Source organism: Rousettus aegyptiacus, unplaced genomic scaffold (assembly GCF_014176215.1).
Source record: "Rousettus aegyptiacus isolate mRouAeg1 unplaced genomic scaffold, mRouAeg1.p scaffold_m13_p_14, whole genome shotgun sequence".
NCBI classification, from domain to species: Eukaryota; Metazoa; Chordata; class Mammalia; order Chiroptera; family Pteropodidae; genus Rousettus; species Rousettus aegyptiacus.
Window position 1 is genome coordinate 1,462 of NW_023416289.1, and position 260,210 is coordinate 261,671.

At 59.7% G+C, this 260,210-nt stretch overlaps 17 protein-coding genes, 1 long non-coding RNA gene and 3 pseudogenes across 55 annotated transcripts; 9 read left to right on the forward strand and 12 right to left on the reverse strand.

Moving 5' to 3' along the window:
* Positions 1 to 11,880: 11,880 nt before the first annotated feature.
* On the reverse strand, positions 11,881 to 11,995 carry LOC118611793 (annotated as a pseudogene).
* A 5,289-nt stretch (positions 11,996 to 17,284) lies between these two features.
* Positions 17,285 to 17,403, reverse strand: LOC118611761 (annotated as a pseudogene).
* Positions 17,404 to 18,727: 1,324 nt separating this feature from the next.
* Positions 18,728 to 23,316, forward strand: PRDM7 (PR/SET domain 7; the record flags this gene model as incomplete). Its single annotated transcript, XM_036232095.1, is given in 6 exon segments — positions 18,728 to 18,999; positions 19,378 to 19,444; positions 20,337 to 20,491; positions 22,051 to 22,135; positions 22,391 to 22,491; positions 23,145 to 23,316. Coding segments are annotated over 6 exon segments (800 nt in total), but the record flags the coding sequence as incomplete, so codon positions are not given.
* Positions 19,623 to 45,240, reverse strand: GAS8 (growth arrest specific 8). Of its 11 annotated transcripts, none has more exons than XM_036231177.1 (13): positions 41,965 to 42,040; positions 40,221 to 40,307; positions 37,956 to 38,153; positions 37,440 to 37,646; positions 35,893 to 35,947; positions 35,057 to 35,262; positions 34,417 to 34,584; positions 34,041 to 34,127; positions 32,187 to 32,396; positions 30,960 to 31,025; positions 29,382 to 29,587; positions 26,727 to 26,929; positions 19,623 to 25,156 (listed from the first exon to the last, which is right to left on the reverse strand). In XM_036231177.1, exons 1-11 carry the CDS (start codon positions 41,965 to 41,967, stop codon positions 29,438 to 29,440), a joined length of 1,437 nt encoding a protein of 478 aa, XP_036087070.1. In that variant the 5' UTR covers positions 41,968 to 42,040; the 3' UTR covers positions 19,623 to 25,156; positions 26,727 to 26,929; positions 29,382 to 29,437. The 11 variants fall into 11 exon arrangements, with proteins under 11 accessions (XP_036087070.1, XP_036087067.1, XP_036087071.1 ...); XM_036231174.1 differs by having other exon boundaries at positions 26,727 to 28,334; XM_036231179.1 differs by having other exon boundaries at positions 19,625 to 23,765; positions 25,074 to 25,156; positions 26,727 to 29,587.
* Positions 26,752 to 29,322, forward strand: LOC107502104 (5-hydroxyisourate hydrolase). Of its 2 annotated transcripts, none has more exons than XM_016128952.2 (4): positions 26,752 to 26,888; positions 27,191 to 27,388; positions 28,577 to 28,712; positions 29,055 to 29,322. In XM_016128952.2, exons 1-4 carry the CDS (start codon positions 26,803 to 26,805, stop codon positions 29,142 to 29,144), a joined length of 510 nt encoding a protein of 169 aa, XP_015984438.1. In that variant the 5' UTR covers positions 26,752 to 26,802; the 3' UTR covers positions 29,145 to 29,322. The 2 variants fall into 2 exon arrangements, with proteins under 2 accessions (XP_015984438.1, XP_015984436.1); XM_016128950.2 differs by having other exon boundaries at positions 26,870 to 27,015.
* A 493-nt stretch (positions 45,241 to 45,733) lies between the features above and the next one.
* DBNDD1 (dysbindin domain containing 1) lies at positions 45,734 to 54,593 on the forward strand. 2 transcript variants are annotated; one of them, XM_016128949.2, is made up of 4 exons: positions 45,734 to 45,955; positions 51,904 to 52,053; positions 52,381 to 52,521; positions 53,232 to 54,593. In XM_016128949.2, the coding sequence occupies exons 1-4, from the start codon at positions 45,748 to 45,750 to the stop codon at positions 53,387 to 53,389; spliced, it is 657 nt and encodes a 218-aa protein (XP_015984435.2). In that variant the 5' UTR covers positions 45,734 to 45,747; the 3' UTR covers positions 53,390 to 54,593. The 2 variants fall into 2 exon arrangements, with proteins under 2 accessions (XP_015984435.2, XP_036087073.1); XM_036231180.1 differs by lacking the exon at positions 45,734 to 45,955 and adding an exon at positions 46,407 to 46,821.
* Positions 54,594 to 62,203: 7,610 nt separating this feature from the next.
* On the forward strand, positions 62,204 to 67,082 carry CENPBD1 (CENPB DNA-binding domain containing 1). Its single transcript, XM_016128957.2, has one exon. The coding sequence runs from the start codon at positions 62,935 to 62,937 to the stop codon at positions 64,561 to 64,563; it is 1,629 nt and encodes a 542-aa protein (XP_015984443.2). The 5' UTR covers positions 62,204 to 62,934; the 3' UTR covers positions 64,564 to 67,082.
* A 799-nt stretch (positions 67,083 to 67,881) lies between these two features.
* DEF8 (differentially expressed in FDCP 8 homolog) lies at positions 67,882 to 83,672 on the reverse strand. 4 transcript variants are annotated; one of them, XM_016128960.2, is made up of 12 exons: positions 83,560 to 83,672; positions 78,107 to 78,240; positions 77,285 to 77,382; positions 75,832 to 75,981; positions 74,843 to 74,984; positions 73,470 to 73,634; positions 72,700 to 72,827; positions 72,463 to 72,576; positions 71,658 to 71,738; positions 70,884 to 71,024; positions 70,649 to 70,758; positions 67,882 to 69,626 (listed from the first exon to the last, which is right to left on the reverse strand). In XM_016128960.2, exons 1-12 carry the CDS (start codon positions 83,571 to 83,573, stop codon positions 69,524 to 69,526), a joined length of 1,380 nt encoding a protein of 459 aa, XP_015984446.2. In that variant the 5' UTR covers positions 83,574 to 83,672; the 3' UTR covers positions 67,882 to 69,523. The 4 variants fall into 4 exon arrangements, with proteins under 4 accessions (XP_015984446.2, XP_015984447.2, XP_015984448.2 ...); XM_016128961.2 differs by lacking the exon at positions 83,560 to 83,672 and adding an exon at positions 81,982 to 82,034; XM_016128962.2 differs by lacking the exon at positions 83,560 to 83,672 and adding an exon at positions 81,826 to 81,936.
* LOC118611317 lies at positions 83,046 to 84,533 on the forward strand. Its single transcript, XR_004954164.1, has 2 exons — positions 83,046 to 83,362; positions 83,473 to 84,533. It is a non-coding gene; the product is annotated as an uncharacterized LOC118611317 (long non-coding RNA).
* A 2,704-nt stretch (positions 84,534 to 87,237) lies between these two features.
* On the reverse strand, positions 87,238 to 102,271 carry LOC107502098. The gene is made up of 7 exons (XM_036232096.1): positions 97,801 to 102,271; positions 96,358 to 96,467; positions 95,519 to 95,798; positions 94,820 to 94,986; positions 89,829 to 89,937; positions 89,358 to 89,468; positions 87,238 to 88,652 (listed from the first exon to the last, which is right to left on the reverse strand). The coding sequence occupies exons 1-7, from the start codon at positions 98,744 to 98,746 to the stop codon at positions 87,577 to 87,579; spliced, it is 2,799 nt and encodes a 932-aa protein (XP_036087989.1). The 5' UTR covers positions 98,747 to 102,271; the 3' UTR covers positions 87,238 to 87,576.
* A 29-nt stretch (positions 102,272 to 102,300) lies between these two features.
* Positions 102,301 to 122,574, reverse strand: TCF25 (transcription factor 25). Of its 4 annotated transcripts, none has more exons than XM_036231190.1 (18): positions 122,239 to 122,574; positions 114,053 to 114,217; positions 113,630 to 113,704; positions 112,849 to 112,967; positions 112,318 to 112,383; positions 110,528 to 110,610; positions 109,489 to 109,619; positions 109,141 to 109,240; positions 108,286 to 108,379; positions 107,152 to 107,244; positions 106,942 to 107,047; positions 105,154 to 105,313; positions 104,982 to 105,069; positions 104,442 to 104,586; positions 104,219 to 104,309; positions 103,745 to 103,824; positions 102,754 to 102,826; positions 102,301 to 102,524 (listed from the first exon to the last, which is right to left on the reverse strand). In XM_036231190.1, exons 1-18 carry the CDS (start codon positions 122,428 to 122,430, stop codon positions 102,310 to 102,312), a joined length of 2,076 nt encoding a protein of 691 aa, XP_036087083.1. In that variant the 5' UTR covers positions 122,431 to 122,574; the 3' UTR covers positions 102,301 to 102,309. The 4 variants fall into 4 exon arrangements, with proteins under 4 accessions (XP_036087083.1, XP_015984440.2, XP_036087084.1 ...); XM_016128954.2 differs by having other exon boundaries at positions 104,428 to 104,586; positions 122,239 to 122,572; XM_036231191.1 differs by lacking the exon at positions 103,745 to 103,824 and having other exon boundaries at positions 104,428 to 104,586.
* A 2,488-nt stretch (positions 122,575 to 125,062) lies between these two features.
* SPIRE2 (spire type actin nucleation factor 2) lies at positions 125,063 to 151,472 on the reverse strand. Of its 9 annotated transcripts, none has more exons than XM_036231182.1 (15): positions 151,117 to 151,472; positions 142,500 to 142,543; positions 138,763 to 139,119; positions 136,195 to 136,275; positions 135,925 to 136,083; positions 135,422 to 135,508; positions 135,131 to 135,254; positions 134,888 to 135,057; positions 134,180 to 134,369; positions 133,155 to 133,276; positions 130,744 to 130,878; positions 130,569 to 130,636; positions 126,977 to 127,004; positions 126,124 to 126,242; positions 125,063 to 125,796 (listed from the first exon to the last, which is right to left on the reverse strand). In XM_036231182.1, exons 1-15 carry the CDS (start codon positions 151,385 to 151,387, stop codon positions 125,574 to 125,576), a joined length of 2,178 nt encoding a protein of 725 aa, XP_036087075.1. In that variant the 5' UTR covers positions 151,388 to 151,472; the 3' UTR covers positions 125,063 to 125,573. The 9 variants fall into 9 exon arrangements, with proteins under 9 accessions (XP_036087075.1, XP_015984439.2, XP_036087078.1 ...); XM_016128953.2 differs by having other exon boundaries at positions 135,919 to 136,083; positions 151,117 to 151,468; XM_036231185.1 differs by lacking the exon at positions 151,117 to 151,472 and adding an exon at positions 150,489 to 150,985 and having other exon boundaries at positions 135,919 to 136,083.
* Positions 151,473 to 156,928: 5,456 nt separating this feature from the next.
* FANCA (FA complementation group A) lies at positions 156,929 to 198,355 on the forward strand. 4 transcript variants are annotated; one of them, XM_036231181.1, is made up of 44 exons: positions 156,929 to 157,054; positions 157,436 to 157,545; positions 157,894 to 157,987; positions 159,641 to 159,783; positions 159,907 to 160,002; positions 161,141 to 161,214; positions 162,892 to 163,013; positions 164,195 to 164,277; positions 164,809 to 164,842; positions 165,314 to 165,380; positions 167,158 to 167,267; positions 168,131 to 168,207; positions 168,478 to 168,619; positions 168,980 to 169,113; positions 171,034 to 171,144; positions 172,105 to 172,200; positions 172,285 to 172,344; positions 173,159 to 173,247; positions 173,935 to 173,995; positions 174,090 to 174,139; positions 179,485 to 179,558; positions 180,947 to 181,054; positions 182,048 to 182,184; positions 182,603 to 182,673; positions 182,961 to 183,057; positions 183,131 to 183,318; positions 184,252 to 184,348; positions 184,428 to 184,514; positions 185,302 to 185,478; positions 186,510 to 186,583; positions 187,235 to 187,363; positions 189,134 to 189,218; positions 190,342 to 190,508; positions 190,936 to 191,041; positions 191,494 to 191,553; positions 191,690 to 191,794; positions 192,593 to 192,702; positions 193,473 to 193,617; positions 194,699 to 194,761; positions 195,107 to 195,209; positions 195,517 to 195,592; positions 195,743 to 195,899; positions 196,024 to 196,116; positions 196,339 to 198,355. In XM_036231181.1, the coding sequence occupies exons 1-44, from the start codon at positions 156,976 to 156,978 to the stop codon at positions 196,444 to 196,446; spliced, it is 4,449 nt and encodes a 1,482-aa protein (XP_036087074.1). In that variant the 5' UTR covers positions 156,929 to 156,975; the 3' UTR covers positions 196,447 to 198,355. The 4 variants fall into 4 exon arrangements, with proteins under 4 accessions (XP_036087074.1, XP_015984418.2, XP_015984419.2 ...); XM_016128932.2 differs by lacking the exon at positions 184,428 to 184,514; XM_016128933.2 differs by lacking the exons at positions 184,428 to 184,514; positions 195,517 to 195,592; positions 196,024 to 196,116; positions 196,339 to 198,355 and having other exon boundaries at positions 195,743 to 195,871.
* LOC118611868 lies at positions 165,811 to 165,928 on the reverse strand (annotated as a pseudogene).
* ZNF276 (zinc finger protein 276) lies at positions 196,474 to 209,455 on the reverse strand. 3 transcript variants are annotated; one of them, XM_036231193.1, is made up of 11 exons: positions 209,068 to 209,455; positions 205,169 to 205,469; positions 204,851 to 204,897; positions 204,301 to 204,773; positions 203,364 to 203,410; positions 202,289 to 202,372; positions 198,879 to 198,989; positions 198,730 to 198,805; positions 198,505 to 198,622; positions 197,097 to 197,196; positions 196,474 to 197,023 (listed from the first exon to the last, which is right to left on the reverse strand). In XM_036231193.1, the coding sequence occupies exons 1-11, from the start codon at positions 209,273 to 209,275 to the stop codon at positions 196,777 to 196,779; spliced, it is 1,812 nt and encodes a 603-aa protein (XP_036087086.1). In that variant the 5' UTR covers positions 209,276 to 209,455; the 3' UTR covers positions 196,474 to 196,776. The 3 variants fall into 3 exon arrangements, with proteins under 3 accessions (XP_036087086.1, XP_015984426.2, XP_036087087.1); XM_016128940.2 differs by having other exon boundaries at positions 203,332 to 203,410; positions 204,301 to 204,747; positions 209,068 to 209,454; XM_036231194.1 differs by lacking the exon at positions 204,851 to 204,897 and having other exon boundaries at positions 203,332 to 203,410.
* Positions 209,456 to 209,672: 217 nt separating this feature from the next.
* Positions 209,673 to 219,586, forward strand: VPS9D1 (VPS9 domain containing 1). Its single transcript, XM_016128974.2, is given in 16 exon segments — positions 209,673 to 209,830; positions 211,111 to 211,186; positions 211,610 to 211,702; positions 211,807 to 211,969; positions 213,435 to 213,546; positions 213,616 to 213,678; positions 214,117 to 214,169; positions 214,264 to 214,351; positions 214,528 to 214,613; positions 214,932 to 215,422; positions 216,500 to 216,629; positions 216,858 to 217,066; positions 217,272 to 217,368; positions 218,585 to 218,689; positions 218,972 to 219,043; positions 219,045 to 219,586. Coding segments are annotated over 16 exon segments (2,055 nt in total). The 5' UTR covers positions 209,673 to 209,731; the 3' UTR covers positions 219,163 to 219,586.
* A 2,493-nt stretch (positions 219,587 to 222,079) lies between these two features.
* On the forward strand, positions 222,080 to 226,461 carry SPATA2L (spermatogenesis associated 2 like). Of its 3 annotated transcripts, none has more exons than XM_016128964.2 (3): positions 222,080 to 222,256; positions 222,811 to 223,114; positions 224,500 to 226,461. In XM_016128964.2, exons 2-3 carry the CDS (start codon positions 222,812 to 222,814, stop codon positions 225,454 to 225,456), a joined length of 1,260 nt encoding a protein of 419 aa, XP_015984450.2. In that variant the 5' UTR covers positions 222,080 to 222,256; position 222,811; the 3' UTR covers positions 225,457 to 226,461. The 3 variants fall into 3 exon arrangements, with proteins under 3 accessions (XP_015984450.2, XP_015984449.2, XP_036087088.1); XM_016128963.2 differs by lacking the exon at positions 222,080 to 222,256 and adding an exon at positions 222,455 to 222,560; XM_036231195.1 differs by lacking the exon at positions 222,080 to 222,256 and adding an exon at positions 222,516 to 222,597.
* A 2-nt stretch (positions 226,462 to 226,463) lies between these two features.
* Positions 226,464 to 233,343, reverse strand: CDK10 (cyclin dependent kinase 10). Of its 4 annotated transcripts, none has more exons than XM_016128965.2 (13): positions 233,214 to 233,343; positions 231,358 to 231,430; positions 230,715 to 230,786; positions 230,083 to 230,185; positions 229,894 to 229,975; positions 229,733 to 229,800; positions 229,064 to 229,116; positions 228,844 to 228,913; positions 228,161 to 228,220; positions 227,725 to 227,848; positions 227,498 to 227,637; positions 227,194 to 227,246; positions 226,464 to 226,961 (listed from the first exon to the last, which is right to left on the reverse strand). In XM_016128965.2, exons 1-13 carry the CDS (start codon positions 233,298 to 233,300, stop codon positions 226,864 to 226,866), a joined length of 1,083 nt encoding a protein of 360 aa, XP_015984451.1. In that variant the 5' UTR covers positions 233,301 to 233,343; the 3' UTR covers positions 226,464 to 226,863. The 4 variants fall into 4 exon arrangements, with proteins under 4 accessions (XP_015984451.1, XP_036087089.1, XP_036087091.1 ...); XM_036231196.1 differs by having other exon boundaries at positions 227,725 to 227,878; XM_036231198.1 differs by having other exon boundaries at positions 227,725 to 227,878; positions 233,252 to 233,310.
* Positions 233,344 to 234,545: 1,202 nt separating this feature from the next.
* Positions 234,546 to 240,750, reverse strand: SPATA33 (spermatogenesis associated 33). 2 transcript variants are annotated; one of them, XM_016128969.2, is made up of 3 exons: positions 240,650 to 240,750; positions 240,204 to 240,371; positions 234,546 to 235,496 (listed from the first exon to the last, which is right to left on the reverse strand). In XM_016128969.2, the coding sequence occupies exons 1-3, from the start codon at positions 240,684 to 240,686 to the stop codon at positions 235,291 to 235,293; spliced, it is 411 nt and encodes a 136-aa protein (XP_015984455.1). In that variant the 5' UTR covers positions 240,687 to 240,750; the 3' UTR covers positions 234,546 to 235,290. The 2 variants fall into 2 exon arrangements, with proteins under 2 accessions (XP_015984455.1, XP_015984454.1); XM_016128968.2 differs by lacking the exon at positions 240,650 to 240,750 and having other exon boundaries at positions 240,204 to 240,643.
* A 102-nt stretch (positions 240,751 to 240,852) lies between these two features.
* Positions 240,853 to 248,476, forward strand: CHMP1A (charged multivesicular body protein 1A). The gene is made up of 7 exons (XM_016128973.2): positions 240,853 to 240,969; positions 242,543 to 242,562; positions 245,044 to 245,121; positions 245,839 to 245,985; positions 246,346 to 246,474; positions 246,844 to 247,031; positions 247,151 to 248,476. The coding sequence occupies exons 1-7, from the start codon at positions 240,963 to 240,965 to the stop codon at positions 247,170 to 247,172; spliced, it is 591 nt and encodes a 196-aa protein (XP_015984459.1). The 5' UTR covers positions 240,853 to 240,962; the 3' UTR covers positions 247,173 to 248,476.
* A 1,034-nt stretch (positions 248,477 to 249,510) lies between these two features.
* DPEP1 (dipeptidase 1) lies at positions 249,511 to 256,528 on the reverse strand. Its single transcript, XM_016128972.2, has 11 exons — positions 256,113 to 256,528; positions 254,891 to 255,051; positions 252,037 to 252,169; positions 251,649 to 251,781; positions 251,359 to 251,509; positions 251,170 to 251,239; positions 250,665 to 250,841; positions 250,488 to 250,572; positions 250,335 to 250,410; positions 249,947 to 250,082; positions 249,511 to 249,870 (listed from the first exon to the last, which is right to left on the reverse strand). Exons 1-11 carry the CDS (start codon positions 256,143 to 256,145, stop codon positions 249,703 to 249,705), a joined length of 1,323 nt encoding a protein of 440 aa, XP_015984458.2. The 5' UTR covers positions 256,146 to 256,528; the 3' UTR covers positions 249,511 to 249,702.
* Positions 256,529 to 260,210: the final 3,682 nt, after the last annotated feature.

Below are 260,210 nucleotides of genomic sequence, written 5' to 3' on the forward strand. Positions count from 1 at the left end.
CGCATGGACTTTGGTGCAGCCCTTAAGCTCGGTCGCCTACCCGGGACCCCCGGAACAGCAAACGACCAAGTGAGCAAGTGAGCGAGGGCCCGGGGCATCCAGGGGCACCCTGGCCGGAGGGCGACAAGAGGAGGGGGCGGCAAAGGCCTACGGCACCCGGTATTCGCGGTCTCCCATCTAAGTACTAACCAGGCTCAACCCTGCTTAGCTTCCAAGATCAGCCGGGATCAGGCACGTTCCGCGGGGTACAGCCGTAACCGGGAACACTGTCGCCTGCATTCCCAAAACTTCGAGCCTGGCCTCCCGGCCCCCGGAGACGCCCGCGCCTGCACCACAGCAGAAAATAAATTTTATGACATACACGTGGGCGCTAATTTGAAATGCATGGGATAGCAGCAGAGAGAACTGTTCGCGAGATGCGCCGCTGTGTTATTCCCCAAAATCCCACCAGGTGGCAGCAGAGTGTAAAGTTTTATGATGACATCGATCGTTTCTGGACACCGCATGGCAGTAGAGAATGAATATTCATGATCGCTCAGGTGTTTATGATAAAATATACACCCGATGGCATCAGAAAATTTATTTTTATTGTGGTCTACACTCTGTTATTCTCAAAATGCACACAGGGCTGCTGCGGAAAACAAAATTTATGAATACGCTAGTACTTTCACAATGTCCACGAGATGGCAGCAGAGAACAAATTGCTCGAGACATGCGCTGCCTGTGTTAGTCCCAAGAGTCACACGAAATGGCAGCGGGAAAAAAAATTCTGACAACATACCCTGGGGAGTCATTTTTTAAATGCACGTGAGGTAGTAGCAGAAATAACTTCTCAAGACGTGCACTCCTGTGCCATCCCCAAAATGCTGAGCCGATGGCAACAGGAAGTAACTTTTTATATTAACATACGCTTGCCTGTTATTTTCGAATGCCCACCGGACAGCAGCAGAGAACAATTTCTCGTGACGTGTACTTTTTTGTTTATCCCAAGATACACACGAGATTCCACGTACGAGAACTTTGTTCAACCAAACGTCCTTAGGTGTCGTTTTCTCACTGTACGAGATAACGAAAGAAATAACGGCTTACGACGTGTGCTATGGTGTTATTCCCGACGTGACGACAGGATGGCAGCACGGAATGAGTATTCGAGAGGATCTACAGTGGGATATTATTTCCCAATTGCCCACGAGACTAAAGCAGAAAATTATGTCGTGACAAGCACTCCTGTGTTTGACACAAGACGCACGTGGAATGGCATCAGAAAACTTTTCATAATGACATTCCACAGAGTCTATTTTCAGAACGCGCATGAGATGGCCCCCAAAATTGCATTTTATGACATGTGCTGTGATTTATTCAGAAAATGCTCACAGTGTAGCGGCAGGTGAGTATTCACAAGAGACACGCAGGTATGATTTCTGAAATGCCCTCCGGATGGCAGCGGCGAACAGGATTTCACGACGTACACACTTTTGTTCTTCCCGAGATTCACACGACATGGCGACAGAGGAAACACTTATAGAGACACACGATGGAGTGGTATTTTTAACGGCACACGACGGCGGCAGCGGTAGCTTTTCACGGGACGCACTGTGGCGTCATTCCCAAAATGCTCACCAGGTGGCAGCAGAAAATAAATTTTTCTGCTCACACAGACCTGAGTGTTATTATCAAAATTTGTACGAGATGGCAACAGAGAACAGTTTTTCATTACTTGCGGTCCTGTGCTATTCTCAAGTTTAACCTGAAAAGGCACCAGAGAAAAAAAAATTATAACGACATTCCCTGGGGTGTTATGTTTTAAATGCACACGAGATAGCACCACTTTTTTTTCCCCATGACATTCTCTATGGCATTATTCCCAAGTAACCACCAGACGGCCTCAGAAAATAATCCTGTGCTTACGTACACCGGGATATTATTTTCGAAATGCCCTTGAAATGGCCGCAGAGAATAACCTCATGACGTGCCCTCCCGTGTCTTTACACAGATGCAAATGAAATGGCAGTAGATAAAAGGTGATTATAATGACGTTCCTTTGGGTTTATTTTCAGAATGCACCTTGCACAGAAGCAGAGATAACATTTTAGGATCTGCGCTGCGTTATTACTCCCAGAATGCCCACCAGATGGCAGCAAGAATAAATTTTATGACACTCGTGTTCTTCTCAAGATGCACAATGCATGAAGGCACATAAGGAATATTTACGATAACCTACGCCAGGTTGTATTCCTGAAAACTCCACCAGGTGGCAGCAAAGTACAAACAGTTTTATTTCGTACGATCCGGTGTTATTCCCCAAATTCCCACCTATGACGGCAGGAAATAAATTTAATGACGATATACACTTGGGTGTTATTTTCAAATTACCCACGAGACGGCAGCAGAGAAAAACTCTTCATAATGACATGCCCCGGGGTGTTATTTCCAAAATGAACATGAAAAAGAAGCAGAAATAACTTTGAGCAGCCCTGTCATGTTTTTCCCAAATTTCCCACCGGATGGAAGCAGAGAATGAAGATTCATAATGAGCTACACTTGATGACCTATTTTCAGGTGTTATTCCCAAAATGCACAGCAGATGACTGCACAGGATAAGGAATAACATTTCATGGCCAACACTCTGCTGCTATTCCCAAAAAGTCCACGAGATGGCAGCAGAGGATAGGGAATAACATTTCATGGCCATCGCTCGGGGGCTATTCCCAAAGGGCCCACGAGATGGCAGCAGAGGATTAGGAAAAATATCTCAGTACCTAAACTCTGGTGCTATTCCCGAAGAGTCCACGAGATGGCAGCAGAGGATTAAGAAGAATATCTCAATGCCTAAACTCTGGTGCTATTCTCAAAAATTCCACGAGATGGCAGCAGAGGCTTACGAATAATATTTCAATCCCTAAACTCTGGTGCTATTCCCCAAAAAGCCCACGAGATGGCAGCAGAGGCTTTGGAATAATATTTCAATCCCTAAACTCTGGTGCTATTCCCAAAAAGCCCACGAGATGGCAGCAGAGGCTTAGGAATAATATTTCAATACCTAAACTCTGGTGCTATTCCCGCAGAGTCCACGAGATGGCAGCAGAGGATTAAGAAGAATATCTCAATGCCTAAACTCTGGTGCTATTCCCCAAAACGCCCACGAGATGGCAGCAGAGGCTTTGGAATAATATTTCAATCCCTAAACTCTGGTGCTATTCCCCAGAGAGCCCACGAGATGGCAGCAGAGGCTTCGGAATAATATTTCCATACCTATACTCTGGTGCAATTCCCCAAAAAGCCCACGAGATGTCAACAGAAGATAGGGAAAAACATTTCATGATCGAAACACTGCTGCTATACCCAAAAAGCTCACGGGATGGCAGCAGAGGCTTCAGAATAATATTTCAATCCCTAAACTCTGGTGCTATTCCCAAGAAGCGAAAGCCCGGATCCGCGGAACCCCTGGGAATCCCTTCGTACGCGGAACCCCTGGGAACCCCGGGCCCACGCAACCCCTGGGAACCCCTTGGTCCGCGGAACCCCTGGGAACCCCTAAGTCCGCGGAACCCCCTGAGAACCCCTTGGTCCGCGGAACCCGTGGGAACCCTTTGCTCCGCGGAACCCCTGAGAACCCCTTGGTCCGCGGAACCCCTGGGAACCCTCTGCTCCGCGGAACCCCTGAGAACCCCTTGGTCCGCGGAACCCCTGGGAACCCTTTGCTCCGCGGAACCCCTGAGAACCCCTAAGTCCGCGGAACCCCTGGGAACCCCTTGCTCCTCGGAACCCCTGGGAACCCCGGGTCCGCGGAACCCCTGAGAACCCCTTGGTCCGCGGAACCCCTGGGAACCCTCTGCTCCGCGGAACCCCTGAGAACCCCTTGGTCCGCGGAACCCCTGGGAACCCTCTGCTCCGCGGAACCCCTGAGAACCCCTTGGTCCGCGGAACCCCTGGGAACCCCTTGCTCCGCGGAACCCCTGGGAACCCTTTGCTCCGCGGAACCCCTGGGAACCCCTTGATCCGCGGAACCCCTGGGAACCCTTTGCTCCGCGGAACCCCTGAGAACCCCTTGGTCCGCGGAACCCCTGGGAACCCTTTGCTCCGCGGAACCCCTGAGAACCCCTTGGTCCGCGGAACCCCTGGGAACCCCGGGTCCGCGGAACCCCCTGAGAACCCCTTGGTCCGCGGAACCCCTGGGAACCCTTTGCTCCGCGGAACCCCTGAGAACCCCTTGGTCCACGGAACCCCTGGGAACCCCTTGGTCCGCGGAACCCCTGGGAACCCCGGATTCGCGCAACCCCTATGAACCCCTGGATCCCCAGAACCGCAGAGACCCCTGGAACACCCGGATCGCCGGAACCGCGGAACCCCTAGATACCCCGTAACCCCGGAACCCCAGAACCCTTTTATCCCCGGAACCCCGGCGCTCCCGGAACTCCCGGAACCTTGGCACCCCTGTATCCCGTGCCCCGATACAGGTCGGGGCTCAGGGAGTCTCGTTGTCCTTTGAGTCCTGCCGAGGTACCACCGCAGACAGGCAAGACGCACAGGCTCCCTGGAGTATGTGTGTGCGCGCGCGCGCGCGTGTGTGTATGTGTGTGTGAGTGTGTGTGTGTGGCTGTTTGATGCGGCCTGTCGCGAGCAAGAAGGCTCTCGCCGCACAGGTGTGCGCGGTCTCGTGTGTCTCGGCCTTTCTGACGCAGCTGGTCAGTCCTGCTTCTCGTCCCGGGTGTGCGGGCCGGCCTCGCACTTGGGCCGAGGGCACCTGGCTGTCGGGCGAGAAGGGCGGGGAGAAGCGTGTCGGAGGATGTTTGAGGCCTCTGGCGGGGCGGGGCTGGGCGCGACGCGGCGTGGCGGGTGGGGGTGGCTGGTCCCGCGTCCCGGGAATGCGAGCACACTCCCAACGTGTGTTAGAGACGGTGGTCCTCGGGGCTCGGTCCTACGGAGCCCAGGAAGGAAAGGGCCTGGAGCGGTGAGAGGAAACAGCCCGGACTGGCTGCAGGAGAGCAGGTGAGGGCGGGTGAGGGCGCGGGCCCGCGGCCATTGGAGATGCCCTTGGGCTCGGCCGCCCGCGGCGGACCACAGAGACAGCGAGCAAGTGAGTGAGCAGAGCCCAGGGACATCCAGGGGCCACCTGGCTAGAGGGCGGCAAAAGGAGGGGGCGGCAAAAGCCTACGGCACCCGGCCTTCCCAGATGGTCTCCCACCCAAGTAATAGAATAACCAGGCCCGACCCTGCTTAGCTTCCAAGATCAGACAAGTTCAGGCGCATCCAGAGTGGTAGGCACTTAGACGGGAGAGCCTGTCGTCTGCCGCCCCAAGAGACCGAGCCTGGCCTCCTGGCCGCTGGAGACGCCCACGACTACACCGTACCTCCTCCTTGGGGGGAGCGCTGGGGGTTCCGCTAGAGAGGTGGCTGGAGCGAGAGCCAGCCGCGCTAAGGCACCACAGCCCTTGAGGGACTGAGCGGAGGGACTGGGTGGGCGCTCTCGCATCCCGGACCTGCCCAGGCCCCACACCACTTGCCTTCCCCGTCTTGGCCGTTTGGCAGGACTACTGCCCAGGCGTGCCTCGCCAATCTCTCGGCCACCTGGGCAACAAGGAAGGTGCAGCCCTGATAAGTTTCGACCTGGCCCTGAACCAGATCCACCCCACCTCTGCGCTCCCCGGCGGGGCTGAGCCTGACCTGGCCAGAACCACGCGGAGACACCGGCCACACCACCAGGCAACGCTTCGCCCGGAAACCTCACCTTCCGCCCAGTGCCCTCCGCCCTTGAGGCTCACCGCCCGCCCCCCCCCGCCCCCCCGTGGAGCCCAGGAAGCGAAGGGTCCAGAGTGGAGAGAAAACAGCCCAGGTCTGGCTGCAGGAGAGCAGGTGGGGGCGGGCGATGTCGCGGGGCGCATGGACTTTGGTGCAGCCCTTAAGCTCGGTCGCCTACCCGGGACCCCCGGAACAGCAAACGACCAAGTGAGCAAGTGAGCGAGGGCCCGGGGCATCCAGGGGCACCCTGGCCGGAGGGCGACAAGAGGAGGGGGCGGCAAAGGCCTACGGCACCCGGTATTCGCGGTCTCCCATCTAAGTACTAACCAGGCTCAACCCTGCTTAGCTTCCAAGATCAGCCGGGATCAGGCACGTTCCGCGGGGTACAGCCGTAACCGGGAACACTGTCGCCTGCATTCCCAAAACTTCGAGCCTGGCCTCCCGGCCCCCGGAGACGCCCGCGCCTGCACCACGGCAGAAAATAAATTTTATGACATACACGTGGGCGCTAATTTGAAATGCATGGGATAGCAGCAGAGAGAACTGTTCGCGAGATGCGCCGCTGTGTTATTCCCCAAAATCCCACCAGGTGGCAGCAGAGTGTAAAGTTTTATGATGACATCGATCGTTTCTGGACACCGTATGGCAGTAGAGAATGAATATTCATGATCGCTCGGGTGTTTATGATAAAATATACACCCGATGGCATCAGAAAATTTATTTTTATTGTGGTCTACACTCCGTTATTCTCAAAATGCACACAGGGTTGCTGCGGAAAACAAAATTTATGAATACGCTAGTACTTTCACAATGTCCACGAGATGGCAGCAGAGAACAAATTGCTCGAGACATGCGCTGCCGTGTTAGTCCCAAGAGTCACACGAAATGGCAGCAGAAAAAAAAATTCTAACAACATACCCTGGGGAGTCATTTTTTAAATGCACACGAGGTAGTAGCAGAAATAACTTCTCAAGACGTGCACTCCTGTGTCATCCCCAAAATGCTGAGCCGATGGCAACAGGAAGTAACTTTTTCTATTAACATACGCTTGCCTGTTATTTTCGAATGCCCACCGGACGGCAGCAGAGAAGAAGAATCTCTCATGACGTGTACTTTTTTGTTTATCCCAAGATACACACGAGATTCCACGTACGAGAACTTTGTTCAACCAAACGTCCTTAGGTGTCATTTTCTAACTGTACGAGATAAGGAAAGAAGTAACGGCTTACGACGTGTGCTATGGTGTCATTCCCAACGTGACGACAGGATGGCAGCACGGAATGAGTATTCAAGAGGATCTACAGTAGGATATTATCTCCCAATTGCCCACAAGACTAAAGCAGAAAATTATGTCATGACAAGCACTCCTGTGTTTGACACAAGACGCACGTGGAATGGCATCAGAAAACTTTTCATAATGACATTCCACAGAGTCTGTTTTCAGAATGCACGTGAGATGGCCCCAAAATTGCATTTTATGACATGTGCTGTGATTTATTCAGAAAATGCTCACAGCGTAGCGGCAGGTGAGTATTCACAAGAGACACGCAGGTATTATTTCTGAAATGCCCTCCGGATGGCAGCGGCGAACAAATTTCACGACGTACACACTTTTGTTTTTCCCGAGATTCACACGACATGGCGACAGAGGAAACACTTATAGAGACACACGATGGAGTGGTATTTTTAACGGCACACGACGGCGGCAGCGGTAGCTTTTCACGGGACGCACTGTGGCGTCATTCCCAAAATGCTCACCAGGTGGCAGCAGAAAATAAATTTTTCTGCTCACACACACCTGAGTGTTATTATCAAAATTTGTACGAGATGGCAACAGAGAACAGTTTTTCATTACTTGCGGTCCTGTGCTATTCTCAAGTTTAACCTGAAAAGGCACCAGAGAAAAAAAATTATAACGACCTTCCCTGGGGTGTTATTTTTTAAATGCACACGAGATAGCACCACTTTTTTTCCCCCATGACATTCTCTATGGCATTATTCCCAAGTAACCACCAGACGGCCTCAGAAAATAATCCTGTGCTTACGTACACCTGGATATTATTTTCGAAATGCCCTTGAAATGGCCGCAGAGAATAACCTCCCGTGTCTTTACACAGATGCAAATGAAATGGCAGTAGATAAAAGGTGATTATAATGACGTTACTTTGGGTTTATTTTCAGAATGCGCCTTGCACAGAAGCAGAGATAACATTTTAGGATCTGCGCTGCGTTATTACTCCCAGAATGCCCACCAGATGGCAGCAAGAATAAATTTTATTACACTCGCGTTCTTCTCAAGATGCACAATGCATGAAGGCACATAAGGAATATTTACGATAACCTACACCAGGTTTTATTCCTGAAAACTGCACCAGGTGGCAGCAAAGAGTAAACTTTTTTATTTCGTACAATCCGGTGTTATTCCCCAAATTCCCACCTATGACGGCAGGAAATAAATTTAATGATGATATACACTTGGGCGTTATTTTCAAATTACCCACGAGACGGCAGCAGAGAAAAACTCTTCATAATGACATGCCCCGGGGGTTATTTCCAAAATGAACATGAAAAAGAAGCAGAAATAACTTTGAGCAGCCCTGTCATGTTTTTCCCAAATTTCCCACCGGATGGAAGCAGAGAATGAATATTCATAATGAGCTACCCTTGATGACCTATGTTCAGGTGTTATTCCCAAGATGCACAGCAGATGACTGCACAGGATAAGGAATAACATTTCATGGCCAACACTCTGCTGCTATTCCCAAAACGTCCACGAGATGGCAGCAGAGGATAGGGAATAACATTTCACGGCCATCGCTCGGGGGCTATTCCCAAAGGGCCCACGAGATGGCAGCAGAGGATTACGAAAAATAGCTCAGTACCTAAACTCCGGTGCTATTCCCCAAGAGTCCACGAGATGGCAGCAGAGGATTAAGAAGAATATCTCAATGCCTAAACTCTGGTGCTATTCTCAAAAATTCCACGAGATGGCAGCAGAGGCTTACGAATAATATTTCAATCCCTAAACTCTGGTGCTATTCCCAAAAAGCCCACGAGATGGCAGCAGAGGCTTAGGAATAATAGTTCAATGCCTGAACTCTGGTGCTATTTCCAAACACGCCACGAGATGGCAGCAGAGGCTTCGGAAGAATAGTTCAATACCTAAACTCTGGTGCTATTCCCGAAGAGTCCACGAGATGGCAGCAGAGGATTAAGAAGAATATCTCAATGCCTAAACTCTGGTGCTATTCCCCAAAACGCCCACGAGATGGCAGCAGAGGCTTTGGAATAATATTTCAATCCCTAAACTCTGGTGCTATTCCCCAGAGAGCCCACGAGATGGCAGCAGAGGCTTCGGAATAATATTTCCATACCTATACTCTGGTGCAATTCCCCAAAAAGCCCACGAGATGTCAACAGAAGATAGGGAAAAACATTTCATGATCGAAACACTGCTGCTATACCCAAAAAGCTCACGGGATGGCAGCAGAGGCTTCAGAATAATATTTCAATCCCTAAACTCTGGTGCTATTCCCAAGAAGCGAAAGCCCGGATCCGCGGAACCCCTGGGAATCCCTTCGTACGCGGAACCCCTGGGAACCCCGGGCCCACGCAACCCCTGGGAACCCCTTGGTCCGCGGAACCCCTGGGAACCCCTAAGTCCGCGGAACCCCCTGAGAACCCCTTGGTCCGCGGAACCCGTGGGAACCCTTTGCTCCGCGGAACCCCTGAGAACCCCTTGGTCCGCGGAACCCCTGGGAACCCTCTGCTCCGCGGAACCCCTGAGAACCCCTTGGTCCGCGGAACCCCTGGGAACCCTTTGCTCCGCGGAACCCCTGAGAACCCCTAAGTCCGCGGAACCCCTGGGAACCCCTTGCTCCTCGGAACCCCTGGGAACCCCGGGTCCGCGGAACCCCTGAGAACCCCTTGGTCCGCGGAACCCCTGGGAACCCTCTGCTCCGCGGAACCCCTGAGAACCCCTTGGTCCGCGGAACCCCTGGGAACCCTCTGCGTCCGCGGAACCCGTGAGAACCCCTTGGTCCGCGGAACCCCTGGGAACCCCTTGCTCCGCGGAACCCTGGAACCCCTTGCTCCGCGGAACCCCTGGGAACCCCTTGGTCCGCGGAACCCCTGGGAACCCCTTGGTCCGCGGAACCCCTGAGAACCCCTTGGTCCGCGGAACCCCTGGGAACCCCTTGGTCCGCGGAACCCCTGAGAACCCCTTGCTCCGCGGAACCCCTGGGAACCCCGGGTCCGCGGAACCCCTAGAAAACCCCTTGGTCCGCGGAACCCCTGGGAACCCTTTGCTCCGCGGAACCCCTGAGAACCCCTTGGTCCACGGAACCCCTGGGAACCCCTTGGTCCGCGGAACCCCTGGGAACCCCGGATTCGCGCAACCCCTATGAACCCCTGGATCCCCAGAACCGCAGAGACCCCTGGAACACCCGGATCGCCGGAACCGCGGAACCCCTAGATACCCCGTAACCCCGGAACCCCAGAACCCTTTTATCCCCGGAACCCCGGCGCTCCCGGAACTCCCGGAACCTTGGCACCCCTGTATCCCGTGCCCCGATACAGGTCGGGGCTCAGGGAGTCTCGTTGTCCTTTGAGTCCTGCCGAGGTACCACCGCAGACAGGCAAGACGCACAGGCTCCCTGGAGTATGTGTGTGCGCGCGCGCGCGCGTGTGTGTATGTGTGTGTGAGTGTGTGTGTGTGGCTGTTTGATGCGGCCTGTCGCGAGCAAGAAGGCTCTCGCCGCACAGGTGTGCGCGGTCTCGTGTGTCTCGGCCTTTCTGACGCAGCTGGTCAGTCCTGCTTCTCGTCCCGGGTGTGCGGGCCGGCCTCGCGCTTGGGCCGAGGGCACCTGGCTGTCGGGCGAGAAGGGCGGGGAGAAGCGTGTCGGAGGATGTTTGAGGCCTCTGGCGGGGCGGGGCTGGGCGCGACGCGGCGTGGCGGGTGGGGGTGGCTGGTCCCGCGTCCCGGGAATGCGAGCACACTCCCAACGTGTGTTAGAGACGGTGGTCCTCGGGGCTCGGTCCTACGGAGCCCAGGAAGGAAAGGGCCTGGAGCGGTGAGAGGAAACAGCCCGGACTGGCTGCAGGAGAGCAGGTGAGGGCGGGTGAGGGCGCGGGCCCGCGGCCATTGGAGATGCCCTTGGGCTCGGCCGCCCGCGGCGGACCGCAGAGACAGCGAGCGAGTGAGTGAGCAGAGCCCAGGGGCATCCAGGGGCAACCTGGCTAGAGGGCGGCAAAAGGAGGGGGCGGCCAAAGCCTACGGCACCCGGCCTTCCCAGATGGTCTCCCACCCAAGCAATAGAATAACCAGGCCCGACCCTGCTTAGCTTCCAAGATCAGACAAGTTCAGGCGCATTCAGAGTGGTAGGGACTTAGACGGGAGAGCCTGTCGTCTGCCGCCCCAAGAGACCGAGCCTGGCCTCCCGGCCGCTGGAGACGCCCACGACTACACCGTACCTCCTCCTTGGGGGGAGCGCTGGGGGTTCCGCTAGAGAGGTGGCTGGAGCGAGAGCCAGCCGCGCTAAGGCACCACAGCCCTTGAGGGACTGAGCGGAGGGACTGGGTGGGCGCTCTCGCATCCCGGACCTGCCCAGGCCGCAGACCACTTGCCTTCCCCGTCTTGGCCGTTTGGCAGGACCACGGGCCAGGCGTGCCTCGCCAATCTCTCGGCCACCTGGGCAACGGGGAAGGTGCAGCCCTGATAAGTTTCGACCTGGCCCTGAACCAGATCCACCCCACCTCTGCGCTCCCCGGCGGGGCTGAGCCCGACCTGGCCAGAACCACGCGGAGACACCGGCCACACCACCAGGCAACGCTCCGCCCCGAAACCTCACCTTCCGCCCAGTGCCCTCCGCCCTTGAGGCTCGCCGCCCCCCCCCCCCGCCCCCCCGTGGAGCCCAGGAAGCGAAGGGTCCAGAGTGGGGAGAAAACAGCCCAGGTCTGGCTGCAGGAGAGCAGGTGGGGGCGGGCGATGTCGCGGGGCGCATGGACTTTGGTGCAGCCCTTAAGCTCGGTCGCCTACCCGGGACCCCCGGAACAGCAAACGACCAAGTGAGCAAGTGAGCGGGGGCCCGGGGCATCCAGGGGCACCCCGGCCGGAGGGCGACAAAAGGAGGGGGCGGCAAAGGCCTACGGCACCCGGTATTCGCGGTCTCCCATCTAAGTACTAACCAGGCTCAACCCGGCTTAGCTTCCAAGATCAGACGGGATCGGGCACGTTCCGCGGGGTACAGCCGTAACCAGGAACACTGTCGCCTGCATTCCCAAAACTTCGAGCCTGGCCTCCCGGCCCCCGGAGACGCCCGCGCCTGCACCACGGCAGAGAATACATTTTATGACATACACGTGGGCGCTAATTTGAAATGCATGTGATAGCAGCAGAGAGAACTGTTCACGAGATGCGCCGCTGTGTTATTCCCCAAAATCCCACCAGATGGCAGCAGAGTGTAAAGTTTTATGATGACATCGATCGTTTCTGGACACCGTATGGCAGTAGAGAATGAATATTCATGATCGCTCGGGTGTTTATGATAAAATATACACCCGATGGCATCAGAAAATTTATTTTTATTGTGGTCTACACTCCGTTATTCTCAAAATGCACACAGGGTTGCTGCGGAAAACAAAATTTATGAATACGCTAGTACTTTCACAATGTCCACGAGATGGCAGCAGAGAACAAATTGCTCGAGACATGCGCTGCCGTGTTAGTCCCAAGAGTCACACGAAATGGCAGCAGAAAAAAAAATTCTAACAACATACCCTGGGGAGTCATTTTTTAAATGCACACGAGGTAGTAGCAGAAATAACTTCTCAAGACGTGCACTCCTGTGTCATCCCCAAAATGCTGAGCCGATGGCAACAGGAAGTAACTTTTTCTATTAACATACGCTTGCCTGTTATTTTCGAATGCCCACCGGACGGCAGCAGAGAAGAAGAATCTCTCATGACGTGTACTTTTTTGTTTATCCCAAGATACACACGAGATTCCACGTACGAGAACTTTGTTCAACCAAACGTCCTTAGGTGTCATTTTCTAACTGTACGAGATAACGAAAGAAATAACGGCTTACGACGTGTGCTATGGTGTTATTCCCGACGTGACGACAGGATGGCAGCACGGAATGAGTATTCGAGAGGATCTACAGTGGGATATTATTTCCCAATTGCCCACGAGACTAAAGCAGAAAATTATGTCGTGACAAGCACTCCTGTGTTTGACACAAGACGCACGTGGAATGGCATCAGAAAACTTTTCATAATGACATTCCACAGAGTCTGTTTTCAGAATGCACGTGAGATGGCCCCAAAATTGCATTTTATGACATGTGCTGTGATTTATTCAGAAAATGCTCACAGTGTAGCGGCAGGTGAGTATTCACAAGAGACACGCAGGTATGATTTCTGAAATGCCCTCCGGATGGCAGCGGCGAACAGGATTTCACGACGTACACACTTTTGTTCTTCCCGAGATTCACACGACATGGCGACAGAGGAAACACTTATAGAGACACACGATGGAGTGGTATTTTTAACGGCACACGACGGCGGCAGCGGTAGCTTTTCACGGGACGCACTGTGGCGTCATTCCCAAAATGCTCACCAGGTGGCAGCAGAAAATAAATTTTTCTGCTCACACACACCTGAGTGTTATGATCAAAATTTCTACGAGATGGCAACAGAGAACAGTTTTTCATTACTTGCGGTCCTGTGCTATTCTCAAGTTTAACCTGAAAAGGCACCAGAGAAAAAAAATTATAACGACATTCCCTGGGGTGTTATGTTTTAAATGCACACGAGATAGCACCACTTTTTTTCCCCATGACATTCTCTATGGCATTATTCCCAAGTAACCACCAGACGGCCTCAGAAAATAATCCTGTGCTTACGTACACCTGGATATTATTTTCGAAATGCCCTTGAAATGGCAGCAGAGAATAACCTCCCGTGTCTTTACACAGATGCAAATGAAATGGCAGTAGATAAAAGGTGATTATAATGACGTTACTTTGGGTTTATTTTCAGAATGCGCCTTGCACAGAAGCAGAGATAACATTTTAGGATCTGCGCTGCGTTATTACTCCCAGAATGCCCACCAGATGGCAGCAAGAATAAATTTTATTACACTCGCGTTCTTCTCAAGATGCACAATGCATGAAGGCACATAAGGAATATTTACGATAACCTACACCAGGTTTTATTCCTGAAAACTGCACCAGGTGGCAGCAAAGAGTAAACTTTTTTATTTCGTACAATCCGGTGTTATTCCCCAAATTCCCACCTATGACGGCAGGAAATAAATTTAATGATGATATACACTTGGGCGTTATTTTCAAATTACCCACGAGACGGCAGCAGAGAAAAACTCTTCATAATGACATGCCCCGGGGGTTATTTCCAAAATGAACATGAAAAAGAAGCAGAAATAACTTTGAGCAGCCCTGTCATGTTTTTCCCAAATTTCCCACCGGATGGAAGCAGAGAATGAAGATTCATAATGAGCTACACTTGATGACCTATTTTCAGGTGTTATTCCCAAAATGCACAGCAGATGACTGCACAGGATAAGGAATAACATTTCATGGCCAACACTCTGCTGCTATTCCCAAAACGTCCACGAGATGGCAGCAGAGGATAGGGAATAACATTTCACGGCCATCGCTCGGGGGCTATTCCCAAAGGGCCCACGAGATGGCAGCAGAGGATTACGAAAAATAGCTCAGTACCTAAACTCCGGTGCTATTCCCGAAGAGTCCACGAGATGGCAGCAGAGGATTAGGAAGAATATCTCAATGCCTCAACTCTGGTGCTATTCTCAAAAATTCCACGAGATGGCAGCAGAGGCTTACGAATAATATTTCAATCCCTAAACTCTGGTGCTATTCCCCAAAAAGCCCACGAGATGGCAGCAGAGGCTTAGGAATAATAGTTCAATGCCTGAACTCTGGTGCTATTCCCAAAAAGCCCACGAGATGGCAGCAGAGGCTTCGGAAGAATAGTTCAATACCTAAACTCTGGTGCTATTCCCGAAGAGTCCACGAGATGGCAGCAGAGGATTAGGAAGAATATCTCAATGCCTAAACTCTGGTGCTATTCCCCAAAAAGACCACGAGATGGCAGCAGAGGCTTTGGAATAATATTTCAATCCCTAAACTCTGGTGCTATTCCCCAGAGAGCCCACGAGATGGCAGCAGAGGCTTCGGAATAATATTTCCATACCTATACTCTGGTGCAATTCCCCAAAAAGCCCACGAGATGGCAATAGAAGATAGGGAAAAACATTTCATGATCGAAACACTGCTGCTATACCCAAAAAGCTCACGGGATGGCAGCAGAGGCTTCGGAATAATATTTCAATCCCTAAACTCTGGTGCTATTCCCAAGAAGCGAAAGCCCGGATCCGCGGAACCCCTGGGAATCCCTTCGTACGCGGAACCCCTGGGAACCCCGGGCCCACGCAACCCCTGGGAACCCCTTGGTCCGCGGAACCCCTGGGAACCCCTAAGTCCGCGGAACCCCCTGGGAACCCCTTCGTCCGCGGAACCCCTGGGAACCCTTGCTCCGCGGAACCCCTGAGAACCCCTTGGTCCGCGGAACCCCTGGGAACCCTCTGCTCCGCGGAACCCCTGAGAACCCCTTGGTCCGCGGAACCCCTGGGAACCCTTTGCTCCGCGGAACCCCTGAGAACCCCTAAGTCCGCGGAACCCCTGGGAACCCCTTGCTCCTCGGAACCCCTGGGAACCCCGGGTCCGCGGAACCCCTGGGAACCCCTTGGTCCGCGGAACCCCTGGGAACCCCTAGGTCCGCGGAACCCCTGGGACCCCCTTGGTCCGCGGAACCCCTGGGAACCCTCTGCTCCGCGGAACCCCTGAGAACCCCTTGGTCCGCGGAACCCCTGGGAACCCTTTGCTCCGCGGAACCCCTGAGAACCCCTAAGTCCGCGGAACCCCTGGGAACCCCTTGCTCCGCGGAACCCCTGGGAACCCTTTGCTCCGCGGAACCCCTGGGAACCCTTGCTCCGCGGAACCCCTGGGAACCCCTAGGTCCGCGGAACCCCTGAGAACCCCTTGGTCCGCGGAACCCCTGGGAACCCTTGCTCCGCGGAACCCCTGAGAACCCCTTGGTCCGCGGAACCCCTGGGAACCCCTTGCTCATCGGAACCCCTGTGAACCCCTTGGTCCACGGAACCCCTGGAAACCCCACGCACGCCACGAGATGGCAGCAGAGGCTTAGGAATGATATTTCAATACCTACACTCTGGTGCTATTCCCAAAAAGCCCACGAGATGGTAGGAGTGGATAAGGAACCACAATTCAATAGCTCAACTCTGCTGCTATACCCAATATGCCCACCAGATGGCAGCAGAGCATAAGGAATAACATTTCATTACCTAAACTCAGTCCTAATCCCAAAAAGCGTTCAAGATGGGAGCAGAGAAGAGCATTTCCCGACTTTAAGGGCTTTGCTCACCATTAAAATAAAAATCCACACACTTGATACTTACCTATGAAATAACTCCTGTCCTTCACATATCCCTTCTCACTCCAGGCCTCGCCCCCTGACCCTTCCTCTGTACCTCATCGCCTCAGCAGTGTCTTTCCTTATCCCCATTTCCTGTCCCCTCCTCTCCCTCCCACTGTCCCCTCCCTCAGTCCTCAGTCCCTCCCCACCCCGCCCCTGTCCCCTCCCCTTCCCCACCGCGCCTTGATTGACAGCCGGCCTCCTCTAGACCAGCCAGAGCCGCAGCGGGAGCTAGAGCGGCAGCCATGGCCACGGCTGGCGTGGACAAGCGCTCACCTCTGCGACTCGCGCCGCTCGGGTGGCATCACCCGTACTGCGTCGCCGCGCTGGCCCCAGAGGTGATGCGGCGCAGACCCCTCGCCAGGCAGAGGCTGCCCGCGCTCTGAGCCCTCCAGCGCTGTGTGCACGGCTTCGTGGGGCGGGGAAAGAGCAATCTGCCTCGCCCCTTCATTCCAGGCCTTGGCCGGTTCCAAGCCGAGCCAAAGGTCTTGGTAGGCTCTCTTGCATCCCAGGACTGCCCAGGCCTGGGGCCACCCTCCTCCGCAGTTTTGGCCACTAGGCCGGAGCTGGGCCCCCGCATGGCCCGCCAATCTCTCTGCCACCTGGACACCTAGGCAGGTGTGGCCCTGAAAATCTGAGCCGTGGCCCTCACCCAGACCCACCTCTCCCCTGAGCGCCTCACAAAGGCAGAGCCTGACCTGGCCAAAACCACGTGGTGACACCGGAAATACCACCAGGCAACGCTTTCGTCCGTGACCTCGCCCTCCGCACAGCTCTCACGGCCCTTGGGGGTCAGTCCCGCAGACCCCAGGAAGGGAAAGGCCTGGAGTGGAGAGAGAAAACAGCCCAGGGCTGCTGGCTGCAGGAGAGCAGGTGGAGGCGGGCGGTGGCGCGGGGCGCATGGACGTTCATGCAGCCCTTGGGCTTGGGCGCCAGCCAGGGCTCCCCGAGACAGCGACCGAGCAGGGCCCAGGGGCGTCCAGGCGCACCCTGGCTGGAGAGCGGCAAAAGCCTACAGCACCCAGTATTCCCAGGCATTCTCCCATCCAGGTACTAACCAGGCCCAATCCTGCTTAGCTTCCGAGATCAGACGAGATCAGGTGCATTCAGGAGGGTCTGGCTGTAGACGGAAGAAGCTGTCCCCTGCCGCCCCAAGAGCTCGAGCCTGGTCTCCTGGGGGCCAGAGACGCCCATGCCTGCAGCGCATCTCCCGCAGCTGTGCGGAATTCTGCTAGGGCACTGTGGCCCTTGGCTGGTTCCCAGCAATACGAAGGTCTGGGTGGCCGCTCTCGCATCCCCCGACTGCCCAGGCCTGGGGCCGCCCGCCTCCCCAGTCTTGGCCGCTTGGCAGGACCCCGGCCTGGGTGTGGCCCGCCATGCTCTCAGCACACCTAGGTACCTGTGGCCTGGCTAAGTCTGGGCTCCAGGCCTGACCCAGACGCACACCTTCCCTCCCCGATGAGCCATACCCGACCTGCCCGAACACGCACGGAGCCCCCGCCCACACCCCGAGGCATCACTTCAGATGGACATGGCCCTCGCCCTCCGCGGGGACCAGGGACCCGCCCAGTCCGCTGCCCCTGGCCTTCACATTGACTCTCTGCATCGAGAGACAGACAGAGAGAGGGAGAGCTGACAGACAGAGGGACGGAGAAACCCAGAGACAGAGCGAGTGACCGGGAGGGAAGGAGAAGGGAGAACACAGGTCGCCAGGGCGCGAGGCCCAGAGAGAGCCACGAAGGAGGGGACGCGGACGGGGTCGCCGGGAAGGGGAGGGCCGCGGGAGCTGGCTGTGGTCAGACACAGAGAGACAGTGAGGAGGAAAGGGACAGGGACGGAGAGACGAGAAGGAGACTCCGCGCGCAGGAGAGCGCGAGCCCGCGCCTGCCCGCGCAGAGAGCGGGGCGGCACCCGCAGACGAGCGCCGCGACGCACAGAGCGGGACGCCGACTGCGACCACGAGACCCTGCGGCCGCCCTGGAGAGGCCGCTTCCACAGCAGAGGGTGGTCGCGCCCGGGCTGAGCTCGGGCAGGGAGGAGGTTCGTGCCCAGTACCCCGTGCCGCGTGCCTTGGGACAGGCCAGGGGCTCAGGGAGTCCCATTGCTCTATGAGTCCTTCCGGGGGGTCCCGCTGCAGAATGGAAAGACACACGGGCTCCCTGGGGTGTGTGTGTGGGGGGGGCTGTTTGCTGAGGCCTGTCACGAGCAAGAGGGCTCTCGCCACGCGCGTCTTGGCCTCTGACGCGGCTGGTCGGTCCCGCTTCTCGTCCCGGGTGTGCGGGGTGGCCTCGCACCTGGTCCGAGTCATTTGGTCCCCAATCATTTCCTTCTTCCCATGACCTGGGGTACAGGACGGAGGCTCAGTAACGTGTGTCCCCAGACTCTGTCTGAAGCTCTCACGTGAAGGGACATGCATGACACTCTCCCTAATCCCTGTTGCTCTCGCCTCTAGATTGCGAGAAGTGTCAGAACTTCTTCATCGACAGCTGTGCTGCCCAGGGGTCCCCCATGTTTGTAAAGGAAAGTGAGGTGGACATCGGGCATCCCAACCGCTCAGCCCTCACTCTGCCCCCTGGCCTGAGAATCGGGCCATCGGGCATCCCTGAGGCTGGGCTTGGAGTCTGGAATGAGGCATCCGATCTACCACTGGGTCTGCTCTTTGGCCCCTATGAGGGCCAGATCACAGAGGATGAAGAGGCAGCCAACAGCGGGTACTCCTGGCTGGTGAGAAGCAGCGACCCCTGACCCTGTCCTTGGGCTTCCCACTTCCCCTCTGCACTGGTGGGACTTGGATGGGGATAACGTGGTTGGCTCTGCGCATAGAGTAGACTCTGCGTGGACACGGCGCTCCTGCTCAAAGATCAGAGGGGAGTAGGAGCTCGGTGGGACAGGCACATAGGAACGGCTCCTGCCTCTGGGCTCCTGCTCTGAGCGGACAAACTGACTCAGATGTGTAGATGATGAACAAGCAGCATGTCACGTGGGCACAGCTGGCGGTGGAATCCATGCAGCCCGACGCGCCTGATGACATAGAGGTAAATAATTCTTCTGACTGTCACCTCCCCACCAATAGAGGCTTTAACTTCTTTTCCTGAGCCTCAGATCACCAAAGGGAGAAACTGCTGTGAGTATGCCGATGGGAAGGATGAGTCCCGGGCCAACTGGATGAGGTGAGGCCAGTAGGTGTCTGAGCGCCAGAGGACGCCCCTCTCCGACAAGCCCCCCACCCTTTCCTTCTCATCGCACCTCCCTCAGCGAGCCCCTGCAGTCCTCTGTTCCCATTCTCCCCACACAGTGCTCTTTCATGTCAATAGACATTTAGGGGAAAAAGGAGATAAAATACAGTATGTCCTTAAAATATAAATCTTTATGCTAGCCGAAATTTGGGCACTGGAAAAAAAAACCCTCAAGGACCCTCAATTCACTAGGGACCCTGGATTCACACTTCATCTAACAAACATTTATATAGCACTATGTTCCAGTTTAGACAATGGAATTTGTTACTGAAACAGATCATAAAACCCATATCCTTATGAGGATTTATTGCAGACAAACATGAAACAATTGACTTTAGAAATATTTAACCATAATTTTCCTATTCTGTGAGAAGTGCACAGGGCCAGGATAGCCTAAAACAAGGAACTTTTAACCCGTGAGGACAGCAAAGCACCCTGGCCTCATTCGAGCTAGAACTGGGTTCTGAAGCCTGCAGGGTGGTCGTGGGCCTCTTTGCCTCGTGATGCAGCCCCTTCTCTTTTATCAGGACTTAGAGACTGTGCGGGACTGTTGTTGTCCAGTGTGACTGTGCTGAGACAGAGACCTCCCAGGGCAAGGGGAAGCTTTCTAGGCAGTACAAGCACTGTGAGCAGGACTTGGAGATGGGCGTCCACAAGACAACGTGAGAGAGGCTTAGGTGTGGACAGAAGGTTCCCCAGGAGCACGGCGGGGAGAGCAGAGCAAAGCACAACAGCCGAAGGCATCAGGTGAGGAGCTGGACGTGGATCTGACAGGCGGGGAACTTGGCACCTGTGGTTTTCTTTCCTTCCACCTGCCTCAACCCGGGTATGTGAACTGTGCCCGCGACGATGGACAGCAGAACCTGGTGGCCTTTCAGTATGGCAGACAGATTTTCTACCGGACCTGCCAGGGCATCAGGCCGGGCTGTGAACTGCTGGTCTGGTACGGGGACGAGTACGGCCAGGAAGCTGGGCAGCAAGTGGGAGAGAGAGCTCACCGCAGGGAGAGGTGGGCACCACTTTTCTTCAAAATGGAAAGGAAGGAGGGAATTCTCCTTGGAAATGTTCACGGTCCAACTCTTAGAGTAAATAAAATCTGGTCTTAAGTCAGTAAAATTTCAAATCAGATGCTCCAGAAATTAAGGATTCATTTCATATGCCTTTGTCTTTCAGGAACAATTTTTATATTTCTTACTTTTGTCCTGATTTTTAAAAATATTTCCTACACAAAATATATTAACAGCAGGTAGTGCCAAAAGGCTTAGGAGCAAAAAAAAAAAAAAAAAAAAAGCTTTCAAGCACTTACCCACAATGTCACCAAGGTTGTTTCTTCTGACCTTGTCTGCTCTTTCTTCTTAATTTACTCCATATCTCTAAATGAAATTTGCCTGCTAACATGCATTCACTCACTGTTTCAGTTAGTCATCGTGTGAGTTCCTGCTCTGGACTGCACAGGGACCTGGGGACCTGGAGCTGGGAACGCAGACCGAACATGATGATCAGAGTCGTCACTCTTGAGCAGCTCAGGGTGAAGGAGGGAAGCACAGGTGCACGCACAGGTGTGACATCAGCAGTGACCCGGGGTCAGTGTGAGGGCAGGCTGCGGGGCAGACGCTCAGGGAGGGCACTCTCAGGGGAGAACGTTGACAGACACCCGTGGGCACAGCGTCCTGGCAGAGCGGGAAAGGGGTGGGCTCTTTGAGGACTGGCCGAGGACCGCTCACATCTCAGCGTGGAGAGTAAGGACGGAGGTTGGAGGGATGTCTAGCAGCCTCGAATGTAGCGCCCATGATCCGGCTAAGACACTGGGGACTCTTCTGAGTGAGGAGGACCAATGGTACCACTGTCGGCTGGAGTGGCATGTTCTTTGTCCTAAGATTGTGCTCCTTGAATGTTTGGAAAACAGGCTTGCAGTGGGGGAGGCCTTCGGAGATGGCTTCGTCTCCAGGTGAGGGAGGACGGCAGAGTGGCTGAAGGTGGATGGGAACCAGGGCTGCGGGACGTATTGTGCACCACGACTTCCTGTTGTATTTGAACGGGGCTAACATCGAATGAGAAATCAAGTATGACTTACTGTGAGGCTTGAGGAAGGACATAGTTTCACTTTAGGATCGGTGGAACACTGGGAAAGAAGCAATTCATGACCTAGGCCGGGCAGTGGGAGTGAGTCTCCTATAGTCTCTCAGCCTAGATAACGAGGTAAACTGAGGCAAGCTCAAGTTACCAGAAATGGAGTTTCTTTGAGATCGCAGAAAAATGGCAATTATGAAACACATGCTACAGGCGAGGCTGTCGAGGGTTTGGAGCAGGCCGAGTTTACGGGCAAGGACTGCAAAGAGGGGGGTCCAGCCGGAGTCCAGGCAGGAAGCTCATTGGCTTGAGGGTGGGGAGAGCTTCTCGGTGGATGCTCACTGGTCGGAAGAGAAATCTCAGTCTTTTGCAAATCCGTCATTTACGGGAAATCAGCCTCCCACATCAGCTCCATCCTTTGAGGGCGTGCGTGTGATTTTCCGTTTTGTATCCTCCGGCTCTATTTTAGATTGAAATCCTTTCTCAGTCAGTGGGACCTGGACTGCTCTGTCTTGTCCAATCTGAATCCCACTTCCTGATGGAGATCCGGGCACGTAGGGGTCCTCAGTCAAACGTGTCTTTTCGGATGGGAGGCTCGGTTCGGGTTTGCTCACACATGCTCCCTTTAACCACTATTCTGTCTGCCTTCCACGCTGTGGGTCTCCAGGATGAGTGGCTCCTGACTTAACGGATCCTTTTCCCATCGTCGGACGTCACCAAGGACAATTCCACCAAGTCATCCAGAGTGTTCTCACCTCTCAGTAGGATAAAATGGCCGCAGACACTGTCACCGTGATCCGGCTCTTTAGAAACCAAATTCAACAGAGCGAACGTGAAGATCCGCTTGGATTTACTCATGACTCAGCAGCAGTCCGCCTACGACTTCAAGGGCTCTGAGGGGTTCCGCAGAGTACAAGATTGCTACAGGAAGAAAGGTGGGGCACAGGAAAAGAAAGGACTATTCCTGAGCCGCGCCATCGTTTTTGGGCGGGGGAGAATTTTTATCATGCAGATTGCCTCTTCCTCCTATGGGGGCAGATGGAGACTGCCTCCTTGTATTGATCAGAAAATTCCAGACTGGTTGGTTGATTGAGATTAACTGTCTAGGAGAGGCTGAAACTATAATCAATGAAGTATAAGCTGAAACTACAGTTCAATGAGCTATAAAATCTAGGTTCGGTTTCAGGGCTATTAGCATGCGTGGCCCCATTTGGGGGCCTGTGGTTTTTCTCTTTAACATGACTTACAAGATACTTGCGTGTGGGGAAAGGTACTGAAGCTCCATCTCCACGAGGAGCAAAACTGCCTCGGATGCTTCTTCAAAGTCCGCAGTCCGGGCCAAACATAGAAAAGGCCCTCGAGTGGGCTTTCCGGGTTTCCGAAGGTGATGTAGTGCGTAAAAATGGAATGAAAAGATAGACTGCAGAGGAACGCTTCGCGGGAGACAGAGCTTGCATGGTCGACACTCCAGGAGTCACCAGCGGGCAGGTCTCACCGGAGACGAGCACACGCCCAGGCAGCCTTGTCGGCATCTGCCCTGACCAAAATTCTCTCTTCCTGCAGAACCAAAGCCAGAGATCCATCCGTGCGCCTCCTGCTCTCTGTCCTTCCCCAGTCAGGAACTCCTCGGCCAGCACATGAGACGCAGTCGCCCCCCTCAGAGCCTCCCAGGAACATCTGTGAGGAAACACCTCGGATCCGAGGAGCCCCGCCCAGAGGCTCTCTCGGCAGCAGCAGCGGCACGCTGACCCCCGCAGCTGGAATGACAAGGCTGAAGGTCCAGGGCCTTCAAGGGCCTTTTCCACACCACTCAAAGGACAAATGGGGAGCCCTAGGGAGTGTGAGAGAATGATGGAGGCAGAGCCCAGCACAAGCCAGAAAGTGAATCCAGGGAACACAGGCAAATCATCTGCGGGAGTAGGGGTGTCAAGGATTGTAAGAGTCAAGTATGGAGAGTGTGGGCGCGGCTTTGATGATGGGTCGCATCTCATCAGACACCAGAGCACACAGTCAGCCGAGAAGTCCTTTGTTTGCAGGGAGTGCGAGCAACGTTTCAGGGAAAAGTCAAGTCTCATCATGCACCAGAGGACACACTCTGTCTTCAGTGCTGGACCCGGGGGCGTGAAGGGAGGGTGAGGCCTGGGAGCCTCCGCGTTCAGAGCCTGCGCAGAGGCACTGCTTTCTCTGCGAGGAGGAGGTGTACGGTCAGGGAGGCAGAGTGCACCGTGCGCCTCCCTCCAGGCCGCCACCCTCTGCACTGAGCCTGGGCCCCCCCGGAGCCTCCTTCCACTCAGGGGTACTGAGAATGACCGTGAGGGTGACCTCGCCCGCCCCTGCTGAGAACCAGCTATGGGGACAGCCGGAAGTGGGTCTGGGCCCCTGCGCACCTCGCCTGCATGCGGTGTTCTCCAGCCCCCAACACAGCGGCTTCTCTAAGGCCTCCCTTTGTACCTTGGGACCCCCGGGGTTCACCCATTTCCATCTTGACATTCTTATTGTACCTTTAAACTTATGTTTGTTAAACAGAGGCAACGGACATGCTATTGGCAGTCAGACATGCACGCAGTTGGTCATTCCTGGCCGCCCGCTCACAGATAAAGTCCACGATGGCCCAGGATCTCAGGACTCCCGTGAGCCTGATGGGTGAGAGTCCAGGCGGACCCGAGGGGAGAGCAGGGTGAACGGCTACACTGGGCGAGTGAGGGGCCGACAGCTCCGAGCGGCCACGTTTTTCTTAGAACCGGGAAGGACTTCGAGTACGCAGAGCAGCACACAGGGCCGTGAGGGCCGCATCGTGCCCTCTCCTGCATGAGTCGCCGCCCGCTGCCGAGGGAGCCCAGAGCGCGTCTCAGGCCTGCTCCTGCGCGGACGGGTTCCGAAGGCCGATCTGTAACCCCGGCCATCCGAATCCCACAGCCTGGAACAGTGACCCATCTGTCCCTCTCCCTGAGCCGGGCTCATGAAGAGTCTCTGCGCAAACTGTGGGTTTCGGTAATGAATATCCGTTCTGTCTTCGCCTTTTTCCCATGAATTATTTTTTTTTAACACCAACAGCACCTGGTATTTCTAGGTGGTCTCCCAGCCAAGTGCCAAGCAGGCCCGACCCCGCTTAGCCTCCGCGATCAGGAGAGACCGGGCACGTTCGGGGCGGCGAGGCCGCGGACTCCACGCATCTTTAAAGAGAAGACGCATCTATAGTTTGTTTCCCTTCCCCGTCTACCCGCCTAGCGATGCAGGGAGGAGGCAAGAGAATGAAACATGTTCATCAAGCCACAGGCAGAGGCTGCGACGCGCTGATCGGCCCTGCGGCCCGGCCAGGAGGACGCCTGCGGAACACAGGGAGGTTCCTGCTGGGACGGCTGACAAGCCTGTCCCCACAGCTGCGGAGGGGAAACGGGACCCGGAAGTCACTCCCTGTGGCTAAGACCACGGGGAAGCTGCGGATTAAAGGCTGGGAACCGCCCGCTGGCCTTTCGCCCCACGTGGTCTTACCTTTTCCCGTTGCACACTCTCCCCTTCCTCACGCACGTCCCTCGGACCAGAGGAAATGGGTTAAGGAAGCTGAGTCACAGGAGCTACAGAGTGAGATATGAACTGAGTTCCCCGAACACTCAGGGTTCCCTCCGCCTTTCCACACCCCTCTCGCTGCCCCTCCCGCTGTCTGCCTCCGAGACCACGCTGCCCGTGGAGTGTGACCCCTTTTCTAATGCACTTTCTTTTTGACTCTAACTTTGGCGTGTGTGTTGAATCATTTCTACACTCTCCACCAAACCCTCTTCTCTAGGTGGGGGGCGTCATCTCCCACCAGCCCGAGGAAGTCTGCCCTGTCCCGCATCACTGGGACGCAACCCTTCAAATACTCGGTGGCTTTCAGCAGGGGCTGTGGGCGAGGGGCGGAGCTACGGGGTGATGCTGGCAGAGACGCTGCGACTGACCTTCGGTCCTGTGGGAGGGGAGCCCACAGAGGCCGGGTGGTGGTCACCTCCACCTCCCACCAGGGCTGACCCCTGCCCTGTCCTGGAAGGCTGAGCAATTCAAGACGAGTAGAGAGGTCTGCTCCCTCCTCCTCCCCTTCGGCAACAAACCGCATTCCTAACGTGCCCCCAGCCTCCGAGATGGCCCTGTGCAGTTCCTCCTTCAAAGCACAGGGCTGACCTGAGATGTGCACACGGTGTGTGCAGCTCGCAGAGCTCACCGATAAGGAAGCATTTCATTCTCACTGTCTCGCAGGCTCGTGCAGGGAGCGGGCGGTCACCTGCCCCTCCAGCCCAGCGGGCAGCTGCTGGCAACCACGCCCCGTTTTTTAAGAGGAGGCTCAGAGGAGTGCGTGCTGCCTGACCCCTGGGCTCCGGGTCTCCTGTCTCCTGACGGTCCTATCCCCATGACACCTGGCGGCCCCCAGGGCCACTCCAGCTGCACCTGCTGGTTTCCCGGCACCTCCGCCTGACACTGCGATTGTCCTGGATGGGACAGGTCGATAGTCCTTGGACAAAAAGGGCGTCAGCAGCTAGGCAACAGGGCGGCATGGCCAGCTGCCTCGACCGCACGCCGGATTGTGATCACAGTGGCCACCGCAGCTATGGGCAGCCCCTCCTGCCTTCGGCTGGGCTGGTCCGCCGCCCAGGAGAGGATGCTGCCAGCTTGCCTGGGGACCTAGAGCTGGACAGGTAGGGAAACACTGGGCAGCACCATCAGCCAAGGACCCAGAAGAGCAGCGTGCCCTCCATGGTGGAGTCAGGCAAACCGCAGTGGGGGCCGAGCAGGCGCCGGGTTAACTGGTTTGAAACTTAGTAAACACGTCTTTGACCCCCCCAACCCTGCCCCAGCCCTCGTCCCCGCCCAGCCCCGCCCACCCCAGCTCCCCGGAGAACCACCCTATCCCCCCAGCCCCGCCCCAGCCCCGCCCACCCCAGCTCTGGGGAGAACCACCCTACCCCCCAGCCCCGCCCAGCCCCGCAGGTCCCCTGGACTCATCCACTTCCGGCGGGAGGAGGTCCCACAGGTCTGTTCGCCCAGTTTGCCCCATCCTGAGCAAATCCCCCTGGGGCCCTCCCAGCGGGCACCAAAATGACCCCCCCTCCTCCCCGTTTGGTCAGAAACATGTCTGCCCCGCCCCCAGTCCTGGGCCGTGACATGGGAAGCTACCTGTTTCCCGAGGCTGGAGGCTGGTTGCAGGGTGGGGTGGCCTCTGGCCACCTGGAGCTGTTCTGGTCGACCGGGAATGAACTCGGGGGCGGCCGTGAGGCTGTGCACGCTCCGGCGACACCTGGACCGTGGTTCCTGTCCCCCAGTTTGCCTGAGACTAAGGTCCGGGGTGACTCATGAGCCAGGGCACAAAGAGGTGGATTCTGGGAGAACAAGGAGACCCAGCTGGCCATCCTGGCCAATGCTGGCCAGCTGGAAAGGGGCCGGAGGGGCGGCCTGCCTGTCAGAGGTGCCTTTCAGTGGCTGGGTGGAGGGGAGGGAGCCCCGGTGGGGGCGATGGGGGACGGGCCGTGTGGTTTACGGACACTGCAGCCTTGGACGGCTGATGAGAAATTCCAGCCAAGGCGCAGTTTGGGACGCTGCCCCCTGGGGCTGTTTACTCTAAAGCTGTTGCCTCATTGCAGTTGCTGTGGACACAAGGCTGAGCCTCACACAGTCATCCCTGCCCCTCTCATGGCCCAGGACAGAGGCATGGGGCCAGTCAGCAGCCCACTGACCACACATGTGCTGGACACGGCCTCGGGGCTCCCCGCCCAGGGCCTCGGCCTCCGTCTGTCCAGGCTCGAGGATCACGGCCAGCAGTGGACCGAACTGAGGACGAGGTAGGAGGGAGGTCTGGGGCAGGACCTGAGCACAGGGCTGGTCCTGCACTCTGACCTGTGACCAGAGCAAGGATCCAGCCAGCGAGCAGTGTGGGCGCTGAGGGCCGACGGCAGCGCTGACCGCTGCCCCACAGCCCCCTGCTGACTCCCGGAGCCAGCTGCACCAGCTGCACCAGGTGCGCCAGCCAGTGCCCTCCCTTCTGGGGCAGCCTCACACCCCTGAGGCCTGGCTTGGGTAAGGCCTGAGCTGGCTTCTGAAAGGCCTCATCGTCACCACGTTTAACAGGTAACCTTGTGCGAGGCAGCGTGGTATTTCTGTTCTTTTTTTCCTCACCACGCCCTGCGGGCCGGCTCCATGATCACCCCCTTTATGGGCCGGGACACTGAGGCCGCAGGAGGCGAGGGGAAACGCTGGATTCTGGGGATTCCGGGATTCTGGATTCCGCCCACGCTGGGCCTGTGCCCCTCGCTCGGGCTCTGCTAGGGGAGGCCCCGCCCAGGCTGGCGCCATGGCCGGCCCTGTGAGTAGGTCCCCCAGGCCCTCGGCCTGAAGGAGGCAGGCTCCTCTGGTGGTGGAAGAGGGGGGCCGGGCCCCAAAGGTTCAGGGCCTGAGAGTGTGGAGTGTACCCCCTCTGCATTCAGCCCCTCACGAAAGCTGGGGGTCCAGGCCCCCTGTGAGGGTCGGCTGCGGTCTTGGAAGAGCACGTTGAGTCCCTGGGCGGGGGTCGTATGGACCCACTCCCACGCCCCAGGGGCCGCTGGGATGTGATGCTCTTTCTCATCCTGGCATAACAGACGCTTGAAAGCACAGCTGGCGGGAGCAAAGCCACAGGCCTCAGGTCCCTCGGGTGCTCAGTGCAGCTGGGAACCGGGCTCGTGCAGATGGGGGTCTGGACAGTGACCGACCCAGAAAGCCATGCACAATGCAGCCAATGAAAACTCCCGGCTATAAAACAATGCGAATGGCATCATGCACTGCAAGTTTGCAAATAAGAATACTGATGCATAGAGAAAATCTGGGAAAATGTAGGCCGGGTGTAAAGTGAGTTTTGCTCCTGGGGTAGATTGTGGGAGGTTTCCCCCTCTGCTTCTGGGTTGTTCAACGTGTCCCTGGACCACTCCACAGCCACAGGCCCTGAGACAGGGTTTCTGAGGCTGGGGACCCCCATCCCCTCTCCCACCCCCCAGCTACACTGACCACGACGGCCGCTGCCCTGGGCTCCTGCCGGCAGGCCAGATGAAGGTGGGCACCTACAAGCTGTCCTTCGACACCGAGGGCTACTGGAAGCAAAGGGGGCAGGAGAGCTTCTACCCGTACGTGGAGGTGAGTCACCCTCAGCCGCCAGAAGAACGGTGACCTGCCCTGCTGGGGCCAGGCTGTGGGGGCGGCTGAGGGTGCCACCAAGCCCCGTCCCACTCACTGGGCCCGACCTCACAGCCTCCCCCTCACCAGGCCCTGTTCAGGGTGGACCCCTTGGCAGCCCCGGCAAGCCCAGGGGTCCCTAAAGCTGAACACTTCTTTGGGGAGCATTCGGCCCTGGCCATAGCTCTCCAGTGCCCCAGTGCCGGGCTCCAGCTCTGGCTCACGTCCTGGAGCCCTGGGGCCGGGCTGCTGGTGGCCGCGTGCGGCCCCGCACTCTGCCCGCAGCCTGCTCTGCTCTCCCAGGTCGTCTTCACCATCAGCAACGAGACCCGAAAGTTCCACGTCCCCCTGCTGCTGAGCCCCTGGTCCTACACCACGTACCGCGGGAGCTGACACCAGCGGGCCTGTGGGCGCCCATCCCGTCGCCGTGGCCCCCGAGCCACCCCCGACCCGCACGGTGGGCTCCGCGCCCCTCGAGGAGCCTCAGGCCCCCCTCCTGCGGGGGTTCTGCCTCCCATTTCCCTGTGGTGACTGTGACTTGGGCACCAATAAAGTCTCTGATGGCACAGGACACGTGGCCAACGTGAAAAGCCTTCATTTGCTGACCAGACAAATCTCAAAAACACACACCTGCTGTCCTTGCTGCATAAAGGGGGTGTCGTCCAGGGAGAAGCCCCAGGCGGGGGCTACGTTGGGGTGCCCACGAGCCCTGCGGGGCCCTGACCCAGTGTCTGGCCGATCACAGCCGTCTCCAGGGGCTTGAAGCCCACGTTGTCCAGGGGAACCCCGAAGGCCAGGAGCTTCGCCTCGTAGGTGCGCAGCAGGTCGTTGTGGGCCTGTGGGGACAGAGCAGTGTGGGAGGGGCCGGGCCCACAGCACGGGCTTGCCCGGGGGGCGAGGGCAACGGCGAGGCTGCCCCCTGCTCAGGCCCCCAGCTCCGTGGTAGGAGATGGTGCCGGCGAACCACACGGCCGACCTTCGCCAGCTGCTCACTCTGCCGGACCTGATCCTGAGCGCAGGTGACCCACGGTGGCCGACGCTGCCGTCACCCCTGCCCCACAGCCAGGGAGACCGAGGCGGGAAGGACAGACTCAGAGCAGCACCATGGTCTGGGCCTGCTCCTGGCTCCACCGTCCCCGGCCGCCCGGCTCGGCCCCCCATGTGTACACGTTCCCCGTCTTGTCCAGAGGCGCCCATCTCCTGCCCCCGGGGAGCATGCGGGCGGCCCCGCCCATCCCAGAGCAGCTCGGGCCGGGCCACGGGGCTTCTGCTCCCTCCTCTGGGACGTGGGTGTTTTCAACGCAGTTCATTTCATCGGACGCTTTGAGGGTCGGAAGAGCTGACGCATGAGAAATGCGTGGCCTGGCTTAACTCGCAGCAAGAGCCCAAGGGGCCTCGTTATCCTCACCGTCGTCCAGAAAAGGGTGCCGGAGCTTGCAGTGGAGGGGTACAAGGCAAACCGAGGCCGAGCTCCAGGGAGAACTGGGGGCTGGACCTGGCTTCCACTCTTCACTAGGGTACGGGCCTCCTGACAATCAGATACAACCTCTAGAGATCCCCCAAGAGCTGCACAGACCAGGAGATGGCCCTAATCTTATGCACATAAGTATCGGGGTGCCAGGGAATCTGAGGAAGCGTCCAGATGGGGCGGTAGGCCGGGGAGGGCCAAGAGAAGGCCCAAGACCAGCAACAGGCACTGCCTTCATCAGGCGCGACAGACCAGAGGTCACGTCCACCCACAGATCCGTGGGCGCATCTAAGTCACTCGGGGGGCTGCCGCTGTGAATGCGTCCTCAGGCAGCGCTGTCTGCACCCCACAGGCAAGGCCCCGAGCGGTGGCTCTGCCACGGAGCTGGGCACACTGGGTGCAGGGCCAGCCCTCACTGGCTCAGGTGGGCAGGGACCGGGTCAGGGCATTCACGCCCTCCAGCTGCAGGGGCCCACGCCCGGGTGCGGCGGGGGCAAGGGGAGGGTGTGCGGCTTTCGTTAGACTTAAGAAGGGGTTGGAAAGTCTTAGACTCTGACTGTCCCTTGCTGGGGGACAGTGGCCTGAGTCTGGGGGAGCGCAGGAGGCCAGGTCAGTGCTATGGTGTAAGGGTGCGAGGCGGAGCTGCCGGACGGGACAGACGGCCCTGTGACCGGCGCGCGCCGGCAGGCCCCGTGAGGGTCACCAGGACGGGCGCGGCCCTGGGCACGGGGGTCCCGTACCTTGCAGACCCGGGCCAGCTCGTACTGTAAGTCCTTGATGGCGCTGTTCTTTGACTCCAAAACGTCCTGAGGAGAGAGGCAGACGTGATTTTGAGACTCGTCTTTGGGCGGAGGCAGACAGGGTGGCCCAGGGTCTGGGGCTCCAGCAGGTGCCCCAGATGTGCAGGGAAGAACGACCTGGCCCCACTGAGGTAGACACCCACATGCGAGAAGCCAGCGGGGAGGTCTCCAGGGAGAGGGGACACAGGACCCGGCTCTCCACGAGAACTCCGTCTGGGTGGTGAGATGAGCCGGGCCTGGCTGGTTCTGGAGCCACCCCCACCGCCACTGCGGCCCGGGGGGCCCTCACACCCCGACCTGCCGCCTGGAGGTCGCCCCGGCACAGGGATCCTGCCCACGAAGCTGGGAAACTGGCCAGGGCAGGCGAGAGCTGAAGCACGGCCACCCTGGCCCACGGTGCTGGGACCAGGGCAGGGCTGTCCATCCCCCCTGCCACCCGCTGGCAGCGCAGGGCCTCGTCCGGCCACAGGACCAGCTGTCCTTCCCAGGATCAGAGGCGGGAGAGTCCCCCGGCTGCCAGTGCTGCGCTCACGGCGGGTCACAGAGACGGCAGGCCCAGCAGTGGCCACGGTGCTGGCGCATCAGCTGACCCAGCCACCCATGGGCGCTGAGGCCTCATCTGTCCTATTACTGCTGTCCCCTGTGCCCAGGACAGTCCCAGCACCGAGGAGTGCCCCAAAGAACTTGACTCGAGTGAATGAAGGCTGTAACCCCTGTCCAGATGTGACCGCTCTGGGCAGCCATCCCCGGCACCACCACAAAGGCCTGGGCTTCCCTGCCCCGACCGCCCACGCAGAGCAGGCCATCATAGTGTCCAGGGGGACGCCGGCAGCGGCCTCGCTGAGTGCAGATGACTCAGCCGACCCCAGGTCTAGGTCTGTCGGCCTCCAGAAGCCCAAGATTGGGCCCAGAGGTTTGAGAATGGCTTGAGATGCAGAGTCTGACTGCTGAGCTGACTCATAGGTGAAGAAGGGGCTAGGGGGGCCTCAGACAAGAGCAAAGCCAGTGAGAGGGTGGAGGCCAGGTGCCACAGGCCTGGGACATGCTCCCCGCAGCTGAGGATCTGCACAGCGATCACAGAAGGGAGACGAGGGGCCCCCAACCAGAGCCCAGACCACGTGCTGGGGGCAGCCGCATGGGGCGCGTCGGGAGCCGTGAGCAGCCTACCTCCAGCTTGCGGGACACGAGCGTCAGGGCCGTGGGGTCCAGGTTGGAGGCCGCCAGCACCTCGCTGAACTGCACCTCCTTCTTCTCCACGGCGGTGCTCAGCGCCTGCAGCTTGCGCTCCAGGACCAGGTTCCGGAAGCCAGCCTTCTGCTGCACCTCCAGGACGGCCGCGGTGAACCTGCGGTACAGCTCGTCCCGCTCCTGCTGCACCTGCAGACGGGCGGCGGGTCACACGCGCTCCTGGGGCCTCTGCCCCGTGCCAGGGCGCACTGCAGCAGAGCCACCGCCTCCTCAGCGTCGGCCACCGCGGGTCTGCGTCTACACCGGTGCCCACACCCTCACTCCCTGCGACAGCGCAGCTGTCCACACTTCGGGGAGAGGAGGAAACACCGGCTGGACCCTCCCTGGGACGCTGTCTCAGGAAGCGGCAGGGCGCACTGGCAAGGCCTGGAGAGGTCCCAGGGGGTCAGGCCAGGCTGCCCCTGAGTTACAGCAGTGGGCTCCAGACGGACACGGGCAACAGACTCTAGCAGGTGGTGTGCAGGGGGCCTCTTGGGGACCGACCTCCTCTGCCCCTGGTCCTAGAACCCCAGGTCGACGTGCCCCACAAACAGATCTAGAGCACAGCCCGGGAGCCACCTGCCTGTCCATCAACTGTATCTTTCATCTCCTATTACTGTTACCTGTGAGAAAACCAGGGCTCTGTAGAAATGTGAAAAGGGAACACCCTTTGACCCTCTCCTCCCAGAGGCCACCAGGCGACCATCTGCTGTGACTCCTTTGCTCGGCCCCAGCCTGCAGGCCCCTCACAGGCATCTCTGAAGGAGCTGAATCCAGGTCTGACACGATGGATGTCCCTGCGTGTACGGGACGGAACCGGGCCCGTCCCATCAACGCCGTCTGCGGCTGTGAATCTCAGTAGGTGAGTGAGAGGCATGCTGCACGTGCCACAGCTCACGGAGACGGCGGACCCCGGGACGGAGGAGGGCGTCCTTGCCGCACCGGGAACCTCGGAACCGCACGTCCGGGGAGACGCGTCCCCCCCCCACCCTGGCGAGGCTCTGCGTGTGTGCGGGTGGGAGGCGGCCCCTCGGGCCCTGTGCGCGACGGGCTCGGAAGAGCCCTCTGCGCTGACTCTACTGGAAACCCGAATGCAAACCTCCTGGCCCAGTGACCCCACCGCTAGGAGGGGGCCTCCCTGAGACGGTCGCGCAGCGGCACAAGCCGCAGCAGTGATGCCGGGAACGGCGCGGGGCGGAGCGGCTGTCCCTCACGGGCCCCGGCTCAGCGACCTGCACACTCGCCGGGAGCGAGAGGTGGACGTGAGCACGAGGCCACAGTGCAGGTGCCACTGGGGGCGTTCCCGGGGCGACCCCACCCTCCATGGCGCACGGAGTCACAGCCACATGAGGGCCTGGAGGACGCCGGAAGCCACTACCCCCCGAGGACCAGCAGGAGCCGCAGGAGCAGCAGGAGCAGCAGGAGCCGCAGGAGCCGCAGGAGCAGCAGGAGCAGCAGGAGCCGCAGGAGCCGCAGGAGCCGCAGGAGCAGCAGGAGCAGCAGGAGCACCCTCCCACTTCCTCACGGACCCGGGGGTCCGTGAGCCCACGGTGTGTGCGTGATGGGACTTAGACACGTGTACGCACCTGCCCCCCACCAGGGAGCCCGCCTGAGACCCCAGGCCGCCTACAGGACGTGCCACAGGCCTCTGCCTCTTGAGGGCAGAGGGGCGGGCGGTGGGGCCTCCCACCTCCAAACCCAGAGGCCCGGCCCGGCATGCAGGCCTTCGAGGAGCAGACAGGCAGGCACGGGGGAGGGCCCTCTGCGGCTGGAGCCGGCCTGCTGGCCACTCACCTGGACGAACCGCTGCTCCAGCACCTCGTGCTCCCACTGCAGGTCCTTGAGCTCCTTCTCCGTGACTTTTAAACGTGCTTTTGTGCACTGGAGAGAAAAGAGGGTGCAGGCAGAAAGCACTCAGCATGTGGGTGGCCACGTGATCGTCGTGCAGGCCCCCAAGGGGGGGCAAGGCCAAAAATAACCACCAGAAAGAACAGGCTCAAAGGCACAAGCAGCCCAGCCCCACGGGGCAGGTAGCGGGGACGCCTCTCACAGCACACGGGCTGCGGCCCCAGGACGGAGTCGGGCCCCTCCCGCCGGGCCCCGGGCCTGAGGAGCGGGTGGGCTGACGGCCCTTCTCTCCGGAGCCAGGGTGAGCTCGGCAGACACTCACCACCAGGATCTGCTTGTCCCTCTCGTGGTTCCCGAGCTTCTTCTGCATCTCGTTCATCTCCTCCCGAGCCTTCTGCAGAGGGTCTGACAGGCGCCGGTTCTGCATGGACACCTCCATCATCTCCTTCTCCAGGTGGTCCTCCTTCTTCCGCATGTCCTCCATCTGCTCCTGTCAGCACAGGGCGGGTGCGGGGGGCTCAGCAGGCAGCACTGTGGCCTCGCCTGCCCCGAGACCGTGCCTGCCGGCGGCTCACACGCGAACCCCCTAGACCTGACTCATGTGCAAACAGAGTGTTCTGCACAATTTTAACTTATTCTGAATTTCCCAAAATGCAGTTCCATGAGATGTATTCACGATGCCCCAAGGGGTATTGTGGGAACTCTATCACTGCCGGTACTTGGGTGACCAAGGCGCCTGCCTGTGCCGCGTGCTGCAGCCCCACTGCGGTCCGCCCAAGCCCGTACCCATCAGCTACGGCGGGGCAGAGTCCTGACAGCTCCCAGCTGCGGGCACAGAGACGCTGCCTCAGCCGTGAGCTTCAGTCAAGGGCACTGAGGGGCATTATCAGTATTCTCACAGGCAGGGTGCTGGGTCTGATGGGTCGGGAGCTGTCGGCACACCGGCCCAGCCTGCGCGATACCTTCAGGGAGTTGATGAGGGCCAGGTTGTTGAGCGTGATGTCATTGTAGTAGTTCTTGATGTCGGTGAATGCCTCCTCGTGCCGCTGCATGAGCATGTTGATCTGGCCGTTCTTCCTCTCCTCCACCTCGTGGATCTCGGTCTTTCTCCGCAGGTCAAGCTCATCCCGAAGCATCTTCATCTTCTTATTGTACTTGGCCTCGATTTCTGCGAGGCGGCAGCAAACAGTGCAGCTCAGCAGGTGGAGCACAGGCGGCCTGTGCCCCCAGACGCGCTGCAGCCGGGCAGAGGCTACGGGGCAAGGCACGCCACGGAGCAGGTGGGCGGAGGCAGAGACTCTTCCTGCGACGCCCACAGAGGACACGTCCAGCCCTCACCACCGTCCGCTGTCCTCTGCCAGGGGCTGGCACTGCTGACCAAGCCCTGCACGGGGCTTCTCAACAGCTGAGCATCCACTGACCCTAGTGGCACTCGCCGCGGCCCAGGTGGCCACCAGCCACAGATGGGGCTCAATTATTAACCAGACAGACTTCCGAGATGGGGCCTCCTCAGGCCAGGACCCCTGGAAAAGACCACCCTAAGAACACTGCCCACGAGACCGAGTGACCAGCACACGCTCCGGGCCACCGGCCCGTGCCGGGAGTGGGGCCTGGGCGGTGGCCACGGCCCCCAGCTCCCACGGAAGGGGGCCGCGCCGGGGCTCTGACGGCCCGTCACCTCAGGAGGTGCCCTCCCCCCTCTGCGCACCCGGGGGAGCCCCGCGCTCACAGGCCCCGCGGCGCCCTGCCTCCCGCCGGCTCCGCGCCACCGCCCGCAACGTGCGCGCGAGACACTGACCTCGCACTTGCCTCTCGAAGTCGTTCCGCATCCTGGTGACCTCCTCAGTGTGTTTCTGCAAAGGCAGGAGCAGGATGGGACCAGGGGACAGAGAGGGGCCTCGCGGTGCAGTCAGGCTCAGTGCCCCCGTGCGGCTTCCGGTGGGCGCCGTCCCCTCCTCTCCCAGCTCTGGGCCGTGCCCAGAACAACACAGCTAAGAAGCCTCCGCATTTCATGACTCACGTCCCTTGGCTAAAGTCGCCTCTGAGGTTCCGAGAATGTTAACGGACTCTCCAGGCACTGACCACACTGGGCCCCCGCCTGGCCCCCCGCAGGGCGGAGGGTGCCGTCTGCACAGACCTGCCGGCCCTCTCCAGGTGCCTGCTGACCTACCTTAGCTGGGGCTCAGAGCAACATTAAAAATTATTTCAATAGACAGTGACTACATAAAAATTCTGAGTAATTTTTTTACAGTAGAAAAGTTTTATTAGCAGGGAAAGTCCACTTCCAGAAGCGGATGCAGGCCTGAGCACGAGAAGCGTGGCTCAAAAGGCCCTAATTGTTTTTCAGAGTGACACTTCTACACGAAAGGGCACTCTGGCCACGTGCTGCTGCATGGCCTCAGGTGAGCGGACAGCCTCACACCTCTGGGGTCACTGGGAACCAGCCCTTCGTGTGCTTCTGCCAGGCAGGACCGCGCGATGCTTGAAGGTCCGAGACTCGCGCTCCCTCTGGCTCCGGTGCGAAGTCTGTGACAGTATTGAGCTTTCCCAGATCCCCGTGAGGCTCAGCTGCCTGCACACAGTCTCGGCCTGCAGCCAGGAAAGGCCTTTGAAACCCGAAGTCGGACACATCCTCACTCTGCCCAAACCCTCCACAGGCCCCCGGCTCAGCCGAGGTCAAAGCCCCCGTCCTCCGGGCCTCCTCGCTCCGCTAGGCCTTTGCGTGGCCCACCGCCTGTCCCTTCTCCTGGCCTGGTCCCCCAGCCTGGCTCAGTCCCTAGTGCCTTTGCCCGAATGTCAGCTTCTCAGTGTGGCGTTCCCAGAACTCCCTACAGAGAAAGGGAGCGCCCCTCACCCTGGCAGCCCCCCGGCCCGCCATGTCCCCCTGCAGCACTCACGCCCTGGGGTGTGCTGTGCGCACCTGACACCTCACCTCGCCTGCTCTGCTGGTGCAGACTCTGCTCTCCAGACCCTCCACCACCTGTGTCAGTCCCACTCTTCGGAGACCCCAGAGGTCAGAACAGGGCCTGGGATCTTATGGGCGCTCAGCAAACGAGTGTCAGCCTCCACCAGGAACCACCCCCCATCCTCCCAGCCAAGGACTCATGAGCCCACCTCGCAAGACAAACTGCGTGGCCGCCTAGGGGACGGCGCGCAGGACACACTAACGGTTGTGTTTCCGAACACACCTGACACATACGGAAAGCGACCCTGGGCTGGGTTTTCCTCATGTCATTCTGCGGCTCGGGTCTGAGACAGGATTCTGGGCTTGGCCGCCAAAGCGGGCCTGCCTGGACGCACGCCTTCCGGAGCGCGCCGTCCCCGGCAGCCGGCTCGCGCACCTACCAGCCGCAGGTTCTTCACCACCACCTCGCCGGCCAGCTCCTGCTCCTTGAGCTCCGCCTTCAGCGCCCGCATGTCCTTGCGCAGCGCGCCCTCCTGGCTGCGGTGCTCCTTCTGGGCCAGCTTCATGACCACGGTGCCCTCAGCCTTCATCTCCGTCAGGCTGTTCTGATGCTCGTACAGCAGGTGCTTCACCTTCTGCTTGTAGACCTACGGGCAGGAGGAGTACCACCTACTCACCTGCACGCACACGCTCAGCTGCACAGGCATACCTGCACACATGCACATACAACACATACCTGCACACACACACTCACTGCACAGCACATACCTGCACACACACTCACTGCACACACGCTCACTGCACGCATAGACACCTGCACACACACCTGCACATGCATGCACTTTTATAAAAAAATATCTCCAGGTTCCAGTGTAAAGGACACAAACAAAGGTCCCTCAAGCAAGGAGAGGAAGTGCCCCCGCCCACCCCAGCATCTCTGCAGTGGCCCCACTCACCTTGATCTCCACCTGGTGCCTCTCCTCGGCCTCCTCCATCTCCCGGTCTTTGTTCCGCAGCTCGGCCTTCTTCTCCTCCAGCTGCCTCCGGGTGATCTCCCAGAACGTGTGGATCTTGTCCCGCTCCAGCTGGAAGTAATTCCGCTCCTCGCGCTCACGGTCCAGCTCCTCCCGGATACGGCTGATGTGCTCCTCCACCTGGTGGGGCAGGGCAGAGGATGGGAGGGGCCTTGGGAGCACGAAGGCCACTCATCTAAAAACATGAGAGCTATATAAAGTTAGGAAGGCTCTGGGGACAGGACACATTCAGTAAACAGCAAAAATCTCTTGAATTTGGCCAATAATCAAAACACAATCATATTCTTTCATACACTCCTGGGAATTTATACTAAATTTCTCAAAAGAACACAAGAGCTTTCTGCTCAAAGATATTAGCCACACTGTAATTAAAACAGCAAAAAAAAAAAAAAAAAAAAAGGAAATGATCTAAGATGATTTTAAATACAAAAATGGCTGAGAAATTAAGGTATATCAACTACAAGATTATATGGCCCAAAGATATACAGACATGAAAATCATACAGCAGGATGCAAACACTTTCGCAAAATAATGCAGAATGAAAAAAAGTTTACCTTTAAAGATATATGGTAAGCAAAAACGGAACAAAACCAGTAGACCTCTGACAAACTTTGGTCCAGAGAACTGTCAATCAGCAAATAGGTTAAAAAAAAAATTGGGCAGGCTCCCGGTGATCTGAGCACGACCTCAGGCCCCCCACTGCAGCTTTCCTCGCTGATGGCGCTTCCCCACAGGGAAGACACTTCTCACTTCAAGAGGGCCGAGGAGGTAAGATCCCCAGGTCGGGCGTGACTCCCCATGAGGGAGACACGGTACTCCAGCATCCGAGCAGGCCCTCAGCAGATGACACCATCTTCGTGTCAGGGACCTGCAGTGTCACTCACACAGTCTGAAACAGGGTCCCCTACTATGATTGGCTCACATTGTTAGATTTCGCCATCATTCAGTATTTAGATTCCTTATAAATATCCAGGTTGCTAGCTTCTCTTAACAAATCAGGAAACAGACGGCATGGGAGCCCAATGCCCACAAGGTAACAAAACAGTGAGCTGACTGCAGCTGCGCCCAGCCCCTCGCTCCTCCTGGCACTGGGCGCTTCCGAGGTGTCCGTGCCGCGAACCTGCACGGGCGAGGCCCTGCGGACCCACCACCGCCACGTCACAGTTCCGTCTGCACACGGACGGGAAGGAAACGGGAAGACAAGAGACACCCCAACTGCTGAGGCAACGCGATGCACAACCCGCTCTGCACAGACCAGCCGCGGTGGCCCTGCAAAACACAACCTGGGCCCCACCACCCTCCGCTTAAACTGCCAGCGGCGCCCCTGCATGTTAAGTCCTCACTTAACATCTTCGATAGGCTGTGACTTTAACAGAAACGACGTACAAGGAAACCAGTGTCACCACGGGCTGATGCCATAACCCAGAGTCTGGGCTCCCCAGCATCTTATCCACATTACGATATGACGTCATTCGAGGGCCTGCTGTACAATCGGGCCGCTCTCAACCCCCGCCGGCCGCTCACAGGCAGTCGCCAGTAACACAGGCTAGAAGAGGCGCCACACTCGCTCTTGTGGTTTGCCACAGGCTACAGATTTAGGAGTCTTTTAATTAAAAATGTCATTATAGAATTAGGTCCTCTAGCCCTTAACTTCGTCAAGATGGACAAGTAGCTTAAAATAATGCCTACTGTTCCATGGTAAATAAAATGGTAAACAAGAATGCTATGGATGCCTGTACTATGATAATACCTGTGAAGGTCAGGGGCATAAAAGGATAAGATTGAAAAGACACATAGAAAACTAAAAATAGCTTTTGTATCAGGAAAACATTCCCTTCCAAATCCCTGGCACTGTGTAAAAAGTTATTCGATGCAGCTGCACTGCGTTAAAAAAATATATGCACTGCATGTAGGAGTGCCGGCGAGGGCCATGGGGCCGGGAAGGCCGGGCGGGTCTGGACAGAGCGAGGGCCACGGAGACTGGGAAGGCCGGGCGGGTCTGGACAGAGTGAGGGCCACGGAGACTGGGAAGGCCGGGCGGGCCTGGACAGAGCCGCAGGAGCCCGGCTGTAGGGAGATGGACCAAGAGGCAGGGCAGGACGAGGGGCTGCTCGTCTGAAGGAGGTTCACGGAGACAGAAGGCCAGAGACGACGCAGACTGCCCCGCCCGCCCAGCTGCCCGCTCACCTGCTCCTTGCTCATGTCCTCCGGAGCGAGCCCGTCAACGATCGGGGTGCCTTTGCCTTTCCCTTTCTTCCCTTTCTTTTTGGGCGCCTTCGGTTAAAGAAGAGATGACTGGGTAAGGAAGGGAGGCTCTGTGTGGTGCCCACACCTTCTGGCCGCCTCTGATTCCCACCTGGGGTCACGTGGGAGCAGCGTGTCTGGCCCGGACACCATCGACCCCTCACTGTCGAACACAGCCCCTCAGAGCCCACCACTCCACCTCACAGGGTCCCACGCCAAAGGCACTCATATTCTCTGGAGAAGGAGCTACCTCCCCTTTTCAGGAGAGCGTCTGCTCCCCAGAAAGGAAGGGAGGGGCTTCATCCCAAACACGCTCCTTGGCACAGGGCAGAGACCGCCTTGGTGTGGGTGCAAAATTCATTTGGCCTCAAGAGGAAGAACCCCAATGCCAGCGTCCGGTGTCACCACGTGGGCCATGGCGCTCGGTGACCACCACAGAGAAACCTGCACAACTGTTCAGTGGGCCGGGAGAAGCGCCTCCTCAGCCGCCTGAAGGCTCCCTTCCCTCTGAGTGTGAACCCGCCCCCAGCCCCTGGACCAGAGGGCGCCCCCACCGTGGGCGCCCTGCCCCCTCCGCAGCACCTCTCGTGTCCCCCGGCTGTCACCAACTCGCAAGGTGAAAAAGAACCTTCCACCCCCTCGCACATCCCCACGTCGCACTCCCAAAACTCATGCTTCTGCCTTCACTTCCACCAACTCCCTGTGGCCCACGCTTGTGTGTGTGCCCCTACGTGCCTCCGTAACATCTTTATGATCACAAAAAAAAATTACGTGGAAATCTTAGCAAGCATGGAGAAAAAGGAAAAAGAGGAGAAAGAGAAGAAAAAGGAGAAGAAAAGCATGCATATCCCCATAAGTTAATAACCAGTAGAAACAGTTTGCTGATCTTTTTCCAGTTGATTTTCAAAGCACCACGCACTGCAGTCTTCGCCCCGAATGCGCATGCGCGTCGGCCCCCTTGCTCACCCTGACTCCAAGCCCACCCCATGGGAGGGGTCCTACTCACTAGCGACGCCCACCCTGCAGCCTGGAAACCCAGTTCCCGACAACTCCTTATTGGGGGGCGGGAGGGGGGGTAAGGGCCCTCCTACCTGAGAGGGGGTGGGGAGCTGGCGAGGCAACGAGCTCCCACCTTGCTGCCCTCAGCACAGACCTGACTCCTCGGAGGTTCTCCAAGGAAACGGCAGTTCCCGTACCCCGGGCGTTGCCCTGGGCACCCCATGGGCACTGGACCCTCTGTCCAGGACCTCTGGATGCAGAGGAACCCCTAGCCACTCTGGCACGCCCCCAGCCTCCATCCCAGCGACTAGAGGAGGTAAGGTGCCCCTGCGTCCCACTGTCCTCCACGGGGACGCTGTGAGGTCAGGCCCTAGGCCCCAAGGCTCTGGCTGGCGGAGCCCTCCATTCCGGGAAGGGCGTCGCCGGACGCGGCTTCTCCTTTCTGGGCAGCTCGCACCTCGGGCCCTGGGTCTGGGGCGAAGCGCGGGGCGGCTCTAGGACCGCCGCTGTGAGCACAGGCCCCCGGGCGTCCCGGATCTCAGTACGAGCGCGGGCGGGATCCGGGACCCGCTCTCCCAGGGGACCGTCCCACGAGAGCACCAAGCTCCCAGTCCCAGGGACCCAGGGACCCAGGCCTCCGCGTCCAGGGTCGCTCGGCGCGCAGGGCCGGCGACCCGCCCCTCCTCACCATGGCTGCGGACGTCCGGCCACGCCGCGACCCGCAGACCCGAGCGCCGGCCGCGCCGAAGCTGCGCCGTCTCCCAGCAACCGCTGTGCGGTCCCGCGCGAGATCGCGAAGATCATCGCGAGACTCCGCCCTCCTCTGCAGGCCCTGGCAACGGCGGGAGCGCGTCCCTAGCAACAAGCACTGGGCCCACCCAGGGCTTACGCGAGTCTGGTAGGATTTGCTTGCAGCTGGGCATCAGCCACTTTTGACCTCTCCGACGCCTCGAGACGCGTCTCCCTGTGGGATGTACGTGTACACTCTCGGCCTCCCCCAATAAACTTCAGTTCCATGAAGGGAGGAAGAACTGTTTCGCCCCCTTCTTACCTGCAGTGCCCAAGACAGTACACAGCAGGCGCTCAGTAAAGATGCCTTCAGTGCAGGAGGGAGGACGGCAATTAGATTCAAATTTGGGCTAGGACGGTGCCCCTGAGCCTGACCCCCCCCCCATCCCCACCCCCCATTGACCATCTTGAAGATCCCTCCCCTGCTGGCCTGGTGAGGATGGGAGACAGCCAGGTTTCCATAAACCTTTAGAAGTAACAGTAAGAAAAATACGTTCTAGCTAGCTGTAAACTTTTGAAATCAGCAGGTGTCCCCTTCATAAAAATAAACTGCTCTGCCTGAAGAGGTCCCCTGTGGGCCCTGTTCTCACCCGGGAGGAAAACGCCAGAAACCTCTGCCACAGGATTCCAGATGGGCAGAAAAATCGAGTTATCAGGTTCCTTTCCTCATCAGTTCACGATTTCCAAAGCAAATTTCCGATCCCTGCCACCACACTATTACCTACGTGTACCACTCTGTCACTCGGAAAGCTGACAGTTTGTCATAAGCAGGCGCCCATCTTTATACGCCACTTATGGTCTTTTCACTCAACTTCAGCATTTCCTAACTAGTGGTTTTGAATCAGGTCATGTTTTCCTCATCTGTTTTGGGATGCAGAAGATTCTAGAAGCTTCTCCCCTGGAGAGCTAAGGCGAGAACAGAGTGCAATGAAGAAAGACAAAGGCCTGAGTCTGACTGTCCCTCCCAGGCAAAATAGCCTTATTAGCTGGGCTTGCTCAGACCTCAGACACCCACGCAGTGGCCAGGATCTGAGAGCCACAGGATGAGCCTGCGGGGCTTCCTGTTTGCCCACTCCAGCCCTGCCTGCACAGTGGGACTGCATTGACCCAGCTTGCACAGTCCCGAGTTTTATTTATAGCAGGCCCTGGGGCCTTTGTGAGGTCTGGTCCTGTCACTATGCCTGGGCCAGGGCCTCCCAGAGGCGGTTTGCCAGGCAAGACAATGCAGCTGAGTAACACAGCAGAGTAATTATTATTGTTTAACACTTACTTTGCAGACCCAAAATGCTAGGTGCCTCATGCTGATTGGCTTTTGCTTTAGAAGTCTGGCTGGGAGTCCTGAATTAAATAAATGCATTAACAATAATTCCTTTCAGCAAAGAGGGCAAGAATCAGAGGGTTAGCTCAGGGTAACCAGACAGGGTATTCATTCATCACAAACCAATAGAGTCGCTTGGTCCATCAGCACGGATGGCAGAGATGGATAGTTCAGGCAGCCCTGTGCTCCCAGCAAGGTACACAGTGACCTGTGCTTTTCCTATTGGATTTGAGGACTCTTTTTCAGAAAAGAGTCTTTTCTTCACATCCATGGCTTAAGATACTTTTATTCGGCATCAAGCTGTGCAGCTCAGAAACCCAGATAAATGGCATGAGTTTCCTAAAAAATCCAGAGCAAATATTAGTACCCACAAACCACTGACCACGTTGTTTAATATTTGGCTCTTCCTAACACCCACTTACTTGGTTGTCCAGGTCAACTGCCCCAGGTAGAATGCCTCGGGCCACTGGACCAGCTCAGCAGAGACCAGTATGTTAGGATAACAGAGTGCTTAAGAAGACTAGACTCTCTTAGAGATAAATAGTGAAACATTTACCTATGAAGTGATGTCATGTGGAGGCGACCAAGAGTAGAAAAACGAAATTAGCCATCATGGGAATCACTGAATAGGGTGATGGGTACATGCAGGTTAATTGTCTTATTCTCTCTATTTTGGTTTGAAAATGGTCTTAATGAAAAGTTAAAAATAAATAAACACTGGCTCCTGGGACCCCTTTGACAAGATATCCTCTGTATACATTTATTCATCTCTCAACAAGGACAATTATTAAACAATAACTACTGTTGTAGTTACTGTGGCTGCATAATAAGTTACTCCCAACATGTAGTGGCTTAATGCAGTGACAATATCTATTTTGCTCATGAATCTGCAACTCTGCCAGGACTGGATGCGGACAGGTCATCTTGGCTCCACATACCACCCCAAAGGGGTGGGGGATGGGGGGGTCTCAAAGGACACACATGAGTAGCCTCTTGAATGGCCTGGGCTGCCTCACACAGGGAAGCTGGGTTCCAGGGGAGCTTTCTGAGGGACAGCTAAATCTACCAGGGGACTCAGCTTGGGAAATCACAGAGCACACCTTCAGCCATGTGTCCTGCCCAGGTTCAAGCAGGAGTATAGCTGTGGAGTGTCTTGATGGGCATAGGCAATTCCGGAAGACACATAGAATCAGAAACATCGCTCTGACCATTTTGAGAAAATGCAATCTGCCTCCCTCTCTAACTTGGAGCAACCAGTGCCCACCCGCTGTCTACCCTCCCACCCCCTACCCCTGTAGCTCAGCTTTGTCCCTGAGAGGCCAAATTCTCCACCTTTGGGGCGGCACAGAGGCCAGTGGCTTGTCCTAGTGGGTCAGGAAATCATTTTAGGCAGTTGTAAACAGCAGTTTTTGTTTTCATTTGTTTTGTACACTGAAGAAAAATGAGACTTATTAGCCTGCTTCACTGACTGAGAGTCTCAAAGGCCTTGGGCTCTGTCATTTGAGCTGGGCTGAGAGTAAGGATTTTGTGGGGCTGAAGCTGTGTGAACCACCCTGCCTCTGAGTGGGTGCCTTTCCTGCAAACACCAAGTTCATACCTGTCCCCTACCTCTGAGGGCCTTTTCCACCACAAGCTGTGAACAAGTTCTTTCTCCCTGAAGCTTTTCCTTCAGTTTGTTTTATTTTTGTGAAAGTGCAGACCTTGGGCTTGGCTTCGGGCCTTCTGGCTTTCTGTGTCTGTGCGATCTTGAGAAGGTTACCTACCCTCTCTGTGCTCAACTTCTTCAGCTGGAAAACCAGGATCCCATCTTCCTAGGATCACTGGGAGAATTGATGAGATCTTGCGCTCCAGGGCTTGAGTGAGGTCCTAGGGAAGCAAAGCAGCGTTTGGGGGTGGGACTGGATTGAACCGTTTGGTGCTCTCAACAAGCCCGGACCCTGCCTCCGCTCCCAGGAGCGCCCTCCCTGCCGGCTCCCATCTCCTCATCTCCCATCCCCCACCCACGACCCCTCAGCTTCGCCACCACCCCCCACCCCGTTTCCTCATAACACCCATTACAATCTGCAGGTCTGCGCTTACGGTCCCTCGTCTCTGGTGTCGGCTCCGCCTTTCCCTCTCCTTGTGCAAAGCGCGGGCTCATAGTTGGCGCCCCATACATATCTGGGGCGCAGGGTCACAAATGGACAGCCGTCCGCGCGGCTGCGGGGCGAGTGTGCGCTCAGGGGTGGGAGGCCGCGGCCAGGCCCGCGGGGTGGGCGGTGGGGGCGAGGTCGGCGCCGGGCGGGAGTCCGCAGGGCCGGGGCCGACAGGGGGCGCGCGCGGGCCGGGGCGGGGCCGCACCTGTGCCGCGGGGCCGCGGGGAGGATGGGGCGGCCGCGGCCCCGGAGCAGCTGCGGGCCCCGCCCCGCGGGCTCCTCCCCGCCGCCGCGGCCCCCCGGCTGCTGCCCGATGCGCGGCGCCGGGAGCCGGGAGCCAGGAGCCGGGGCCGAGTCGCCGCCGCAGCGGCAGGGACTCTGGGGCCGGGCGAACGCCGCCGGCCGCATGGAGCCCCCGGAGGGCGCCGGCCCGGGAGGTGAGTGCGGCCCCAGCCGCCGGGAGCGACGCCCTGCCCGCAGCGAGCCGCGGCCCCTTCTCCCCGGCCCACTAGTCTGCCGCGCCCGCGGGCCGCGGACACCGCCGGCCGCTCGGGCGCCCGCCGCGCCGGGCAGGGGGCGCACAGACCGCGTCCCCGCCCCCCGGTCCTCTGCGCGCCGGGCCCCGGCAGCCGAGCCTGGCGGTCCCCTTGTGGGTGGTCCAGGGTTTGTTCCTGGAGCCCTCCGAGCCGAGCCGTGGATCTGGGGATCAGCGCCGGAGTTTGGGGTCCGGGTGGGCGAGACGTGGGGGGCGACTCTGCCCTCTTGGCGGCGCGTCCGCTTTGTTCGCCCAGCAGCGGCTCCCGGGGCTAGGGCGGCGGTGGGGTGGGAGGGGGCCGCGGCGGAACCCTGCTCAGTACCGGACTGAGAGGGTCTCGGAGGGGGCACGGCCCGCAGGGGTTGCCGGCCTGAGCAAGGCCCAGGGGAGCACACATCTGGGAGGGCAGGTGTGCACGGAGAGACCCCCGTCCCCGCAGCCGGTCAGCTGTCCGGGACTCTGGCGGTTGAGACCCTCCCTTAGCGAGAGGAAACCTAGGAACCCCTCTCGAGCCCTTCAGGAATGTTTGTGGGCGCCATCCGCATCGCAACTTGGATGCAAACTGCACGACTCCTCAACCCGCCTACCTGGCCAGGCCGCAGGGGCATCCTTGGTTTCCTGGGGATCCCATCCCACGGAGCCACTCCCTGAACTCGCTGAGGATGCCCCAGCGGCACCAGCGGCCTCCTCCGAGACCCAGAGTGCTGGCCCGGGAGGTGTTCCGAAGCAGTGGGTCCGTCGCTGCTGTTTGCAAGCCGGGTAGCGCAGGTGCGTTCCAGACAGCTGCCTGGGGGCCCTTTGCGACTGGCAGGCACAGCCAGACACACCCAGGGGCTAGAGGGTGGGTTTTCTTTGTTTTGTCATTTGTGGGCGGGATCCAGCTTCCCTCCCCGCCCCCCCCCCCCAGGCGGACATTCCCCGGACCTCCACCCCCACCCTGCACAGCCCAGTGGCAGCTCTGTGGGTTGTGAAAGGGACCATTTAGAGAGCAAGGGCTGGGGGCGCAGTTGTGAGATGTGGGCACAGCAGCCTCCCATGGGCCTGTGTCCACTTCTGTCAGAAGAGACAGCCCCTCCGCTGCAGGCCTGTGGGAGAGGACCCGAGGGCCCTTCAGTGACTGAGCCTCACTCACTGGAAGCCTCAGCCCGGCTCCCTCAGTGCACAAGCCTGCACCTGCCAGGTGCTGTTCTGTGCGGGCACTGTGGTGGGGCTGGGGCCACACTCAGGACTCACGCAGGTCACCCCGTGGCCATTTCCTGCCCACACAGTGGGCTGGCAACCCCCATGCCATGGGCTCTCATGAAGTCACGTGAGGGTGGCTGTGACCGTCATTCTCAGGTCACTAACACATTACTCTGGAGCATGTGGAGCACACAAACGAGTAAAGGAAGCAGTATGGTAAAGCCCCGAGAGCCACCTCCCGCCTGCTAAACCAGATCCCCGCCCCAGCAGTAATTTGTGGGAAATCTAGACATACTTCACCCATAATTATCTCTAAAAGATAAGGTTCTTGTAGAGCGTAATCAAAATCTTGTTTTTGCACCTAAACAAATTAACCATAATTTCTTAATGCTCGAAATGTACAGGCACGAAGATGAGAAGTGTGAGGGTGTGGTGGAGAGTGTACTTCCTGAAGAGCCCCCCAGCTTTGCCTCTGGAAAACCAGAGTCCCAGTCCACCTTCCCCGGAGAGGCTGAGCCTGGCTGGGGCCACCAGCAGCTTCCGCATGTTCGGGGGAGGGGCCCTGAATCCAGGATAAGGACCTGGGAATGGGGCGCAGGTGCCCCAACTCTGTGACCCTCTCTCCCTCCCTGCGCCATTTGGGTTTCTATGGCTTTTATTCACTTCATTAACTTGTTTGTTCACTCATGGGTGTGTGCAGTGTGCCTTGATGCTGGGGCAAGGACCTGGACACATGGCAAAGAACTTGAGATCTGGGCCAGGTTCTCGGCACAAATGTGCTGGAAAATAGGTCAGCAGCATAGCACAAGAAACCCCATCAGCTCCACTCACATCAGCAGCCAGCCCTGGGTGAGGACAGGCTGTGGCACCCCAACTCCGTTCTCCCACAGGGGCTGTGCTGGGCTGAGCACCAGGTGTTGCTTTCCCATGGGCTGGGCCTCCTGGGGCATCAGAAACACCCGCCATCTCTGCCCTGCCCTGGCTGACTCTGGGGCTGCTAAGCCACCCAGCTTGCGGCTCGGTCGGGCTGCCAGGCACCTACCCCTTGCCTGCCTGTGAGATCACTACTCTGCTTCGAACCCCAGGAAGAGCGGTGGGTGTCTCCTGCAGAGATTTGTCCCTTTGCCCACCAAGGTATCAGACTGATGCGCCAGACAGCCGGTCATTAACTGTGACTGTGGCGTGGGTCTGTGGCTTCACTCACTCTGCAGACATCCACGGTGCACCTGCTGTGCACGAGGATGAGCCTGGATCCTGGAGCTCACGCTGCTCACACCCAGCCCCGGCATCTGAGCCTGGGGCCTGGTGGTCAACCTGTGTTGCCACAGAGGATTTTTTTACATTGAGAAATAATTCACGTCATAAAAATCCATCCTTTTGCCATGTACAATTCAGTGTTGTTAGTGTACACGTGGCCTCAACTTACACTGATTCAACCTCGAACTTTCGACTTTATGGCAGCGCCAGAGCGATACGCATTGTGAAACCGCACTTTGTTTTTATCTTTTCCCAGACTAGGGATACGATGCCCTGTCCCTCCCGTGATCTGAGCATGGTTAACATCGGCTGGGCTAAGCTATGATGCCCAGTAGGCGAGGTGTATTAAATGCATTTTCAACTTACGATACTTTCAGCTTGCTGGAATGTAACTCCCTCGTAAGTCAAGGAGCATCTGTATCCACGAAGTTGCACAATCATCACCATCATCTAATTTTAGAATATTTCCATCACCCCAAAAAGAAACCCCCGTGCCTGTCAGCAGTCACTCCCCATTCTAAACCTAGCCCCTGGCTACCGCCAATCTACTTCCTGTCTTTTCTAATTCGCCATCTACCCTCCGTAGAGCTGCCTGTTCTGGGCATCTGGATAAATGGAATCATGACGTACGGCCCTTTGTGACTGGCTCCTGGCGCTCACCATGATGTTTTCATGGTCTGCCCACGTCGTAGCATGTCAGTGCGGCGTTGCTTTCTCATGGCAGAGTAGTATTCCATTGTCTAGATGGACATTTGGGTTTGATTCCGCTTCTACCAAGAGTAGTGCAGTGGTGAACACTCTCATGTGCAAGTGCTCGTGTGGACGTGCGCTTTCCATTCTTTGGGCTAAGCATAGGAGTGGAATTGCTGCTTCATGTGGCGACTGCGTTTAACGGTCTGAGGAGCAGTGGGTGCCCCTGCTGTGAGCACCCAGCCCGGACACGGCCACCCACTGCACCACGGCACGCCATCCCCAGGGCTCAGGGCCCTGTGTCCCTGCATCTGCGTTGGCATCTTGACTCAATCTCCCATTTCCTTTACCTTCTTCTGGCCATAAGACCAGTGTCTGTCAGAAGCTACATCTTCTGCATTTTCCTGCCCCCCACAGCTTCGCCACAGGCCAGGGCGACAGCATTTATAAAGACCAGGCCAAGCCAAAGGGGTATGGAAAAGAATCAAAACCTAGACACGCTGCGTCCTGTGGACTGTGACACGTAGTTGCTCTGCTGTTTCGGGGATGCTGGGATTTGATCGAATGTGCTCCGCGCGGTGCACGGCCCACTGTGCCTGTGGGGGTCTGTCCCGGGGCTGTCCAAGGCCCCCAGGCCCCAGGATCTGTAGCGGAGTGCCTCTCCCCACTCTGGGGAAGGGGTGTGCTGTTTGCCGGTGTCCCCAGGTGTGGCACAGCTCCCTCTAACAGGAGAACAGCGCCCACTACCCCTGCAAGCTGCCCACCCCACACAGGGCAGGAACATGTGCTTTGTCCATGCAGTGCCCCCAGTGCTCAGGAAATCTTGTTTGGGTGGGTGGGTGGATGGATGGATGGATGGATGGATGGATGGATGGATGGATGGATGAATGCCTTCTTGTCAAGATGAGGGGCCCCACCCAGTGACACGGGGACAGGGTGCTGTGAGCAGAGACCCCGCCTCTATCCCATCTTTCAGAAGTCCCCCTCCACCTGGGTCGGGGCCAGGGACCTGCTCCTGCTCGCCTGTGGGCGTGGGGTCAGGGTTTCGCCTCCCTCCTCTGGCCCCTGCTCTCAGCCTTGTGCCATGGCCAGGAACAGAGGCTGGCGGGAAGTGGCTGTGAGCTCAGACCCCATCATCCCCTGTGCTGTGTGCCTGGGCCGAGCTGAGCCACTACGTGCTCCGTCTCTAAAGCCCAACACTCAGCGTCCCTCCCCCACAGCTGCTTGTGACGTTAGAAACAGTGGTAGGGCCGCGCCTGGCACAGAGTCACCGTCACTACTGCCGTTATGACCCGAGTCACCGGCCCCATTTGGGTTCTCTAGATAGATGGCAGCACCTGCCGTGAGCACCCAGCCCGGACACAGTCACCTACCGCCACAGGCTGTGGGTGTGGAAGTGTCTTAGAATTGTGGCCACGGCACAGGCCAGCGGGGCGCGAGCCCACTCCCACGCACCTGCGCCACCTCCCACTGAAGAGACAGAGCGTCCTGCAGAGCGAAGGCCCCCCCGGGCACTTCCTGGATCCTGGACAGGGATTCTCAGATGTTGGTCTGAGGTTCCAGGCAGAGGTCCCTGCTCACCCAGCTCACAGCAGGGGCACGTCTCGCGCGGCCTCTGGGCCAGGAGGTGTCCTTGCCAGGCTGGTAGGCCAGGACAGGAGTGGGTGTAACTCTACCCTCCCAGGATGCTCAGAAGCCACACTCCGGCAGAGGGCGGAACCGGATCCCCTGAGTCCTGTCCAGCCTGGCCTGCCCCAGGGTCCATGTGGTGACACAGCCCGGTACAAAGCTTGACAGGCTGCCAGTCAGCAGCTCCACCTTCCCTTGGCCACACTTCCTGTGGGGGGAGAGTGGGGGTGCCCTCCCGGAGGAGACCAGGACGGCCTTGCTGGATCTGCATCTGGGGGTCGATGCCCACTTCCCACTGAGCTGGGGACCCTCCAGACCCACCCTCCCCGCAGGGCGGCATGCGGGCTGCTGGCTACACAATTGGGGAGGACAGTCCTGCCCCTTGCAGGCAGCTGCTGGCACTGGGGGCCCCAGCTGGGGCCCCCTCGGCCCACCGCTCCAGGCAGCTGCTCCGGGGGCTCCGTCTGCGCCCTGCTCTCGGCGCTCAGCTGGCAGGCTGGGAGTGGGCCGGGGGCTCTGCAGGGCACGAGTCCGCACCTCGCACCTGCTCCGTGGGGTCCCAGGGGAGGGCGGCAGCAGAGCCACTGTGGGGTCATGGGAGCCAAGGGGCCCGGTTACCTCAGGGGTGTGCGAGCAGGCTCTGGAACATTCTGCAGGAGCTGGTAGGGGGCATGGGTGGAGGGATGCGAAGTGAGAGCAGCAGACGGCGAGACTGGTGGCCCTCGGGCCAGCGGTCCCACCTCTGGGTGGCAGTCTCCACCAAGCAGATCCCCAGGAGACCTCCTGCCCTTGTCTGACAAAAAACTTAAATATAAAAAAGTGAGCAATTATATATTTCAAAGAAAAATTGCATAAAAAAACTCCTGGAGGAACACTGTCCCAGTCATGAGGTGTAGTTGGTGGCCAGGGGGTCTGCTGCCTCCCTGTTCTGTCACAGTCCACGGAGCCAGTCCACGCAGGACAGGCAGGTGAGCAGGGACCAGTGAGGAAGTCCCCACCAGACCTTCACAGCCTGTGTTCTCCCAAGCTCAGGCACGGCGGTGTGGGACCCCCCCATGTCTCCTCCCAGGTAATGCATTCTGTCTTTTGTAGGAATAGTTAAGGAGGTTGAGGTGCCACAGGCCACCCTGAGCACCCCGGCCCACGGGACAGGAGACAGCTGCCACTCGCCTGTGGCTGAGGAGGAGGAGGTGGGCATCTCGGGACCGGCACCAGGGCTCCTGCAGGTTACAGAAAGGAGGCGTAAGTACAGCTGACGTGCCTGGCATGCTCCATGGGGACCTGGGCCCCCCAGGAACTGGGGGGCAGGGGCCACATCTTATCCAGACACTCCACGGGGTGTGCTGGCCATCGAACTCTTAAGGCTTGGTCCCCTAGGCCTTGGTTGTGCCATCTGTAAAGTGGGGGACCCCAGAAGGTGTTCGGTCTGAAGTGTGGGGAGCAGAGTTGGGGTCTGGCTGCCCCAGGCTCTATCCAGAGATCTGGTTCTTCCCGGGGTTGTGTGGGGGGCCTGCATGGGGGCCTGGCGTGGGGGGGGGGCCTGTGCCGATGACAAGCCCCCACCCCCAGAGCCCCTGAGCAGCGTCTCCTCCCTGGAGGTGCACTTTGACCTCCTGGACCTCACGGAGCTGACAGACATGTCCGACCAGGAGCTGGCCGAGGTCTTCGCGGACTCTGACGATGAGAACCTGGCCGGTGACTCGCCAGCAGGTGGGGCTGGCGCTGGGGTGCGGCGGGCGGTGCGGGCAGGTCCCGGGGTCAGGACCACCGGGCACTGCTCCCTGCAAAGCCCTACTTTTGAAAATAATTTTCTCTCGATTGTGTTTAAATGAGTACTCGTCACCAGTGCTGTTTTAGTCAGCATATCTACATTCTGCGTACCTGTTGTGCCCAGCTTTAAGGGGTCTTCCTCTTATGGCCACCCCGCGGTTTTGATTTTCAAACGCCAAAGGCCAAAGCCACAGATCTACTGAAGGTGGCATTTAAGAAGTGTGAATTTAATCACGAGTTAAGCTGAGCAGAGCGGGGTGCCATTCCACTGCCCTGGCCCCGCCTCAGCTCAGCCTGCCTTGTTTTCCCCTTCAGTTCCCAAAGGGGCACTGCCCTTGGCCCAAGACCCCAAAGGCCTCAGAAATGGCAAGGCAGCCAGCAGGGGTGTGTGGGCCCAGTGACCTGCCTCTCTCCCTGCTCATGCCGTGCAGGTGGAGTCTGGGGGCGAGAGGCTCATATCCCAGCCCTGCACTCGGCCAGGCCCACACGTCTGCATTGCTGGTGGCCTGGCCCTCCACTGTCTAAGCCCCCAGGGGACCCCAATGTGTGACTGGACCTCATGTTGGAGGCACCCACAGGCCCAGCCCAGTAGCTGCAGGAGACATTCAGAGCCCCCGGCCGTGCTGAGCCCACCTCCGTGTTCCTACCAGGCCTGCACCCACTGCCCCGGCCCGGCTGTCTGAGATCCCCGTCCTGGACCCGCACCAGGGCTGGGCAGAACCGCGAGCTGCAGCCCCTCGGCACCTCTGAGCGGCAGCCAGCGACTGTGGACACGATTCTCACTGTGGAGCCGCCGGAGGAGGACTAGGCCGGCCCAGCCAAGGCAGGGGAACCCCACAGTCGTGGCCCAAGGACACTGCCCAGCCCACATTGCTCTGGGTCAGGGCCTCGAGGCACCCCAGCACAAGCACAGCCCAGTGGCCTTAAGTCCAGCTCTCTCCTCATCCCTGGGTCAGGGCTGATACCCCCCAGGGACGGGACGCGAGTGGCCTGGGCCTTGTGGAAATCTGTCTGCAGGACCAGTGCTCTCGTGTGTCATAAGATCCCAGAGTGGGTGCCAGGCGAGGGGGGAGCTGACCAGATGACAGCGCTCTGCAAACCCCCTGGGGGTCTTGGGGTTCTGGCTGTGAATGGCCATGCCGAATCCCAGACCACAGATGCTCTGCTGTCCAGCCAGTTATGGGGGAGGGGTGTCAGTCCTGAAAAGTGTCACCTTGTTTTCAACCTCGTCCCCTTTCTACCGCCCACAGGGCACTGCTAGCACCAGGGCCCTTCCCCGGGCCCTAAAACCTTGCCTGTCGATCCCTGTGAGGCAGCTGGACCCGCCCTCCTTGGCTCAGACACCACATGTGGCGTAACTGCCACCAACTGCTAGATGGGTGGGGGCAGGCGGGGTTCATCTCCTCCCCATTCCTTGCCCAGGACGCATCTCACAGCCTGTCATGTACATGCATGGGTCTGTCTCCAGCTGGCATTCTGGCCTGGGATGGAGTGGCCCAAGGGCCGCTAGGGTCGTGAGGGGACCTGGCCACTACCTCAGGCCCCCAATTCAGGGGCACCAGGCTCAGCTGCCACAACAATGCTTTTTATGTGCTAAAGGACAGAACAGGCTTCTGCCGACTGCGAGTCCAAGATAGTTTTAATATAAATGCGTGAGCTTGCTTTTCGTCCTCAAGCCAACCTGCTCTGGCCTGCTGCTCACTGAACCATTGCTGGGGAAGGCACGTGGGCCCCCCGTGCGTGGAAGGCCAGTCCCCGCGGGAATGCAGTTTGCCTCCCATGCTGGGGCCTGGGGGGGGCCCTGCCTGCCCTCCGCCCGTGACGGGCAGCAACACGAGGGTATTTACCAGGCAGGCAGTAATCTCACTGCACACTGATCCTGTAAGGGCAGCCGAGAGCCCCACCCACCCTACCTGCCCAGGTCTTCCTTCCGATTTCTGTCTTTCTTGCTGCAGCTTCCAGAACTCAATTATAAAAAGTGGGATTAAAATGTCACCCATCCTAAGGCCCAACTATGGTCTCTTCCTTTGTAGCTGTCATGAGCTCAGGGGTGCATGCTGGCGGGCGGGGAGGGGGGCGGGCTGCTCCAGGAGCAAGCTGGTACTGTTGTTTTTCCAGCTGAGGCCACTGGGGGCCCCTCTGTGCTGCACTCCGGACTGCTTATTTGGGTCACATTTCGGGAACAAGTGCCCTGGATCTCAAGTCATGAAAATGAAGCCCCTGCCCCCACAGAAGCCCAGGCTAGACGAGGTGCGGGTGCCGCCTGGACAGCCTCTTCCCAGCCCCGGGGGGGTTCCCAGGAGCTCCAGGGCAAAACCCCAACCACTGTAATCCCCTGTGAAACGAGGGGCCCAGAGACAGGGCAGGGCGCCAGCCAGGTGGTTCCTCAAACCTTACGCCTCCTCCACTGAAGATCTTCGGGCAGGTGACCTCCGTCCACGGGCCCAGGAACTGACTCGAAACTCGTGCAGAGTATCAAGGTGGTGTGAAGGCCACAACAGGTTGAGGGAGCAAAGGAAGGGGCTGAGAATGGGGGTGCAGGCAGAGGGTGCAGTAGGCAGGGGAAGTCATTGAGGGTGCCAATGGCCAGGTATGGCCATGGCTGTGCCCAAGGAAGGGCTGCACCCAGCCTCAAAAGGAAGAGACCCCCAGGCTCTGGATGCCACGAGTGGGGCCTTCCTGGGATCGAGGGGAGCATGCCCTCTCCAACAGAGGGAGCCCCGAGATAGGACCCTGGCAGGACCCTAGGCAGCCACTAATAGAGACTGGCTGGTGGAGGCTGCCTTAGAGAGTCAGCCTCGGAAACTTCAAGACACAGCAGTGCATATTTCACAAACAGTGGACGTCAAAAGTGCTTGTCCCAAGCGGGAAATGCTATTTTTGAGGGAAATATAACAAATGATCTGGACAACTTAAGACTGAATCCCAGTCTGGTCCTGGCCGGGCTGAGGGCGGTGGGCACGCGGGGCAGCGCGCGGGCGCCCAGAGCGGCGTCGGGAGCAAAGGGCTGTCCCGGGGGCGACCGGCACCGCCCGCCCCTCGAAGGCAGCGGCCAGCGCCCTCACTGTGGTTCTGAGGCTCCCGGAGGCAGCTGTGCGCCGACGACAGACGCGTGGGGACACCACGCCCCAGGCTCCCAGGACCAAGCGGACAAGCGGCGAACGGAGCTCCCGACCCAGAAGTGTCCTCCTTGCACCTTGCTGCTGTCCAGCACCAGGAGGAAGAGCGGCAGAGGGGTGACAGCTGGACGCCACGGCCCAGAGCGGCCTGCAGGCAGCAGAGGCCTGGCCTCCTGGGGAACACACCCAGGCGCCCCTGGCCGGCGAGGCCCCCACGTGGGAACAGGAGCAGGGTGCTGCTGATGGGCCGGGCCCGTCACCTGCAGAGCAGGACTGCCACACCCAGGTGTAGGGAGGTGGGGGCTGCGGCACCCTCCCCCTGCACACCTGCGGGAGGTGGCGTTCCCTCCTGACTGACAAGCAGGCCCTCCGCGGCCCAAGCGTTCCCGTGAGAACCTCGCACTGCCCCTTGACAGCTGCCTCGGACCTCCCTCTCCTCGGTTCTGCCAGCTCGCCAGACCTGGAGTTCTCAAGTGAGGCCAGAGCGCCTCTCCTCGGGGTGGTTACAGTGGCCAGCACTTAGGACTTCCTGCTGAGGCACGGTCCCCACCGAGCGCACACTCAAGACTCCCGAGGACACACGGCTCTGCTCTCCAGCCAGCAGGGCAGGACAGGACGGGAGGTCGGGCGGGCACCCTCGCGGGCCCCAAGCGCCCTGCTGAAGAATGCAGTTCCAGTTACGTTCTAACCTGCCTTCTGGGGTCTGGACGCTGCTTGCTGGGCCCTCCTCCCGCCCTGGTTCCAGCCCTCCAGCCCCTCGGGGAGGGCTGCGTCCTCCTCCAGGCCCCCGGTGCCTTCCACAGGCTCGACGATGGACCTCTCCGCAAAGGGCCGGGGGCCCAGCAGCTCTGCCTTCTCCAGCAGCCGCCTGCCGACCAGCAACTCACTCCCAGGATAGCGGCCACCACCAAAGGTGAGCCTCAAACTCAAGCCCCACACCCCACGAGGATGGCCGTGCCCCACTCACCTTGTCCACTTGCTCCAAAACCAGGTCAGCCAGCCCAGAGCCCGCTCGCGGGCGGAGCCGATGAGCTGGGCGGCGGCCTCATTGTGCGGCTTCTTCCCGGCATCTCGCCGGGTTGGGAGGGAGCTGAAAGACACCTGGCCCAGCTTCTCACGCACCCAGATGGCACGATCTGCACACGCACAAGTAGCCGAGGGCGAGGCTGGCCGGACTCGGCCCGTCGGCGCGCCCACCGCTGCGTCGCTGCCCTGTGCCTGGGCATGGACGATCCGCACGACTTCCCTCGGGCCATCCTGGGCTCCTGCGCTGGGCCGCCCCGTCCCCAGCTCAGCGCGGTGTGCAAGCACTGCTCTCTGGGCCAGGCCCAGCGTCCAGCCGGGGGACGACAGGCACCTGCGGGCACAGCCCACTGGGAGCCCCTTGCAGGTGCTGCCCTGACATGTCCCTGACCAATCTGGCCTCGCTCTGAGCACTGGCCTTCCCACAAGAGCGTGGGGGGGAAGGTGACCCCTGGCCCTGTCCCCAACCACGGGCCACCCAAGGACCAACACGGAAACCACCTCCGTCCTGAGAGGTTCTAGGAGCCATGCTGCCAGGTGCAAAGCTTAGGAGGGAGGCTTGTTGAACTTCCCCTCTCTAGGGTGTCGGGTGGCCAGTGTGCAGACCGCGCGTGGAACCGGCATCCCCCTTTCTGCCTACCGCCCACCAAGGAATCCGCTGACAAATTCTACACGTTTCATTCCTTGAAAAGTAAAGGGTTGCCACCTTGAGTGTATCATTCCCGTGTGACCTACACAGGCCACACAGACACCCACAGGTGGACACTCAGGCCTGGAGGCCAAGGGTTGGGCTGGGAGGACGGGTGGCCCTGAGCCCCACAGACACGCGAGGACACAGAGGGGGTGAGACTGACCTTCAGCAAGGGGGTCCCTGTGCCCCAGGAGCTAGCCCACCACCGCGTGCCGGGCCTCCTGGTAGGCCGCCACACTGTCCTCTCGCTTGGCTGCAGGGCCTGAGTCGTCTTCTCAGGGAAGGCAAGTCAAACTCTAGGGCGAGTGAGAGGCACAGAAGGACGGGGAGCGAGCAGGTGCGCGCCCAGCGCCCGCCCTCCACTCAGGGCACGCTGGGGCCGGCCCGGGTGGACCCCCCGCCCATCTGCTCCACACTCCGCAGGCCCCGCTTGGTGCCTGTCCCCCACGCCGGCACTGTGCTGCGTCTGCTCTGCAGGACCCCACCGCCTGGCCCCACACACACTGCACTCGGGGGCCTGATTTCAGCCGGCGGGCCTGGCTACCCTTTGTGGCCTGGCTAGAAGCAATGCTGGGAGCATGGGGAGACAAGGGGTGATCCTCGGTGTCCCCCTATACAAGTGACAGGACAGAAAGAGACAGAACGCTGGGGAGCCCAGCCTTCTCACTGGCCACCGAGCCAGGGCCGCCAGGACGCCCTCCAGAAGCTGCGCTGCGGCCTCGGGCTACTCGCCACTCTGCGAGCTTCTCAACATGGGCCACGTCAGCATCAGCTGCACTGAGACAAAGCAGTGCCCCCAACCTGCCTCCCGGTGCTTCCCGCAGCCCTGGGCCTGGACCATGAGGCACAGCTGCTGGCCACGTGGACACCTCCCTGATCTCTATGCCCGGGAGACCCCTGCCCAACTGACTACAGCTCCCCAAGCGGCCAAGCCGAAGATGGGGGCCAGGCGGCGAGTCCTCGCAGGCGCACGCACCAGCAGCACCCTCAGCCCATGCACTGGCTGGGCAGGAAGCACCCAAACTGGCTCTAATCCAGTGCCCTGGGCCCATCTCTGAGTCTCAACGCAGCTCTAGAAGGTGCGCGAAGGCTGCTGGCAGACCCCGAGTCCCGAATGTTGCTCTGGCAAACTGTCCACGATTCCTGTGTGCTAGAGTGAACTGGGGCCCGGGCTTACAAGCTCCCTGCGGCCCACACGGCGTCCGCTCCGCTTCCCGAGCGCAGAGCTCGGCCTTGCGGGCCCTCGGATGTGCAGAAACGAAGGTTCGTTCCCACGCACCCCAAAAGCTTCACCACGTAACTTCCTTCTGGCAGTTCCTCTTTCATCGCCTTCACTGAGACATCGAAACCGGAAAGATGCGGAAAAGGCGCTGCAGTGACCCAGAAGCGGGGAGACCGAAGCGCGGCTCCGCGGAAGGTGGAAAAGGGGGGAGCTCTGGCACCCGCGACCGCGCACGCCTGTCCCCTGGTTCCCCGCAGCGGGGGAGACACCGAGGCCACCCAGGGTCCTGCAAACTGTATGCTGCCCATGAGGGCAGAGACAGATGGGTCCCTCTGGGCGGCTGTGAGCACAGCCGCTGGAAAGCTGCCACCAGTTTCGCCCGCAGACCCAGCTGCTGACCCCTGGACGCCCTGAACTGGGGAGAGGATTCGCTGCCTCTCCCCAGTTCGAGGTGGGCCTCCTCATGGCCGCAGTTACAGACGTGAGGGGACAGGGACCTGGCCTGGAGTGTAAGCTTGTGGCCTTTATTTATCTGCTTAAATGTCCCATTAAAAAATTATTCAAATGAGAACTAACTTTGCTGCAGAAATGCATAAAGAATTTAGAATTTTTATAGTTACAGCTGTCAAAAAAAAAAAAATCTGTTTCTTGCCTGAGGCCATTTTGGTCATGGAAACTATTGCACCCTCAAAAACAAACACAATTCTAAGATTAAAATCATGTGAGACTTAAAAACCGAAGGACACTCTGATTTATCTTTGATTGGCCAAGGTTAGTGCTTTTGTCGGGCCAGGGGAAGCAGACGCTTTTCTAGACTTTGTATTTTTTGTCTCACAGAGGAAAAGGACAGTTTTACCATAAGCTGCTAACAATACTTAACAACAGTTAAGGACAGGACTAGAGACAAGTTAGGATTTTCACTACTATAGGTCAAAAGCCATTACAGCAAAACCTCACATATTAAAAGCTACCATACTAAAAAATCCTAAGCACACTCCATATCCCAGGAGGAACTGTGAAAGCCCCAGCGTAACCAAACATGGGCTCGCCCCAGCACTTCACTGTGATGAAACTGGACCCACGGGTTACAGCGCCTCTTCCTTCAGCCGTGCCGCCTTTCCTGGGGAGACAGGCTCCTCCCTGAAGTAACGGCATTCCCCAGCGAGTGTACCTCGCTAATCGGCCTTACGGAAGCTCAGAAAGGAGATGCAGCCGGTGGTGGTGAGGAGCCACCTGGGACTTCTGTGCCATGAACGAAAGGTCCCTGTCACAGTGAGCCCCACACAACGGGGCCAGAAGCCACTGTGGGAGAAATAACACTAAAACATGTCACAAAGGCATGCTGCCGTAACAGGAGTTCTAGACAGAGGAGCGCAGAAGGCGGTGCTTTCTGGGCACTGCTAGCAGGGTGCCAGGTGCTTCTCCGTCAGCGAGCGGCCGAAGGAAAAAGGGGCCTGGAGGTGAATGACGAGGCCTCTGGGGCCCAGACCTCCCAGCGTTTCTCCAGCATCACCCGAAAGACAGTGGTGCTGGCGGCACGACAGAAGTCACCAGAAGTCACCAGAAGTCTATGGCCCTAGGTGTACCAAGTACAACCCTTCCCTCCAACACGTGATAAAATGTCCCATTCCTTCATCTTGGTTCAGATTTAGTCATCTTCTGACTTGACCAGGGAACCACATCAGGTCAGATGCAGCCCTCGGAGACTCAGGTCTACCAACCGTCTTCACCCCGGTTTGGGTGAGCTTTTCAAATTGGTCTTTGCATCTGCGAGGCCAAGACGTGAGGCTGGGCAGAGCAAGGTCTTCCTTCAACAGGCAAAGTGCCACTGTTCTTTCTTTCCAGTCGTTTCCAGTCAGACCACAAGTAAGGTGTCCCTGGTCTGTGCCTCAGATTCACGCAGGTGCAGCCCGACAGGCGCTTGCTACTCAGTGTGCTGGGGAGCTCCCAATCAATCCCTACTTCCTTCAGGAGCCAACTATCCCATGGAAAAGAACATGGCATTTACTCTGTTACTCCATTGTCTTCATACCTCATACAACCACCTAACATGTCATATACTTGTTCGTTGTCTGGTTCTCCTCCTTGTGTGGCAAGGACAGTGTAGGAAGCTCACTGAATGAAAAAAAAGTTAATGGAAGCTTCGCGGGCTTCAGCTTCTTGTGATGAGTGCTGACTACATCTCTTCATTATAAACCAGACTGTACCTGCCTCTCCAGCCTTTGCATGCTGCCCTCGAAAGACAGCAGCCCACGAGGCAGAGCTCCTGCCTAGTCTGTTCACCGCGATGCAGTCCCCTGGCCGGCAGATTCTCAACAGATGAATTACTCAGTCTGGGGAAAAACTCAAAGGCCGTCCAACTTCCTCCATTCATAACCAACCACTGAGGTCCAGGAAAGTTGTTACTCATGACACACCTGTGCTGCATGCTGTACCAATTACTGACTTCCATGATGTGTCAACAACCAGAACAGCCCTCTGCAGCGCTAAGATGCTACACGGCCACAGGGGAAGGGCTGTTTTCGCAGATGTTGCTAGAACTTACAACTGACATGCACTGTCTTCAAAAAGAATAGATATGAGAGGGGAAAGTTCACTCCTGAAAGCAGGACAGACACAACTCCATGGAATCAACCCTTCTTCCTCTTTCGCTACCATCTGAAACCAAGACACCTTGAATCAAAATACCAAAACTCCGCGTTGGTGCATCAGAAAAAAAATCAATGGGATCCCTAGCCCCTGGAATGTATCAGTAGCAAAATAAAGCAACCTTAAAATGCGAAATATTTCCTAGTAACTACCCCAGGGGAAGGCGTACTACACGGGAGCATTTAGAAGTGAAGGCGCGGGGGCGGGACAGGCCCAAGCCGCAGGGACAGCCGCTGACCTTCCACAAAACACGGGCACAGCGGTGCCTACGCGCAGGACAGGCGTGAGACTTAAATGAGAGTCCGTGTAAAGTTCTCGGCGCGGAAGCCGTCAAGCAGCATGAACTTATCAGAGTGACAGAGCTGGGCTCAACGCATGATTTTTATTAAAAACAGGTAACAGTCTGCAAAACTCTCATCACATCCGGGTCCGAGAGCAACTCCGCGAGGTAGAGGCAGCATGTCAGCGCCGAGCACAGGAAGAGGCGGGCTCGCAACCCGAGCGAGGCGCCCGAGCAGACGCGCGCGGGTCCGCAGCGGGGCGGGCCTCGAACGCACGCCACGCCACGCGGGGCTCTTCGGCGGGAAAGGAGGCAGGAGCCCTCGTCCGACAGCCCGAGAGGGGCGGCCACGGGGACTGCGGGAGCGGGGGAGGCGCCGCGGGGAGAGCGGGGGCTCGGGGCGCGGAGGACGCCAGGCGGCGGCGCCCACCCCGCCCGCGCGCATCGGACGCCGCCGCCGCCTCCCGGAGCCGGTGGGCAGCGCCTCCCCGCTCACCTGCCGAGCGGTCCGAAGGGCCTGGCCCGGCTCTCCTCCCCCGCCCCGAGCCACCGCCGCACCGCCGCGCGCGGCGAGCAGCCCGAGCAGCCGGTGCCGCGGCGCCCGCCGCCGACCTCGCGCCGCCGGGGCGCGCGCATGCGCAGTAGAGCCGCGGCGGGGAGCCTTACGCGTGCGCATCAGGGCCAGGGGCGCGGGGACCTCTCCCTAGGTGTCCACCCCATCGCCTTACTCTTTCAGGGTTTGAGCATGGGCTGCCTTGCCCTCCACAGCCAGCTGAGCGTAGAAACCCCATGGAACGACTCTAGCTAGGTCCTAAGAGAACACCCAGCGCCTTTAGACTTATTTTAATCGGGCATCTGCAAGGACACGTATTTCCGGGGTCCTCCATGGGCAGCAGCTCTCAAAGGCGAACGGCGGCCGCAGATTCGCCGGTCCTCGCCCCACTGGTCGGTCCTGCTGTCCTGTTAGTTATTCTGCGAACGAGCTGGATTGCTACTCCGGTACCCCTCGTGCACAAAGGGACTGATTCAGCGTGTGCTGTACAGCATTATTCCCCTTAACGAGTTTTTGTTCTGTGGATGACAGAAACCACGCCAGTTTTGATTGCCTGAAGCTGTGCTTCGAGGAATTGGGACACTCTGATGGACACCAGAGGCCCAGGCTGCCTGCCAGACAGTAAAGGATGAAACAGCCTGAGTCTGGGCAATGGGGCTAGGCCAGCCTGTATCCAGGGACGTATCCAGGGACGTCAGGCCTCACCTCCTCCCTGCTCCGATTTCTCTTTTGCAGGTTCTGCAAGGGATCTTTGAGTGACCACAGGCCTACCTGCACTGGAGACTGCTGGGATTTTATTAGGTTTTGGAGGCAAGGATGCCCGCGAAAAGGCCCCTAAATGCAACGGTTATCTCGAGTGCCAAAAGGGAGCGTAAAGCAATTACCCTTGACATAAAGTTAGAAGTGTTAAGACGATTTGAAGTGGGTGAAAAGCTCAGCCAAATCGCAAAGGCTTTAGGCCTGGCTGTCTCCACAGTGGCCACAATCCGAGATAATAAAGAAAAAATCAAAGCAAGTTCACAAATAGCTACTCCCTTAAGAGCCTCTCGGTTGACTCGCCATCGAAGTGCAGTCATGGAGACCATGGAGCGGTTGTTGCATGTGTGGCTTGAAGACCAGAGCCAGCGAAATGTGCCACTGAGTGTCACCATTATTCAGGAGAAGGCTAAGAGTTTGTTTGATGACTTACAGCGAGAACAAGGTGAAAGCTCTCCAAAAGAAAAGTTTAGTGCAAGTAAAGGCTGGTTTGTGAGATTCAAGGAGCGCCATTGTTTGCCCCACTTCAAGATGGACAGCATAGGTCCTGGCAACAAGGACACATATCCAGAAGTGCTGAAAGGCATCATCGAAGAAGGTGAGTATACCCCCCAGCAAGTTTTTAATGTAGATGAGACAAGGCTTTATTGGAAGAGAATGCCTGAGCGAACATTTCTTTCTGTGGAAGAAAAGGCTGAGCCAGGGTTTAAGTCATCCAAAGATCGCTTGATGCTGCTTCTTGGTGGCAATGCAGCTGGGGACTTTAAGTTGAAGCCCTTATTGGTGTACCACTCAGAAAACCCCAGAGCTCTGAAGGGGTTCTCCAAGCCCAATTTGCCAGTGATTTGGCGCTCAAATAAAAAGGCCTGGGCAACCAGGAGCATTTTTCAGGAATGGTTCACATACTTTTTTTGCCCTGCCATCGAAAAATACTGTGCCCAAAATAATTTAACCAACAGAGCATTGCTCATCTTAGACAGTGCACCGTGCCACCCAGTAAACTTGAGTGATCTGTCCAATAATGTGAGAGTGGAGTATCTTCATGACAGTACAGCTGACTCGATCCAGCCCATGGGCCAGGGTGTAGCTTCTACCTTCAAAGCTCATTACCTGAGAAGGACTTTTGAGCACATCCTAGAAGCAACAGATGGGGAGGACCCAGCTGTGATCAGGGAGTTTTGGAGGAACTACACCATCATGGATGCTGTGGACAACATTGCAGTAGCTTGGGAGGCACTCAGACCAGCAACAATGAACAGCGTGTGGAAGGAAATTTGGCCCCAGTGTGTTCAGTTCCAGAGTGTGTCTCAAACAGATAACATTGCACAGCTTCAAGTGAACATTGTGACCCTTGCCAGGACTGTGGCTTTTGAAGAGATTGTGGAAGCCGATGTGGACCAGTGGCTACGGTGCCATGAGGAGGCTCTCTCGAACGAGGAACTGATGCAGCTGGACCAGGAGCCCGCAGGAGAGGCGGGGGGTGAAGACACTGCACCTGCCCTGCGCCAGCTGAGCACGGCAGAGCTCGTGGCCGCCTTCTCACACTTTGAGGCTGGCTTGCAGGTCCTTACCAGTTGCAGCCACAGTGATGAGTGGAAACTGAAAGTCTCGAGCGCAATCAATGATGCAATAAACTGCTACAGGGAATTGTACAATGAGAAAAAGCGGCGCTCGAAGCAACCGTCTTAGGTCGTTTCTCGGTGTGTGTACGCAAAAGCGGATCAGGAAGCCGGAAGCAGGATGAGGACGGGCGGGGCCGGCCGCGCCTCTGCTTCCAGGGCTTAGTGTCCCCGGAAGCCCTGTTTCTGGTATTTTCATTTTGACACTTGAGAGTATCAAATTTTGTCATTAAAATTTTACTTAAATATGTTCTTTAAAAAATTGCATGCTAGAATGCCCAGGAAAATATTTCTTTAAAAACAAAAGTGAGGAAACCAGCCCTTCTAGACATTAAAATACACTGTAAGCATCTGTAATTAAAGCAGTGTAATAGTCAGACCTGTGGAGTAAAATAGGAAGTCCAGAAATAGGTTCAGATAGGCTTTTTTGAAAATAGTGCGGGAGTCTAAATGTAAAAACTGAAGCCACGGAAGTACTGCCAGTACAGGTGACGCCTCAGACCTGGGTGTGACTCCAAATCCAGAGGAAATTAAAAGCTTAATTTGGCCATTTAAAAATATTAAAAACACCAGAACCTTTCTGGGGGCGGGGAGAGGGGCATACACTGCAAACAAGGTCAAAGCCAAGTAACAAACTGGAAAGAAATAGTTTCAACATATCTCATAAGGGCTAATATCCCTGATACAGGAAGAACTTGTGAAGATCGAGAAGAAAGAAAGACCAAAAAACAAACAGAAAAAGGACAGAATTTGTGATTCATAAATAAATTAGATCTTGAAACATAAAAAAGAAATTCGACCTCACTTGTAATTAGAGAAATGCAAATTAAAGATACACGGATACCATTTCTCACTAATCAGATCGGTAAATAATCAGAGAGCATGATTGCACATTCTGTTGGTGAGGTTGTGGGGTAACTCTCAAAAGTGCTCTCAATATGTTGCTGGTGAGAACATAAATTGGTAGAACCGCATGGAGGGGCATTAGACACCAATAAAAAATGATGTTTTTTGATTTGGGAAGCCCATCTTTAGGATTATACTTTACACACCTCCAACAACAACAAATACATGAGCGCAGATTGTTGCAGCCTTGTTTGTAACTGCAAAAGCTAGGACACACCCTGGAGCTTCATCTGTGGATATGTAATGGCAGCTCCACTCGGTAGGACGTGTTACAGATGTAAGTGGTGGTGACAGTGATGGAACAGGACGGGGTCTGAACTGATGGAGACTGGTCTCCAGGGCATGTTCTTAATTGGCAAACAACACACAAGAGTGTATGTAGTATGCTACCTTTGTGGAGAAAAGGGGAAATAAAAACATGCACATATCTTACTAATTTGTGCAAAAAGAAACATGGGAAGAGAAACCAGAGACTAGAGTTATGTCTGGGGAGTCGATGGGAAGGGCCCAAGGAACGGGGAGGACGACATGCAGCTGGGGGCAGCTTTTGTAAAGTTCTGGCTTTGGGGACCATGTTAAGATGTCACACAAGCGAAAATAAACAAGGGTAGGGAAATAACATGGGGACAGAACCGCATTTCACATTGATGACACACCCAACTCCATCTGGAACAGTGTGTTTTTACTGTATGGCCTCAGCTAAATGCAAAAAGGAACTCTAGGCAGAGATGAAAGTCTAGACAGTGAGCTGCTTTTTAGCAATCCTGAAAGTACTTTGTGTGTTTGAGGGTTGAGCAAGGATATATCATGGATAATGGGGCCAGGTTTCTCACTGTGAAGGAAGGGAATTACAAGTATGAAAAAGGGGGAGGAAAGAACCTTGTGCTCTTTTGAAATCAGAACTATCTGTGAATTCATGGCTTTTAATGTGTTTATAGACAAATAGATAGAGAGGGGTACTAGGGCCTGGCAACAGTGGCGGCTCTGCGGTAATGGGCGTAGCATCCCTGGCGACCACATCCTGTTTACTGAACACCATTCTCCACTACGAGATATGTGGAGAAATGGCTGGTTTGGGAGCTGGGGCTGGGAAAGCCAGGATAAGCCGAGAACACCTTGTGATGCTAGAGAGCAAGCGAGTACCTACGGGATGACAGGACACGGGGGACGGGTCAAAGTCAGCATCTCTGCAGACAGCTCAGGTGACTCGCCGAGGAGGACATGGCATCGCCTCTGCGGAATTCCCACCGAAAGCCCGAATCCAGTCAGAACCCACATCGAAGGCCACTCTTCAAAACGCTTCGCCTGCTTCTCAGATATCAGTGTCACATACCCTTCCAGGTGTAAGAAAGCTGAAGAGACATGGAAACTGCAGAGCAAATTCCGAATGTGGGCGGTCGCAGGCGTAATGGTATTGCATCAATGTTGATTTCCTGGTGTTCTTGGAAATGGCACTGTGTCCATGTAAGATAACCTCCATGTTTACAAGTGATACATGTCACTATTTAGAGATGAAGGGGCATCATCTCTGCAACTTAACTGTCGAATGGTTCCAAAAAAAAAAAAAAAAATGTGTGTGTGGAGAAAGCAAGCAAATGTGTCAAAATGTTAGCATTTTGGGAATCCAGGAGATGGATTCATTTCTGTAAATCTAAGTTTGTCAAAATAAAACCGTTAAACGAATACCGTTTCATAACCTAGAAGGGTAGGAGAAGATTGCATCGTCCACGTAATGTCCAAGGTAGAGCTTTAGTTATTTGTCCTTAGCACCAGCCCACAGCCAGCCTCTCCCGCCCTCCACGTGTCCCCCGCAAATGCTCTGGTTTCTTCAGGAACAGGGTTGCTGTCAGCCTACCTGGGCTGCAGCTGGATATGGATGATGCACAGATATCTTGTAAAGCAGAGCTGAGGTTTTCTGGGTCATTGCCCCTTTGAGATCCTGGACAAAACCATAGCTCACATCTCTGCAGAAAAATGGATGCGTCCAGGGGTTTGGATGTGATTTGCGAGTGGGGTGGTTTCCTGAAGTCCAAGGGTGATGGGAATGGCCTGGAGGTGCAATGAGGGCCCTCAGCGGCCTAGGTCGTGAGGATGGACAGGCCGCTAAGAGCTGTACCTGAGACTTGTTACACTGGGTTAATGGGACGACCCCTCCCCGACGCGGACTCTGGAAACACGACACAGCGCCATTTGCTGAGCTGTCTCGGCATGCCACTCGGCACCTCTCAGGGCCAAGGCAACCCCATGAGGTGCAGTGTGTGTATTCGCCCACCTCAGAGGAAATGGAGGCTCAGCAACATCAGAGCACTCGGGCCCACCTGGCATGTCTGTGCTCCTCACCCCCCGCCCCCCAAAGACACTTGTCCCCAAACCAATAACACTCTACTCTATCAGATGGGAAAGCTGTGGGCTTTCCCTAAGCCTGCTTGGTTCGCATGTCAACAAATCCTGCCTTGTCCCCAATTCACCACGCACACCAGAGTCCAGAGAACACACATTTAATGAGACAGCGGCTGCAGCTTCCTTACAGCTGGGAGTCCCCTGCTGCTCTTCCGAGGTGCTGGCTGTGCAAACTGCTTCCTCAGTGGGCTCTTGTTAGCAGTGCTGTGGACTCAGAAAGACCACCCATGATTCTGTTCGGAGGCTTCGTCATCCAGAGAGGGTCGGTGCAGGAAAGGTGTGAGGAGAAGTAATTGGGGAGCAAAAACGTAAGGGAGCCAACTCCGTCCAGCAGACGCCAGCGCAGTGACGCTCTTTCTGGACACTGATCGTAACTGGAGCGTGTTGATCACGCAGGGAATTTGGGAATGCCTAGCTCATGTCCCCAGGACAGAAACGTGATGTAGCCCGGCGGGGGCGGAGGGGCAGGGGTGTGGGAGTAGACCGAGGACCTGGTGTTGATACCACAACAGTACTCGCTACTCACTGTCCCACTGAGACGAGAAAGAACACACAGCAAGAGGACCGCCTGAAAAGCCGCTGTGTGACAGTCTCCGCCTGCCCCTTGCGTCGGCCAGCAAGCAGAGCCTGCCCTTCTGCTGCCTCCCAGGCGAAGGTGACGGATACCTCAGTGGCTGTGTTCCCTGGCACCACCCACTGCCTACGTGTGACAACCAAGTACAGCCCAGGGCAGGAAAGAGGGGGAAGCTATGCCCTGAAGTGTCCTGTCCCCATGAACCTTCCCCTCGGCACAGGGTCTCCAACACACAGAGCATTCCAGAAAACGTCACGGCCGGCTGCGGCTCCCTCCCCTAAGAGCTGTGGGTCCCGTCCCACATCCAGGGGCCCCTTTCTCTGCCAGGTTGGGGAAGGGTCTTCCTTCCTGCTGGGAGTTCCCGGTGCCTGACCTCAGGGCCCCTGCGGTGGCCGGTGGTGGCCTCTGAGCTGCCCTCGCCTTCCGCAGGCACTGAAGCAGCAGCACAGGCCTCAGACAGACCTGGTCCCCAAAGAGGCCACTCCAGCCAACCGTGGCCAACCTTCTCGCTTTACCTGGAACCTTTCTCGGCCACACCTGGAAGCAGGACGGCCTCTTTGGGCTGGACTCCCAGTCACCCAGCTCGGAGTAATCAGGTAAGCTGGACCGGGCCCAGGCACAGCGGCGAGTCCGCGCTGGGGACAGCTCCGTGGCCCCCTGCTCGCCACGCGGCACGGACGGGACTGGTGACCCCTGGACTGGTCCTGCCAACCAGGCCCCGCCTCTCCCTAACCTACTCTAGAGACCTCAGGAGGCCTGGCCAGGAATGGCCAGAAGACTCCCTGAGACGAGGCTGGGTGTACGCAGCCGGCACCCTTGGGTCTTGCCGGCGACTCCCCTGAAGCCCTCCACCGTTTCCAGGGTGGCCCCTTGGGGGAGACGAGATGCCCCCTCAACTCCCTTCCCCATGGAGCCCCGCAGTGGGGGAGCGGCACATCCTGGCCCTCACAGCAACACCCCCAGGAAACAGCCAGGCGCAGCCCTGAGGCCCAGCAAGTGCCCGAGGGGGACAGTCCTTGTGGTGCTGCTTGGAGTGGTGGTAAGTCCATGGGCTGCACCCTAGGGGTCTCCAGAGCACAAGAAACACCTTGACTTTCGCATTGACCAGCAGGGTGGTTGTCAGACAGGCCTGGGAGGGGCGCCCGTCGCTCTAGGCGTCCAGGTCCGGACCAGGCTCCTGGAAGAGTGACTGCTTTCGCAAGGTGAGCCGGGCACACTTGGGGCACGTGGTAGAGTTGTCGTAGTAGCAGTCCCTGGGGACGGGAGACACAGTCAGACCCGGGGTGCAGCGGGGCTCTCTGCACGTGACATCCTACCAGTGCGCCTTCACGAGTTTCCTAAGTCGGGTCCCGATACCCTTCTACAGCTGGGGAAACTGAGGCACTGTTTCTTCCAAAGGGCACAAGCAGGGTCTGCACCTAGGGGTACGTGCCAGGCCTGTGCTTGGGCACCCCGCCCGTCACCACCTGACAAGGCCCGTCCTGCTCAGAGCTCTTGGTGACTCAATGCCCCGACCCAGTCTTATCGCCGCCATGCGGTCTGTAGCTAGGGCACTGGAGGGGCCTAGGGTCCCATGGTCTGAACTTCCGAAGGGGATACAGCAGTGTTTGACCTGCCGGACCCCATGCAACCTGCCAGCTCAAGGGAGTTCACAGTTCCCGTGCGAGTTTTTGCTGCAGCCCTGAACCGCGACCCCGGCTCTGCAAGGCTGAGACAACAGCTTTGCTCTGACACACGGTGCGCGGCAGGCAAAAGCCAGTGTGGACAGAAGGGCGTCCAGTGTGAGAAGCTGTGCAGGGCCCAGCAGACGGACACTTATCGTTAGCAGTTATTAGAGAGTTAAAATGTTTTTCTTCCAACCTATGCGTATTATTTTCACGAACATCTAGGAAGCCTTTAGTTCACAGATGCTTAAGCTGTTTGATCCTAAGTACTTAATAAACAAACTGTTAAGCTTTTTTTTAGCTTAGAGTAATTTGAAAAAAAATTCACTGAGACACTAGAAGGAGCAGGAACTGGAACGCTCAGGCGACACGGGCCGCTGCTGAACGTGGGAGGCCGGCACCAGCCCTGGGGAGGGCGGCGGGTGGCCTGGCGCGTCCTGGCCCGGACTGCTGCGCCCCGTCCCCCGCCCACAGGCGCTGGCTCCTGGTGCAACTTCCAATTCAGCCCGCACCCCAGGGCTGCGAGAATCAGGCAGCAGAGGCCGAGCCCCCTCCCCCCACCGCAGCAGGGCAGGCTCCCAGCTGGAGGGAGGGGCCGGGGCCGCACCAACCTGTGGAAGACAGCGGAGCAGTCACTGCACACGGACGTGTGGCTGTCAAAGGGGAAGAGCACGTCACCCTCTCTGCAGAGCTCGCACACAAAACCCTTGGCCTGGCACCGCTGTGGGGGAGGGGAGCAGGTCAGTGCTGCTCCGGGGGGGGGGGGGCGCCGGAGGCCACGCCCGCTGCTCTCCCCACCCTCAGGGCTGGGAGCAGGGAGCCGCCTGGCCTGGACTGGGCGCCCACCTCGCAGTCCAGCTTGATGTGCTTGGCGAAGAGCGTGTGGGTCTCGGTGAGCGAGCAGCCCAGGCGGCCTGTGTGTGCGTCCAGCAGGTCCTGGATGGAGTAGGTCTCGTCGCTCTCCACAAAGTGCTGCCGGTCCTGGAGCTACGGGCCCAGCGAGTGTCCGCACTCACACAGCCTCTCCCGCCACACTGGCCACAGCTTCGCCCCACCTCTGCCTGGCGCTTGCCACTTCCCCAGGGTCCTGACCCCATTTGCCGCCCCGACACCCCTGCCGCTCCCCTGCTGTACCTCGTCCACAGACCCCACCACTCCTGCAGGGCTGCTTGTTCTTCCTGTCCTCCCCACCCACAGGGCACGGCCTGACAGGTTTTGTCCCCCGCTCCCAAGACATGTCTGCCCATCGCAGGCGCTTAGTGAGCATTCCTCCAACGGGTAAGTGGGGGAGCCTTGGAAATGTGTTCTGCGCGGACCCGGGCCAGCCCGCACCTGGCCCACGGCATGGGGAGCCGCGCGCAGGCCGCAGAGGCCACCGCCGCGTCCCTCGGTGCTTCCCACACCGCGTCACCACAGCACACGTTTGAGGGAGGGAGCCCCGTTTGCTTATGCTACACCGAGTGCTGCTGCCACAGGGTGCGGAAGACCCTGTGCCAGAGGCTCGACACACACAAGCCATCGCGCCATCTGGAGGGACCTGGGCGTGAGGTGCCCTCACCCGTCGGGCTGCTCCCGGTGCGCCCTCCCCAGGACCCGCCCGCCCCGGCCAGGCAGCCTGACCTGCAGCAGCAGGCGGGCCTCCATGGCCTCCTTGCAGGTGATGAAGTACGGCTTCATGAGCAGGATGTCCTGGCGCAGCTTCTGTGGACGGGAGGGGCAGTGGCTGCCAGGCCGGGGCCCCACCGGCCACTTCCCGGGGGGCCGCGGGTCTGGCCCGGGGCTGGCTCTGTCCGAAGCGTCTCGCCTTACGCTCCAGGTCAATACCTTCACAGCCCCAGGATGAGCCCCAGAGCTGAGGGCTCCAGCACAGCTCAAGTTCCAACCACAGCTGCCAGGCCAGGCAGGACCCCAAGGCCCCCTAGTCCTCAGTCGCCCTACCCCACACGAGGGTGGGAGCAGCTCCCACCCACCGCCCCAGTGGCAACAGGCTCCGCATCAGCTCCCTCCCCTTTAAATGAGGCCCAGACCCTGTCCCCACCCCACCAGAGCCACCCTGCCCTCCTGCAGACAGGCCACCCCCACCCGTAGGTCCTGGGCGCCGCGCATGGCTGGGCTGGACGAGGTCGCCTAAGTGTAGACTATTCACAGGAATTCGAAAAAAAAACAACGTAATGTCTCAAAAATGTATACTGATTGTGTTGGGTATATCGGTTTAAATAAGATATATTATTAAAAATGTTACCTACTTTTTACTTTTTCAAGTAAAAAGTATGTGGCTACTCAAAAATGTCAAAACGCTTTTGGGTCCAGCATCACACTGCGAGCGGACATGGCTTTACTGTCTCTACTCGGGAGGAGAGCTGGGGCCCACGCTCACGCCCACGCCCACGCCCGGACCCCAGCGGCGCCCTCGCCGCGGCCTCACCCGGATCTCCACCAGCTCCTCCACGTAGTTGAACAGCAGAGGGTTGACCTCCCGGAGCCTGAGCACCGGCCGAGACACCATCAGCGCCAGGTAGCGCATGCTGCAGCGGGACACCTGCGGGGGCGAGGTGGCGCAACTGCAGCAGGGTCCCGGCCCAGCCCCCGCCTGCGGGGGGTCCCGCCCCGCCCCGCCCCCTCCCCTCCTGGCCCCCCCTCCCCCCACGCCCTTCGGCCGCACCTTGCGGGGCTCGAAGTCCCAGTTGTGCACCACGCGCGCGGGGATCACGGCCAGGTCGTTCCAGTGGCAGTGGCTGCAGTAGTACTGGCCTGTGTAGTCGCACTGCCGGGCCTCGCTGGGCACGCCCCCTGCGGGGGGGGGGGCGGTCGTTATGAAGTCGGGGCCGCCTTCAAGGCCCTGGCCCCTCACGCACATGCACGCACACGGTCCCGTCTCCCAGCTGTGCCCACGGAACACGGGAGCAAGAGCAAGTGGCCGGGTCGCGCCCCGCAGACCGGCCTCAGCCTCTTCTCAGCCAGGCCCGATGGCTCAGGCGGGTCAGGGCGCCTCACTGCCCCGCTTTCCATCCGTACGACGGGACAATAACAAGCCTGCCTTCCCGAGACTACTGGGGGGGCCCCGCGAATTAACCCCAGTAAATAAGAAGGCCTGCCATGTGGCGCACGTGTGAACACCGTGTGGTTTCCCCAGTCCCCATCTAGGGCGCCCTGCCGGCCGCACACGGGGGGGGGGGGGGGGGGGCGGGGGGGGGGGTGCTGAGCACAGGCCCAGCCCCGTGGAGCTCCTAGGTGACCGAGGCTAAACCAGTCGGCCTGAGTGCAACGTGACAAGGTGCTGTAACCGCCCCTTGTGGCTTCCCAAGGAGAGAGAGACGTTCTGAGCAGCCATGCGGGCCTTGGCAACCTGGCTCTTCCCGTCTTCTCCCCCAGGTGTTGGCGGCCCCCCTGCCCAGAGCAGCCTCCCGCAGCCCGGGCCCTTCCCGCACTCACGCAGAGAGATAGGCGCCCTGCACTCGGCGCAGCGGTAGCCCTGGCTGTCCAGCCCCGCCTCCGGGCAGATGTTGAGCTCGTACTCGGCTTGGTGGCTGACTTTGGAGCGCACGCAGGGCTTGGAGATGAGGTTCAAGCACTTGCTGTGACAGCGGTAAGAACACCCTGGGGTGGAGACCAGCAACTGCCTTTTAGAAGGGGGGGGGGGCATCCTCACCCCAGGCTGACCTTCAGCTGCCGGGACCCCCGGGGGCTCTTCCCCAGTGCACAGACCACTCCGAGAGCATCTCACTGCAGAGCCCTGGGCCCCTACCCCTGAGCCCTGCCCAGGTGTATGTGCAGATCTTGCCCTGAACTCCCGATTCACACTCCTGGGGCCAACCTGCCACTCCCACCTGGACGCCTACATGGCTTCACCCCCAAGCCCGAATGGGATTTTGGCTCTCCCTTACCAAACCCACCCCAGACACAGCCTTTCCATCTCAGACTTCGGCAACTCCATCTCCCCCTCCGCCGCCCCCCCCTCCGCTGGCACTAAAAATTGTGACGTCATCCCAACGCCTCTCTTGCTCCCGGTTTCCAGCCCTTCAGATAGTTCTTCGGCTGGTGGCCTTCTCGTTCCCCCCGATCAGGGCACTGTCACCCCCGCCCGCTCCCGCCTTCGCAGCCTCCGGCCGACGCTCAGCTCAGCAGCCAGCGACCGCGGGCACCTGTGTGTGCAGCACACGCGAGGCCGCCGGCCCCGCGTCCCCCGCCGTGCCCCAGCCCCGCTGCTCTCTGCCCCTCGCCGATGTCGCCGCACACCACAGGGAGCCGCCTCCCCGCGCGCACACCGGGCCTGCTTCCTGGCCTCCACGGTTTCGCTTCAACATCACACGATGCCGTCTCATCCCGCCCCCCTCCCGGACCGTGCTACCCCCTTTCCTTGTTTTTCCTCGCTGGACTGTACCGTCGAACGCTCTGCCTCGTTTACTGATTGGTTCCCCCTCCAGAACAGCACCACCCGATGGGACCCTGCGCCTGCGGAAGGGTTCCCTGTACACTGCCCTCCTGTGGTGCGGAGTGAGCCAACAGCTCAGCTGAGAAAGCTGAGAAAGGAACACTCCTTTTAATCCATGCAAATTTGTTTGAATAGCCACGTGTGGCTAGTGGCCGCGGCTGTGCTGGACGCACAGATGTGGGTGTGCCCCAGTGAAGGCGGGTGGGTCTTTCATCCCTGTGCATCCACAGCACGTCCTGGGCCCCGGGAGTACCGAGGATACTCTACGGAATTCACCTGCACACAGCCCAAAACAGGAGCACACCTGCCAGGTCTCTACCCCGCCCGGGACCCAACTGTCCGCCCAGATGAGCTGGTCTGGGTCTCGGCCCACCTGTGCAGGTGTACCAGGTCTGAATGAGCCCCCAGATGATGGCATTGCATTTGTCACAGGTCTGCTTGACACTCTTGCTCTTCTCCTTGTAGAAGCGGTGCTCGAGGAGGACTCGGATGTGGGGCTCATCTTCATTGGGATCCTGGAGAAAGGCCCAAGAAGGGGTCATGGGGGAGCCGGGCTTCACATGGGCCCCTGAACTTTTGTCTCCCAGGCACCACTGGTGGCAAAGGTTGTGAGTGTCTCTCAAGGTCACAGCCCCTCTTCCCAGGCGTGGAGCACCCAGACTGCAAACGGCCCACCCTGCACCCTCGCACCCAGGTGCTGCTCTGTTAGAGCCATGGGCACGTGAGCAGGACTGACATGCCCTGCGCAGCTCCTCCTACCCATTTCCTCCTGGCTGAGCACAGACCCAGATGTGGGTGGGCTGCCAGGGGCTGGCAACCCCTTGACCCTGGGGCCCCAACCCCTTGGACCCCAGACCACCTACACCTGTAGCTTTTCTACGTAAGTAAAATTGCACTTCTAGTTCCTGTTAGCTACTGTATTTTGGAGTGTCTTTGTTACCACAGACTTATCTCTATCCTAACGAGGATTTCACTTTCTAAATTCCTAGGGACTCTGGAGCCAGTGCAGGCGCAGGGTGGCAGCCAAGCCAGAGTGCACAGACTCGAGGATCGCATCATGGACACCTGTGGTTTCTGGTCTCCAGGATCCGTTACCTCTACGGTTATCACCTTCAGGACTGCCCCGCCCCCCAGTCGTGTGGTTCAAGGTGAGACTTACCTACATGTGCCAGTGGGGGGCGCGTGACCCAGGACTGGCCAGTCAGTCGCCAGGACTGCTCGGGGGGTGGGCATGTGACCCAGGACTGGCTGATTAAGATCAGACTGATTCCCGTTGCACGGGAAATGAAAGAGCGCCCGTGTCCCTGTCCCGTGTCCCTGTCCCGGCCCTTGCGGTCGTCTTCTGGCCCAGGAGCTGCCCACCTTCAGCTCCTGGAGCTTCAGCCGGAGGTGGATGAGCCTCACAACGGCATCCTTCTGCCTCTCCGAGTGCTCAGGCAGCTCCAAGATCACCTGCTTGCACTCCTCGATGGCCTGCCGCAGCTGCTGGATGTCAGAGGCCAGGAACAGACCCTGGGCAGGCGGGGGCGGTGGGGGGGCATGTGTCAGATCCCGCCCCGCCGCCCACCCAGCCAGGCCAGGCACATCCTCACGGACGGTGAGGCACAGAGCGGGCCTCCTGCTCCCCACTTGTGCAGAACAGGTCAAGCACCTGCTCGAGGCCCAGAAAGGTCAGCAGCACGGGCAGGAACCTCCCCACACTGCCTGCCCCCGGCGGGACCTGAAGACCTAATTCAGGATGTTTTTCAAAACACAACTTCCTTTTTAAAAACAACATCATCGTTTTTCTAGCTATACTACTTCGCTTTCTTCTACAAGCCGCCTCTTGGATAAAAGCTGGGGAAATGCTGCTCGCCCATCACGAGGCAGAGGAAGTGGCCTCCAGATCAATCACCAAGCCACAGACACCCCGGGCAACCCCTCACCGACAGCCACAGCACCCCAGTGACCCAGGGTTGGGGCCCAACACAGTCCCCGGACTCAGGACGTTGCTGCCACAGGGGAGGGAAGGCAGGCTCAGGCCTACGAGCTGGGGATCTGGGGCTGACTGTGCCCCGGAAGGGGTGTCGCTGCCCTCAGGGGCTATCTTGGGGTCCAGAAGACCAGGCACAAGGAGGTGAAACCCCTCCTTTTAGGGCTCACTGTGAAGCTCATAGGAGGGCATCAAAAATTTCACAGTAACGATACAAACAGACAAACGAAATACTTTTCTGTGCCGGCAAAGCCTACAGGCCACGTACAAAGTGAAAGCAAATTAGAACTTGGGGCTTTTGGGTGAATCTTTTTTGACTTAAGTTAAATTTTAATGTTACTATAATGTTTCTCTCAAATGAAACATGGAGGCAGTCTGAATAAAACTAAAAGGTTTTCAAACTTTTTGTTTAAAATCGTTGAAGCCCTTGTACATATATATATTTTTCCAAATAAGGTTTCCACAGAACGAAGTGTAGAACACGTGAGTGTGGCCCCCGCGGAGCCGAATGTGGTAGGGGGCGGGCCGGGCTCCCCACAGCGGGTCTGCCAGACTCCCCAGGTCCCCAGAGAAGTCGGCCCTCCCGTCTGCCCTACAAGAACCTGGAGTGTAGGGGACAGGAGCAGCCCTACGTGAGAACGGTGGCCTCGGGCCCCCAAACGCCAGGTCCGGCCTGTCTCCAAGCTGGGGTCAGATGTCACATGGGCCTCAGATTTGAAGCCCAGGAACCCTGGCCGAGATAGGCATGGCCCCAGTGCACAAGGGTGGGGTGATGAGGAAATGGGTGGGTCCTCACACCTTGGGTCTCCCCTAGTCTCACCCCAGACCCTGAACCTTACTTACCACGGGTCGGGAGAAGTGGTCCTCAGACAGACCGAGATCCATCACACGCTCGGTACAGCGGAACTCCGGCTCCACAGGGGGCAGCTCCGGCAGGACCTCTGGAGCGAGGTGCAGCGGGGGAATGCAGGGGTGTGGGGGTGCAGGGGTAGGGGTGAGGGTGCAGGTGTAGGGGTGAGGGCAACAGAGAAAAGTCAGTCTGCCTTTCCCCACGAGGGGGCTAGGGTGGCCAGGGCTGGGCACTCAGGGATTCGGGGAGCCCACCAGAGGTGCCAAGAGAGGCCTGGCCTTGCTCTGGCACCTGCTGTTTGCACAGGATCTGTACCTCGTGCAGGTAACAAAGAGCCATTGAAAGAAGTCACAGAAGATGCCCAAGGTGCTAATAAAGGTCCATAAGGCTGTATTCCTAAAAACCCCGACTGGATCCCAGAAAGGCTGCGGGAGGGGGTACCCCATACAGTCCCTGAGCCCCCATGTGGGCTCCAGGTCACTGCTGCACACGCACCCCATCAACTCCACCTGCAGTTCTGGGCGCTGCCACCCTGACAGGCACCCTGTCCCCCAGCTCTCGGCACTGAGTTCACTCCCCCAGTGTTCCGTGAGGCGGCGCCCGCTGTGGGCCGGGCCTGGGCCACAGCATTAACAAGACAATCACAAATCCCTGCCCTCAGGAGTGTCCCTTCTCACAAGGAGGCAGAAAGGAGTAAAGGACAGAACAGGTGTGTGGTGGAGAACGGAGCGGCCAGCACGGTGCCCACCCTGGGAAGCCCAGGAAGAGCGGGCGGGGGCAGGACACCCAGGGGACATGGCTCCTGGGACACCCACCTTCAGGAGCCAGGTCGGGGGCCTCCTCGCCGGCCCCCTGAGCATGCTGCCTGGGTCCCGGCTGCTTGTTGAAGGGGTTGAGGTGGGCCTGCCGGAACCGGGCCAGCTTCTCCTCACATTCCATAGCACCCCACCTGCGGGCGGGGACGAGGCGGAGGTGAGCGTCCAGCCCCCACGCTCGGGCGCCTGTCTCCTCCGCGTTTCTGGGCTTTCAGAGCAGATGCCTCTTCCACTGCCCAGGGGAGTCTGGGGGAAGGCCCCCACTCCACGGCGTCCATCCCCTTCGGCCCCCCTTTCCAGCCCCCGCCCCGCGACAGGCGGCATGCTCCCACCGTGCAGGGGGGATGGGCGGGGCCAGGAGAAGGGCCTGACTTCCCCACGGTCCCCAGCCAGGCAGTCTGGATCCCGGGCCCCCCGGCTCCCGGACTCTGGGCTATGGTCCAGCTACGGCCTCACTGCCCACTAGAAGAAAAGGCTCAACAGACCCCATGACGCATGCCTTCCTCACTCCGGGCCCCTGAACCAAGTCACCCCTTTCCTGTCAGAACACCCCAAAACGACAGTGCCTGAACATACCAGTCGGCGACGGCCATCGGGGCACGAGGCTGGGCACAGCGCCCAGGTGCAGCGCCCAGGCCTTCCCCGCTGCCCGCAGTGTGGCCTTGGGCAGAGCCCGTCTCTCCAGTGCCCCACGGGGCCCCCATTGCTGCCTGCGCCGCAGCGGCCTGGGTTCCCACCAGCGCCCTACGTGGCCTGAGTCAAGGGGTGGCCTCACACCTTGGGTCTGAGACAACAAGCAGACATGTTTCCTTCACCACCTGGCACTGTGTCCCCTCCCTGGAGCTCAGCACACTGGGCGCACAGGGCTGGTGGCTCCTGGCAGAAGGAGGGCTTTGGCTGGGGTGGGAGTGTCCACCCCAGGCCCCCACCCAAGTGACTGGGCTGAGCGCCTTAGCCTCTCCCTCTAGGGAGAGACAGAGCCACAGGAAGTCAGAGAGGTTTTTATAAAGCTTTGTAGTAACTGCCTGGCTGTCAGGTATGCTTTCCATACACCTGTTTACAGGCTGAAATAATTCATTATAAAAGACAATCCTATGTCTACTATCTGCTCCTTCCAAATAAGAACAAAGCCCAGAGGGGACAGCCCTGCTGGGCGCCCCCGCCACCCCTGCCCAGTGCCAGCTGTCCTGCACCCGGGCCAGGAACTCCCATGGCACCCGCAGGACGTGTCCTGCCTGTTTGGCCTCTGCGATGGGCACGCAGGGGAGAGTCTCAGGCTGGCAGAACGTAGCAGCCACTGCCTGCCTGCCCCAGGTCAAGCCCGGAAGTCACAGGTGCCATGGGCTCAAGCTCCATCTTATTACCTGATGGCTTTGGGCAGCTCATGCTGAGGCCCAGTACCCCACCACCACCCTCCACGGCAGGTGCCACAGTGTCCTAGGAAGCACCCAGAGTGCAGGAGAGACCCAGCCGTCCAGGATTCACTTGCCCCTTTTTCCTGGGTGGTGACAAAGATTCTTTGCTCGGCCAGACTTGACTCAGGCTCCCGAACCTTCTCCTAGGCCCGTCTGGGCTCCTCCTGGTAAATCCAGCTTTAGCAAAAATTCTGCCAAGTCAGTTTGGCAGGAGTCCCTCACCCCGATACCTGGTCGCTCTCTTATCTGATTGGGCACCTCATTCCTGCCATCCACCCCAGACAGCGGCTCTGCCCAGCATGCCTTCAGCAAAGACCCTATTAGGTCAGTTCAGCCAGAATCCCCCACACCCTTAGCAATGGTTCTGAGTAAAGTCTGTTTCTACTGTTGTAACAACTGTCCAGGTCTGGTTTTTCTTTGACAGTGGGGTACCCTGATTTTCAGCTTATGTAATTTCCCAGCTTCCTTGCAGCTAGATGTGGTCATGTGACTATGTTCTGACCAGTAAGATGTAAACAGAAAGATCCCATGAGACTTCTGGGAATTGTTCTTAAAAGGAGGGACTGCCCCTCTTCAGCCCTTTCTGCCTCTCGCTGGTTGGGATGCAGATGTGATGGGTGGAGCTGAAGCAGTCACCTTGGTTTGTGACGTAGAGCCCTGAGCTGCTTACCCCCAGCTTCATTCAAAAAGGAAAGAAGTAAACTTCTGTTTAAACTACTGTTATTGGGCGAGAGATTTCTGTCTCTTAAAATCAAAACAGATCCCGACTGATCACGCCCACAACCCTCTGGTAATCACGTGGACCCGCCCCGCATGGGCCCCAGCTCTGTGAGCTCCCGGCTGTGTGACCTGGGCCGATGCCTGGCCCTTCCTTTGCTTTCGTTTTCTCATATTTCAAAGATTAAATGTTAGGATTAAATTAGGCAACAACACTTCTGAGCACCCTGGCCAGCACATGGCGAGCATCCAGTAAATACCGGGCATGACACGTTATCGTCACTGTCACTAGTATTGCCGAGAAGCAGGCAGCCTCGATTTAGACTCTGGCCTTCACAATGATGAGCTACACGTCCCCATTTTCCTGCCCCTCAGTTAGGGAGAATGCCTACCTCCCAGGGTGGGCAAAAGGCCTACGTGCTTGTATATGGCAGTGAAGCCCATAGCTCAGAGCTGCTACTGAGCAAACTGTCACTGTCCTCATGTGAGGAGCAGCCCCCCCAGGGGTCTCTAAAACATGGCAGAGGAGCCCAAAAGCAGGAGCCCCCCAGCTCTCCCCAGCAGTTCTCCTCTGGGCTGCACACTCCCAGGAAAAAGCATCTTCTGTTCACCTCCTCATGGGCAGTGCCAGCCCCAGGCCCGGCACAGGGGCCCTGGATGACCCAATGAGTGGGACCGCTGGACTTCTCTCAGCCTCAGTTTCCCTCCTGCCAAGTTCGGGAATCGTATTTCCCTCAGGGCAGACAGGATGCTCCCACACATGGGTTTAGGGGGTGCAGTGCACCAGGGGCACCCAGAACTCAGGCTTGGCCTCACAGGGGAACGGTCAGGAATAGAGAAAACCCACTGCTGCCCGCTCTGCCCTGCTCCTGAGACTGCCCCGACCAACTCGGCAACCAAAAGGAGCCTGGGAATGAGGGCCGGGGACTGCCCAGGAGCTGAGGGCCTCGGGGCTGAAGCTCAGGGGCGCTCGCCACCACCAAACATGTCCTGCCAGGGCCTGGGCCCCGGCACCACCGGAAGCCCCCAGAATTCTCCCTGGAGCGGGCAGCAGGGAACACACACCCTCTCTGCTCACCCCTGGAAGGAGGCCTGCTGGGATCTGGCAGGGGCGGACCTACTGCCCCTCTGAGGATCGTTTGCCACTGAAGCCTGGCAGAGTGGCCGCTAGCTTCAGGGACCCAGCCAACCCTAAACATACCTGCCTCACCTTCGCCCACAATAGCGGGCATGTACCCTGGGGGCCCTCACTAACCAGCCCACATGGGGGCAGGCCTCCTCCGCCACCCTGCCCATTTCATAGGTGAGGAAACTGGGGCTCAGAACAGCCCAGCATCGGTGGAGAAGGGCACAGCCATGGGACCCCAAAGTCCACAGACAGAACGCGTTGATCGTAGGAAGAGGTGACAGTGTCACCTGGGGAGGCCGTTCCCTGTCTGGGGTGCTAAGCCCTGCCCGAGTGAGGTGGGGGGCAGCTGAGGCCACCAACGCGTCTTCGCTGGGATGAGAACCGGAAGGCGGACGTCCAGACCCCGCGGGTCTGAACCCTCCCAGGTCGCGAGCGGGTGCCTTGGGCAGGTCCCTCACCGCCTGTGCCCTCGGTGTCGCTCCGGGAAAGAAAGCTCCCGGAGCTCCGGGTCGCCGAAGGCCGAGTGGGCACGGAGGGCCCAGAGCCCGGTTCTCTCCACCCGCAGCACCCCCGCCCCTCACTGACCCGCCTGGGCGCCCCCCTCCTCCGCTCACCTGACCGCCGCCGCCCCGGCTACATTGTAACCCGCCCCGCCGCCCTCGCAACATTGTATCCGGCCCCGCCGCCCGCTGCTGCCACCTGCGGCCCGGAGGCTCATGACACGCCGCCCGCAGTCTGCGCGCCCCGCAGCCTCCACGTCCCGCTCTGGGAAATGGGTGACGCTTGGTGTAGCCTGCTCGGGATGGTGTGGGAAGGGGCTGCGTTTCCTAGATATTCCGCAATTACAAAAGCCGGGGTTTAAACTGAATTCACACTTTTTAAAATGGTGGTATTTAATATTTTTATAAACCCCAGTGGTTGAGGGAAAAAAAGGAAGAGAGAACCTGCTCGCGAGGCAGCCACGCTCGCTCACGCACGTGCACCTGCACGGGCCTGCGCGGCGTTCGCGGCTGGGGAGGGAGGAGGGCGCTGCATCCTGCCGCACCTCACAGAGCGGGAGGCGGGCCGGCGGGCTGGGGGCTGCTGGGGGAGGGTGCGGGGTGGGGCAGAAGCCTGTGCTTGAGGCTCCTCCTGCTCCTCCCACGCCCTGTTTTGCTCCTCTCCGTGACCCTCATCGCTGGCTTATGCACTTTCACTTTACTCATCGTCTGTCTCCACCCCCACCCGTCCCCACCGGGACCGGAGGGCTGCAGGCCAGGGTTTTGTTTGCTTTCCTCACTGCGGGCGCTGAGCTATACGACTGAGGGAGGGAAGGGAGCCCGGGCGACGCTGGCCCTGAGAGGAAGGGGGTCCCAGCGGGCGGGTGGCCCTCTGCACCAAGGTGTGTTAGCAGCAGTCGCTGAGCTGACTCTGCTGCCCCAGGCCTCAGTCGAGGCTGTGACACAGAGAGCCAGCAGAAAATTAGCGAGGGTGCAAATTAACAGCAGACGTAACGAGCACTAAGACGGAAACAAACGGGGCGGCAAGGTAGAAACAAGGTCAGGGGAGGAGGACGCTGAGCTCGAGACCCCAAGGGTGAGAGGGAAGGACCGCAGCAGAGCTGGGGAGAAGCCCCGGGAAGGGGAACCTCGGTGCGGAGGCCCAGGGAACCGAGAGTCGGGCCCCCCCCTCCCCCCCCCGCAAACAGCCAGCATGGTGGTGTGGGGCAGCCTGGCGGCAGGGGAAGTGGGAGGAGAGGGACTCGTATGAGCACTTGGCTTAGATTTGCGGTGAGATGGGAGCCACTGGAAGTCCCTGCTTTCTTAACAGCTTCAACGAAGCATGGCGGACACTCAGCAGACGTCACGTGCTTTGGTGTGCGTCCGGCAAGCGCGGGCTCGTGCACGCGCCCCAGGCTGAGCCCGTGATCGTGATCGGGCCGTCAGCCTACCCGCCGTCCTCGGACAGCTCCTCGCGCCCTTTGGCAATCCCTCCCTGCCCCACCTCTATCCCCAGGTGACTGCCGATAGCTGCTTTCTGCCACTATGTGGCATTTTCTAGAATTTTTTAGAGGTGTACGTCCTCTTATTTTGTGCTCTTTATTCCCACTGGCTCCTCTCCCTCAGCTTAATTATCCTGAGACCTGTTCGTGTGCTGGATGTCAGTCGTTTAACCCACGGTGTGGAGGGGCCACAGGAAGCCGATCCACTCACCCGCTGATGAACATCTGGGCTGTTTTCAGTGTTCGCCTCAGTGTGCTTGGATGGAGAGTGGGTTCAAATCTTGACACTTCTAAATATGCTGTCGGGAGCAATAAAGGAAGGGCCCCGCCTAGGCTGAGCACGTGCCACAGCCCCCGTGGGCAGAGCCTGTCACAAGTGCTTTTGTGGGTTGGCACCAAGGGTGCTGCTCTCTTGGTCCTCTAGGGGTGCTACAGCGACGCACCGCAGACTGGGTGACGCAAGTGACAGGAATTTGTCCCACAGAGTTCTGGCGTCTGGGGTCTGAGCTCCAGATGCCGGCATGGGCCAGGGCGGGCGGGGCCTCTGCTGGGCTTCAGGCGGCCGTTTCCACTCATGTCCTCACATAGTGGTGGAAAGTGCTCTCTGAGGGGCCCATGCTTGTGACTGCACCACCTCCCGAAGGCCTCGCCTCCTCGTGCCATCGCATCAGGGTTCGACGTGCGAGTCGGGAGGCACACACAACGTGCAGTTTGTGAAACTCTCAGACTGTGAGGAACGACGTTTGCGGCCACACTGGTGGCGACGGGTGTCTGGCTCCTGCCTGGAGTGTCGGAGTCATGTGGTCACCTAACCCAGAGAAGGTGTGAGCTCCAGGTGGGGGGTTTCCACACCAATGCCCCACAGCTGCCTCAAGTCTGCAGCGCGCCCAGGAACTGGGCATCACATACTGCTCACGGGGACTCAACTTCACTTCGGTTTTGCCCGGCGCACTTGTCCTCGGAACCCCACGTGCCCCTGGCCCATCCTGCTGGGGAAGACCACATCCCACCCTGCTCCACACTCCGGAGAAGCAGCTGCATGTGGTGCTCTTACAAGGCTGGGCTTTATCAGTACCTGCGTGTGTGTGTGCTCATTTGTAATTATCTAAGCAAGTAGTTTTCAAAGAATCTTAAGAGCAAACATCTTTTCTTTCAAATAAATCGATGTGGAATTCCAACTCCTAACACACAAGCAGAGACTCATTCTTTGCAGCTGGAAAGCGCCCTAGAGAGGGGAGGTGAGCTGGTCACGTGGAGGGGGCAGACTCCAGGGTCCTCTCCTTTCTCAGGCTGCCGCTCTCCCCAGGGGTGGTAAGAATGGTGTCTATTCGGCCGCCATTCTCCTCCATTCAAACATGGCTCTGCCACTGGCAGTCTGTCTTCATGCCTCAGTTTCTTCCTCTGCAAGCATCTGCCTCACAGGGTTAGGGAGGGAGTGACAGGTTCAAGACCGCCTGGCTCCCCAGGGTAGGTCCAGCTGTGGCCCTCCCGGGGACCCCAGTGTAGAGTTATTGGGTTTAGCAACTAAGGAATGATTGCATAGTGGTCACATGCCTCCAAGTGGAAACTCATTCTCGATTACCCAAAATTCCAGTTTAACTGGGCGTCCTGTATTTGCTTGGCCAGCCCCATCCCTGCGCGTGAGGCCATGTCCTAGCCGCTGAGCACTCCGTGCACACTGGCCAGGCAGAGGACATCAAGAGGGCTGAGGCTGGAGTGCGCCCCTGGCCCTTCACCCAGACTGACACGGACAAGTGGACCTGAGGGCAAACAGCCAGGGAGGTGGCCGACCTAAAATACTACCCACTGGGTAATGCTTACTGATGTGCCAGGCAGGCCCTTCTAGAATGTTCTGCAAGAGTGAGTAGCCACTGAGCTGGCTCCTCCTGCTTCCCCCTGCCCCTGCATCCCTGCAAACAATGCCCCCTCGCGGGTGATAGATACGTGGAGGAGCTGACGCGGACGGCCCGTGTCTGGCCCATGTCTGGCCCGTGTCTGGCCCGTGTCTGGCCCGTGTCTGGCCGCGTGCCGCTCTGCCCACTGCCCACGTGCGTTCCTGCACAGCGGCCCTCGGGAGTGCAGCGGCTCGGGCAGGCGTCCGTGCAGAGGGCGGGGCTGCTCCACGTCTGCGAAGCAGGGCGAGGGGGGAGAGAGGAGCTGGAACCCCACGGGAGAGAACCAGCTGGGAGGCCCCACACCAGGGAGAAACTCTAGGGAGCAGCAGAGGTGTTTGGGGGGCGGCAAGCGCCAGGTTCCTGTGCCTTCACCTGGGTCTGGAAGGAGAAGGGGCGAAAGGGTTGGCCTCAAAGCCAGCTCCACGAAGGCGAGTAGGCCCAAGGAGGCTGGCACACTTGACGCAATGTGAGCAAAGATAAAGTTTTTGTGAGCACACGTGCTCAGAGGGAAGTGGGGACATTTTTAGCAACGTGCAGAGGTACACAGCCCTGGGCCAGAAGCCCGGCTCTGCCGCTTGCCAGGCGGCAAGTGCCTTATTGCTCTGAACCTCCTTTTTTGCTGTGAAACGTGGGTAATAATGTGGGAGTTAAAGGAGATGTGCGTGTGGGGCCCGGTAACAGAATGCACCCGGGGTCCGGCATGAGCACCCGTGGGTTTCAGGGACGGGGTGCAGCCGGGAGGACCTTCGTCGACACCGAGCAGGTGTCTCAACTCTTCCTGGGTCACACAACCCTTTTCAGATCTGAGCTATGGACACCTGTGCGCAACTCTGTGGAGGCCGGCAGGCCTGTGAAGCCTGGGAATGTGTGCTGGGTGCCCTGCTCCCCCCCAGCCTCCTTCACCGTGTGGTGGTGAGGACCCAGCACAGGTCTCAAATCCCGGTCATGTGGCCAACGGTCACACACATGTCACTTGGCTGTCTCATGTGGAGTTGGTGTGTGGGTGGGAGATGCTTAGAGCTGGCCTGGCACAGGGCAGGTGTCCAAAGTGTCAGCTCCCAGGACTCACTTCTGTGCTGCTCAGGGCGCCAGGGCCTGGCCTGCGTCAGGGCCACAGCCCGACACTCGGCCCCTCCGGCCTTCAGTCCCCTCAGCTTCTCTTCTCCTGCATAGATATCCACAGAGAAGGACGAGGCACACAGTGCAGCCTCAACGAAAGCACTTGTACGTCCTGCGGGAGCTAGGCTGGAAGACACGGCCTCGCCTCGAGGGGTTGGGTGTGGGGTGGCTGAGTGGAGAGGGCTCCGGCCAGTCCAGCTCTGCACACACTGACTTGGGCCCTGAGCACTTGGTGCCTGTCCAGGTTCCCACTTCTTTCTGTGCAGAAGGAAGTGGATGGGCAGGTCAGCACCTTGCAGGTGCCCACGCAGCAGGACACCAAGCACCCTGCAGCCACAGGAAATTACCACCGGGGGGCGCATGGGCCACACATCGCTCCCCGCCTGCCTGTGCCTGCAGGCACAGCCACAACTCCTTGCCGGCCCCCTTCGCAGGGCCCAAGCCCACTCTTCAACACTCCGTGCTTTCCCAGGGCGTGCTCCAGGCCCCCCTTCCTACCTCCCAGCTGGGTCCTGGGCTTCCTGCCTGTAACGCCCAGCACACAGATGAGCCAGAGGGAAACTCTGGAATGTGAGTCACGCTGTAGGAGAGCAGGGATCGTCCCCAAGCCATGGCAGTGCCGGGCCCGGGGCTCTGAGACAGTGCTGCATCCAAGACAGGCCCGGTTTTCCTCCACTTCCACTTCCAGGAGCCCCTTAGAGACTGTGCCTTGAGACACCCGCAGGCTCTAAGGACAGGGCTATCTCAGCCACTAGCCTGGTAGAAAATGGCCCTTTGTCCTGACCCAACCCAGGCTCCCTTGTCTGCCTCTCCTCACCCCTCTGGGTCCAACTTTCCAGAATAAAAAGAAATCTCTAGCACCAGGCAGGGGTGTCTGACAGCAATAAATTTATTAAGTATCCTCCCAAATATGAACACAAACCAGTAAAAAAAACAAACAAAAAATAAACAAAAAAAACCCATAAAACATCAGGCCCGGAGCTGACAATAAAGCGGAGACGAATGAGGGTCACAAAAACGGACACGGCCTATGGGAGGACGGAGCCGAGCGGACTCGCGTGGGCTGGGAGCACTGTGGGTACTGAAGGACAGACACGCGGGAGCCCTCGGGCGGCGTGGCGAGGCTGGGGCGGCGGCGGCGGCGGCACAGCGCGGGGGGCACGGACCTCTCGGCCCTGGCTGCAGCCTGCCCCCCACCCCCCGCCCCCGCGACCTCACTTGGGACCCTGGGCCTCAGACTCCTCCTCGTCGTCTTCGTACATCTCGCCCTCCTCCTCGGCCGTGGCGTCCTGGTACTGCTGGTACTCGGACACCAGGTCGTTCATGTTGCTCTCGGCCTCGGTGAACTCCATCTCGTCCATGCCCTCGCCCGTGTACCAGTGCAGGAAGGCCTTGCGCCGGAACATGGCCGTGAACTGCTCCGAGATGCGCTTGAACAGCTCCTGGATGGCCGTGCTGTTGCCGATGAAGGTGGAGGACATCTTGAGCCCGCGGGGCGGGATGTCGCACACGGCCACCTTCACGTTGTTGGGGATCCACTCCACGAAGTAGCTGCTGTTCTTGCTCTGGATGGCCAGCATCTGCTCGTCTACCTCCTTCATGGACATGCGGCCGCGGAACACGGTGGCCACCGTCAGGTAGCGGCCGTGGCGCGGGTCGCAGGCGGCCATCATGTTCTTGGCGTCGAACATCTGCTGGGTGAGCTCGGGCACCGTCAGGGCGCGGTACTGCTGGCTGCCCCGGGCGGTGAGCGGCGCGAAGCCGGGCATGAAGAAGTGCAGGCGCGGGAAGGGCACCATGTTCACCGCCAGCTTGCGCAGGTCGGCATTGAGCTGGCCGGGGAAGCGGAGGGAGGTGGTCACGCCGCTCATGGTGGCCGACACCAGGTGGTTGAGGTCCCCGTAGGTGGGCGTGGCCAGCTTGAGGGTGCGGAAGCAGATGTCGTAGAGCGCCTCGTTGTCGATGCAGTAGGTCTCGTCCGTGTTCTCCACCAGCTGGTGGATGGACAGCGTGGCATTGTAGGGCTCCACCACCGTGTCCGACACCTTGGGCGAGGGCACCACGCTGAAGGTGTTCATGATGCGGTCGGGGTACTCCTCGCGCACCTTGCTGATGAGCAGCGTGCCCATGCCGGAGCCCGTGCCGCCGCCCAGCGAGTGCGTCAGCTGGAAGCCCTGCAGGCAGTCGCAGTTCTCGCACTCCTTGCGGACCACGTCCAGCACCGAGTCCACCAGCTCCGCGCCCTCCGTGTAGTGGCCCTTGGCCCAGTTGTTGCCGGCCCCACTCTGACCTGCATGGGGGTCGGGAGGTGGCACAGGCGGGGTCAGACCTCTGGCCTGCATGCCCTCTGCAGAGTGGGGTGCCCTCCCGTGCTCCCCAAGCCTCTGCAGCAGCCATGCTGCATGTTAGGGCCCCTGCTGCCCGGCTGCCCTGCGAAGGGCTCCGGTCCAAAGCTGAGAACATGGGCTGCAGGTCTCGCTCTGCCTCATTAAAAGGGTCCTAGGTGAGCGGATCGGCTGCCCCCACCTCCCCCTACCCTCCGGCCTGCCATGCCGGACGCATGAACTACAACTCCCAGAGTCCCTTGCAGCTCGGGGTCAGGATGTGGATTGTGCCCATGGGTTAGGGTGCTGCGCTTGGGAAGGTAGAAGTGGGGTGAGGCCCCCTTCCTGTTGCTGCAGGAGTGTCCAGGGCCCTGCCACCAGCCGTGGGCACGAGGACCACCTGCCCTCTTGTCACGATGCTGTGCTGGCAAAGACCAGTCCTCCGGAGGCCCTGACTCTACCCCGCCAGCGCCCTAATGACCCCATCAGCCTAATTCTGTTTCACACCTAGATTTGCTGGAAACACACACCGGTTTCTGTCTTTGGGCCTCCACCGCCAACTGCGGAATGCAAGGTCACCTCTGCGCTGAGAGGTCGTGGCGACGGTGGCCGTGCCCATTTGTTCTTGCTGGTCTGGGGCCTGCCATCAGTGTGGGACAGGGGACACTTACCGAAGATGAAATTGTCAGGCCTGAAGAGGTGTCCGAAGGCCCCGGACCGGACACTGTCCATGGTGCCGGGCTCCAGGTCCACCAGGATGGCCCGAGGCACGTACTTGTGAGCTGAGGGAAGAGGCGCGGGTTACGTGGGCCACAGAGGCTGGAACCACGTGCAGAAGGGGGGCTGACGCCACGGCCCGCCAGGACCGAATCCCACGTCCACGACGGACATCGTTTCACAGCCCGTGCTAAAGAGCTTCCGCCCACGGCTCTGGGGACCCCTGCCCAGCCCTGCCCCTTCCCCGGGACTGCGCCTGCGTCTCGTGGCCACAGCACGCGTTGACTCTCACATTGACAGGGGTTCCTTGTCTTTATTCTGTGAGCCTCAAGTTACACCTGCCGGCCACCAGCAGGACGGCAGATCCCGGGACCGAGCATCGAGGCACCCTCCCGCCCCGCCCCCCGCCCAGGACAGGGGCTCACAGGAGGCCTCATTGTAGTAGACGCTGATGCGCTCCAGCTGCAGGTCGGAGTCCCCCACATAGTTGCCGCTGGGGTCTATGCCGTGCTCATCGCTGATGACTTCCCAGAACTGCGGGGGAAGGGAGGGGTCAGCAGGTGGCCAGGACCCTCGCCTGGCCCCTTCCCTCCTGTGCCCTTGAATCCCTGGGTGTAAAACCAGGAGCCGGCACCCGAAGCCTGCACTAGTCCCTTTGAGAGACTTTGGAAGAGCCCCAACCTGTCATTTGTGAGAAAGTTGTCATAAAGATCCACGTCCATGGTCACCGGAGCCCTCAGAGTAGTTCAAGCTCAACCAACACAGGCCTACAGATCCAGCCACACACTTGCTGGCAGGGTTGGCAGTAAATACCTTCTGCGGCTGAGTCCTGCTATTCCCTTTCCAGAGGAGACTGGGGCCCAGAGAAGGTAAGTGATGGGAACGGAGCCCAGGGTACACGTGGCCCTCTGCCTGGCACCCCCAGCCAGTCCACACACAGCTGGCACTGCCCTCAGGCCCATGGCCTGCTGCTGCCCACACTGCTCAGCCATCCTTGGGCAGGAACCCACAGCACCCCACAAGCTCTGCGCCCACAGCTGCAGCAGGCAAAGGGCAGGCCGGGGCCTCCACGAGGACTGGACCACCCCTCCCAGCAGTGTGACCTTGTGCAGGTCCCGAAGACGCTCTGGGCCTCAGTGTCCTCATCTGTCCAATGGGCCTGATGACACAAACAGGTCACTGTAAGAACAAACTGGGTCACTCTGCGCAGCACGTGAATGGCGTGTGAAGGAGGCTGCCTGTTGTGTGGAGTTTTTAGCACCTCTGTCCACACAGGACACACACCCTGGGTGGAGGGGGCTGCACAGCTCTGCCCCTGCCCCAGGCACTTCCAGTTGGCCCATGTGGGCAGGAGGTCGTTGGTCACAAGCTGTGTGACTTCCCAGTGCCCCTCCCCTTTGCTTCTCAGGGTTGGGATGACTTTCAGAAGATGAATGGATGTCAAGTCCTCCACAGAAGTCATGTGCTCATGACAAGACAGCCCATTTAAAAAGCAGCTAGAGAACAGTGTGTACATGCTTATCTATATATGGGTGTCTCTGACAGACACACAGTCGCCTTCCGGCAGCTGTGCCCCGGCTCGTGGTCTTTCCACGGGATGCCCTTTGGTTCTTTCCGAATTCTTTGTCACGTGCATGCTTTAACTTCACACACACACAAAAGATTAAAGATAAAATTGCTCAAAACCTGAAAAGTATAAACAGTGTCATTATTATAAAATGTATAAAGGAATCTTGGCAATTCATCAGAGACTTTTATCCAAGGTTAGAGGTCCCCTCTCACCATGTGGGGCTGGACTCCTTCCCTGTTTTGTGCATTTCTGTCACTTCTAAGTTTTATTTTTTTGTGTGTTAATTTCGTATGTAGAAAAATACATAAATGCACAGAAATGTCACTGAGGCACTTAAGGTCTGATTGCAGCTTCCCATTGCTGCCTGGTTCCCCATGCTTCCTTCACACTGAGGCTGTCCACAAGGTGAGCCCAGGGCTTTGGTCCTCACAGTCCTGGGCACCAAAAAACCTCTGGCTTTGGGGACACACACAGCCTCCGCAGAGGGGGGATGGCACGTGTGGGGCCAGGAGGAAATGCCACGCCTCCAACACATCTCTGGAAGGCATGGCCTTCCAGGAGGCGAGGGTCCAGAGTGGGTGCAGACCCCAGCATCAGCCAGGGTGTGACAGTGACTGCACCCCTCGGGACCTCAGCTTTGTCTTCTGTAAAGTAGACATGATGATGGTACCCACATTGAATGGTTGGCACAAGGCCTGACACATAAAAACATTCAGCAAATATTGGTTCCATTGAGCTAAGAGGCCTTAGATGCTATTTCAATTGGCAAAGCCATAAACACAGGTAACTTAAATAAAAATAGAAGATGGTTTTAAAAAGTCAGCATGCTTTGCAACACTGTGGCACAGTAAAAGACCGCCACTGGCATGCGGTCTCCAAGACACGAGGAGCAACGATGCACAGAGTGGCCGCGGAGTGGAAAAGGGGCCCTCACGACGGACGCGGCCCTTTTCTGCAAAGACGCGTGGTGTACGCGCACAGAAGGGGGGCTGGAAGGGCAGGGAGCGGGCGCGCCCCGCGGGAGCGGAAGCCGACAGGGGAGCAGGCGCGCCCCCGGGAGCGGAGACCGACAGGGGCAGGTGGGTGAATACGCACGTTAGCCTGACCGGCGGAGTGTCGGTTTTCTAGAGGAGGAATATACTGATGCTTGCTTTCGTGGTTAAAACTAATAAAAACTGTAATTTAAAATAGTTAATAGATATCTTAGTAGACTAGATCATGTAACATTTAATAAATAATAAAATACCTTTTGTAAATTAAATAAGAAACAATTACGATCATCACTACCGACGAGAAAACTGCCAGCTGGCCACGGACCCCAAGGTCCAGGCCACCGGTCCTGTTTCAGACCCCAGGTTTTCTGTCTGGTGTCAGGGCAGGTCAGGCTCTGCGCTCGCGGCGCTGTCCGCGGTGCTGAGCCGTTGCCGCTCGCCGCTCAGGGGCACAGAACAGAGGGCGCAGCGGCTCGCGGAGGGAGGGCGGCATCAGGGGCATCAAGCTCCTCCGAGCCCCCATGGCCTTCCCCGCTTCCCTGCACAGCGAGGGCGCCGTGGTGACCCATTGGGAAAGCTCTGGGAAAGGGGGCAGAGTGAGGACACCGGGGAAAACCCTCCCCCGCTGCTGTCAGGGCCAGGCCCCTCCCCTTCGCGCCCCGCCCTAAGACTGGGAGGAGGGGGCGCAGACAAAGGCTCCAGGACGGCCCTGCCTGCCCCTAAGGGAGGAGGGGGTCCCCGGACTCATCCCCCTGTTGTAGGGTGTCGGGTACCACGCATATCCTGCTGTATCCATGCAGACACAGATTCACTGTGGTCCAGGCAGGTGCCTGCTCTGCCTGGAGTGCGGAGTTTTTTCATTGTTGATGGAAGGGCGACACTCGCTCTCACCACGCCCTGGCGAGTAAAGCCCCTGGCACAGCGCTCAACGCTAGTGGTCAGTGTCGCAAGTCATTAAGGCCGTCATGCTACTGCTCAGGAGAGACGTTTCCCCTCCTAGCCCCGGGTGGCCTCAACCTCCCTGCATCGCCCACCACCCCTCCCCAGAGCGGGCATCTGGTCCGGGCACCGACCCGTAAGCAGGAAAGCAGAGCCCCTGCCAGCCCCACCCGCCACGCTGGTGGCTGGTGGAAAAGTGTGCCCTCCCCACTCACGAGGGAACAGAAGAGGCCCAGGAGCTGCCGGCCCAGGGCGGAGGCCGAGCTGCTGTGCGGGGGCGGGGGGGGGGGGAGGGGGAGAGGTGGAGGGGGCCAGAGCACCTTCCCCGGGTTTGCATTCTGGAAGGGTTCCAGGGCAGGGAGGCCTGATGGAACCCACTCAGCTGCTCCCAGCAATCACCGCAGAGGGCTGGGACTGGAAAAGGAAGAGCGGCTCCCCTACCCCCGACCCACCTCTTTCTTGTTTTAATTGTAAAAAAGGACCAGAAACAAAATTTTAAAATGAACATGAGTAAAAATCAGCAGGAGAGGAATAACAAATAATGAACACACCCAAGGGTCACAGCGCTGAGAAGCAGGAAAATGTCACTGCGGAAGCAGCCGGAGGGGGTAACTGCCCCGGCCCCGCTAACTCAGCGCTGCCCTCCCTCCCCCGTGGCCCTGACCCCGCAAGGAGCAGATGTTCAGGGCAGGCCTGGCCCCTGGGCCATTAACGAGCCCTCAGCCCCTCCTGCCTGGCCAGGGCAGCTGTCAGCGACTGGCTCAGGAGCCCTGATTCAATTTGAGGCCCTCGTCCCCGGGGCATCCCCCTCCCCCAGCCCCTTCCGCGCGCGGGCAGGCACAGCTGTCCCTTCCGTGATTGGGAGTCACCGGCTACCGGCTACCGCCTCCTGCGACCTCATCCCGGGCGCCTCCACCCTAGAGCCCAAGTTGCAATTTACACGTCAGCCACGTGGCTGCACCAGCCCCGCTGTAATCAGCTTTTTGTTCTTCTCTGGTTTCCACAGCAACAGCCTCCAGAAGAAGCCTTGCTCGGCCCCTTTCCCTCCAGGCCCTGTCTCCTAGCTCGGTTCAGGGACCAGCTCCACCACAAGCCCGCGCCGGGTCCCTGGCCTTGGTCCTGACACAGCTGCCTCATGCCGCGCGTTGCTCTGAGCAAGCGCGGCCCGCAGCGCCGCACCCACTCCACCTGGGCCCCGCGCGCGTGTCCGCAGGGGCTGGTTGTGTGACCTTGGGCAAGGGCCGGCCTCCGCACACTTGGGGACGTGACACTACTTCTTGGGTACATGCCGCTTCCCCTTCACGCCTCAGTCCTGACATCTGTGAGGTGGGCGAACGACGGAGGGGAGGGGCCGCCCAGAGCCCAGCTTTGTCCCATGTCCGACGCGACCCGCGGCGGGGGGAGGGGAACAGGCCAGGCCAGGAGGGGCTGCGCCGAGGGGCAGTCCAGTCCTAGACCAAGGTCAGCTGAGTCCCGGTTCCACCCTTCCCCCAACAAAGGCACAGGGTGGGGCCAGGAAGCGCGGCTGGGGGCACGGAGGGAATTGTTATGGCTTTGAGGGCGCAGACCCACCCGAACCTGCCCACGGCTGAGTTGTGACCCCAAAGAGGGCCACGCCCAGCCAGCGCCCCAGCTCCGCGGCCGCAGCCAGGGCAGGAGGGCGCAGCTGCGGAAGGCGCGTCGCTGCGGACTTGCCCTGCGCTCGGGCGGGCCCCGGGGACCCGCGAGGGCAGGAGAAAGGCGAGGGCGGGGGCGGCAGGGTGGGCCCGGGGCTTTGTTCTCGCCTTCGCGGTGGCGAGCGCGGTTCGAGGGCACGACGCCTCCCTGCTTCGCTCCCTGGAGGCCGGCTCGGGTGGGGACGCGGGAGGCGCGCTGGGTGCGGGGTCCGGCGCGTGGATGCGGCGCGCGGCCTCACCTTGGCCCCGATCTGGTTGCCGCACTGGCCGGCCTGGATGTGCACGATCTCCCTCATGCTCGGTGCGTGTGGCGGGCGGTGCGGGACTCGCGGACGGCCGGGCTGGCTGCGGAGGGTCTGCCGACCCCGCTGCCCGCTCTTATAGGCTGAGCCCCGCCTGCCGCGCCCTGCGTGGCGTCACCGCGCGCGACCAATCGGGGGGCGCCGCTGCAGAATGCGGCACGGGCGCCGCAGCATCAGCGCCCCGCATCCCCGCTTCGCCGTGCGGTGCTGCGCCTCCTCCCGCCACCACCAGGGTCTGGCCACCGCCCCCCTGCACCCCCCCCCGCCCCCGCTCACGCGAAGGGAGGGGCTGCCGGGCTCCGGGGAGGACAATAGAGGCCCCTCTCGTCCCTCAGACCCCGCCCTGGCTGCCTCCTCCGGTCCCGCTCCTCGGCTTTGCAAGGAGGGTCTTTTCTTCCCCACACTTTTAGGGACCAACCCCATCTTCCCACCCCGAAAAGTCGCGACGGCCGTCCCCCAGCTCCCTGTTTTGTGGCGTGAAGGTACAGACAGACAGGGCACTCTGAGCTTGGTGCACCCCTCGGGGGCCGCACGGGCAGGAAAAGGCGGCAGCAGGCGCTGGAGGCCAGCGTGGGGCGGGCTGTGCGCCCGGGAGGGAGGGCGGTGGCCAGTGACTGTGGCAGCTCCGAGGCTCACTGTCCTCTGCAGTGGGGCGCCACCTGCCCCCCCCCAGGGCGCCGCCCATAGATTCAAAGTGGACTTTGTTCTGTGCCTGTGGCGTAGCCACTGCCCGGCGAATGTCGATGTCGGGAATTGCCATCAGGACACAGCCAGGTGAGGGACAGACAGGGTGGGGCGTGGCCTCACTCCCTGATGTCGCCTCTGGAGTCTTGGTCTCCGTGAGGTCAAGGCGGGGGCCGTGTGGGAGGACGATGTGCGTACAAGGTGGGTTTGCGGGAAAGGCTGGGAGGGTCCGCTGGTCGGAAGAGGAGGGAGGGTGCCCTCACTCCCTGGATACCGGTCCCTGGAGTAGCTCTCCTGCGGCCAGCGCTCTCCTGGGGCCAGGTGTTAGGGCACAGCCACCTGACAATGGGCCCTTCCGATGTTTCAGCACAGCGGCCCTCCAGGACGGGCAGCCCGCAGCGGTGGGCACGTGCGTCCAGCGTGTGCTCGGAAGCGGGCTGGCGCGGGGGGCTGCATGTGTGCCCCTCTCCTCCTGAAGCTCCCCAGTTTGGCAAGTCCAGATAGAAATGGGTCTTTTGTTCTCCACAGAAGCCCCTCCCCCACAGTGTGTCCATGATGTGGCTTTCTGTGGTTGGCTTCCTGCCACTTGGGGCTCCTCCCTGTCCCCCCCCCCAATCGGGGGATTCTTGGTGAACATTTGGCTATACCCTGGAGCCGGCAGCGCCTCCCTGTCTGAGCAAAAGCAGTAGCTTTGCGACACCCTGCCAGCAGGACCCATCATGATGGCATCGGGCCAGGCAGCTTCCCCTCCAAGCCCAGGAGGCTCTGGTGCAGGCTCAGGGCTGACTCACCATGCCGTCTCCCAGCAAAGGCTGATGCTGCCGGGAACCAGCTCCAGCCCCGAGGCCGGCAGTCAGGGCTGGAGCTGCCAGTGTGGATGGGGGACTGGCCAGGGGCCGAGCTGCCGGCATGACGAAAACTGCCTTGGAGAGGCTGCTGCCCTCACCGAGCCCATCCAGAAGGGGTGACAACTCTCAGTGTCTGTGGAAGCAGCTCGGGTCGCAGCAGAGGGAGGACCCGAGGGCCGGCAGCAGCAGCACTGCCCACCCCAGCCACCCTCCCCGCGGGGCTGGGACGTGGGTACCCCTGCAGCTGCTGGACAGCTTCTCCCCACCTGGGAGGCCGGGTCTCAAGTACCTCGCGGGTGGACTGAGCACTGACCGACCCCTCCCAGGAAGACAGCTGGGTGAGCGAGAACCCCGCCCCCGCCCCACCCTGGCCCTTGGGCCCCTCCAGAGGGCCAGGGTCACACAGGCAGCTGAGGGCGGCCTGGACAGTGTCTGAGCCTTTTGTTTTTCAATGAGACAAGCCAGGATTTATTGAGATGTCCCCGGGAGGAGCCGGGGCCCCGGAGCCAGCACCGTGTTCCGTGCTCTCTGCCTCTCACTTTCACCCAGTACTTCGTTGCGAAATAAAACTTCAGACTCTACAGGAGGCTAAAGGGCGTCTTACTCTGGCCTGACTCCGTGCGAAAGGAAGAACGCGGAGCCTTGTCGCCATGGAGGGGACCGTCCCGGTGCACCTGGTCTGCACATGCTCCCCTCGGCGGGGCTCGGGCCCCGGGGTCCTTTGGGGCATAGTTTCCTCACCTGGCAGGCCAGCCCAGGTCTCTGGGACTTACTTCTCCCCACTCACTGGTCCCACCCCTAAGCCCCTCCCCTGATCCTCCACCCTCAAGCTTCAAGCAACTTCTGGAAGGAAGCCGAGAGCAATGAGGCCGCCCCAAGCACGGCATTTACCAGACCGCCTGCTGCCCTCACGCCCTGGGTACTGGTCCCTGGACGGGCCCAGGGCCTTTGCTCCACCAGAGCAGGCTGTGGCCAGTGCTGGCTGCTGGCGCGCGTGGTGCAAACGCCATGCTCCTGCACACACATCCCCCTGCCTGAGGCAGGGCCCGGCTGCTTCCTGCGAGGCTAGGTCTTGCTGGCCAGAGTCCCTTCTCCTGAGGCCGTGTCCACAGTACTCCTGATGGCTCTCGTCCACGTCCCGGTGGGTGCCGGCGGGCCCTGGCCTGGCCTGGGGCAGAGGTGGGGCGCTCCTGGCGTGGGCAGTGTCCAGCAGCCTGGGCACCTGTGGCCCACTGTTCCCCAGCCCCTACTCCCCTGAGGGCCTGTGCGTCCGCACCTTCCGAGGTCCCCTAGCCTGGCCTCTGTGGCAAGTCGCTCCCCAGTCATACAGGAGCAGGGCCGTGTGATAGCACCACCTCCCTCTGCTGGGTGCCCTGGCCGCCCCTCACCAGGAGCACAGCAGCACCTCCTGGAGCGTCTTCCGGAGCTCCTGGCTGCGGAAGGCATAGATGACGGGGTCGACGATGGCGTTGCAGATGACGAGGGCCAGGAAGAGGTTGAAGTTCTTGAAGATGCAGCCACAGGTGGGGTGCTGCGGACAGAGGGCGACGAGTGCGAGGTGCAGGAAGAAGGGGCCCCAGCAGAGGAGGAACACGCCCAGCAGGAGGGTGAGGGTGGCGGCGCCCTTCAGGCCGCAGCCCTGGCGGGCGGGGCGCTGCGTCTTGTGGAGCCGGGCGATGCTGCGGGCCTGCTGGCGAGCCCGGGCGAGCATGTGGGCGTACAGCCCGGCCATGAGCGCCAGCATGGCCACGAAGAAGCTGACGAGACACAGCAGGACGGCCGCGTGGTCGTAGTAGGCGATGAAGACGGTGCTGGCGGCAACGCTGGCCACCCAGATGGCCGCGATGGCCCGCCACAGCCGGGGCAGCGTCACGATGCTGTGGTAGCGCAGGGCGTAGAAGATGGAGACGTAGCGGTCCACCGCGATGGCGCCCAGGAAGCAGAGGCTGGACACCATGGAGCCGCAGGTGAGCACGTCGATGACGGCGTCCAGCTGCCGCACCGCGGCGGCCCGGGCGGGCAGGGCGCCCGCCTCCAGCAGCAGCATGACGGCCGTCTCCAGCACGGTGCTCGCGCTCACCAGCAGGTCGGACACGGCCAGGCAGCAGATGAGGAAGTACATGGGCGAGTGCAGGTTGCGGTTCTTGGCGATGGCCGCCACCACCAGCACGTTCTCCGCCAGGCTCAGCAGCCCCAGGCTGAGGAAGAGCCCGTCGGGCACGGACACCTCCAGGCACCGGGGCCCCGTCTGGTTGGCGGCCGGCCCGGGGTGGGCGGTGGCTGGGAGGGTGGCGTTGAGCGTGCCCAGCAGCTTCCTCTGGGGCCCCTGCATTGGCGTTGTCCCGCCGGGCAGCAGGAAGGGGTCGTTCCCTCGGGGGGCTCCGCTCAGCGCATGGCGCCACCTTCACACTTACCCTCTGCCCGGCTGGACCAGTGTCGTCCCCGGCTGGACCAGCTGCAGAGGCCCGAGCCTCTCCACCAGAGGCTGGTCCTCTCCCAGCCACGATCCCAAGCTCCACAGCACCAACCCTCTGGGCCCGCAGCCCCTTTCCTGCCGTCCCCTGAAGGGGCAGCCGCCCGGGGCCACCTGCTTCTCTGCCTCCCGCCTGTCCAGGCCAGGGAGGGCTGAGGCCGGAAGAATGGAGCCTTTCTGCACAGCGTTAAAGTCGTCCTCGGAGCCCCTCCTCCTGAGGACGGCCACATGATGGGCGTGTGCCTGGGAGTGCCCGGAGTGCCCGGTCAGTGCCCATGGCCTGCCACCAGGTGGTGCCAACGACACCCAGGGCCCCCGACCCGGAGCTCGGGGACATCTCATGCCCAGAGCCACCGGGGCCTGCCAGCCGCCCGCAATCCGCCCACCAGCGCCCCAAGTCAAGCCTCTGCTCCAGGTGTTTGGATGTGGGGGTGTCCTGGACCTGTCCCCGAGCCTTCTACCCCCTCCAGGCCCAGGGCAAACACCGCCTCCTCCTTGAAGCCCTCATGTTCCCCAACACCTGTCTGATGCCACTCTGCCTCAGGAATTGCCACCAGCTGTTGACTGGCCATCCCGCCCTAACCCTGACCCCCACCCCATGTGAGATGTTCGCTGAGGGCAGCCATGTCCCCGGTCCTTCCTCTGAGTGGCCAAAGGGCTGCAGAAAAGGTGCTCTTGGTCATCGCGGAAGACGACAGGGGCACAGACACCTCCTTCCCTGCCGGCCCCACTTTCTCCGTGGGACCTGGCGCTGCGGAAGCCTCCGGCACTTCCTCACTGAAGCACGTCTGCCGACCACAGACCCTCCTCTGAAAGCCTAGGGGGAGGGAAGGGACTTGTCTTCCTGTTGACAGGTGAGGCCACGAGGCAGGCACAGGCCGGTGGGGGGCTGGGAGGGGCCTGAGGGAGGCCTCCTTTGAAAAGTGCTGAAGGCCATCCTCTCCACCTCTGCTGCCTGGTGGCCCGAGGGCCCACGTGTGAGAGCACCATCAGCATCCAGCCGTCTGCACCAGGCATCTCTGACGCCCATGTGCTTGGAGCTTCCCTGCTGCGAGGTGCGCCGCGCGCAGAGACTCGCACGCTGTAAACATGCAGCCGGTCGGCCCCGATCTGAGCGAGCGGCCCAGCCGCACGCGATCGATCAGGTCACACGGCCGCTGCGCCAGACACCTCGGCACCGTCTGGCCCTGCCCCGAGCTTCCTATACCCGGACAGGCTTCGTGCCCTGCCCCCTGCACTGAGACGTCCTCGGCGCTGCAGAGTGGGCCCCGGAACATGGCCCTGCTGGGTGACACCAAGGAGCGGGATGTCAGGGTCAGACCTTCGGTTCTGGTAGATTCGACCAAACCACTTTCCAAATGGCTGGACCTGTCTGCCTGTTCCTGGCCGTGCGCAGACACACACCATGTGGGAGGGCGGGAGAACCCCCCGGGGAGCAGCCGCACGTGCCCGAGGGCCCGCAGCGGCTGGCCGGCCCCCAGCAGCCGAGTCCACAGCGCCCGAGTCCCGGCTCCATCAATGGGGCCTTTGAGGTGGCCAGTGCTCCACCCCCAGCCTGAGACTTCAAAGGGCATGAGAACTGGGCGGCCTTTGGCAGGGGACAAGCCCTTCCTGCTGAGGCCCCATCTGCCGCTCACGGGTCCACCTGGCGGGGACTCGTGGCGAGGGAGACGGCTGAGCTGGGGAAGGCCGGCTTCGTGGCTGGTCCGGGTCTAACGACAGCACAGCTGGTCCCGAGGCCGACGGCGCCACTCGCCATCCATGCCCCAGGAGACGGGCACACGGCCCCCCACAGTGCGCCACGCCAGGAGGCGGCGCGCCTGCCCCACCCTGGGGAGGCTGTGAGAACAGGAAGCCCCTTGGCCTTCCTGACCCTTGTGTCCCCAGCACCAAGAACAGTGCTGGGCACACAGTAGGCCTGCGACACGCGAGTGTTCAATGGACAGTGAGCTCTGTGGGGAAACGGGCAGAAGCCCTCGCCAGAGTCCATGGCAATGAGACACGGGTCACTGCCCGGCAGAGGGCCCAGGCCAGCCCCTGGCCCTGCTTCTCACGCGGGCCCCGGGGCCAGCGGGAGCCACGGCCTGGAGGCTGCGGCCTGTGGCATCCCGGGAAAGGCTGGCCCAGCATCTCCATTCAAGCAGTCTGGGTTCCTCTGAAGGCGTGCCCACCCCGCGGTGCCTGCGCTGGAGGCCCTGATGGGGTCTGACCCGCCAGCCACCCCGCCCACGGGCACAAGGCCTGGGAGGGCTGATTCCCGCCGGCTGGACACCGGGTGTGCAGACGTGGTGGCCACGCCATTCTCTCACGACGCGCTGAGGAGCCTGAGCCCGCTCACCTGGCCTGGGCCCAGCCTCTCCACTCCGCCGGCCTGTGGACATTGGCCCTCCACTTCGAAGTCCACCAGCTCCTCCGCGAGGTGGCCGCCACAGCCCCAGGCACCGCACCCCGCCTAGGGGTCAGCTCCCCTCCCTGCTTCGTCTCCAGAGAACAAGCCCCTTCTCAGAAGACCCCCAGCAGACTCCTGGCCGACTGGCTGCGGCTCCCCTCAGGCCACCCTAGTGGAGACGTGTGCACCCAGGACAGGCGGGACCCTCGCAGACGGTGTGCCCACCCCCCAGCACATCGGAGTGGGAGGAAGCTGTGGGTGCCAAAAAGAACAGCCCTGGCGTCTGCAGGGCCTGTCCGTGCCGCCCACGCGCCCCACGCAGAGGCAATGTCGACCCGAACCCTGGACGCCCCAGTGAGAACTGCTCAGAAGGTGACCTCACGGGTCTCCCCAGCGGGGGCCTGTGCCGGTGACCGGGACGGCTGGGGACTTCCTGGGAGGAGACGGGTGGACCAGCCCCGAGCAGAGGCGGGTGGGCAATGACTGGGGCCCGGCCCCCTAGAGTTCATGGGCAGCGCCCCCTCCAAACCCCATCCGCTGTCTCCAGGGGTGGCCAGGGCATGGAGGGGATCCGGGGACAGGACACCCCAGCCCGCTTCAGTGCCCCAAACCCTTCCGGAACCAAACAGGCTCTGCGGTCACAGGTGGCCCCATGTGGTTCTCAGCTGTCAATCGAGGGGGCCACGACCCTCCCAGGAGCCGAGCCTGCCCCCCACGCTTCGTTCACCCCGCAGATAAGTGCCCCCCACCTCTGCCCTGAACACTGCCCGCAGCTGCCACGACCCACCTCTCAGGCTCCCCGATTCGGTGCTGCCCCCCTTTTCCAGGAAAACCGTTCTGTCGGACTGGACAGCCTATCTGCACTGCCCAGTCCAACGACCCCGGCGTCGGCCCCGCCTGCCCCCCAGCCTATCCCGGCTTCCGGCCGGGAGCCCCGCTGGCGCGCACGCGACCCGCAGCGGGCAGGGCGCTCACGCGCGCGGGCCCGGCCCGGCCACGCCACAGGAGGAAGAGGAGGCAGGCGGACGGCAGGTCAGCAATTGTACTTCAGGGGGCGGCCGGTTCCGACCAGACAGAGCAGGGCAGAGCTCAGTCCCACTCCCCGTCCCCCTCGGGGGGCTCCTCGCGTGGGGCCTCCAGGTCGCGGAAGTGGAAGTTGGCCATCATGTCCCGCACGGCCAGCATCAGCCTGTTCAGGCCCTGGTTGTGGTTCAGGCCCTCGGCCGCACCGTCCTCTGGCCTCTCCCCCTGTGGCAACGAGGCTCATCTGAGCAGGGCCTCTCCTGGGACGCGGGCCCAGCCCCCCAGCTCCCCTGGGGCCCACGTCCACGTGTCTGACAGGCCAGGCTGCCAGCGGGGTCCGTGGCCACACCGAGGCGAGGGGGCCCTTGTGTGTCTGGGCTGGCGGGGCGCCCACGCGGCTGCAGTGCTGGGCGTCCACAGGGGAAGGCACCCCGCGCCCGGCCAGCCCACGCACCTCCGCGGTGTAATTTGGCAGCAGGGACCGGAAGAAGAGGGCGATTGTGTTTCCGTGGCTGACGGGACTCAGCCTGAAAGAGAAGGTCAGCGAGGTCAGGAAGCCAGGAAGGGAGGCAACGGGGAGCCCAGAGCGGGGCCGGCCCTTTAAAACGGCCCGTTGCAGGGCCAAGAGCGGGCCGCCCATGGCCGCTGAGCAAACACCAGCTCCGAGCGCCTTCCAGCCCTGGGAGCGGGGACCGCGCAGGCTCCAGGGCGCAGGCCTACGAACACGAAGACCCCGTCCCTGACGCGAGGAGCTGCAGCCGGCACCGGGGGCGGGCGCCGACCTGCCCGGCTCTGACCCTGGCTTGCTCTGCAAGGCCGAGGTCTGCGGAGCCTGGGGGCAGAGGGGCAGCCGACGCCAGACGGCCACGCTCCGGGTCGTGCTCAGCGCCCCGACGTCCGTCCAGCATGCGGCGTTTCCTGGACCCACGACGTTAGTATTTTTCATCTGAACCGACTGTAGAACTTGACTGGGAACTAGTACCCTATGAACACGCAACCCGACTCAGTGAAGGAGAAAAGAGGCTTCACTGAAAGACGCGTTCTGTCAGCATCTGGAAGGCACATGCCCCTTAGGGACGCCCTGTGGGCGGCTCTGCCCGACCCACGGCTGCAGTGCTGGGCTCCAGGTAAGGCCACCACTCAGCCCCGCGGGCGTGAAGGGGAGCGCCGACCCCACCGGTCCCGGGGGCTGCCCACGCCAGTGCCGCCCAGCCCTGCGCGTGCCTGGGGCACAGTCTCCACTCCTCACCGGGCAGCCTGCCCCACGGCCCTGCCACACCCTCCCTCCGGCACCTGCCACAGCACCTGCTGGGAGGCTGTGTGGACAGGCGAGTGAACAGGCGCGGCCCGCGCGGCCACTGAGGCCGCTCCGCGGCCCACGTCTGGAGGGGGCGTCCGGTCCCGGGGCCCAAAGCCAAGGAGCGAAGCGGCAGGTGGACAGCTACCTCTCTGGCCTGACGTAGGAGTAGATGGTGTCCCGGGGAGGCAGAGGGTCGAAGCCCACCATAGGCTGCGTGGTCACGTCCTGCAGGGAGGGGCACAGCGGAGATGGCAGGGAGGCCAGCGCCGCGCTTCGACCCCCCGCAGCCTGTCCGCCGACCCCGGTCTGCACGGGCCTCGGGGCTGCAGTCGGCCCTTGGCGCCGAGCTGTTCACCTTCAAAGGCTCTGGGCGAGGGGTGGGGGAGCCGTCTTCCCCCCAGGACACTCGCTGCTCTGCCCAGGACTGGTGGCTCAGTGGGGTAAGTAACAGAGTCACATGGTGGCCTTTGCGCAGGCCACCACCTGTGCTCAGGACTTCAGGGGGTCACTTCAGTGCAGCAGGCCACAGGCTACCAGGCCGAGGCGAGGGTGCCTGCACATGACCTGCCCTGGGGGGGAAGCCAGCGCACAAAAAGCTCCCGGGGCAGCCCCCACTCACCGGGGGCAGTGCCGCAACGGCTTCCTTGATCTCGGACAGGACCACGTGCCGGTGGATGTTTCTGGGTGCACGCTGGTACAGTGCCTTGCGCCTAGGGCCCCGGAGAAAAGGAGGCACTGGAGCGGCGCCCGCCCCGCCCCGCCCAGGCCCGTGACTGCGGGAGGGCCCGTCGGGCCGAGCGCCGCCCTGGCCCCTGGCCCCCAGCCCACCTGCTCTCACATGCCTCCACGGCAGGGTCCCCGGCGTCCACCGCCTGCAGGACCTCACGGACATTCTCCTCCAGCCAGCTCATGGTGGCGGGCTCCTTCCACAGGAAGTGTGACCGCCCGAGGTACAGGCTCACCAGCTGGCTCAGGGCGGGTGGCTGGCTGCGGGGGGGCAGGGCCTGTGAGCAGACCCCGCGGGCCGGGTCTCGCACGCCCGCTGGCGGCTGCGGGGGGCGTCCCGGGCATGCCCGCAGGGGCCTGGGGGTGCACGTGCGTGCTGGCTTCTGCACCGCGCAGGAAGGAGTCCCTGCCTAACAGGAACAGAGCGCAGCAAAGGAACCCGGGCCGACAGGCTCCGCGCGCTTCTCGTGGGGAATGTGGTGCTTCGGGCTGCAGGCCACTCGCGCCTGGCAGCTCCGTGGCCACAGACAGGGGTCCCGGCCCCTGCGGCGGGGGACAGCCCGGCTGCCGACGCGACATGCGGCAGCGCCCGCCCGGAGCAGGCGCCCCCTCGGGGCGCACACGAGCATGCCCCCGGGCCACCCTCCAGTCGTCACCTGATCTCGGCGTCAGGTCCGAAGAAGCGGTGGCCGGCCACAGCGGCGTCTGGCCGCACGCTGCAGTGCTCCAGCAAGGGCATCAGAGCTGCGGGCGGGAGCAGAGGCCCCGGTCACGCACGCCCTCCCCGGGGGCGGGGGGGGGGGGCGGCGGGGCTGGGGGGACACTTACCTCCAGGGAACATGGTGAGCGCTTGCTGGAGCAGGGCGGACGCCTGTCCCCGCGCGTGGGCGAACTCCTGCTCGGGCAGGTCCGCCTGCTGGCTCAGCAGGAAGTATGCCAAGGGCACGGAGAAGGCGAAGTTCGGGAGCTGGGACAGGTTCCGATGAGCCTGCGGGGGGCGAAGACCAGACACAAGTTCACAGAACTCGGCGTGACAGTGACTTCGTCCCCTGTCGGGGGTCCTCTCCGCGTGGGACAGACAGGGCCGTCGTCCCCCCTCGTCCATGGGGCACGTCCCGAGACCCCCAGTGGGTGCCTGACGCCGCGGACAGGCCCGGGCCCTGTACAGCCACGTGCTCCCCCCGCGTGGGCCTGGGACCAAGAGGCCACCGGCGGCAGCAACGGCCTTCGACGCCGCCTGAGGTGACGGCCGAGCCGGCACGAGCGTCCTCTGCTTCTCCTCCACTTCGCGGATGACGGCGACTGGTCCCCAGCGTCGGCCGCAGCCCAGGATGCTGCCTCCTCTCCCCGGGCCGAGGACTCGCCCCTCCGCACTCAGGGCCCCTCTGGCCCCCCCGTGGGGTCCGCGTCGCCAGCGCCCCGGCTCTGTGCTTCGGGGCCGTCAGGGGGACGTGAGCTCTGGCACCGCGGCAGCGGACCCGACAGCCGAGGCGGCTGTCCAGGGGCTGGGAAGGCGGGTGCAGGGTGGACATGTGGGCGGAGGGAGACGCGCGCCCCCCGCAGGATGGACATGGTGCCTGTGTTCATCACACTCCTCAGCGGCACGCAATTTAAAGCTTGCCAGTGGTTTGTATCTGGAATTTTCTGTTTAATTTTCCATTATTTTCAGACCAAGGTTGACCCTGGGTAAGTGGAGCTGCAGGTTGGGGAACGACTCTGGGGGGACGAGGGGGAGGTGGCCGAGGGTGGCACGGAGGCTGTGACGGGCGGCCACACTCTGCCCGCTCTGACGGCCCAGCCTCGGGCGCCCGTCGGCCTCTCAGCGGAAGGGGGCGGGCGGGTCCAGACGCCCCCAGCGGCCCCACCTCCATCTCCCCTCCCCCGGCCTCTGCCTTTCTCTGCGTTAGTGAGAGGACGCGGCGTGCCACGTTTTCCCTACCACGTGGGACACGGTCACCATGGTTTTGGAACCTCATAAGCGACCGTGAACACTCCTCGGCAGCCCTGCCGTGGGGCCTCCCTGAGGCCACTTTTCTGTCACTCCAGACACGCCGCTGAACCAGGCCCCCCAGCTGGCACTCCTGGCCAGCTGCACCCCGACGACACGGATCTCACGATGATCTATGCAGCTGCCTGTCAATCACACGCCCACAAGTGCTGTGGCAAAGTCGAGCACACCACTCCCGCCACGAGTTCTCCCCACAGGCTTGGTGCTGCCCGAGACAGTGTGTCCTGCTGAACATCGGGTGAGCACGTGTGGCAGTTCAAGAAAAAAGGTGAAGTCGACGTTACCGTGCTACACGTGACCCAGGACGTCTGACACGGCACTTCAGCGCGTCAGCCCCATGACGGTCACTAACAAGGCCGTTTACGCCTTTTCCGTGCCGTCCGGACGGACGCATCCGGGCGCCGGGGCCTCGGCCCGCGTGTGGGGGCCTGGTCCCGGTCTACGCCGGCCCCCTCGGCCGTGGGTGCATGCACGCTCGTGCACACGTGTGAGCAGGCTGAGGGGCAGACAGCTGGGAGCAGCTGGGGTGCCCCCACCTTGCCGCGGCCTCCCCGAGCGCCCCCTGCAGCATGCGGGACGCCGGCCCGGTGTCTGCACGGCACACCTACCTCCCACTCCTGGAAGAGGCGGATCAAGTACTCGTAGTTCCGAGCACGCAAGGCCAGGTGGTCGATGAGCAGCAGCATGCACAGGGGGTCCTCGTCCGGCTCCAGGCTTGAGCGGGGAGGCAGAGGGAGGCAAACCTGAGTGGGCCAGTGTGGGCGCCCACGGGCCTGTGGCCACCAAGGACGGGGCCGGCGCCCCTGCCGGACGCTTACCTAAGGATGAGCTTGCAGTACTCCAGCGCCGTGCGCGGGCAGCCACGCTTCTCCAGGAAGCTCATCTGCTTGTACAGGGCCAGGTAGAAGCTCCTAGACCCAAGAGAGTTCCCTGTGAGCTAGGGCGGCCGCAAGGCACAAGGCCATGTCTCCTGGGGGCCTCGTGAGCCGTGTCCGCCCTCTGCTGGCTGGCTGCGTGGGCATGTCCTGTGTGGCCTAGTCACCGTGACCGCTCAAGAAGGTCCCTGTGTCCGCAGAGGTGAAGCTCTGTTCACACTATGCAGCCCTGTGTGCATCTATGTGCAGAAAACCAAGCTTTCTTGTTAGCTGGAGCTTTTAGCATCTTGGATATTTTTGCGTTTTTTTTTTTTTTAACCATTTATCGCCTAAGAGAACAGTTAAAATCTCCCATGTAATTCCAATCTTAATTGATACTCAAATTTCAATAGTTGACATTAGCACTGTTGTTGTGACTTGAATGCCTGGGAACATTGTATCTCGTAACCTGTCTCAAAGAACTAAGAATTTAATGGAAGAGACCAAAAAAACCCAACACATCCAGCAGAGAAAATTCAGACCCAGCACTCAGTGCAGACAAAGGGCAGAGGGCAACAGCATGCCTGGGACCCAGGACAGAGGGTGGGGCAGCGGGTAGGCTGCTGAGGCCACCAGGCCTGACCCGGCGAGGCTTGAGAGGGGGCTGAGGGCGGGAGTAGGGTCTGTGAGAAGAGTCACATGTGCACGACCATTCAATGCAGGGTACAGGGCCAGGCTGAACTCAAGCTACTGATTTAAGATCATGCACACAAAGCATCACAGCGTGCTGTAAACTCCCGGGGTCCTTTAGCCCAAAGACACAAGAGAACACAATGACAGACCGCACGGTGAAGAGGCTGAGCAGGCTCGCTCCTGACACAGAAGACAGCTGGGCCCGGGCCAGCCTGAGCCCCGCGTCCTTGAGCCCGGCCCTTCTGCATGCAAGCTTTAAACACGGTCCTGGTCCGGGACCTCCCGAGGACAGCCCAGGCCACCTGCTCCTGCGTCGCCCACACTCCTGTCGCCTGTGACGGCTTCAACACCCCGGAGGAAGAGCAGTGCATGTGGCGCCTGTGAGGCCCCGGGCGGCTGGCTCACCTGTTCTCAGGTCTGCGGTAATCCAGCCGGCAGGTCCCACTGGTGAGGCTGAACAAGGGGTGGAAGGCACACTCCATGCTGTACAGCGCTCGCTCTGAAAGCCACACGAACAGCAGGGGACAGCGTCACGGCCACTGGGCAGCGACTGCAACCCCATCCTGTGCGGCTCGCAACAAGGAGCGCTCTGGAAGGAAAGAGGCCATGTCGCTGGGACTTTGGGGAGAGACAGAGCACAGATGTGACCTCGGGGATCACTGGGCCAGTCTGCATTGACTTCAACCACAGGGTCCGAACCAGCAGCACCAAGACTCTAGCCAGAGAAATGCAAACACACGTCCTCACAAAGCCCATCCGCACATGTGCCGGCCGCTCGTTCACAAGGGCCAGACGCGGGAACAGCCCGGGCACCTCCCAAGTGCTGGTGAGGAATAAAACGTGGTCAGTTCACACAGCGGAACATCACTCCGCTGTTAACGGATGCGAATGAAAGAAATCAGAGAGAGACGCGTGTTAAATGAGCCTATTGATAAGAAATGTCCAGACCGGCAAACCCAGAGACAGGAAGAAGACGTGCCGGGGGCTGGGGACCGGGAGGTGACAGCTGATGGGCTGCGTTACTTTTTAGGTCATGAAAATGATCTGGGATCTACGAGGCTGTACAACTCTGGCACCTACTAAAAACCCGTGAACTGTATGCTTTAAATGGGGGAATTTTATGAATTATATCTCAAGAATAGTCCGGCAAACCCGTCTGTATCCCGTCACCGCGTGAAACAGCATCGGGGCCGCTGGCCTCTGCGACCCTCCGGAGAAGGGACTTGGGGCCGGGAGCAGCAGGGTGGCTGCGGGGCTCACCGACGAGGTCGCGGGCCATCTCCTGGTCCTCCTGGAAGCGGCAGGCGTCGCTGAGCTGCAGCAGGGAGTCCACGTGGTAGGGGCTGGTCTGCAGCAGGACCTGCGCGGAGCGGGCAGCTGGCAGGGCTCGGGGCATGCGCCGGCGGCACCCGGCCCCGGGCCTGTCTTCTCCTCAGGCGTTTACACCTTGAGGAAAGTATGGCCAGGGGTGGTGAGGCCCGGTCCCTGACGTGATTCAAAGCGGGAGCTTGGGTCCCAGGGCCCAGGTGTCTCCCACGCCCCGGGAAGGAGCGGCCGGTCCCCAGGTGGGGCGGCCGTGGCGGGCCGGGGCGCGTGGGGCCCACGCACCACAATGTTGCTGGGCTCCATGGAGTCCACGGCGGCCGTGAAGCGGTGCTGCGTCTGCTGGTAGTCCTCGCTGTGCTCGAACGCGAAGAACGACAGGCCCCTCCTGGACTCCAGCAGCCGCATCGACAGGCCTGGGGAGACCGCCCCGTCAGCCAGTGCCCCCAGGCTGCCGGGCTGCCTGCCGGCGGCTGGGCCACAGCAGCCAGCCTCCCTGGCCTCTTCCTAGGACACTTCCCCGGGGGCTGCGGACACAGTGCCGACATCCCAGGATGACAGCCATGAGGACCGCGCAGCTGCCTGCTGTCCAGCCCGGCTGGCTGCAGACACTGTCTGCTGAGGGCCAAGACTGGGTGGCACAGAGGACAGTGTGGGGGCCGGGCCGGGGCCGAGGAGATGGTGGTCATGGCCCACGCCTGGACGCCCTTCCCCTCTGCTCCTCATGCCGGGCTTCGGTGTTTCTCCCGATGAACCCAGACACTTCCGTCTCCTTCCGGTCCCTTCCTGGAGTAGGTCAGTGGTTCCAGGTGATCCGGGGCTCGCTCTCTCCTGACTGCCGCACCAAGGTCCATGCCCCAGGGGACCACACGGCTAACGAGCCCCCACCCCTGCTGGTGCTCAGGGCAACCGCGCCACCCCTGGCTCTGAGAGTCTGAGGCTCCCAGACGCACTGTAGGTCATGCGGCCAGGCAGCCCTCACCTGGCGGCTAGCCCCCAACCCCCACGCAGACCTCCTGCACGGCTGTGGTTTCTCTTTAAGTGTGCTCGCTACTTTGCAACAAAATATAAAAGATCACACTTTAAAAATGAACTTGATTGCTTGCTATGGCATAGTATGCACAGGAAAAAAGAAGATGGGAGGCCAAAGCTGCATTAAAATGTGGTCAAGAGAAAACGCAGTGGGCGTGGGGGTCTGTCTCCCCCTCCACCCCACACTGGGGTGCTCCTTCACACAGAGGAGAGGCCTGGCCGAGCAGGTTCCAACCCCAGTGGCACCCTGTGTCAGCCAAAGCACAACCCCCACAGCTCTGCAGCCCCTCACCTGGTTTGGTGTACCGGGGCCAGGTGCTCTTAGGGGTCGTCAGCCACGTACACTTGGGGTACACACGCTGTCTCTGCCGTGGCCTGGAGGGGCGGGACACGGCACAACCTCACCTTCGCTGCCGACTTCTGCGGGGGCTGCTGAGCAAGGCCGTGGGGCAGGCAGGGCGGGGGCAGGCGCGACAAGGACGCACGCGGACCGCGCCAGCAACGGAACGCGAGCCCAGCCGGACGCCACTGGGAACCATGACCTAAACCACCAGCGACCAGAGAAAGAGAACAGGGACACGGAAGCCATGGTCCAGTAGAGCAGCAAGGAAGTGAAAGGAAAGGAAAGCTGAGAACCGAAGTCAGAGACACCAGAATGAGCGCGGCGCGCAGGGGAGGCGCGGGGCCAGGCTGGGGGCGGGGCGGGGCCAGGCTGGGGGCGGGGCGGGGCCAGGCTGGGACAGGGGGCGGGGCCAGGCTGGGGCAGGGGCGGGGCCAGGCTGAGGGTGGGGCGGAGCTGGGGGCGGGGCCGAGCGCCCACAGCCTAAGTGCTCCCTCAGCGCCCCTCTCCCGAGACCCAACCCCGCCACGACAGCACAGGAGAAGCGCGGGCCGTTCACTGACACCAGCACGTGTCTGCGCGACAGCTAGCCGGACAGAAAGTTTTAAAGAGATAAATGTAACACAAGAAAAACAGTAAATGTAATTACTATCGATAACTTGAATTTGCACAGAAAGAAGAACAGGTGAAAACGTAAAGCAATGGCAGAAATGGACCGAGCAGATGTAAACAAATGAAGCCAGGGTGGGAAGAGGTAAAACGCCTGCCCAGGGCAGTCCAGGTGACAAAGGGCAATATTCTAAAGCAAAGATGTTTCCCATTAATAGTCTCCAAGAAGACAAGGTCAGAAACCCTTATGTCATGAATAACACCAAAAATAAAAGCAAAACAAGGTAAATAATATTCGAAATGCAAGGGAAATGTGGGCAAATAACATGAAAAAATCCTCAATCCTCAAAGAACAGACAAGGCACCAAGACTGCCTTCTGTCTGCACCTTAAAGCAGCCGCAGCTGCTCCGTGGGGGGCGGAGGCAGCTCGGCTGCCCTGCAGGGTGGCGGGGGACACGCAGCCAACCGGATCGGGACGCCTGTTCCCGGGGATTCCACCAGAAACGCCAGCACAGACACCGGGACCACAGCCAACACACCGCCTGGCGCCCGTCGGGAGGCGGAGACCTCACGGCAGCAGGGCCCGAGGAGGCAAGCTGTGTGCGCACAGAGGTCCTGGGGAGGCCACCGCCCGCCTTGAACGGATCTCTGGGGGTCGAAGCAGACAATTCTAAACTGCTTGAATCTTTAATGAAAAGTATGTAGTTCTACAACTAGAAAAAAGATGTGCTTGAAAAGACAAAGTTCTGTGTGTGTGCAAAGCCCCAAGGACTGGGCTCTTGGTGGCCTGTGTCCCCGCAGACCACCCGCACCGACCCACGGGCCGAGCCCGGCTCTGCGTGGTGCCGATGGCGCCGCCCACTCGGAGCTGCTCCTTCTCTGAAAGGAGGCCCGTCCCGGAACCTCACCTTCCGTCAGCTGCGCTGCTGACTGAGAAGCAAAAATCCTGCCTAAGATTTCGGGGCTAGAAACTCAACATTTCGGGCTTCTTAGGCCTCTGTGGGAGACAGGGTGGGGTCAGCGCCCGTGACCACAAACGAGGTTGGACACCAGCTGTGCCCTGGACACCCCCAGCCCCTCCCCTCTGGGGCTCGGGGGACCCTCTGCAGTTCCCTCAGCCCAGGGCCCTTACCTTTGCTCACCCAGGACAGCTCGGGCACCAAAGTACCTCTTCAGTTCCGTGTCTGGATTCAAGTGTCTAGAAAATGGGAAAATGAACAGAAAAATGGAATTGAGTTCTTTTACAACAATTCCGAGATTTTTAGAGTGTCACGTAAAGACCCACAAGGAAAACCACACGTGGCCTGCTCCCTCTCGAAACACGGCTGCCCCCGCCAAGGCCAGGCGGAGACCTGCACAGGTCACCACTAACTCAGGGAAGGTCGGCTTATTTTGGGGGGTGGCAGGGGGCTCATTCATTCATCGCAGGATGGCACCCTGCTTTAGCACTGTCCAGAAAGAGTGTTTCCACTTACACAAAGCTAGGGGAAAGGGCCCCGAAATGGAGAAACTCCCCTTTTCCTCTTTCTCCTTGTTCCTATGTCCTAATGCTTGAGAATAAACTCATGTCGATTTTAAGTAAAAAACAGTACATTTTCTTCCTCCGAGGCGCGCTTCCTCACCACAGAGCCGGTGGTGACAGCCAGGAGGGGCGGGGCAGTACCTGTGCTCCACATACAGGACATGCTTCTTGGCGCTCAGGGGTGGCGGGCCCGGGTGCTGTGACCCGCTGCAGTCCTCGATCCTCTCCAGGACGCGGTCGATGTCCTCCAGCCCGCTCTCCTGGAGGCCAACCCGACAGGGCACTCAGCCCACCCAGCACGTTAAACGTCTCACAACCAGTGACAGGATGGTTTGCTTGTATGAAGAGCAAGCCTCCTACGGTCTACTTCCTGACGCGGCAAGCCCGTGATTTAGCGGGGGGGTGGGGGGGGCCTTCCTGAGGGGTGGCTCAGGGGAGACAGAGCAGTAGAGCCACGGGGCCTCCAGCGACTGCGTCACATGCCCACAGCCCTCCACATACAGGGGCTCTCCCTGCTTCAGGGGACCGAGCTGGGGCTTGTGACTCTCAACAGTCACAAAGCCACACCTCTGTTCAGGACAAACAGAAGTGGACACCAAGGCCCCCAGGGCAATGATGGGAAAGTATTTTCTGATGACTCACTGCATTTGGGAGCATCTACATCCCGCCATCGAAGGGGTCTGTGGCACTAGGACAAGGTCAGGGCCAGGGCACAGGTCAAGAAGAGGCTGACAGAGGCAGGGTGGGGCCGTAACGCTCGAGGACCAAGTGGACAAACCAGCAGCGAGATCTGGCACAGAACGGCATTTCCACGACCTCTGCAGCCCTCATGCCCAGGGGAAGCCGCTGAAGCATCAGATAAAAACAGTGTGTCCTCAACCGCCCTGAGGGACAGCCAGACACGCAGGGCTCCCTGACATACCGACGTTTCCCCTGAAGTACTTTTCTTGTTTTTCTGTTTCTTTTTCTTCTTTCGGAGTTTGCCACTTGCATTTGGCTAAAAAGAAAAAGAAAAAAAAAATGCACATCTTAATCAAAGGAGAGAGACAATAAAATCTTACCCCTGAGAACCAAGGCAGCAAGCTGCAGAGGAGCACAGGACACAGGCACATCGTCCCCTCCCTGCCACCCGGGGGTGTCCTGTGAGCTCACCTACTTCTCAGCAACGACAAGCACCTCCCACCGCTCTCCCCGACTGGGGTGTGACGCCCACCTTCCTCTCCCACCCCGACGGCTACCAGTCTTGAGGACTCTATGCGAATCTCGTCAGAGCTCCCCAGGAAACTCTGGGGCACCTGGGCGATGAACGAAAGAATTCAGGGGCAGGCGGCAGGCAGCACGGCACCTGCTCTGGGGCAGTCGCCCCGTCGGCCACCGCTCCGTCTTCCTGGGCCTCGGCACTCCCACTGTGGGACCTCCTTTTGTTCCCTGACACCACGGCATCTGTGAGCAGACAATCGGACCTCTCCCCATTCACCACAGGTCCCTCCTCGAGGTCCTCAATGTTTATCTGGAGAAACAGGTGGGAGAGAAGGGCGTTGGCACACGCCTGGTCCCGGCTGCACACTGGTCCAGAGAAGCCCCTTCGCAGGCGTGGCGGAGCGGGGGGGGGGGGGGGGCTGAGTGGGCTCCTCCAACACCGCCCAGGGGCGGGGGCGGGGCAGGCACGCCCGAGGCCCCTCGCTTGCCAGCACTGGCCTTCTGCACACAGGCGGATCTGGGTGCCTCAGTCAGAGAACCGCGCTGTGCTGGGTCCCCGCCCAGATTCTCGAAAACGGGACAGTGGTGAAAGAAACGAGCCACCTGCACACACAGCACAGCGGGTCTCAGGGGGCGTGTTAGACGGGGGCGAGCCCCAGAAGCTCACACTAAACACTCACGCACTCACACACACGCTCACACACACCCCCACATGCTCAAACACATGCTCACACACTCACACACCCACGTGCTCACGCACACACTCACATGCTAAACATGGACACTTCGCACGCACACTCACACATTCACGCACACACTCATGTGCTAAATGCACACACTCACACACACACTCGCACACTCTCACACGCTAAACACACACTCACGCTCACACACACTCACACACTCACGCACTGGAGGCAGTGGGGCAGGGGAGGAGCAGACATGGGTACGAGTCACTGGAAAAGTCCTGGCCCTTTAGGTGATAAATCGATCAACAAATAAAAGCAGCCAATGGGGACCAATAACTACCATGCTTCGGGGGTCAGACTTGTCGGGCCGCTCTGGTTCACTCAAGACCAAAACCAAATAAATAAAACTGTGCTCAATTTAAAACATTTGGAAAATACAAAGCTCAAATAAAAAAAAAAATTAGCATCTACTCCAACTGCACGACCCTGAGAGAATTTAAAAACTAAAGCTGAGACCAGGCTGCCCTTGGTGAGTTTTCTCTGCTGGGAACGAAGGCGACGTGCTCACCGCTGTCTCGGGTGGAAGGCGTCTAAGGAGAGCGAGCAGGGACAGGCGCGCACTGCTTGGTCTCACTCCCCTCTCCGCGTGGCAGGGATGAGGCCCGAGCACTTTGTGCTCGTCTGCCTAGCAAGTCCATAGATCTTCCTTTAATAAAGAGCGCCTGATTTGAAGACACGGGAATTCTACCAAAACGGGGTCTGCCATGCACCATGGTCGTGTTGCGGCGACTCCCACCAGGACGCCTCCTGCTGCGAGGTGGCATCGGGGCAGCCAGGGGCCCGGGATGGTCCAGCTGGTTCAGCTCTGGGAGCAAAGGAGGGAAACTGGAGGGAGGCCTGCTGGGGACATTGCCCTGAGCCTGCCCTTCCCCCGGCACCCCACAGACGGTGCCAACGCCACCCAGGGAGCTGGGTGCTGGCTTCCTTTTATTAGCTCATGTTCGCTTCCTTTAAAAAATCCTTGTTTTTAGCCCCGTTTTGAAACTCGAGGTGTTCTGAGGAATTCGGATTCATAAGCTCAGAGCGAGCACACACATGGGGCTCTCCGACGACACTCGGCTCTGCCTGCCGATGTGCACGTGTGGTCGCGGCCTGCCGCGCAGGCAGCAGCACTGACCGCCGTCCAAAGCTGCCGCCTTGTCAGTCTCAGAGTGCCGCGCGGGGGACCATGTCAAGAGGACCGTCTGCCCCACCACAGGTGTGCCTGCCAGCACTCTGCAGGGCACGGCCTGAAGGGCAGCCCGCGGAATGCCAGGCAGGACTTGTGTCTTGGGCGGGAGGGGCTGATTTTTTAAAAATCTGGGCATAATTTACATATCGGCTGAGATGGATCCATGATACAGTGAGTTCTGGCAACTGCACAGGTAGGCGCCCCACACTCTCACCAAGATGTAAACAGTCCTGTTCCCCCAGAAATGTACGCCTCCCACCACCCGCACAGGCGTCCCCCGCCGGCCCTGGCCACACCGCTGAGATCCCTCTGGCACGGATGACCCCTGCCTGCCACACAGACCGGCCGGGAGCACGCACGCCCTCCTCGGTCCGCCTCCGCACACAGCACGGTGTCCTCAGCTCACCCGCCTGGCGGGCACCAGGTCACCAGGACGCACATCGGGCTCTGCTTGCCGGGCATCTAAGCTGTCCCCACTGGGCTTTTATAAGTGATTCTGCTGTGAACTCACGGAGACGTCTTTGGGGCAGTGTCTAGAAGTGCAATTACTGGGTGAGAAGGTATAAGGTTCATGCTTGACTGTCTGACCTGCAGCCAAAACGGCCCCACGACTTGACCCTTCCCAGAGAAGTAGGCCGGCCCCCCTTTCTCAGCTGGCACTTCCGATTTTGGCTGTCCTAGCGGGCGGACAGTGGCCCTGCACCGCAGGCTGGGACTGCTGGCCTGGCCAGTAACGCCGAGCTCTGCCTCCTGTGACCTCTGCCGTCTGGGCCATGCCTCTTTACTCTCGACGACATCTGTGATGAGCAGAACAGTTCAACGTTTTGATGAAGTCCACTCTGTCAACCCTCCTCGGGATCCGACAGCGCCTCCTGGGCCCAGCCGAAGCCTTGGCGGCCCTGAAGCCGCCGTGGTCCTCTGCTCCACTGTCTCTGGGAAGCTGCTCTGTGGCCCACCTTGAACACGGGACTGCGGGGGTCGGGGGCAGGGCTCGAAGCGCCTTTGTTCCCAGGCCTGAGAGCAACTCCGCACCACTCGCTGCTGTTCAGAGGTCACTCGACGTAGACGTGCACGAGCACGACTCCGCCCCTGCATTTCCGGTTTTGTGTAGACCTGTTTGTCCATATTTCTGCCGACCGACACTTGTCTTCCTGCTTTGTTTTCAGTGACCGCCCCAGAGTGGACACGAGACCTTCGGCGCAACGTCATGTCGCCTCACGTCCAGCGCGACGGCGTTTCTGCGCCCGCCTCCACCTCCGCACACCGCCGTCACGGGCTTTTATGTCGGACACCCAGCAACACGCACTTCTGCGTCACGACTGCCATCCTCTGACGGGAACTGAGAAGAGGAAACCCCGCTGCGCGCTGCTCCCAGCAGCCCTCGCCGGGCCTCTCCCCCTTCCGAGGAAAACGTCCTTCAACATTTCTCTCAGTGTAGGCCTCCTGGCAACAAATTGTCTCAATTTTTGTCTATATAAAAATATCTTTATTTCATGTTTGTTTTTGAAAAATATTTCACTGGATATAAAATGCCGGGTTAATTTTTTTTTATTTTTTATTTTTTTCAGCGCTTCGAGCCTGCTCTCCCGGTCTTCTGGCCTTCCGGGTTCCTGCTGAGAAGCCAGTCACCGTCCCTGCCGGCTTCCCTGTGGACGACGTGTCTTTCTCCAGCTACTTCATAGCGTTTTCTTCACCACGGGCTTTTAGCAATTTGATTACGATTCATTTTTTTGTCCTTTTACATTTATCCTGCTTGGGGTTTGCTGAAGTTCTTGGATCTGTGGGGTTTTCTTTTATGTCAAATTTGGGAATTTTTCCACCACTGTTTCATCATTCATTCATTCATTCATTCATTTATTGTCCAATTCCTCTTTTCTCTGGTTCTGCTACTCCAATTATAGATACATTACACTGCTCGCTATTACCCTACAGTATACTGAGACTCCATTTTCCCCCTTTCTGGATCGTTGGACAGTTTTTTGCCCTAATTTCCAAGATCACTCTTTTCTGCTATTGAGACTACCGAGTGGATCATCCGTTTCGGATACTGTACCTTTCAGTCCCCGGACTTGCTCTTTCGACAGTTGCTATTTCTCTGAGATTCTCCCTTATCATGCTCGTGGTTTCCTTTAAGCCCTTGCATGTGTGCCTGCGCTGTCCTAGGGGCGCATCTAACTCCGCCGTTGGTCACTCCTGAGTTTGTCCCCGCTGACCGACTCTGCTCCTGGTTATGTGGCATTTTCCTTCCTCTCCACTCGTCTGGTGACTTTCAGAGTGTGCTTGACATCACGCTACTGCACGGCTGGATGGCTGGACCTGCGCCCTGTCCTCAGTAGAAACAGCAGTTCGTTCAGGCAGGCAGTTAACTTACTTACATACTAGCACGTTCCCTTCGAACTTTATTTTCAGCTTTCTTGAGGCAGGGCCAGGACACTTTCCTGGAGGGCACAGCAGCGCCAGTCCTCAGGAGTGGCCTCACTGAAGCCCGTACCGATGCCGAGGCCTTTCGGCGAGGGCTCTGCGTTCTGCTGGGTGACGGCCAAGTGTCTTCCCACCTCTGTGGGTGCTGGCCACAGCTGGCCTCAGCCCCTGCCAGCTGTCCTCCCCGGAGGCGGTTCCTGCCCGACAGAGCGCAGCATCGTGCCCGAGACGCGAAGCAGACTTTCGGAGCCCCTTCTCTTCCGTCCCCGCCCCACCAACCCAGCCACCTTGGTGGACCCCGAATCTGTCTCAGCTCTGTGTCCCCGCCACGTCCCCTGTGCCTGAGCTGGAAAGCTGGGTCGATGGGCTCCTCGGACTGCTTCACCTCTCTCGGGGGCCTCAGGTCTGCCGTGCCTATTGTCTACTGTCTGAAAACAGCCACGTCACGTATTTTGCTCAGTTTTATAGTTGTTCACAGCAAGCAGCCATTCCAGGACCAGTTATCCTGCCATTCTGCGGGTGCTCACCCACCACTTGCTTCACCGAGATGGTTGTTCGCTCTGCACAGAAGCGCCTGTCGGTGCAGGGCCCGTGGGCACCACTACAAGTGCAGCTGGGAGGAAGAGGAGTCGCCGTTCCCCCTGGGAGAGGGGAGCCGCCCGAACGTCCGGTGCTAATAAAAGCTAAAAAAAAAAAAAATACTCTAGACATGCTAACTCCATCTCTGATTAAATGCTTCTGTGACTGTGAATCCAGGGGTTTTGCCGCTGTTACAGCAAAGGACCAGAAGCAACTGGACAACAAACAAAGACGGAGCTTCGCAACCTCAGACCCTCGTTCCAGCCAAACGGCGGCCCCAGCACTGAAAGGTGCTTTGGAGGAAGTTTATCTTTTTTTATTTACGCAATTTAAATTTATTTAAATGACTTCCAGGGAACGGTCATTCGACTGCACGTGAAAACAGAGACGTACACACATAATTACCTGTAAAATACTACTCCTCCTCACTTACAGAGGGAATTTTTCCATGCTACAGTATAAATTCTGGTAGTGTTTAAAAGCGTGTTTATGAGGCTTGCGTCAGCTCTTCAGAGGGGTCCTTCACCCAGCGAGCGCTGCAAATTCTCTTCTGCAGCATTATTTTTAATGCTTGCGCCAGATCTCATACAGCAAAACTCAAACTTTACAATTAAAGCAACTGCACCTACTACATAAAAATGGCACCTCAACAAAGTTGGTTTTTAAAACCCACTCTGAATGAAGTAGGAAAAACGACTTCTAATCTGTGGCTGGAGAAGCTCACCTCAGAGGCAGCAGTGAGCAGTCAGAGCCCTGCCATAACGAAGGAGGGGCTTCTCTGCTGTCCCCCCGGAAAGGAGGCCCCGGGGACGTTTCTGAGTGCAGCGTGAAAGGCCACACATCCTACTTACGTTCTACTGCGCCTTCACTGGGTTTCCACCGCCCCTTGACGCTTACATTTGTTGAGTGCTGACCACGTGCCCAGCACACGTAGTTCACTTAGTCCTCAGGACAGCCACATGAGATAAATCAGATCATCCCCAAGAAATATGGAAACCAAAGCTTGCATTAGGTACACCCACTGAGGGCCGGATACCATCCTGGGCGATGGGGACACATTAGGGAACAGGGAAGCCTCTGTTCTCATAAAGCTTACACTCCAGCGGTCGGAGACAAGCAACACAAAATGAAAGGAACGCACAGGTAATGGTACAGTATGTCCTATAACTGCCAGGGAGGAAGGGGCGGGAGCGTGGGGTGGCTGCGGAGAGGGTCGGCAAGACTCAGAAAGTGATGTCCACACAAAGCCTGAGGGAGGACAGGGAGTGAGCTACGTCACATCTGCGTATGGGGCGCTGCAGGCAGAAGAGACGACGCAGGAAATCACTGTGACTGGCACACACTGAGATCAGGAAGAGACGAGGTGGCAGAGCTTCTGTCAGGCCAGGCGGCCTGGGGCCACCGGGAGGTTGTGAAGAAGGGGGCGGAGATCAGGCGCATGCTGAGCAGTGCCACTGTGGCCGCTGTGCTCAGACAGACCACAGGGGGCCAAGAGGAGGAGCAGGAAGGACGGCGACAGCCCAGGCGCTGCACTGGGGCCGCCGCGGACTGCCCAGCGGCCCGCATGCGGTGTGGGAGAGCAAGCCCAGGCACGCCTCCCAGGCTGCCGGCCGTGGCTTCAGGACGAGTGCAGACGGCCTCGACAAGGGGCAGGCCGACGGAGGCAGAAAGGGCAGCGAGCGCTCGGACACACTGCGTGTGGGATGTCTGCAAGACACCTAGGAGGAGACAGACCTTGAGCTGGATGTGCGTGTCCAGAGACCAGGAAGGAGGTCTGAGCTGGCGAGACCAACGTCTTTCCAGAACTCAGAAGAGACCACGCACAGCAAAGCCCTGGCAGGTACAGCCCTCGGGTCCCTCTGAAGTGGCCAGGTGCATGGGGCCGCATAAGCGTCCTTCCTCTGCAGTCACATGAGCACCTGCCATTGCTCAAACTGCCCCAAACGCCCGCCCAGCCACTCCCCCTCCTCGCTTCCTCAGCAAGAATATATTAACTTTGCTGCAAAGACACATGCCACGGCCTAAGAGGGCAAGTTTTAAGGCAGGAAGCCTGGGTTCACATGGCAGGAGGCACTACCTCCTTTGTACAACGGGGACAATATGACCTCTTTCCAAAACTATGACAATCACATGGCATAGCAACACTGTCCGGCCGTATAAATGTCCTCCAAAGAACAGCCACTGTTGTTAAAAGCTAAATCTGGCCAGTGTGGGATAAGAAGGTGCCACCTGCTCAAAGGCCCAGGAACATGGCCTGTGGCTCCAGCATGCACTGACCAACCACAGCCTGTCAACAAGGGGTGAGAAAGAAGACGAGTGTTTTGAAAGAAGTCAGAACAACTACTGGCAAATGTAAGGATAAACGATGTGATGGGAGTCCTGGGGGATGTGGCCTGCTGCGGGCCGACCGCTGTGGGAGCCAGGTGATGGGCCGCCAGGGTGACTCTGCAACTCCACTTTTGCATGTCTGGAATTTGCCATAATGAAATTAAAAAGAAAGAAATGACAAGAAATAGGGTAGAGGATAGGGAGTTACCTTCAGTAAGAGGGGCATGTGAGAAGATGAGGAACTGACTTCAGTTCCAGCGCCACCGTAAACTACTAGGCGAGGCTCTCTCAGCAAGAGGGGGCACTGAGCACCCCTAAGCCACGCCCACACCATTTATGATAGGGGCCTTAACCTGGCAATTTCAGGAGAAGTTGGGAGAAACTGCAAGACCGCGAGAGCTTACAAAGGGTCGCTGGTTTCTCACGACCTTCAGACCTACTGCTATGTGTTCAACCATCCTGCAAACAGCCACCGTGTCCCTACCGTGCATCAGGCGCACGCTGCTGGCGATACGAGGTAAGCAAAACGCACATTACCTGCCCCACAAGGAGGTCAGAGAAGCGAGAATAAGGTGATGCACACACATGCAAAGCTACGGACTGAGGCCAGCGCTCAGGAGACGCCGGTGCGAGTTTATTCCTTCGGTTCACATCTACTGGGCTGTTCCTCGGTGCCAGACACCGGGCTGTGGGGGACGCGGTGATGAGCAAGACACCAAGTCCTGGGTTGCGAGGCGTAAAGGAGTGTGTCTGTAAAGCCCCTGCAAGTGCCTGGCGTGGAGGTGGAAACTAAGGCAAGGACCCCCGAGCCCCCGAGAGTGAAGCCCCGCCCACCGCGCTAAGCCCCGCCCCAACAGAGCAGCCACGCCCACTCCGCCGCACCCCCCACGCCCGCCGCGGCCGGGACGGACGTGGCCACGCCCACGGCCACGCCCCGGTGACCTCAAGCCACCGCCCACTCCCTTCGCCCCGCCCCCCCGCTGCAGGCCAGACGCCCCCGCCGCCCCGCCCCGTGACGTCACGGCCTCGCCCCGCGCAGACCCACTCGCACGCCGCCCCAGCCCAGGTAGCCCCTCTCCTCACCAGCTCGAACCGGTTGTTGACCCGGACGCCCTCCTTCCCTGAGCTCTGGGGACGCCGGCCACCTGGCCCCCGCTTTGGTCCTTCTTCTTCCGCATCGTCATCATCACGGAGGACAAACTGCAGGGCGCCGGGCCCGAGGGGCTCCTGGCCGCGCTGTTCCCCTCTCAGCCTCCGGAGGGCCCGTCGCGACATAGGACCCAACGGCCACTGACGTCTGGGGACTGGAAGAAGAGCAGAAAAGACAGTGGCCGGCGCGCCTGCGCACTGAGCGCGCGCTGGCGCGAGCCTGGCGTGTCGCTTCTGCGCGCTGCGGCGGCCCGGGACTTCCTGCTCGGCAGCCGCGGCGGCGGAGGCGGGCGGGCGTGTCCGGACGAGCTCTCGCGCGAGTTGGGTGCCGCCGCGTCAGGTGTCTCCGACCCGACCCTTCGGGAGGCGTGTCCGCGACTCACGTCGGGCTGGGACGCGGGAGCGGGGCGCACAGGCTCCGAGCTTCCTGCACCCGGGATCTAGACCCCGTTCGAGTTCGGGCCGGCGGGGCGGAGGAACATGCAGGTGGGGCCAGGTGAGGGGGCGGTGCGCGCAGGCGGCGCACGGCTGCAGGGCGTTCCGGGTGGCGCTGCGCAGGTGACAGCCGGAGAGACCTGGAGGGCCCTAGTCCCCGCTCTGCACGCCCCGCCTGTGTCTCCTCGGTCTGTCTCCACTGCTGCAGGCGGGTCAGCTCCCTCTATATAAATAAGCTCATCCCAAAGCTGCGGAGCCCTGGACAAACCCCACCTCAGGATAGACGGACACCGAACCTTAGGGGCCGTCGATCATTAATGCGCCCCGGGAGATGCAAGTGCGACTAAATATGACATTCCGCGGTCTGAGGTGGAGGCTTGCGTGCAGCCCAGCCTCCTGGGAGGTGTTTTCAATAAAGACAAAGGCCCCGGAGACTTCGAGGTGGGCGTCGGATTTTAAAAAGCTCTTCAGAGATTAAAATGCGCAGGCAGGATGGAGAACCGCACTGCGCAGGTCCAGATGCGAGAGCAAGATGACCTGGCGTGGGGTAAGGCCCCCTCCCTCCGCGACAGGAGAGGGCACCCTTAAGCGTGGGGATGGCTGTCTCCACGGATCCAGGCCAAGCACCCTACTAAATTCTTACCCCATCCTGCGGGGCAGGTACTGCCGCCCCCTTTCACAGGTAAGGAAGCTGGCAATCAGTGACCCGCCCAGGTAGAATCGGGTTTGCCTGCCTGTTATAGGTTCCGCAGTTCGTATAAGTTCGTGCCTGTGTGTGCGCGCACGTGCCCCGTTGCATGCATGGCTGGTCCGTCAGCCCGTATTGGCAACTAGGACCGTGAGATACTTCACACAGGCCGGCACATAGCTGCTGCCTCGGGCTCCCCACGTGTCCCAACCCCAGCCACTCCCCTAAAAGCCCCTAGAAACCCCCTTGCCTGTAGTCCAGCTCCTGAGGGGTCAGGCCCAGCACAGGCGGGACCTCACCCTCCTGTCCCTTCTGATTGTTTGGGGCCGTGCTTGGTAAACGGAGTTCGTTGTTGCTCCTGGTCCAGTGGCGTGGCCAGTTTGTGCAGGCTTATTGCCTTGCCTGCAGACGGGCCCTTGGGGAGCTTCAGCCTGGAGCTGCTCCCTGCTTTGCCCTTCTCGAGACGGCAGCTGTGTGCTGCTGAGGGAGGCGGCATCAGGCCCAACTTGAGTGCCACCTTCCCTGAACGGGCAGCTCTGAACTGGAGTCTCACCCCATACCCCCAGGAGTTTGACTGTAAAGTTGTTAGAGAGTGACCTTCGTTCGTCAAGATCCGCATTAGGCGAGGCAGACGCAGGGCCTGGTTGGGCCCGGTTCGCTGGCTGACTGCCCTGCTCTGTGCCTCCAGGGCTCAGGCGGCGCGCCCGGCAGCACCAAGGACAGCGACTAGACCGCGGAGTCAGTCGCCCACCGTCGCTCCACCTTGGAGCTTTGTGTGGGCGCCCTCGGCTCAGCCCAGCTGTCCCAGATGGGCGTTGGTTGTTTTCACAGGGGCTTTCCCAGGGGTCCCCCCGTTGGGAGTGTGGGCCCGCGTGTACTGCCTGCCCCTTTCCTCTTCTGCAGAATTAGAGCGGCGAGGGCAGTGCGCCTTCTTAGGGGCTCGTGGAGGTGCCACGGGGACGGTCGCTTTCTCGCCGCTGGCCCCGACGGGGAGCGACCCACACCATCCCCGCGCCCGCCCTGGCTTGTGGCCGGGAACAGCTCCGCCCGCTGCCTGTGCAGCGCTCAGACGAGTGGCTGCTCCGAGTGGTGCTGGGCGTCCTGGACCCAGCCGGTGAGTGTTTTCTCCCCAGTCCCGTGCCTCGCGCCACCTCCGGGCACATGTCTGTGTGGCAGGCATTAGAGCCTGGTGTCCAGCAGGCCTAGGTTGAGGCCCCAGCGAAAACCGTGTACATCTTTAGCTGAATTCCTTTGACACTTTGAATCTGTTTCCTCCTCTGTAGGATGGTGACGCAAAAGCCACCGCCTGGTACACGTGGGCAGGCAGGGCCCCCTGTGCTCCTGAAGGCCAGGTGGAGCTGCCCCAGCCTGCAAACCCCGCAGCAGCCATCTGCCTGGGGAGCAGAGGGTCCCCCAAGCTGGCAGGTGACGACAGGCAGCAGGCTGGATGGCTGTTCCAGGGCAGCCCAGCAGCCAGACCGCGAAGTCGGGCAGACAGGGTGGCAGTGCCTGGGCCCCACGGTGGGCACCCTGACCACACACCAGGGTGCAGGAGGCCCCTCCAAGCCCAGCTGCACCCTTGCAGGACACACCCTCTGTTGTGGCCGGGGGTCCTTGGTTCACACCCAGGCAGGAGACGGAGAACCCCTTTATTAGGCCAAGAGTGGCTGTGAATACATGTTTACAGCGCTCCTCCGGCACCGCACCGAAAGCATTGAAGGGCGTGGCCTCAGAACTCCCAAGGGGACAGCTGTGTGATACCTGCCTCTCAGCCCACTCAGGCAGCCCCTGGGGACGCAGGCACCTCATCCCCGCCTGGACGTGCACCCGAACACCAGGGCAGGGTCTCCTGAGCCCACCACCCTCTGCTCTGCCTCCTACCTGCCTTCTTTCCTGTCCTGTCCCATCTGCCCCCCAGCCCCAGGATCCTGAGAGGAAACAGCCTCCTCAGGGGGAGTCCTGGAAGTCAGCCTGACCCCCAGTGGACTCGGGCCGGGAACTCGTATATAAATATTTAGGCTATGCATGTCCCATAAACATGTCCGCGGCTGCGCGTGTGCATGCGCGCTCAGGAGGCTGGCCGGCCGCTGTGCCCGGACCGGGAGTTCCCAGCCTGCGCCAGGCCTGGCCGGGCTCCCGAGGGCTGTCACTTGAAGTCGAGAGTCCAGGTGTTGGGGACGTAGAGGGACTGGGTCTGGCGGGCCCGCCGAGGGGTGGCGTTGAGGGCGTCCACACTCCTGCGGCTGGAGCGCACGACGTCGGCCACGAAGCCGGAGCAGTCGCTGCAGACGTCCTTCAGCAGGCGGCCGTGGGCGTACATGTGCGGGAACTCCTCCTCCACGCCGCGCCACGGCGGCCCCTGCAGGGACCTGGGGGGGGAGGGCCGTCAGGGGCCGCCCTCTGTCCCCCTATCCACTCCCCGGCCCTGATCAGGCCTCCAGGCTTTGGAGTGAACATGCTGGACAAAATGCCCCTGGCGCCAGCTGTTCCTGGAGAGGGACCCGGGGCCTGGGCCCCGGCCACCCACTCGCTTTCCCTCTCGTACTGCTCAGTCCCCAGGCCCCCCAGGTTGCTGCACCTCAAAACCGCACTGGATTTGTTTCCTTGGGGGCGTCCCAGCCAATAAGCCGCCCCCGCCCCCGCATTACTGTCGCTGCCTGACCCCGCCCACGCCAGCGGAGAGCGTGGGGACGCACTGGAAGCCACCTCCTCTCCGCGAGGGACCGCTGCTGGCCATCGACGTCCTCTGCGGCGGACTCTCAAAGCCCAGCGTGTAGACGGGGATGTGTGCAAGCTTCTTAGAAGGCATCTTCATCTGCGATACAGAGGACAGGTGGACACAGGCACCCACAGACACAGTCCAGGCACCCCGGGACCACACCTGCCCTCGGCCGTGTGGCAGCAGGGGCAAGCCTGGAGGCCACCCTTTGCCCCCGGGGGCTCCCTGGATGCCCCGTGTGCCGGGTCCGAGGGCGCATGCCTCCTTCCCCACAGCCACTTCCTGCCGGAGGGCCGCCCGGCAGCACCTGAGCTGTGTGCAGGACGCTCACTGCTGTGGGGGGTCCCCCCCCCCAGGGACAGGCTGCGAAGGGTTTGAGAACAGCGATGCTGGGAATCCCTCTAAAGCAGATTCTGGTTACTGGGCTGAGGCGCAATGGGGTGACACACTTCTAAACCTCATGAGTCACTGTCTCAGTGCACGTGTGGCTACGCAGACACCCACACTGCTCTAAAGGCCTCCCCGGGATGCCGTGGCGTCGGGAGGTGGGACTCGTGGAGGGGACAGGAAGGGTTTCTCGGAAGCGTCCGGATAAGGAATGCTAAGGAAGGACCACCTACAAGGGTCTGAAACCTGCACGGCCTCGTGAAGGGTAGGAAGGGACCCCGCCCGGAGGGAGGAGGTGACAGGTGACTAGTGAGGGTGGGGTGGTCTCGCAGGAGGTGGCAGAGCCCGTGCCACCCTGCCACCTGCCACTCCTGGACGAGCCATCAGGCAGTAGGACGTCCGAGATGCCTGGGGGCCTCACTCGGACCCCAAGCGATCCTCACCTTTATGCTGCAGGAAGTGCAGACGGCTCTGGAAGGGAAAAAAGGGAGGAGCGTCAGCTGTGAGGAGGCCACGAAGACAGCTACCCGTGGCCTCCGTGTCCCCAGCACACCTGCCAGGCCAGCTGGTCCCTGCCTTCCACTGGGCTCCGGCCACCTCGGCATTTCCCTTCCATCTGACTCTCGAATCTCGTTTCCTTCACTCAGCTCTACATCTGGGCCGCTTCTGACCACGCTGGCTCCTTCACAGGGAGTCCTCGGCCTCCTCGCCAGGGCGTGCCCACTCCCCAGCAGAGAGTGCCACCTAGCCAGAGGGGCCTCGGTCGAGGGGCTCAGCTTTGAGCAGCAATGCACATTTTTTTTATTCCCCACACCTGCTTTCAAAAGTAAATACCTGCTTGTAAAAATCTGAACATTATAACTGTGATTTAGACAAAGACGCCCTGCTCCCCTAAAGCCCCACCCTGAGGTGGGCCCTGCCAGTGACGCAGCCTTCGCGCTCCTGATGGAAGCACATACCAACAAAAGTGTGCGTTTAAAATATAAATGAGTGAAATGCACCAGGCACTCTTCTCCACATCAATGCACGTTGTCCAAGTTCATTTCTTAAAACCAGGCCCGTGTTCTCTCGCATGGATGTCCCACAATTAATCTGTCATCAGCAAACCTCTGAGTTAATTTTATTGCACTGTGGTCAGGGAACAGACTCTGTATGACTTGAGTCCGTTTACATTTTTGAGACTTGTTTTCTGACCCAGAACATGGAATATTTTGGCGAATGTCTGTGTGCACTCTGCTGCTGTTTATATCTTCCGTGTACGCACGTCAGTTAGATCAAGATGGCCGATGGTGTGGTTCAGATCTTCTGTACCCTTAGCTTTGTTTCCGTCTACAAGTTTTATCAATCGTTGAGAAAAGACTATCGCCATCTCCCGTTATAATGTGGATTCGCCTATTTTCCCTGCGGCCTTATCTGTTTTTGCTCCGTAGAGTCTGGATCTCTGTTGCCAGGCGCACGACACGTTTAGGCTCCTGTTTCCCCCTTTTCCTCTGGTAGTCGCTTCTGCTTGCGATCCGCTTCCTGTGACGTGGACGTAGCGACTCGAGTCCCTCCACACGGTGTTGGCGCGGTGTCATCGTTCTCCATCCTCCTGTTAGCCCGGTGGTGTCTCCTTATTTACGGCACATGCCTTGTAGGTAGCGGATCGTCTTGCTTCCCAGGATCAGTCTTGGAAACTCTGCCTTTTAACTATGTGGTTTAGACCATTTACAGTTAATGCGATTATTGAAACAGCTGGGTTTACGTCTGTCGTCTTGCTGTTTGTTTGTCCTGCTTGTTCTCAGTTCTCTCTTCCTTTTTCTGACTTCTATATTAATGAAGTAGCGTATGATTTTATTTCACCTTCTTCATTCACTTATAAGCCAGTCCTCCATTTCGTTATTTTAGTGGTTGCTGTGGGGCTTACAGTATGTGGCTTTAGCCTATCACAGTCTACCTTCGAGGAATATTTTACCGCTTCACGCAGAGGATAAGAAACTCACAATTGTACACTTCTGATTTCCCCCCTCCCTGGCCTTGATGCTGTCGTTACAGTAACTTTTTACTCACAGATATGTTATAAGCCTCACCATACATTGTTATTAAATATTTTTACAAGCTTGGTAATCTTTAGATGCCAGACACTGAATTTTTTTTTTGTTGGGTGCTAGTTGTTAGTTTACCTTTTACAGAGTTATAAGAAAACAATGTCGTCTTTATCTGAGTAGCTGCTGCTGCTGCTGCTGTGAGCCCTGGGTGTGGACTCAGAGCCCCACGTGGCGTCGCCCCCCTCCAGCGCGAAGGGCCCTGTTTCACCTTTGCGGTAGTGTGGCTCTGCTGGTGAATTCTTTTGGCTTTTGTATTTCTGGAAATGTGTTTAGTTTTGCCTCTTTTTGAAACATATTCTTGCTGGATATGAATTCTTCAGTGCTCGGGAGGTGTGGTTCCACTGTCTGCTTGCTTGCCCCGTCTTGATGAGAAGTCTGCAGCCAGTCTTCTCCGTCCTTCCTCTGCACACGTCATGTCTTTGTGTGCTGGCCGAGTTTAAGGATTTTTCTTTGTCACTGATTTTGATTAACATGTGCCTTGGTGTGATTTTTGTGTTTCTTGTACTTGGGACTCATTGAGTTTCTTGTGGGCTTATATTGCTCATCAAATTTTGAAACTTTTTTAGCTTATTTCTTTAAATGCTCTCTTTGTCCCCCACTTCTCCTTTGGAGACGTTAAATACACCTCTATCGGGTGTCTGGACATATCCCGCAGCTCACGACACCTTTTTCACATTTAGAATTCTATCTTTTCTTGGTGTTTGTATAGTTCCTATTGCTATCTCTCGGAGTTCACTGATCTCTTCTTCTGCATATTCTTCTGGGTGTCTAACCTGCCATTAACATCACCCAGTAAACATCATCCCAAACACTCCAGTGTTCATGTGTAGAGGTCTGATTTGTGTCTTCTTTATTTCTTCCGTGTCTCCCAGAACTTTCTGAACATATGCAGCCCGAAGCTCCCAGTGTCCCCATGTGCTCATTTGCACACCTGCTCCAGTTCCAGTGATTTAGACCGAGTTTCTCATCGTGGGTCATGTTTTCATGCTTCTCGACGTGCCTGATGATCTTTGGACATCAGACATGTTATCTTGCTGGGTGGTGGATATTTTTATTCCTGTTCTTGAGCTCTGTTCTGGGAAGCAGTTAAGATGCTGGGGAACAGTCTGGTCCTTTCAGGTCTTGCTTTTTGATTTGTTAGGTCCAGAGCCATGCTCAGGCTACATACTTACTCCCCACTAGTGAGGCAAGGTGCTCTGTGTCTTCCACTCGGTGACCATGAGTTACATTCCCACTGTGGCTGGTGGGAGCAGATACCATCCCTGTCACTATTCCTTTGGACCTTTAGGACAGCGACAGTAAACTTTTTCTGTACAGGGCGATATAGTAAATGCTTTAGGTGTGGCTAAATGAATGCCATAAATAAATAGGTGTGGCAGAGCCCCCATAAAACAGGTAATGCGCCATTTGTGGCCCATGGTATCTGCCCGTCCCTGCTTCAGGGTGATTTTTCTGGCCTTCAGTACTTTGTTTGCACGTACATGCTGACGGGTACCCCGCTGAACTCTCGGAGGACCCGAGCGCGTCTCTGAGGCTCTCTCTGGACGTCTCCCTGGGTCCTCAGCTCATGCCTGGAAAGTGCAGGCCGCTGAGCGGCCACAGGGCTCACCCGCCTTCCCGCCGTTTGTCGCCCCGTGTCCACTGTCCTCAGAGGCGTCGTTCCATGCTCGCTGCCTTTTGTTTTTGTTCTCGTTTTTTTGGTTGTTTCAGGTGGAAGGTGCCTGTTACCCCACCTTGGCTGAAAGTAGGAGCCCTTTAGCTATTAAATTAAATTAAATTAAATTAAATTAAATTAAATTAAATTAAATTAAATTAAAGACTCTGTTCCTTAGTTGCATGAGCCATGATGCGCGATACGACAGGAGGTTCTGTTGGACAGTGCTGCCCTAGGGGCTCTTTACCTCGTCCTTCCCTTAATTCACAGCCAAGCTGTTTGCAGAAGGCTCACCTCTTGCAAAAGAGACAGGTCGGCGGCCAGGAGAACAGCGGGAACTTGGTTCGGCAGCAGCAGCAGATCTGTAAGAAAGGCCTTGTTCAAGGCCAGTCTTGTCCGCGCCTCGCCAGGCCCAGCCCCGCCCGCAGCCAGACTCCCGCCCGCGGAGGGCAGGCTGGGGGTGCCTCACCTTCCCCTTCTTCAGGCTGCTGAAGAGCTCTTTGTCCTGCAGGAATTTCTCCATCTCAGCCTTCACCAGCACCCGGCGCACATCCATCACTTCCTCCACCGTCAAAGCGAGGCTCTCCACGGGGTGGCTGAACTCCTGGCGGGAGGGTCCAGGGTTGGTGCCCATTCCAGGCTCAGGCGCAAGGCCCTCCAGGAGCCTCTCCACAAGCCCCTCCCCCCGCCTGAGGACCACGCCATCTGCCTGGCCTCGGTCCACCCAGGCCCAGTGCTTCCTAAAATGCCCTGGCCCACAGCTCACCCTGCCTGGAGCCCCACAAGCCCACGCCTCCCTGAGGGGTCTTGCTGCTATGGGCAGCGCTCCTGTGGCCTCGCCCTGCCCAGCTGTCCGGCCCGCCTTGGCCCCTCGGCAGCCACACTGTTCACGTGAGCCTGTTCTGCAGTGCTCCCAGACCTGCATGTCCGCCTCCCGCCTTGTCCCCCACCTGCACACACACCAGAACCGAACAGGGTCCCCCGGCCCACCGCCCCTACTCCCAGAATCTCCTCCCCGGCAGCTGCGGGCCCTAGACCCTCCTGTTCCTGCCTCACTCAGTGCTCACCACTCGGGGGGCTGAGTGCGCCCGCCTGCAGGTAGCATGTGTCTGACTTGTCATCACCACCCACCCTCTGGGCCATCACGGTGAGTACAACTCCTGCCCCTCAGAGCTCAGCTTGGCACGTAGCTTCTCAAAGCCTCAGCTCTGCTTCTGCAAACCGAGGCCGTGCTTCGGCCCCGTCGAGGGAGTGCGGAGGTCCATCAGCGCCGCGCCCCGCATGAGGCGGAGCCGAGCGACTGCGATGAGGCCGTGTGAGCGCGCCACAAAGACAGGAGTCCTGTTTCCGATTTTCCGTGGATTACCCTGTGTAGGGTTGCTGAGCACATGCTACTGTGTGACCTTGGGGACAGTTCTCCACTCTGGCCTAAAGCATCAGGTCCTCCGGCTTCTGACGTCTACTTCCCATGGCTTGGGGGTGCTGTCTGTATTTGAGCAACCCCCTCTAGACCCTACAGATGTTACGCTAACAGCAAACTTGGCCAAGAGATCTTATGCTGGGTGCAGAGACCAGCAGTCTGCTCCTGGGGCTGGGCCCTGAGCATGTGCTCAGGGTGGGGACGAGGCCACCGGGGTCCGCCGAGGTTTCACAGCCAGACCTCTCAGAAAACCCTCTCAAGACCTGAGACTGACACCTTGGGACTTGTCACTTTAAAATATTTCCCCAATTCCTTGATATATCTCTCTTCAAGAAGTGGTCCCCAGGGAATGGGCTTAGTGACTCGATTTTAATGAACAGATTAAGATGAGAATGACAGTGTTACTTCGGAGACTTGGTTGTAAGGACACTGTGGCCTCTGCCTGGCTCCCTCTAGGCCATGTGCTCTGAGGGACCAGCCACCACATTGCGAGGACACTCGGGCTGCCCATGGAGGGTCCGCGTGAGGCGGCGCTGAGACCGCTGCCCATAGCCGTCCCGCCGTGGGAGGGCCCTGCAGCCCCGGGGAGCCCCCAGATGAGATGGCGGCGCTGGCCAGCACGCCAGCTGCAACCCCTCGAGGGGCCTGAGCCGGGCCACCCGCCAAGCCGCCTCGGGGTTCCAAACCGTCGGAAGCTGCGTGAGAGGACAGAAGCTTGTGGCTCCAGCTGCTGCGTTCGGGGCGATTTTCCATGCGGCGGTGATGACAAGCCCAGCACTCGAAGGGCCAGCACTCCGTGTGGCCAGGGTGTTAGCAGACGCGTCCGTGCAGCACCCACACTTCCCAGAGCGTTTTAACGCCTCTCGCTCGAGCTTCCTGATTAAACTTGGAGGAAGCGACGACAAAGACCATGCCGCCGACAGCTCTCCCCGTGCCGGCAAGGTGCCCAGTGGCTCCCCGGCACCCTCGCTGTGGCCCCGTTTGATAAAATCACACACCAGCACTCAGGTCCGGGTGGGCCCCTGAAGTACCAACAAGTGTCAGCTCTACACGATCACAAATCAGACGAAACTTCACGGGAGGGAGGGTGAGCCATGCAGTGGCAGAGTCGCGACCAGAGTCACAGCCTCGACCCGGTGGAACTGCTCTCCCATCACGTCATGAAGCCTAAGAGCCACAGGGCGCCCAGGCCTGTCCCCTGTGCTAAGCCCAGGGAGCTGGGGCTGAGATCAGACACAAGTGTCCTCTGAGCAAGGGCCTTCGGTCCCGGGGGCCGCAGTGCCCAAAAGGCCCAGAAGGCGGCAGCACTGAGCAGCCTCTCAGATGCAGAGGCTGAAGCACAGACCCAGCCACCCCACTGAAGGCTCTGGGTGGAGCCTGGTACAGAGGAGGGTGACAGTGTGCGCTCCGGAGGCAGCCCCACCCCAGCCACCCTGGACGGCAACGCCTCCCTCACTCACCAGCCACAGGTGACTGGCGTCTGGGGCCACTGAGGCCTCTGGCCTGTCTTCTGCTGAGCCCAAGTCACCACGTCGGGAGGAGCTGGGGTCAGGCTGGAACTGGACGCCCACAGGGGAGGAGCCTGGAGGAAGAGCACGGAGGCCTCGTCAGGACGACCGGGTGGAACACCAGTGTGTGGGGGGAGGCAGTGCCCAGGGGACGAGCGAGGTGGAGGGACGAGCCAGGCAGCAGGGGAAGCGGGGGTTTCATGGTGTTTGGGGGTGGGGGTTAACCAGGCAGAGGTCACGTGGAGAGCGTGTCACCCACGCCAGGGGCCCATGCAGTGCAGCAGGCCTTAGGGACCCCTGCAGGGGTCGGAGGCCCACGAACGAGCCGGCCGCGGGGGCCCCATGGCAGCCGCAGTGCAGGCCGTGCGGGACCTCCCTGCTCTGCTGGCCCAGTCCCTGCGCTCCGCACGGGAGAACTGCCGTGTGCACCATGCTCCGCCCTGCTGGATGAGGCTCCAGCAGGTTACCAATCACAGCACCGGTGAGGGGCGCAGCCTACACCGGACCTCAAACAGTGCGGCCCCAGAGCCCACCCCCTCCGGGCCGCCAGGCGGGGGGCCTCGCGTGGAAGGGACGCCTCTCCACGGACAGAAACAAACAGAAGCTAGGAGGCTCTGTCGGTCATCTGTGCATCCATCCGTCCATCTGTCGCCCATCCTCCAGCTGCCACCTGTCCATCTACCCACCTACCCAGCTTGCTTTATATACCAATACGTTAATAGTGATTATCTCTAGGTAATAGGATCGTGGGAATTTTTGAACAGTTTTTTAAAAATGTTTACAGTAAATACAGATTACGAGTCTAATAAAGACGCTTTCAGGTTGGAGAAGTGGGGTGTGCCTGCCGAGGTGATGAGGGCTGTCTGGGCTTGAACGTTAGACACCCTCGTGCAGGACGAGCTCTGTACCCTCTGGGTGCTGCCTGCTCGGGAAGGCAGGGGACCCGCACGAAGGGGACGGGGCGAGGCAGCACTTGCCAGGCTCCTGGGCGCAGGACTGCCAGGAGTGCACGCTGCCCACACGGGCCCGCCACGGCTCCGGGGCCCCTGGGGGCCGGGCGGCCGGCTGCCGGCCTGCAAGCGCTTCGCTCCGGAGCTGGACAAGGTCGTGCTCTGAGAAAGAGCGGTCCCGCTTCAGCGTCACTTCCCCGCATGGGGACTCTTCCTCCTGCGGACACACCAGACTCAGCCCGACCCTAACCTCTCTGCCCACCCATGCCCGGGCCAAGGCGCAGGGCACGCCCTGCCGCTGGGTCCGCGGAGGCCACCGGGCCGTCCTCTACCCACTGCCCAGCCCATCCTCTGGACAGTGGCAGGCCAGTGCCCCCCAAACCTCCGGGAAGTACGGGGAGGACAGGGCCGGTGTCAGGCTGAGCCCCCTGAGACGGCCGCCGCCCTGGTGCTGCGGCTCAGGGCACCGCGAGGAGAGGGCGGGCGGCCGCGCTGGGACGGAGCTTCCCACGCCCACCAGGGGGCGCTCGCTTCCGGCCCCAGGGAGACCCGCGGCTCCGTTTCCCCTTTCGCGTGCTCGCGGCACAGGGCTCGGAGCCACCGGGCCTGGGAAGGGTCCTCGAGCCCCCCGTGTTCGCCCTCGGGGCAGGACGCTGGCTTCACTGGCCGGCACCCACCGCACGGCTGCCTCCCGCGTCCTGTCCCCGCCCCCTGGCCTCTCCTGCGGGCTCTGACCTCAGACGTGGTCATCTCCTCCATCTCCGCCAAGGTGGGCGCTTTGAGCAGGACCCGCGGCCGCGGGCGCGGGGCAACGCTGCCCGCATCCGTCGTGGACAGGTTGATGCAGGAAGTGGACTTGACGTCCCCAGAGCAGGCGTTGAGGATGCAGGGCAGAGAGCCGAACTCTGGGGGAGGCAAGGCGGTGAGGGGGCGCCGGGGGCTGAGGGGGGCGGGCGGGGGAGGGCGTCACTCGCTCACCCCGGCCGCCCCAGCGTTGGGCCCCCACTGGGCGCAGCCTCCGCTCCTGCTTGATCTCCTCCAAGATCTTCTCGTGCAGGGTCCTCTGCTTCTGGGGTACCGGGCGGAGTCTCCGCTCGGAGACCTGCAGGGGTGCGGGAGCGCGGTAGGGGAGGCCAGACCCGGCCCGCAGCAGCGGGGAGGAGTCCTGTCTGAGGCCACCAGGACCTGGGGGTCCCCGGCGGCTTCCCCAGCAGAACCGCCGGCCTGCCCTTTGGGGGGCAGCGGGAAGGGGGAGGCATGGAGCAGTACCTGCTTCAGGGGGGGCCGAGAGCGGATGAAGTCCAGGATGAGCTCATGGGCGTCCTTCTTCACCCTGGGAGGGATATCCCCATCCACCTGTGGGGAGGGTGGGGAGGCAGAGCCTGAGACCCCATGGCCGTCCGCTGGGGCCACAGGGCCCCTCGGCCTGGCCGTCACGCCAGCCTCCCTTTCAGAGGCTGCTCGGTGTGGCTCCGGGGTCTGGCACCACCAGCAGCTCCCCTGCCCTCAGATGCTCCACGTGGACATGGGGCCGATGGCACCCACCTCGCGGTCATCGCAAGAACAAAATGAACTTGCACATCGAAGATTCTGAGGGTGATGCCAGCACGCGGCGGTGCGAGCGTTCAGGGGACGCCCCGTGCCCGGCGCCTGCCCCTCCCCGCCCCCCTCCCTGCGGCCCGGCCGGACGCCGCTCCACTGGCCCAGGCGCAGGCCAGGGAGGCGGAGCCGAGGCGGGAGGGAGGCGGGGCGTGTGCCCAGCTCACCATGACCTTGCGCAGCTTGTAGTTCCTGGCGCGGATGTCCTGCATCAGCATCTCAAAGGGCGTCAGCTGGAACTCGGTGGGCAGCGGGTTGAACTCCTGCTGCTGCACCTTCCTCAGCTTCACCCCGTGGCGGAGCTCCCGCATGAGCTGGACCCAGAGGCGGGCCTGGGCGGCGAGACACACACGGCCCTCAGCCCGGGGAGGGGTCCAGGCCCAGGCCCAGGCCCAGGCCCGGCGGGCACCGGCTCCCCATGTCCCGGCCGGGGCTGCTCTTACCCAGTCCGTATGCCCCAGGCTGTCCAGCTCCGCCCGGGGCTGCTCGGCCTGCGGCTCGTCCTCCCGGAGCTTCTGCAGCATCTGTCAGTCCAGGAGAAGGTGGCGGAATGGCAGCTGAGGGACACAGGCGCCCTGCCCGCCATCCGCCTGGACACCCCCTGCCACATGGGCTGCTGCAGCAGCCGCGACAGGGAGAAGGGGGCACTTTGGCCAAGGCTTCGGGGCTCAGAAAGGTACCTGGGGAAACCACGCCAGCAGCCTGGGACCCACACGGGACACTGGTGTCCTGTCGGCCACCTCAGGCCCCCTCTCCTGGGCAAGGGCCGGGGTGTGAGTGCGGCCCCCACACAGCCTCTCCGCCTGGCCCACACACCCCAGCGGGGCGCAGGGCCCCCAAGTATGGCCGGGCCGGGGCGGAGGCTGCCCTCGCTCGCCCACGGAGCGCTCTCCCCAGCCCGTGGCACACAGGGCGCACGGGAACGCCTGCCCAGCCCCTTCTCCTGGGCCACACGCACCCCCCCCCCCCGGGCACATCCACAGCCACTGCTCTGCACTGACCCCGCCTGCCGTTTACATTTATCTGCTTCTTTAGTTGTCGTGTGGACTAGTGCTCCGTGAGGCCACGGCCACATTCTCTGACTGTTTCTTCCTCGCCTTAGTGTTCCTGGCTCCTAGAGCAGTGTGTGACACATGCTAGGTCTCCAATGTCGGTTGAATGAATGAATGAATGATGGATGGAGGATGGGAAGATGGATGAATAATAATAGAGGGAGGGAGGGAGGAAGGGAGGGTTGATGGATGGAGGGATGGATGGATGGATGGAGGATGGGTGGGTGGTTTGGAGGGGAGGTGAGTCACTCAGCAAGTCCTGGGAAACATTCACAGGTATGTATTTTATGAACTTGAAAATGTTGCCTAGTGGTGAGAGCCCAGGGCATCAGGGACTGTTGGAGAACTGCCCTATGCTGAGAATTCGGGAGGAAACTGCGAGATTCCCCGCCTTCGCTGCCCTGGATCTCAGCAGGAGCCAGGGCCTCTGTTGGCACCGACTCCCCCAGGGGCAGAAGCACCTGCCCTTTAGCACACAGCCCCCACCCCTCCCCCGACGAAGACAGAACCGGTTTCCCTGGCTTGAGCCCCAAGCCACTTGCCAGACTGCTTTGGGACCTTCTGGACAAGCCGCCAAGCCTCTGACAGCAGAAGCGGTGTGGTTCAAAGAGCAGAACCACGTGGTGGGCCCTGTGGGCCGAGGGCGTGGACGGCGGTCTCCCGCCCTTCCTGGGGCATCTACGTCCATTCCTGAGCAGGCCGTCTCTGCCCAAAATGCCACCAATTTCCTGAACGTCTTGTGGGTCGACTGCTTGAATCTAGAGCTGTTTGTTCCTGCTGATGAAAGAGCTCTTGGAGTCTGGAATGGGATGACCTCGGCCATGGGACAGAGGGCTTCGAGGAATGGACGACAAAGCATTAGCCCCCCCCCCCATTACGGCAACAGAAGGACATTGGCAAGATGCCAAGGAGGAGTGGGGAGGGCAGATGGGACAGGCGGGGCGACCACCCCCCCTGGGCTACGACTGGGCTGCAGAGGAGGCTGAGCAGCGTCTCATTCGGAACAATCCCGAGAGCCCGCTCAGGCCCAGAGGGTCAGGAGAGCTGCGAGATGGCTTCCCGGTTACCGGAAGAGAGACATGCATCAGTTAATGCCAAAAACACCTCCTGCCACTCAAGCCACAGAGAGCCGCGCAAATTCCCCAAAGCTCTCCAAAGTCTTCACTTTCTCATCTGTCGCATGCTGGTGGGCGGCGGGGGCCCGTGTCTAAGACCCCCACTTCAAGGGAGAGGCCGGGGGAGTTGAGAGGAAGACCACCAGCCCTTAACTCTGGGGAGGCCAGCCCTGCGGAGAGCCAGCCTGGCCCTGGCTCTGCCAGTACTAGCTGTGTGACTTGGGGTGAGGGACAGTCTCTCAGGGCCTCCCGCTGCTCATCCGTAAAGTGGGCAGTAACCACGGAGGGCGTGGAGAACAGCGCTGGACCGTCCCAGCGGGGCCTGGGCAGCGTCTCTCACTGAACTGCCCGCTGCCCCGAAGCTCCAAGCACACTGAGCACCTGTGCGTGTCTGGTGGCAGGAACTGGCCGCCTTTAGCATCCTGTTTGCTGAAGGAACCAGCCCCTGGAGCGGGGAGCTAGAGCCAGAGGGCTCAGCCCCATCTGCAGCTGTGAACCCGGGGTCAGGGTTTAATGACTAAGTGACTCAGAGGTGACAGGAGCGGGTCATGGGGCCAAGAGGCTGAGAGCCCATTACACGTCTCTGAGCCTCGGGTCCCTGCTGGGGAAGGAGCAGGTGTGAGAGGTCAGTGATACCCACAGCACCCCATGGAGCGCAGCCCCGGAGCCATCGCCCCCTTCCGGGAGGACAGAGGGACCTGCGGCGGGAGGGGGACAGGGGGACAGGCTGCCGCGCCCTGCCGACCTCTGCTGTCCACTGCCCACTGCCCCTCCCGGGAAGGAGCCACCTCGGCGTCAGCCCACCCCTCCTGCGACGCCGCCCGCCGCCCCACCCCGGGCTCACCTCCTTGGCCTCGCGGACCCTGGCCAGGAAGGCCCGCAGCTCCAGCGTCTCCAGGAAGAGGGCGCGGCACACGGCCTGGTAGTGGGCCGGGGCGCCCCGGGGGTCGGTCAGGCGCGCGGCGCACAGCCGCATGGCCTGCGCGAAGCTGCGCACGGCCCGCGGGCCGCCCTCGGCCTCCTCCTCCTCCTCCGGGCCCCCGTAGCCCTCGTCGGCCGCCCCGCAGCCGCCGTCCTCGCTGTCGTTGTTGGCCATGAGGTCGATGAGCCGCTCCAGCTGCGGGCTGAGCTCCCGCTCCTCGCTCTCGTCCAGGCCCCAGTCCAGGGCGCGGTAGATGGCGAAGCCCAGCGACTGCACCATCTGCGGGGCGGGGACAGCGGGCCGCGCCCGGGTCAGGGCTGCGCAGGAGGACGGCAGCCGCCGGCCGTCGCCCGAGGCGGCGCAGCACGGGGCCCCCCGAACGCCACTTAGAGCGCTCAGGGGCGCTCGCCGGACGGCACGGCCACGCGGGGACGCCGTGGCCGCCTCTCACGGCAGGACGTGCGCGCACGGCCGCAGCTCCCCTCCCAGGCGCTGACTCGGAGGAAGCGGACGGCGCGCCCAAACCTGCAGCGCCCACCTGCCTTCCCTGGGGACGCACAGCCGTGGACCCCCTCCCGGCGGGGCGCGAGGCAGCTGTACGGGGGGTGACGGAAGCCGGCCTAGTCTCCCCGCTGCGTGCCCTCGGCCGAAACGCCAGGCGAGACGAGGCTAACCCGCGGCCACGAAAAGCAGGTCAGGGCTCTGAGCCCGGCCGGGGTGGGGAGCGGAAGGGCGCAGGAACTTTTGGGGTGATGGGAGAGGTCTGTGTCTTTGGTGCTGGTGAAACGGTATACGCATTTGCCAGGACTCAGCGAGCTCAGGTGTGAAGCAGACCCCCACAGGTAGGATTACAGAACACAGAGCAACCTAGTTAGGCATCAGCTTTTAATGCACTGTGCGAGGAGGTCGCAACCCAGAGGAGAAAGGCTAGCGTGTTCATTAGATGCTCCTGGAATAAATTGCTTAACTATAATGATAAAGTTTGACACCTGAACTCATAAAAATCGACTTCTCACCTAGATATTTTAAACTGCATACAAATTTCAATATGTGTAAATTTAACCTGAAAAAGAAAAACCTAAAATATAATTGTACCTGAGTGGGGTGAGGGCAGAGGGGTGGAGCTTCTCTGGGCCCCGATGCTCCTGTTTGCTCCCTATAGACTTGAAATTCTCCATAGTAAGTTTTTTTCAAAGTGCATCGGCACATTAAAAGTCCGTGAGTCTGGAGGAGAGAGACCTCTTAACTCAGCATTTCTCAGTTGTACTCGGCAGGGAACCCTGTTTTCACAGACTACCACTGACGTCTGGGGAAAGCACTGCTGTTTGAAAGCCATCTCTGCGCCCCGACACCCTGCTCGCGGGGCGTCTGCTCAGACGGAAGCACCGTGCGGGGTGCAGTTTGATGAGGGCCAGTGGGGCACCTCCACCCGGGGTGGGGTGGGGGTCGGGGACCGTGGGGGTGCTGCTTCCAGTTCGCACAGAGCTCTGCGTTTGTGTTTCAAGCGGCTTTTGTGTTGTCTTCTCTTTATGACAATGATACAAAAGGACAGCTTGTCCGCGTGCGGCACTAGCTGAGCTCTCGGGCAGTTTCACTTGCAACAATGCACGAGATAACCTCTCGTGTCATAGGTAGGGGACAGAGGCACAGAAGTCAGGTCGCTTGGCAACAGCTAGCAAGCGGCCAGCCTGAACCGAGACGCAGGTGCGTGGCGGGTGGGGCCACACCCTCCGCAGGACGCCTTCCCCACCCGTCCACCCGGCCTGTCCCCACCAAGTGAAACCCAGGTGAGCCGGCCTGAGCAGAATGGAAGGACAGGTGGTGAGAGCCAACGCTGGGCGGGGACAGGGCGCGAGAACAGAGCTCGCCGTCCTGCAGAAACGCCTCAGGAAGCACCCCGACAGTGGAGGAGGCCGGGGGGGGGGCGGGAGGGGCACAAGGATCTAGCCTACAGCCAAAAAACCCCCAGACCACTCTTGGTGCCTGTGTCATCTCTGCTTCGGGAAGGCAAGGTCGCTGACCCTGCTCCGAGTCACGCCCTGAAATCACGACTCAGAAGACGGGGGCCTAAAGGCGGGCGGCACCGGCCAGCAAGTGCAAGGCCCGGGCTGGGGCCGGGTGGGGCCCCCCGGGCAGTGGGCTAGAACGCAGCACAGGGCCCCTCAGCACTCCTGGGCCGGCGAGAGCCACCCAATTCCCACCACGTCTTCTGTGGCCCCCAGGTAGGTGCCAGGAAGGAGATGAAGCTCACCCTTCCGAGCCGGCCCCACAGGCCCTGCCGGCCCTTGTGCTGGCTCTGACCATTCTGTCAGGGGGACTACCCTGCCACACGCAGCAGGACAGGCGGCAGGGGCGGGGGGCACAGGGAAGCCCCCGCCTCAGCCTCTCCCTCGTCCTCGGCCTCTGGCCTCAGCTGGGAGAGAGCCTCCTAGCCAGCAGCTGGCGTCAAAGCTGCTCAGTGTCCCGCACATTCCACCCCCGCCCCGGGAGCCAGTGCACCCTCTCCCTGTAGGGAAGAGTCTGGGCAGCCAGCCAGAGTCTCAGGACCTCCAGGCCTGCAGCTGGGGACCCAGCCAGTAGGGTCCAGCCCTGTGGCCGAAGGGGCTACAAAGAGGAGCTCAGGTTGCAGGTCGCTCTAACCAGGAGCCAGTGGTGAGTCTAGGCCAGCGTGATCAGCGTCCCCTTCGCCATTTCCTGGGGTGGGGCCATGAGGTGGACTGATGGGCCGCCAGGTCAGACCCCACTGACAAGTGCCCTGCAAGTGGCTTCAGCACCCATCACAGCAGACCTCTGAGTGGCAGGTGCGGCTGTGTCTCCGTGGGAAAGCCGGACCACAGGATGGCCTCCGAGCAGTGGGGGGCTTGGGGAGCATCCCCTGGCTTTAGCAAATAGGTTTTCAGAACAGTGCGCCACAGCGAAAGGGAGCGACAGCTACCCAAAGCGATGGAAACGAACCTTGAAGACATGTTGTCCTCCCCCCCCAAATTCCAAAAAACGACGTATAGAACAATCCAGAATGCAGAGTGAGCCTAAGCAGCGTGGCGTTTAAAGAGCCCAGGGGACCTCGTCACGGACACCATTCGGAGTCCCTGGCATGTGGTGGCGATAAAGGAGGGGAGCTTCAGGACGGTTTTATTGTTGCTTTCAAGTTCTCCACGACAGAGGGCGTAGCCTCTCCTGGCCTATACCCACCCCGGGGTAACACTGGGCTTAATGTGCACACACGTGCTGCCCGCAGAGAACTGTCTGAAAGGCAGTGTGACGATACACATCAAATATCAAATTCAGGACCAGTTACCGGGTTTGGGGGTGGGGTGGCTGGGAGACATGGGAGCAGCCCGGCTGCTGCGGTCTGAGTTCAGGGCGGGGTGGGGGTCCCTGCCCAACACTCTACCCAGGGGGCCGAGCCCAGTACCATTGCTTTCCGTCCCCTCAGGGCCATCAGCCTGGCTGGGGTCCTCGTTGCACCGAGGGCTCCCTCTCCTCACCCGCCCACCCTCAGAAAAGCCTCTTCCTCAAGCCCTTGGAGAATTCCACCCTGTCCTGCCCTGTGCTGCCCACAGAAACAACTATATAACTTTGCAGCTTCCAATTTACATTACATGATGCATGGAAGTTTTAATATGTATCAAGCAAACCTAAAAATGGTTTTAAAGTACCTGGGCTTCCGAGCTGGCCGGTGACATCACCATCGTCGTGGGCTCTGCAGGAAGAGGGACAGGCAGTCAAGATGAGCCCCTCACCCTCAGACCTGAACAAGGGGCCACCCTCGACACCCCTAGACACACACCGCGCATCCCCAAACCCTTCTTCAGACACCAGCGCTTGCAGCAGGCCGAGCCCCTGGGACAGACGCCTACAAGACCCAGCTCCGGGCTAGACGCCCAGGTGTGGGGATCCAGGAGGGCCCACAGGACCCTTGCCCAGCTCACACGGCAGTCTCCCTGAGTCTGCCCCTCCTACCGGGGGAAGCAAGGCCGCAGGCAAGAGTGGAAAAAGCCAAGAGGAGGGAGGAAGAGGCGCTGGGTTAAGTTGCCCCATGGGACCTCGCAGCCTAAGGCTCTTGGCACAAGGGAGCCGGGTGCCCCGAGTCGCTCAGACGGAGCCCGTGCTCAGAGCGGAGGGCTGGCTGGGCTTCCAGAGCAAGTCAGCCGCAGCCACCGCCCTGGATCCGGGCTTCCCCACAGCCCGTCAGCACCTCTGCCAGACCCGGGGCCCCTAGCTGAAGCCCAGATGCTAAACTGGTCTCTTGCATTTTATTATGTTTATTATTAAACATGGCACTGAGTTAGCATGTTGACAAAGGCCACTTGCGTAACCCACATCCAGCTTGGGAGGTAGGTGCTTCCGGCACCCATTTCACGGATGAGGAAACAGAGGCCCAGAGGGCTGAACTTGGCCAAAAGGTGTCACAGCAGGGGGACCCCAGGATCTGTGCTGTAGCTGCTCCCCGAGCCGCTCCCCAGGCCGGATGAGACGTGGACGAGCTGGCACCCCCAGCCTGACCGAGCCTGGCAGACATGAAGACCCGCGTTAGGACGGGGACCTCGGCTGCCTTACACTTTCTGGAATGAGGTAAGATATTAAAAACACAAACCACGAAATTCCCTGCTAAACGAACCTGCTAACTACACAAATATTTTCAAAATGCCACCAAGCTCTGGGAAGGTTGCCAAAGGCAAATGGATGGATCCATTAAAATAATGGGGCCCTGCCTGCTCTCGGCATGGGCAGAGTTAGCAAGACTGAGCAGCCGGCAGCTCCCTGCGGGCCCTGTGCTGCGACTGGGCGGCGGGGGGCAGCTGCGGGAGATCAGACCCTGAGTGGAGGCGCTTGCTGGAGGGGACCAGGGAGGGGGCCTCCAGGGCTCTGAGCCGAGGCTCAGGGCCACTGCGAGCATTCTGGGTGGAATGACCGTGATGCTTCCCCCGCGGCTGACGTAGCCCATATGCTAACAAAAGTAAGTGTTCCTGGGCGTAACTGTCCGCCAAGTTGCAAGAACTTGGGAAGTCTGGGTTTCAATAAGCGAGCTTTGCTGTGACCCCCTCTCTAGAATGAGGAAACTGGAGCTCAGGCAGATGGAGAAATTGACCCGAGACCATATAGCTAGTAAACGGCTGAGCTGGGACCCACGCCAAACACTGCCAGACCCCAGAGTGAACCCTCCTGCCCGAGAACCCCAGAATGCCCAGGCGGAGCTGAGGGGCTGCCCTTAACTTCCCCACGTGGTCATGCAGCATTGTGCAAAGTACCTTTTGCTTATCGAAAAAGCATCTGGAGAGGCAAAGACCCAGACAGAGGCAGGCCGCGGGGACGGGGGGGGGGGGGGGGGGGGGCTGAGGGCACTCGGACTAGACGCTGCGTCCCCTCCCCCCAGCACCCCTCCCTGGCGAGCACACCTGTGCCGAGGTGCACTGGAGGGGAAGCCTCTCTGGTTTCTTTTGTATAAAATAACAAATGAGAAGAAATCGAGAAGCCAGGGACTCTTCTTTGACGTGCTCTGGTGTCTCGTAGTGAAAGACGTCATTTGGGAGAGTGAAGTCCGAGGAACTTTGTGGCCTGGAGTCCCAGCGACTTCAGCCGGAAGTGCTTCCGGCTGCCGAGCAGGTGGGGATGGGAGGAGGACACCTGGCAGCTTCCGCCGGCTGCCTGGGGGGATGGGCGCAACAGCCCCTTGCGGGACCTGCCCACCTGGGCCGCCCGTGGTTGTGGCTCTCTGCCCTCATCTCCGCACCTGCAGATCGAGGACACCTGCCCAAGCTAGCCAAAAGAACAAGCCAGGTAGTGAGTGCAGACGCTTCCCAGGGCACAGGGCTCTGCAGGGGTGTGGCGCCCACGAGACCGCCAGGGCCTCCTGGCCGGGCTCCCAGGAGACCCCGTACACACGGATGTGAGTGGGCACTAGGAGGGCGGCGTGGCCCCGAAGCCCAGGGGCCCCTGCCTTTCACATCTCGCATCTCGGGCTTGGAGCCTCAGATGGCAGGGCGGTGGACGAGGACAGCCCCGCAGGGCTGGTGTGAGACAGCAACGCCCACCCGAGCGGCCCCCACGGCGTCTCAGAACCCCCCGCTCAGCCCTCCCCTTAGCGGGGAGCCCCGGAGGCGAGCCCTCGTGGCAGGACACTCACCGCCACCTCCTTCCTAACAGCAAAACACCTGAGCGGCTACTGAGACATGTGGAGACGTCCGCGAGGGGACAGCGGACGGCCCCTAAGAGGAGGCGGCGTCCTGTGATGAGGCGAGCTGAGCCCCCACTGGGCGCAGCGGAGGGCAGCCCCTTGCTGACAGCGCGTGCACACAAACGTGGGTGACGAGGCTGGCGGGGCCTGTGCTCCCTTCGCGCTTTCTGAACTTGGAGGATGGGGCGTGCTAGAGTCAAGGTTAGTGCGTGCGTGCGTGTGCGTGTGTTGTGTGTGCAAGGGACAGCGTCGCCTCCACACTCGGCTCAGAGCAGCAGCTTGGCATTGGACAACCTATGTGACTTAGAGCAACTTACTGACTGTCTCTGAGCCCTTCTATAAAACAGGGCTGTCACCCACCACACGGGTTCCTGCACAGATTAAACAAAACACCTAGTGTCGGCGTCTAGTGAGCCATCAGTAAATGCTTGTTGCGTCACCGAGGAACAAATGTCACAGCTCGAATGAAGTAACGCCCTGGACGGGGTGCTGGTCTCTGCAGCGAGGGAGGGAGACGCCGCCCGCTCGCACCCTGGCCGAGGGCTCGCTGAGCAGACACGGAGAGCTCCCTGGGTCCAGGGCACCCGTGTGTCTGGCGCGGCCGCCACCCTCCCCTCGCATCCTCCAGCGCGCACCTCACATATCACCCGCGGGGTGTGGGCTCCTCCCCCTCAAGCGAGAACCCAGGAGTCGAGCGAGTCCTCGGGAGACCCCCGTCGGGGAGACGTGTGCTGTCCAGAGCAGCCCTCACCCCAGCAATAAACTCTCAGTTCATCTCTGAGCCTTCGCACAGTCCCGATGCCTTTCTGCTCCTGCGAGTGTGTCCTGGGGCCCCAGGAGACACCACCACCGGTCCGGCAGTCAGGCAGCCCTACAAGTCACTGCGACAGTAAACGACTGGGCCGCCCCCCCACACCCCCGCTCGGCTAAGGACGGCGCCCCCCCCACGTCCCCGCTTGGCTAAGGACGGCCCACCTGGGGTTCTCGAGGGCTTTTGGGGGGCTGTTTCATTCAGCCTTCTCTGTTGAGCCACAGTACAGCCCAGAGGGGGCGAGGGCCCTGCCCAGGTCCCCTGGCTGAGCGTCAACCCCTGGCCCTGCACCGACCATCTGAGTCGTCCTGGATTTGGGGGTGTCCCAGCAAGGCTGGGGGCCCCTTCTTCAGGTGTGGCCCAGAGAACCCCACACAGTGGGCCCGCGGACCCAGAGGGCTCCCGGGAACTCGCCAGATATCACTGTCAGGCCCGCACTGGACCCGAGTGGACCAGAGGCTCCAGGCGGGCCCGCGTCAGTCTGTGCGGCACGCCCAGCCGTGGACTCACTGCGTGAACCGCCCCCTCAGGCCCAGGGCCAGGGCTGCGTCCTGCTGATGTCACAGAGGTGGGTCCAGGTGGGAGAGACGGCGACCCTTCTGCCTGAGGTGTCTCCCCTGCACGCTCGGCAGAACACGGGCCGCCAACCCGCCACGGCCCAGTGGCAGGGCCCGGGGACACACCCGCCCACGTGAGCAGACCTGGGCAGCAGGGGAGGTGAGCCTGCGACGCGTCTGGCCCGAGGGAGACCATCTTGGGTTGTGACCTCTGACTGGACTGGAGTGAATGTGCGTTGCTGTGACTCCGTGCAGAGTTACGCAGCCAGGGGAGACCACACCGCTCCGCCTCCTCCTCTCCAGTCCCGGGAGAGGCTGCAAGGCAAACGCCCTCGCCCTCGAGAGGACATTCCGACGGGGTGCCAGGCAGCACCGCGGAGCGGGGCACGCCCTCCGGGCCGGACGCAGCACGGGCTGACCTGCCCGACCATGGGGACGCCCGCTGGCCGCGGCCTCGCCCGGAGGCCTCGCTCCCTGAGGGGTCTGACAGGCTCAGAGCGAACCCCCAGTGTCTTCCTGCGGCCGATACTCACTGGCGCAATCGCTTACGTGACCACATCCCCAGTGCCCCTCTGTGGGGCCAGTCACACACCTCGGGGTGAAGGCCGTATCCCCCACAAGCCAAAACTCAAGGGTGCGCAGGGATCCCAAGGACCCCTTCTCAAGTGGCACGGCCTACCCCGAGAGCACAGGGCAAAGTTCAACAACGGAGGGTCAGGTGACACAGCCACACAGGCTAAGTTGCCCCGGGGTCACCTGTGACAGCACGCCCAGGGCGCACCCTCCCCCACGCCCAGGGCCAGGCGCCCTCCCCGCCCCTGCCCCTGGCGCCTTCAGCCCTTCCCCGTTTCCCGAAGGGGAGTCCGCGAGACACCACCACATCCCACTTCCTGAAAGCTCCCCGCAGGCGCCGGCTGCTGTCGCCTGCCTCGGGCCGTCGGCTTCACGTCCACGCAGCGTCTGTACCAGGCCGCCCTCACGGGGTGCAACGAGCACAGAGCCCCAAGGCCTGAGCGCCCTGTGTGACAGTGAGAGTGGGGACCCAGGAGCGGGAGACGAGAGCCACTGGAGGGGCCCAGCTGAAAGGAGCGCTTGGCTGCGGGGAGGTCCAGGAGGCGGAGGCTCTTTCAAAGCAGGTCCCAGCTGGTCAGCTGGTGGGCGCGGCGGGGCAGCGCGGGGATACCGCCATGCAACTCTCGCCCGTGTGTTCGCCTGGGCCGACAGCCATTTACGAAAACAGAGGCAAGCTAGGGAGACAGCCCCCAGTTCCAAGAGCAGACTCGCCGAGCCCCGCCTGAGTGCCCGATCCCACGAGGCAGCAGGGCTTCCTGGAACACAAGTGGCCCAGCGCGGGCCCACTGCAGCTCCTGGGAGGGGACGCGCTGGGCCAGGACACATTCGCGTGGGCATCTGCAGCGGGGACAGACGGCCCATTTACATGCCCGGGAACCGCGGCCCGGAAACAAGGCGGCAACGTGGCGCCCGTGTGTGCGCGTGCGACTGCGTCCGTCTGTACCAGTGTGTCTGTGTGTGTGCATGCACACGCGTGCTTCCTGGCCCCAGGGCGTGGGCTCCCCACTGATGTCCCTCCTCGGTCCTCGCCACCATCACCCAGTTTATGGCCAGGGGCACCTGCTCCTCAGCACTGCTGTTTCTCTAGCCGCTGGGCTAGAAGTAAAGAGGAGGAAAGAGAGTTCCGGGCCCCACGGAGCTCGTGACACAGGGCTGCCACAGCCCAATGCAGGACAGACTGGGTCGTTCCCGTGTTTGGGACTCAGGGCTGCACCATGAGGCGATTGGGAAAGTCCAGTGTCATGCAGTGTGGCTACACCGAGGGGCTGCCCGCAGGAGCCTGGCACTGGAGACGGCACCTAAGGGTCAGCCAGCCTCAGAACCACAAGCGGGAGGGGCTAGAGAGCAGCTGTGACCCCCCGGACAGGACATGCGAGGCACCCAGGGGCTTGCGAAGTGTTAGCATTGCAACTGACACGAGGAAAAATCAGAAGCGTGGGGCGGCGTGCAGACCAGCAGAAGCAGAACAGAGGATATGGGAGGCGATGGGAGGGATGAGGCGCCGGGCTCGGCGCCGCCCCGGGGCTCGGTGCCCTCACCCTGCCCTCGCTGCCACACAGCCCAGGGCCTGGAGAAAGCATGTTTCCCTGGCAGACGTGGGCCGGAAAGGCAGGGGGCTCTGCACTAAGGCGGAGCCGAGGCTGCCTTGCGGGGGGAACCGTCCGGGAGGGCATCGGGTGAACAAAAGGGTCACCCGCTCGCTGACTGAGCTGCAGCTAAGGAATTGGCTTTGCCCCGGGCAGCGGCTCAGCACACGAGGGCACATGACATGTAAAGGGACCCTTTCCCTGTCAGAAGGCTCAGTCACGGCCTCTTAGAAATAACGTCGCATGTTAGAGTTTTCCTTTCTCCTACTTCCAGTTATGAGGGAGCCTTCCCCGTTCCTGGAAGCAGGGAGGGTGTACCCACTTCACGGTAAGATACCGTTATTCATCCCCTCAAGTGTGGCTTCGTTTTGTTGCTGACTTCTTGAAAGTTAATTCAAACATACGCTGAGGGTCCACCCGAATGCTTTCCTGATTGCCATGAACAGCAGGGAGTAAGCACCCGCCTTCCTGCGAACTCACCGATCATCACTCAGGCCCCAGAGAACACTGGGCTAGCTGCCTGGACAGACGGTTGGTCTAAAGGTCAGAGACAGGAAAGAAAGTTCGGGTAACCTACTTCTTAATCTCGAGAGAGAGAGAGAGTGAGCCATACGCCTGAGCCCTCACGAGGCACGTTTGTGAACAGAACCAAAGATCACATCGAGTAGAAAATGAAATTGTAACCCCTCCCCCATAAAGGTCAACACAGGAGGCCGGGCTCTGAACCCCGGCCTGGACTTCCAGCCTCGCTGCCAGCGGGGGAGCAGCAGGAAGTGCCGATGGGTCTTTATGACCAGGAAAGAGGGACAGCATGTCCCTGGGGGCCGGGGAGCTGCGCGGCCCCACCCCGGAGCACGGACGGCAGTCGTGGCCGCCTAGGAGAGCACCAATGAGAACATGGCGTGACGCCCCCAGTCAGAGGGGTGCCAGGTGCGCCTCAGGTCTAACCACTGCTATGATCGGTTGTGCAGTGCCAGGAGCCAGAGCCTAGGCCACACGATCCTCAGGGCGGGGGAGGGGCACTCGGGTGGTCCTTCAATAAGGAAGACACAGCCAGAGAAAAGACCTTTGTGAATGTGCAGACTCCGGGGCCCCATGGCTGAGCTGAGGTTGTCACGCACAGGCGCTGACCCCCACCTTTGAGGACAGTGTACTGAGCACTGAATCCAACCCTTGTCGCTTCTGTGTGACTTTGGGTCAGCCTGAGCCTCAGCTTACCCGAGTGTAAAGTGGGATACCCTCGGGGCGCCAACTCTTATGTTCTCACCTGTCAAACACATTGGTGCTTTCTGTGCAAAGTACAGCAACTCACAAGTGTCCCACCAAGAGGGAGGCGGGAGCAGGGCACGGGGTGAGGAGAAAGGCAGTGCTGGCCGGGGGCGGGGCTCCGCGGACTGCTCCCTGTTACGAAGCAGCTGTCGCTTCTGTCCACCCCTGCCTGGTCCTTCCCGGGCTTCCCTGACGCCTGCCCGTGAAGATTGTGCAAACCCACAGCTCTCGGGGCTGGCTGGAGAGAGCCCAGCCCTCCAGCAGCACACACGGCCAACCTTTGAGCTTACCCGCAGGGAACTGGCTTTGGGGTAACATCATCATATACTCCATACCAGCACTACGGCTCTCCAGAGAAGAAAGTAACTTTTTCCTGAAGAAGCCAAAACTCACCTAAACTTTGAAACTAATAATAAGATTAAGTAATAAAAAAAAAAAAACTCACCTACACGCACCGTCCTGAATAGGCTTTGCACACCCTTCAAGGGCTTAAGTGTCGGCCCCTGTTCATGGTTACAGGCAGAGGACGAGGCACGTCGTCCCCCAAGTTTTGCACACTCTCCTTGTTCCCCATCAGCCCAGGACGTTGGTGGCCATTCGGCAGGGATTCCGCCTGAGGCACAGCCCTGTCCTCCTCCCACCCTCTCGCCCGTGAGAAAGAGCCCAAAGAAGACCTCTGTCCCGGTCCTGCCTGAGGCGCCGGTCCTGCGGGTGCGGGTGCAACGCGGGTTCCATACCACAAAACGCCGGGTGAAGAGAGGACAGGCTGAGGGCCGCAGACCGCAGAGCCGGCGACCTGCCTGCGCGGGAGACCCCGAGCGGGCGCGGCGGAGCCCAGCCTCTCCGCCCAGGGTGCACGGCCACCAAGCCAAGGCCCCCTCCTGCGAGCAAACACACCCTGCGGCGGGCAGCCAGCCTAAGGCGGCCGGCCCTGCCGGGAGGTGATGGCCTCCCGGACGGGGATGTCGGACGGGGGGAGGGGCTTCGAGGCCGAGAGAGGGACGGGTGGGGACGAGCAGGGGCCTTCCAGGTCCAGCAGAGGGAGAGAGGGAGGGGCCGGGCAGGGGACGGAGGTCTAGATCCCGGCGCAGAGCTGGGGCGGGGGAGGGCCCCCGATCCAGAACGGAGGGAGGGCAGAGAAGGCCCTTCCGGGCCCGCAGAGAGAAGGCGGAGGGGGCGCCAGGTCCAGGGGCGGGCGCAGGGGTCGCGGTCGCCTCCTCACGACGGCCGCCGGCCCCAGCCGCGGCGCCCCGACTTCCCGCGCGCGGCGCCGCGCCGCCCGGCCACACCCCCCGGCCTCACCTGCGGCGCCGGGCGGCGGCCGCGCGCCGACCGAGCCGTCCCTGCGCAGGAGGATGTCGCCCGTGTCCCGGACGCGCCGCCGGCCGCCCGGCGCGCCCCGCAGCCCGCGGCAGCCCTGGAAGCACACGGCCCACGCCTGCTCCTCGTTGATGGGCTGCTCGTACGCCGTCAGCACCTCCTCCAGGGACAGCTCCCAGGGCTCCGGCCGCCCCGCGCCCGCCGCCCGCGCCCCGGCCGCCGCGGCGCCGCTGGAGCTGCCGGCCCGGGCCATGGCCGCCCCATCATCGCCTCCTGCGCGCCGGGCCCGTTTCCATAACAGCCGCGCCCGGGCGGCCGACGCACCCGCGGAGCGCGGGGGGCGGGCCCCGCGCCTCCGGCCGCTGCTTTGTCATCTCGGCGGCCCCGCCCCGCGCGCGCGGCGCAGGTGAGGGCGAGCGAGGGCGGCAGCGGGGCGCAGGGGCCCGCGGGCGAGGCCGGCGCGGGGGCGCGGAGCCGGCTCCTAGAAAGCGGGGACCCAGAGCCGCAGAGCCGGGGCGAGCGGAGCGGCGCTCCCGAGGGAGGCGCGCACCCAGACGCCGTTCTCTGCTCCCCGGCGCCGCTGGGCGAGCCCGGACGGCGGGCGCCCGCGCTCCTGCACGCGTGTCTGGGCCGGCCGCCCGCCCTGAACAGTGCGGGGATTGCCGGGCTTCGGGCACGTCGGAACGGAGCCAGCAGGGCTGTGAATCACCGCCGCCCCTACACACACACACACACACGCACACTCACAGAGGCTTACGATGGTGGAGGCGCACGTGATGCCCGCTTGGCCTCTGTGGAGGGCCGGCTGGCAAGGTGACCTCAGGAGGTTACCGCAGGGTCATGAGAGCCAGCGGGACCCCACGGTGTGAGGCACTGAATAAACGACCCTTTCCAGCAGGACACCTGTCTGCGTTAAATGCTCTCGTGTCTCCAGGAAAAATAACCAGTTCACCGACGCGCCGGCGCGCTCCCCTTTGCTCACTCCCTCCGTGGGAGGGGGGCCCCGGGCACCCAGGTCGCTTTAGTCAGGTAAGCTGGAGACCTCCTGAGCCAGTTTTATGGGGACAGAATAACAGAGCCAAAATGCAATTAGAACATAAATGTCAATAAGGCAGTGGGCCACAAGCCTGGGCCCCCTGGGGAGCATGCAAAATGCAGATTCCTGGAGATTTAGGCCTGGCTGGAGATTCTGTGACAAGTCTGAGGTGAAACTTCGGATTCTAAAGTTTCCTGGTGATTCTGAACAGCCAAGTGTAGAAACCCCAGGTTGGGGCAATTTCATCTCATTTGAAGGATTGGGGTGGGGGGTAGGCTGCCACCTGGGGCCTGCACGTCAGGTTACCCATCTGGATTTTTTGAACAAAAAGGAGTTTGATAAAGACAGATTGTGCCAAAAGTTTCTATACTCAGTACCTGGGCCTCCAGGCGACACAGCCCAAACGGTGGACTGCTGGCACTCTGAAGAGGGAGTGGGAGCTGGGGGTGGGTGCTTGCTCCTGAATAAATGCTGCGAAGAACCTGGGACTGGATGATGTTTGCGTGCACACACGTGCACACACACACAGGTCATCCACAGTGGTCAGCGAGCAACTTCAATGTCTGCCTTAGAGCAGAGGCGGTGAGAACCCTTAGGAAGGGCACCCTCACATGCAGGAGCGATGGCCGTGGCAGTAGTTCAAGGAAAGTCCCTCCCGACTCACGTCACACAATGCCAGGTGTGTGTGATCCGGGAACTGGCCTCCCCCGCACAGCGAGCTTGTTCCTGATGGGCCCACGCGAGGGCTGGTTTCTGCTCTCAGACTCCACAGGGATAGGGCTTCCACTTGCAATACCTCTGGTCACAAGGATGCGGCTCCTGCCGCAGGCCGAGCCGCCCCTCCCCATCCCGGCTGTCTGGTATGAGTGGACAGAATGGAAGGCGGTGATCACCCTAGTAGAAGCTGGTTGGGTCATCCCAAGAAGCATCTTCCCTGTTCTTCAAAGGGCCTCAAATTCTCTAACTGATCACATGGCTTCAGGATTGCATGTGATGAGCAGGTAAGGACCTCCTGAAGACTCACACCTGGCTGACCCAGCAGCCCTTGAAGTCACCTGTGTAAAGGTACAATACTCCTTCTGGTCTGGCATTGATCATTATTTTAGGGATCCCCGTGCACCTTTTAAGACATCAGCCAGCAAGATTTAGAACAGTGAGGTTTTACTAAAAGTTTTTTAAATTAGGTTTTAATTACTTAATATCTAAAGATTTATCCCCCTAGCCATGACCAAAATGAGGAGGCAGATGCATCAGTTAGCTCTCTGGATACTCCTAGGAATCATCTTTCTTTCCTCTCAGGTCATTTACCCCACATGCCTCCAAAAAGTACCACATGAGACTTAGAAATGGACCCAAAGTGAGAAGTGAGCCTGGTGCGGCCTGAGGCTGGTGGTGAGAGGCAGAGTCCAGCCTAGCGGACTGGAGCCCAAAGTGGCTCATAACCCAACACTGAGAAGAGAAGCTGGACTCTCCCCGCAGAGAAACCTGCTCACACGGGCCCACAGCTCTGGATTCTGATTGGTTGGTGGGAGTTCTGGGTACAAGGACAAGTTCCACCCACTTGTCACTAGCAAAATCAAGATAATCATTTCCTTCTTCTGGTTAGGTCCCAAGCACGGCCCATACTTTGGGTTAAAAAGTCTAATCAGCATTTTAAACCAGACTGAGGGGTCCACTGTAAGGAACTCCTGTGGGTAGCTGATGGTTGTCTGGGCTGCACACCAGGGGAAGAGTGAACACTGGTCTCTTACACATGTGCACTGTGTGTGGCACCTGGTAGGGATGGGAAATGGGGTTCATCCCATTGAAAATGGCACTAGGGTTAAAATATTTAGCTGTTTATCCATGGAGTAGGCAACAACATCAGAATCAAGGCAATGTTAGTTCTTCCCTAATTTGAAGTTGCCATTTAGATTTTAGAAATAAGCACTGTATTTTCGGCTATTGAAAAAAGAGACTCAACTGAAGTATGGCAGGGTTGATCGTCAGCCATTAACTTGGAAAGCTCCGGGGCAAGGTCAGCTCCATAGTTCTGGGACCGCCTGAAGGCGCTTCTAAAAACGTGTTCCTAATCCTTCATTGCCAGTAGCTGGGAAATCCCAGGGGCGGGATGTTCTCCGTCACCGTGGGCTGTGCTTGGGGACAGAAGAGAAACTTTTAGTGCAATGACTAATCCACCAGTGCTCGGAATTGTAGAATTGCTTTGTCAGGTTATCACATTTGCAAATATACTCCCCAAATACTCAGCTTACAGTGTAGGCTGTTCATTCACACGTATTTGCTGAGCGCTGGGCACTGATGTCTTACGCCTGGGAAAGGCCAGTGAAACCCGGGCAGATCCCACCGTGGCAATGCAGTCAGAGAGTGGGTGGCACTTGACTGCACGTGGCCAAAGGTTTAAACGCTCCAGGAACGATACATGAGCAGCTTCGCAGACACAGAAGCTACAGGATCCTAACTTTAGGCTTCTTGAGGCCAAAAAGATAAATTGGGACTGGATCCCCAGATGTGCTTTGGGCTACAGTTACAAGATTCTGGGAGACAGGTCAGGGCTCCAGGGTGCAAGGCAGCATAGTGAGAGCACTCTGCGCTGAGACTAAGGTCACACTGAGTCAGGCAAATGGGCGAGTGAGTTTAGGACCAAGGATGATTTGTGGTCGAAGGCTCGTCTGCTCCCCTAGACCCTCACGGAAGGCTTCAGCCATGGCGGTGGAGAGCAGAGGCTCTCTTGTCCCCTTATTGATTCCACTTGAGATCAGAAAGCAGGCCGGCTTCCCCCAGGGAGGGAGCCGTGCGCAGTGAGCAGTGAGCAGCCAGGCCCATTGCCGCAGCGCAGAGGCCCCTGAATGCGCTCTTTGTCCCGTTCCTCCCAGCCAGGCCAGGTGCAGGGGTCCTGGAGGAAAAGCTGAAACTTGAGAGGCCCTGGTTTTGTGCTGTAGGTTTATTTTGGGATAATGATAAAGGCCATGAATCCCAAGGGATGCCAGATGGAGCCAGGCTGTACTTGATCTCTGAATGGAAGCCCAAAACAGGGACTGGGCAGCAGGGTTTCTAGGCTGGCGGTAGAGATGAGGAGGAAGGAGGAGCCCCAGGGTACAGGACAGACAGCAAGGTCCCAGTGCCCAGCCAAGAGGATGAGACAGTTGTCCTGTGTGGGGAGGGGTGCTAACCCCAGGTTTCTGACCAGGAGTCAAGAAAATACCAGAGGACATGGTTCGCCCCCCATTGAAGACTTTGGAGGTCATTTACATAGTTGGAACTTTTCGGGAACAGGTAGAGCAGGGTGGTTAAAAATGAGCCAAACACTTTCCAGGTGCATGACTCACAGCAGCTGTGTCAGGGACCTTTGGGTGCACCTGGTCTACCTCACAGCCTAGACTGGGGGAGGTTTATGTCACAGCTGACATCTTCATAATGTTACAGAAGTGACCACAATTCGGTGTTGGCTCACTTGACATGGCTTGATGTCCAGAAGTATAAACTGAGGGGTTTCCCACCCTAGCCCAGACACAGCCATGTCCACTGGCCTTTTATCCCTCTGGAGGTGGCATCTACCAAGCTCCCATACCCCCTTTTCACAGGGAGAGCAGCACCTCATCCACCCTGTCCTGTACTCAGCTTTGTCACTCCTCAGGTGTGTGTGTGTGTGGTGGGGGGTGATTGGTATTGGCGTGTAAAGAGCTTGTGTGTCTTCTCTACACGCCCCTGCTTCTGGGCATGTGGGTGGAAGTGAACACCCTTGTACGCAGCATGAGCCCCACAAGGGCAGGGTCTTGTTGGCTTAGTCTTGTCGGCCTCTGTCCCAGGACCTTGGACCCTGGAAGAGAAGTGTTGTTACTAGGCCTCATGTGTGTGTGTGAGGCTTTTTAAGATGTCAAGACATCGTAATGCAGTATACATAAAATTAAATATATAAAAATACTCAATATGAAACCTGTACTTATACAGTGGACTACTATACAGCCAGGAAAACGAATGATCTACAGCCCTGCACAACATAGATAAATCTTACAGATACAGTCGTAAGGGAAAGACACCAACCACTAAAGAACACAGTAGGACTCCCCGCCAAGAGCACCTCCTTACTTTGTAGTTTTGACACCTGAGTATGCATGGCCAAATGACAGCGCAGCACGAGGAGGGGGGCGGGGGACGACGTGTGGCCATTTTAATTCAAATCAAGGTCAAATGAAAGTAAGCATCTAGTTCCTCAGTCTCACTGGCTGCCTCAGGAGCTAGCTACAGTATTGGACAGAATGGACACAGACCATTTCTGTCATTTCAGGTCTTCCTGGGCAGTGCTGGCAGGGTCGGGTCCCGTTTTCAGGTTTACACCGGATTATTCTAAATGACACTGCCCACATCTCTCTGGATTTGGGTTTGTCATGTTGTTTCATCATGGCCAGCTATGCGTCATCGTTGGTGGGTATAACGCATTAGGGATGCCACGGTTTTCTCACAGCTGTGCTATTTAGAATCCACTGGTAACTGTCAACTCGAAACCGAGCTCCACCTTGTGCTCGCTTGGGAAACACAAACACACACAAACCGAGCTCCACCTTGCTCAGGTGTCAGCTGCTTCCTTCGCTTTTGCCACCTTAGCAAGATGGCCGCAATGCGCGGCCTCCGCAGGCGCCAGCCAATGGGTGTGCGCGTCGGGCCGCGGCCAATGGGAAGGCAGCGCGGGCCCAGCCAATGGGAAGGCAGCGCGGGCCCAGCCAATGGGAAGGCAGCGCGGGCCCAGCCAATGGGAAGGCAGCGCGGGCCGAAGGCTGGAACCGCCACCCGGGCGCGGTGGGCTTGTCATGTCGGTTTCCAGGGCGCCGGGCGCTGCCTCAGACCAGCAACCCAGGGGCCGGAGGAGGACATGGGCCGAACTGCTAGGTATGTGGACGCGGGGTCTGTGGAGTGAGCGGCGCCGGGCCCCGAAGCCTCTTCCCCCCGAGCCTCCGCCGGCCCGACCCGGGGAGACCGGGGTCCTCCGCGCGCAGGCTGCCTTCAGCTGTCACTGACCCGGATCCCGTTCTCTCCGCCGCTCGGTGACAGCCCCTCGTCTTCCGTCGCCTTCCTGACCTGGCATTGGGAAGAGTAGCCATTCGTGGAACGCCCCCCTTTGGTTGTGTCTGACCTTTTCGCGTGGTCAGAGGGCCGGGGGCGTCTGGGCTCGACCCGCGCGGAAGCAGAGTACGCGTCAGAGGTACGCGATGTCACCAGGTCTCGTTAAGTCGCGCTGTGGTTCTTAAAACTGATTTCCACCCCCCTTAGCCGGAAGGGCCGGGAAGATGAAGTTGGATCCCGAGAGGGAACAGAAGTTCAGAGACTCAGCAGTGCGCCTCCTGAGACGCCAGCTAAACCTGAGCCACCTTTTGCTTGAGGTAAGAAGAAGTTGGCTTGGTCTTTGCAGGCAGGTTTAGGGTTGGGGTTTTTGAATCCAGCCACGGCATAACCTCGGAAAGATGCCGGGAGAGCCTCTGTCAGGTAGAAGCCCCCACTTAATGTTAACTGGGTGAGAAACAAATCGGGACCATTTATCTTTTGGGAGATAAAGTTCAGAAATGAATTTATTAATTCTCCAAAGGCTCTAGTAAATTTCACTTTGTTAAACGTTTTACCTCAAAATATTTGAGATCAGGGCGGTAGACAAGCATCATATACACACAGGTGGTGTTTATGCACACACAGGTTGAATTTTAAAGACGGAGTTCTTTGTGTTTGATTCCCAGGTGGAAGGTCCGCCACATAAAAAGTTGAGTCTCAGCCAGTTGATTGATGGTGACGGTCCTGAGGCCCACACCGGTCTTTCTAGTTCACTCATAGGTAAGTTAGAGCTGCTGCTGCTGCTCCTCCTCCTCCTTCTCCTCCTCCCTTCTTCCTCCTCCCTCCTTCTTCCTCCTTCTTCTTCTTCACATATTGAGTTATAGAAGAGCTTTACATAAAGCAGCTTTGATTTGCTTACAATAGCAGAAATTTAAATTCCCCCAGATAGTGGTTTTCTACTTATATGAGAAGTCATGAACAAGTCATGTTTTTGTGACTTGGCTGGGGCTTGTTATGAGGCTGTTATTTTAAAAGAACATTTGACTCAGCATGGGCCTCAGAAGCAGTAGGAACCAGAGTGTCCCTGGAAAAACGCGGGACAGTAATGTGCACATTCACGGAAGTGGTGAAAACAGGTGATCTGGGTGGGGAGAGCAGGCAGGAAACCAGAAATATGCTTCTAGGTGCCCACCCTTCCATTCGAGAATACGAGATAGGGGAAGTTCTACGGAAATAACAAAAAATAAGTTGTTTTCTGGTCATTCGCATTTTTATGATTTAACGACTGTCATTTCAAAAAGATGTCAATTCATTAATTTGTTTTAAGTTTCTGTTAACCTTAAACGATAAACTTGGTAAAATATATGGGTTTTCACTGCCATAGTTTTATTTGAATTTTACAAATTACGCATCAGCATTACAGTGAGCCAAGCTCAGTATCACACTTCCTTGTATAGACTTTATTAAGGCTAAGAACCTCTTAGCCTTAACCACAGAAATAAAAATAGCCCTTAGTTCATGAATTTTTTAGTTTTTCCTGCTACCATACTTACTTGTACTTATGTAGAAAAGGTGAAAGCCTTGTCAATAAAGACGAATAACTTTCCCATGGAGACACGTTGGAAATAAATGGCTTGAATTTAGCATTTTCTGTCTTTCTACCATGAATTATTTCTTGGCCACAGCAGTTAATCATTTCTAATGCTGTCATTTGGAAACGATAACTATTGTGTTTTCACTTTACATATTGGTCTGTGTTTTCAGAGCCTTGAAGTTAATTGGCATGTGTTACAGTTTCCTGGATTTTTTGTTGGTTTGTTTTGTTTTTAAAAAGAGTTTTAGAAGTCAAATAAATTAGAAAACAATGTACTTGTAGGTACTGTGTTTCCAGTCTGCCCAGCAGTTTTCACCTTACTGAGTACAGACCAGAGGCGGTGGCTGCCTGTGCCCCAGCACCCAGGCTCCACTGGTGCCCACCAGGGGTGCAGCACAGCACTGAGAAAGCAGACCCCATTTCCTCTCAGACATCACTGTAGACTTGGTGGGAGCCGTTCTGTCTTTGACACTGAAGCAATTAGAGAAACTGGAACTCATTAAAAGAGCCTGCTGTAGTTCTTGATTTATTGTGCTCCTTTGGGTAAAGGTCGATGAAATGTTTAAGCAGAACATATCTGCCAAGCTCCCTCGTTTGTGTCCCATGAAACACACATACATGTGTGGGAACTACGGGCTTCAGGTGCTGCCCTGACGGTCTCGTGAGACACTTCAGTCATGGAATTGTCTTAATTTTATGTCTTGTGTTTTTCCTGTAGATCCGTCCTGCCCTTCAAAGGGCACTTTTCTATAGTGCTACAGCGTACGGAAGGCATTTTAGATTATAAGTCTTGTTTTGGATTTTGTGGTGCATCTCTTGTGTTTTCTGTTGTCTCTAAGGCTCTGCTCTGCGGGATCAAGCCTCGCAGCTGGGGCTTCCAGTAGCAGTCCTGTCCAGCCAGGTGGTGGCCTCGAGCGTTGTGCAGATCTGTGAGGCGGGCACTGAGCCCTCCCATGGGGTGCTGTTGGACTTGGAGCAAAGAGTAAGACACAGCGTGAATGAGGGAACTCGTTACTTTTAAGCTGTTTGGGAAAATAAGACATTTCTTTAATTTCGTTTCAAGTATTTTCCTATTTTAAAAAAATGATTTAACCTCTCTTTTCAGAAGAAACTGTCTTCCCTGTTAGAGATCACTCAGTATTTGTTAGCACACAATATGTTCTCCCGTCTCTCCTTCTGTCAAGAACTATGGAAAGTACAGGTAAACTTGAGATTGTATCTCTGACTCCAGAGATTTTCCAAAAAGTGTTATGTTGATTTGGGTGAAGCCAACAGCATCCCTATATTTTCTTAGGGATCCCGTGAAGCTTCCCATTAATTACAGAGCGGGGGAAGCTTTCAGCAAACGCAAGAAAGAAGTAACCTCCGTGACCGTGTTTACTAGTCACTCATCATTAGTAATATTTATTAGAACATATCACACCACGGAAAGATGACGTTCTGCCTTCTTAGTTCTATTATCATGGACAATTTTCTAGGGCAGGATAGTAAACTAGAAAAATAGAATTAAAAAAATTATTCTAACCTGTTCTTTCTTGAAACATTTCGAACTTATTAGGCTTAGAGATTTTTGAATAGTTGAAAGAACTCAAACTGCTTGGTTATTAAATTAGATCAGTGGGTGCACAGCAAAAGGAAAGAAAAAACCGAGGTGATGGCACGTGTCTGGCTTTCTCCCCTTCTCGCATGCAGCACACATTACAGCGTCCCACTGCTCTGTCGGGCTTCGGTGCGGTCCCTGGGCCTGCATGGGGGAAGGCAGCTGAGTGCGTGTGGATTATGATGATGCAGGTGCTCGCAGGTGTGCAGATGAGAGCGGGTGACTGACCGGAGCTGCAGAGGGCTTCCTAAGAGAGCAGAAGGGGCGTGGAGTGAAGGGAGAGTGAGGGTCACTGCGTGAGAAGGCGACTGAGGGGTGTCCGTGCTGTAGGGGGAAGGGCTTCATTGGGAAGGGACAGAACGAGAGATGGAAACCAGATCACAAAGGGCCTGTGCCATGCTGAAGAGGCTGAGCTTCGCCCGGAAGGCCGTGAGGAGCCACCGAAGGGTTCTAGGAACAGAAGAGATGGACGCGGCCAGTCTGCATTGTGTAATCTTGCGTTGGCCACGTGGAGAAGGCGAGAAGTGGATTAAGCTAGAGACTGGGCAGGGCTCACATCTGAGCGTGTAGCACCCATGGTGATGGGGACGGGCTTGGTGAGTTTTAAAACTAGTGGGTATACTTCAGGCTGTGCTTATTACTCCGGTTTAATTTTCAGCAGAGTGTGGCGGTTAGGTACACTGAACATTTTGTGGGAAAATGCGTCGTAAAGGACTCACAATACTGTTATTTTCTTCAGAATTCTTTGTTGCTTGAAGCTGTGTGGCATCTTCATAAGCAAAACATTGCGAGCCTCCCAGAGCTGCTGGAAAGGTAGGGTACCAGCGACCGTTTAACGTTACCATGAGGTTCCATGGTTTACCGTTTGTCATCTGGCCTAGTGTGACTTCATGTAGCGAAGCCAAAAATCACCTAGAGAAACTATTACAGTTCACGACTGAAACACAGGTTTGAATGGCGCCAGTCCACTTTTATGCAGATTTTTTTTTTCCAGTAAGTACAGTTAGTCTGCTTGTCGTATCCATGGGTTTTGCATCTGTGGCCTCAACCAGGTTAGGGTCAAAAATAGTACTTTGGATCCACAACTGGGAACCGTGGATGCAGGAGGCCCACTGTATGCGTCGTTCTCTGTCACTTTGTATAAGGGACTTGAGCATCCGCAGATTTCAGTGCCCACGGGGAGTCCTGGACCCAATGCCCACAGATACCGAGGGACCAGCTATATTTAAGTTTTAGGGGGAGTCAAACTTATATTCAGATTTTCAACCCCTGTGTTCAGGGGTCCCCTGTACTTTATTACTTAGAACATTTTTTTGTGATTGGAGTCTTATTATGCACAGACTTGGTAATGGTTTCTTTGTATAGATATATCATTTCTTAAAACTGAAAAAGAGATGTTCAGGTAAATAGGGTTGATAGAATGTGTGCAAGTACTTTTATTCCCTCCTCGAATCTCACTAAGAGCTAGAGGATTTTATGAAGAAGCATCACCTGCACAGGTGGAAGGGCATGGGAGAGTTAACAGAGGCAGATGGACCAGTGGTGGAGAGCTGAGCAAACCTGAGGCGGGCTGTCTCAAGCCAGTCCAGTTTATCCTTTCTTCCTAAAAGACTCAAGGATCTGTGCGCCAGGCACCTCTCGATACAGGGGCGAGGGAGAGAGGGACTCAGAACTGGTCGAAAGCATGCGTGAGAAGCATTCGGAACCTTAGGTCGGTCGCTGTCCTTGCTCTAGGTGTCCAGGAAGCTGTTCCTCCCGAAGCCAAGCAGAAGCCTGGAGGTTTCTGTTTATTTTCTGGTCAGAAAACCAGAGGACATCTGGTTTGGGGAACTTGAAAATCCCACATTGAAACCACGGGTGGTGGTACATGTGGGGTCACATCTGGACATAACGAGTTGTATCTTTATACCAAAAACATTCTTGATGAGTCAATGAAGGGAAAAAAATGAAATTATAGAAGTGGTAGAAGAAATCATGGGAGAATATTTTTATAATATTGAAGTGAGGGAGGCCTAAATAAACCATTAAAAATTGATAAGGGATTTCAGTAAACATTTCTACAAAGAAGACATACAAATGGCCAAGCACATGAAAAGATCTGAGAGGCGAGGCAGGTGAGGGCTTTCCCAGGTCAGGGCTCTGCAGAGCACACGATTGTTCTGCATGGCGGGTGCCCTCGGCGACAGCCTGTGGCCCGTAACTGCTGCTGTCGTTTATCTGTCTCCGATTATGATTACCGAACTTCTCCCCCAGCAATAGTAAGCTACTCCAAATAAATGAACCATTTGAAAACGATGATATTTAACATCAGTCTTGCAGCCGTCGCTGACAACTCTTCTATGTCAGCCGTGACTTCTTGGTGCGGAAAGGGTCAGATGGTTGCTCGGTCGCTCTCAGTGGCTTAGGCTTCCTAGTGAAATGAGTGGGAAAGACAGTGGCCGGATGGCGGTGGAACAGTGGGATCAGAGTGTGCTGTACGTTCGTCCCCAGCCACGCCGACGTGCAGGCCGTGGTGGCATGGCTCTTCAGGAACCTGCACGGTCTGTGTGAGCAGAGCGAGCAGATGGACGTGTCCTGTCCCCAGGCCGACATCGCCAGGGCTGTGCTTTCCGGTGAGTTCACAGGGCAGACAGATTCTGGGTAAAATTCGTTTAGACCAGCTTTTGCTATTACGATCTGTGGGAAACAAAACAGGCTTCCCACGCCACGCCAGGTGGTTGGGGACAGAGGTCACTAACTTCAGGGGCTCTGATTGGTTATTTTAAAAGGTGCCCCAGGAAAAGCAAAGTCGGGGGCTTGGGGCGGGAATCCTAAGCTGAGTCCTTACCTTTGTCCAGACGCGCTGTCAGGGGTGTCACGGGCACCTTCCTCTCAGAGTGGGCCCTGGCTGCTGCTTCGAAGCCAGCATGCCCTGGCCTCGCCAGTGGGCCCTGAGGGACGAAATCGAGATGCGTGTAAATGACAAATTAGAGGAGAAGTGGAGTGCTCCATACAGATTTTCTTCTTTTGCAAATGATGCGTTCCTTTTTCCTAAAACTTCTTTGGTAACATCAGCTACTTATGATTCCTGAAACCTGTGAGTGAGCCCTACACAACTTAAGTTTAAATTGAAGATTAAACAGGAAATCATTTTAATTTTAGCCCTCTTGATTCTAATAGTTTCAGAAGGTATGTTCTTTTCCTGCTCGGTCTCCAGAATGTAAAGCTTCTAGGTCCTTCCATAAAGATTCTGGGTTCTTGGTGTAGGAAGTTGGCTGGGGAGGCAGCCCCAAGAAACTCTTAGAAGCTGCTGCTTTGTTTAAGGGAGAAAAACCCTCACGCATGAACTTGACTTATAGCAAGCACAGTTCACCTTGAATGGCGTGGGGTCAGAGGTGCCGACCTCTCACACTACAGAAGGTCAGCTCTTTGCACATGTGGGGTACCCAGCCTCGGCTTGGAAACAGTTCTGACCTGAAGCTGGTTGTCTGTGCGGGTGAGAAGCCCGAGGGCTGACTATATACCTGCCGGACAGAAGTCCGCGTGCGAGGGCCCCACGTCGCCCGAGGGCCAGCTGTGTCTCCTTTACGTGGCACGGTGAGACAGAGGGTCTGGCTCAGCCAGCTGTGTGGCTAGGCTGGGACCCTTGTGTGCCCACCTCCTAGGCAGGGGCTGGCAGCCCCCCCCAGGGCGGGAGCACGGTGTCCCGATCGCTCCGTGTGGGTCCTCGACCTCGAGCCCCTCTGAAGCAGGCAGTCTGTGTGATCATAGCTGCTCGGAGACTGTGTCCGTAAATGGCTTTTGTGGTTTTCAGATTTTGTGCAAATGTTGGTCTTGAGGGGATTTCAGACAAACTCGGGTCTGAGAGGAGAGGCGGAGCCTGAACGTGTGCCCCAGGTAAGGGAGAAGCGCAGTGCGGCCTCAGGGGATTGGGGTGCTGCTGGGAGGGCATCTGTCCCCCAGCGTCATTGCCTGCGGGGGTTCCGGGAGCGGGGGTGCCCTCTCACAGGGCGGCCTGAGCAGGGTCATTCCCTAGGCCAGCAGATGCGCGTGTGGGAACAGACAGTCTGGGTGGAGGCCGCCATGCTGGCCAGAACCGGGTCCGTGCTCTGAGGCCAGAGGCACAGGCAGGGCCGTGGCGGCAGTCGCCGGCAGTCACCGGCAGTCACCAGCAGTGCCGAGCACCGGGCCAGCGCACAGGGGGCTGGCGGGCGCGGCTGGGGCCGGGCAGTCTTGGGATATCACAACGGACCCTTCTGCTAAGCCCACCTCTGCTTCCCTAGTGCTGGGGTGACGTTGTGGATCCAGGAGGGGGTCTCAGAAGTGTGCCTCTTGGAAGTCAGGTTCCTGTTTCGCTTTCGGGCGACAGCTCGTTCTGTGCGCGGCGCAGGTGTTCGAGGTGACGACGGCTCCCTTGTCTCTCTGCAGGTCGCCGCGGCCGTGCTTCAGAGGATGCTGGCTGGTGAGCCGCCGCCCTGCCCCGCCCCGAAGCTGGCCTAGCGTGCTGCCTGGGGGTTTCTTGCTTTTCTTCCCTTCCTTTCCAAGTATTTTACCTGCTCGCATATTTCTCCCTTTGGAAATAGTCCCGGTGTCACAGATACCTTTCTCGGTTGTCACTTGGTGTAAAGTGGCGCTGCATCTTTTCTCCTGGCTCAGCTCCTGCTGGCTTCACAGCTGGTCCAGAGTTGTACATGCCCACGTTTAACGGGGGCGTTTTATTGTCTGCATATTTCGATTGGTTTTAAAGTCTTCACTGAGACACTTGTATACTTGAAGGACTTGTGTCACCTGGGGGTTTAGGTGGCCTGAGAGGTCTGTAGCTTGACCATGAGGGGCTCGCACCCACCAGTCCCAGACTTGCAGATGTGCGGGGGGTTGTTCTGCTGGGCCGTGGTGGCTGACGCCTGTGTTCTGCTCCCCGCTCTGGCCGCAGCCGCACTCGAGGCCTTGGCGGCCGGTATGCAGGAGGAGTCCTCGGCGCACCGGGCAGCGAGGCACTGGTAAGTCCTGGGCCGGTTCCTGCGACGTCAGCGGTCCTGGCGTTTTAGACTCTGTGTGCATACAAACACGTGACTCCCTAGCACACTTCCCTGCTTCGTGTCAGCGTCAGGAGAGACGGCAGCTGGGGACCCGGAAACCTGCTGGCCCATCCACGACCCCTGTGGACGAGGCAGGAGGCCGGCACTGTTCCTGTGGGCCCTGACCCCTCCAAGCCCGGGCTCCTGTGGGTGGTGACGTGCCCCTCCCCACAGGCAGCCTCTGCACTGTCTTGGCTCTGCCCCTCGCACCTGCCCCCTCGGGCCTCCGTGTGGCTTTCCAGAGCACACGGCAATGGTCTCCCTCCTCTGTCCCCGCTCCAGGGCCCTGACCACACCCGCAGTGGGCATGCGCGGACCTGGTCACTGTCTTTCTTCCTTTCTTAATTTTTTATGCCTACAGCACCTGGTCTTCCTAGGTGGTCTCCCATCCAAGTGCTAACCAGGCCCAACCTGGCTTAGCATCTGAGATCAGTGGGATCAGGCACGTTCAGGGTGGCATGGGCATAGATTCTGGTCACTTTCTGTCCCTAGCTCCAGAGGTCCATGTGTACACACTGGATTGCACATTGGGGTGTTGGAGTCGCTTCATTCCCATGGATGAGGCCAGTCTGGAAGCTGGCTCTTTCCTGGGAAACTGGGAGAATTTACCAGCATTGCCCAACCTTGTAAATCTCTCTGTTCTTTAATCATTTTGCCCCTGAACACAAGTGCTTGATAATCCTTGACTGTGTGTGTACTTCAGTACTTTATTTAACCGGCGAGGACACTGCCTTGTTCGCTAAATGTTATGCATTTTTATGATGTGCCTGACTAGATGGCTCAGACTCACGTTCCAGAAGTCAGATCACAATCATCGATCTGCTTTTTTTTTTAAAAAACTTTTTAAGTAGTTACCGGTACTTGCATTAAGATCAGACATCCCTTGACAGTCTGGGTGGCAAGCTGGGGCCCTGCCCTCCGGAAGCAGCAGGGCCCAGGGGCCCCGTGTCTGCCCTCCTACCCCATATGTTCTTGTTGCCCATATAACCGGGGGCGGTTCACGTCACTGCGGGGACCCTCGACCTTCTCCCCTGAGGAATCACGGTAGAGCCGACCCTGGCACACACCTCACTGTCTGCCCCGGTCACCCTTTGGCCCTCCTGGCCTGTCGGTACCTTCCCGCTCCCTCTGACCATGGCCCTCTCCTCCTTCCTCACCCCCTCCTGGCGCGGGACACTGTGGACGTCAGGAGTGGTCCCTGCATTCGCGTGCTGCAGAAGGCTTGGCACAGCCCTGCTGCCTCTGCTCCCCCTTTCCAGGTGGGGAGACTGAGGCTTTGCAACATTTGCAGTTTGCTGGGACCAGGCCCTCCGCTGGGTCCAGGTGACCGTGATCGCTGTGGCCTCTGGCCCACTGGGCTCTGTGCAGGCCCAGCCCGCCCGATCTTCCTCTGACTTCTTCAGGGCCTGACGGGTGTCTGTTGCCTGCTCGTGGTTTCCTTGTCAAAATGACACTTCCCTGACACTTCTGTTTCGAGCCTGTGGTATGGCGGCTGGGCAGAGAGAGTTTCAGGGTTATGGCAAGGGCATGCCTATGAGACCGTGAGCGGGGGGGTCAGCGCGTCCGGGTCCGTGCTTGCTTCGCTGGACAGAAATGCATTTGATGAGCTGTTCTTGTGTTGCGAGCTATGGCGTCAGCTGGCGTGACATTGGAGCCTGGTGCCACCTTCTTTCCTGAGAGCCTCTTTCTGCTGTTGCAGGTTTAGCGTGCTCAGTGGACACACCTGCGGTGGGATTTCAACGGATTCTTCAAAGAGCTTTTTCAGGCACACCCTTACTCAGATCCTCACCCACAAGCCTGTGCTGAAAGGTGGGTCCCAGGCCCGGTCTGTCTGGGGACCAGAGCCTCCCTCGACGGATGCTCGGGCCTCTCTTAATGCTGTAAGACACTTTGAGATCACGAAGGACACGTCATCATTAACTGTCCTTTCATTTGAAAGTAATTCATTTTCATAAAGAAAACTTAGCATTAAAGAAGGGTAGAAAGGGCCGTCACCCCTTTTGTCACCAAAATAGAGTATCTTTAACACAAAATCTTTCTTCCATCCTTTTCTAAATAGATTTTTGAAAACATAGTTATATTTTCAATTCCACGGTTCCGTTTCACTATGTCTAAACCGTAAGCATTTTCTTAGGTATTTACATAGTTCTTCTAGAAGTGTTTAATACTCCCGTAATCTTCTTCCAGTGAGTATCCTTTGGCTGATATCACCACCCATCGGTGACAGAATGTCTGCCCGTTTTCACTGTTATTAAGGCTGAAACGAACGCCTCGTCCACCCAGCTGTCCCTGTGCAGTGGTGCATCCCGGCATGGGTCCTCGAGTGGGGCACGGATGCCCCTGACAGGCTGTGTCGTATCTCCTGAGGGCCTTTCACAGCATTCTCACGGATGGCTTATTGATAGTTAAAGTTTAAAAGCAGCAAAACTAAAATGTAATTGATGCATGAGAAAATACAGCGAATGTGATAAAGGGTTCTCAGCAGGTAACTGGGCCAAAGACACAGGCACTTCACAACACAGAAAATGGTTAGCAAACAGGGAAATGATGAACTTCACTAATCGGAAAAATGCAAATTAATACAATGTAGTTTTTTGACATTGAAGCTTTAAAACACAGCTTTTTGATGATTGCTGACTTGACATTTTTGTCTGTCTTCCTTCCGAATGAAGTCTCTGACGCTATTCAAATGCAGCGAGAGTGGAGCTTTGCGAGGACCCACTCTCTGCTCACCAGCCTGTACCGCAGGGTGAGTTGCACTGGTGTGCGCGAGGTGTTGATCTAAGACCTGCTTCTGGAAAGCCCTGTGCTTCCTGGTGCTGGTAAAGTGAGGCCCGGGCTCTCCACAGATGGAGCGGTCCACGTTTAGACCACCAGAGAGTTCCTTCTAACTGGTACTGGCCGCTGCAGAGGGGAGAGACACAAAGTGTCCCCTGTTTCAACGCCACGTCATGTCGGACGGGAATGGGAGGGAGGTGAGGGCCCAGCTCCTACCAACGAGCACTGTGTTTCGTTTCAGCTCTTCGTGGTACTGAGTCCAGAGGAGCTTGTCGGCCATGTACAAGAAGTTCTGGAAACACACGAGGTGAACTGGCAGCATGTGCTGTCCTGCGTGTCTGCCCTGGTGATCTGCTTCCCGGAAGCACGGCGGCTGGTCACCGGTACGCTTTGGTGGAACTGTGGTGTGCACGTGCACGTGCACGTGTGCATGCGTGTGTGATTTGTGTGTTATCAGCAAAACCCCAGCATTTGGGATGAGCCCATCAGGAATCACAGTGTCACAAAAGTCCTTGCCTGCCCTGGAGGTGCCCTGCGTCCTGGGGTCTGTGCTCTGTCGGGCTGGCCCTGCGGCCACCACCTCCCAGAGTGGATGTGTGGCTCGCTCTGATCATCGTCTGGTCCCTTGGAGTTGGCGCTGGGCATGCAGGTCCTGATCAGATCGCGTGCTCCCCGGCAGAGCGCACGCCCTGTGTTTCTGCTGGAGGCCCGTCTACTCGCTGTGACTGGTCCTTCTCGCCTAGACTGGGCGGCCCGTTGGCTGGCCCGTGCATTCGAGAACTTCGACCTGGACAGCATGGTCACCGTGTTCCTGCTTGTGCGTCAGGCTGCACTGGAGGGCCCTTCCTTGTTCCCGTCCTACGCAGACTGGTTCCAGGTGGGTCACCTCTGCTGACTGGCTGGTGTTCCCCGTCGGTTGGTAAGCATGTCCCCTCGACTTGCTGTCGGAGAAATGAATGAGTCCCAGCACTTGGGCCCACAGTGGTGGCCCTGGCCGACCCCTCATGTGCCTCTCAGCCTCGCTCCAGGCCCTGCCGCCTCCCAGGCTGCCACCTCACTGGTCGCCTCCTTCTCCAGCTTACACGACGCTGAGGGCAGTCAGGAGCGAAAACACGGCGCTGCTGCTTTCGTAGGCCGCGGGGGCGTTGGCCGTTCTCTTGTCGCCCTGGGAGGAGTGGTCTTCGGAGGCTTCCCGGGGTCGTCTTTCTGTCCGCACCTTGCCTCTGCAGCTATTCCCAGCTGTGAGCCTGGGTCTTGCCGCGGGCAGGGGCCTCTGTGGACGTGGCTTTGAAGGTGCGGCACGGCACGGGTAGGTCTGTCATGGCTCTCGGTCGAGTGGCTGTGCCACTTGGTGGGGCGCTCGCCCTCCCCGGTTTCTGAGGGTGGCCTTCCGTCCCCCTGCCGTGTTGGTAGAGGGTGGGTGGTCACGGTGTTCATTCTTTCATTTGCCATTTCTTCTCAGCTCTGGGCAGTTGGCCCAGGGGCTCCAAGTGCATGTGCTGAGGGGTCCATGGCTGTGCCCTCAGGGCGCCAAGGGACGTGCCCCGAGTCCGGCCCGCGCTCTCAGCGGCGGGGCAGACGGCGCTGACCGTCCGCGAGCACTCTGCCCGGGCGACTCGGCCACGCCCAGGTGTCTCTGAGCCTCACGTCTGTTCAGCTCAGGGTGGCGCCTGTGGGACAGGAGGACTCTGCAATGCTGCGTGGGTTTTGGCTTTCTTTGTTTTCCTTTTTTAAGCCACATTTATTGAGGTATAACTTACATAAAACCTACTCGGTCTCAGTGAATAGGTTAGACGAGTTTTAACAGACGTCTATGCGCATGTTCAGTACTTGAAGATGTTTTCAGTCTTTTATTTTTAAAAATGCTACATAAATAGAGCAATGTAACGATTGTAAATTTGAGCCTTTGGGGTCTAGAGTACAATTCTTAGTTCCTCAGAGCAGTGATTTTATTTGAAAAATTACGTGGGTGTGATTTTTCTGATAGTGGAAGGGACTGCCTTTTTCCTGGAGTGACTCCAGTGCTTTAACACCGCAGTGCGCTCTAGACACTTCGCACAGAAACATTAAGTGCCTCACGTCCTGTGGGCTCATTTCTGTTCCCGTTTTCAGTGTCTCATCGAGGCTCACTCTGCTGCGTGGATGTTCCAGGACCCCGGGGCCCTCTGTGTAGACTGGTTAAATGGAGGGCAGCGACCCCCCTCGTATGTGGGCGGGAGCCGAATGGCGATGCGGGGTCCTCTTTTCATCGCTGGCTTTTGCGTCTGTCTGACCATCGCCGCATTCGAGAGCGCTGTGGCCTCTCCGGGGAGGCGCTGCGGCGGGGTCTCCTGGCGCGGCCCCGGCAGCAGGACCCAGCTTTGTGGCGAGGGGCTGGGTCTGTCTGCGCCGTCGGTGGTGTGTCGAGGGCCAAGGCCTGTGAAGAAGCTCCGTCCCCACAGTCCTCCCAGGCGCCCTCGGCTGCCGGAGGCCTGCGCGTTCTGTGGTCAGGGCTCTTTCAGTGACGTGAGGTCCCCCCCTTCGCTTGGCCACCTCCTCTGCAGCGACGTCATCTACTGGGACGCGTTGGGAGGTCGTGTGTTCATTACCGTTCGGAAGTGGGGTCCTCGTTGGGGTACAGAGGACACCATAGTGCTGTTTCAGCCCTTGGCTTTATTAGGCGCGGCGACGGCATCTGGCAGTGATCCGAACCGAAACGGCTTTGCGCTGTCTCTTCCTGAGGCGGCGACGGTGGCGGCCGGCCTCTGTGCGGACAGCGGGGCGCCCGCTGCCGCGCTCACGGCCCCGTCCCCTCCAGGCTTCCTTCGGGAGCGCACGGGGCCCGCACGGCTGCAGCAAGAAGGCGCTGGTCTTCCTCTTCAAGTTCCTGTCGGACCTCGTGCCCTTCGAGGCCCCGCGCTACCTGCAGGTGAGAAGCTGACTGCTGACACTCTGCTCGCACCCCCTTCAGGCCAAGGACGTCCCCAGGGAACCCTGCTGGCTGCCCCTGAGCAGGCACCGCTTACACGACGCAAATGCCGCGAGCAGCGACGTGTGTGCTCAAGGAAGGCGTCGGCGTGGCACGGCGCCAGCGGCCAGCCCCTTGGCCGTCCCGGGAGGTGGCCACGCGGGGCCGCGCCTGCCGCCCCCGGAGCTGCTCCGAAGGCTGCACGGGAAGAGCAGCTGGTGGCGCACACGTGTCGCGTGGTCCCATTCTTGTTTTTTTAAGAATGTGTTTTGGCATTGAAGGAGCAGAATCAGGCAGGGTCCTGCCAGTCTGCGGAGGCCATGAGTTCCAAGCTCAGGAAGCTCACGCGTGCACGGCGTCTGTCCGTGAGCTTTCTTAACCAGCTCACCATACCCGGCGTGTGTTTTGGGGGTAGGGTGCCTGGAAAGTGATTCTCCCCGCCTTTTTTTAGTTAGGAGCTTGTAGAGCAGGCTGAGGAGTGCAGACAGGGTAACAGCAAGGGCAGGACGAGCAGGGCGCCGGTCATGGGGAAGCCCAGGGCCCCAGCCTCGCTCCCCGCACCCCCCCTTCCCACCAGCCCCTGGAGCCAGGTCCCCCCAGCACCGCCCCCGGGCCCGCCACCAGCACACAGCCCGTAAGATGGAAAGGTGCCCCATGGGGGGATGTGGACCCCACCAGCAGCCAGAGAGGGCGGGAGGGGAGGGCGCAGGTTTGGTGGCCACCCTCCCCCAGCCCGCCCACTCGTGGCAGAAGACCTGCGGCGCCTGCGGAAAGCCTCGCCCGGGGTTCCATCCGTCACGGCTCCAGCTTTCGTCCTCGTGGTCTGGCTACTTCTCCGACTTTCCTGTCATGAATGTAAGTGTCTCCCCAGAGAGTCAGCAGCAGTTGACAGACGGGTCCTGCCCTGTCGTCCGCCTGCAGGTGCACATTCTCCACCCGCCACTCGTCCCCAGCAAGTACCGCTCCCTCCTCACGGACTACGTGTCACTGGCCAGGACACGGCTGGCCGACCTGAAGGTGAGCCCCGGCCTCCCCGCCGGCCTCTCCCCGCAGCCGCCAGAGCCCCTGGGCCCTCACCTTCTTGTCCTGCCACCTCTGCAGGTTTCTGTAGAAAACATGGGGCTCTACGAGGATTTGTCTTCCCCAGGGGACGTCGCGGAGGTAACTTGGGCGTCTCCCTGTGCTCTGCCAGCACATTCTTGTCCGCTGTGACTGGGTTGGGCGTCAGCCTTCTGTCTGGGACCGGGTTTGTCTGGTACAGTGGAGCGTGGCAGTGACCCCGAGGGGTTTGCTGTTTAACATGCGCACTGTTCGGACAGGCCCAAGGAGCCCCAGCGCATAGGGAGGCGGGTCTCATGCGCTAAAGCAGATGGGGTGGTCTGTGGGACCGGGGTGGGGGGGTGGGGAGGTGCCCTGCTTTACCAGGAATGACAGAAAAAAGTGTTAACTGTTTATGTCACCCAGTGTCAGATGGCCACACAGTGTGTGTGGATATTTTTAAAGACCCTTTTGCTTAAAAGTTGCGAATTGCTGGAGAATGTTTATAAATGCTGTTAAAGTAAATATTTTACAATACTTAATTCAGTTTTTCCATTTAGGATTTATTGCTGTTCATAAGTTGCCATTTCATAATTTTTTAATTATCAAGAATTTAGTCTCTGCTCCTTCCCACCTAAGCATCTTGTGTCGGGACCCTGTGCTGTCCCGGAAGACCAGCAGGAAGGAGGGGGCGGAGGGGCGCGCAGGGCCGGGACGGTGGCAGTGGCTTCCCAGAGCCGCTGCGCTGGCGCCCGGCTGCCTGTCGGCCTTGCTGGCGCCCGGCCGCGGCCGTCGACCCCCTCCTGCGGTTCCACCAGCAGGAGGGCGTTTGGATGTTCCCTGTGTGCTGTGCATCTAGCTTGTCACCTATTACCTCAAAATGACCAGAGTCTTTTAAATCTTCTGTCCTCTTTCCCGTCTACCTGCGTGGAGCCAGCCCCACAGCCAGGCGTCCCAGGACGTCGAGAAGGCCCTCGCGGTGTTTGAACACACCGGGCGAATTCCCGCTGCCGTCATGGAAGCCAGGTAGTCAGTCACCCCTTGTCTGTTCTCAGGCTGTGTGGTGGGGACACCGAGGTGACAGTGTGAACATCCCAGCCAGGGTCCTGTCTGGCCGGTGCTGAGCCCTGGCCAGGGCACGCGTTTTCTTGAAAAGCGTGTGTCAGTACCCGCCCCACGTCAGCAGGCGGAGTGCAGCGGGGGCTGCCCTGGCCCCTGCTCGGGGGAGCCCCATCTGCCTTGTAGAGGTGGCTTTTTATGAATGTGCCGCCAGTACAGGGCGTCAGATAGCACAAGTTTGGCGAATCTGGTGTGATCCCACACTTTTTGAATTCCGGCTGCTAGCAGTGTGAGGTTGCTGTCTCAGGGTTCTGCTTCTGAGAACTGTGATCCCGCCTCCTGGCATTTCACGGTCAGCTCCAGGGGAAAACCCACAGCAGTGATCCTTGTGGCCTTGACTTAACCCAGACTTCATGGCCGCGCCCGGGGCAGGGCATTGTCCCAGTTCCCTGAGACACGGGGTTATCACCAGCATGAAATATCCCAAAACTCGGAAAGGGGACTGAAAAATGTGATCTAACATCATAGCCGTGAAATAAGACAAGCCGCGTGGTGCACCCTCGTAACTGCAGTGACTGGGGGGAGGTGACGTCTTCGTTGTCACTGAGGCGTCCTGATGCTTCTCCTGTCTGAGCCTGCTCTCCTGTGTTGCAGCATATTCAGGAGGCCCTACTACGTGTCTCATTTCCTCCCCGCCCTGCTCACGCCTCGCACGGTCAGTACGCACCCTCACGACCCGGGACCCAGGCAGCAGAGGGCAAGGCCGTGCTGCGCGGCGTCTCACCGGGTCCTCGTCTTTCCTCCCACAGCTCCCGAGAGTCCCCGACGCCCGGGCAGCCTTCGTCGAGGCCCTGAAGAGGTGTGCTCGGGTGTCTGTTTCTAGCAGGGTTTTCGACAATGCGGAGAATTCCAGTTCTTTGGAGACATGTATTTTATTGGATGTGTTTTATTTGTAAAATACTGGCTCAAAATTACTGGTTAAGATTTTAAAAAGATAATTTCTCTGATTCTGAATATCGTCACCTACCATCATTTTTTAGTGAACATATAGGCGATTGGTTTGGGAATTAAAGAAAGTAGCATTATTGACCCGTAATCATTGTGAAAAGAGGAGACTTTGAGCAAAGAAAGAACAGGAAAGAGCTGCCTTGGCTGTGGGGTTGGGTGGGCCCAGCTCGCCTGCCCACCTAGCACCCTGGGATGCCTTCAGGAGCAGAGAGTTGGCTGGATTCCAGAAGGCCACCTTGAGAGAAGTAGAGGACTATGCGTCCTGTCTTTCAGCGGCACCCGTGAAGTGGTGGCCCTGTAAGGAGGAAGAAAAGGAGGAGGACATTGGCACTTTTGTCTCAGAATAAGACCATCTTTGGGACCCCTATTTCTATTTATTTTTGATATGCAGTGTTCCAGAAGTTAACAAAACACCTGTGTGTCTCGCCCGCATTAATATTTCGCCTCTTTTTCCCCCAAAGCGAAGTAGTACAGATGCAGCTGAGCCTCTCAGGCCAGCTCCCTGACCCCTCCCCTCATCCTCTCCCAGGAGACCGTGATCCTGAAGCGGGCGTATAATGTTTTCCTCTATTTTATCACATGTGTTTGTAGCCACAAATTGTGTATGCGCATCACGCAGTGTGGTTTTGTGTGCTTTTACAGTGGAAGTGGCACAGTGTGTCCTCCTGTGATTTGCGCGGCCGCCACCCTGCCCCCCGTGTGCCGTGCGCTCTGGTTCGTCTCTTTGCTGTGTGGCTGCCAGCTGCCGCGTGCACCGCCCCGGCGGGCAGGCGCAGGTGCCTCAGAAGCCACGCGCTAGGGCTGTGTCCTCCGTGGCCGCCTCGCTCGCGCCCTGTCGTCAGACTCCTCGGCGCTTTCCAATTCTGTGCTTTGCTAACAGAGCTTCGGTGAACATCCTTGGGTATATCTCCATGAAAAGTCTGAGAATTTGAGTGGAATTTCATCGGTATAGATTAATTTAAGGATACTTGACTTTACTGTAATAATGAGTTTTTCCTTCCAGGAATATAATACGTCTTTATTTATTCAAGTTCTTTAGAAGTGCTTTGTGATGTTTCTTGTTGCAGATCTTACAAATTTCTCGTTAGATTTACTATACACTTAAAGTTTTTTTGCTGTTGTAAACCGCGTATTATTTTCTGTTGAACATTTTGTGGTTTTTGGGTCCTCGTGTGTGATGACCGCCGGACTTAGTGGTAGCGGCTGGTTAGCCGATTTTCTGTGTAAATAACCACGTTGCCTCCAAGAACGGCAGTTTGTCTCCTGTCTCACACTGGGTGGGACCTTTGGTCTGACGTGGAATTACGGGAGAGTGGTAAGCTGGCGTCTGGTCTTGCTCGTGACTTAGGAAAGCTTCCGAAGTTTACCATCGTGCTGTTTGCTGCCGTTTTTGTGTAGATGTTCTTTGCCGCATTCTCCGTGTGAGTTTGCTCGGGACTTTCAGCATGAATCGGTGTTTCTGCACCTCTCGGGGGACTCTGCTGTCTTGCACTCTTGTGTCACAGATCACACTGACAGATCCCTGCTTGGTGCCGACCGACTTGTTCCACATCGCCGCTGGATTTGCTTTGCTGACGTTTCATGGGCTTGGCATCTGCCTGTCTCCCTCATATTCATCTGCGGCTTTGGCAGCAAGTTTTAGCGCCTCAGGGAATGAATTGGGCGGCTTCCCTCTCCTGCCGCTTAGACATGTGTCACAGACTCTGTGTGGCCTGAGGTCTGGCAAAGCTCAGCTGAAGAGTCATCTACCTGGCGCCTTTCGTGGAGGTGGAGACTTCCAGCTGCTGATTGAGTTTCCTGGGTGGTTATTGCTTTTTAGACAGGTTCATTTCTTCTTGAGTTAGTGTTTTTAACAGTTTTCGAGAAAACTGCCCATTTCGTCTAAGTTTTCACATTTATTGGTATAGCATTGTTCCAACATATTCTAGTCTGATTTTTAAAGTCTCCCCACCCATCTACGCTTTTCCTTTTTCGAAAAATTATTCTTGCTGGTGTTCATTTTGCCTTATTTTACAGCTCACTCTTATTAAAGATTTGTTCATTTTAGTCCATTTTATTAATTTTACCATATGGCTACTTTTTGATTGTCATCCCTGCCTTTCTAAAATTATCTATATGATTTCCTTTTCATTTTTGTTGGGTTTACTTTGTTGTTCTTTTTATAATTTCTTCACCTGGTTATTTAACTCATTGTTTTATAACCTTTCTTGTGTTTTAATACAAGCACATCTTAATAAACTTTATCTCTAAGTGTCACTTCAGCTGCCTTCCAAAAGTTTCAGTATTCAGTTCTGAATATTTTACCATCTTTGTCGATTGTCTCATAATTTGTAAGTTAGTTGTAAGTGAATTCTAAAAATTTTCAAATATATAGGTGTTTGCTCCCGAACTTTTTTATTGTTTCTAACTTAAGTGCATTTTTTTCAAAGAACATGATTTGTTCACGGTTTTTTTCTGTTAAGACTTCCCCTTGGACCTGGTCTATGCTCAGCCTTTGTAACATTCCACACTCAAAAACTGTACATCCTGTAAACCGAAATGTAGAGTCTGTAAAATTGTGTTCTCTTCCGGGGATCAGTTTATTATGGAGGTGGTTGCGGTTTTGTCAGTTTCTCCTCATAATTCTGTCAGATTTGTCTTTATGTGTTTTGAGGGCTACATCATTAATTGCAAACAAGTTCATGATTGTTAAAATGTAACTTCAAACTGTAGCCTTCTTGCTGGGTATTTTTTCATTCATTATCATGTAATGTCTCTTTATCTTTTTACTTTGTTTTGTCTGATGTTGATGCCAGCTTTTTCTTTGTGTGTGTGTGCGTGTGTGTGTGTTTGCATGGTATAGCTTCTTAATTTTTTGACATTTACCTCTAGTCTTAAAAAAGTGTTTTGTCAGAGTTAAATACGTATATAGATAAAAGAACCATGTAAGTCTACAAAATTTATTCAGAAAAACAGCCACTTCCCACCCCTCCCAGCCACTTCTTTCTCTCTGGGAGCAACTATTTTCAACTCTTAACTGATTTTTTGATATTTCTTTCCATTCTCTAGATAGCATTTTTATTTTGCTGCTTATCACTATTTCTGTTTTAGGCAATAGCAATTGACTTTTGCTGTGCAGGATGACGATCTCGCTTTCTTCCAACAGCAAGTAGCTGTCTTTCACATAATAGTTTTTAAAAATTCAACATTTACTCTTTATTTTTAAGGCTATATGAACACTTTTCAGAGTTGACCATTAGGAATCCAGTTGCTTCTCCTTCTGTTTTCTTTGGAGTTTGTAATTATCTTTGTTTTCTTAGTTTTTCTTGTATATATCATGACTTGACTTCAAACTCTGCCAATTGTCTAGCTGTCCTGTCATTCAAAATCGAGTGTCCTAGCAGGTGCATCTCGGGGAATCTCGTACAGAGCCTCCGACTGCTGCAGCCGGGGTCGCTAGCTTTCACCCTCGCATCTTCCTTCGACGTCACCTGGGAACATCTTGCCCTGACCTGCACTGACTGGTCTTTTTCTCTGTACCCTAGATCATTTTTTCTTGATTTACTCCTTAGTTTTGGTGGAGCACATCTTACTGAATCTTCTTCAGAAAGGGGGGGACGGGAGGCAAACTTTTGTGGCCCCTTGTTCAGCCCTCACATTCGCTAGGTAGTTGGGTTGGGTACGGAAACCTAGGTCGGAAGCGATTTTCCCTCACGCTGTGGAAAGTATCGTCTCATCGATTTCTAGCTCCCCGTGTTGCTGTTGAGACGTCAGACGCTGTTATGACTTGTGATCCTCGGCATGTGCCCCATGGTTTTCTCTCTGGAAGCCGGTAGTGTCTTCCGTTTTTTCCCTGTGTTCTGAAAGTTTACAGCAATGTGTTTTGGTGTGAGTCTAATTTTATTCCTTGGCTGGGTACATGATGGGCCTTTTAACCTAGAAATTTGTGTCCTTCAGTGCAAAGAAATTTTCTCTGATGTTTTAAAAACTTTTGTTTAGAAGAGTTAAAAGACAGAAAGTAAGAGAACGGTGTCTACACCCAACTTCAATAGTCGCCGGCGCACGGCCCGTCTTGCTTCCCTGCAGCCCGCGTCGCCCCGCACGCCTGTGCTCACCCTTCCTGGGTACTCGCCGCCGCCCTGACCCCGATCCTCCCGTCGGCTCACTTCACGGCGGTCCCCTCCCCCCTGCCCTTTCTCTTCTCGGAGCCCCTGTGTTTGTGACACGAGGCCTCTCGGATTGTCTTCTGATGGTTTTTTCCTGTCATTTTACACGTCTGGTCTTTGGTTTCGCTCTCCCCCTTCAGGTTTCCCTGCCTCTCCCTCCGGTGAGTGTGTGGCCACCAGACGCCCTTTTCTGTGGCAAGCCGTTCTCACGCCGCCACTACAGCGTTTCGTCTCACCTCTCCGAAGTTTTCTTCTCTGTGAATTTCTCCATTTCTGTGACTTTGCTGTTCATGTTTGTTCTGGTTTCTTCTTTTCAAGCTAAAAGCCTTGCAGTGCCCGGGGCAGCACCCTCCGGCCGTGTTCCCCGCCTCCCTCTGGGTGCCCGTGACAGGTCTCACCCTGAGCACAGCTGTGTCTTCCTTCCGTTTGTGTTGTCATCCTGGTGTGTGGCACTGTTGGGCAGGGGACCCTTCTGCTTCGCTGTCCCCGTGAAGGCTTCCCGTCCCGCAGCTCAGGCTGCTGTCCACGCATCCCGTGCCTGGGCTGCCACTCCTGGCTCTTCGTCTGAGGGCGATGTCATGGTTTTTGTTCTTGGACTTGGAACTGTGTCTTGAGAAAGTGCCAGCTGCGAGTCCATGCCCCGCAAACGTCCCATGTTCTTATTACGTTCCTGATTCTGTAATTCTTTGTATTTTTAATGACATTAATTGGGTGGGGTTTTTTTAGTATTATTCATTAAAAGTAATAAAAATTCACTTTTAAAATTTGTAAATTCCCAAAACTTGAATGAGGGAAGTAAAAATCATTTGTAATCTCGCTATCCAACTAAAACACTGTTGGCGGATGTTTATGACATGTTGTGAAACAGTAAGGACCATTTAAGTCCACATATATGATGTTTTTTGCATAAACAGGCTTACACTGTATGCGGTATTGTATGATTTAGATTTACTATACATATTTTTGTTTAACGATAGTCTTTTGGAATTGTAAGCTCGAGAATTAACTTGAGTCATAGTTGACTTGATTTTAATGATTTCTTCTGATCCAGAGCAGATAAAATTCCCCCATCCCTGTACGCCGCCTACTGCCAAGCCTGCTCTGCAGCTGAAGAGAAGCCAGCAGGTAAGGGTCACCGGTTTTCAGTTCCCAAGAGGAGCATCTTCCTACCTCCTGACCACGAGATGTCTCCGTGGCTCCTCGGTCGTCTCTGGTTCCATTGGGTCATGCTGGGTCCAGCCAGAGCTGTGGATTTAGAGACTGCCCAGCACCAGTGCTAGTCATGGCACCAGCTGGGCCAAACATCCCATCAGCTCCGAGGCTCCCGGCTTGGCGGCCCCCGGGTTACCTAATGGAGCACTTTCCTGAGGCAGCACATGCTGGACCAGATCCCCTTTACCATTTGCCACCTCTGCGCTCACCCAGGGCGTGACTGCTTTCTCTTTGCCTGTCCTGAGTTCAAGCTTTAAATTCAGGCGACCTCTCAGACTCAGCAGCGAGGCTCTGGCCTGAAGCGTTGACTGGAGCGTGTGGCACACGGTGGTCTGAGACAGCTCTCTGACTGTTTGGACAGTTGGGCTCTTCGGTAGCGGGTTGGAGGTCTTTCTCTTCAGGGGAACAGCAACATAGACCCAGGTCACACCAGAAAGGTTGTGGCAGTGAGGTGGCCATGGGAGCTTCGGAGCAGCTGGGCAGACTCGTTGGTGTGTCGCTGTCCACTCTGCTCTGGCCGCCGAGGTGGCAGTGAGAGGCGCCGTCAGGCCTGGTTCCTCAGCGGCGTCACCGGATAAGTAGCGGGAGCAGCGCCGTGGCAGCCGCCGGTGTCGGCTGGCCCACGTGCCAGCAGGGCCAGCTGGGCTCACAGAGGCAGTCGCGTCTTCCGGTTCGGTCTGCCATAACCCTCCTCTCACACGCCTGGACCATTTCTAGCAGCCATGGAGGCCCAGTGGCCTGAGTGGGCAAAGGGCGGGTCCCAGACCTCACGCCGGCGGCATGGGGTAGGGGCTGGTGCGGGCCGCGCTCTCCTCCCCGGCCCATGGTCCCCATGCGGGGCCTTCAGCACGTTTCCTCCCCTAGCACCTGCCCCGATGGGCTCACAGACAGAAACCCGAGGCTCTGTGTTTCCTGGCATCACTGGTGGGGCCTGTGCCAGGCCACTGCACACACCCAGTGTCTTCTCCAGTGACATCAAAACTTAAACTTGTTTCGTTTTAAAACACTGATTCTTGGTCTTTCGTATTTATGTTTTGTTTTTAACATCTTACGGTGAACGGTAACACCACGGCGTTGCCGGGCTGCTGGCCTGTGTCCGTCAGGCGCATGCTCGGCACACTGTGGCGCTGGGCGCACAGGACGCGCCTTTTCTGAAACCTGTGTACGAAGGCTTTGGGACCGAGCCTCGGGGCGGAGGGACCGTCCCCTCCTTGAGCGTGGAAGTGGGTAGGTGTGTGGGCAGCTGTGTGCGTGGCCTGTCTGGCCTGGTTGTCGAAGTGACCCCCGTCCCTCTGCTGCAGGTCTGGGAATGAAGGCGGACTCCAGCTGCACGGAAGGACCTCTGGGACCGCTCACGGCCGCCCTGCAGGAGCTCAGAGCGGCCATGACGGACCCCACGCAGTATGACGGTGAGGGCGGGTGCGGCAGGGCCGTCTGCGTGGTGCTCCTGGGCCGGGTGGGCGCGTCTGGCCCTTGCGGGTGGCCGGGCCATTCCCTCATTGTGCTGGCGGCCGTTGCGCGTTCCCGCGATTCAGCATTTGGTCATCGAAGCCTGGCTGTGCGCGGGCAGGCGGGTCCAGTCAGGGTGGGAGCCGTCCGGTTATTCAGGCCACCGACACGCCATGGCAGAAGGTGAACATTCTGCTCTCTGGCCCCCTGTGGGGTGGTCGACGGGGAGGAGGCTGCGGGTCATTCCTGGGTGGGCGGTTTTCGCATCCCAGCTGCCCGGGTCCCGGTGGCACCCAGTGTCGGCTTCTGTGAGCCGGGAGGGCATGGCGGCCCCGCGCACGGAGCTGGCACTCCCGCGTGCGAAGCGCGACGAGTTCCGGTGCTTGCTGGTGTCCGGCATGGAGAAGGCAGGACGCACAACACACGGGCCCCGCCTTTACCTGGAACTAGCCAGCTCTGTGCGACCTGAATCCACCCCGGCCCGGCAGCACAGTTCCTCTGCTGTACAGCCTCTCGGCGGAGACGGCAGACCGCCCAGCCCCGCTGCCCCCTGGGGCCGGCCTAGGCGTGCGCCTTCCGAGCGGAGCTCCTGCAGAGCAGCGGCCGGCGGCCCCTCGGGTGCCCAGCTTTGGCGCAGGCTCTGTCTGTGCAGCTGGGACGCGGAGCCTTCGCTTACAGTGAGGGGGAGTCAGCAGGTGACTTCAGACAGGGAATCACCGAGTAAAAGTGCGCTGTGTGACAGTGAAGCGGTGCCCTGGCCTCCCTCCTGGTGCAGGCGAGGCCTCCGGCCCTGGTCTGTCCAGGTCACGTGCCCGTAGCAGTCTAGTCACGGCCGCCTGCAGGAGGGACTCTGGGTGGCCCAGGGCCCACGGCAGGTCATGCCTCTGGGTGGCTGTGGTCAGCCGGCCCTCAGCCCTGCCCCGCACGCGCCTGACCGGCTCCTGCATTTGCAGCAATATCTGCCCGAGTCGCGGTGGTTTCCCAGAGGCTCAGCTCCGCCTTGGGCCTCAGTGAGGACGACGCTGGCTCTGAGGTCGCGAAGGCCCAGCTCAGTGTCCTTGTGCCCGAACCAGAGCAGCGGGAGCAGAAGGTGCGTGCGGGGAGCGCCGTGCGGGGAGCGCCGTGCGGGCAGACGGAGCACGTGGCCCGCTCCGCACCCATCGCCGCCTCCGGCGTGTGTGTGGCGGCGGGACGGACGGCTCGGTGGCCCTGGCCTGCGCATACTCTAACGCGACGCCTGCACGGAGGCCCAAAGCCCAACGCGTTTACTCTCGGGCCCGCCTCCTGCCGTAGAATGCCCAGAGTGGGGCTGGTGTGGTGACACTGGCCTGTCATGCCCCTGGATTCCGGGGTGAGGCTTCTCGTGCCAGCTTGCATTGGCGCTTTCTGCCCGAATGCGGCCTGCTCGCAGTCTCCTTAGTTCGGCTTTGGCCCTGCCCGTGTTGTTCGTGTGAACAGTACAAGGTCAGGTGCACACACGGTGCCCTCAGTGACATCTCTTCTCGCAGGTCGTGGATCTCCTACTCACATCTTTTTGTCAGAATCTAATGGCAGCCTCCAGCTTTGCCCCACCAGACAGGTAGAGCTGGGAAGTTCCTGGAGACAGCCTGGTGCTCTGGGTGGGCCCTGTGTGGAGCAGACCGCGTCTCCAGGCTCCAGGGTGAGGGGCTGGCAGTCCTTGGTCCCCTGGCTTCCTGCTGTGCCGGTGACGTGTATCCGGTGGGGACATGGCAGAGTGGAGACTGCCACAGGAGACCCCGCTCTTTGGGGAACAGCCTGGTTCTTTCTGCGGTCTCCCCTGCTGACTGCTCGTCCCCCAGACTGTGGGAGGGCTGGGCAGAGCAGGGCTGGCCACTGTCTCTGCAGGCAGGGCTCCTGGGCCACCCGCTTTGTGACGGCCACGTGCGGACACCGGCTGCTCCCCGCCATGCTCGCCAGGCTCCGCCAGCTGCTCCGCCACCAGGTAGGGTCGCCGCCTGCACAGGGGGGAGCGGGCCTTGCGCCACGGCCCGCACACCACTGTCTCTCCTGCTCAGGGCCCGAGCCTCAGCGCCTCGCATGTGCTGGGGCTGGCCGCGCTGGCCGTGCACCTCGGCGAGGCCGGGCCTGCGCTCCCGGACGTGCACGCGGGCCCGCCTGCCCCCGCCAGGCGTCTGTCCATCCCCGACTTCTTCAGCAGCCTCCTGACCTGCGGGACCAAGGCATCCACCCTCTTCTGCCTTAGGTGGGTACGTCCCCCACCTTGGCTGCTGGTCCCCACTCTGCCCACAGATAGTCACTCTTTACTATTTTGCTGTATATCCTCCTAGAATCTCGTTTGTGTGTATTTGTTTGTCTCTTTGTTTATAAAAACGAGATCGTACTTGTTAACCTGTTGTTGAAGACGTTGACCCCGGACCGCAGTGTCCTGGTGCACCGCCCAGCATTCTCAGGGTCGGGGGTTGGCGCTCTACCCAGCGTCTCGGCGCTGCGGCTGTTCCCCAGGGGCAGACTACGTGGGGGCGCCCTGTCCAAAGGTCCATCAGCCTATGCATCTGCCGGCTCACACCCCACTGGGCCCTCCCTGCACCAGGCCTGGGGTGCAGCCAAGAGGCAGATGGCCCAGGACCCGCCATGGAACACCAATCAGTCCCCAATGGGAGTCAGTCCTGTAGGGGCTTCCACCCCCCACTCTCTTCCTCGCCAACTGCCTGACTCCCCTGCTTCCCCTCCCCCCGATTTCACGACTTCACAGCTGCCGTGAGACTGTGTGTAAAGCTGGGCGGGTCTTTCTCTGGCTCCACGTGCCCCTTTAGGGGGACATGACTACGTGCTGACCCTGGGGTTCACGGAAGCCCTTTTACCCCCACCACTTCTCCCGACATCTCCTTTGTCCTCGTTGTGGGTCTTTCTCTGCAGAGAAAGCAAGCCCTTATTTGCAGAGTCCAAGTGTTCACATGTCTTCTGAGTCTCTGCCTTTGGCAGGGACAGAGCTCAGGCTGGACGCTGTACCGTGGGGGCCGCTTCCCAGTGCCCAGAGGGCTGAAGCCAAGGACTGACCCTTAGGCCGCCTGGTTTCAAATGCTCTCAGTTCGCTTGAGAAGTTTGGACTTGTCTTTCACCCCTTATCGTGCATGGATCACATCAGTGTGTTTAAATTTCTGCTTTCCATTTTCAGATTTTGTACAGCTGCAATTTCTTACTCTTTGTGTAAGTTTTCTTCTCAGTCACGCGACACTTTGTACAGCTGTTTATCGCCAGGCCTCATAAAAAAGGTAGGTCTGTCGGATCCTTCCTCCCGTCCTCCTGCGAGTCCGAGGCCCTCGCTCCGTCATTCACCAGGCTGATTCCTAGGAGCAGCCTCAGCTGCCTGCTCGGGCCGAACGCTGCTTTTCCTCTGTTCTCTGTGTTCAAATGAGGAGTGTAAGACGACAACTACCGGTGTCCCTCTCTATTCTTAAAGAAACATGCTAATATTTATAAAACAAGTAAATTAAAAAATAAGTATTCATAAAAAGTATGTCCCCATTTAAAGAATTCCAAATTTCCTTAGCATTTCCTCGTCTACCGAATGCTTGTTACGTTTAGTAGAAGAGGAGATACTTAAAGATACTTGTTAGGAATCTTAAACATCAAAAGCGGACGTGAGGTTGGATCGTAAGCCGGCGTTCCTCCTTCTGCAGATTCTTAGGGAACGTCCCTTGTGAGGTTTAAACCTGGTTTTCGATTCCAGGCTCCACAGTAGTATCAACTGAGAAGCTTTTCAAGGCACAGACTGTTGGCCGTTGGAGCTTAGTCCCAGATCTCCGAATTTTAAAGCATGGAGCAAAGCGCAGGAGTCCAGACAGGGAGGTCCCCGGCCACGCTCCCTGTGTGGCCCAGCGCCCTCCCCGTGGTCCTCAGTAAACATGGGGAAATGTCACCTCAGCACATCCCCGGTCTGTTCGGCTTATCCAGTGGGCACACTTTTCAGTGCCAGCAAAGTCTGGGGAGGTGGCACCACCCAGTGGAAGGGGCTGGGACCCAGCACTTCAGCCGGGGGGACTGCCCACATGCCACAAACCTTCCCTGAGGGCTGCTCGCCGGGCCGCCAGCCGTGACTGCGGACAGCTCGCCCCACGAGAGGTTGCCGAGGCCCCTGCAGGTGACACAGAGTCTCTGCTGTACCTGGTCAGGCCACGCGAGTATTCTCAACCTCTCGCAGCAAACACGTCGCCCTCTTTTTCAGTTTCAGTTCATTGTGCTCAGAGTGTTCTCAGAAGCCCGAGACCCTCTCTCCTGGGGCGACACAGCCAGCCCTCCCTGGAGGTCCTTGTACCTGCCCCCCGCAGACTGGCAGCAAGCCGCCCTCTGTCTCTGGAGACACAGAACCTTCCAGGAACTGCTGAAGGAGAAAGGGTTTCATGTAGGTCCCCTGGCCCCCGCTTGCTTCTCACCTCGCTGGCTCTCGGGTGTGCAGGTGCAGGTGCGGGTGCCCGGGCTCCTGGCCTGGGGCGCCGAGCAGCGCCAACGTGGCTTTGGTTGAAACTTCTGGGGATCATTCATTGTTGGTTCATGCGCCGGTATAGGAGACCAGACGGAAAGATGCCGTTTTCCCGACACAGTTTGCAGAGAATTTTAAGGGTGGATAAAAACGTCCTCTGCACATCCGCCGGGCTCCGCTTGGCGCTGGCCGTTCGGAGCGCAGCCCCCGGGAGCCCCCGCGCACCCCGCCCCCGCGCACACGCCCCGCGTCTGCCGCCTGTCGCAGGCTGCACGTATCCCTGGATGGTTGCCTGCTCGTCTTACTCGTCAGAGAGAAAGTTCTCAGTGGGCTTATTTTTTCAGTTTTGTTCTACTTGATTGGCAACTACCAGTTACCGGCGAGGTCTCCGCGTCATCGCGGCTTCGCCCCTCCTGGTTTTACTGCGCATGCGTCCCTGAGCAGGCGCCGCCGCGTGTCTCCCAGCTTCGGCCACTCACTACTGGGACCTGCTGCACGCTCGTTTCTGTGACGTGCTTTCCCACATGCAGTGTGAGGTCCGTGCTGATGTGTGCAATTGCTCCAAGAATTTTAAACAAGAAATACGCCTTGCGAATGTTGGAAGCACGTAGTGTACCAAGGCTACTCTCTGGGTGGTCACAGCTCCGGGGACTAGGTGTCCCCAAGCAGAAGACAGAGGTTTGCGGACGCCTGGGGGAACCGCCCAAGCCAGCAGGACACCTCGCCTGGGGCAGCTCCACGTTCAGGTGTCAGTCGAGCAGCCCGTCAGCTCTCCCTCAGGCCTGGGGCCAGCACCTCGGGCCGGCAGTGGGGACAGCTTGGGAACAGGGGCCCTAACACGAGCGGGGGTGCCGGCCAGTGTGACTCATTTCGGCTGCGGCGTCGGCATGATAGCGACACGCTCTGCCCGTGTCTGTCCTCGACGTGGTGTTGAGCTGGCCCTGTTCTCTCAGTTAACTTACAGGGACTGGTTACAGCTGGAGCTAGAAATTCAGCCTGACATGGATTCTCTTTCGGACATGGAAAGGTAAGTGTTTAAAGGGTTCTGCCCTTTAAAATGTTACACGGTTTTCTACATTGTCTTAAAGTCTTGAGTTCTGTCATCATATCCTTAATCTAACGCTTAGTTTAGCATATTAGCTATGAGTATAATTTCATTCATCCATTTCTTTCTTCAAGACACATTTACTGACCTCCCATTTGCTAGACACTTCTAGAATGTTCTAGAAGCTGGGGACGCAGCATAAATGAGATAAGCCTGCTCGTGTGGCAGAGAAGCGTGTGTGGCCAGCTCAAGCCCTCATCATCTCGGCCCCTTGCCTATGTGTGGCGTGTGGGGCTGCCTCCAGTGTGGCCTTCCTCATACCGCAGAGTCGGCAGTTTGCAGTTGGTCTTTCCTCAGACCTTTCCTGTGGGCTCCTATCCAGACCTGGACACCTTTGCTGTTGGACCTGGGGGGAGGTCACAAAAGCCTGGAGGACTCATCAGCCTCTGTTCCCCAGCTCGGCAAACAAGCACCGGCAGTTGCCCAGCTGGGTGGCCCCAAGGGGACCGTGTTCCCGCAGCTCTGGGACCCCTTGCCCCGTTGGTGCTGTGCCCTCACTGTGGGCTCACCTCCCGGCTCCGGGACCCCTGGCCAGTGGCCTTTCACAGCACAGACTTCGGTGTTCACTGCCAGGCGAGAATTCCACCAGTGGGCCATCCACGAGCATTTCCTGCCCGAGCCGTCCGCTGCAGGGGGCTGCGACGGCGACCTCGAAACAGCATGCACCGTGCTTGTCGACGCGCTGCTGGACTTCTGCCGCAGGTCAGGAACGCTAACGCCCCGTCACGTTCCCAGAGCCCCGCGGGAGTGCCACCTCCTCCGCATCGTCACCAGCACTGGTTACCTGACTTTGTACGCTTTTCCTAGCACGTGCGCAGTGGCCTACGTCATTACAGTTTTGATGTGTTTTTTCTTAATGGCTAATGACACTGAGCATCTTTTCATTTGCTTGTTGAATTCGTGTGTCTTCTTTGGAAAACGTCTACTCAGATCCTTTGCCCATTTTTGACTGGGTTATTTGTTTTACTGAGTTGTTCTTTGTGTGTTCTGGATAGCGGGCCCTTGTTGGGGACGTGAGTTGCACGCATTTTCTCACATCCTGAGTCACCTTTTCACTCTCAGTGGAGTAGTTTAATGCACAAAACTAACATTTTCATGAAGCCCAATCCGTTTGCTTTTAGTCTTAGATCCTATATTTAGGCCTTTGACCCATTTGAATCACTTTTTGTGTGCGGTGCATGTCAGGGACCCGGTGCTACTCCTGTGTGGGGACGTCCACTTTTCCCAGCACCTTTCGTCGAAGAGACTGGCCTTTCCCCACTGACGGGTCTTGGCGCCCTCGTCGGAAAGCAGCCAAGCACGTGTGCGCGGGTTCGTTTCTGGCCTCAGCTGTCGGCCCACACGGTGACCCCTCATTGCGTTGTTACTGTAGTTTCGTACTTAGGTTTAAATTGGGAAACGTGAGTCCTCCAATTTCGTCCTTTTTCCAAGTTGTTCGGGTTCTTTGCAATTCCATCTGAATTTTAGGATCCGCTTGTCAATGTCTACGAATCAGCCAGATTCTGATAGGGGCAGCATCGCATCTGCAGATCCGTTCAGGCGGCGTTGCCATCTTAACGCTGTTTTCCTATTTACGAACGCGGGTGTCCTTACCTTCATTTAGGGCTTTTTAAATTTTTCCCAACAATGTTGTAGTATGAAGCATACAAGGCTTGCCCCTCCTTGGTTAAATTTACTCTTAAGTATTTTATTCTTTTTAACAGTATTATAAGTGAAGTTAATGTCTTAATTTCACTTTTGGATTACTTGTTACTAGTGTATAGAAAATATAACTGATTTTTATGTATTGATTTCCTATCCTACAATTCACTGAACTAATTGATTTGCTCTTATACTTTTTTATTGTGGATTCTTTAGGGTTTTCTATATGTCAGATTATGTCATCTGTGACTAGAAATGGTTTAATTTTTGCTTCCTTTCCCCCTGAATGCCCTTCCTTTCTCTTTCTGGCTGGAACCTCCGCTGCAGTGCTGAGCAGGAGCGATGAGAGGGGAACCTCTTTGTCTTCGTCCTGATCTTAGGAGGAAAGTTCCAGTCTTTCCTCGTTACGTATGACGTCAGCCATGGTTTGTCATCGATGCCCTTTATCAGGTTGAAGTTCCCGTCTAGCAGTTCGTTGTGCATTTTTAATCATGAAGAGCATCGAGTTCTGTCTGATGCTTTATCTGTGTACATTGAGATGATCCTGTGGTTTTGGGTTCTATTCTATTGATACGTGTATCATTTTCAGATGTTTAACCAACCTTGCGTTCTTGGGATAACTCCTACCAGGTCATGGTTCGTACTTGTCGTTCTGTGTTGCCGGACCGGGGTGGCGAGTCTTTGGATACAGGTTTCGCTGTTTACTGGTGACTGTGTCAGTGGTCCCCAGCACCCTCCTGGCTTTGTGGCCGCGCACCACTGGAGACGGGAGGAGGAGGGACCTCGGCACAGCGGGGGGACACTCAGGCTTCCCCTGCCTTTCCGTTTCAGTTCGCAGAGTCACGAGCACTCGGAGGATTGTGGTTCGGCTCTCGGGGGCTGCGCGGGGAATCGGGATATTCTCTCCAGGCTGCAGGTGAGTTAGAAGATGCAACACTCGGCGTGCTCACTGCTTCGGGACACCTGTAGGATGCTGTAAACGTCCGTAACAGGCCCAGGCAGCTGAGCAGGACGGAGACTGGCATGACGCACACAGTGGCGGAGCAGGGTGGCAGCGTGCTGCGTGCACCCCGGCAGCACCACGGAAGTACAGACACCAGGGCCGTGGTTCTGGAGTCGTCTCCAGGCTTTGGGGTGTTTAAATTTGAAAGTAGAGGCAGTTACTTTGGTGATGACATGGTTGCTGCTCCATTTGTCTGCCGCAGACCCTGGCACAGGGTCACGAGCTTGCGGGGTTTGGGGGTCAGAAGACGCCTCTGTCGCAGCGTCGCGTGGCGCCTCCGGCGGCAGGGGCCCGTCGCTCTCCTCCGCCCTCTCCGGGGCGTCCCTGGGAGTGAGCTCTGGCTCGGGACGCAGGCCGAGGCCCCGCCCGCCCCGTGTCCCCCCAGTGCGCTGGGTCTAGTGCGCTGTTCGCTTCCTGGTGGGGAACTCGCTGCCTCTTTAAAAAATGGGGGGGACGGAAGGGAAACCGTGGAGGCTGTGCTTGGCGTACTTGGGAAAATTTACTTACAAACTTGTAAGACCCCTACAGAAAAGAGACCCTGTGCCCCGCCCCTCATCTTGACCTCCTGCGGTCCATGTCCACGATACTGATGTGGACGGGCGTGGCAGAGGGACAGGCGCGTGTGAGTCGTGTGGCGGGCGGTGGCGGGGCACGCGGCTGCTTCTCCGCGTCAGCGTGTGCAGACGTGTGCCGTGTCACACGTTTACCAGGTGCTCGCCGTGTACCCGCCTTGCCTGTAACGCACCCTCACCTGTGTGCACACACCCCGCACTGCGGGGACCGAGCAAATGAGAAATGGGGTAAAGTGTAAGCTGTGCGTGAAGCCGCGTGGTGGTGTCCTTTGTTCTATTCATAGTTCTGCAAACTTTTGCAATTTCCCAATGATTTCCAAGTGACAAGGACTTGTGCCACTTGCGCGTCTTAGCCTTGGTAGCACGCTCCCTCCCGGGTCCCCCCAGGGACTGACAGAAACCCCGAGGACTCTGGCTGCACGTCTGGGGACAGATGCGAGCGCCGTGGCCTCACTGTTTTCCAGGAGATGGTGGTCGACCTGGAGCAGGGCCCAGCGGCGCCCCTCGGCCCTCCCCCCTCCGGGGGGCACTTCCTCTTCAGGATCTTCCGCAGACGGCTCCAGGCGCTGGCAAGCAGTTGGGATGTGGCCTCCCGTCTTCAGAGACAGCGGGAGCTACTCATGTACAGGCGGTAACAGCACCCTGTGTCCCCTGCGCCCCAGCCCGTGCCGGCACCTCCGTGGGGTCCTCAGAGACAGCAGGGCCAAGGGCTGTAGAGAGCACTTGGGGTCAAAGCCTCCTGTTCAGACTCAGGAATCTGTCCACTGAGAGATATAGCTTAAAAGAACTCTCGTCAAGACCAGGAGACCCGGGGTGCTCCTGCGTCACGATGGAGTTTTCCAGTTATGGGGGGCCGCTCTTTTAGATGCTGTGCCCCTGCACTTGGTTCTTCCACAACTTGCGATTTGGCTTTTGGGTGACACACTCTGAGTTTCTGCGGTGGGGCCCAGGTGCCGAGCAGAAGCCCTCGTGGGGACCACGGGGCTGCAGACCCGAGATGTTCCCAGGGAGCAGAGGTGGCCAGGCCTCCGCCGTGGACACAGTGCCTTCTCTCCAAGGATCCTGCTGAGCCTGCCCCCGTCTGTGCTTGTCGGTAGCTCCCGGGCAGAGCAGCCAGCTGCCCCCAACTGTGACGAGTTCTTCCACTTGGTCAACTCTGAACTGGTAGGTGCAGGGCAAGTGACCTTGCGACAGAAGGGTGACGCGTTTTCCTGGTTTTCAGAAATGCACAAGTCGCATGAGAGTGAACTAAGGTTCCATCCAGTCAGGCAGAGTCATAAAAAGGGACCCGGGAAGCAGAGGGGACGTAGCAACTTTAAATTTGTACCAACGGCTGTTTTCCTTGGAGTTCCCAGAAGCCTCTGGAAGCTGTCAGAGGAGGGGACTCAAGGACAGCACAGATGTGCAGGCTGAGCCCCAGGCCGCGTCAGCGCGAGCGGCTGGGCGGGGCTCTGGCACACAGGGAGCCACGTGCAGAGGCAGGGAGTGGGGGCGGCCCCTGTGTGCGGCGACCGGGCTGCTGTCTTCACGGCTGCTTCCCCAGCAGCTCAGCCCTCTGAGCAGACACTGTCCCTCGCCCTCTTGGTCCCTTCTCACTGGACTCAACTGTTTTGCAGAGAAACTTGTGTTTGCACGGAGGCGCCCTGACCCACACGATCATCGCCCACTTCTTCCGGGTAATTCCCTCTCCCTCTGCGCCTCCCACGTGCCTGCTCAGACCCCTGGGCTCCTCATATCTGGTGGCGCTGTGAAGCCAGCGTCTTTCAGGGGCCATGTGCAACCGCTAAACTTCTGGCACATTCCCTTCTGCAGGGACTGCTCAACGCCTGCCTACGATGCAGAGACCCCTCCCAGGCGGCCGACTTGGCCCTGACCTGGTGCCAGACCGAGTGCCCCTTGGTTCTGACCTCTGCTCTGGTAGGCCTGGCCGCCCTCGGGGTGTCAGCAGCAGCTCAGGGCCACCTGGGGCTTCCCGGTGGCATGTCCACCCCACTTAACCCTCACTCTAGTTGCTGTGCTTTGGGAACAGTGGGGGGAAGGACATGCGAGGACGCGATGGGGGGCGACGGGTCCCCCTGCCTGCAGCCCTGCGCCCCTCAGGAAGCACAGAGCCCTGAAAACACAAAGGCTTGTTCAGCCACGCGCTGTCATCCTGCATCGGCTGAGAGTGGGCACGAGGCCCGTGCTGTCCCAGAGACACAGGCCATTTGCTCCGGCCGCTCTCCGGGCTGCTGTCTCGGGACTGACTTGCCGGCCCTTGTGTGCCCTGACGTGCCGCTATCGAGGGTGTGGGTCCTTTCCTGCTCCCCCACAGCCACACACTCCAGGCCAGCCCGGAGCCTCTGGCTCGGTTGGGTCGCGTGCCCTGGAAGCCAGCTGTGCTGTGTGTCACACACACTCCCCCCCCCCCCCCCCCGAGTAGGACGTCGGAGGGCGGGACCCAGCTCTGGGCAGAGGGGCCAGCTGCACACACACAGGGCGACCCTCAGGCAAGGCCTTCCCGTCCAGCCCCGTGTCCTCTGCGCATGGGGGGTGGGTGCCCCGTGGGATGGCTCCGAGCCTTAACTGGGGCACGTGAGCCCGCCCTGGTGTCACGAAGCGTAGAGAGTGAGCCGGACGGTGGGGTGGGGCCGGCGCCCATCTCCCCCCCACCCTGCCGCGGTCACGAGCACAGTCGCCCCCGACGTGCTGACGCGCCCTCTCTCTCTCCGGGAGCTGTGGTGGCCACGCCTGGAACGTGAGCTCTGCTGTCGCTGGAGGGGCGTCCCGGGCCCCCCGCCCCGAGAGCTGCAGAGGCTGCGCGAGGCCCAGCAGTTCGCCTGGAGGTGGGTGCTGGCGCTGGGCTGTCTCCATGGACACCTTGGGCTGCTCAAGGCACCTGTGGGCTGGGGAAGAACTGAGCTCACAGGCTCCTGAGAAGTTCCAGAACATTCTGGGAGAGAGTCCAGCCTAATTAACTAGTTAAACCGTGCTGAGGCTTCCTGGCCACATGCCGTCTCCCCTCACTCGAGTGGGCCCACGGACCGCCGGGCTCATGTCCTCAGTGTCCTGCTGGACTTGGGGGTGCTTAGAGGTGATCAGAAGGACTGCTGGTCTCCAGCCCTGGGTCCACAGAGACACAGCGGATGTCTGTTTCCTAAGTTGCTGTGCAAATCCACCAGTGGCTTCCAGCCGTTGTGAGCTGCTGGGGCGCCTTTTCGAGCATCAGACTGTGGTCAGCAGGGCCGAGCAAGCAGGAGGGCAGGCGCGCCAGGGCCCGGGTGCTGCACCCTGGTGACGGGCCTGTGTCCCATGACCTTTCAGAGCTTAGGCAGTTTGGGCCAGGCGCCTTGTCAGGCCTTTCTGCTTCACTGTGTCCCTGGCACAGAGGCGTGCTGGCAAGCTGGAAACTGGGTCCTATACCAAGGTTGAGCCCGTGACACAGGCTTGGAATCCGCAGACTTGGCCTCTGTCGGCCCTGAAGCTCCTCTCCAGTCAACCTGGAGGTGGGCGGGACCGATGTCAGGACAGTCGGGACAGTCACGGGAATAAGGACTTTAGGTTTTCATCGTGACGTGGCGGTGAGGCTCCTGTGACATGTCTCTTTACCTCCCAGCTTCCTCTCCCCTGACGCAGCATCTCCAGCGCCCCCCGCGCCAAGCCCGGCCTGGGTCTCCGCTGCCGCGCTGTACTTCGCAATTCAACGAGCCGGGGGCGCAAACCGGACCGGCCTGGAGAAACTGGACTGCCACGGGCAGGAGGCAAGGACGGGTTCTTCCGCTTCCCTGTCCCGGCAAGCTCGTGTCCACGTTCTGACCAGTGCCGTTCCTCAGGGTTCACCTAAATGCACCGAGCTTTTCAGAGGACGGACGGGAAGTTCGCCGTTCTTGTCTCTTTATTCGGAAGTGAAACTTCCTGGGTTTATAGGTTTAATAAGGCTGACTCTCAAGTTCGCTGGTAAAAAGAGTGCCTTACGTTTCAGCTTTGGAGTGCTTTTATTTAGCTTTTTTTATGTTCGCCACAGCCCAGGGCAGGGCCGTCTGCTGTCCCCATTTCCATAGCCTCGGTTTACGTGCGCCCCGTCAGGCATGCCGAGACAGGGCAGCGTGAGGAGGAGGGCGGGGAGGCTGGCCCCGGGGTGCCCGCCGCCTGCCGCAGCCCCACTTGGCACAGAGCTCCTCACCCAGGGGAGGGGCACCCGTGAGTTAGTGGACAGCCGGCCCCGTGGCGCTCCCACCAGCTTCTCCCCCAGCTAAGCCGCGGGTTCTGTAAACGTGAGGATCCACCTGTCAGCTCGGCACATACGCGCCTTCCTGACAGCCGAGGCCTCTGCCGAGCCTAGTCTTTCTGATCATTACAACCTACAGTAAGAAACCTCCAGAGGTTCTTCCAAGTATGCGTTCAGCTTGTGTTTGTTTGAAGGGCTATGAATGACTCCAGAGTCCCCAGGCCTGGGGTGCCGAGGGGACAGGGTCCACAGAGGCCCCACGCAGCGGGGTCTGCCCCTGGGGTCCCTGCCTGTGGGTTCGTCTCCAGGGTGTAGACACTGCTGGACGGGGGGTGAGGCTGGGGTGCGTGCACGCCAGGGAGACCCTGGCAACAGCCCGGCTCCTCACTGCTGCCGCTTCGCCCCAAGTTGTTTAAGGACAAGCGCAGAACGACCCAGGCAGTGCTACTTTAGTCTCAATTAAAAAAAGTTTTCTCCCTGAGATCGACTTAAAGGAGCGACTTCGAGCCCGGCCCGCAGATGCCGAGGCGGGACGCGCGCCCCTGGCTTGGGGCCCCTGGGCGGGGACAGGGCGCAGGCCGCGGTGTCCTCAGTGCCCCCGTCCGTGTTTGCAGCTGTTGGCTGTCCTGTTTTTCTTTTCCTTGATGGGCCTGGTGTCGTCACATCTGAACCCACACGTAAGTCAGCCCTCGCTGTGGGCGGGCGTCCAGGTGCTTGAAATCACAGGTCCCACTCCCTGCGGACCCCCAGAGTCAGGGTGGGGGTCTGGAACCCCATCTTGAAGGGCTCTCAGGAGAGTCGGGTGCTCACTCAAGTGGGAACACCTAGACCACGCGCCTCTGTTCGGAACCTGGGCACACCCTCCTGCCCGAGCCCCGTCCTCCGGGGGCCTGCGGCGTCAGCACTGACTCGGGCAGGGCTCCCGTCGGCGTTGTTTCTGCGATGCGGTCGTCCCTCTGCCCCACGCGTCCAGCTCTGCGGACGCTTTTCATCTGAGTCATGGTCCTCTTCTGTGGCCACAGGCTGTCGACTTCCTGCAGGCTGTGGGGGTGTGTGCCGAGGTCCTGGGGTGTCTGCAGAAGAGGAACGCACCCTGGTTGCAGCTCTTCCAGTTGACAGAGACAGGTAAGAAATCCAAGGACACCTGAAAGCGAATGGATGGCCCACGTCTGTCCTAGTTACCGGCCATCGGCTGTGGACGCAGGTGACCCAGCAGTCAGGCTGGGATCCCTGACGCTTTACCTGTGTGCAAAGCATGCGAACCCCGTTTCAGTCAGGATAAATGCAGCACGAGCTCGTTTAAACAACCAGAGAACGTGGCGAGGTGCTGAGGACCCCAGGGTGCCACTGGGCCGTCATGTGGGGGGTCCACCTGCCAGGCTCCCAGAGGCACATGAGGGGCCCCTGGCGACACTGACCCCTCGGATTGCAGATGCCGGCCTGGGGCGCGTCCTCCTCCGCCTGGCCCCCGACCAGCACGTCAGGATGCTGCCCCTCGCCTTCTACAGGTGACGGCCCTGCGGCCCCCACGGGGCCCACGCGCGTGCCGGCCCCAACCCCATGTCTCGGCGCTACTGTGGGTCTCCATCCAGGTGGGAGAGGCAGCCGTAACTGTTCTGTGCTGACTGCGACTTACCTCTGTGACATTTTCCCTTCAGCCTCCTCCCGTACTTTGACCGAGATGCCCCCGTCCGGGAGGACACCTTCCTGCACGTTGCTGTGGACATGTACCTGAAGCTGCTGGCCCTCTTTGTGGCCGGGGAGACAAGCGCAGCCTCCACTCTGGCCGCCAGGAGCCAGGAGCTCCAGGGCCAGGCAGGTGCCGGGGCCGGGCGTGTCCCACGGGCCCCGCGGCAAACTCTGTGGGGCCTGAGGCCAGTGACGGTCCCTCCTGGCACATGCGTGGCCCCCTGACCCATGCCCCGCCTGTCCTCTCTAGGATGACCCTGTGGGCCTAGTGACAAAAGCCCGTCTTTTCCTGCTGCAGTCAATACCTCGGTGTCCAAGAAGGAGCTTCTCAAACATGGCAGAGGTAACAGCCAGACGTGCACCTCAGTGTTTTTAAACACAAGTTGCTATGTCACCTGAGGACACGGAGGTCCCAAGCCTTGTATAAAATGAGAATTCCGGCATCCAGCACTTGGCACTGTGGCTGTCATGGCCACTTATGGGTCAGCTTGGGCTGCCAGCTTCCCTGTCCTGCGCCCCTGGTGTGTGGGGTCGGTGCCGCACTGAACACCCCCTTCTCCTGCAGCTGCTGGCCGCTCACGGAGACTGCGACCCAGAACTGAGAGCTGCCCTCCTGAGCAGGTGGCAGGCCGCGCCCGACGCCGGACTCTCCCAGGAGCCCCATCTCCTCTGAGTGGACCCTGCGCAGGGCACAGCAAGCTCCTCTGTAAATAATTTATTACGCGTACAACGTGCAGCTCTTGTTGCACTAAAGAATGGGTTACAAATGTCCTCGCTTGCTTCTGTGGGGAAGAGGGATCAATTATTTAAAACCTGCGTCTGGCCCCAAGTCACGCAGAGTTTGTATGAAAATAAGCCACAGGTCCCCGAGTGAAGGCACAAAGTCTGCCTGTGCCTTGCACGGGGCCCACACCACCACACAGGGCTGGGGTGCAGGGTGGGGCTCTCGGGGCTGCCATGAGGAGCTGTCAATCGTTTCAACCCCGTTTCCCACCCAGCGCCCTCAGGTGGGCTCCGGCTTCACAGCCTGGCCCTCCGTGGTCCCAGGCGGTGGCTCCAGGGGTCGGGCCTTGTCCTGGGTCTGCGTCAGAGGGTGGACCATGGACATGTGCACGTTGAGGTTGTGAGCCTTCTCAAACCGCCGGCCACACTGGTCACAGGCGAAGTCCAGCTCGGTTTCGGCCTTGTGTTTGGTCATGTGGTACTTGAGTGACGCCCGTTGCCGGCACTGGAACCCACAGACCTCACACCTGGGAGACAGGGGCAGGTGAGCAAGGGTGCAGGGGCCGGTGTGGCCACGAGGAGGCACCGGCCCACACTTACTGCAGAGGCTTGGCTCCGGAGTGGCGCATCTGGTGGACAAGGAGGTGCTTCCGCTGCTTGAAGGTCTGTCCACACTCGTCGCAGATGTAGTTCCGCACCTCTGAGGAGAGACAGGGTGACTACTGGCCCTGCGAGCCCTCCCCTGACACGGCAGAAAGACAGACAGTGCCACCTGGCCGGGCTCCTCTAAGTCGAGGGTCCCCAGCCGCTGGGCAGTGGACTGGCGCTGCTCTCTGGCCTGCTCAGAGCGGGTGGGTGGTGGGCCAGCGAGCGAAGCTCCATCCGTGTTCGCAGCCCCTGCCCTGCGCCAGCATCACCGCCTTGGCTCCACCCCAGGTCGCCAGGCATTAGATGTTCACAGGAGCACCGGTCCTGGTGCCAGAAAGGCTGGGGACCACTGCTAAGTCACCATGTGCACGTGACACCTGCTGTTCCAACGTCAGGCCTCTTCCCTTGAGCACAAAGTCTCAGCGAAACCAGGCCAGGAGGCGTCACCGGTTACTCATCACTGCGCCTGCCACTCTGGGGCTCGCCCCATGTGAGACCTGCCTGGGTACCCATGTTGGAAACAAGTCTCTTAAAGTCTGGAACAGAAACGAATGGTCACACTCCAGACCACGGAGCCCGCTCCCAGCCAGGGCCCCGGAGCAGTGTCACGCACGGCCCACCTGCTCACCTCTCAGCAACCGAGTCAGCCCCACAGAGGGGCCTGTCCCTGACGCACCGTCGCCCGACAGCGCACGGTCGTCACCACTGGTGTCTGCACTGAGACACAGTTCGAAGGCCCAACCTGAGGGAATTTTGTGTCAGGAGACACAACATGTACAAGAATGCTTAAAGCAAAACCGGAAAAGTTTCACCATGAAACCCAACAAGTAAATGTGAGCCGGCAATAAAGTGGGTGAATCTGAGTGAAGAAAGCAAATCACGAGGCTTGCTAAGTTCAGAAGGGGCAAGACCACCGGCTGGGACCAGACGCGGGGTGCCACGTCGGCCTCTGAGGTTTGGGGCCCGGGGAGCCGCCACGCACACAGGCACGTGTGCGGTCCTCGCGCCTCCCGCCGTGTCGTGTGGATCAGGCACTGAAACCGATGCGCCTGAGCCCAGGGTTGTAACGTGTGTGCAGAGAAGTCGCCGTCGGTGCTCGCAGTGGCCATGCGGGAGAGGCACTCCCTGCCATCTTTGTGCTTTACTGTTTTTCACAAAATGTACGTGGTTTATTTCCGTAATCAATAAAGCACGTCATTTTTTAAAAGTAATGATTAAAAAAAAACAAAAACCGCCATGATAAACTCCCAGAAAGGTCCTGGGGGTTCCTGGCCGCCAGTTCCATTGTGCCCACACGCTGCACACCAGGGGTGCACAGAGGACCACACCGGGCTTGCTCCCGTGGGGGGTCCGGACACACCTGTGTGGATGAGCTTCACATGGCGCTGCAGGTAGCGGTCGATCATGAACACCTTGTTGCAGCCAGGGTGGGGGCAGGGCCTCTCACGAACCTCCTCGTGATGCTCCTTTATGTGCTTCTGCAGGGACACATGGCCCTGAGTGCCCAGCTGCAGGTCACGCAGCACCTGCCACCCCCAGAAGGAGACAGGGCTGGCCCAGAGCCCAGCTGCTCGGCGCCGCTCACCTTCATGCCGTCGGCCCCCCGGTACACAGCTGTGCAGCCCTGGTAGGGGCACTTGTAGATGGTGGGCAGCTCCTCCCTGCAGCAGAGCGCACGCTGGGGCCGTGGAGCCGCGGCCCGCGGCCGCCCCCGCCCCCGGGCCCCCGCCTCACCTCTCACAGCGCAGCTTGGCCTTCCAGCCTGGCTTCGGGCCGGGCTTCTTCCGGAGTCTGGGTTCTTCAGACTTCTTGGCCTCTTTGCCTTCACTCTTCTTACCAGAGACCCTGAAAAGAAAGATGAAGTCAGGTCGGGGACGAGAGACCTCGGGGACATGGGCCTCATTTTCCTCCCGCGTTCTCCTCCACCGTGGGGCAAACCAGCGTCCGGCTCCATCCTGACGGCCCCGCAGTGGGACCTGGGCCACCACGGCCAGAGTGGCCCGCAGGAGGGCCAGTGACGGGGGAGGGGGGCTCCAGGCAGACGCCTCACCCCCGAGTTCCAGTGTTTGGAGACACCGTGGGGGGTGGCGCAGCGGGGAGGCCTGGAGGGCCAGTCCCTCCGCCAGAACAGCCATTCAGTGAGAGAAGGTCAGAATAGGCCATTTGGGAACTCCGGAGCCTGGTGGGGGACTCACAGCCACCAAGGGTCCCAGAGGGGAGAAGTGCCATCTCAGAAGAGCTGTGAGCTCCACCAACTGCCACCCCTGCTCCTCAGCCCCGCTGCAGGGGCCAGGCGGCGAGGCGAGCAGTGGGGACCTTGTCCTCCAACACCGTGGGGCTGTGCACTGTAGGGACGGGCCGCGTCCTCCTGCAGTGGCGCTCGAAGATTTAAAGAGACAAGCACACTATTTTCCCCAGACAGTTACGGAAATACGTCAGGAACCGAAGGGAATGTCTGGGGCCGCACAGGACAAGCCTAGGGCTGACCTCACCCTTCCTGGTGACAGACTGAAGCTTCCCTCTGAGGCCGAGAACAAGACACACCGTTAAAAACAGTGCTAGAAACCCTAGCCAGAGAGATTTGGCAAGGAAAAAAAGCCCAAAAAAGGGGAATTACCTCTCTTTACAGATGACATGATCTACGTGTAGAAAACCCTAAAGAATCCACACACAAGATAAATTAAGCAAAGCCGCAGGGTACAAATCAACACACGCAAAAAACGGTCTTTTTCTATATGCTAACAAGGAACAATCCAAAAAGGAAACTGAGAAAATAATTCATTTTTAATAGCGTCGAAAAGAATAAAATACTTAGGAATAAACTTAACCAAGGAGGTGAAAGACTCGTACACTGAAAACTACAAGACTGACGACAGAAATGAAAGACTTAAGTAGCGCACGTTCGTCGATTAGAAAACCGTTAAGATGCAGTGCTTCCCCAAAACCAATCTACGGATTCATTTCCTATTAAAATCCCGATGGTGTTTTCTGCATAAATAGGAAAAAAGTCCTAAATTTCACGGTACACTGAACAATTTTGCAAACCATGCTGGAGGCCTCACGCTTGATTCCAAACTTGACTACAAAACCGCAGGAATCAAACCTGAGGCTGCATAAAGACAAGCGACATGCAGACTGACCAAAAGGGACAGAGAACAGAAATGAGCCCTCAACTGATTTCGGACGAGGGCGCCAAGACCGTGCAGTGAGGAAGACAGTCTCTTCAACAAAAGGGGGGTAAGCTGGGTGATCTACACGCAGAGGAGTGATGCTGGGTCCTCAGCACCCGCCACACACGAAGAGCGACTCACGGACCGAAGGCCCAACTATACGAGCTGACACGACAAGTCTTGGAAGAAAACGGGTAAATCTTCACGGTCTTGGATTTGGCAGCAGTTTCTCAGGCCTGACACAAAAGCACAGGCAACAAACGTAAAATAGTAAATTGGAGTTTAAAGTTAAAACTCTGTGCACTAACTGACATTCGAGAGTGAAAAACATAAGCCAACTGAATAGAGGAAAGTGTGCCCTGCACCTCGACGGTAAAGAGACAAACGACCCAGTCAGAAAACGGGCGAAGGGTTTAAACACACGTTTCTCCAAAGAAGATGTAAGCACAAGAAAAGACGTCCCACGTCACTCATCATTAGAGAGACGCAGATCAGGACCAGCGAGACGCACCGGATGACTGCCAAAAGCCAAACAGCGGCAGCGACAGTGCGGGCGAGCCGCGCAGAGCTGGGAGCCTCTGCACTCAGGGTGGGGATGTCAGGTTTCTCACGTGACCCAGTTCTGCCGCTGGGTGTATCCAAAGTGAGAGCAGGGACTCATACAGACAGGTGTGCACGAGTGTTCAGAGCATCGGTCACAACAACCAGAGGTGCAAACAGCCCAGGCGCCAGGCTGGGTCCACGGTGTGGCGAGACCGTTCCGCCACGGGAGGGGCCTGTGTTCTGACGTGTGACGGGGATATGTCTCATGCAAGAGGCCAGCACGGGACACACGCTGTCGGATCCTACCCCTGTGAGGTCCCTAAAATGAAACGGGCCCCTAGGGTAGAGGTTGCTGGGGCCCTGGGGGAGGGGACATGCTGTTTAATGAGCAGTTTCTGTTCGGGACGATGAATCGTTCGGAAACCATGGTGACAGCTGCGTGACTATGAATGTACTTGATACCACGGTGCACCTGAAAACGGCAAACTCTGTCGTGGGTGTTTTACCACAACTAAGAGAAGGTTGGAAATGGCTGTCCTCCTCCCAACAGAGCCTGCGCTCACCACACGAGCTTCTCCGTCTCGCTCATCACTGTTCTCCGAAGCCCGGCTACGTGTCCCCTCCTCTGTGTGGCCCAGTCAGAGCCACGGTGACGGGTGGTGTGCCGTTCCTCTCCCGCCCCGAGCCCCACGCCCCTTAGAGCCCCTGGGTTTCACGCGTGGGTCCCTGTGGTCGTGGAGGGTGTGGCGCTGGTGGCCCTGTGTCCTGACTGCCCCCCAGACCACCTGCTCCCACATCTCCGTGACCACAGCAGAACCCAACAGAGAAGGGAAGTTGGGTCTGCTTGCCCAGCGTGGCCTGGCGTCTTCGGGGCCAGGGACACGGTGCTCGCGTCTGCACGCTGCTGGGAGATGCTCAAGAGCAACGGCCGCGCCGGCATCGACTGACTGCAGGGCCCTGGGAGCCCCTGGGCTCGGGGGGCAGGGAAGTGACCCAGGCATAACCCCCCCCGCCGCCAGGACCCTACGTTCTCAGTGGGGAGACGACATAAATCCCTGAAAAGGGAAGGTCAAGGGCACAGAAGCGACGCGGCAGCGAGTAGCGTAGAAATCAATGCCGGAGGCGGCGCTGAGAGCAAGCGCGGGCTGGGGCAGGGCTGGCACGGGGACAGCAAAGGAGCTTCCGGAATGGAGCTGGGTCCAGCCCACGGGGCTCCTGCCACCCCCACGTGGCCGTGTGCCGCCTCACGGGGCGACAGGCTGGGTCCCGGGGTTGACCCTGGAAACACCTCAGCTCGCTCGGAAGCCACACTGCCCTGGGCTGGGCGGGCTGACGAGGACCACGTGCCGAGGGAGGGCGCACGCAGGCTTCGAGGTGGCCCGAGCGACGCGGCCCCCAGCCCCACGCGCCTGCAGCGACACTGCCCCTTACTTCTTGTCCGGGTAAGGCTCGAAGGACTCGTCTGAGGACTGGGTGTTCTGCTTCTTGTCGCTGTCATCTTCGCTCAAGAAGTCTCTAGGGAAGAAGAGGGAACCTTTAGCAAAGCCCTGGGGCGGGTGACGGATCCAGTGCCACTTCCTGTCTGAAGACACTGTGCGATCCCCGTGCTCCGGGTTATAGTTCTCCCGAGAAAGTCTTAAGGACCCTAAAGCCCCCAAACCTCTGACCCCGTCTCCTAATGGAAAGCTGACAAGCCCCCAGAAGCCACACTCTCCTCACACCAGGACCCCAAATGCGGAAGGAGCCTGTGCGGGCACCCCGGGCAGGGCGTGAAGACCCTCCCAGGAGGGGGCCTTCTGAGTCGGGGGAGGTTCCGACATCGCCTCACCCCACGGCTGGGCGCCTGTCAAAGGCAGCAAAGGCCGCAACGGCGCTGTGCGTCTGGAACCCTCGCCCTGAGGCACGGGTCCCTACCTGCTCGCCACAGCCCTCCCCTGCAGGCCGCCACCCGTCCACGCAGAAAGGCTCGAGGCTGGCTGGTGGCCTGCAGGGCAGCCCGTGACACGCCTGGTCCCAGGGTGTGTGCGCACCCGCACGTGGTCCTCCTGGCCCCTCTGCAGCTGGTGCCCGCCGGGGTCACACGCAAACCGTGTTTTCCTCCGCGTGTGGACACAGGCACACGCACACTCCGGCCCCGGCCCCCGGGGCGGGCGCAGGGGTGTGAGTGCGTCCTGGCTCGGAGCAGGGGGTGGCCCGGGAGCATGCCTGTCGCGATGCAGGGCCAGAGCCTGGCTCCCCAGCTCCGGGAACGTGCGGGGTCGGCACGTGGCCGAGGACCTGCATGAGGAGACAGCCCCAGGGCCCTGCACTCAGCTCCACAGTGCCCGGTCCTGCTCCCCTGTAGCTGCACCGGGGTGAGTACCCTCTGGGACCCGGGAGCCCCCAGCCAGGACACGGGCGGCGAGCCCCTAGGGTGGCGGAGTCTGGTTTTCCAAGGAGAAAATTTAGGCTGTTCAAACCCACTCTTCTCTCACCCCTCAGAAAGGTCACTGAACTCGTCTTTTACCCGATCATCCGCGGCTGAAGCCGGAACCTGCTTCTCACCCAACTGCCCTGAGAAACAAAGAACAAGGCAGGTGTCACGGACACACGGTGTGGGCAGGGCTCCCGGCAAGGAGGTGTGGCCTGTGACGACACAGCCTTCCTTATGGGGGCCTGGGGTCCCCGGCTTCAAACCCCACCCCCACGCCCAGCCCAGGCATGGGCAGCGCTGAGCACCAGGAGCCCCGGCTGACGGCCGAGGCCGGCTAGCCCTTTCCGCATGGGACTCACTCTTCATGGACGTGTTGGGACCCTTGAAAAAGTCCCTGTTAACAAAGCATTGCATGCAGCCCTGAGGCCCTCCGACAGCGCCCTCGCCCAGTGTCCATGTGTCTGTCCCTCCACCCGCCACCGGCCTTCCCGGGAGCTGCCCTTTTCCAAAATGCCACTGGGGACTTGCCCGGAGACAGGTGGCCCGGGGAAACCGGCAGAGCAGGTGGGAAGCCAGCCGGACCCTCCTAACGCGACGTCCGTCAAAAGCTGCACCCGGCCCAGACCAGGGCCCTGTGTTTCCCCTCAGACAGTCAGCAGAGGAGCCTGTCCCTGCCAGTCCCACTGGGGTGTCACCAGGGCGCTGGCTGAGGCCCAGGAAATGACCCAAAACAGCCTCAGAGGCGCCAGCTGTCCTCCCCCACGCCCACAGCGAGGGCTGCATCCTTCTCGTCCTCGGTCCCGCGGCCCGACAGTGAGGAGCCTTTGCAGAAACTGCTAGAAGGATCCTCAGCCCTTCTCTGTTGTCAAGTGCCCACGGGAAGGCACTGAGGCCAGCTCCTGTCACCTTCCCTGGCCCTGTACTTGGCGCAGCCCCAAAGCCCACAGCGCACGGACACCGCTCCCTGCCGAGGGCCCCGCCTAGCTCGGAACTGGAAATCCCGGTCCGACAGGCCAGAGGAGCCTCCTACCTGCGGCCCCACTCGGGGGGAGGCCTGGGGGAGGCAGAGGGCCCGGCTCGGGCCCCGCGAGGCGGCCGTCTGCAGGAGGGTGGGCTGTGTCCACGCCAGGCAGCGTCTCGGTCTCGGCCTCAGCTGCGCTCGCTCTGCCCCAGGAGCTCTGAGGGGCAGCGCCCACAGGGCTGGACGCCCGATGCTGGGTGAGCCGTGGGACCACCTCCTTGTCCCACGTCCATTTGACCGCCAACGTGCTGTCCAGCAGGAGAGCCCGGCAGCTGGGGTCAGCGTCCATGGTGTAGTCGTGGCCTTGGTCACAGCCCCACACAGCCCGGATGACGCCGCAATATTCAGAGGACAGTGTCCTCTGGAGGCTGGGCAGGGCCCCGCAGCTGGCTGCGTGTCCGTGCACCCACCCCACCAAGCCGCGCAGGCCTTGGGGGCTGGAGGTGATGAGGTCCACTGAGGAAAGGCACAGAGAAGCAGCCCTGTGGCTGGTCAGCGCCCAGCCCCCTGCGCGCCCACCCACGTACCACGCACCCCGCGCAGGGCAGGGGGCACTCACCCAGGCACGCGCCCTCCTCCGCCCCTGTCGGGGGCTGGGCACCAACCCTGCAAGGATCAGCGCAGCCATGAGTGGGGCCGGGCAGCCCCGCACGCCCGTCACCGGCCCCCCACGCGGGGCTGACCCTCCTCACAGTGCCGCCTCCCCGCGGCCTCCCCTCCCGCGCACCACGTGCACCGTGCTCACGGCGTCTGCTGCGCCAGCACGGCGGCCTCCCCACACCAGAGCTCCCCGCCAGGCCCTCCCGTGCCTAGAACAGCCACAGCACACAGGGTGCGTAGCCCCGGAACACCCCCGAATGAACGAAAGTGCGCCTACTTCATGCAAGGCTTCCGGTGGCCCGTCGGGGAGGCGTTGACTCTCTGCAGGAAGGACTTGAGGAGGCCGTGGCACTGGTAGAACTGGGCGTGGCAGTTCTTGCAGACAAACTGAGACAGAGCTGGGTCCTGGTGGACGGCCACCCCCAGCAGACGCTGGAAGTCCCGGGTGAAAACCCGCGCCCCTGGTGGTCTCTCTGAGCTCTCCCCCGGCGCCCGGCCAGAGATGCTGCGGAGGCTCCTGGAGGAGAACTTCCCGTGGCAGAGGCGACAGTGCCCCATGGCAAGAGCCTGGCCTGTACCTGGGCAAGCAGAGGAGACACTAAGCCAGCTGGTCAGACTGCTTGCTGAACAAGGCACGCAAGACACAAGCTCCCAGGAGGTGAGCAACGTGGCCCAGGGGGAGGTGAAGCCCATGCTCTACCAGCCTCCCAGCCCTCCCCTGGAGAAGAGCCCTTCGTGCGGCCTCCTCATACACACTCCTAAAACACAAGCCTGTGTCCGGGCCACAGGCAGGGCTCTGGCTATGGGCTTCCAGCTGAATGTACCACCTTTTGTAAGATGTGGCCAGTGGCGGGCCTTCTGGCCCAGAAAATCTTTCAAAGAATCCTAAATGCCTCTTAATGAATTCTAAATGCTGGTAATGGACAGCGTTACCTCGAGACCAAAGCCAGACGAGGATACTATAAGAAGAGAATCACAGGCCAATATCCCTGATGAACACAGATGCAAAAATCCTCAACAAAACATCAGCAAACTGAATTCGATGGCACATTAAAAGGATTACACACCATGTCCCAGTAGGATTAATTCCAGGAATGCAAGGATGGTTCAATATCTACAAATCAACTGATGAGACACAGCACATTAACAAAACGAAGGATAAAAACATACCCTTTTGTATCTCGATAAATACAAAAAATGTGTTTAACAAAGTTCAACATTCATTCAGATAAAAATTAAACAAACTGGGCTTACAGGGAACATATCTCAACAGAATTAGGGCCAGAATAACAAACCCACAGCTGATGTCATTCTCAATGGTGAAAAGCTGAAAACTTTCCTCTTGAATCAGAAGCAAGACAAAGTGCCCACTCTGGCCACTTCTATTCAGCATGGCAGTGGGAGTCCTAGTCAGAGCAACCAGACAGGAAATAAAAGGCATCCGAATCAGAGAGAAAGAAATAAAGCTGTTCGAACTTGCAAATATCATATTATATATAGAAAACCATAAAGAGTTCAGCAAAAACTATAGAATACACAAATTCAGTAAACTCACAGGATATAAAATTAACATGCAAAGTCAGTTGTGTTTCTATACACCAATAATGAATATCAAAAAGAGAAATTAAGATAACAATCCATTTACAATCACATCAAAAAGAATAAAATACCAAGGAATAAGTTTTACCAAAGACATAAAAGACCTGTACGCTGAAAAATTTAAGACATTGATGAAAGAAATTAAAGATGTAAATTAAAGGCAAAATATTTTTTGGACTTGATAAATTCATATTGTTAAAATGTCCACACTACCCAAGCCATCCACAGATTCCATGCAATCCCTATCAAAGTTCCAATGGCATTTTTAATAAAACAATCTTAAAATTTATGCGGAACCACAAAAGACCCCGAATAGCCAAAACAATCTTGAGAAAGAAGAACAAAGCTGGAGGCATCACATTTCCTTATTTCAAATTACACTACAAAGCTATAATAATCAAACAGTATAGTATTGGCATAAAAACAGACATACAGATTAATGGAAGTCTAGAGAACCCAGAAATCTACACAGATACAGTCAATTAATTTATGACAAAGGAGCCAAGAATATACAATGGGGAAAGGACAGTCTCTTCGATAAATGGTGTTAGGAAAACTAGACCACTATCTTACACCATACACAAAAATCAACTCAAAATTTTAAAGATTTGAAAGACCTAAAACCGTAACGCTCCTAGAAAAAAAAGCATAGTAAACTTGACAACGGTCTTGGCAATATTTTGTGGATTTAACATCAAAAGCAAAGGCAATAAAAGCAAAAATAAGAGGAACTACTTCAGATTAAAAAGTTTCTGCACAACAAAGGAAACTATCAACTATATGAAACAGCAACCTACTGAACGGAAATTATTGCCAATCACATATCTGGTAAGGGGTTAAAATCCAAAGCACATAAAGAACTCATACAACTCAGTAGCAAAAAACAAACGATCCAATTAAGAAATGAACAGAAGGTTTGAATCAACATTTTTCCAAAGAAATCCGGATGGCCAATAGGTATAGTAAGTCCTCATGTGAAAGGACGTATACAGAAATCAATCTGACCACAGGCTGACGGATATAAACAAGAGTTAAGTTCCTGTGGCATCTAATCAACTTCACAACAAAACCATGCTGAATGAAGCAGTGTTACTCGGGGACCTGCTGTGCTCGAAAAGGTGCTCAAGGTCAGAACCATGAGGGCAAAGCAAACCAAAACCACAACGAGCTACCACCCACACCCGTCAGAGTGGTCGTCGTCAAAGGAGAACAAATAAACGAACGTTGACATCGATGTAAAGGAAAGGGAGCCCTCGTGCTCTGTTGGTGGGAATGTAAACTGCTGCAGGCCCTATGGGAAACAGTATGGCTGTTCCTCAAAAAACTAAGACTAGAACTACCTCATGACCCAGCAATTCCACTTCTAGGTGTTTATCCGAAGGAAACAAAAACACTAACTCAAAAAGGTATATGCGCCCCCATGTTCATTGGAGGATTATTTACAGTAGCCAAGACAAAAACCACCTAAGTGTCCATTAATCTATCAGTGGATAAATGGATAAAGATGGGATATATATAAATATAAATATAGATATCTACATATATACATATACGATATTATTCAGCCATGAAGAAAGAATGAAATCCTGCCACTTGCGACATAGATGGGACCTTAATGGCGTTATGCCAAGTGAAATGTCAGATAAAGACAAACACCATGTGATGATACTTATATGTGGAATCTAAAAAAAAAAACGACACAAACTCATGAAGAGAACAGAGCAGTGGTTGCCAGGTTGGGAGCAGGCCCCCGTGAACTAGGTGAAGGGGTCACACGGTCGGAACTGCCACTGGTAGAAGCCACGGTGACGTAATGCACGGCAGTGACTACAATTAATGACACAGTATTGTATATCTGGAAGCTCCTAAGTAAGAGAGATCTTACTTATCATAAGAAAAAACAATGTGTGATGTGTTAACTAGACTTACTGTGGTCATCGCTTCACAATATATACAAATATTGAATCGTTACCTCGTACACCTGAATATAATGCTATGTATCCGTTATAGAGCAGTAAAAAATTTTAATTCTAAAAATTTTTTTGAATAAATGCCTCCACAACTATGTAGGTTCATAAGCAACATTGGAAACTGGATTCTTTCCAACCACCCTCCGGAGACCAGAGCGCAGGGGCGGTGTCCACGCGCTTTCTGCCTCCGGGTCTCCGCCGCGCCCCCCTCCCCCCCCCCCCCCGGGATGAAAGGAGAGCAGTGAGAAGCACCACGTCCACACATGCCGCCCGCCACACGGGGGCTAGACACACACACTCCACTCAGCCCGTTTGCTCTGTTCCAACGGGCAGGCGTCGGGGGCTCAGGGACGCTGAGCGACTGTCTCCGGCACAGAGCGCAGGGCAAGCCAGGCCTGACGGCGGGCCTGTGGCCTGCCGAGCTCGAGCACCCATTACTTAACGGGCGCGGAGGCGGCGGGGTCAGCCGTCTTGCGAAACACCAGCCCCGGCGCGCTGCGCGGACGCCAGGGAGGCCTCGCCCGCTTCCGAGTAGCCCAAGGACGCCGAGGGAGAGGGGCCCTGGGGACGTGGTCACTGAGGGGCCGTGGTCACTGGCGCGACCCACCTGCCTCGTCGGCGCCGTCCTCGCCCGCGTCCCCGCAGGCCCGCGCCGGGCCCCACCCCAGCCGCGCCGCCACCAAGGCCGCCGCCTCATCCATGCCCGACTCGCTACGGGCGGGGCGGCCCCGGGCACGGCCGCCGCCGCCTCCGGAGCCCGCGCGCTGCCCTGTCGCCCCCGGTGACAGGAAGCGGCCGAGCCTGTCCCGTTTCATGGTGGCGGCCCCGGCGCTCCGCCCGGCTCCGCTCGGCCCGGAGTTCTCGGCCGCCCGGCGGGGCTGTGCTCGCTCGCTTCCGCCCGCGGGGGCCCGCGGCCGGCGACGAGGACCAGGACACCGGCGACAGGGCAGGCGAGCGCGGAGGGGGCGCGACTCGAGGGAGGGGCGGGGCGGAGTCCCGGGAAGCCGGGAGGGGGCGCGCGGCGGGGCCCCGCGGCTCGGCGCGGCACCTACGCGCTCACGCACTCGCGGCGACTGCGCGGCGAGGCCGACGGCTCCGCCCCTCGGCCCCGAGCGGGACGCGCGGCGCGGGCGCGGCCGCCGGAAGTGCGCGCGGCGGTCCGGCCCGTCCCGCGGCCCGGGCGGCGCCGGCTCCCGCGCGGCCTTCGTTCCGGCGCCCCGGCCGCCCGCCCCGCCCCTCGGCCGCCGCCGCCGACTCCCCCGCCCGGCGCCATGGCCGCTGCGGCCGGGGACGGCGCGGCGAAGCCGCTGCAGTGCGCCATGAAGCTAGCCAACGGGGCCATCGAGCTGGACACCGGCAACCGGCCCCGGGTGAGGCGAGGCGAGGCGAGGCGGGGCGGGGACGGCCCGCGGCAGGACGGGGCCGGCCCGGTGGGCGTGGGCGAGGGCGGGGCCGCGGGTGGGCGCCGGCCGCGACCCCTCCGGCGGCTGCGGGGCGCGGGCGCCGGCCGTGACCTTGGACAGCTCCCAGCCCTCCCTTGCGCTCGGTTTTCCCACCTGTTCAACGAGTCGGGAACTGGACGCGGTTTTATTCGTCCAGGGGATACAATAGGGTCTGCGAAGCAGCCCTCCAAATACAACCGTCCAGCAATTCCATGTGCATGGGAATTTTTCTGGGCACACACTGTAGGTTTAATCAGCTTCCCGCAAGGGACGGGATCCAGCGAAGGTTACCTGGTTGGTTCTGCGGCGCCTGTCTAGACCCCTCAGAGCTGACTGGGAAGGCCATGGCGGTGGGGGAGGGTGTGCCGCGTACCCAGATGGGTGTTAATTACAGGGTCGCACCAGGTGGAAGAGCCGGCCGAGCCACACAGGGCTGCCTGAATTGAAGATAAGGCTGCGTGAGCCTAGAACAGGCGTCCTGGCCCTCCTCCACGCCTTTTCTCAAGCTGCTTTTCTGGGGAAGCTGGTGCCCCCACAAGTCAGAAATTCTTCCCGGAATCTACTTTATCCTTGTCTCTGAGGTGTAGACTTAAAGATGGGTAGTTTGAGAACTGGGATGCAAGGAAACAAACAATAAACACAGGGCTGTGGTTCCAGATGCCATGGGCTCTGTCCCGAGCCCTGAGCAGAACGTCCACACCTTTTAAACGCAACATTCTCCTGTTCCAGTCTCCTGTGTGCCCAGGTAGTACTTATCCTGGAGTTCGGGAAACGGAGTTCCCAGAACCTAAGCCAGAAAGTGATTCTAAGATTTGCAAAATCACTCCCTCATTAACCTCCCAGGACTTTTTTTAAAATCACTGAATGAACAACTTCTGAGTTACCCAAGAAGAAAAATTGCTGCATAGAGTGAGAAATGACAGCAACTGTCAGAGCTACTTCCCCGGCCCTCTGAGTGAGAATCAGTTCTTTCCTGTGCTGGAGGGAGAGGCAATGGGAGGAGGGATGGGTGCTGAGCCGAGCCGGAGAAGCGGGACACTACCTGTGCCCTAGGTAGAACGTCACTGATTAGACCAGCTAGCTGTCTCAGGTGTGTCTCAGAAACACGCAGACACCACTGTTCCTGTGTTTCCCACGCGGGCACCGGGCAGGCGTGATGGCATCTTTTACCTCTATGGGCCTAAACCATTTCTCTTCCCTGGGCACAGGAGGCATATACTGAATACCTGAGGAGCATCCACTACATCTCTCAGGTGTTGCTGGAAGAAGTGGAAACCACCAAAGGTACAGCTCTCGGCCTCACCACTACTCCTGTGCTGGGCAAATTTTGGACACCTTAGCCCTTGGTCGTCCCAGGCCTGGGGGTGTCCTATGTGCTACCCACTTGGTCATTAGCAGAAGATGAACGGTGGGCACTCAGTAAGCATCAACCATCGCAGTGCGAAGGGACAGGTGCCATAAGGGGATGGAGATGGGGCAGGACATGACCAGAGTCCAGATGTTGGACCCTAGCCCAGGGAGGAGTGAGCCAAGGAAAGGTCGAGGATGAGGGGAACATCCCCAACAGAGTGTGGGGTCACCAAGGTCAGAGATGAGGAGGGGATGGGCTGGCCTACGGTCAGTGGTTCGGAGGAGTGAACTTGCCCTTATTTTAATCTCAGCTAGAATCTGATTAGTGAATGAGCCCTCTTGTCCCTTGCTCCCCAGAAGCTGAGGAAACTGTGCCCCAGGACACCCTGAAGATGCTGAAGCTGGCAGAGCAGTGTCTGGAGAGAGCCCAGTCGACAGCTGCCAAACTTGGTGCGTCTCCAGCAGAAGGTTTTCCTAGGGCCTCCCCCCAAATCTGGTTCCCCTCTGTGGGATGTGGGGCCCCGTGCTGACCCCTGGTTCTGTATGTCTTGCAGGAAAAGCATGCCTGAAGCCAGCCGTGCTTGTGGCTGCCTCTGTCCCCTCAGCTGCCAGCCGACACCGCCGGGTGTACTCCGATGAAGGGGGGAAGCTCCTCCCATTTCTGCCACCCGAGGTCTTCCAGAGGCTTCAGGCGGTCGAGTCGAAAAGCTCTAAGAAGTAAGACAGGCAGACGGGAGGTGGGCTGAGTCTGGGCTTGGAGGCCAGACAAAGTGCATGAACCATGGTGAATTTGGTTAAAATGGAAACCTAGAGTGGAAATTCCTTGTGCCCGGAAGAAATAAATGAAAATCATCTTTGGAGAAAAGCACCTTAAACTCTCATAAAATAAATGGCACAGTCAAAGATAACCAGGCACAAGAAACTATGAAGGAATGACAGCAGAAAGAGACCTACAGAGTTTTCGAACAGTATCAGATGCATTATAAAGTAATCATGCTCCCCATATTTAGAAAACTACAAAGCAAGTTTGAAAATACCTGCAGGGAATAGGAAACTATAAAGTCTAACAGCAAATACAGAACAAAATAGAAAAAAATAAAAAATATACTAAAATTATTGTTAAAAACTAACTGGAAACAATAACAACTAGTTACAGTTAACCCTTGATGATTGGAGGTCAGGGGCACTGGCCCCTCATGCAGTTGAAAATCCAAGTATGACTTCAGAGGGCCCTCTGCATACGTGATTCTCAACAGCAGGTCAAAAATACAGTTGACCCTTAACACAGGTTTGGTATATGTGGATTTTAAGTAACTTTTTAATTTTAAATAAAACCCGTGTATAAGTGGACCCACGCATTTCAGTGCTATTCAGTGGTCAACTGTATATCCTCCAGTAAAGATCCACATGTGCACAAAGTGAGTGGACAAGTTCATAACAGCAGAGTAGACATAGCTGAAGAGAGAATTAGTGAACTGGATAAGAGGTCAAAAGAGATTCAGAATGACTCACGACAAGGGATGATTTGGAGGAGAGATGGAAAGTCAAACATGAGGTTATTGGAGGTCCAGAAAAATAGGAGGAAGAAAACAGCGGTGCACTATTTTAGGAGATAACAGCAGTTTTCTAGAACTGATGGAAGACATGAAGACACAGATGCAAGCATCCCAAACGGGATAAACAAGGAGGCCCAACTCCTCCGGGGCCACTGCTGCTCAGGTTTCAGGCCCCCGTTTCTGCATTAGCGGCTTTGGGGCAGGGCAGGCACGGAAATTCCATCCCACGACAAACATTCCCGCTCTCACCCATGAAAACGGGGAGACGTAGGACCGGCAACCTTGGTGGGGGCGACTGTTGGTAGACATGGTTTTCCTTTTCATGGGTTGCAAACTAACCTGTTTGGCTCACGTGATGCCTTTAAAGAGATTCATATTGTCAAACAAATGACCGATTTGCATAAAGGTCCAGCCTCCCTTGCAAAGTCTGGAGTCCTGGCAACAGCACACTCACAGTTCAAGTTCAGCGGGGCAGTGATCTCCGGTCTCCCCCAACCACCTCCTGCCTGGCCCCATCTCCACCTCCTCACTTTTCGGTCTCAGGGCTGGGTCAGGAAAGATCCGCAGGCCACCAGAGCGTTGCTGGGCTTCCCGGCGCCTGGACAGCAGCTTGTACCCATTTCTAGGGAGCTGACACCTCTGGAGGAGGCCTCCCTGCAGAATCAGAAGCTGAAGGCTGCGTATGAGGCCCGGATGGCCCGTCTGGACCCCAGCCAGGCTGTGCAGAAGACATCGCTGGTGAGTGGGACGCCAGAGGCTGTGCTGGTGGGGGAGGCGGCCGGCCTCACTCCCGCCTTCCTTTCCTAGACCCTGTCCCTGCAGCGGCAGATGATGGAGAACTTGGTGATCGCCAAGGCCCGAGAGGACACGGTATCCTTCCCACGCATCCACTCACCCTGGGTGTCCAGTGGGGGAAGTTCAGAACGTGGCCTCGAGCTGAGAGAGAGGGGCTTGGAGGGAGTAACGGTGACAGGGCTGGGGTGTGGGGACAGAATCTCGCAGCTTCGGGAGAGGCATGCCCTTGGGGAATGGCTTCTGCACAGCTCCGTCCTTTGCAAAGTGGGTCCCGTCACCCACTGCCACCCGCACCCCGAGAACTCCTCTAAAGTCAAGTCGCCTAGGACTTGCCTCCCTCCCCGAGTGGGCGCCCACCCTCCAGCTCTGCCACCGCCTCCGACTGGTCTGCACCATACCTCCCTGGAGGCTGAGGCAGCACCCTGACCGCCCCTGACCCTGTGTCCCACACGGTGCTGGGATGGCCCCCGCCCCGCGCCGGGACCAGCTGCGGCCTTAACTCTGCCGTCCCAGCTGCACAGGAAGATGGAGGAGCGCCGGCTGCGGCTCCAGGAGGCTGCCAACAGGTGCGCGCCCTCCCGCTGGGCTTGGGTGCTGGGCAGCCGGGGACGGGTGGGGGTTCCCGCCCCCGCAGCCTGCAGCCCCGTGCTCCCTCTCCAGGAGGTTCTGCAGTCAGGCTGCCCTGACCCCAGAGGAGCGGGAGCAGCGGGCACTCTACGCAGCCATCCTAGAGTACGAGCAGGACCACGTGAGTCCGCGGGGGCCGGGCTGCAGCTGCGGGGAGCGGGGCGGGGGTCCTGCAGGCCTGCTGGCGTTGGGTCTTCCCTCCCCCCAAGGCCTGGTCTCCTGGGGTGCAGCCTCGGCAGGGGGCATCCCACTGTGGGGGTCCTGCCGTGCCCTTCTCCAAGGTCTCCTGCCCTGCAGGACTGGCCGAAGCACTGGAGGGCCAAGCTCAAGAGGAGCCCTGGGGACCTATCGCTGGTGACCAGCTTGGTGTCCCACCTGCTCAGGTACCAGGGCCTCAGGCCCCCTCCCCTAGTTGTGGCTGAAAGGATTATAATGAGGTCTGTCTGGGGGCCTGGTGGTGCCCCACCTGTGGCCCTGGGCCCGCCCCCTTTGCTCAGGGCCGTCACTGGCCGGGCTCTGCCCGCAGAGAGGCTGGGGCAGACCTTACTGCCACCTTCACTGGAGGAAACAGCACGGGGTCACTTCCTTGGCTAGGTGGGTGTGGGCAGGGCCAGCTTTCTCAGCTCCCAGGCCAAAGGCAGCCCTGGGACCGCAGCCCCTCGGCTGCCGGTGACATGCGCCTGTCTTCCCTGCCCCTGCAGCGTCCCCGAGCACCCCGTCACGCAGCTCCTGAAGAGGCTCCAGTGTGCGGTGTACCGCGCGCTGTACCCCATCGTGAGCAGGGGCGTTGCTGCCGCCTCCGCCCCAGGCTGCTGCTCCCTGCCCCCCGACGCCGACGGGCTGCTGGCCCCTGGAAGCCGGCGGCTGAGGCCCTCGCAAAGCCTCTATTGCATGTTGTGCCCCCCGGAGCCCAGCCCGGGCCCACAGCCCCTGGATGGACCTCCTGCCGACCCCCCCACATCCCCACTGCCCCTCGGGCCCCCAGAGAGAGGGGCGGACAGCAGCCCTAAGGGGCCTCCATCACCCCTGGCGGGCAAGGACAGCTCCTTCGAAGACCTGGAACAGTTCTTGGCTACTTCTGAGAGGCGGGGCCAGAGCCCTGGGGGTCCGCCTGAGCCTGCGACCCCAGGGCTGAAGGAGCCATTGCTGGAGCAGCTCAGGAGCACGGTGAAGGACATACACAATGCCATCGGTGAGGCGGGGGCAGACGGGCCCACGCTGGGGGGGGGGGCAGAGGACATGGCAGCCAGGCATCCCTGGCCCGAGGTGCCCACCCTCCACCCTCTGGCTAAACACCCTGCTCAGCAGCCAGGCAGCTTGGGCCCTGGGAGCAGCTGGGCGGCTGCGGCCCAGACCCCCCTCCATCCCTGGCTGCCTTCTCACTGGGCTGCAGGAGGCGCAGCTGTGTCCACTGCAGTCTTGCGTTGAGGGAGAGGTCAGGGCCTCTGGCGGCCGGTGGGCCTGGCCGTCTCATCTGGTGCGACTCACCGTCCTTCCAAACCAAACACTGTCGGATGTGTGCAGCCTGGTGGGGACCATGGGCTCTCCCCTGGCTTTTCCATTTTGAGAACAGTGTGTAGGTTTCCTAAGGGTTGGGGCCCAGCGTGGTCATTGACTTCCAGGTCCCTTGCAAGGAGGAAGGCTTCCGAGTTTTCCAGGAACCAGCACAGGAGGCCCAGCAGCTGGGCCTCGGTGCTCTCCGTGGGCCCCAACTCTCCAAGGGGCCTGAGTGGGCCCCCTCATCCCCGAGCAGTTCCCCGAATCTCCCCAGGCGGGTCCTCCTCCTCCCTGGGCGGGTCCCCGCATCTCCCTAGATGGGTCCCACTCCTCTTTGGGCGGGGCCCCCTCCTCCCTGGGCCAGCCCCGTCTCTCTGAGCCTGAGATAGCTTGTCTTTGAATGTGCCTCAAAGTTTCTGTGTATTCCCGCAGTCTGGAGTATGAACCTTTTACAGAAAGAGCCCGTCCTCTGCTCTTCTGCCCGGGCCCCTTAGCCAGCTGTTCAGGGGAGTGGGGCGTGGCCCTGTGAGCACCTGGGGGAGTGCCCAGACTGCCCGCTCTGACCTAGGGCCACAGGAGTGCAGGAGGGGGGCACCCAGACAGCCCCCTCCCCACTGAGCCAGGGCGCTGTGGCCCTGCCCACCCAGATGGCTTCGGGAGAACCAGAGGGGATGTGAGGGTGGAAGTCTGGGTACCCCAGGCTGGCTGGGGGTGACCCCCATGGGCTGCCAGCCGGCCCCACAGGCCACTGTGCCGGCTCTGCTCCCAGCAGACAGGCTGCTGTCGCTGATGCTCCTGGCTTTCGAGGGCCTGAACTCAGCCGTGTCCAAGGACCGCTGCCTGGCCTGCATTGAGGAGCCCTTCTTCTCCCCGCTGTGGCCCCTGCTGCTGGCCCTCTACAGGTGCTGTCCTGCCCCAGCCCCCCAGGGGCTGTCCCTGTATGCATGGTGACCCCCTTCTTCGTCCCCGGGGCACACTGCAGCTCTGAGGCCATCCTCACGTGCTTCTAGTTTGCGTGTGGTGCCACATCCACCCTCCTGTGACTCGGCATGGCCAGCTCTCCCCAGCCCTGCCTCTGTCCCAGGGGCAGCATCGCTGGCGCAGCTGAGCCCGGCCTCTCCCTGCCCCAGGAGTGTGCACCGCCCCCAGGAGGCCGCCCTGAGCAGGAGCATGGAGCTGTATGGGAAGGCGCCCCCAGCGGCCATCGGCATCCCCAGCAAGCTGCTGCCCCAGGGCCCAGAGGCCACGGGGACAGGCACCTACCCGTACCGGGCTGCGGCGCAGGAGCTGGGGCTGCTGGTTCTGGAGAGCTGCCCCCAGAAGAAGCTGGAGTGCATCGGTGAGCGCCGCGCTGGGGAGCGGGGAGAGGGGCGGGCTCAGATGAGACGGGACGGGGCGCCTGCGCTCCTGTCTGTGGGATGCAGGTCCTCCTGTCAAATGGGACATGAGAGCGACTCCCCTCCCCGGGAGGGGGTCGCTGCACGCCAGGGTGCCGGGGTTGGACCGCCCCGCGCCTCCCCCCACACCCGGCCTCTGTGCTGCAGTGCGTGCCCTGCGGGCCATCTGCGCGTGTGCGGAGGGCTACCACCGCGCCCACGAGCCTGCGCCCGACGCCGAGCCGCAGCCCGGCACTGCCGCCATGTGAGTGCCCCTTCGCAGGCCTGGGGGAGAGGGAACCCTCCTCCACTGCCCCCGGGCACCAGGACACGGTTTCGACCCCCAGGTCCCTGCGCGCTAGTCCCCACACACAGCGCACCACCCCCTCGGCCTTAGAGGCCGGATCCCTGGCCGATCTGATGAAACTGAAGGCTGCTTGTCCCAGATCACAGGCTTGGGCCCTCAGATGCACACGGGGCGGGGAGGGGGTTGGTGCAGCAGCCTCAGCCCTGTGACGAGCCTGCCCCTTTCACTGGGCCCCCCAGCCCTGGGCTCCCTGCAACGTGCCTGCCCCAACCTCCTGAGGTGGGCTGGGCTCTTCCAGGTACGGCAGCCTGGGGCTCTGGCGTCTGGTCCTGCCTCAGTCTCACCTGGACCTGCCTGTGGCCTGCACACCTGGTGTTCCCTCAGCACCTGCAGGGCCCCTCCCACTGCCACTCTGCCCAGGGGTCAGGGCCATCCTGAAGGCACCTGTCATGGCAGCCAGGAAGGTGGGCTGTGGCACCCTCCGCACCCCCAGGGCTGCAGGTGACAGACAGGTAGCAATCAGAGCAGAGTGCGAGGTTGGCAGGGAGGCACTCCACCTGAGAAGAGACAGATGCCCCCCACCACCCGCAGGGCCAGGGTGCCAGGCCCCAGCTGCAGGGCCTGGCCAGGGGTCCAGCCCGGGGACATCCAGCCTGGCTCCTGAGGGGGCGGCTGTGGGTAGCAGGACCGAACGCTTCCAGGGCCCACAGCGTTTCCCGGTCTGGCCACAGACCCTCGCTGACTCCTTCCTGGGGCCCCGGTCTGTGTCCCTGCAGGTGTGCAGCGCCTGGGGACTTGGGGGCAAGGCCAGGAGCAGGGGCTCACAGTGTGTGAGGCCTCCCACATCAGACCCAGGCCCAGTCTGTCCCCGGATTCTCCCAGAGCCCACTGGCCGGGGGCCTCAGGTCCCGTCGGCTCAGTCAGATGCTTCTCGCAGAGGGGCTGGGTGCCAGGTGTGCTGAGCTGAGTGACACCTGCCCGGGCCACAGGCCGCCCCCGCCATGGTCGTGTCCTCCAGGCTCGGGCCAGCTGCGGAGGCTCCTCCACCCCGGGGCCCTCCCCGGGTGCAGCCCTGGCCCCTGCAGCACGGGGCCCCGTGCGGGGCTGGCCTGGCTCTGTGGCCCGAGCAGCCCCGCTGGCCTGAGCCGGCCAGCAGCCACACCTTGTCCCACAGCGGCGCCGACGACCTGCTGCCCATCCTGTCGTTCGTGGTGCTGAGGAGCGGCCTCCCGCAGCTGGTGTCGGAGTGCGCAGCGCTGGAGGAGTTCATCCATGAGGGGTAGGAGCCCGTCGGGGAGCCGGCCATGCACCCCCGATCGGGGGCCGCCTGTCGGGGGGTCCACAGCCCCTCTCGGCCACCCATGCCCGCCACACTGCCCAGGCTGGGGCGCCGAGCGCTGAGCAGTGTCTGCCCGGGGCCTGGGCTTCACCTCCAACGAGCCTCCCCGACAGGCCCCCAGGGCCTCAGCGGCCAGGTCCTGCCTCCCGAGGGCAGCTGCCCCTTCCGGAATGCCAGGCCCTCTCGTGTCCCCTCCTGGTGACAGGAGCCACCTCCCCACAGGTACCTGATCGGAGAGGAGGGCTACTGCCTGACCTCGCTGCAGAGTGCGCTGAGCTATGTGGAGCTGCTCCCCGGGGGCCCTGCGCACGCAGCAGAGACTGGGACCAGCTGCACTGGGGGCTCCACAGCTTTCGCCCCCGCCCTCACCTGATACCGGTCCCTGGAGCTCAGGGAAGGCTCTCTGCCCCTGACCGGCTGGGGCTCAGCTGCATCAGCTCCCAGGAACTGGGCCTCTCTCTGCCCTCAGTCCCCGAGAGGCCCTGTGCAGGGCTCCCCTGGGCATGGCGGGGGTGTGGGCCTGGCTGAGGGCAGGCCTGGTGTCTTGCACTCCGTCAGTTGCCTGAGCCAGTCCCTGTCAGCCCCCTGCCTGGGGCCCAGGGGTTTGAAGCTGTGCTGCTTACTTATTGGGTATCAAACACCCTGCACTCCCCTGGAGGCCCGGGTGTTTCTGGGGCACCCACCCGTGTCTGGGGGCTCGGAGCCACACCTCTACCCTTAACAGTGGCATCAGATACCCCTCCTGGGTCCTCCCTGAGGGTCAGTGCCTGCCTGTTCTGACTCTGTGCCCCAGATGTCACTAACCTGGCTGAAAATAAAGAGGTCACTGATGTCTCACTCTGCGTAGCTTGCTGAGTCCCCACTCCCTGACCAGGCGCAGGCCGAGGCAGCACAGCCACCCCTCCGCTGACCAGCAAAAAGCAGACTCCCAGAGACTACTGAGGCTCACCACACCAGGCCTGCCCCAGACCCTCAGCCAGGGGCCTGCACCGCCAGGGACAGCACGGTCTGGGGGTCAGAGGTCACCCCTGGGCAGGACCTGAGCCTGGAGCTGTCCCTGGGGCCGCTATCCTATCAGGACCCTTTGTGGGCTGGTGTCCCCTGCCCACTAGCACCCCAGGGATAGGCCAGCACCCACTCTCTTAACCTGCCCTCGAAGCTTTCAGTCCCTAGGCCCCCACCCTTGTCTCCCCTCCTCCACCCTCTCCAGAGGAAGGCCATGGCCCTGTCCTTGGTCCCCCATTCTGCCTGTGCTCCTGGAAATGTAGAGTTCCGAGTCCCCTGTCCTGGGCTTGAATCTCAGCCTTGGGAGAGGGGAGTGTCTGCTCCAGGCCTGACATTGACCTGTCGACGCTGGGATTTTAAAGCCCCTAGTATACAGCAGGTGTGGGTGGAGGTGCGCCTTGAGCTAAGCCTGGTAGTGGGGCACCTTTTGGCTTTGTGCCAGTGGCCACACCGAATGCATTCCGAGGGCTGTCTCCTTGGTGCCCTGCTATGTTCACTGTGGTCAGTCAGGCTTGTGCTCAGGCTGCTTCTTGCTGTGTGACCTTGGGTCCGTTCTTAGCCTCTCTTAGCCTATGGCTCCTCCTTTAAACAGAGAAGAGTGATCGATTCATCACACTGAAAATCCCACAAAGCAGCAGCAAAAATGTAGGTGCCCCAAATAAAGAAAGAGCAAAAGCTATGGGCAGGCCACCCGCAGAGGCAGAAATAAAATAATCAGCACAGGAAGTCATAAAAAATTATGAAATACAAATTACACAGTAACAAGGTAGAACTCTGTATGCAATGGAGATGGGGCCACAGGCACAGGGCGACATGGGCTGGTCAGCAAACTCAGCCAGCTGCAGCCCTGGGCCAAGTTCAGTACTGATGGGCCCTCTGACCCAGCAACTCTGCCCCTGGTTGTAGCCCCAGGTCGTGTACACAGATGAATGAGAGCAATGTGGCATCTGTCCTCGGGAGAGTGTGCAGGGGCATGTGCTGCGATGGTCCCAGCCGTCCGATGCTGCATAACAAGCCACCCAAACACATGAGTTATTTACTCTGCTCGTGAATCTAACATTTGGACAGAGTGCAGTGACGACAGCTTGTCTCTACTCCCCGCCCCCCAGCCCAGCATCGGCTAAGTCAGCTTCCAGCTTGGGGTGGCCCAGTGTCCAGGGGTTGTAGTCATCTGGATATCTGCCCACGTTTGAGGTGGCTGCTGGTCAGCTGGCATCTCAGGGCTGTTAGAACAGCTATATGAGGCCCCTGCATCAGTTTCCTGTGGCTGCTGTAACAAAATACCACACTGGGTGGCTTAAAACAGCGGAAATGTACTCTGAATTCTGCATGACAGAAGTCAGAAATCGAAGCGTCGATGAGGCTGTGCTCCCTCATCTTGGGGAGATCCCTTCCTTGCCTTGTCCAGCTTCTGATGGCTCCTGTAATCCTTGGCTTGTAGCTGCATCACCCCAGTCACGGCCTTGGTCACCATATCCCTTCTCCCATATGTAGCTGTGTCTAAACGTCCCTCTTCTTGTAAGGCACCAGTCGCATTGAATATAGGGCCCCCCTAATCCAATATGACTTCATCCTAACATGATCACAACTGCAAACACCCTTCTTCTAAGACCCTATGTTCCCAGCTCCCAGGTGGACATGAATTTGGGGCACATTATTCAGCCCAGCACAAGGCCTCTCCGTGTGGCTGCTGACTTCCTCACAGCGTTGCGGCTGGGTTCCAAAAGTGAGCCTCTCAAGATAACAAGTTTTATGACTTAACCTGGGAAGCACACAAGGTCACTTCCATTCTATGGGTGGAGACAGGTGTGAAGCCCCGCCCAGGTTCGAGCCTCACTCAGAGGAAGAGCCCTGTTTCCCGAGTCAGGAGGACTGCGAGGATAACACAGCAGCGGGCACGGGTGCCTGCTGAGAGCAGGAGCGCAGGCGCGAGGCACAGGAGAATGCACTTACGACTCTGCACACGCAACGGAGCGTGCACGCCCACACACAATCCTGCACACTGGACAAGAACGCGCCTTCATTGAACCTCAAAGAACCCCCAGACGGTGCTCTCATGGACCGGCGGCTGACAGCCACAGGAGCACAGGAGGCAGAGCCCGAAGAAACAGACCCCGAGGTCGCCCCGCAAAGCCTGAGTTGTTTTTGTTGTTGTTACCTGAGTTTTGGTTTAAGCCGCGGTGAACCGGACCTCCTTGTGCCTAGCTTGAGCGCTGGCTCCGCCCCCCGGGAGTAGCCCCGCCCCTCCAGAGGATGCCCCACCCCTTTTCTGGCCAATCCCCATTAGGCACGCGGAGGGCCCCGCCCCGCGTCCCGGCTCCCAGCCGGGGCGCTCCCTAGCGCCTGGCAAGAGACAGGTGTGGGGCGCGGTTGCTCCGAGGCTCAGGGCCGCCTGGATGGGAGGGGCTGCTGGAACAAACCTTTATTGAGCGCCCGCTGTGGGGATTCGCCGTGAGCGGCACTGTGGGGAGACGGGCGACGCCGTAACAGGTGGCTGTACAGGTGCGTCGCGCAGGTGCTCGGGGCCGCCGGGGTTCTTCGGAGCTGATACGAGGCCCCGCCTCGCTCCGCGGGAACTCGCGCGGCCACGCCACCGGCCTGCCGTGTCCCCTGGGAGCCTTACGGCCACGCCCCCGGCAGGCCCCAACCACCCCGTGGTGGCCGAGGGGGCGGGGCCGGGAGTAAGCCCCGCCCCAAGCGTCACGGCCGAAGCCGATGGGCGGAGCCAGCTCCGGGCGGAAGCGCTCTGCTCGCGGACAGGCCGGAGCCGAGCGGCCCGCGCTTGGCGATCGCTGGGGACAGACAGGTAGTGGGTTCGCCTGCGGGGCCCACAGAACGATATGGTGGGCGACAGGTCTCAGTTCGGGATGTGGGACATCAGCTGGCGGGGCGTGTCTCCAGGAAAGTGGGCTGCTGTAGATACCGGGGGCCATTCAGCGGGCGAGGACAGAGTCGCCTGGCTGGAGGGGGACTTGTGGGTGCTGGGTGAGAGCTCTGGGGACGCACAGCTGGCAGGGAGGGGTCTCTGTTCCTAAAACCCAACCCCCGCCCGCCAGGATGGGCAGCAGCTCGCTCTCCGAGGACTACCGCCTGTGCCTGGAGCGCGAGCTGCGGCGCGGCCGCGCGGGCGTGTGCGGGGACGCGTCGCTGCGCGCCGTGCTCTGGCAGATCCTGGTGGAAGACTTCGACCTGCACGGGGCGCTGCAGGACGACGCGCTGGCGCTGCTCACCGACGGCCTGTGGGGCCGCGCCGACTTGGCCCCCGCGCTACGCGGCCTGGCCCGAGCCTTCGAGCTGCTAGAGCTGGCCGCTGTGCACCTGTACCTGTTGCCCTGGAGGAAGGAGTTCACCACCATCAAGGTAGGGCTCCCTGCCCAGGCCTCCGGGTTGGAGGTTCAGGTGTTCTCAGCCCCGTGGTTCTCCGCCTCAGAGCGCGCTGAGGGGTTTTAGGTGTGTTGGGGCAGCTCTGGGCCGAGTTCCCGCTGGGCACTGGCAGGGCTGAGAACATGGGGTGGGTGGAGGCCACCCCCCCCCCCCGTGCCTGGTTCCTGGGGGAGTCCTCCCCTTAAAGCTTGCATCACTACCCTCCCCAAAGTGGCTTCATAGCTCCAGTTGCCATAAAAATCACATAGGACAGGCTCACGATTTTATGGTCACTCTAATCCCTCCAGGATGTGGGCTGATGCCATTTATGGAGGACACCACGTGGGTGTTCCCCTATGAAGCAGGTAGGGGTTGGAGGGCCGGGCTAGGCTCAACCTAGTTTACCCCCCATTCCAGGTAGAGCTGTGCCCGGGGTAGCCCGGCCCCTCTAGGTGAGCTGTGGGCCAGCAGGAGGGGGCAGGTCACCAGGTGCTGAGCCGACTGGCAGTAGGAAGGTGATGATGTCAGTGGGCACGTGGGCGAGCTTCCTCCACCGGTTGCCATGGCGGCGGCAGCTTCTCTGGGGAAGGAGCTCGGGAGTCCCTGCTCCTGAGGACACCTGCTGGTTCTGGGCTTTCATTCATCTCTTCGGGCGAGAGAGTGTGTGGGGTGGGCACAGAGCCACCCCAGGGGAGTCTGGAAGCAGGATGCAGGCCTGCCTGAGGGGCACCCCTGGGCTTCCAGGGTGGGCAGGCCTGGATGGGGTCTGGTTCTGCCCCCGCCTGGCTGTGTGGCTTGGGGCAAGTTCCCTGTTCTCTCTGGACCCATTTCCTCCGTTGCCCAGTGGACACAAGGGTTGTCCAGTTCTAGGTCTGTTGTGGGGGGAGGCAAAGCCCTGAGCAAGCGCTCGCACGCAGCAGCGCTCCCTCTGCGGGGTCCCTGTCAGGCTGCAGCAGGGCAGGGTCACGGTCCCAGAGCCACGCTGCTCATCCTGCCGGGCCCCGTCACTGCCTTCTGGAAAGCACTCGCCCGTCCTAGTCCAGGGGCATACGGCACCTGAGCTCTGCTTTCCAGGTACCGTCCCAGAGAGCTTTCCCCACAAAGGCTTGCCACTGTCTCCAGCCGTGTGCCAGCCTACAGTGGCATGGTGACCACTGTCACGTGCGGCTGGCCGAGAGCCCTGGGGGAGGGTCGCAGAGTCTCTGGGGGTGCCCTGAGCTCCTGTTTTTAAACAGCTCCCTGGAGGGAGTGTCAGAGCAGTCAGGAACTCTCTGGTCACGAGGCACCACGTTGCCATCCAGAGTGAGGGTGGCGGCCCCTCAATCTCAGCCCGGCTCAGGCCTCAGGTCCGGGCTGCTGCTGACCCGGTCCCTCCCTTGCAGACCTTCTCAGGGGGCTATGTGCACGTGCTAAAGGGTGCCCTCTCGGAGGACCTTCTCATCCAGAGCTTCCAGAAGATGGGCTACGTGCCCAGGGACAACCACCGCCTCACGGTGACCGCTCTACCCCCAGCCTGCCAGCTGGTGCAGGTGGCCCTGGGCTGCTTCGCCCTGCGGCTGGAGTGCGAGATCCTGGGTGAGGTGCTGGCACAGCTGGGCACCAGTGTGCTGCCAGCTGAGGAGCTGCTGCAGGCGCGGCGGGCCAGTGCGGACGTGGCCTCCTGCGTGGCGTGGCTGCAGCAGCGGCTGGCCCATGGAGAGGAGCCGCCGCCCCTGCCCCTGAGGGGCTCCCCAGCTGTGTACCGGGCCCAGCTGGACCTGTACCGGGCCCTGCAGGAAGACGAGGGCTCGGAAGAGGCCAGCCTGTATGGAGAGCTCTCTCCCGGCCCGGGCTCACCGTCCTCGGAGCTGGCCTCCCAGCCTCTGCTCTGGGAGCAGAGTGCCAAACTGTGGGGCGCTGGGGGCGAAGCCTGGGAGCCCCTGGAGGAGACTGAGGTGTTGCAGCAAGCCAGCAGTCCTCCCTACGGGGTCCTGGAGGAAGAGCTGGAGCCCGAGGCTTTCTCCTTCATCTCACTGCACCGAGAGCTGCCAAGTCAGCCAGGGGACCTGGCCGCTCCCAAAGCCCTCAGGAGCGCTGGGCGGGTGAGCCCCCAGCACGTGCACGGGCCCATCCCCGAGCCCCCCGGCTACCAGGCGCACAGCTGCCTGGCCCCTGGCGCCCTGCCCACCCTCTGCTGCGACACGTGCCGCCAGCTGCACGCCGCCCACTGTGCCGCCCTGCCCGCCTGCCGCCTGGGCCACGTGCTGCGCGCGCTGCTCAGCGACACCCAGCAGCGCCTGTGGCTGCAGCGTGCACAGGTGGACACCCTGCTGTATGACAGCGCTGGGTCCCGGCCTTAGGCCCGGCAAGGCCCTGGCCAAGGGCTTTCCAGAGTCCGTCTCTGTGGTGCTTCTCTGGGCCTCGTCCCTCCTCAGGCCTGGGCCACTGCTGCCCGGGGCCAGGGGGCACAGCCCCGGCTCCCAGGCAGGAGGCAAGGTCGGGCCTTCCCAGACGCAGACCCAGGCCCGAACGTGCTGGGTGGACAGGTCTGACCTGCATCTGTGTCGTCACCAGAACCTGTCCCCGTGAAGGACCCCCATCTCCTCACCACCTTCCCCCACCCCACTGTAGGGGCCCAACACTCAGCTTATAGCCCTTGACCTGCACCCTGCAGGTCGTGACTTGGGACTTCCTATCTCCCTCCACGTGTGCAAGGAGACTCGGAGTTGACACGGAGCCCTGAGCTCCGCGGGGTCCAATCTTAGGGCTCTGCCAGGTGCATGGCTGACCTGGCCGTGGAGACCTGGCCCCTCCCTGGGAGTGTCACAGGCCCCCACTGAATGAGTACCAGCTAAAGGCTGGGCCACGTATCCTGGTCACAACTGTGCAGAGAGGCCGGCAGTCGACGGGTGGAGACGTGACCTCATCTCGCACCAGCAAGGTGTCCGGGCACCCCGGAGAACAGGCAGCACAAGGCAGGTGCTGACATCCGGGGCAGGCTATCACCCCACTCTGGGCAACTGGCGCCCCAGTACCCTCCCTGCTCTGCTCCCCAGTGTGCTGGCTTGGGAGGTGCGGGGCACGGTCTCGCAGGCTTCCCGCCCCAGGCCCAATGGGAAAGGCCTGGCCGGGCCCTCGGCAGCCACCACTGGGGCGGGTTCCCAAGGCCACGGCAGGCGGGGTCCTGGACACCACCAGCTCACAGACGAGCTGGGGGGTCTGCGTGCCTCGGCCCAGGCAGGTGCCACCCCTGTGCTCTCTCCTCACGGGGCCCTGCCCTCGTCCGTCCCTCCCCCCGTCTGTCCTTCCCAGCACGCGTATCACAGAGCAGAACTCCACAGCACATTAAAGGACACTGGACCCGTCGCACGTGTCAAGAAAGCTTTTATCTCCGAGTTCCTATCAGCACGAACCACACCCCTGCCGCCAGCCCAGCCAGCCTGGCTGTACCCTACGCCCCTCCTCACCTTGGGTCCTGCTAGCCCTGCCCAGGGGGTCACCACAGGCTCTCCCTGCCCCAGAAAGACCTTGGTGACCAAGCAAGGACACGAGTAGCCACGAGCAGTCTGCATATTTCAGTGAGTGTGGCAGCCGGTGAGACCGAGCACGGCCCAGGGCCTGGGAGGAGCAGCCTCAGGTGCCCAGGCCCTCCCGAGTGTGCCCAGCTGTCACCTCACGCCCACGCCCTGCTGTCCCAGGGCGGTGATGGGCAGAAGGAGCAGGACGCAGCGCGGCCAGCTGCAGCGGCTGGTCAGTCCCGGAAGCCCTCAGGGCCTGCAGCGCTTGCTCTGGCTCTCGGATGTGGCCGGGGCAGCCCGCTTGTTGCGGTGGTGGGGGAAAGTGGGCATGAGCTCCGGCTCGCAGGCTGTGGGGAGGGGCTGTCAGCACTGGGGAGTCTGAGCCCCTGGGGCCTCCCCCTGCTCCCCTCCCATGACCCTCAGAGGGTGTGTATGGCCAGCACCCAGCCCCGACCTGCCCAGGGCCCACAGCCCGAGTGATGGCCCTGCACTGGGAGCCATGACCAGCCTCGAGCTTGGGGCTCTGTGGGGCTCCATCCTGACCCCCCACCCTGGCTGTGCTGGGGTCTGGGCACTCACGTAGGGGCTTCTCCTTGAAGTAGGAGCTCTCCAGGCAGTCCCCGGCTGTCGCCCTGGAACACAGGGCCCCCCACCCCGTCAACACGGCCCCAGGCCTCCCTAAGGCTCAGAGCCCCAGCTCCCAGTTCCCCAAAGACAGAAGGGATCGGGGGCCCAGGGACCAACAGGAGCCTCAGAACGGGCTGCGTGACCTGGCCGGTCCGAGGCCACATGTCAAGCAGGCTGACCCGGTGGCAGCGTGGCCTGCTCTGAGACACCTGCGACGGGGACCAGCGGCAGGCACCCCCAGAGGCTGGGCCAGCACCTTTTCTTCGGGTCGTACATGAAGAGCAGGTGCAGCAGGCGCAGGCCGGCCTCCGACAGCCACGGGAAGCGGTGCTTCAGGTTGTTGTACGGCTGCTTCCTCAGGCTATACTGGCCGACCAGCGGCAGCTGCGAGAAGCCCTGCGGGGCGGGGCGGGCGACAGCTGAAGCCGCGGCTGTGGGCGCGGGGAGGGCGCGCAGGGGGGCAGGGCGCAGGTGGGCACGCACCGGCCAGATGTTCTCGCTGGGCGTCCCCAGCAGCTGCACGATCAGGTCCACCTGGTGGATCTCGGAAGTGCCGGGGAGGAGGGGCTTGTGGGCCAGCAGCTCGGCCAGGACGCAGCCCATGGCCCTGCGGGTGAGCAGGCTCTCACCTTCTGCACTGTGGGACAGGACCCGCAGAGGGCACACGGCTCCCATGGGCTAGGGTCAGAGGTCACAGTGGACCGACCGTGGGACCCAGCCTGTCTGGGTGACGAGAGCACGGCCTGCCTTCTGTGGACCTCAGGGCCAGGAGTCCGTGAAGGAGATCCCAGGCTTAGGCCCACCTCCTGGGAGCGGGGAGCCGTTAGAGACCCCAGCCCCGCTCCCGTCCCTACCTGCTCCCCCCTGACCTGCCCTGCCCTGATCTGCCCGAGGCCTGACCGCGGCCCCCACTGCTCACCACATGTCGATGCCGGTGGTCTGCGTGGCAGTGCCCAGCAGCAGTTCGGGGGCTCGGTACCTGCCGACGGAAGCACACCACCTCGTGTCCAGCCGGGGCCCCACAGGGCGCGGGGGACCTGCACCAGCCTGGGAGCCTGAGACGGCCTGGGTGATGCGGCTGCTGACCCCGACGTGACCGCCGCCTCCCTGAAAGCTCTCGCAGACACGGCGCACACAGAGGCCGCTGCTGCCGCTGAGCGGCTCCGGCGTGTGGCGGCGTCCCAGGTGTGGCAGACGACACTGAACCCTCAGCACTGACCGAGCGCCAGGTTCTAGAGATGGCGCCGACTGTCTCGTGGCACACGGCCTCTGCCTTCCACATCCTGCCCTGACCCACGCCCCTGCTCTGCCTTTTGCAAACACAGCGAGAAGTCACCTCAGAAAGCTCTGTGACGCGCCGTGCCAGTCAGGCGGGAGGGAGTGACCCAGGCGGCTTGGAGCCAGGCTGGGCCCCGGTGCCTTGGGCAGGGCGGCGGGTCCCTGGATGAAGCAGGCCCTCTGTGCCACCAGCCTTGCTGTGGCCCTTTCCCCGTGACAGCCCTGCTCTGCTGGAGCCGTTCCACACCCGCGAGGTCCTCTGCAGCTTCAGCATGGCACCCGAACCTTCCCTCCACCACGCACTCTCGGTCCCCGGGGACTCACCACAGAGTGACTACCTTCGGAGTCATTGGCTTCACTGGGATGCCATAGGCCCGGGCCAGGCCAAAATCCGCTGTGACAGAGACAAAAGGAGAGTGTCACCAGCAAGGGCTAACAAGTCGCCCTGTGGGGGCAACAGCTCTTAGCCTGCAGGGTGTTTATACAGACAGACCTGCCCCCCCTCAGGGCGGCACCGACCTCAGAGCCAGAACCCCGCACCCACCTGTCTTTACACAGCCCTTGTCGGTCATGAGCAAGTTAGAGACCTTCAGGTCCCTGCGAAAGAGACAGAGGTCCCAAGGGGTGAGCTCCCTGGGGTAGCCAGGTTGTCACCATCACGGTGACACTCAGGACACTTCCCCACACAGTAACTCCTATTGGAATCTCTCAACACAAGAGCAGGCGGTGCCAGGCGCTGGGCAGGCAGGGAGAGCGGCGCCATCGGCGAGTCTGAGGACGAGGCAGAGCCAGGTCCCCAGCCAGCTCTAACTGCCAGCCTCGCCGGCGGTCCCCACCCAGGGCTGTGCAGGCCACCCCGGGAAGCCCAGATCTCGGCCTGCAGGGTCCTCTGCTCCACCCCTCGATCCCCAGTCTCAGCCTCTCCTGGCACATGTCGCAGACCCCAGGCAGACCCTCCACTGCAGGACTTCTCAGAGCCTTGACCAGCCCCGGCATCAGCTCTGACGAGAAGGCAGGTACTGTCTGGTCCTGGATTCCCCAAGGAGCAGTGAGAGAGCCCCCTGCCCCGAGGCTGCGTCTGCTCCTGCTCCTCTCCTGGACACTAGGCAGTGATGCGCTGGAAGCCAGAGTCAGTCCTGGCAGTCACCCTTCCCCCATGCCAAAAACCAGCATAAAGGTCCCCAGGCCCCGCCCCATCCAGAGCCCAGCCCACCTGTGGATGATGAAGTTCCGGTGCAGGTACTGGAGGCCCCGGAGCACCTGCAGCGCGATGCACTTGACCTGCACAGAGGGCAGGGCAGTCAGGGCAAGCCCTGTTTGGTGCAAAAGCACTAAATGAGGACCCATGAAGGCGCCGCCCCCCCAACGTCGCACCTGGGCCTCTGAGAAGGGCGTCGGCATGTTCTCCAGAAGGCTGGCCAGGTCTTGCTCACAGTAACCCATCACCAGGAATATGCTGAAGAAATGGGGAGGACACATGTCACACCACGCAACCCCCGCCCCCACCGGGGCTGGGCAGTGAGCTCAGCAGGGCCAAGCGTGCAGGGCAGGCAGACCGCTCACCTCTCTAGGTGGTTCCCCACGACCACCTCCTTCAACTCCACGATATTGGGGTGGCGAAGGCGCAGGAGCAGGGTGATCTCTCGAAGGCTGCTGATGGGGACCCCTGCAACCAGACATGGCCTCAGCAAACCCCCCTGACAGCTGGGACCCCTGCAGCCAGCCACCTCAGTGAGCCTCCCGCCTGCCCACGTCAGGCCTCAGCGACGCCCAATCCTAAGACTGTCCGGGCTCTGACTGCAACCTCTGGAGAGCCGAGGCCGTCCCAACAGGCACCTTTAACCCCCTTCCCTCGCCACGTGCCAGGCTGCAGCTCCGAGGGACCACTGGCTCGGCGGGCCGGCCCTGAGCGCAGAGCTCTGTGCCCGCAGGCAGCCAGGGCAGTGTGGGGCACACAGAGGCTGCTGGCCAGGACTTGGTGGGGAAGGCCGGTGGCGGGGCCGGGCGGTGAGAGCGGAGACAGGTGAGCCGGCCACCACACGGAAGAGCCGCACGGGGCTCAGGGGAGCCGAAGCCCAGAGTGCGGGGCCCGCCACGCGGACACCCTTGGAGCTGGCATGCACTCGGCACCCAGGGACCCCTCCCCCGGGAGCCCCTGGCAACTGCACGTGGCCCAGGGCCCCCGCCCTGCTCACCGTCCTTCTCCTTGTCCATCCGCACTTTCTTCAGGGCCACGATCTCGTCCGTCTGGGTGTCCCGGGCCCGGTCTGCAGGGGGAACCTCTGTGACAGACTCTAAGCCAAGACGCATCCTCCTGCCGCGCCCCAGCCTCCTCCGGAAATCCGGGGGTTCCCTCCCTCTCTCTCTTTGGCCCCCCTAGACACGTGCCCCCGTGGAATGCTCCTCTGGGCCGGGTGCTGGGAGCCCAGCGGGAACAAGCTCCCTGCAAGTTCCCCTCCTAGTCAATATGCAGACCACTGCTTTGTGCTGGCACCACGCTCTAACAGCACGTGAGGTACTTTATGTAGGAAAAGAGATATTTCGTGCAAAGAAGGCTCCCCAGAGCATTGAGCTGATGTGTGCAGACTCCGCACACTTAGCAGCAGGAGCGCCCGATGCTGTGGCTCGGCTGCGTTCAGAAGTGCTGCACTCGGATGCTCCAACAGCTGCGGCCACTCGAGGGGCCACACCAGCCATCTGACGCTTCGTCGTTCAGACAGGTAATCGCTGGCACAGGCTTCTGCACGGCTGCGGGCAGCGGTGCTGACCTCCCTCCAGCCCCAGCGCAGCTACGACGGGACTCCACCAAGCCCCAGGCCTCCCACGCGGGCCACTCACACACGATGCCATAGGTGCCTTCCCCGATGCGGTTCAGCTTCTCAAACTCCTTCACACTGCGGCACCGGCCCAGCTGAAAGAGAGGGGTGGGGGCAGGGCGGGGAGATGGCAGCTAACGGAACAACTCGAGACGAATACCTCGCACTTCATCTGTACTGAGGAGCCCACTCATGCCCTGCTCACCAAAGAGAAAGGTGACCACACACCTAGGCTTTTCAGGAGAGAAAAGGGGGTCGATGAAACTGGGTCAGACACTTCGAAGGTATTATCAAAGGAAGCCTAGCCACTCCCTTCCAACCCATGGCCCAGATGTACACTGTCTAAGTAACCATAGCCAAGTACGGGTAAAATTAGTTCAAAAATAAAAAGTTCATTTCCTCAGCTGCACTAGCTGTTAAGGGATCAAGGATTCCATGTGCTCAGAACAGTTCCGTCATCACTAATGGACTACTGAATAGCACTTCTCTACATTATGCCCTGGAGATGGAAAAACTTGAAAATCTTCATCTGGTGTCCACCAGATGCGGCGGAAATGTTTCTATGGCAGAGACCAACTGTCCCCAACATTCGGACATTACTTCAAGTTATGAAACACTGCCCAGTGGCATGTAGCCACACGGTTGAGGGCCCTATTTCCTAGCCTTCCTTGCAGCCAGTTATGACCACGTGACTAAATTCTGGCCAATGGGATGTGAGTGGAAGGGCCAAGTGTGCCTTCCTGATCAAAGGGAGCGGCTGCTGCCCACTTGAGGCCGGCTGAGATTTGGATGAACAACAAGACACACAAATTGAGAGCCTGGCCCACCTTGTGGAAAATGGCTGCCTCTCTCCGCAGTATTAGGGGAGAGAGAATTAAAGTCCTGTACTTACAACACTGTTTTAGGGCTTCTGACACCCAAGGAACCGAGTCGGAATCACCTGGACTTGCACGAAGCCCATCTGTGATCTCACCTCAACCTCTTCGCACTAACCCACTTCTCACATCCTTTGTGACTTTGCCCCTGCTGCTCCCTCTCTACATCTGGCATGCCACATCTCCTTATTTCTGCGTCCCCAAATCCTAGTCGCACTTCCTGGCGCAGCAGAAATGCCACTCCTTCCACAACTTTTTCCTGGTCCAGGGGTGAAAAGAATTCTTTCTCAGAAATGCTGGTAGCTCTGTCCTGCAGCACCTACTACCGGGCGCTCTGCACTGTCCTCAACTGGGTAGTCTTAACTCCCCTTGGGGAGCATGGTTCCCAGCACTTCGCTGCACCGCGCTCCAAACGGAGCAAGCACCTGCTGCCTGAGTGACGGACGATGGCCAGCGGGTGGCTCAAGGGTGGCTCCTGTCGCGTACTCAGCCGAATGATCCCTACTGGATACGTGACTTGGCTTTTCAGAGCAGCATTAAGTCCGCCAGGCTGCAAACCTGTCCCCGTACCAGCTGTCTGCCTTGGTGAAACCACTCGACGCTCCTAAGCTCCACTTCCGCCTTTGCAAACGGTACCTGCCGCAGTTACTGAGAGGCCTAAGGACAGTGGCGCAGGTAGAGGCCCGCACAGAGCAAGGCGCAAACGGAAGCTGCCGGGTTACAGGTGGGGCCCGGCCCGACCCATTTAAAGCCCAGGGGGAGACCCCGCCTCCAAGGCGTCCCGCGGGAACCCGCCTTCGCGCACGTGCTCCCGGGTCGGCCTGCAAAGCGTCCCGGGCGCGACGCCGGGAGACGCCCGCGGTGCAGCACGGGGCGCGCTCTTCCCGGGCCGGCCGGGCGGCGACCACGACCCCGGGTCCCGCGCGCCTGGCGCCGCCGCAGGGCCGCGACGCCGAGGGCCCGGGGCGTTGCGGGCCCCCCAGAGCGCCTCCACGCAGCGCACCCTGTGTTCTGGCGGCACTGTGAAGAAGCCTTCCTTACGGATACACTTCAAACGGATCTGCTCCGGGGCGGCCTCCGGCTCCCCCATGCCCAGCGCGGCGCCGCCTCCCGCGCGCGCAGGCGCAGACGGGCGTCCGCGGCGCAGGCGCGGCGTCTACTTCCGGGGCGTCGCCGTTGCCTAGGGAACCGCGGGCCGCCGCGGACCTGGGCGCCCGCGCGCACCGCGGCTGCGGGGCCTCCCGCCTGTCTTCGGCTTGAAGCGCGGCGCCGAGCGACGGCCGCGCGGGGAAGAGGCGGAGTCCGCGGGGCCGGCGAGGGGCCGGTCGGGTGCCGCTGCCGGGGGAGCCACGCTCGGGGCGAGCGGCCGGGGCTGGCGCGCTGTCCCTGCGGCCACGCGAGGGCGGCCTGGAGCCGCGCACGCACGGCGCTCGGGCGCGACGACGGGCCTGCCGTGGCACCGCGGGGTCACCCGCCTTGTGCTGGGGCCGTCGGGCTCTGCCCTCGCGGGTCGTGCCCGCTAGCTGGAGGCCGGCAGACAAGGGCAGCGAAGCAGAAGGCCGGAGGGCAGGCGCGCTAGGCAGAAAACGGGACGTGTGCGAGGGACGCGGCCTGAAATGAGAGTGCCAGGACGGGCCTCCTGCGGAGGGGACCGTGCGGGGACGGCTGAGATAGCGACGTGTGAAGGACATTTGATAATTATGAAATTAATCGTAATGAGTCTAAATCATTTTTCATTTAAACTAATTCAGTTAACTCTAGCTTTAAAATGTCTTAATTTTAGAGTTGACGTTCAAAATGATATTCGTTTCAGATATACAGTGTAGTGATTAGACACTTGTAGCCCTTACGGAGCCATTTCGGCAGCTCCGGGCCCCACTCGGGTTTTACATTACCGTTGACTGTCTTCCCCACGCCGCACTCCACACGCCCGTGGCTGTCTCACAGCTGCCAGTTTGTGCCTCTTGATCCCTTTACCTTTTCACCGAGGCTCACAAGCCGCCTCCCGTCTGGCAGCCATCAGTTCATTCCAGCCTTTTTGAATTCATTCACAAGCCAAGCTTACAGCTAATGATGAGATCGGAATTTGTGCCATGGTAGATATAGTTTTTAGATTAATCAAGATGCTCGGGGTAGGGGTAGGAGGAGGGCAATTTCGAGGTCAAATAACAGCAATGTAATGGCTGCTAGAGAGTTAATGGAGAAGGCCGGGTGTGCTGACCCTACGGGGTCAAATTCACATTTGTATGGCTTGATTGTTCTGTATATGTAGTTGGGTCAATCAGAACATATAAATAAATGTGTTGACTAAATATAAATCATGACGCTAATAACATGTTAGCAAACAATGTCAACAGATTTATTACCCTATCTCGGGTTATACCGAAACTGATTGAAGTCAGTTGTACTATTTAGTACTAAAGGAACGTAGTCCTCACCAACAGACACAGAGGGCGGGCAAAGCCTGCTGACCACCCTAGCAGCCAAGGAAGTGGACACACTGTCACCTGACTAAACATGACCAGCCAGTGCAGGGCACTCTCTCCAGCCTGACCTGAGCACTGCTGGTTGGGTGGACGGCCATGGGGGTCCCCTGGATGGCCCTCACCACAGGAGCCCTCATTCACAACCCTGGGCAGCTCTGACGAGGCCACGCCCAAAGTTCTAAGTGCCACGCTGTCGCCCCCGCCCCACAGTCTAGGAGCTTTGGGGCCTCCACGGCGACCGTGTGCTTCCCTGCTCTGGAACGTGACACCTGAGAGCCCCGCCTTTGTCCAGGTGTGGGGGCACATGTCCCTGCCAATAGCCTCCTCAGACTCACCGCACACTCCAGAAGCCAATGGAGAAGTTCGTTGCCCACTGAGGGTGAGAGATGCCAGCGGGGCCGTGCTAACTTACTCATTTCAAGTCACTCAAGAGTCACTCTCATTCTCGCCCAAGATGCCAGCAGCTCTGGGGTGAGGCAAGACAGAGGTGGTCAGTGAAGGGTGCCTGCAGTTTCACACAGGGCAGGGCGGCCCTCTGGCCATTGTGGCCGAGACTCGGCACAGGAATGAGGACAGCCACTCGGGGGCGGCCGTTTATTCTTTGGTTGGTAGATTATAGGCATCCACTGTGCTGGGGTTCCTGTGTCGGGAGTAGGCGCCCCATTCGGCCTGCTCCCGGATGGTTGTCTGCTCTTCGCTTCCGATGGTGTTGCTGATCAGGGTCTCGTTGGAGGCTGTAGTGATCGTGATCTGTGGGATGACAACCTTCTTGCTCGACTTTACCTTTACGTCAGGTTTCTCTAGAGGAAAGAAAACACCCATGAAGTTAGTGAGTCTGTGGGAAATCTCTTCCGTAAAGCAGGCATCTGTGGTTGGCCCAGGAGTTCGACTCATAGTTCAGGAAAAATAAATGGGCCTGGCTGAAAGCAGTCCAAACTGTTGGTGGGCATCCACACCTCCAATTAGACGTCTCCTTCCAGACAGCGAGCAGGAGAGCCACCGGGCCCAGGTGCAGGGACAGGGAGAGGCCACGAAGGCAGGGCCTGCATGCCCCACAGCTGAAGATTCAGGGGCACAATTTGCAAAAGTTTCAAGGTTGGGGGCAAGCTCTCTGTACAGAACTTAGAATGCTGCAGAGATGGGCTTTTCATTTTTTCAATTAGAGTTGACATTCAGTATTATTTCATGTTTCAGGGATACAGCCTAGTGGTTAGACATTTTTATGACTTACGAAGTGGTCCCCCTAGTGGCCACCTGGCACCACACAGTTATTACGGTATTTACTGGACTGAGTCCCTGTGCTCCGCCTCACATCCCTGGGACTGTTCTGCAGAAGCGGACGTTCTGATGTCGGCCTCCACGTTGTCTCAAACTGGTTATGGTTGCGACGGATGCATCTAACTTGTCAAATGTTTAGTTTGCCAAATGTCACAAAAGACAAAAGCACAAGGTCCTGTCCGCTCCCCAGGGGTGACAAGTTCAGGCCTCGGGAAAAGCGCTGCTGACAGGGCTGCCTCTCTGTGCCACGTCCACACGCATCGTCAGGCGCTCGGTACCTACTGGCTCACACTGCTCCTACCGCTTTGCCCACTTAACACCTCGTGGACCCGGCCACACTGGGGACAAGTTGTTGCCCTTCTGTGCCAGACGGCGTGGCAGACACCATGCTGAGCCCAAGTGTATCGACGGTGAGTTAATGGCCCTCCGCGAGCTTCTGGCCTGCGTCTTCCAGAGCACAGGAAGGTGGTCACCTGCCCCAGGCCGGTGGCAGAGGGATCTGGAGCCCTGTCAACCTCCCACGCCACACCCACAGCTCCCCCGTCTCACCCGCTGTGGAATGACGGTGGCCTGTGCTGGGCACGGGGACACCTTCATTTTTATTTTTATCATTAAACCCCAAACTGTCAGCATATTGTGCATTGAATTTAAATTGGGGAGCTCATTTCTTCACATCGATGTATATAAGCTTTTCATATCTTACTTAAAAGGTTATGGGCATTGAATTAAAAAGAACACGTGTTGATTAGAAATCGCATATGGCAAGAGTCTCCTTGCAGACCACCCAGGCATGCAGCAGGGTGGAGGCCGAGCCTTCGAGTGGAGTACTTGGCTTGACTCTGTTGCAAGAAGCGACACTCTTTGTGGGTCCAGGACTGTCTGCAGGGATGCTTGCAGCTCCTCTCACGTGGTAGAATTTCTTTATAATTTTTTAAAAACTGCAATTGACATGGTGGCTTCTTCACAGCCACTTCACACCTTTCTTGAAAGGCCTCTCTGATCACCCAGGATAAGCTCCATTTCAATTACTCAAAAGCAGGGGGTTACTAACAGGAGTGACATGCATCCTGTTCACGGGTCCCGCCCAGACCCACTGGCGGGGGTGGGGGGGTGGGGGGTGGTGGTGCGGGTTCCCTGAGAATTCAGCCTGCCCCCCACAGCGTCTCCAGGAGTCACCAGGAGTCACACCTCTACCACCGCTGGGTCAAAGTTCTCCTGTCTTGCGTATTCTCTGGCTTCTCACTTATGATGCGAATATTTTCTGAGCTTCCCACTTGTTTTACATTTCTTTACAGAGAAATTGGGGACAGATTTTACATTTTCATGTAGTCAATCCCTCACTGTTTCCTTTTAATGTCTTTGTGTTGAAGCTTAGGAAGGTGTCCCCCAATGAGGAATGAGATTAGAACTTTCGTCTTACGTTTTTGCAGTCACTTTTTATATCCATTCTTATCCATCTGGAATTTATCTGAGCATACAGCAGGTGAGGATCCAACTTCTGTGTTCCCTTAAAACGGGAAGCAACGTTCGGTGTCATTTATTGCGCGGTCCTTCCTCTTCCCACTCGGCTTGTGGTGCCACTGGTCTTACACACATGCGCCTACACGCACCCACGCGCGGGGCTCGTGTGCGTCTGCGTTTTCAATTCCATTGGTCTGCTATTCTTGTTCTGGGACTATGTGAATCTAATTATTAGAAATTTTGACACATTTTTAAACTTTTATTTTGAAATGATAAATTCACAGAAAGCTGCGAAGCAGCACAGAGGTCGCGCGGACCCCCACCCGGCCTCCCCCAGGGGTGGCACCTCAAAACTCCCGCACGAGGCTCATGCCGGGCGCCGGCCCTGGCAGTGTGTGCCGTCCCGTCCTGTCACCTGCGACCGCCACCGAGGTCGACACGGAGCTGTCCATCCCCGCAGAGACCTGCCGCACGATGCCAGTGCACGGCCACCCCCTGCCCCCTGTGCCCTCCGCCCCGCCATCCCTAGCACCTGGCCACCGCCGGTCTGTTCTCCACCTCTGTGATTTTGTCGTGTGGAGAATGTCATGTAACGGGAATCATATAACACGTGACCCTTGAAATTGGCCTTTTTCACTCAGCATATTTTGAATAGCTGATAAATGTTCCTTAAGTTTCTCTTTTCAAAACTTTCCCGCAATTAAGCATACTCTGCCTTAAAAAGGTAACTCATGGGCATTTCCAGACGCATAACGAGCATAACGAGCACCATGTGTGCATCCGGTATTTCCAATATTGGATCAATCAATACGTGGTCATTTTGTTTTGCCTATCAGTTGTTTTTCTTCAAGCAAATTCGAGACACCTAACTTTATCCATAAATAACACAGATAAGGATTTTTTTTAGCATAACCACAATGCATTGTCACATCCAAGAAAACTATTATTCACCCTTTACTATCATCTAATACCCAATGTGATTATCTCAAGAGTGACTTTGCTGGGTCCACACACTGCACTCAGTTTATAGTCCCTCAAGCCTTGTTATAAAAGTCCTCTCTGCTAAGGACTGAATATCTGGCCCCCCTTCCCCCAATTCACATGTCGAAGGCCTGCCCGGCAGTGTGACGGTGTTCAGAGGCGGGGCCTCTGGGGGGTTAGGTTTAGACGTAGTCACCGCAGTGCAGGCCCCATGGTGGGACCAGTGCTGTTTGCAAGGAGGGGAGAGCACAGTCCTCTTTTCTCTAGACGGCCAGGAGTGTCCCCGCAGGAGCCAAATCGGCGGCACCAGGTGGTGGGACTCCCAGCCTGCAGCATTATGAGACATGTCTAAGCCCCCAAGTCTGCGGTGCTTTGTTATAGCAGCTGGAACTAAGACACCCTCTTTTTTGTTATTTGTACAAACATTGGGGTCATTTTTTTTCAGTAGAATTGCCAGCATTTGGGAACTGGCTGACTGCAAACGTGTGGCCTGTGAGCCTCTATGATGCGCATGCTGTGGGTTTCCCGTACACACGGAAGCGCACGTGCAGGAGTAGAGCTGTCTGTGCCACACACGGCTGCCAGCTGAAAACTCAAGGTCAGCCCGCACGCCAGCCGCGGCACGCACCCTCGGTTCTCGTCACCGCCGCCGCGGGACGGCACACCGCAAACCGCCGCAGCCTACGACAGCATCGTTTTCTCAACTTTATGGGTTGGGAATTCAGGAGGGGTTCAACTGGGCGGTGGTCACGGTTTTCCCAGGTGACTGCAGTCAGGTGTTGTCTGGGGCTACACAGCTACCAGGGGCCAGCTCAGGGTTCCAGTGAGCCAGGCAGGACGGCCCCACCTGTCAGGGCCCAGGGCCACATTCTTTTGGTTACAAGTCAAGCCAAGCCACAGAGATTTAAGGAGAGGGGCAGAGGCCATCCCCCAGGTGGAAGGAGGGTCAAGGACACATCATCAAACACGCAGGACCGGAGTGTGCCCATCTTTGGGAAACACGTCAGCCCCACACACACTCCCCGCCTGCAGTGAACTCAGGCGCTGTCCTCATCCACCACATCCATTTCTACCGAAACGGGTGCAGCTCCACGAGACAAGCACCTGTGAAGATCCCATGCCTCTTTCCAGGCATACTTCACACAAGATAAAATGCGGTTAGGTGTCCAGCTGGGTGAGTGTTCACAATTGCACACACCTGTGTAACCACCCAACACAGCGCGGGCTCTGCCACCCCCACGTACAGATCCCGCAGGCCAGTCTCCTGCCAGCCAGCCCAGCCCAGTGCAGCGGGCACCCTCCGATCTCTACTCCATGGCAGTAAGCTTACCTTCAACACTTGTACTGTACACAGAATTCCTGGCTTGTTGGAACTCTCCATGTCCCTAAAGCTTTTATGGTATTAGATTAATTAAAGAAACTTTGACTTCCAAAAGATCTAACTTCAAAATTCCTCAGCTTTAAAACACAGATGTGGAAGAGGAGACCCTGCCCCCACCCAGTTCAGATGTCCTTCCCGGCAGACTGTCCTTCTTCACTGTGCACCACTGAGCCCCTCGGGACTACCTGTGATGCACCTATCACTTGGCAACTTCCCTAAACCTTTACTAACCTGCTATTTCCTGCCTGGAGTTCTGCGCCGGCACCTTCTATGTGAAGGCCATGAAACCCGTCCACCGTAAGGTCGTGCCCCCTGCTCTCAGCACCCCGTTGCTTTGGCCCTGTTCACCTCATCCTCAAGCTCCTGGAAGCTGCAACCTCGGGTGGGCGCTCCGGGCGGGGCCTACCTTCGACTGCCAACGCAGGCCGCTGCTGCTGGGCCGTGCCTCTGCTCTGAGAGAAGCCCTCCGCAGGCTCAGTGTCTGGAGGCTTCTCAGACTCTTGGGGATGCCTGTCCATCGACCTTTGCTTAGGCTCTGGGACTGGACAGGTACACCCCTTCTTTTGCTCCTCACCTGGAACATATGGATAATCAATTAGACCTACGATTGACCGAATCTCGGGCACTGGATCCATCCTTTGTTTGCCTGCCTTGGTTCAGAATGAAATGATAGCTGGAAAGGCTTGGGTCACTCCATTTCCCTAAACACGGATACGTCCACGGACGGAGAGAGTCCTGAGGCACGGTCATCGGAGAGGACTCGGCGCAGGCGGCGTGTGCAGAGGCGGGGCGCCCGGCACCCCCAAGCCCCTCGCGGGAGCGCACCCCGCTGGCGGCGCGGCGGCCCTTTACCTTTCCCGGGTCTGGGTTTGCTGCTGCAAAGCCCCATAGGTGGGCCCAGCCCCGCCGCTCGGGCCGGGCGCCGGCACCTCGCGGGCGCGCGCCCGACTGCCTCACAGAGGCGGCCGCCCCGCGGGGCCCGCGCGGTCGCCACGGCAACGCCGCCGCCCGCGCGCCGGCCGCGGTCCTCTCGCGAGAGGGCCCGGCCGCCGGAAGTGCGGAGCGACCCGGAAGTGTCCGCGGGCCAGAGCGGGTCGGTGCGGTCGACGCCTGCTGCAGACCCCGTCCCCGCGCCTCTGCGAGCGCCGCCGCCGCCGGACCGGCCATGGACGGTAAGAGGCCGGGCCTTGGGGCTCGGGCGCGGCTCAGGCGGGCGCCGCGGCCCCTTCCCCGCCCTCGGCGCCCGGCTGCCCCCGTCCCCGGCGAGAGACCCGCGCGTTTGGGGCCCTGGGGCGTCGGGTCAGCGGGCACCGGAAAAGGAAGGGGTCGCGCCCGGTCCCGGCTCCGCGGAGAGAAACAGGAAGCGCTCGGGCCGGGGCGCCGGGCCCAGGGCGGGACCCCGGGCGGACCCCGACGCCCTCTGAGCGGCGGGAGGCCCGTGCTGCCCCCCGGCGTCGGCCCCGCCGCCAGCCCGCCCCGCGCACAGGGACACCACGGGGGAGGACTCGCGATCGAGGGGGCGCCCACATTTGCCGTGACGTCGAAGGGCCTGTGTGATAGAGGAGTTTTGAAATTCACTTTATGAAATGTGAAAAGCTGCGCAGCCAGGGCTTTGTCAGGAAAGAAATTCCACGCAGATCGCCTCGGCCTCGCGACCCTCCCCTCCAGCACGCGCGCGCGCACACACACACACACACGTTGGATTTGCGCATAATTTCCGTAATAAACTCTGCTCTCGAGGGGACTCTCTTTTGCCGGTAGCACCTTTCAGCAGGTTAGGTTTTTCCTTAACGAATTTTACTCCTACCGCCCAGGTCGGGAGGGAGGGGCTTTGGATCACATAGTGACCCCAACCCAGTTTCCCCGCTGCAGACACACAGCCTGCCCCTCCATGTCCGCCCAGCTGTTTCTTAGAGCCAGACGACGACTTTGCCTTGGACAGGGTCTGCAGGAGGCGCTGCCCGCAGCTGGCCTGAACTCCTGGCACAGCTGGGCGCTTCGGGCTGCAGCCAGGGGCACTCGACAACCGTTCTGGTTGCAGGATTTTATTCCTTCGTTCTGAGCCGGTGCACTAAACCCCATCAGGGCTCATTCTTCAACTTTAGAAATGGAATAAATCGTGTTAGTTTTAAGATGAACTTGAATCTCTCTGGCTCTTGAGTTTGGTGAGTGAGTAGCAGGTTCAGACATCATGCCATGGGCCAACAGTGTGCTCAGGTCTCCGGTTCCTCCTGGGGATGGGACGCCGCTCGGCCTGATTCGATACCCAGAAGCACAGCTGCGGTGCGGTGGCCGTGTGAGCCAGCACTCGGACAGCATCGGAGCCATCGCCCTGCTTTCGTTATCACTTTACCTTTGTGGGTAACGAGTATATCAGAAACAGACACAGGAGTGAGCCTTATTCACTTGGGAGAGAATCGCAAGGGTCTTTTCTAAAGTTGCATCGGTTACAAACCACTATCTTGAGTTTTCACCACGGGTCGCATACTTCATCCATTAGTTGCCTACATACTAGTTCTTGAGGTCAGCTAGTGACACCATCCTGGTCACCTGTGAGGAGTCGTTGGTTTGGGAGGTTCTGCGGTGGCCCGTGCTTAGCATCCCAGTTCACCTTCCTGAAGGCCCCCATCAGTGCCGTGTGCTGTCCCAGCTCTGCACGTCTAGCGCGTTAGTGACCCCTCTGCTTGCTGGAAGTGCTGCGCGCCACGTTTCCTGAAATTCTCACACCGTCTCCTCTCTTTGCAGATACCCTGTTCCAGTTGAAGGTATGTAGTCAGTGGCCGTCGGCCCCAGCCCCGCCCCAGTGGGTAGTGAATGGGGACGATGGCAGAGGTCACACTCAGAGGGACAGGTAATAAACTGGGCGGCCCCTGCACAGTGCTCAGGCAGACCGATGACGGGATGATCGAGTCGGCGCCGTGGCATGTTCTTTCCTGCCGGGCTGAGCGGAAGCAGGCCTCTTGGCTCACCCGTGAGAGAGCGGGGACACACTGGGTGTTAGGCGCCTCCCTTGATGCCCCACACGGCAGTTAACACTGCGGCCTGCATCCTCGAGGATCACGCTGAAGGAGGGCGCGTGGGCATCTGAGCAGCCGCCCGGGCGCGTGTGCACTTCTTGAATAATGGAGGCAGCGCCCTCACAGTCACCCTCCGTGGCCGCTTCTGAAGGATGGCAGGACGGGTGTGCGCGAGTTCCCGCTGCCCTCAGCTTGCTGACTTTGCCACGGGGAGGACAGGTAGGGCGTGTCCTGGCCTGTCTGCGGCCTCGGGCACTCGCTATGGATGGCACCGGGGTAGGTGGCCAGGGCTAGGCTCAGGGCATGGAAGCCTGTATCTTTTAAGGAACGTGGGGGTGTGAGGTAGACAGGCAAGAAGCCCCTTCTGTGTGACAAAGTCCAGGTGCCAAGTGTGTGTGGGACCTGGGCTGTTGGGAGGGCCCCAGGGGCCGGTGGTCCCTCCCAGGCAGGTAGGTGTCATAGGCTGGGACATCGCCAGCAGAGCCAGAGGTGGGAGACCGTGGGTCTTGGGGAGCTCGCTCGGTCACTTGACTCACCTAAGCATTCTCCCCGGCTGGTCTCCTGGCCAAGTGAGGCCTGTTTGGGGGATTGGGGGCCTCCGGGAGGGAGGGCCTTTGAACAGGGTCAAGGCCACAGGCAGCGGGGGTGGGTGAGGTCATGCACAGGGTCACTGCTGTCACCACTGGCAGGGGCCCCCCAAGGCACCTGGCCAAGGAGTGGCCTTCATGTGGAGGCAGTGGGAGCTGCCTGGGGCCTCTGTGAAGGAGGGATGTGGCCACGTGTGTGTTTTGGGGAGCGTAGGGGAAGGGCGAGACTAAAAGCAGGTGGCCTGCGAGGACAGTGAGGCGAGGTGGACGTGGTAAGGATGAGGAGGACAGGGCAAGGCACCAAGCTTTAGAGGTAAAGGGGGCAGGGCATGGTGTGTGTCGGGGGAGGAGGCCTGCCTTTCTAGCCTGGGGGACGGGGTGCCCTGCCGGGGTGCGCAATGTGGGTGGAGTGGCCTCAGTTCTGCAGAGCAGTGAACAGGTGGGGCTGCAGGTGCAGGTGGAGTGGGGGTTCTGTCCACCTGCACCAGGCAGCGATGACTCTTAGGTTGGCACCGCCCGTGCCGGCCACGGCGAGCACTTGAGTTAAAGCAGTCACATGTGGCTGGGGCCTCCCGCCCTGCTTGGTGTGGGTTTAAAGAGCTCATAGAAAGAGTGGTCAGTGTCTGCCGCTGCAGACCATGGTTTAAAAGCACCTGGGGAATGAGTTGCTTGACGAGGAGTTGGGGGGTGACCTTTGAGAGGAGCCCTGTGCCTTGAGCCCGGCAGTCGGGAACATTGATGTCACGGTTGGACCCTTGCAGTAGGTGGCAAGGGTCGTTTGCCTGTGGCCTGGACGGCCAGGGTTTGCTCGTTTGTTTCCGCACACACACAGGCTGAAGAGCGGGAGGCCATGGGCAAGGGAAGGTCTCAGGCAGCAGGGTTTGTGAAGCCAGTCGGCCGACACCCATGGCCCGTGTCCCCTCTGCCTGGGCAGAGAAGCCAGCCAGCGACCAGTCGGGGTTGCTGGCGGGGAGGAGGCGGTCCTGGGGCAGAGCTGCGGAGAGGGCGCCTGGCGGTGGGAGCAGGCTTTTCTCACGGAGAGGGCTGTCCTTGGAGGACAGTGACGTCCACTCCTGACCAGTGGACAGGTGGAGGTGCATTTGAAGTGGACGCCCTCACCTGGGTGGCCCACCCAGTCTGTGATTTTTCTGGGGGTGGACTGACCAGTGAGAAGATGCCCTCGGAGGGGCAGTCCCTGGGGGGCAGGGCCGGCAGCCCACCCTCCACGCAGCACACCCGGCAGGTGGGGACCGGGCTGCGGCCGGCGTGAGCCGCGCGGCTGGCCTGTCCTCTTGGTTCCAGGCTGGGGCGGCAGAGGTGGCACAGAGGAGGCTCACCTAGCGCCGGCGCGCCGCCCGCAGCCCCTCCCTGCGCGGCGCTCTGGGAAGTGAGGCGTCAGCGGTCCCTGCTCTGGGTTCTGGGTTCTACTTGGGGTGTCCTGGACAGTCTGCCCAGCCTCCCCTGGAAATTGAGAATCCGTCCGCGAGCAGAGAAGCCTTTCGCTCCCGGGGGCGGGGGGCAGACATGTAGGGAACCCTCACAGCCCCTCCCTGGCAGGCGACAGACAGGGCCCCGGGGCGGAGGGTGCAGGGCCTGCCAGGGGCTTGGCGTGTGACCCCGGCCCCCGCCTGCCCGTGCTCAGTTCACAGCGAAGCAGCTGGAGAAGCTGGCTAAGAAGGCGGAGAAGGACTCGAAGGCGGAGCAGGCGAAGGTGAAGAAGGTGAGCCAGCGCGGTGGCGGGTCCCCTGTGGGTCGCTCCCGCCCCGCCGCCCGCGGTGGCTCTGTCCCCCCAGGCGTCCCACGCAGAAGAACCGTGCAGCGCCTGTGCTCCTTCTGAGTGACGGGCCTTTATTCGTTCCCTGTGTTTTGAACTTGCTTTGTCACGTTGCGTGGGACGTGGGCTCCGGCCGCCACCCTCCACCCCATCACTCTGAGCTCTCTTCCCTGGGGAGCTGGTGCCTCGGCATCGGAGCCTGGCACAGCGGAGGCTCCCAGGGCCCCGTGCCCGGCAGGGCCTCTCCTGGGAGGGCCGGGGAAGGGGAGGATCTGGCTACAGTCACGGGGACTATGACAGCTGTGGGGTGCAGGCGTTGGGGTTGGCGACCTGTCACCAGTGGCGGCTCCCGGGGCAGAAAGGAGGCCAGACGGTGGGCTGCAGGTCTGCGTCCGTGTCTTGCTGTGCCGCTGCAGCTCCCTCGGAGTCAGGCTGCTGTGTGTGGGTGACAGTGTGAGGCCGCCATGGGTGGGGAGGGGCTGGGAAAGGTAGCCGTGTTTTCCCGGGTGTGGGGCCTGGGCCTCTGCATGTTTGTGAAGCTCACGGACGCTCCTGGCGGGAAGGCCTGCGCGGGCCGTGCGGGGCACACGGCAGGCGCCCCAGGGAGGCGGGTCCCAGCGCCCGCGCAGGCGGCGGCCTCCAGCTGGCGTCTCCCGGCTCCAGGCCCTGCAGCAGAAGAGCGTGGAGTGCGCCCGTGTGTACGCGGAGAATGCCATCCGCAAGAAGAATGAGGGCGTGAACTGGCTGCGCATGGCGTCCCGCGTGGACGCGGTGGCCTCCAAGGTGCAGACGGCCGTGACCATGAAGGGGGTGAGTGTTCGGCCCACGCCACGTCCGCTGCTGCCGCCGGCAGAGGCCAGGGCTGGCCGTGGGGGGTCACACCAGGCCCCTTTGCTCTGTGGTGGGGACTCCATCCACACAGCAGGTGCAATGCCAGAGAAGGCACGGCCCCAAAGACCCGCGGTGTGCTTGGACTTTGACCACGTCTCGTGGCCTGGGCTCCTCGTGTCCATCGGGACATCGATGGCGCTTCCTGTGGATGTGCCAGGAGCGGCCTGAGCCCAGCTCGGCTTGGCCTGGCCTGGGGGCTCGTCGACCTGAGTGGAGGGTCTATCCCTGGTGGGTGCCATTCCTTCCTTTCATCCTTTGCTTCTCCACCCCCTGTGCCAGGTGACCAAGAACATGGCGCAGGTGACCAAAGCTCTGGACAGAGCTCTGAGCAGCATGGACCTGCAGAAGGTGTCTGCGGTGATGGACAGGTTCGAGCAGCAGGTGCAAAACCTGGACGTGCACACGTCGGTAGGTCGGCCTGGGGCCAGGCGTGAGGGCAGCTCACGTGGCTGGCCATGCATGTGTCCCCTCCCTGGTGTCCTGCTGAGCCCTGTGGGGGCCACCTCCAGGGTACCTGACCCTTGGCGGGGCCCTTGCAGACGTGACCCCCGGGCCGCTGCTGGCACTTAGGTGCGGGCTCGGACCAGCTTCACAGGCAGCAGCTTGGCACCCAGAGGCCTGAGCAGGCCAGGGACGCGGTCTAGGAAGCGGGAGCAAGGAGTGGCGTGGGTGGGAGGGCAGAGCAGAGCCGAAAGGTGGTTGAGGCAGGGCGGTCGGAGCAAGGGCCGATAGGCTCCGGGGTCCGGGCCTAGCCGTCCAGAAACTGACCACTCCCAGGTGATGGAGGACTCCATGAGCTCGGCCACCACACTGACCACGCCGCAGGAGCAGGTGGACAGTCTCATAGTGCAGATTGCAGAGGAGAACGGCCTGGAGGTCCTAGACCAGCTCAGCCAGCTGCCCGAGGGTGCCTCTGCTGTGGGCGAGAGCTCCGTGCGCAGCCAGGAGGACCAGCTGTCACGCAGGTGGGCGATGTGCCGCGCCCCGACGTCCTGTGGGGCGAGGCCGTGACCAGGGGTCCTGCCCCCCGACCCCCGCCTCTGGGCCCCTCGCCCTCGCTCATGGGAGCCATTGTGGGTTGCAGGCTGGCCGCCCTGAGGAATTAGCGGGACCCTCCAAGACACCGCCTCACGGCCGGGCGTGCAGGAACCCAAGAAGGAAGGCCCGTCCACACCTGCGTCCTGCCTTTCTGCTGACCCTGCAGCAGCAGCCGTCATCCTCACTGCCCTCAGCCCCTGTCACCCGCCAGCCGGGGGCGTGTCCTGTTCTCTCAGGCTGCGTGGGGGGCCTCTGTCCTGGGGGGTGAGTTTGCACAAACTTCTGCTTTTGTGGGTAATTTCCGTGACCCTGTGCCAACCAGCTGGAGGATCCACAGGCTCCCTCCTGTCCCCCACCCTCCAAGGAGTCGGTGGTGACTGGGGAGTGGACGGCGTGTGGCGGCAGCTGGCCGAGCCCTGCTCCAAGGCCAGGTGTGTCCACTCCAGGGGCCACGTCCTCTTCCCACTGCCGCCTCTGGAGGGCCTGGGTGCACCCAGTGACTTCTCAGTCCCCAGAGTGTGCACGGCCCCTTCCAGCCACCGAGCTGGCCGCGCCGTGGTCCTCGGCATCCGCGGTGCCGTCTCCTGGCACTGCAGAGCGCGGGCGCCTCTCCAGGCTGGTCCCTCCTGCCTTGCGTGCTCTGAGCGGTGACTTTGGAAGCCAGGCTGGCTGATGGGGGCTCAGGACAGCCACCCTCGGGCTGCACCCAGGAGGGAGCAGCTGCCCTTGCGGTGACATGGTGACGGACAGGCCGTAGATTCTCTTTTTCTAGTTCCTGATGTTTACTTTGTTTTCTTGAACATGTTTTGTTTCGAGGGTTTGGGTTTTTTTGTTTTTTTGTTTTTTGCCAAACTAGAAGGAGCCAGTGGCGTTGGGCCCGAGCGCCCCCCTAGCGCGACCTCGTGGCCGTCGCGTGGCTGGTGCTGACTGGGGCCGGCTCCCTGCCCAGTGACCGTTCCCAGCCAGGCCTTTCCCGGAGGCTCCAGCTGTCTCATCTGCCCTCACACGGTGGCTCTCGCGAACAGAATGCTGCAGACCTTTACCTTGACGTCCGCGTGTGCCCCTTCCTGGACTGGGGAGCCCGGGGTGCTCCGTGCAGTGCGTGGTGTTGGGGTGGCCCCGCTGGGCCCTGGCTGTGGGTGCAACCTGAGGGCGTGGGCTCGGGGCGCTGTCTGGCGTTGTCCTGCAATGCCAGCCTTGCCTTACATCCTGGCCTTGGACCATCGGGGCGCCCACGTGCTGGGGGTCCAGAGAGGGTCCTTGGTGTCCTGGTCCCCAGCTGGGGAGAGGCCAGGGCTCATCAGAGGGCACTGGGCATGTTTGCTCTTTGCCTAAAATACTGTTGTAAGTAAATGGATTGACCCCTAAGAAAGCATCTGGTTTTCTTCACTGGTCTTGGGGTGGGGCTCCCCTCAGCGGCTGCCTGGCTTCCCACAAGGGAAGCCGAGGGGAGACTGGGAGGCAGGCCGTTGTGAGGGATGCAGGTTCTCGGTCCCTACCGGACAGCAGGGGTCAGAGAACACAGCTTTAGTCTTCTCCTTAGGTTTTACGTTGAGGTAACGTAGCCTACGTGGCAGTGGCAGAGTGCGTGCCTTCTGTGTGTGGGAGCCAGTGTCACTCACTTCCCCTCCTGGTGGCCGTCTGTGACCGGTTGAGCAGGAGGCCACCAAACGTGACTGCACACATCCCAGCACAGGCGGGACCCCCAGCTGCTGACACCTCAGGCTGTGCAGGGCAGGTTCCCTGCCTCTGGGGTGGCGGGGTGTGGCCGGGGGGGCACGGAGGAGTCTGAGGGAAACCAGTGGCAGCAGAGAGGCCGCTGCCCGGGCCGAGGGCCTCCTGGCCATCAGGCTGGGGCCATCCCTGGAGCCCTAGCCCGCGGCTGCCCAGTGCTGTGTCCTCGGGCCTGGAGGGGGGGCAGCGACCCGTCGGGGTCCCACCTGGGGCTGCCACCACTGGGTTATCCATCTCAAGGCACATCACCGAATGTCCAGTGGGGGCTGCTTGACCCCGGCCCCTCCAATGATGCCCTGCAACTCTGCTGGGCGGGGCCGGCTGGGGCCAGGCTAGGGCGGCGTGTGAGGGGACCCTGCAGGAGTGGGCCCTGCAGAGCTGCGGTGTGGGCATGTGTGTGGGTGTGTGCCTGCGTGTGCATGTGTGCAGTGCGTGAGTGGTGTGTGTGCAGGTGTGTATGGGGGTGCACGTGGGGGGATGCTGGAGCCCGGCCCGTGTGTTTTAAAGGCCCCCAGCACTGTCCAAGCAAAGCCTTCTTCCTGGCCCTGCCCTTCCACGACTCGGGCGCTCCCGGCTCTGGGCGCCCGGCCGGGGCCAGTGCACAGAGCTGCCGTGGGGCGTGCAGGCTCCTCCCCCAAGGGCCAGGGCGCCGACGGCAGACTCCCCCCAGACTCCTAGGCTCACCACCTTTATTGAGGGCCCACTGGGCCTGTGCCCCAAGCTCTCCACAGTGTGCCCCCAGGGGGCCCGGGGGCCTGTGGGGAACGGGCCAAGCCTGTGCGCAGGGCAGTGTTCCTGGAGCCTCGCCACTCCCAGACCCAGGCTTCCCTGACTTTGGAGCCTGAGGGGTTGGCCCCCAGGGTATCACAGAAGGCACAGGCTGAAGAGGAGGGGGGCGAGGGAGGCCAGCAGAGGCCCCAGCGGGCGGTGGAGGCTGGGGGCCCCGGAGTAGCCGTACGTGGTCCTGCAGGAAGCCTCCAGCTGGTCCAGTGCGATGGGCTTCTCCTCAGGTGTTTGCGTGTGGTCACTTGCCTGGGGACAGACACAGGTTGGCCGCCTGCCGGTGTCTGGCCTGGGGAAGGGCTAGGTGCAGGAGGCAGCTCCTCACCTGCTCCACGGCCTCAAAGACCCTCAGCAGGTTTTCAGCCAGGGCGCCCCTGACCTCTGCCTCCGTCCACTGCCTCCTGAGCAGCTCAGCAACCAGGTCCGGGTACTTGGACACGTCCTCAAGCCCCTCGGGGAGCCTGGGACGCAGGCAGAGAGGACCAGGTGTGCAGGCCAAGGGCCTGGGCTGGGGACCGAGGCCTGTCCACCGCCCCATGAGCCACTGACCTGCCTCTCCCCCATCCCCAGGCTCGGGGCCCAGGGGAGTGGCCTTCAGAGCAAGACACACTGGTACAGCCCGTGGGACACACTTCTCTCCGGCCCCTCAGGACACGTTCATGGGGGGCTGGGACCCTGCCAGCTCACCCACAGGACACAGCCTTGGCCCTTACCTTGAGACGCCATCGAAGTCCCCACCAAAGCCCACTGCTCCGGGTCCTGCCACCTTCTTGATGTGGTCCAGGTGGTCTGGCGGGGGGGTGCAGCAGGTGTGGGTGCTGGGAGGGGCGCCCCGCTCAGGCACTCGGCTGCGCACTCCCACTTACCTGCCACTTGGGACAGGGTGGCTTCCGCCCCGCAGGACACGTAGTCGTTGTAGAAGTTCACCATCACCAGGCTGCCCGTCCGGTTCTGCGCAGGACAGAGGCGGGGCTGTGGGCGCCACACGGGGCCCCGGGGCACTGGGGCCCGTGGGGACCGCGGGGCCGAGCGGACGCCCTCACCACCAGCTCGAGCACGTCGTCCGGCACGTTGCGCCGGTGGTCACACAGCCTGCGGGCCGAGGAGTGGCTGAAGATGACGGGGGCCTTGGACAGCTGCAGGGCGGCCTTCATGGTGGCCACGGACACGTGGGCCAGGTCGATCATGACGCCCAGCCGGTTCATCTCCTTCACCACGCTCTAGGGGAGCCGGGGCTCAGGGCGCCGGGCCGCGGGGGGCACGTGCCCACGCTCGCCCAGAGGCCTGGGGTTCACTGCAGCGCCCCGGAGGTCCAGGCATGGGGGAGGGCATTTGGGCCAGGGCCCCTCAAGGCCAGGTGTTGATAAACCCGTAGTGGCTAGAAAGTTGGGACCACACTGTTGAGCAGTGGGTTCCAGCTGGACGCCCACCCCGGGGCCACCCCTGCCAGCGCCGCTTGCAGGAGATGAACAGGCCTGCGAGGTGAGACGCCGTGTCCTGGGTCATGTCCCTTCCGATGGTGACCGCGGTCCTGGCCCCCCCACTCACCTGCCCGAAGGACGACAGGCCTTGGCTCTGGGCCTTATCTTCCCCCGTGTCTACCAGCCAGTTGTCGGCCCTGGGGGGAAGGAGGGCAGCGTGGCCACCGCGGCCTGCCCACGTCGCCGGAGCGCAGAGAGGAAGGGCACGGGGCCCACCGCCCCTTCCCCGGGGTGCGGCCTCCCTGGGGCCACTCACCAGGGCGTGTTGCAGCTGTGCGTGAGGGTCAGGTACCGCATGCCCAGGTGGTAGAGCGCCCGCAGGACGCCCAGGCTGCTGTCGATGGAGTGGCCGCCCTCCACGCCCACCAGACTGGCCACCTTGCCCTCCTGGAAGGCCTGCCGGATGCCTGCGAGCACAGCCCAGCGGGAGTGGGCCTCCGGACGGCAGGTGCGCCCGGGCCTCCGGGGAGAGCTGAACCCCACAGAAGGCCCAGCCGCGCCGTCGCCTCGGCTCGGGACAAGGGCGGGGGCCGGGCTGGGACCCACCTTTGCTGCTGGTGACGCACAGGAAGGTCTCCGGGTACAGCTGGCACATGCGCTGGACAACGTCGATCTGCTCCAGCGTCCTCCGCACGGCGTCCTTGTTCTGGGTGTCGCAGGGCGTGTACGCAGACCAGAACTGGGGGGCACAGGCACGGCGACGGGCACCTCAGGCCCCGGGCCCACCCCCCACACGCGGACGAGTGTGTCCTGCTCCCCTCCCGGCCTCGAAGCCGTCCCCGCAGCCTGGGGGCCTATCGGAGACCCCTCCAAGGACCCGCGGCCCCACGGGGCTCGGAGACATGCTGCCGCCGGGGAGGGGCCGCACCTTGGCCAGGACCTGAGGGGGGAGGGCGGACCCCGACACAGGCAGGGGCAGAGGCCACTGGCGTACCTGGCCCCCGACAAGCCCGGCCTTCAGCTTGGGGATGTTGGTGTGCGTGTGCGCCAGGGTGGTCAGGTTGGCCCCCGGGGCCAGCAGCTGGTTGTTGAAGCTGGTCAGCAGCTGCCAGGGCAGGTCGTTGTGCCTGCGGGCCGGAGCGGGAGGGAGGCAGGGTGGGCGGGTGCTTGGACCTGGGGCCCCCGGGCGCCCTCGCTGGCTCCATCCGCTCCCCCTCCACTTGTCACGCTCAGGACGCTCAGGACCGAGGCCAGGGTCACAACTGCTCCTTACGCGAATACACCTGGCGCAGGGGAGCTGCTCAGCGGTGCCCCACCCCTAGGCCAGGTAACCCAGTTGAGAGCCCTGCATGGGTGAGTCTTCCATCCAAGGGCCTGTCCTGGGTAAACCCTGCGCGTGGAGGCCGCACGGGCCCTGGCGGCTGCTTAGAAATGCAGAGTCTCAGGCCCGGCCAGGCCCACCAGCAGGACTCTGACCTTTAACCAGTGAGCCTGCACACGCACGCACAAGCACACGCGACACGCACACAGCGCCCACACGAGCGCACGTGTGCACGTGAGTGCGCGCACACCCCAGTGCACACCCAAACGGGACGTCCGGGCGGGTGCCCTCTGTTCCCAAGGGGGCCACGAGGGCGCCTGGGGCTGGGCCTCCTGGTGCCACTGTGCGCCCTCCCCTCAAAGCCCCGTCTTCTGCTCTGAGCTCCGCCTCAGACCCTGGTCGCTGCCCCTGCTCTCTGGGAAGGGCTGGGGGGAGGGACTCTGAGGTGTGATTTGATTGACAGGTCGGGGGTGGGCTGGGAGAGGGATAATTTGCTGACTAAGGGACCCAGCAGGGCGGGGCTGCAGCCTCTCTGCTGGGCTGACTGTTGTCCCTGGGACGGGTGGGCGTGGCCTCCGGAGGGGACTTCACTCCTTGGCCTGAGGAGCCCCAGCCCCGCCAGGAAATCCGGCCCCACTCTTCCCCCTCCCCTCAGTCTCTCCACCCTACACAGGAGCCCAAGCTGGGGACAGAGGCCGCCTCTGCCCTGGGGTGCACTCTGCTCCGCTGGGTCCGCCGGACCCACCCTCCTTCTCTGTGTGTCCTCGACAGCGGCGACATCCCGCTGCAGCAGGGAGGCGGGGCCCGAGTGCGGAAGGCGCTGTGCTCGGCCGCCTTCGCCTCCCTGACAGGGCCCTACTCTTCGCAGGGTGCTGGCCACCGAAATAAAGACGCAGCCCGCCCCGCAGAGCTGGCCACGTAACCAAGCCGGCCCTGTGACACCTTCCGAAAGCCGGCCGTGGCGAAGCCGCTGCTCGGCCTTGGCCCCCCCCGGGTCCCGTCCTCATGGCTGCTGGGGGGCGTGCAGACGCGATGCCCGGAGCCGGTGCAGCCACGTCGAACCACGACGAGGTGGCGGGAATGGTGGCCGCACAGTCCCCGGCACCGTGCACCCCCGTGCCAGCCCAGCGGCCCCCTGAGGGCTCCCAGCTGGCCCCGCGGTTCACTGCTCACGGGGCCCTCTGGACAGCTGCCGGCCCCTGAACTTGGGCCCCTCGGTGCCGGCCGCCCTGCCCCCCCCAGCCCCCGGGGAGCAGCGCCCCTGGCTCGCACAGTCGGCATCTTCCTCCTGCCCTCGCTGGCTCCTGCCAGACGGCAGGGAGCAGGGCGGCGGCCTCCCCCAGCCCCTGCATGTGTGCGGAGACCCCGGGGGGCCCCAGAGGCAGAGAGGGGGCCGGAGAGGGGCACGGGGCGCAGGGCTCCCCGCGCAGGGCCGTCTGCTCTGCTGCCTGCGGCGCTGTTCGTCCAGCGAGACCCAGAGGCATCTGGCGGGCAGGGACGGCCGCGTGCTCACGGGGCGCTGCCCTCGGCACCGCGGCCCGGGCTCGCTCTGCGAGAGCCCAGTGCTGCTCTCGGCCTGCGGAAGGCGGGCTGGCGGCGCCCCGTCCGCGAGGGGGCCGCGAGGCCCACGGCTGCCGTGGTCTGAGCACTGCCCCGCCGGAGCCGGCGGTGGGGCTGAGGACACCGGCCAAGCGGCAGGGACGGCGCGAGGCCTCCAGGGCCGTGGCGGAGTGGGGGTGGCCGTGGCCTTGGGGGCCCCAGGAGGACTTAGGCCGATGGGGGGGCGGAGGTGGGGGGTGCGTCTTCAGCGGGAAGGACAGTGGCTGGGACTCAGTCTCCAGACTCCCTGTGGCTGCTCAGGCCAGACCTTGGCCAGAGGAAGCAGCGGAGAGGAGAGTCAGAGGCTCGGAGGTGCCCTGGGGGGGGGGGGGTTGCGGTCAGAGCAGGTGCATTGGCGGTGGAGGGAACAGGCTCTTCCAGGTCGGCCGTGACCTTGCGCGGCGGTGATGTCGCCAGGTCCTGGCTGGAAGTGGGGCTGCAGGAGTGGCCACGTCGGGGCCTTGGTCGGGCGTGTGACCCGTGACAGGGGGCCGGGCCGTCAGGTCAAGCGGACTCGGCACTAACGCGGTCGCCCCCAGGCGGATGCTGGAGAAGGAGGGGCCCGAGGACAGGGCCTCCGGGGAGCCTGTGGTGGCCGCCACCCTTGCCCGCAGCATCAGGACCTCGGCCAGGCCCCCGACGTCCCCGGCCCCAGCTCCCACTCTGCGCTGGGACCTGGCCCACAGGGTGCAGGGGGGGCCGGGTTACGGGGTGCTCCCTTACCATTTTCTACAGCCCTCATCTGCTGAAGCCTTTGGGGCCCTACGAGACCCCACAAAGACCAGCCAGCAAAGGGCAAGGCCCACGTGACAGCTAGAGAAACTCCAGGTGGAGCTAGGGCGGCGCCTGCCTTGAGTCAGGGGCGTTGGCCTCGCTCCTGGCTCCCCCAGACCCAGGCCCCAGCCCTGTCCCAGGAGGGGCCGCTTACCCGTCAATGACAGGTGTGCCCCGCATAATCCTCTCCGCCTCGTCCCGGAACTGGTCCGCGGTGCAGACGGCCACCAGGGGCCAGAGCCACCAGCTGGTCCACATGACAGTTTGCAGGGGCCGGCTTCTGTCACTGCTCTGGCCCGTGCACGGGAGGATGACCTGGGTTCAGAGGCCTTTGCTCAGGTGACTGTTGCCGGGGGCTGCGTTTATCAGCAGTCAGCACATTCCCGGCGAGGGCGGGTGGATGGGAGTCCCAGTCAGAACCGGGGCTGGGCGTCGCTGTCCGGGCCAGGCTGAGGGGTAGTGAGAGGCCGCTGCCCGCCGGGCCCGGCCGTGGTGCAGGCAGAGGATGGAGCTCGGGGCGGCTGGATTAGCCTCCCCCAGGACCACCGAGGGCTGCACGCAGGAGCTGAAGTCACACCGCAGCTCAGCCGCCAAGCAGGGTGCCTGCCCCCCGCCCTGGTGGGCAGCTGGCTGGCCTCACGGAAACTCTGCCGCGGGCTCTGACGGAGCAGCTTGGACTCTGGGGCTCAGGTGCCAAGGGCCAGCGCCTCCTCAGCGCTGGAGCCCTCTCTCCGTCCTCCCCCGGACCCGCACGGGCGAGTCTGTAGAGCCCAGGCCCCAGGCTCGCCTGCCAACCCCCGCGGTCTGCCGGCTGGCCCTGCCCCCACTCCCACCTCTGTGAGGACAGTGGCCCAGGGCGAGGGTGGGGAGGGCGAAGCACCCCCTCGGGGCCAGCCTCACGGCGGGGCCCCGAAAACCTCAGTCAACCAGGCAAGCAGTGTTTCAACGCAATATTAAAAACGTAAATTCACGCAAAGATTGTCCTCGATGACGAGGAGAAAGAGCCAGGTGCCCTTCAGCCCTGGCCTGACTCGGCTCTGCACGCGGCAGCGTCTCGGGACCCCGTGTTCGGCCTCCCGGCGCCAGCCGCAGATGGCCCGTGAGAACGGCCGGCCGGGCTGGGCCGTGGCGGGGCGGGGGGGGTGGGTCGTCGTGGGCCGCCCGCGCTCCAAGAGGCCTCCTGATGCTGCCCCTCGCAAGGCCCCGGCGGCGGCTCGCGGGGAGGGCCTCCCCACGCCGAGGGTCTGTGTGCCCCACGCTGCTCTGCGCTCTGCTGGGTGTGAACTTCCGGGCTGCAGGCCTGTCCCGTGGGGGCCGGAGGGCCCAGGGGTCCTGCGCGCCAGGCTGTCGTGGGGCGGCGTCAGTCCGAGCCTCACCTCTCTGTGACGTGAGCCCAGGCACCATGTCATCCTCCGGCTCCTGCAGCTGGTCGCACACGGCTGCCTCAGACTCGGGCGCCGGTGGGAGGCCCTCTGCCTTGGTCTGGGGCCGTCCCGTGCGCCTCCTGACCCCTCTGGCACGGCTGGCGCCCAGCCGTGGCCCCCAGGGCCCGCGCCCTGCTCCCGGAGTTCTCTCCTGCCCGGGGCTGCTGCCGCGCGCCCTCGGCGCTGGGCGACGGCCTCACTCTCGTCTCCGTGGTATTTTCTTTGGGGAACCACGCATTTAACCCCTCGGCAGTGGTTTCTGGCGCCTTTTTGTGGTTTTTGCCTCCGCACGGGGTCTTTATGGAAACAATGTTGCCCGGTGTCAGGGTTTCTCGCCGGCTGCTCGGCCAGTCCCAAGGACTCGTTTTTCATTGTTTGTTTATCTGGACTTTCCCGTGCGTTCCCAGCCTCTCCCCAACCAGTTGGCGACCTCTCTTGCGTCGAATCCGAATCCAGCGTTGAGGCTGCAGCAGCGGCGAGGCCGGCTGCTCCGTGCTCGCGGCCCCCACCCCCACTCCAGGTTTTGCGTAGGGAGCGAAGGAGGGGGACCCGCCGTGAGCACGAGGTCTCGCGATGCCTCTCGTTCTGGTGGCCGCGGGTGGCACTCTCCTCACATCGCCGTGCCGTGGCGAGGCTGGGGGCGGCAGGCCGTTGGATTCGGCGCGGGTGGGAGGAGACTCCTGGCCGTGACAGGTGGCGGTTTCTGCAGATGCCACAGGAGCCTCGCCCAGCCGCATGCCCGCCTCGCAGTATAGCTGACCTCTCCACCGGGCGGTGGCAGGCGTGACTCTGAGCTGCCGCCGGGCTCTGTCTCCTGGACCCCCCTGGGAACTTGGCAAAGCTGTCCTCACCGACAGCCCCGGCTTGGTTCGGCTTCCGCCTTTGTGGCTGGGGTCCCTGAGCACTGATGGATTTGCAGCTCACAGGTTGGTGGCTCCTCCGGTCGTCTTGGTGGTCCTGCTCCGGCCCCAGGCTCTCGGGGGTGGCCGTATCCTATTTGCCCCTGGGGCGGGTCCCTCTCTGGAGGACTCCCCAGGAGGAGGGCGGCTCAGCCTCCCCCACCCAGAAGCCAGCGTCTTCCCCTCTGCCTGGCACCAGTGACCCTTGCTTTACCTGGTCCTCTGTCCATCGCCCGAGAAACCCAAAACCCCAGCCTGTCGAGTCCTCCCCGTCCCAACCCACAAAGCACTTGCCTGTCTCCGCCACTTCACGCTCAGGGGCCTCCCCAGACACACAGCAGGTGCCCGCTGACAGATGTACCCCAAACCTCCCTGTGCCAGGTGGCTCTGCAGAGCCAGGCCCTTGGCCTGCCCCGGCCCCCCGAGACTCACCCTGTGCCGGAGGGGTGCTGAGTGCGGCTGGAACCTGCCTCGCGGCCACCCTGCTCACAGATCACGAGGCTGGGGCTCGGTAGCTGTTTTTCTCAAGTTCCATCCCTCCCCTGAATTTTCCAGCCAGCTTCCCTTGCACAAAAAAAGCCACCTCTTTAAAAAAAACCTCCCCCCAGGGGCTTCGCAGTGCCCCACCGCGGCCACGAGCAGCAAGGGGCTTAATGTCTCGCACATGTCAGCTGGTTCTGGTTTCCGCAGACGCAGATGTGGCCTCAGTGGGGCGTGTGCTCGGCCCGGGGCACGCGGGGCAGAGGGCCTGGAGAGGTGACAAGGCTTCGAGGTCCCCAGGCGGTGATGGGGGCTGCCTCGGGCTGGCATCCGGCATCGCACGGGCGGGCGGACAGGAGGTGGGCGCGGGGCCCCCCGCACCCCGACGTCAGCGGCCTGAGGCCAGGGACGCAGCCCAGGTGTCTTCTGTCAGTGACCGCCCCGCCCACCACCTTTCTCCCTGGGGCCCCTCCCTGGCTGAGGACCGGTCAGCTGGCCGGGTCTGGCCAGGTGCCAGGACCCGGTTGGAGCCCCATGTAACGGGTCGGGGGCTGATCTCCCACATTCCCAGCCACGGGGGGTCAGAAGCGGTCAGGGATCGGAATGTGGAATGTCCCCTGGCAGAACCACAGGGACTTTCGAAATCGAAGCAAGCTCTGCGTGGGGACTGGCCGGGCGGGGGCTGCTGGCCTCAGCATTCTGAGGTTGGGGCAAGGCACACCCTGGCAGGGTGGCGGGCGGCGGGCCGTCCCGTTCCCAGCTGGGTGGGGTCACTTTGGGGACACACACCCCCCACTCTGGCCCTGCCACTGTCTCTGAACGGAGGACGGCCCCCAGTCCGGGCGCTGTGTGGGAGGAAGGGGACAGAGACGGTCTTGGGGGCAGGCGGGGGCTCATCTCCCCAGGCAGGGCAGGGGTCTGTGCGGGACCCAGGCGGTGGGCGGGGCTGCAGCCTGAGGGCCCAGGAGGGGCTGCCTGGCCCCGGGCATCCGGGCTGCACTGGAGGGCAAGCCACCTGACTCTGGGGTACAAAGCAGACTTCCTTCTGGGCCCGTCCCCTCCCGGGCTCACGGGGGACATGTGGGGGTGGGTCCTCTGTGCGACTCTTGGGGGCAGCAGGAGGCTTGGGTCTGTGAGAAGAGCCAGGTGTTGGGGAGCGATTTCTACTTCTCATGTTATGACCTTTTGTGCTGTCTGGAATTTCTATCCTGCGCATTAATGTGGGAACATTAAGTTAATTAAAACGGAAGAGGGGGCTCAACAGGGCGCCCCGGGGGCCCCTCGGCGAGCCTCCTGGGGCGCGGCAGGGTCAAGGGGTCCCGGGTCCCCCACACTGTCGCATGTTCAGCCCGGCGGAGGCGGCAGGAAGGAGCCGGCCCAGTGTGGCCAGCGGGGGCCTGAGAAGGGCCCCCGGGGAGGCCCGGCTCCCGCGGCCCACGGCCCTGCCGCCACCCTTGCCGCCCCCGAGTCCCCGCCGCCCTGCTCCGTGAGGGGGGCCGACGGGCCTGAGGCCGCCGCGTGGACCCGGCTCCTCCTCCCCAGCCACTCTCGGCCGCTGGGCTTTGCTCGCAGCCTGGCGGGCGTCCGCTGGCCCTGCTGCCGCCGTGCTGGGCTCCGGACTAGGGCGGGCGCGGTGCGCACCGGTGGCGCTGGCCAGCACCCTGCACCTGCCGCGGCCGGGGCCCCACCCCAGGCCTGCGTTGGCCAGTGGGCGTGGGGCGTTTGAGAGCACGAGACCCGGCAGGTAGATGCGGAGCCCCCGCCCCGCATGCCCTCCGGTCTTCGCCCCGCAGCGCGGGGACCCCGGCTCCTTGCCTCTCCAGCAGCAGAGTCCTCCCGTTACAGCGGCCAGCTGTCCCGGGGGCTGCCCCGGCGTACTGACCCTTATCCAGGGCAGTGACAGGCTTCCAGCTCCTGGCCTCAGAAGCCCGCCCCCCACGAGGTGTCAGGGTCACGGGTCCCCCCGTGGGGACCGGCCCCGCCCCGGGGCTGCAGGGTGGGGACGCTCTTCCGTGTGAAAGTGCTCGGGACTCGTAAGGGCTGCATCCTCGGAGGAGCGCCAAGGGCCCAGACTCGGCCCGAGGCCGGCGACACTCAGGGGCGGGGCCTCAGAGGCCGGCGGACACTCAGGGGCGGGGCCTCAGAGGCCGGCGGACACTCAGGGGCGGGGCCTCAGCGATGCAGGCTCCGGGCCTGGGTGGGACCCCCCACCCCAGCCACCTGCCTCTCCCCAGACACGACAGTGTCCCATTTCCGCCCTCAGGGCCCTGCCCTCTCTGCGTGTGGGGAAGAGGGGGTGGGCAAGGTTTGGCCCAAGAAGCTGTCTCCCTTCCGCTCAGCTCAGCGTCCTGCCAGCCTCCCAGGGCTTTTTACTGTCTCCTCGCCTGAGTGGGGTGTGTGTGTCTGTGTGTCTGTGTGTCTGTGTGTCTGTGTGTGTCTGTGTGTGTCTGGTCGGGGCCAGCATTCTCCTGTTGGCCTGTTTCCCAGGCTCCCACGGATCCAGGCGTGAACACGTTAAGAGCTGGCTGCTCATCCCACACACTAGAGCTGACCCCTCAGTGACAGGGTGGGTGGTGAGGACAAGTTGTGAGTCAAAGCCCAGGGTCCCCAGCTCCTCTGGGTTTTTCTGAGAAGTGTGCACACATGCACCCCGGGTCTCCTCCCAAAGTTA

Coding starts and splice junctions, on each gene's coding strand:
- LOC107502104 (XM_016128950.2), top strand. CDS start 26,903: ATGAGCCAGGGCACAAAGAGGTGGATTCTGGGAGAACAAGGAGACCCA. Junction 27,016..27,190: donor GGGCGGCCTGCCTGTCAGAG/GTGCCTTTCAGT, acceptor GCCTCATTGCAG/TTGCTGTGGACACAAGGCTG. Junction 28,713..29,054: donor GCTTCTACCCGTACGTGGAG/GTGAGTCACCCT, acceptor CTGCTCTCCCAG/GTCGTCTTCACCATCAGCAA.
- GAS8 (XM_036231178.1), bottom strand. Junction 35,263..35,892: donor CTTCGAGAGGCAAGTGCGAG/GTCAGTGTCTCG, acceptor GCCGCCTCGCAG/AAATCGAGGCCAAGTACAAT. Junction 34,128..34,416: donor GGGACAAGCAGATCCTGGTG/GTGAGTGTCTGC, acceptor TTTTCTCTCCAG/TGCACAAAAGCACGTTTAAA.
- DBNDD1 (XM_016128949.2), top strand. CDS start 45,748: ATGGGGCGGCCGCGGCCCCGGAGCAGCTGCGGGCCCCGCCCCGCGGGC. Junction 52,054..52,380: donor GCAGGTTACAGAAAGGAGGC/GTAAGTACAGCT, acceptor CCCCACCCCCAG/AGCCCCTGAGCAGCGTCTCC. Junction 52,522..53,231: donor GGCCGGTGACTCGCCAGCAG/GTGGGGCTGGCG, acceptor TGTTCCTACCAG/GCCTGCACCCACTGCCCCGG.
- CENPBD1 (XM_016128957.2), top strand. CDS start 62,935: ATGCCCGCGAAAAGGCCCCTAAATGCAACGGTTATCTCGAGTGCCAAA.
- DEF8 (XM_016128958.2), bottom strand. Junction 74,985..75,831: donor TGAAGCTCCAGGAGCTGAAG/GTGGGCAGCTCC, acceptor GCCTTTCTCCAG/GATCCCAATGAAGATGAGCC. Junction 69,627..70,648: donor TGCTCCGCTGTCTTCCACAG/GTTGGTGCGGCC, acceptor TCCCGTCCCCAG/GGACTGCTACTACGACAACT.
- LOC107502098 (XM_036232096.1), bottom strand. CDS start 98,746: ATGCAGGGGCCCCAGAGGAAGCTGCTGGGCACGCTCAACGCCACCCTC. Junction 95,799..96,357: donor CTTTGCTGGGAGACGGCATG/GTGAGTCAGCCC, acceptor TCTTCCGACCAG/CGGACCCTCCCAGCCTTTCC. Junction 94,987..95,518: donor GCGCCCCACTGCAGAGGACA/GTGAGCCTCGGA, acceptor GACGCCACGCAG/GGCGCGGCAGGCGGGGCTCA.
- TCF25 (XM_036231190.1), bottom strand. CDS start 122,430: ATGTCGCGACGGGCCCTCCGGAGGCTGAGAGGGGAACAGCGCGGCCAG. Junction 112,384..112,848: donor GTCCTGTATGTGGAGCACAG/GTACTGCCCCGC, acceptor CCCATTTTCTAG/ACACTTGAATCCAGACACGG. Junction 105,314..106,941: donor GCCTCTTCCAGGAGTGGGAG/GTAGGTGTGCCG, acceptor CGCCCCCCGCAG/GCTCATCGGAACCTGTCCCA.
- SPIRE2 (XM_016128953.2), bottom strand. CDS start 151,387: ATGGCCCGGGCCGGCAGCTCCAGCGGCGCCGCGGCGGCCGGGGCGCGG. Junction 142,544..151,116: donor GCCGCCGCCCGGCGCCGCAG/GTGAGGCCGGGG, acceptor CTCTTCCTGCAG/AGCCCACGACGATGGTGATG. Junction 135,058..135,130: donor CCAACGCTGGGGCGGCCGGG/GTGAGCGAGTGA, acceptor TGCCTCCCCCAG/AGTTCGGCTCTCTGCCCTGC.
- FANCA (XM_036231181.1), top strand. CDS start 156,976: ATGTCGGTTTCCAGGGCGCCGGGCGCTGCCTCAGACCAGCAACCCAGG. Junction 157,055..157,435: donor GACATGGGCCGAACTGCTAG/GTATGTGGACGC, acceptor CACCCCCCTTAG/CCGGAAGGGCCGGGAAGATG. Junction 168,208..168,477: donor TCACCAGCCTGTACCGCAGG/GTGAGTTGCACT, acceptor GTTTCGTTTCAG/CTCTTCGTGGTACTGAGTCC.
- ZNF276 (XM_016128940.2), bottom strand. CDS start 209,275: ATGAAACGGGACAGGCTCGGCCGCTTCCTGTCACCGGGGGCGACAGGG. Junction 198,990..202,288: donor GAGCCTTACCCGGACAAGAA/GTAAGGGGCAGT, acceptor CTTTCTTTTCAG/GGTCTCTGGTAAGAAGAGTG. Junction 197,197..198,504: donor TGTGAAGCTCATCCACACAG/GTGTGTCCGGAC, acceptor GTCTCTCCTCAG/AGGTGCGGAACTACATCTGC.
- SPATA2L (XM_016128964.2), top strand. CDS start 222,812: ATGGGCAGCAGCTCGCTCTCCGAGGACTACCGCCTGTGCCTGGAGCGC. Junction 223,115..224,499: donor AGGAGTTCACCACCATCAAG/GTAGGGCTCCCT, acceptor CCTCCCTTGCAG/ACCTTCTCAGGGGGCTATGT.
- CDK10 (XM_036231196.1), bottom strand. CDS start 233,300: ATGGGGGAGCCGGAGGCCGCCCCGGAGCAGATCCGTTTGAAGTGTATC. Junction 227,247..227,497: donor ATGTACGACCCGAAGAAAAG/GTGCTGGCCCAG, acceptor CCTGTGTTCCAG/GGCGACAGCCGGGGACTGCC. Junction 226,962..227,193: donor CTTCAAGGAGAAGCCCCTAC/GTGAGTGCCCAG, acceptor CCCTCCCCACAG/CCTGCGAGCCGGAGCTCATG.
- SPATA33 (XM_016128968.2), bottom strand. CDS start 240,432: ATGGATCCAGTGCCCGAGATTCGGTCAATCGTAGGTCTAATTGATTAT. Junction 235,497..240,203: donor GCCTGCGTTGGCAGTCGAAG/GTAGGCCCCGCC, acceptor TCTTTCCTCTAG/AGAAACCTGACGTAAAGGTA.
- CHMP1A (XM_016128973.2), top strand. Junction 245,122..245,838: donor AGCAGGCGAAGGTGAAGAAG/GTGAGCCAGCGC, acceptor TCCCGGCTCCAG/GCCCTGCAGCAGAAGAGCGT. Junction 247,032..247,150: donor GAGGACCAGCTGTCACGCAG/GTGGGCGATGTG, acceptor TGTGGGTTGCAG/GCTGGCCGCCCTGAGGAATT.
- DPEP1 (XM_016128972.2), bottom strand. CDS start 256,145: ATGACATGGTGCCTGGGCTCACGTCACAGAGAG. Junction 250,573..250,664: donor ACGACGTGCTCGAGCTGGTG/GTGAGGGCGTCC, acceptor TGTCCTGCGCAG/AACCGGACGGGCAGCCTGGT. Junction 249,871..249,946: donor TCTTTGAGGCCGTGGAGCAG/GTGAGGAGCTGC, acceptor GTCTGTCCCCAG/GCAAGTGACCACACGCAAAC.